The 287,170-nt window shown below is 46.6% G+C and overlaps 8 protein-coding genes and 1 long non-coding RNA gene across 11 annotated transcripts in view; 5 read left to right on the top strand and 4 right to left on the bottom strand.

The window, feature by feature from the left end:
• Positions 1-1,286, bottom strand: part of TSFM (Ts translation elongation factor, mitochondrial) — a 9,276-nt gene extending 7,990 nt beyond the window's left edge. Inside the window, exon 1 of the mRNA XM_083427917.1 lies at positions 1,165-1,286. Coding sequence (XP_083284043.1) covers positions 1,165-1,251 — 87 coding nt within the window. The 5' untranslated portion in view covers positions 1,252-1,286. The remainder of the gene's footprint in view (positions 1-1,164) is intronic.
• A 5,273-nt stretch (positions 1,287-6,559) lies between these two features.
• On the bottom strand, positions 6,560-10,502 carry EEF1AKMT3 (EEF1A lysine methyltransferase 3). The gene is made up of 3 exons (XM_083428048.1): positions 10,168-10,502; positions 7,833-7,944; positions 6,560-7,013 (listed from the first exon to the last, which is right to left on the bottom strand). Exons 1-3 carry the CDS (start codon positions 10,342-10,344, stop codon positions 6,616-6,618), a joined length of 687 nt encoding a protein of 228 aa, XP_083284174.1. The 5' UTR covers positions 10,345-10,502; the 3' UTR covers positions 6,560-6,615.
• Positions 10,503-29,651: 19,149 nt separating this feature from the next.
• Positions 29,652-43,993, top strand: METTL1 (methyltransferase 1, tRNA methylguanosine; the record flags this gene model as incomplete). The annotated part of the gene is made up of 6 exons (XM_083427988.1): positions 29,652-29,824; positions 32,510-32,676; positions 35,566-35,750; positions 36,855-36,968; positions 41,098-41,199; positions 43,485-43,993. The coding sequence occupies 6 exons, from the start codon at positions 29,652-29,654 to the stop codon at positions 43,623-43,625; spliced, it is 882 nt and encodes a 293-aa protein (XP_083284114.1). The 3' UTR covers positions 43,626-43,993.
• Positions 43,994-61,740: 17,747 nt separating this feature from the next.
• Positions 61,741-74,636, top strand: CYP27B1 (cytochrome P450 family 27 subfamily B member 1). The gene is made up of 9 exons (XM_083428762.1): positions 61,741-62,010; positions 65,048-65,238; positions 67,068-67,264; positions 68,349-68,549; positions 69,553-69,716; positions 70,826-70,992; positions 71,634-71,715; positions 72,745-72,942; positions 73,380-74,636. The coding sequence occupies exons 1-9, from the start codon at positions 61,807-61,809 to the stop codon at positions 73,491-73,493; spliced, it is 1,518 nt and encodes a 505-aa protein (XP_083284888.1). The 5' UTR covers positions 61,741-61,806; the 3' UTR covers positions 73,494-74,636.
• Positions 74,637-92,975: 18,339 nt separating this feature from the next.
• LOC310671749 lies at positions 92,976-273,329 on the top strand. 2 transcript variants are annotated; one of them, XR_014508146.1, is made up of 2 exons: positions 92,976-92,986; positions 272,884-273,329. It is a non-coding gene; the product is annotated as an uncharacterized lncRNA (long non-coding RNA). The 2 variants fall into 2 exon arrangements; XR_014508147.1 differs by lacking the exon at positions 92,976-92,986 and adding an exon at positions 269,703-269,809.
• On the bottom strand, positions 117,794-170,719 carry MARCHF9 (membrane associated ring-CH-type finger 9). The gene is made up of 4 exons (XM_083427889.1): positions 170,304-170,719; positions 133,497-133,652; positions 131,622-131,814; positions 117,794-118,801 (listed from the first exon to the last, which is right to left on the bottom strand). The coding sequence occupies exons 1-4, from the start codon at positions 170,691-170,693 to the stop codon at positions 118,473-118,475; spliced, it is 1,068 nt and encodes a 355-aa protein (XP_083284015.1). The 5' UTR covers positions 170,694-170,719; the 3' UTR covers positions 117,794-118,472.
• LOC310671592 (uncharacterized protein) lies at positions 170,592-173,522 on the top strand. The gene is made up of 2 exons (XM_083427908.1): positions 170,592-172,074; positions 173,243-173,522. Exons 1-2 carry the CDS (start codon positions 170,979-170,981, stop codon positions 173,362-173,364), a joined length of 1,218 nt encoding a protein of 405 aa, XP_083284034.1. The 5' UTR covers positions 170,592-170,978; the 3' UTR covers positions 173,365-173,522.
• Positions 215,318-240,334, top strand: CDK4 (cyclin dependent kinase 4). Its single transcript, XM_083427856.1, has 8 exons — positions 215,318-215,473; positions 219,660-219,908; positions 225,883-226,018; positions 226,504-226,671; positions 228,673-228,782; positions 233,345-233,395; positions 236,336-236,471; positions 239,396-240,334. The coding sequence occupies exons 1-8, from the start codon at positions 215,325-215,327 to the stop codon at positions 239,486-239,488; spliced, it is 1,092 nt and encodes a 363-aa protein (XP_083283982.1). The 5' UTR covers positions 215,318-215,324; the 3' UTR covers positions 239,489-240,334.
• On the bottom strand, positions 244,306-269,700 carry TSPAN31 (tetraspanin 31). 2 transcript variants are annotated; one of them, XR_014508080.1, is made up of 7 exons: positions 269,310-269,629; positions 259,627-259,794; positions 252,661-252,741; positions 250,405-250,545; positions 248,853-248,966; positions 245,540-247,592; positions 244,306-245,476 (listed from the first exon to the last, which is right to left on the bottom strand). XR_014508080.1 is itself a non-coding variant. In XM_083428070.1 (6 exons), the coding sequence occupies exons 1-6, from the start codon at positions 269,370-269,372 to the stop codon at positions 247,518-247,520; spliced, it is 642 nt and encodes a 213-aa protein (XP_083284196.1). In that variant the 5' UTR covers positions 269,373-269,700; the 3' UTR covers positions 244,306-247,517. The 2 variants fall into 2 exon arrangements, 1 of the variants encoding a protein (XP_083284196.1); XM_083428070.1 differs by having other exon boundaries at positions 244,306-247,592; positions 269,310-269,700.
• Positions 273,330-287,170: the final 13,841 nt, after the last annotated feature.

The following is a 287,170-nucleotide window of genomic DNA, read 5'->3' as shown; positions in this document are numbered from 1 at the left end:
CTACTGCTATCAAGCAAAACAAATGCAATACAGTGGTGCCTCGCAAGACGAAATTAATTCGTTCTGTGAGTTTTTTCGTCTTGTGAATTTTTTCGTCTTGCGAAGCACCACTGTGTATTGACGGTTTCCCATAGGAATGCATTGGCGGTTAAAAAAAAAGGCGCAAGACGTTTTCATCTTGCGAAGCAAGCCCATAGGGAAATCCGTCTTGCGAAGCAACTCAGAAAATGAAAAACTCTTTCGTCTTGCGAGTTTTTCGTCTTCTGAGGCATTCGTCTTGCGGGGCACCACTGTACCTTGTTACGCAGATGCAATAGTTACAACATATAGAGCGCAATTGGCTGAATGGTAATGTTTGTAACAAATTTCTTTACTGGTTACTTCCTAACCTACAAATCAAGTCCAGGATGTACACCATATACAACCCTTAAGCAAGGTATATAACCTATTAATTAAATCCAATGCAGATACAGTGGTACCTGGGGTTATGTACTTAATTCATTCTGGAGGTCTGTTCTTAACCACTTTAGCTAATGGGACCTCCTGCTGCTGCTGCTGCCGCGCCGCCGGAGCCCGATTTCTGTTCTCATCCTGAAATCTGAGGTACTATTTCTGGGTTAGCAGAGTCTGTAACCTGAAGTGTATGTAACCTGAAGCATATGTAACCCGAGGTACCACTGTATATTTCTTTCAATCTTAATACATTCTTGTTTGAGTTCATATATTACACAGTCCTTGAATGTGCTTGCGCTCTGTATGTTGTAACTACAGCTATCAAGCAGGCACTTTCATTGAACTCTTTTTGGCGCCTGCTAGAAACCACTCTTGTTTAGACACTGCCCACCCAGGTGCTTATAAATGCTGGTGTGAATTTAAACCTCTGTTGTAGTATTTTAACTTTTTTGCGGTTTTTAAAGTGTGGTTTTGACTTTTCCCTTTCCCTTTGATTTCATCGTTTTTTCCTTTTTGAGTGAACTGCTTTCATGATTTAGAGGTTTATTAAATTTTATGAATAAATTAAATTAAATTAAAATGCAGACCCTGCGAGCCTGAGCTCCATCATCACACTCCGTGCCCTCCCCGTGCTTGCCCTAGACGACAGAGACGGATCTAAGCAGGGAGAAGCAGAGGCAGCGACGCCCAACGAAAGACTTTCGCACTCACTTGCCCGGCTAGAGAACCCCTTTTCCGCAAGGGCAGCAGCGCCCTTGCCAGCCCAGCCATCCGCTGCATCTTCAAGGCGCTTGCCATTACGCGTCACTACGCGCGCGACGCGACCTTTGGGCTGAGGCCGCGCACGCGCGGTGCCGCTCGTCACTTCCGCCCATCCGCCCTGCCGGGTTCTAGTTCGCGCGACGCACGCCATTGGCTGTAGCAGCTGGAGGGTGGGGTCAAGATGCCGCCGAGGAGAATGAAACTGATAGAGCAGCGCTCAACGGTCCAGATTCCGGGTTTGCTTCGGACCTCTAGTTTCACCTCGTGGTAAAAGCAATCCAAAGATATATTTATAATGCAGAAGTGATAGAAAAGAGAACCGCGCAAAGGCCGCGCCTCCGATTCCAAGTGAGAGTGGAAAGGGCTGAGGCGGCTTCTCAGTGCAACCCTCACCAGGTCTACTCAGAAGTAAGACCCATTGAATTCAATGGGGTCTAGGATTGCAGCCTTATTCTTGCTGCAGCCGAAGTGTTTTTGGTGGAAGCCGTCCTTATATCCCCCGCTGGCTTCCTTTCCACTGCAGCTCCATTAAGCACCACTGAACACCCTTGAGTCATTGTACAAAAAGATGGACACCCTGCATCAAATATCCCTAATGCCCAGGGCTGGCCCAAGACATTTTGGCACAAAATGGCCCCCCCCTCCCCTGCAGGGGAGAAGGGGTGAGTGAAGATCCACGTCAGGAAAAAGGGGTGAGGGTAAAGATCTGCTGCCCTTGTGGGGTGTTATGTACTGAGTTGAATAGGATCCAAACTGCAGCAGTCTGATCGGTCCTAGAACAATAGGATCCAAATTGCAGCAGTCTGATTGGTCCTAGAACAATAGGATTCAGAATGCAGCAGTCTGATTGGTTCTAGAACAATGCAGCAGTATGATTGGTTGGCAGGAACCACCCAATCATGCTCCAGATATAAGTGAATCCACAACCTGATTGGCTTACAGTAGAATTCCAGAATTAGCCAATCATGTGCAGCCCATTGTGTAAATAATGTATATAAAGCAGATACTTTGAGGGGACATTCATTCATTCCTCCTCACCACTATGAGCTGAATAAAGAGCATGAAATCACTTTGCGACTCTGAGTATATTTCATGGATCCTGCTGCCTGAGACAGTCGCCTCACCTTGCTCCATGGGTGGGCTGGCAATGCTGATAACACTGAACTACTGGGAAGCGTCATTATAAGCAGCCCCAGTTTTTTTTTGGGGGGGGGGGTGATACAAGACTACATTTTGGACTGTGTTAAGTCATCTCCTCTCTTAGCCGCTGGTTTCTTCCCCACCCCAACCTGCAACATAGGTTGCACACAGCCTCCCTGTCTGTGTTTTCATACAGAAGACCTGCTTTTTGAAGACCACCCACTTTTCTCTTTACTTCCACTCCCATCATATATTTTAGCTTGCATTTTCCATAGCAATTAAACATAACCTGATTGTCTTGCAAGCTAATCAGTCCTTATTCTTGCAAGCTTATCTCCTGGTTTGGCTGCACTGGTTGTATCCACATATGTGGAAGAGACATTAAGCAAGCTTTTGAGGTTGTGGTTTCTGGAGATGGTTCATTCCACAATTGCAGTTTCATATGCCTTTCCTCTGTACTATTTCTGGACCGCAACAGCATCAGGCCCACGGCAACTGAGCAATGTTGCACTTCCCATATCCATGATTAACAGCATGGGTTGGGAAGCCTGTTGTTCAGCATTCTCCCTCATACAGAAAGATCAGGACTAATCTACTCTACAGGGTCATTGTAAGGACTAATGATGTAATATACGCAAAGTTATTTGATAACTTAAGAAGTACCATACTGTAGTAAGTGCTTAGAAATACAAGCAATTAGAGTTGGTGGAGGAAGATTGGAAGAAATTTAAAGACTATTTACAGAAATATTATAAAATCAATGAATGTTAGAATGATGTTGGATTGAGGTTAAGGGATTTTTAGTAACAACGGCATGAAGGAATATGTAAAAACGGAATATTAACAGGTGAAAATTTAAAGGTATAATCTATTCAGATTAAGATAAGGATAAAGTAAACAGGGGAAGGATTTGCTGAATAAATAAACTGAATTGGAATACAAGTGGGGCGGTCCGGGAACCAAGCAAATGTAAGATGTGTTATGAAAATTTTAATTGTTTTTAATTGTTTTTCTTCATTATTTTTGTATTTTTCTTTTTCTCTTTTGTGAAAATTTTAATAAAATATTATTTGAAAAAAATATATAGAAATACAAGCAATTAAATAACGGACAGACAAGAGGAGGGAACCATGTACTGCACAGAAACATCCCTTCAGCTAATCATCTATAAATCCTAATGGTCTCAGAGATGCAGCTCTGAGACACTTTAAAATATGGTTACCAGATTTTTTTCAAGGAATCCGGGGACACTTTTTTTTGGGAATTTCATGCTTTATTTTAGGAAAGGGTTGCCCAGAGTTTTTTTGGGGGGGCAGGGATGCCAAAGTTGTTGGGTGCGCACCTCGACACAAGTCAGGTGGAGAAGCCTGTCTACAAACACACAAACGCCAAAAAAAAAGGGGGGGTGGAGAGAGAGAGATTGAGTAAAGGCACTTGCTGGTCTTGGGAAAACACGCATTAAAACACACACACAAGGCACCGGCTTCCCATAACTGGGAGACCGCTGGAGGGAGAGTGCAGTCTCTATAGAGATTTCACTGGTGGTGGTGGTGTCTCTCTATCTTGCAATGCGACACAGCTATTTTCTATGCTTCTCCTCCTCTTTTTCACCACCTCAGCACCTCTCTCGTCCCCCCCCCCAAACTCGTGCGCGCAGAGCCTGCAGCAGAAGAGCGCAGCGGACTCTTCTGCTACGGGCGGCTCTGCGCGATTTCGGGGGGAGCGTTGATCAAGGAAGTGAGTCAGAAAGAACCTCTCTGGCTCGCGCTTCGGTTTAAATAGCCCCCCCCCCCCCAGCCAGCGGATTGGCTGGCTGGAACTCTGACGTGGGTGAGACCTCTGGTGTTGCTCGCTGCCATGACGCCCATATGTTGCCTCTCCGGAAGTCCCGAGGCATAAATCCGGGACATTCTGGGGACAGATTTGTGAATCTGGGGACTGTCCCTGGAAACGGGGGATTTTTGCTAACCCCACTTTTTTAAAAAAATGGAAACATAGAATATTACTTTAAATAGCTTCTGTAATTCACATGTTGAGTAAAATCTTACCCAGAGTATTTACATGCATAGCTTCCTTAAGATATTATACAAATTGAACTGAAACCAGGGTCCCTAAAAATGCTACCTATTGATAATTTACATAATCAGGAAATTGATGAGATAGTACCTTAGTGCAAAATAGAAATACATAGTGCATAGGCATGTATGATGTTAAGCCATCTTTAAAAAGATAACATTATCCTTGTAGAAATGATATATCCATCTTTCTATGCAATCACAAAATTGTCATTTTAAAAAAGCATCTCTTAAAATGAGAAAAGGCATCTTAAGTGTAATGCACTTGTGTAATGATTCAGGTCCCTTGCCCTGGAGTTACTAAAATAATATTTTCTTTTTTGAACCAGAATCATTATTAAAGGTAAAAAAAGTAGTTTTACAAATTTCACTTAGAAAAGAATACCAGAGTGCCAAACACATTAAATCTAAGGGCACATCCGAGAACGCATGGCTTCTCTGCTTGGTGCCACAGATGCCACACACTTGCAAAATATTACACCACAGGGGCAAAGAAGTAAACGACTCCTGTCAGCCAGATCACATTCTGTAGTGCCTGCTCTCCTGTGCACAGAGCTCCAGATTTATCTCTGCATTTACCTAGGTAAAGGTAAAGGGACCCTTGACCGTTAGGTCCAGTCGTGGCCGACTCTGGGGTTGTGGCGTTCATCTCGCTTTATTGGCCGAGGGAGTCGGCATACAGGTCATGTGGCCAGCATGACTAAGCCACTTCTGGTGAACCAGAGCAGCGCACAGAAACGCCGTTTACCTTCCCGCCAGAGCGGTACCTATTTATCTACTTGCACTGGTGTGCTTTCGAACTGCTAGGTTGGCAGGAGCTGGGACAGAGCAACGGGAGCTCACCCCGTCGCGGGGATTCGAACCGCCGACCTTCTGATCGGCAAGCCCTAGGCTCTGTGGTTTAACCCACAGCGCCACCCGCATCCCTCTGCATTTACCTAGGAATGGACTCATTCGTGTATCATGGTAAATCAGAAACAAGCGAATGCTGCCGAATTGCTCCAATTCTTGTTCCACCATCCCTGGAGCAACAAACTGAAGCTTGGCTTACCACGCTTGCTCCCGGCTTACCAACTGGGATTTGTTTGGCGGAACATGTGACCGTAAGCCGAAGCGCATGGCTGGGCGCTCTAGGAAGGCTGGAACAAAGCAGAAATGGTTCAGTAGCCTTCACTAACATGTCACTTTTTCACAACAAACAATGTGGCCGTGATCAGTGAAGCCTTTTGAAGGCCTTGAGAATCATAGCAGTGGGGATGGTACTGCCCTGACATAGCTAGGGAACAGAATGGAAATGCATGTCACATAAACACTTAGGAAGAGCTTGATGGATCAGAACAAACGTCTGTCTAGGCCATCATTCTGTTCTCACAGTAGCCAACCAGATGTCACCAGGAAGCCCCCAACCAGGACACTGCCCTGAGATTCACAGATGTAGGACAGTATGCTAATAATAATAATAATAATAATAATAATAATAATAATAATCACAATATCTCTCTCAGAAAACATTGCCTTTTGAGGGAGCATGACCTTTCACATGTATACAGTGGTACCTCGGGTTAAGTACTTAATTCGTTCTGGAGGTCCGTTCTTAACCTGAAACTGTTCTTAACCTGAAGCACCACTTTCGCTAATGGGGCCTCCTGCTGCCACCACGCCGTCGGAGCATGATTTCTGTTCTCATCCTGAAGCAAAGTTCTTAACCTGAGGTACTATTTCTGGGTTAGCGGAGTCTGTAACCTGAAGCGTATGTAACCCGAGGTACCACTGTACTGGGATTTTCTTACTGCAACAGTCCAGCAATGATAAGTTACTACAAATACAGTGGTACCTCAGTTTTCATACGTAGTCCATTCCAGAAGACTATTCGAGTTCTGAGATGTTCAAAAACCGAAAGCTCAATACGGAAGCCAGATGGCACGTCCAGCTTCCGAAAAGTGTTTGAAAGCCGAAGCATTTACTTCCAGCTTTACATCGTTCGAAACCAAAATGTTCGTCAATGGAGAAGTTTCAAAAACCGAGGTACCAGTGTATTACCATTTGCAGATGGATAGAGAACTCTGGATATTAGCTACCACGGATGAATGCTTCACCCCACTCCAGACTTCTGGATTAAAAACACTCTGTTAAAAAAAATTACGTAAAGGCAGTGTTTGCTACACTCATTGGTAAACCAAGAAGCTCACGGTCTGATGTCACTTTTGCAGGTCACTTTGTAGATATTAATATTCTCAACCTCATCTCTAAAGACCAGCTTTGAGGTGAAGTGCACAGGAAGCAGAGTCTCAAAGAACAGCGCCGTACTATGCTCCTGGCGCATCTTGGAAGACAGGTAGATGGTAGACTGAGCACCACATAGATGCTGGAGAGTCCTGATCAACAAGGGGTAGGTGTGCTTGAGATAGACAATATCCGCCCCCAGGATGAAGTCATAATTTGGGGGGAACTCTTTGTGGTCCACACCCCACGACAGAGCACAAACTCTGGTTCGTGTCACGCATTCGGCAGGCACGTTCCGGCGGACATTCTCCTCTATCTGCTTCATGGCCACAGGAAGATCTGTGATGGTCACATCACCGCCTGGAAGAAAGGAAACTGTTAGCGACAAATTCAGTTTGGTACCATGTGCATTACTCATAATGTTGCTTGAGGCTCAGGTGGCCTCAGTGGCCCGGAGTGCCTTCCATCAGCTTTGGCTGGTGGCCCAGCTGCACCCCCAACTGGACAGGGATAGCCTATCTACTGTTGTCTATGCTCTGGTGACCTCAAGGTTAGATTAGTGCAATGTGTTATATGTAGGGCTGCCTCTGAGGATGGTTTGGAAACTTCAGCTGGTGCAGAATTTCGCAGCCAGGATGCTCACTGGGGAAGACAGTCTGAACACGTTACACTAATCCTGGCCTGGCTGCCAAGTAGTTCCCAGGCCCAATTCAAAGTGCTGGTTTTGACCTATGAAACCTTAAACAGCTCAGGACCACAATACCTCAAGATCTGCCTCTCTCCATATGAACCAAACCAGACCCTGCGATCATCACCTGAGGCCGTTCTTTGTGTGCCTCCTCCACGGGAGGTCCAGAGGATGGCAACATGAGAAAGGGCCTTTTCTGTGGTGGCTCCCCAATTGTGGGATGCTCACCCCAGCAAGGCTCACCTGCAACCATCACTTACACAACTTTAGACACCATGCAAAAACGCTCCTCTTGAACCAGGCCTTCGGCTGAATAACTTTCTATGTCCGTTTAAATGTGTTTTGTGGGAGAGGAGCGGATTATCGGTTGCTTTTGCTTTTATTTTGTGTTGTGACTTGCATCTTTATGCTGTGAATCAACCATGAGATCTTTGGATGAAGGGCGGTATATAAATTTAACAAATAAATAATCAATAAGTGATCCTACATACCAAGAAGGGCTGCAAGGATGCCCACGACGCCCGTCCCAGCACCCAGTTCTATAACCTTCTTGCCCCAGAAATTCAGTTTCTGTGCCTCAAAATACTCGCAGAGGGTTAGAGCCTTAGACATGGGAAGAAAGAGAGAGAATGAAAAGTAAATGAGGAGTGAATTAAAGATCCCAAGGATACATTCAGTATGCCAAGCACATCTGTAGGTGATGCAAACTTTCCCATTCCACCTTTGACAACAGAACTAGTAGGCCTCGGTCCAGTATACCTGAAGGAGCGCCTCCACAACCACCATTCTACCCGGACGTTGAGGTCCAGCGCCGAGGGCCTTCTAGCGGTTCCCCACCAGATGTCAAAGAGAACAACAACTACCAGACTTTTAGAAGACATCTGAAGGCAGCCCTGTTTAGGGAAGTTTTTAATGTTTGATACATTACTGTATTTTAATATTTTGTTTAAAGCTGCCCAGAGTGGCTGGGGAAGCCCAGCCAGATGGGTGGGGTTTAAATTAATAATAATAATAATAATAATAATAATAATAATGATTGCTAGTGTCCCTGCTGATAACGGGATTATTTCACAACGACTGCCAATGTATGCAGTGGAGTAGGGAAGAATTGTAATTGTACCTGTGAAGCATTTGACATTTAGGGATTAAGATGCTGCTGTAATGAGGAAGGAAAAGATGATGTTCAACAGCAGAGCAGCCTGCACTGAACACAGGTCCATCTCATGCTCATGTCAAGGGTGGATTTTGGTGATATGGCACCCTTAGCGAGGACAAAATTTGGCACCCCCCCAAAAAAAAATATTTCTCATTTTCACAATAATTCCTTTTGATACAGTTGGCTTTTTATTCAGTTCTTTTAAAATTCTTTTTATTCTGTATCAATATAGGTTTTTTAAAAATATTATTATTGTTGTTATTATTATTATTATTATTATTATTTTGTGCCCCCTCAGCAGAGCACCCTGTGCAAGGGAACCACCCACACCTCCCTAAATCTGGCACTGCTTCACAGGACACCAAAAAGCAGCTGCCCATTTTTAGAGGAACTAAAGCAACACTTTCACATTACAGTACAGTGGTACCTCGGGTTAAGTGCTTAATTCGTTCCAGAGGTCCGTTCTTAACCTGAAACTGTTCTTAACCTGAAGCACCACTTTAGCTAATGGGGCCTCCTTCTGCTGCCGCGCCGCCGGAACACAATTTCTGTTCTAATCCTGAAGCAAAGTTCTTAACCTGAAGCACTATTTCTGGGTTAGCGGAGTCTGTAACCTGAAGCATATGTAACCCAAGATACCACTGTACATACATACGCACATACACCAGTCTTTATTTCCTTGCTGGGTTTCCCAAACTTGAACATCTCCAGCTGTTTTGGGGCTTCAGTTCCCATCATCCCTGCCCGCTGGTCTTGCTTGCTAGGGATGATGGGAGCTGTAGTCCATCAATATCTGGAGACCCAAGTTTGAGAAACTGTGGTGTAGACCGAGCCACAGAGAGGTTGAGAAAGGCTGGTCTAAACGTTTTACTTTGTGCCACAGCGCTGATCACCATAGTCCACACCATCAACATCAAGCAGCAATTACTGTACTTGCAGGGAAAACTTGCAGGCTTACTTTTTTTGATGCTTTAAGAGTTTCTTTGCTAAGAGGAAGGCAAAGTAGGAGCAGGGCAAAGAAGGCTGGGAGCATTTGTTTGTTGTCGGCAGCTCAGTTTGAATAGTAATAGTAATTATATGCTGACAACAATAACAACAAGTCCTCAATTCTACTGCATGTGCAGATTAGATCCTATAAAGTCAACAGCGTAGACCAGGGTATCCAAAACCGGGTCTCCAGCTGTTGGACTACAACTCCCATCATCCCTGACCACTGGTCCTGCTAGCTAGGGATGCTGGGAGTTGTAGTCCCAAAACTGCTGGCGACCCAAGTTTGGGAAGCCCTGCCTAGATCTATTTTCAGTGCAGACTGCTTCGCCCCTTTTGAAACAGGCACGTTGGGGCAGGCTTGTGCAAGAGATGCGCCGAAAAGTTCCTGCGGAGATCATTGCTTTGAGCCTGGATGCATGCCATTAAAAAAAAGCTCAGAGGCGACCACTTGGAAAACGTAAATATGCAAGGGCAAGATTTCTACCTGTTTTAAGAAGACTCCTGCACGGATGTGCCAAGATCTACCTGAAGCAATAGCCCAGCTGCCTGCGCACTTACCTGGAAGTAAGCCCTGCTTACTTCCAAGTAGACCTGCACAGGGCTGCGCTACTAAGCCCTTCCTCCAAGCCTCGTGCAAATCTCTGGCCCCGGACGGATCCAGCTGCGCCCGGACTACTCACCGCCTCCCAAACCGGCGCAGCCACCCCCAGCTGGGCGCCGTGGTGCTGCGCGATGCTCAGCTCGTGCCCGCAGAACCGGTAACGGGACTCTGCCGGGAAAGCATCCGCAAAGAGCCCCAGCTCCTGCGGGAACACCGACTCCAGCCCGGCCTCCACGTCGGCGGCGAGCGCGGCCATCTTCGTACCTTTCCCGGGGGCGGGACGGAGGAGGCCCTTTCGCAGTTGGGCTGCACGGATCTGCCGCCTCTAGAGGCCGCTGGGCATCACCACCATTATTATTATTATTTCGATTTATCTCACTCAAGGCGACCCAAAGTTACTTACAAGCAAGTAGGATGCTGCTGGGTGGACCAGGGAGGCCGCGTGCACTCCACTTTCTAGTGCTGGGTTTTTAAATCCTTGTTCACAGGACCTTATCCAAAATGCTTGCATGTAGTGTATTTTGTTCTAAAATACTACCGTTTGATGTGTTCTTTCTCAAAAGAGCTACAGACGGACTGGAGTCCTTAAGCTGTTTCTAATTCATCTTTAGTCATGGTGTGAGCATCTTTGCATTGGGTAAATACATCCCCTCAAAGCCCCTTGGTACACAGACAGAGGTGAATATGACACTAATGAAATCATGCTGATGTGAACAGCTGGTGGGTGGGAGAAAGAGCTGTGACATAGCTGTCAACCGTCCCTTATTTGGCGGGAAACTCCCTTATCCCAGTGCCGTGTCCCGCTGCTGTCCTGGATTGATGATGTCCCTTAAATTTCCCAGGTTTCATGCTCGCCCGGCTCAGGAGGGAAGCAGCGGCTCGGGGTCCTCCGCCGTGAGAGAGAGCACGTGCGCGAGCTGCCGCATCTCCGTCTCTCCCTTTTCCCCCTCAGGGGCGCATCGTGAGGAGACGGGTGGCGGCCGGCGGGTAGGCAGCCCCTCTCTTGCGAGACTTCCACCATGCTGCCAGGGGAAGCCAGAGGCGGCCTGAGGGAGGAGGAAGAGGAGGGGATGGGGAGGGACGCAGAAGGACGGCGCTTCAGCGGGCGCCGCGACCGCCTCATGCCGGGCTCGTGGGTGGCGTGGGCGAGAGTCTCTCTCCCTCCCCCCCCTCAGGCGGGGAAGGGCCGATGGAACTCCTCGCACCAGGACGACGACAGCCCCGACGTGCTGCTTAGCATACCATCCAACCAGTGCAGCATCTTAATGTAGTGATTTCCCCCTCTGCATCCCTTTCATAACTCTATTTTTATAAATCATTTATCCATCCATAGTTCAAATTTTTACTACAAGTTTTCTGTCAATCCTACCAATGTATGTAACTCTTTACAATAGTTTTTCAACTAAATTATAAACTTTCGCCATTCTTTATTAAAGAGGTCCTCTTCCTGGTTTCTAATTCTGCCTGTAAGCTTTGCCATCTGGACGTCGTTCATCAGTTTTGTCTGCCACTCTTCTTTGGTGGGAGTTGTAGACCCTTAGAATCATCTAGTCCAACCCCCTGCAAAACACAGTCAGTGGCAGCAAAAGCAGCATGGCTCCATCAGTGCTGGATTTCTGTATAAGCTTAGCAAAATCCCTTATTTTGACTGCTGATCCCTTATTTTTGAGGCCGCTGGTCCCTTATTTTCAAATCTGTAAGTTGACAGCTATGAGCTGTGCATTGCACAGGGGGTGGGAGAGCTTCACTGCGCTCTAAGGCTGCATCCAGACACATCACAGAAATGTTGCAGTTAAACACGCTGCAAACTTTGTATGAGAGATCGGGTTAGCCATCTGGTGTCATAGTGTTAGAATGCGTAAACAACACATACAGTGAGGGGGGGGGGAGTATTTGATCCCCTGCTAAATTTGCCCGTTTGCCCACTGACGAAGAAATGACCAGTCCATAATACTGTATGTATAAAGCGATTTTTCTTTGCCAGTGTAGCCGAGTCCAAAGTAAGGCAGTAATGTGAACACATCCATAGTGCCTACTAGAAAATATAATCTCAAAACTATTATTTCTTTCATGAAAATGTACGCCCCTTTAATAAATTCACGCATCACCCTCCTTTACTCTATTAGGCAACCTGCATTTAAGCTCTGGCTGTTTGTTCCGCAGTGATTCACAAACAGACACACATCACTGACATCCCTGGCAACATTAACTATTTGGCTGTGGGTCTTGCAGGCCCTTGCCCCTCTATCGTCATTACGTACGTTTGACTAGTAAAATAATAACACTGTCGCTCGCTAGGTTTTGACCCATTTCACTAAAGTGTCTGAAGGATGTTCCCTGACCCGTTTCCGCCTGCTGCACAAGACTAGGGGTTTTAGGACAGAGAAATGAAGTTAGTTATTCCCACGTTTACCGAGGGAGCAAAGTCACCTGCTTACGGCTGCCTGCTGAGCTTTGAGGACTGAAGCCGTCCCTTGACGCACAACACAGTTAAATGTTAGCTTGGCATGACTCCCATACAGAGAAGGAAACACTTGTTTGGGTGAACCAGCGACAGCTGTAAACTGAAGCCAGCACAGAGTTAAAGATTAAAAGCCCCATCAAATCCCTATTACGTCTTAACGTGGCTATTCTTTGATTTCTCAGTGGCTTCATTATATTAGTTTTTTTATAGATTTGTTTTTATTTGGACTCTGTTTTCTCATTTTGATTATGTGCTTGGCTACTCACACAATATTCCCACAATAACCTCTTGCTTAAAAAAATCATTTTCTTTATTTTGATCCTTACCAGACCCTATTTTTACAGGAAGAGAAAGGGGGGGTGGGAGGGAGAGAATAACATTTAAAATAGTAAATTGTATCCAAGTAAGTTAGAATAGACCCATTGAAATTAATGGAGCAAAGTTAGTCATCTATTAATTTCAATGGCTTTACACTTGAGTAGGGCTAGCAACCCACAATAATTATGATGTTACACTCCAATACAAAATAATTCACATCTATAATGATCAGGCAGATAATGTTTTCTGCTACGGATTATATTTGGTTCCAGAATTTTAAATAGATAGAGTTGTAGATTAGAGATTCCCCTAGTGTAACTGCAGTTTGACGGCAAATGTGTTGTCCTTAGTTTTGGAATATCTGATTCAAACCCACAGTATCAGGATCAATAGATAACTTTGGACAAGTCACGCTAGCTACTTAGGGTGGAACTGTATACAGTACAGTGGTATCTTGGTTTTTGAACTTAATCCATTAATCCAAGTCCTTTCTTAAACCAAAGCATTCTTAAACCAAGGCGTGTTTTCCCATAGCAGCGGGGGACTCAATTTACAAATGGAACACACTCAACAGGAAGCGGAACATGTTCTTATTCCAAGGCAAAGTGCACGAACCAAAACACCTCCTTCCGCGTTTGCAGCGTTCTTAATCCAAGTTGTTCATAAACTAAGCTGTTCTTAAACCAAGGTACCACTGTACCTGGTTACCTGGGATTACGTTCCATTAAACTCATCGGGGCTTACTGCTGAGTAGACATGTACAGTATTGCTCTGTTAGCCTAGCGTAGCCACTGACGTTTTATGGTGCCTGTCAGGCCATTGCATGACACTCTTTTTCTGTGTTATTCTCCCATAGCTTTTTCAAACTCCTTTAACTGTGTCAGCCTGTGCTTTGTGACTGGCACTGTGCCGCTGCTGATTTTCCAGGTTAAAAGTAAAGGTACCCCTGACCATTAGGTCCAGTTGTGACCGACTCTGGGGTTGCTGTGCTCATCTCGCTTTACTGGCCGAGGGAGCCGGCGTACAGCTTCCGGGTCATGTGGCCAGCATGACTAAGCCGCTTCTGGCGAACCAGAGCAGCGCACGGAAATGCTGTTTACCTTCCCACTGGAGCGGTACCTATTTATGTACTTTCACTTTGACGTCCTTTCGAACTGCTAGGTTGGCAGGAGCAGGGACCGAGCAACGGGAGCTCACCCACATCGCAGGGATTCGAACCGCCAACCTTCTGATCGGCAAGTCCTAGGCTCTGTGGTTTAACCCACAACGCCACCCGCGTCCCGCGTCATTTTCCAGGTTACTGTGCTGTTTAATTAGAAGATTCCTCCTCTGTAAGGAATAGCTTCTCTTGCCTCCATGCTTTCTGTTCAGCATGTTTTGCATTTCAGATGAATTGCAACCACAAGAACAGCCCCGCTAGATTGAGGGCAACAATGTTTTCTTGCTGTGGTGTCTAGCAACTGGTATTCAGAAGAACACTGGAGAGAGAGAAACCAGAGGCCTTCCTCCTGGGCATGGTCGGCCATTTGGTGTTAAAGAAGGATAGAACTTTCTTTATGTATGCCACAACAGCAGCAAGAATACTTATTGCAAAGTATTGGAAGACACAAGATGTACCCACCTTGGAAGAATGGCAGATGAAGGTGATGGACTATATGGAATTGGCAGAAATGACCGGCAGAATCCGAGACCAGGGAGAAGAGTTGGTGGAAGAAGACTGGAAGAAGTTTAAAGACTACTTACAGAAATATTGCAAAATTAATGAATGTTAGAATGATGTTGGATTGAGGTTAAGTGGTTTTTAGTAATAATGTTATGAAGGAATATGTAAAAACGGATTGTTAACAGGTGAAAATTCAAAGTTACAATATACTAAGATCAAAGATAAGGATAAAAGTAAAGAGGGAAAGGATTTGCTGAATAAATAAATTGAACTGGAATACAAAAAAGGGAAAGGAGGTCCGGGAAACAAGCAAATGCAAGATAAGTTATGAAAGATTGAATTGTTTTTAATTGTCTTTTATTTTTGTATTTTTCTTTTTTTTCCTTTTCTTTTTGTAATGTTCTGAAAATCTTAATAAATATTTTATAAAAAAAAACAAAAACAGAAGAACACTGGAGAGAGAGAGGTCTTCAGTGCAAGCCTATAAGAACTATTCAGAAATAAAGCCACAATCCTAACACCACTTAGTAAACCCATTGAATTCAAAAGGACTTCTGAGTAGACATGGGTAGGACTGCAGCTGATTCATTCTGTTCTTTTAGTGACTAGTGTTATTTCATACCAAAGCAAAGGAAAGAAGGAAAAATTCATGAGTGGAAACCAATAATTGCACCCCACAGCTGGGAAATGGAATGAACTAATTTTGTTGCAATAATGTGGCAATTCATCAGTATTTCATCTGCAGTGGTGGGGCTGCAATTGACAGGAAGCAAAGCTGCAAGGAGGAAGTTTCTAACTGAAGTTGCAAAGGACATCTGTTGAAGGAAACTTACTTACGAATAAAATCATGTTGGCCATCAGGATGGGCATTGCCTGATATTATAGCTTTATATTGATGTGTATAACCACTGTTATAATTCAGTTTCCATCCATTTACAGGAAGACAAGATCCCAGCTGCTCCAAAGGGCCCTTATGTGGAAACAGAGCTTCATGGACATCACAGGACTGTTCAGAGTGCCTCGTTCATTCATTTGTTCATTCATTCAACCATTCATTCATCCATCCATCCAATCAATCAATCAATCACATCTATTGATTTTTAATGTCAAATTTCAATATTATATTTTGAGATCAAATGTCTTCTTCAAAATAGTGAATTCTAAAAAAAAAATGCAGAACTTCAAAATTTTGCAACATGTAATTTTTAGCTCATGAAAGTTGAGGCTTTAATGACCAGAATTATTATTTGGATTATTTCTTCATAAAGTTATATCCTTGTCGCAGCCAGGATAACATGCAGGTGGAGGAGAGCTGGTGGCAGCAGAGGGAAATTCTGCTGATATTTTCATTTGTTTTAGGAGGGGAAAAGCAGCTCCAATATCTCAATGTCTGTCAAATCAAGGTCCGCTGTGTTCATTAATCCACATCTCTTCACGAACAAGAGGCTGTCAATTGTACTATTACTCTTTAACTACTGTTCTTTCAGTTTCCTGTTGGAAGTAGCCAAACCGTTCATCCATCTTTGTCAATGTGCGTCAAAGCCACAGGTCACTCCAGTGTGCTGAAGCGGATCTTTGGCAGGGAAACCTCTGAAGGTTATTTTCCGAAGCTAATATGTTAGACAGTGGAGTAAACCAGAGGTTCTCAGCAGAATAATTGAAACAATGCTAATGAGCGTTCAATGGAACAGAGGGCTACAAACGCAGCTTCTTCGCAAATACAACACATGGCCCATAAAGTCCTATCAAAAATAAAGTATATAAAAATAAGATGCTAAAGATGATTTGAAGATTTTGGACTTGGGGGGACACTTCTGCAAGTGGAACCACTTGGTTTGAAAACCACAACACAGCCTGGAGCCTGAAATAAATATTGCTACATGCAGGACTACTATATTATTATAACCACTGTGATTATTATTACTTTGCTGATTAGGATTAAAGGTAAAGGGACCCCTGAACATTAGGTCCAGTCATAACCGACTCTGGGGTTGTGGCGCTCCTCTCGCTTTATTGGCCGAGGGAGCCGACGTACAGCTTCCGGGTCATGTGGCCAGCATGACTAAGCCGCTTCTGGCGAACTAGAGCAGCGCACGGAAATGCCGTTTACCTTCCCACCAGAGCGGTACCTATTTATCTACTTGTGAAGGAGCATATTACAATATAATAGTTCTATTATTGAAGGACATGCTTAAATGTTACATTTCAAATGGGCCTCTCGGAATGTCTAGCTTGGGCAGATAGAGATAAGGAACAAGGATTTCTTGTAATACCAGGATGAGGGAGGTTGCAGGAAGGAGGGAGAGAAGACCAACACCTTATATGGTAATAGGAACTTATGATAAGTTTCGATTTCCCAGAAATCAGGTGGTTTACAAGAAATCAGGTGACTTACAAAAGATCAGGTGGTATTCTATTTTGCAAATCTATATAAAGGGGGCGCACCCTGACTACTGTGTACAGGTTGCGTACTGATGGCCCTGTATCTTTGTTTTGCATATGCACTTCAAATAAAAATCCTGTTCACTTGCACTTTGACGTGCTTTCAAAATGCTAGGTTGGCAGCAGCTGGCACCGAGCAACGGGAGCTCACCCCGTCGCGGGGATTCGAACTGCCAACCTTCTGATCAGCAAGTCCTAGGCTCTGTGGTTTAACCCACAGCGCCACCCGCGTCCCAGCTGATTAGGATTACTGTAATGTAATTCCATCCATGTACATAACACTTCACAAAGAACCAGTGGCGTAGCGTGGGTTGTCAGCACCCGGGGCAAGGCAAGTAATTTGCGCCCCCTAACCCGGGGCAAGGCAAGTAATTTGCGCCCCCCCCCCGCTGCACTGTCCCTCCCCCAGATAGTCCCTTGCTCTCTCTCCGCACCGCACCGCACGCCTGGCACCACCCCCTCCACAGTGGGTGGCGACCCGGCGGCTCGGATTGGATTCGCACAGCCAGCACTGCAGTGAGAGAGAGTGAGTGAGCCAGGTAGGGGCAGAGAGCTACGAGTGCGAGCGCCCCCCCCCCAGATGTTGCGCCCGGTGCGGCCGGCCCCCCCTGCACCCCCCACGCTACGCCACTGCAAAGAACCTTGTTCTCCTTGTGTCTAGAATACAGAGACAGCAAAGGAAAGAATAACCGATTAATGCAGTTACACATCCTTTAGCTTAGTTAAAGATGTGATGTATTATTGATATAACAATAATAACAACCACACTATACATTATACACTTAGTGTACTCTCATACGACTGTCACAGCCATGGCTTCCTCCCTTGCAACAACTCTGGGAACGATTGTTTTGTTAAGGGTAGTGAGAGTTGTTAGGAGACCCTCACAAAGCTACAATTCCCAGCACCCTTGACAAACTGCCATTTCCTAGATTCTTTGAGGGAAGCCATAACTGTATGATGTCATACCCTCCAACATTTTTCTGATGAAAATAGGGACATCCCATTCCATAACGATAATTTTGCTATTTATACCCCACACATCTTACTGGCTTGCTCCAGCCACACTGGGTAGCTTCCAACACAGGTTGGATAAAAACCAATGGTTTTTTTAAAAAAAAAAATCCAAAAAATCAGATTTTTAAATTTATTTTAAACAGATTTCTTTATTTAAATTGGATTTTTTTAAAATTTAAATCAGATTTTTAAAATAAAATTCTTTTGGAGGAGAAAATCTTTCTAAAGGTAGTTTTCTGTTTAAGTTATATTATAGTCCAAAGGCTATTCATCAGAAAATAAGGATTTGTTTTAAGTTTTTCATGTGTGCTAAAACTCAGTCTAAGTTTTTTTTTTTAAAAAATCATTTAACCACATCAGTTAACAAACATGGATACATATGCTATAATGTTATTGTCTTAGTTAAATAAATTGTTTAAATTGTTATTAAGGAAATGATTATTGTTCTCTTTCCAAAAAAGTCTGGCAGAAAAGTTGTCCAAATATAAACTGTTAATTTATTAAACCCCACAATAATTTCATAATTATACTATTCTAATAGTATAACCACATCAGTAATTTTTGATATAACTGTAAAAACTACTCCGAAAATTTATTATTCCAAAAATGAAACCTTCATCTGGTTGTAAATATTAAGATTATACCAGCAAGAATGAGTCTTTCTGTAAAAAAATGATTTAAATCAAGTCTTACTGACTAATGATTTAAATGAAGTCTTAATGACTAGTGATTTAAATCGTGATTTAAATTGATTTTATTTGAATCAAATCCACCCTGAGACGGCTCAGGGGTCAGATAACTCCATGCCCTCCCAACGTTTCTCCAATAAAAATAGGGACATCCTAAGGAAAAGTGGGACATTCCGGGATCAAATCAGAAACTGGAACGGTTTCTCTAAATTAGGGATGTACCTGGAAAATAGGGGCCCTTGAAGGGTCTGTGATGTGGTTGCGACTTCAGCAGCTTACAAATAAATATAAATCCAATTTACAAAAAAAAAAAAAAGTCTTCACACATAATCAAAACACAGGGTAAAACAATTTCATATGATTAAGAACTTTTGGGAGATGGTGGATGATTCTATTTGGCTTTAGTGGAAATAAGATAAAGATTTAAGATATTAGGATATAAGGGTATATGATATTAGGATTTAAGAGTATAAGATCTAAGGTTTTTTCTTTTCTTTTTTTTCATTTAGTGAATTGGAGTTTGGATAAATTTTTTTAGATGCTTACTTACTTTGTGATGCTGATGAGAGAATGAGGTTTAAATGGATTAAGGTAAATAAGTGAGTAAGCAGTGAAAGAGGGAAAGAATTGCTGATCTGATTAATAACTGGGATACAAAAAGGGAGGTGGGAGGAGGCCGAGGAAATAAATTATTGAAAGATGGAATTTGAAAAATGGAATTTTTTCTTTTGGAATGTTTTTGTCTTTTGTTCTCTTTTTGTGTTGGTGGGGTGGAGGGAGGGTGTTTTTTATGTATCTTTGGGTTTTTGCTTCCCCCCCCCTTTTTTCCTCTTTTTACTTTGTTGTATTTGATCCTTTTGTTTTTGCAATTTTGTTTTTGTATTTGTGGAAAATCTAATAAATATTTTATTTTTTTAAAAAAAGAAACATCCACAGTTACAAAATGCAATAAGCTCGACAGAACTACAGCAATTTAGAACAGCACTGAAACCAGTTGTGTGAATTAAAGAGATTGTGGCAAAACCTTCATGGGAAAGGGGGGTTTCAAGGAGGGATTGTGAAGGAATTTATAGGGATGGTATCTCAGAGGCTGAGGGGCAACAGGGGAGAAAAGGCAGGGTCACTGAGGGAGCCGCGAGGCTGAGGGGTGTGGAGATGGACATGTGAAGGTCACAGGCGGTCTGAAGGCTCACCACTGTCACCAAAGCTCCCTGAGATGTCTGCCAATTGGCCTGTGTGTTTTTCTCACCCATTAAATTCAATGGTACTCACTTCTGAGCAGAAATGCACAGCCAGATTTGCAGAAGTAAATTCTGTGATGTTCAGCTTGCGCTTTCAAGTTCCCTGACAATATTGTTCCTGAGAAATGACTTGGAAAGATGAATAACATGAGCACGGAAGAACCTCTATGAACCTGTACAAAGCAAAACAATGTGTTTCTAGATTATTATTCTGCAAAACAAGATAACAATTTCAAGCCAGTTTCTAGGCTTCTGAAGAAACCTGATTATATGGAAGCTGATACTGTGAAAGAGGCTGCATTTCACTTCTATGATGTAACAACAGCCCTTGCTTCAATTAATACAACTTGCTTTCCTTCCTGAAGATGATGTGAAGGTAAAAGGTAAAAGGTAAAGGACCCCTGGACAGTAAAGGCCAGTCAAAGGGGACTATGGGCTTGCGGCGCTAATCTTGCTTTCAGGCTGAGGGAGCCGGCGTTTGTCCACAGACAGCTTTTCCAGGTCATGTGGCCAGCATGACTAAACCGCTTCTGGCGCAACGCGACACCATGACGGAAACCAGAGAGCACGGAAATGCTGTTTACCTTCTGGCCACAGTGGTACCTATTTATCTACTTGCACTGGTGTGCTTTTGAACTGCTAGGTTGGCAGGAGCTGGGACACAGCAATGGGAGCTCACCCCATCGTGGGGATTCGAACTGCCAACCTTCTGATCAGCAAGCCCAAGAGGCTCAGTGCAGTGTAGGATTTATGTATAAGCTGAACAAACTATAGCTTAGGGCCCCACTCTCTCGGGGCCCCCAAAAAAATTTAAAAGAAAAAACACTGGTTGTACATTTCCAAAATATAAGATAAAAAACAAACAAAATAAAACCTACATACAGCATCAGTGTTTTGTGTTGTGTAGGCTCCTATTTGTTATGTGCAAGAGGCTTTAGATATCTATTAGCTCCATAAATTACCATATAGCATATGTTGCTGTTGTTGTTGTTGTCGTTTAGTCGTGTCCGACTCTTCGTGACCCCATGGACCAGAGCACGCCAGGCACTCCGGTCTTCCACTGCCACCCGCAGTTTGGTCAAACTCATGTTCTTAGCTTCGAGAACACTGCCCAACAATCTTGTCCTCTGTCGTCCCCTTCTCCTTGTGCCCTCCATCTTCCCCAACATCAGGGTCTTTTCCAGGGAGTCTTCTCTTCTCATGAGGTGGCCAAAGTATTGGAGTCTCAACTTCAGGATCTGTCCTTCCAGTGAGCACTCAGGGTTGATTTCCTTAAGAATGGAGAGGTTTGATCTATATATATAGCATATATTCAACACAAAAAACAGTGACAATTTGTTGTTGACAAAGGACAGCTGGACATATAGAGGGCCCCATTACCTTCAGTAGCTTAGGGCCTCATCAAACCTACAAATCCGGCCCTGGCTCAGTGGTTTAGACCACAGCGCCACCCGCGTCCCCAAAAATGATGTGATTCACTTAAATCCCTAAGAAAAATATGGGCCTTGTTCCCATACAGCTGTTAGACAACTGGCCATTACTGGTAGAGCTCAGTGGTTACGAACAGCACAAAGAGGAAGCACTCTTCCAAGAACATAAGATCCTGTCTTACAAGGAAAACAAGCAGAAGTCAGGGTGATTGGTTGTAAAAAACAATAGCTTGAAGTTCCCTAATGCTTGTAACCACAATCATACAATGTGTGTACACAAAGTAAGGGAATGAATGGGCACAAGTTGCCTATGGAAGATAAGAACACATAGAAGCCACATTTCAGTCTCTTTGGAAAGGGGTTCTATGGTTAGACAAGACTAGGTGTTCACTTTGCATAGGCAGTGGATTATGTTGCTGTTTAGTCGTTTAGTTGTGTCTGACTCTACGTGACCCCCTGGACCAGAGCACGCCAGGCACTCGTGTATTCCACTGCCTCCTGCAGTTTGGTCAAACTCATGCTGGTAGCTTCGAGAACACTATCCAACCATCTCGTCCTCTGTCGTCCCCTTCTCCTTGTGCCCTCCATCTTTCCCAACATCAGGGTCTTTTCCAGGGAGTCTTCTCTTCTCATGAGGTGGCCAAAGTATTGGAGCCTCAGCTTCAGGATCTGTCCTTCCAGTGAGCATTCAGGGCTGATTTCCTTCAGAATGGAGAGGTTTGATCTTCTTGCAGTCCATGGGACTCTCCAGAGTCTCCTCCAACACCATAATTCAAAAGCATCAATTCTTCAGCAATCAGCCTTCTTTATGGTCCAGCTGTCACTTCCATACATCACTACTGGGACAAACCATAGCTTTAACTATACGGAACTTTGTTGGCAAGGTGATGTCTCTGCTTTTTAAGATGCAATGGATTATATATGGCCTTAAAGGCAGATAAGAGAGGAACTAGTTTGACCCATCAGACCGATTTGGAAGTAGGTATGCTTGAGAATTCAACTTCTGTTCATTCTGATGCAAACTGAGGCAGGTTGCTTTTGGATAATCTGTTTTTGTTGAGCAGCATGGCTGCTTGAGGGGGGAAACTTGGTGCCACCCTGCCCTGCTGCACCCCTCCACTGCCTTCCACCCCCTCAAATATTTTATTAGGGAGGGTGAAGACCCCTAGGAGTTGGCTGCTATGTTCCACTCCTATGTGAAGGCGGTGAAGGTCCTGTGTGAGTTCCTGTAGGTGGTTGGAGGATGGATGGTGGCTAACAGATTGAGGATGAATCCTGACAAGGCAGAAGTACTGTTTTGGGGGGACAGGGGGTGGGCGGGTATGGGAGACTCCCTGGTCCTGAATGGGGTAACTGTGTCCCTGAGGGACCAGGTGCACAGCATGTGAGTCATTTTGGACTCACAGCTATCCAGGTCAATTCTGTATCCAGGGCAGCTGTCAACCAACTCCATCTGGTACACAGGCTGAGACCCTACCTGCCTGTGGACTATCTTGCCAGAGTGGTGCATGCTCTAGGTATCTCCCACTTGGACTACTGCAATGCACTCTACGTGGGGCTATCTTTGAAGGCGACCCAGAAACTGCAATTAATCCAGAATGCGGCAGCTAGACTGGTGACTGGGAATGGCCACCGGGACCACATAACACCGGTCCTTAGAGATCTGCATTGGCTCCCACTACGTTTCCGAGCACAGTTCAAAGTGTTGGTGCTGACCTTTAAAGCCCTAAACGGCCTCAGTCCAGTATATCTGAAGGAGCGTCTCCACCCCCATCGTTTTGCCCGGTCACTGAGGTCCAGCACCGAGGGCCTTTTGGCGGTTCCCTCATTGCGAGAAGTGAGGTTACAGGGAACCAGACAGAGGGTCTTCTTGGTAGTGGCGCCCGCCCTGTGGAACGCCCTCCCTTCAGATGTGAAGGAAATAAGCAGCTATCTTATCTTTAAGAGACATCTGAAGGCAGCCCTGTTTAAGGAAGTTTTTAATATTTAATGCTGTATTGTTTTTAACGCTTGATTGGAAGCTGCCCAGAGTGGCTGGGGAAACTCAGCCAGATGGGTGGGGTATAAATAATAAATTATTATTATTATTATTCCAGGGGCTACATAGCAGGAGTAGGTGGATGAGGCCAGGGGCAAAAATGGGCAAGGCAATGGATGTGGCTTTTGCCTTTCAACAGTAGGCTGCGATCCAGCCATGCAAAGGTCTCCATGGAGGCAAGCAAGAAGCATTATGACAGCTGAATGACAAATGGTGGTTGTAGGGAGGGGCTGGTGAGAGATATGACACAGGTGAGCTGGTGAGGCCTTAGAGAGAGTCCCAAGGACTGGAAAAAGAAGTCTGGAGGGTAGAACACTCGCCCTAAATGATTCAAATAAGCCAACCGGGAGATTTTGATTGCTTGCTTGTAGCAATGATTTGACTCTGGCAAACTTCTTTCCTTTCTAACAATCCACAAAATTTCTGCAAAATGACTTAAGGGCAGGATGTTTTGTTGCAAACAGATTCAGGAATCGTCCCTTGAGAGTATTCCTCGAAAAATGTTTGAATTAGGGTGATGTACGTTTTTCAAGAATGCTTTCAAAAAGAAAGCGTCCTGTGCCAAAGAACCTTCACGCCCGGAATTTCTGTGTTGACCTCTCCTTTTCATAGAAAAGATCTGCAACGCATAAAATATGTTAAATGCTGCCTGGGAATCGGAGAGGGCCTGATAATTAAAACAGGCAGGCAGGAGGGAAGTCTCAGCAGATCTGAGTGGTAGAGGAAGCTAGACACCTGTCAGGCGTTTGCACAGAGTAGCGGGAAAAGGAGATAGCCTTGGATTGCTTTGCATGGTTCAATTGGCCCATCCAGCAGGGCTCTCACGTTTCCTGGTTTCCACTCCTCTCAGTGTCCCCAATAGCTGAAAATCCAACTCTCTCTCTTGGATCTACAACAACCACCTCCTCTCAGCTGAAGTTCCAATACTAAATTCCTGCTTCAGATAAGTAGGACATCTGCTTCCTACTGCCATAGTGTCACAAGTTCCTCAGCCCCATCCATGGCAGCCTCTGGAATTAACCCTCACCCCAGGACATTTCTGTAAGTTTTTGTAAATGTGTTTCCAATAACCCAGGAAAGACCTCCATATGTCTACAATCAGTTGCCAAGCATGTTCTTCTCAGCTATAAATAATAGTTACAACTTTTTAAGTTACAACTTAAAAAGAGAGAGAGAGAGATTATGTTCCATAGATAGAACACTAGACTTTTACCAAGTTTTGGGAGCCCACCTTTTTTGCTGCTGTAAATTATACACAATCAGTTTCTCCCTGTTTGTAGAATACTCCCCCCAGGGAGGCTTGCCTTTGTCACATATGTTCAGGTGCCAAGCAAAAACCTTCCTCCTCTCTTTGCCAACTAGCAAAGACGCCAATTTCCATTTACTGCCACATGTTGAAAGGAGTTCTGGTTCAGAGGTGCTGGTCTCTCACATAGCTGTAGGAAGGATTACACCAGAGGCTATTTGCAGCACATACAGTGGGCTTTTAAAATGTTTCTATATGGTTGACTTGCACAAGACCTCTTTACCACTCTTGTCCAGATGCGTAAATATCACTCATGCATAAGAAGCTGAGATGGAAGAGGTTGGGCCCTGAGGAGTGAGCTTCTAATTCTTCTAACCACTCTTTACCATTAGTTTGAAAATGTATTTCCAGTACAAGTTGGAATCCCTTTTGAAAGTATTATTTTTTAAAATGTAACATTGCGCTCTTCTGGGACCCTGGGTTTTCTGATGAGAATAGAACATGCCATACCGTGTAGCTGTGAAATATTTGCCGAAGCAGCTAACAGCTTCATTAACTGGAAACGGATATCTAGCGACTGCATGAGTCACTATCAGTTACATATCAAAATTCCCCTGTGTGGCCGTGCTTCCAGTAAACGAGCTGCCTGCCACTTTATCAATGCCACATCAATGACAAGAAGAAGCAGGAGTTGGTTTGGGGAAAGAGCCTTGACCCACCCTTTGCACCTGTGATAGGAATTTTATGGTATTAGATATATGGCAATGTTCATAACTGCACATACATAGATCAACACAGGAAGACCAACCTGGAACCATTTTGATTCCTAAACTGACCAAATCCTTTCTCTGCAAGGTTAAACTGGAAAAGCCTCCCCATTGTCTCTTTCCTCACAAGATATGTCTGTTTGAATAAGGTGTGAGCCTGTGACCTGGCCCAGGAAATAAGTATTTTACCACTACAAAAGAATGGCCAGGCTCCCCAGGAAATCCAATCAAGTAACTTGCCAGACAGGAGATAAACTGTGACAGGAGAAAAACAACATTTAAATTTCTGTGATGTAGGTGGGATGTATCTGAGGGGTGGTCTCAGGTTACACCCCTTCTGTGATGTATGCATAATGTTTCTGGGGGTGGTCTTGATCTACAGAATGGGAATTTCAAAAGTCTTTATAAGCCCTTGCACAGCAATTTTGGGGGTCCTCTTCCTCTCCTGCGTGTGAGGGGAGCACCCTGTTGCAACAGATCAATAAAGATCAAGCTTACTAGCTGCTTTGCTTCTCAATATTCTCTGGTTGGCCTCTTGTTATTTTCTCCTACCAATAGGGAACCTATGTAAGGACACTATATGGGCTCTTGGATACCCCATAAGGGAAAAGGGCATATTTTTATTTACAACACACCCTCTTCCCATCTTTTTCTCACATCCGTTATGGCGGCATGGCCCTCCAAATAGCAATGATTTGGTTGACCAAGGTGGCATTGAAGTTCCTTTTGGTTTTACCTGACCTTTGTTGCACCCTGTGTGGCTGCTATTCCTGTGAGCCCTCAAGGAGTTTCCTGTGGGCATGGTTTGTTCTCTCTCAGTGCCCTGGTTGAGAGATGACCAGGGCAAATGAAAAAGACACTCTAATCATCCTTTCCCACTGACACGAGCTCATTCAGGCCTGTGGTTTCTTGGGGACCTGGGGGTGATGATACAGATGGGATGTTGGTTAAAATGCAGCTGGTGGAAAACTCAGAGCCAATCAGCCTTCTTTGCCGTAATCAAGGCAGCAAAGAACTGATAAATCGCCCCTTTGCATTATCGTAGGGTGTATAAACATAGCAGTTTAAATGGGATTCAATACGTGTGCATGTTTTTGTTTTTGCATTTTGACATCACCTTGCCAACAAAGGTCCGTATAGTAAAAGCTATGGTTTTCCCAGTAGTGATGTATGGAAGTGAGAGCTGGACCATAAAGAAGGCTGATCGCCGAATAATTGATGCTTTTGAATTATGGTGCTGGAGGAGACTATTGAGAGTCCCATGGACTGAAAGAAGATCAAACCTATCCATTCTGAAGGAAATCAGCCCTGAGTGCTCACTGGAAGGACAGATCCTGAAGCTGAGGCTCCAAGACTTTGGCCACCTCATGAGAAGAGAAGACTCCCTGGAAAAGACCCTGATGTTGGGAAAGATGGAGGGCACAAGGAGAAGGGGACGACAGAGGGCGAGATGGTTGGATAGTGTCTTCGAAGCTACAAACATGAGTCTGACCAAACTGCGGGAGGCAGTGGAAGACAGAAGTGCCTGGCGTGCTCTGGTCCATGGGGTCACGAATAGTCGGACACGACTAAACGACTAAACAACAAATGCCAGACTTGCACAAAACGGTGGGTTAAAAAAAAACAACGTGTGTTGCAACTGGTCCAACCCCAAACTCAGCGAGGAGCCCCTCAACAACAGAAGTAGGGGGTGAAGTGATAGACAGCACCCATCGCAAAACATGTGGGAATTTGAACAGACTAGCTGTGAATCACAAAGGGCCTGGTATGAATCTCATCACTGCCGTGAACTTCCTAGTGATCCCCTCTCTCATCTTCAGTCTCCTCTCTGTTTTGCAACATGGGGGGATAATAATACTGACATACAGGGCAGTTGTGAAGATTATACTTAGATAAGACATGTAAACTGCTTTGAGCACCTGAAAGCACAATGCAAATATTAAGGGGTGGGTTGTTTTTTTTAAATTGAAGAATATTCAATTATAGTGTTTACACCAAAGCAAATAAATTGACACCTAAACAAGAATTAAAAGGGGAGAGTTGAAATATGGAAGAGGGGGATGGGTTAGGGTGTTTGAACCATATATACTGAAAACACAAATATAGTGGATGGTCAACTAGTACGATGCAAAAGTCTCAAGAAAATCCGATAAAATGTTCTTGTATTTCCCTTCTTTGCACTCATGTCAATTCAATGCATGGCCAGTTCAAACAGGGACAGGGAGTGCAAATCATTAACCCATTGCTGCAAGGAAGCAGATAACTTCTCATTCCAGTGTTGAAACACCATGCATTTGGCTGACGTTGGTTCATGACCCATGGCTTGGTGGTAATTCTCCCTATTATTGGGGAGGTAATTCAACAAAGCATGCACATCTTTGAAATGTAGTAAGGTTTCCAGGACCAAAATGGATTAGCAAGACCCCTAAATGTGCTTCCAGCCAGGCAGCTCCACATTATGTTGGTAAGGGATACCATTTCTAGCAAGTCTGAAATGTTAATTTTTGTTGCATGAGATACATCCTCCAGTCAAGGGATGACCTTTTGATACATGAAAGTGTCGGGGACCGCTGCATAGATTGCATGGTGTTACCGGAAAAATCCGAGGGCTCCCTTGGACAAAAAGTAAAGACACCAACCAGAGTAAATTGGAGCAAATCAGCAGCCTGTAGGCTTGGCCTTTATTGAACTGTTGCAGCAGGGTGTTCCGCTCACTCGCAGGAGAGAGGAAAGACACAGAAAAATGGTGTGCAAGACCTTATAAAAACTTTGGAAATTCCCATCCTCTAGGTCAAGCCCACCCCCAGAAACATCATGCATACATTACAGAAAGGAGGGGTTGAGGGAGGAGTTGTGGTGGTAACCTGAGTGTCCTGTCACCTGGCTGGTTCCCTTCTACCCCTCCCCATGAGCCATTTTCTGAAGACAAAAGGTAGTCGCAGTTTCCTGCCCCCTGAGGGAAGATCTGATCATTGTCCTTTGCTGAATCCACTCCCATATGCAAGTTCTTTGTGATCTTGATTGTCTTCTGTCTGGGATCATCAGGGTTGGCATAGCAACTGGGCAGGGCTTCTGTGGATGTGCTGGTATGGTGAAGGGATTATGGCGCCCTGTATCAAACCTTCCCCATTTTATAGTCTTTCCTTCATGGAGTAAAATAAAAGTGGAACAGTGCAAATCTGATGTATGGTTGATTTTCTATGAATTTATAACAGAAGTGTAGCGTATGTAGTGTGTGGGTGAGTGTGTGTGAAGTTTGTACAAACTGAGTGATGGGGGGGGGGGGTTCCTCCTACAATGGCCATTCGAAAACCCTGTTTCCCTTAGTATTTATTATTAGTTGGCAGATGGGGTGTGGGACTTAGGCAAGCCATTACACATCTGTCTCATACATTAACATCCCATCTGTAAAAACAGAAGTTGCCAGGTGGAAACAATCCTCTTCATCCCGGCCTTCGTTTGATTAAACAACCTATGGCCTTTTAAATATGTTTGTGGGTGTTATTGTTTTGTTGCTGTCGTTATTACTTTTATGTATTTCCTGTTTTTATGCCCTGCAATTTTCAGATGAAACGAGGCATACAAATTTAATAAAATAGTAATGTCAAAGACGGAATTGAAAAGAACTGGCAGCAGAGAGGAAACCAGGCTGCATTGCGTGATTCGGAAATGAGTGTGGGGTGTGTGTCTGCGTCTCTGTGTGTAAACATACACACATACTGTTCTAGCAACCTCACACCCAGGAGTGCTTGGGAATTCTAAGAGAATCGGTGCAGTTTTTGAAAGGTTCAGTCCGCCACCTTGGTTCAAAATGGGTGTCCCAATCTCATGCAAACCTAGGTGAAAACCTGCTCTGTGATCTTGTGATTCCTGAATTTCAGGCTGTTAGGAAAGAGGACCTAGACTAGAGCATGAGACGCTTAATTTCAGGGTTGTGGGTCTGAACCCCATGTTGGGGAAAAGACTCCTGCATTGCGGGGGGGGGGGGGCAGATGACCTTCGGTGCCCTTTCCAGCCCTACAATTCTAAGAACTGATTTGAGCTGGAAGGGACCCCGAGGGGTCATCTAGCCCAACCCCGCCTGCAACGCAGGAATCTCAGCTAAAGCATCCATAACAGGGAAGGAGAGCCCACCACCTCTCGTGGGAGTCTGTTGCAACTGCCAGAAAGCCAGCCCAAACGTCGCCATGGAAACAGGCGGGGGCGCGCCGGCCGCTGCGGGCCCTTTAAGGCGGAGGGCGCGACGCGATGACGCGCGTCTCCCGCGACTCCTGTCCACTGGGTGCTCCACGTGGCTCCGGCGCTGTGATCGCGATGGAGGGGCCGGTGGCGGCAAAGGCGGCTCCGCCGCCGCCGCCGCAGAAGCGCTTCTACCGGCAGAGAGCGCATTCCAACCCGCTGGCGGATCACACGCTGCGCTAGTGAGTGCGGGCGGGATAGGGAAGCAGCAACAACCCCGCGATCGCCCCGTTTCCGTAGGCTCCCCACGGGCTCGCAGAGACGTCTGTCCGCTTTGCCGGACGCACCCCGATTTTACGGTGCTGACGTGTCTTGCTGTTGAATTCCCTTATGAGTGAGCCTCCCGTGTCGAAATTCGCACCTCCCGTCCCTTGACTCAGGGAATATGGACCCCATAGGGAGTCACACCGCGCATTGGTCTGTTCGGGCCGCTGTTGTCTCTTATGAATGGCAGAGGAATCTCTGCGGCTTTCCCCGTATGGCAACCGGAGTTGCTTTTGTGGGAGGGGATAAGGAACCTGGGGGGTTTCTGCATGCAAAACATTGGCCACTGGTCTGGCTTACCTGCTTCTTGGGCACACGTTTTGGTGATCTCTAATTTCTTTTTTTTTTAATAATAATTTTTTATTAATTTTAACATATTAATTATCATTCATACAACCAAACTTCACTTCTTATACAGTCTTTTTGGACTTCCATCAGCACCTCTGATGATCCTCCATTCTTATCACTTATTCTGCATTTCTTAGGTTCATATTGCCTTTAATTATCTTAACTAACAGTCCTCCTCATTACCTTTTTTTGCAATATTTCGAATAGTTCACCTTACAAAACTTCTCACAAACCTACAAGTGTAATCTGATCATCACAGTTACTTTTCTAATAGTCCGTAAAATTACACCAGTCTTCTGTGAATCTCTGGTCCCGCAGGTTTCGAATTCTTCCTATTAATTTGTCTAATTCTGTGAATCTCTGGTCCCGCAGGTTTCAAATTCTTCCTATTAATTTGTCTAATTCTGCATAGTCCCTCAGTTTCATCCTCCATTCCTCTTTTGTCGGTAATTCTTCTTGCTTCCAATTTTGTGCCAATAATATTCTTGCTGCCGTCATTGCATATAAAAATAATTTACAAGGTGATCTCTAATTTCTAACCTTCCAGATGTTGGACTCCCGTCAGCCACAGCCAGCAATATCTTGGGGGTGGGGTGGGGGTGGGGCTCTAGTTCCCCATCCCTGCTCTGGAGTTTATATTCATCAGTGACAAACTGTCTTGGCTCACCCCTCTTCATGGTGAACTGTGAGATGATGGCACTGCAGTCCTACATACATGTTTGCTCAAAAGCAAGCCCCATTGAATTCAGCTGTAATGGTTCTAACTCTGCTTAGAAACAAGGCTACTTGATAATCAGTGGCCTGCCTGGCACATAACGCTTCACTATTATTGTTCAACAAACTGCAGCTTGTCCTACAAACTGTGGTTTGTTTCTCCCAAGTTTCTCCTGTTTTGCCTTGTGTCTTTTTAATTTGGTGAGCATCTGGGGTGGGTTGGCCAACCAAACTATGGACAAGGAAGAGTGCTGTGTTCACACCTAATGCCAAGCCACAGTTAAAACAAGCTAAGGTGTGTAAGCCAACATCAATCCGCCACTTCAGATCATGATTTGATTTGGGAATAGACAAACCATAGTTAAGCTGTTGGGCAAGGTTTGCAAGTAAACCTAAAGCATGATTTATGTAACTTTGGTTTAATAAGCTATGGCTCTATGTTATATGGGAACCAGACCAATGGGACTTGCTTCCAAGTAAGGATACTTAAAGCTGCGATCTCATGCACGCTTGTTTGGGCATATTGATAATTGAATGAAAGGGAGCTTCTCTGTGTCCTGTGCATACGACTGAGGCAGCATGAATTGCAGTCTGCAACTCAGTTATGTCTTTACTTGAAGGTAAGCGTCATTGCATTCAGTGGGACTTGCTCATAAGTTAAGTGTGCCGTAATACAATTCATGTACAAAGCAATTTCCGGTGACAGAAATTTCCAGTGACATCAATGGAACTTGCTTCCAAATAATTGTGGTTAGAATTTGACTGTGGTCCCCTAAATTTTATTGTCTGGATCTCCCTCCCACCCCCACCCCCACTTCTTCCAGATGGACAAATTGTCATTTTCCTTGTTTACGACATAAGTCTTTGGAATGTTTCCGGAGATGCAAATCATGGGAATATTTCTCTGTGTCAACAGGGCATGCCAGCCCTGACTTCTTGCCCAATTCAGTTTTTGAAACCTGTAATAAATTGTGTCCCACAGAAGTTGTTCCTCATGGTTGCCTCTTGGGAAAACAGCCATTGTTGCTTCGTACTAAAATACTACGTTTATATTCTGATAACTGTAGCATATAACAACAATGCAGGTTGCATATACACCATACATTTAAAGTACATTGCTCCCCCTCAAAGAATCTTGGGAACTGTAGTTTTACACCTCACAGAGTTACAATTCCCAGCACCCTAAACAAACTATAATTCTCTCTCTCTCTCTCTATATATATATATATATATTGGGGGGTGATCTTGTACTTTAAATGTATGGCATGTCTGCAGCCTTAGACTACAATCTCCATTTCCCACTTTTTCGGTCACCCCTTTGTTTGTGTAATTACCTTGCCTGGTGCAGAGTTCTGGAGATGGCTTGCCGCTATTTTGTGACATTTTAGTTGGTCTTAATAAATGAATTGCCCAACTGCAAGGTTTTTTTGCCTCATATGTACCAATGCATATTACCTTGGGTGGTGGTTTTTCTAGGGTCAACGTATAATTACTGTTCTTCACTCTTACTTCATGAAGTCCTCCGGTTTCTTTCCTGATAGTCCTGCCAAGCCTGAAGAAATGGACTGGTCAGAGATCTACCCCGAGTTTTTTGCCCCTTTAACGGCAGACAATCAACACGATGACCTGAAGGATGCAGAAGAGAGAACTAAGCCTGCGTCTCAAGTAGAGTTTGCTGATATCGGCTGCGGTTATGGGGGCTTGCTTGGTAATTTCTCCCCAATGAGAGTTAGCTGGTGGTTAAGGTTTTCTACGCGTTACAAGCCTGTAAAAGACTATAAAACAGTCCTTTCCAAATGCTTTCCTTCTCTCCCTGGTCTGCAGCAGCTGTTTATTCAGAAACCATGGTAGGAGGGAGGAAGCGGGAGAGATTGGACAAATAAGAGAGTATTTTTTCCTTCCTTCTTTTTCCTTTTGCAAGGTTTCAGGGGGTTTTCCTGGGGTAAAAATTCTGTGGTCAGGAATGCATTAGAATTTCCCCCATAGGAATCAGTGGAAATCATTGACTTGTCATGTGAATGCTTGCCCAACAAAAGATTTCCTGAGGACACATCGTGTTTTGGATAGCGAGACCCTGTGCAAATTGTTGTATTGCAGTTTGAATTCTACACTATAAAATACAATACAGTGGTACCCCGCAAGACGAATGCCTCGGAAGACGAAAAACTCGCAAGACGAAAGAGTTTTTCGTTTTCTGAGTTGCTTCGCAAGACGGATTTCCCTATGGGCTTGCTTCGCAAGACGAAAACGTCTTGCGCCTTTTTTTAAAAAACCGCCAATGCATTCCTATGGGAAACCGTCAATACACATTGGTGCTTCGCAAGACGAAAAAATTTATAAGATGAAAAAACTCGCAGAACGAATTAATTTCGTCTTGCGAGGCACCACTGTATATGAGAAATAGAAGAACTGATGGAAACACAATGGAAAACCATACAGTATCTGCACAGTGCATTACGATGGCTACAACAGGCAGAAAAATCATTAGGTGGTCCGCCAAGTCCATCTGCAATTTTCGAGGGGTCTGCGTAGAACACATTTGAGTTAGAGTTTCCATTCATGCTGGAGGAAAGAAAGCAAATGGGGTGGATGCTGGTAGTATTTTCTGCATTTGTAACAGGCGGTACTGTAATTCCACCGCCTGAGAATTGTCAGCCTTCATTTGAAAAATCAAGTGTGCAGTCCTCATGGATGCGATGGATTCAAAAGATGCAGGCTGTGACCGATGTAATCTTGGAACCCGGAGATTCTAGTGATCCTTCCTCATGATCAGTAGAAGCAGAATAATTTATTGAGATGGCGACACATCTGCTTCATTTGGCAAACAGATGCTCGCCGTGGAATTCCCAGTGAGAAATGTGTCATTTATTAAGCATGAATAGGGCCTGGCTCTTGCAAAGACCATTGTCTATATTTTTAGAATTCATTCTTGCTGATTCACAGTGATCGGAAGGCGATGGATTGATTTCTACTGTGGTGTTTTCCTTATAATGAGGGCGGCTATCATGCGACAGTCTGAGTTTATAAAGAGTCATGATCTGCCGGTTATCTACATTAAAAAAAAACCAAACCCCTTTACTCAGGAAAGAAGCTTGCGGCAAGTTTTTCACATGATTAATTGCCACTCCTTGACCATCTTGTGAATCCACAGGCAGGAATGTGTTGGATGGAGGTAAAAAGAACTGCAATCTGAATTGAAAGTGAGTCCCACTGAATTCAGGGAAGTTACAGCCCCCTATTTGCGTGGAAATCATGAGTTCAGTGGGACTGGCTTCCCACTGCAATCTTATCTCTTAGCCCCAAAAGAGCGTCTAGGGTCGAGTCTTTGTTCTTAAGTGTCCTCCAGATGTTTTGGACATCTGTGCTGACTGATAGGCGTCCAAAACATCTGGAAGGCAGCAGGCTGGGGAAGTCTGCCCTCTGTGAAACTAAGGCTGCAGTTCTGTGTGTGCTCTTCCCTTGGAGCAAGCTGGACTGAACGCAGCTGGACTGCTTTCCAAGTCAGCCTGCATAAGACCAGGCTTGCAAAATCCAACACGCACTTCCTTGTGTGTTATGTTCCACTGAAATTTACTTCCAAGGAAATACGCATAGGGTTGCGCTGTGTTCCTCAATCGGTGTCACTCGCTTAAATTCATTGCTGGCCATTCTTGTTTTTCACATTGCTTTGTCCTCTCTTAACACTGAAATTTAAAGAGTAAGTTTTGCAAAGCCTCATCTAAATAATGTTTTGCAATAATAATAATAATTTATTATTTCTATCCCTCGCCCATTTGGCTGGGTTTCCCTAGTCACTCTGGGCGGCATTAAAAACAGAATAAAACTTCAAACATTAAAAACTTCCCTAAGCACTGGAGGTAGCCAACCCTGTGCCCTCCAGTTTTGGGGGACTACAGCTCCCAGCATCCTTGACCTCTGGCCATGTTGAGTGGGGCTGATGGGAGTTGTAGTCCAAAGAATCTAGAGGCTTTCACTTGGGCTGCCTTATGCAATAACAATAGAGGCACACACTGAGAATGTTGAGAGTGCTACAAAAAGTGAACCAAAGCTGGTTTTGGGTGGACTTCCCCGCTCCTGGTAGATTCTTGCAAAAAGTGCTAAACTTTGTAGACCTTGCTGTGCTCTAGCAAGACACTCCTGTGTTCTTAAGCAAGAGGATATAGCAAGCTCGTACTCTGGTTAGTTACGCTGTTTTCTATTAAGAGATTTTCACATCGTGTCCTTTGCTTTGGAAATTTGCATCATATTTGTTGACCGTCAGCATTCTAGTAAAGAAATTATGAGTAGGCCTACTCTTGGCAGGACTGGTCCCAGCTAAGCTTACTGAAGAAGGAAGTCCCATATATTTCTGTGGACTTCTAAACAGAGGAATGATGCAAAGACAGTGGGAGAAAAGGAAGTTAAGTCTAGCAGAGGGGTTAAAAAGCATCTCTATGGCTTTGAAATGTGGAGTTGCAGGGGGAGCAGGGAGATAAAGCTTCTTTGACTTTATGGCCACCTTGTGCTGATTTTATTGAACAAGATTTATATATTGATTAATCAACAAAAAAAAATCTCTGTCCTCTTTAAGTTACTGGCTGCCTGTTCTCTTTTGCAGTTGCACTGTCTCCCCTGTTTCCCAAGACTTTAATGCTGGGACTGGAAATCCGAGTGAAGGTCTCTGACTACGTGCGGGACAGGATCCAGTCTCTGAGAGCATCTCACCCCGGGCAGTTCCAGAACATCGGCTGCATCCGCAGCAATGCCATGAAACACCTGCCCAACTTTTTCCGCAAGGGGCAGGTGAGTTTCCAAAGAGTGTCGCATGGAAAAAGCAATCTCTCCCTATTTGGAGTTTTAAAAATTATTTGTGTACACACTTTTAAAGATGCCTGCGTCGCTCCCACCCTGGACATTTGAGGTTCTCACCATTTCCTCTGAGAGAGAAACCTCTGTCATCTGATGCTGCTTTTTCATGGATCTTTAGGATAGATCCTTGTGTTTTAAAAAACAATGTCCCCTACAAAATTGCTTTGTCCTGTCAAACTGTTGGTGATATCCATTACAGAGATAAGGAATCTGTGGCCCCCTTTTTTTGCTGGACTCTGGCTGTGTACACATAATGCATTTAAAGTACAGTGGTACCTCAGGTTAAGTACTTAATTTGTTCCGGGGGTCCGTACTTAACCTGAAACTGTTCTTAACCTGAATCACCACTTTAGCTAATGGGGCCTCCTGCTGCCGCCGCGCTGCCGGAGCACAATTCCTGTTCTCATCCTGAAGCAAAGTTCTTAACCTGAAGCACTATTTCTGGGTTAGCGGAGTCTGTAACCTGAAGCGTATGTAACCCGAGGTACCACTGTACATTTAAAGCATGTGGCTTCCTCCAAAAAATCATGGGAACTATAGTTCACCCCCTCAGCGCTACAATTCCAGCAACCCCTAACAAACTACAAATCCCATGGTTCTTTGGGGGAAATATGGTGGGTGCACAGTCTACAATTCCCACCATGGCCAGTGGTCAGGGATGTTGGGAGTTGTAGTTCAACAACATCAGGAGGCCCATAGGCTTCTCATCCCTGCTCTAGTCTAATGGTTCACCAAGGCTTCACTGAGGTCCTCCCCAGCTGTGCTGCCCAAGGTTTTGTTTATCTGGCGGTGCATCCAGAGTTTGATTCTGGAGCTTTCTACAGGCAGAATGTGTGACCTCTCGCTGAGTGCCAGTCTCATTCCTTTGGGGATGGGAGGGAGACAACAAAGGCTTTGTTGGCCCTGGATATTCCCTAGCCAGGCCAAATGCAGATTAGGGGTTTTGTTTAATTTGCAGGCTGCTGACAGGCTAACCTCTTCCATTCCTTCTGGTGGTGAGGCATCTCTTTCTTGTTCTTTTTTGCATAAAAAATCCAGCTGAGCAAAATGTTTTTCCTCTTCCCCGATCCTCACTTCAAGAAGACGAAACACAAATGGCGGATTATCAGCACCACTTTGCTGGCAGAATACGCCTATGTTCTGCGCGAGGAGGTGAGTGCATTGCTCTCAAGGGGGGTGTAGCCTCTTCCGAGCCCCTTTCAACAGGAAGGCATTGTCTGCCGCTTTTCTGTGGCAGAACCATGCTCAGAGCAGCTCACAAACAACCTCCTGAATAAAAGGTAACAACATTTCAAGGCAAAAACCAAAAGAGACGGACAATTTAAGCAAAAATCACACTAATATCAGTAGGACAAACAAACATCTCACATTAATAAACACTGAATTCAAAACATTTTCCATCTACTGCAAGGGCAGTAATAATATAATAATAATTTATTATTTATACCCCGCCTATCTGGCTGTTTCCCCAGCCACTCTGGGCGGCTTCCAGTCAAGCGTTAAAAACAATACAGCATTAAATGTTAAAAACTTCCCTGAACAGGGCTGCCTTCAGATGTCTTTTAAAGATAGGATAGCTGCTTATTTCCTTCACATCTGAAGGGAGGGTGTTCCACAGGGTGGGCGCCACCACCGAGAAGGCCCTCTGTCTGGTTCCCTGTAACCTCACTTCTCGCAATGAGGGAACCGCCAGAAGGCCCTCGGCGCTGGATCTCAGTGTCCGGGCTGAACGATGGGGGTGGAGACGCTCCTTCAGGTATACAGGACCGAGGCCATTTAGGGCTTTAAAGGTCAGCACCAACACTTTGAATTGTGCTCGGAAACGTACTGGGAGCCAATGTAGGTCTTTTAAGACTGGTGTTATGTGGTCTCTGCGGCCGCTCCCAGTCACCAGTCTAGCTGCCCCATTCTGGATTAGTTGTAGTTTCTGGGTCACCTTCAAAGGTAGCCCGACGTAGAGCGCATTGCAGTAGTCCAAGCGGGAGATAACTAGAGTAGTTTTTGGTTGGTTGGTTGGTTGTTGTTTTTTTCCAATATCTCCCATATGTCTACGAACATCTCTGGTGGTCATTTGCAGTCTAAGACGTGCGAGGGAAGAAGCAGTAACTTTTGTGACACTTCCTTGCTGGAGGCTTTTATTACTTAGCATACACAGCCGGGCATCCGCTGTGGGGATCCTGTGGCCTGTCAGAAGTCGCTGAACTACAACTCCCATCAGCCTCGGTGAGCATTGTCAGTGGCTGGGAATGATGGCCGTTGTAGTTCAGCAAGATCTGTCAGTTTGCATTTCTTAGTGCAGAAAGTATTGATCTGATGTGTAGAGATCTTTCCTATTCTCATTAATTCAAGAGGGTTCTGGAAGCTTCTCTGTGTGAAAGAAAGAAGCAGAAGGTTCATGATGTTTGGGTTATACCTTCAGAGAAGCAGAGTTGTTCTTGTTTAGTTGTGTACGACTCTTCGTGACCCCTGGGCCAGAGCACGCCAGGCACTCCTGTCTTCCACTGCCTCCCGCAGTTTGGTCAGACTCATGCTGGTAGCTTCGAAGACACTATCCAACCATCTCGTCCTCTGTCGTCCGCTTCTCCTTGTGCCCTCCATCTTTCCCAACACCAGGGTCTTTTCCAGGGAGTCTTCTCTTCTCATGAGGTGGCCAAAGTATTGGAGCCTCAGCTTCAGGATCTGTCCTTCCAGTGAGCACTCAGGGCTGATTTCCTTCAGAATGGCTAGGTTTCATCTTCTTGCAGTCCATGGGACTCTCAAGAGTCTCCTCCAGCACCATAATTCAAAAGCATCAATTCTTCGGTGATCAGCCTTCTTTATGGTCCAGCTTTCACTTCCATACATCACTACTGAGAAAACCATAGCCTTAACTATACAGACCTTTGTTGGCAAGGTGGTATCTCTACTTTTTAAGATGCTGTCTAGGTTTGTCATTGCTTTTCTCCCAAGAAGCAGGCGTCTTTTAATTTCGTGGCTGCTGTCACCATCTGCAGTGATCATGGACCCCAAGAAAGTAAAATCTCTTACTGCCTCCATTTCTTCCCCTTCTGTTTGCCAGGAGGTGATGGGACCAGTGGCCATGATCTTCGTTTTTTTGATGTTGAGCTTCAGACCATATTTTGAGAAGCAGAGTACAGCTGACTTAAACTGGTTCTCTTATCTCTTCTGTTAAGATCATGTTGGCTGTAAAAGTAGGACTAGAAGAAGCCAGAGTTTCACTTTCACCTTCTATCTCTTCCTTCTGATGTGGTGTTCTGTACATAGATAGTGTTAAGGTTTAGTCTTATTATAAGTTATTGTAAGTTAAGTCTGCTGCAACTGAATTTCTTATGAACAGTGCCAACCCTGAATGTATTGGATTTGTGACCATTATGCACATTTGCCTTCAGTAGGAGTAAAGCTCTGCTGACTGGAATATTAATTGCCTCTGGTCTATTTTTTGGGAATCCTGCAACGTGTTTTAAGTTTTTACTCTGCTAACTATACGTTGGAATCTGCTCTGGATCAATATTGAGTAGAATTCCATTTTCTGGATGACCTCTGTCTGAGAGGTGAGCCGCTACCAGCCAGAGTAGACAGGTAATCTGACCAGGTAATAAAGCAGCTACCTAGGATTGGGCTAGCTGTCCCTGAGACCTGGGAGCATGCCCTGGAACCACCCCAATCCCCAGGTATTTCTCCAGGACGTCAGGCTTCTGAGGCAGACGCATGGGGGTTCCGTGGCAGCTGAGATTGGCGAGCGATGGGCTCCATGAAGAGGGACAGTGAAGGTTCTGGAGGTGCCTTTCTTGGGCTGCGTTGCACCACAGAGGTCTCTGTCTAGACATTCCCTTCCACCTCAGCATTCCAAGAGGATGCGTGAACGGAGGAGGAATGTGTCTGCCCTCCGGCTTAGGCGCCCTTCTGTGCTAATTCCGCCGATCCCAATTACTTCCTGAGGATAGGCCTTCCCAGAGTAAGCTACGCCATCTTCATACTCCAGAAATAATCACTCTCTTTTATCAAAACTCCAGGTGCGTCATCGTGCCCTGGAGCCTAGGGAAAAATGAGACGCTCTGGATCGCTTGGGAATTTCACTCCCAAGATTTAGGGACGGGTGCTAATTAGTGCTGAAGGCAACACTGTTCTCCCAGCTCCTAGCAGGAGGCTTGTGCTGGCAAACGTCCTGGCAGCCGGGCGAGCATTGCGCCACTTCCAGCCCCTGACTTTGTCCTGGCAGCTTCTCCCCAGGGCACCCTGGCTGACTCTCCTTTCACCTGCCAGAGGGGTGGGCGGGAAAGATGGAGAGCATCCTTGCTGCTGCTGCTTCTTGCGTCGCCGCTTTTGGGGTTGGACGCAAAAGGGAGCCAGTCTTTGTGATGAATCAGCACCAGGCCTCACCCAGAGTCAGCGTGAGTCACCCCACAAATCTCCAGGTAGCTTTCCCAAGGCTAAGGAGGAGTCTGGCACAGCGCCAGAGGCGGCAGGGCAGCAGCGCCCTCAACAATCGTGACGGCTGCAATTGCTGAGCCCCAGGCTGCAAGGAAGTTGGGGCTTCAGAATACCCAGTAATTACTCCTTTTCGGAAATGAGCCCGAGATCCAACTTTTAACAGGAAGCTTCCAGTGGTTTGGGAAAATCTTTTTCTGCTGAAAACCTTCCCCCTCCATTTGCATTGGAATGTTTTGCCCCAACCCCAAATAGCAAACTGTTCTGGCTTCTGTCCCATGTAAAGGTAAAGGGGGACCCCTGACCATTAGGTCCAGTCGTGGTCGACTCTGGGGTTGCGGTGCTCATCTCGCTTTATTGGCCGAGGGAGCTGGCGTACAGCTTCCGGGTTATGTGGCCAGCAGGACTAAGCCGCTTCTGGCAAAACCACATGGAAACGCCGTTTACCTTCCCGCCGGAGTGGTACCTATTTATCTACTTGCACTTGGACGTACTTTCGAACTGCTAGGTTGGCAGGAGCTGGGACTGAGCAACGGGAGCTCACCCCGTCGCAGGGATTTGAACCGCTGACCTTCTGATCAGCAAGTCCTAGGCTCTGTGGTTTAACCCACAGCACCACCCGCTTCCCTCTCTGTCCCATGTAGTGCTAAGCAATTGTCCCGTCAGCTTTCCTGCTTGCACAGTGGGACTTGCCCATCTTTCCCCCCACACCACAAGCACTGCCAGATCTGTCCTGGGGCATTCTCCAACCCTCCAGATCAGATTTGGGGAGGCGGGGAGTCCCGTTACGCCAAGGGAATAGAGAGAGTCCGCTGCATCTTGCTCCTTGTAACATCTCCCTTATCTCTCCCAGGGGCTCGTCTACACCATCACGGATGTGGAAGAGGTGCACAGGTGGATGGTGAAGCATTTCAGGGAACACCCGCTTTTTGAGCAGGTGTCCTTGAAAGAACTGGTGAGTGCAAGGGAGCGGGCACATCCATGCAAGTGCATCACCTCTGATGTAAGGGTTTTTTGCAGTTCCAGACAGGCTTTCGAAGCAACCTGCATGAAAAGGTTTCATAATGCTCCCAGCCTGCTCTCTTGGAATTAGGTCACCACCCGATGAACTTCCAGGTTCCAGATATAGCCTCTGAGGAAACCGCCCCAGTGACAGATCGGCACTTGCACTTTCAATCTTAAATTTCAGCACTTGTTAAAAGTATACAGACCTAAAGAGGAGAAAAATGCAACAAACATGTAAGGGATCGCTGGAGCCCAATAAATGCATAAAAGTTTCATGGCATAAATCTGACATGTGCATGCCTAGAAGTCAGTCCTACTGAGTTGAGTGGGGTGTCTGCTCCTTGCTAAGTGTGCACAGGATTGCACCCTTCGACACAGATGTATAAAACAGACCCAGAAGTAAAGTTATTAATCCACAAAAGTCTTACTCTTTCTGCTGCACGTGTTCATTGACTTGTAGGAAAAACGAGAGACATGTCCTGTCCTAAAGCTTCCCCACCCTGTCATTTGGGAATAGCTGGACTGATCCTGCCCCCTCCCTCCCCATCTTCACTCTGAGCCAACCTGTTCTTAGTTGCCCCGTAGTTTGAGCTCTGATGTACCAGTTAAAGCAGATTAACATCACCATCCCAATGAAACGCCATTCCGCAGCTGCCCCCAAATTCTATAGAGCAGAACAACAGTATGGATGTGTGCCGTTCCAGCCCTGATCTTTTATTACAGGGAGCGCCAAAAGTCATCAGTGTTGAGGTGAGAAGCCACAACTGAAAGCCGAAGTGAAATGCAGAGATGAAAACGGCCTCAATGGTTTTAAGAGGACTAGCGAAATAAAAAGAGGCTTTAAAAGTCAGCAGCGGGCGAGTCTCTCTGGAGGAGGGCATTCCCTGACTGGAGGGGAGCCCTGCTTAAAAGGCCGTCTTCCGTTTTGCCACTGTGATCTCAGGTTGTGGAAGTCCTTGAAGAAGTTCAGTTATTCCCCTTTACACTCTGTTGTGGTTAACATTTTTCTGTTGGAGTGCAACCAAGGGAACAGGGGCAGTTTGCAAGCCCCCAGCTGTCTCCTGCGCAAACAGAAGTGGCAGGAGACGGCTGTGAGAGCATATCTACAAGCAGTTTATTCAGCATAGGACAAAGGAAAAACATGTCTTCTCCCTTCGTGTCCAAGAGCAAGCAGCAAAAGCGATAGCAAACCGGAAGTTCCCAGCAAGCTGTGCTGGAGTGTAAACAGACATGTGACACACAACAGTCATGCCTGTACTTAAGGTGGAACGGAATATCAATATCCTAACATTTTCAACCTGAGAGAGGCATTAAAGGTTGGCCCAAAAGGCCCGCGAATGTGCCCAAACTTGCCACAGATGCAGGCATATAACTCTCTCGGACACAAACACACAACTCATCCATGCTGTAGTGCAGGACTGAGAGGAGAACTGTAAATTTCTTGGTCCACTGCTATTGTGGGACAATTTCCCCTTTTGGGGGTGTATGCGCAGAAAATGCCTGGTGGAAGTAGGAGCCCAGTGTTCCTTGCCGCCCTGGTAAGGTCAAGGACCCCTGGACAGTTAAGTCCAGTCGAATTTTACTGTGGGGTGCAGCACTCATCTCCGTTTTCAGGCTGAGGGAGCCGGCGTTTGTCCGCAGACAGCTTTGGCATAGCAAGGTCTGTGCACTTTTATTTCCCTGCTCTGTGCAACTTAGTGCTAGATGGATAGTTTCTTTTTTTTTTTTTTTAAAGTTTTTTATTTATACAACAAGAAAAACAAAAAACACAAATACCAAATTATACACAAATTACAAAAATAACCAGAGACACATAATATTCTTAGCAAACAATAAAACATCTATTGGTCTTAACACTAAAGACCCAACCTCCCGTCTATTCCATACTTCAAATTCATATTACTTATTGCCAATACACTTTTTTTTTATAATTAAACTTATTCTCATTAAATCTAATTTCTTATATCTACCTTACAACTAATACTGAAGTTCCTCGAATGCTGCAACAGAATTTAAACTACTATATTTATGTTTCAGATATTCTTTGAAAACCTCCCATTTAGAAACAAATTCCTGTTTTGATTTATTCTTTATTTTTTCTGATAAACCAGCTAGATGGATAGTTTCAGCTTCCACAAGGTGAAAGAGAAGTTCTCCCAGTGCTGTGTGTGTTTTTGCGTTGTGACCGTCCTTTTTTTTAATAAGCAGCCACACCTCCTCCTCCTCTCCCAACAGGCCAGTGATCCTATCGTCGGCCTCCTGGACACCTCAACTGAGGAGGGGAAGAAGGTCCAGAGGAACGGAGGCAAAACCTTCCCGGCTGTCTTCCGGCGCATCAGGGACACCACAGAGGAACAGGAAGCGCCAGGATCATGACCGGGGAATTTCCGGGGCCTGAGAAAATTCACGTCGTCCCAACTCGTGTGGCGAAAGGGAGGTGTTGAGGGCAGGGATTGCATCAAGAGTGGGACGGACTCTGGTCACGCTGGGGTCAGCCTTCTATTAACACAGCTGGGGATTCCCCTTCTGGGGTAACTCGGCTGAACGGTTGAGTAAGGGATTGCCTGCTTTGTTTGCTTCTTGTTTTGCCCGTAGAAGGACGGGGGTGCCTTGTCCCAGCTGTACCGGGGTAAGCATCAGCCCCCCACGTAGCAGGATGAGTGATCTGGGAGGTGCTTCCCACTCTATTGAACCATCAGTCACTTTCATTTTGTGAATGAATAATAAACAGGAAGAAAGAACTATCAGGCATTGTGAGTTGTCAGGTTCAGCCTAGCTGCTGAGCTTAGCCCGCAGTTGTGCTTTGGAGCTGCGGTCTTCCATCTCCTTCCCCAGATCAGTGCCAGGTGTGAACCCCTGGCTCTTAGGGGTGTGTGTGTGTTAGAGAGAGAGCCCTGCCACTATGAGAACCTGTGCCTTTCTTAAAGCAGGCCATAGATGTAGCTGGACTGCATCTCCCCATCCCCATGCTATGTAGAGATCAGCTGGGCTAAGGCATCATGCACCTAACCCCCAGTGCAGAGAGCCTCAGATGGGGGAGATTCTGAAATTTGTCAATCACCTCTCTTTGAGTACAGTGGTGCCTCGCAAGACAAAAAGAATCCGTTCCGCGAGTTTCTTCGTCTTGCGGTTTTTTCGTCTTGCGAAGCAAGCCTATTAGCGGATTAGCGCTATTAGCAGTTTAAGGGCTATTAACGGCTATTAAAGGCTTAAGGGATTAGCGGATTAGCTGCTAAAAGGCTATTAGCAGCTTAGCGCTTTAGAAAAAGGGGTTGGGGAGCGAAAAACCCCCTCAAAAATCGCAATACATTTTCGTCTTGCGAAGCAAGCCCATAGGGAAATTCGTCTTGCGAAGTGCCTCTGCAAACGGAAAACCCTTTCGTCTTGCGGGTTTTCCGTCTTGCGAGGCATTCGTCTTGCGGGGCACCACTGTACTTTGGTCTTCTTGCAAGAATCATGCCCTCACTAGTAGCCTAGGATTGTAGGGAAATGACTCCAGTTGTTACCCATGTGCAGTAGGACAGCTTCTGCACACTCGACTTCTGTATCTTCCACCCAGGTGAGCAAGAATCATGACCAGGCAAAGACACTCGAGGAGGTTGTGGAGCAAGGACTGGGGGGGCTGGGAGAGTCCCACGAGCCAGACAGAGAGGTCCAGAAAGCTGCATTTGGCCACTGGGCCAGGTGGTTCTCCACGTCTGCATTTAGCTTATAGGGAGCATGTCATTGCAAAGATGCTCCATAAATATACACTTGGATATGTCTCTGCCATGCATTACAGTGGAACCTCGGGTTGCGAACGTGATCCGTGCAGGAGGCATGTTCCCAACCCGCAGCACCACGTCTGCGCATGTGCGTGCTTATGCACAAAGCACGATTTAGTGCTTCTGTGCATGCGTGAGTGCCGAAAACCGGAAGTAATCCATTCCGGTACTTTTGGGTTCAGTGCGGTCCGTAACCCGAAAATGCGCAGCCCGCGGCATTCACAACCTGAGGTGTGACTGTAATAATCTGCCCAAAGAGAAGTGTGACCTATAAATTAGGCAATATTTTCCATTGTTGATTCAACTCTTACAAGTGAGGGGGCAGGATTCCCACCACTGGACATCCAAAGCAGCCCCCATGGATTTGGCAGGTTTGTTAAAGAACCAAAACCATTTCAAGCCAGCATCCATAAGGGCTAGGAACTTGTTTTTGAGAGCATCAAAACCCAGGATGCTCAAGCTACCATGGAATTGGGAGAATATACAGGGATGAATCTTTTCCTAAGGTTCCTTTCTCTTGGTAAATACAGTGGTGCCTCGCAAGACGAAATTAATTCGTTCTGCGAATTTTTTCGTTCTACGAGTTTTTTCGTCTTGCGAAGCACCACTGCGTATTGATGGTTTCCCGTAGGAATGCATTGGCGGTTTTAAAAAAAAAGGCGCAAGACGTTTTGTCTTGCGAAGCAAGCCCACAGGGAAATCCGTCTTGCGAAGCAACTCAGAAAACGAAAAACTCTTTCGTCTTGCGAGTTTTTCGTCTTCCGAGGCATTCGTCTTGCGGGGCACCACTGTACATCGTTTCCTAAGGTGCATAAAAAGATCGCTAGGTCTGGAACCTTTGCCACGGTGTGATAATGAGTCATCGCCAAAGGGCAACGCAAGGTGGATAGGCTGTGCACATTCACAGAGCACTCCCCAAACTTCAGAGTTGCATGAGCTAAGCCTGAGTCATCCTTTTTTTTCACTCGCCTCGTAAGCGGAGCCGGAACAGCCTGTTGTTTCTGCCCCAAGGGTGGTCTGCATACTTGACGATTGGAGGACTGCGGGTTGGGGAGGCAGGTGAACCTCGTTGCCAAGTACCTGGTGTGGCAAGCCGGGTAATTCCTAGCGCACAAGGGAACTTGGCAGTCTCGGGAACAGAACACATCCAGACTGGGATTTGAAGTCGCCTCCCTCCGCCCACCCAATGCTCCAGACACGGGAGTGTGTATCATGCTGATAAGAGGAACCAAGATGATGTCACCTGACTTGGGTTTTTAAGGAAAAACCCCTTCCCAGTCCCACAGCTGGATTTGATTGGATGTTTGGCCTATAGTCCACTGTTTAAAGCAGACACTGTCCTGCAGGGTTATTTGGCACAGCAAGCTGAAGCCAGCATCCCAAGGATCTTATAGCGGGGTGATGTCTGTTGGTCCCATCGTTTTTTGTCTCCCGACAGATGTCTCCTGTCGGCAGAGTGGGGGGCTCCTGAGGGGAGGAGGCAGGCAAGGCAGCCTTCCCCATTCACAGAGGCTGGCTGTGTCATCCAAACACACTGGCTCAGATGAGCTTCATTAGGGAAAGAAGGGATTCTTGGGGAATTTGAATTTCTGTGGAATCTGATGCTAGCAGATTTTTCAGCATGTCCTGCACACGTAGACTTTCTCCAGACTTTGCAGTACCCTTTCTTAGCTTCCCTTACCCCCCAAAAAAGTACCAGAATGCATGAAATAAATTGTGCTGTTTAGATATGCTGATTTTTGAGATGGGAATGCGTAATTAAAATATGTATTTAAATTTCAAAACAATGCTGTGTAGTTCTGTTATGTTTTTTTAGAAAGAAAGCACAGGTAAATATGGTAATGGGAAAGAACAGAATCAGGTCCCAACTGCGCTATATATTTAAAGCAGCATGATACCGCTTTAAGCCCCCGTGGCTTCCCCAAAGAATCTTGGGGACTTTAGTTTGCCAAGGGTGCTGAGAGTTGTTAGAAGACCCCTGTTCCTCTCACAAAATTCCCAGAGTTCCCTGGGACAATGCATTGGCTGTTAAACCACTCTGGTAATTGTAGTTCTGGGAGGGGGAACAGGGGTCTCCTAACAAGTCTCGTAGGACGCGGGTGGCGCTGTGGGTAAAAGCCTCAGCGCCTAGGGCTTGCCGATCGAAAGGTCGGCAGTTCGAATCCCTGCGGCGGGGTGCGCTCCCGTTGTTCAGTCCCAGCGCCTGCCAACCTAGCAGTTCGAAAGCACTCCCGGGGGCAAGTAGATAAATAAGGACCGCTTACTAGCGGGAAGGTAAACGGCGTTTCCGTGTGCGGCTCTGGCTCGCCAGAGCAGTGATGTCACGCTGGCCACGTGACCCGGAAGTGTCTCTGGACAGCGCTGGCCCCCGGCCTCTTTGAGTGAGATGGGCGCACAACCCTAGAGTCTGTCAAGACTGGCCCGTCCGGGCAGGGGTACCTTTACCTTTTAACAACTCTTGTACCACAGTTCCCAGGATTTTTGGGCAGAAGCCACAACGGTTTAAAGTGGTGTGATACAGCTTTAAATGCATAGTGCAAATGGGGGCAAAGAAAGGAAAGCATATGAATTTGTTGTGGTCTGGAAATGGACTGCTCCTTCCATCCCGAACTAGAAGGGCGATGTGAGGCCAGGAGAAGTGGCTGCTACATCAGGGCTAAATGAACACATCTGGAATAATTGCAGTTTGCAAAGGGGTGCCCTCACCCACCCACCCCCACTACAATCCTATCCTTAAAGGTAAAGGGACCCTGACCACTAGGTCCAGTCGTGACCGACTCTGGGGTTGTGGCGCTCATCTCCTTTATTGGCTGAGGGAGCCAGCGTACAGCCTCTGGGTCATGTGGCCAGCATGACTAAGCTGCTTCTGGCGAACCAGAGCAGCACACGGAAATGCCGTTTATCTTCCCGCCAGAGCGGTACCTATTTATCTACTTGCACTTTGATGTGCTTTCGAACTGCTAGGTGGGCAGGAGCAGGGACCGAGCAACGGGAGCTCACCCCGTCGCGGGGATTCGAACTGCCAACCTTCTGATCGGCAAGTTCTAGGCTCTGTGGTTTAACCCACAGCGCCAATCCTATCCTTACTTGATCCCAATGGGACTTATTTCTGTGTAGACAGGCCCTTATAGGATGCCAGCGCTTCAAGATGAAGGAATCCCTGGCGATGCCCCTAACATAGAACGTGGGTCCATTTAGTGTCTGTGGCTATGGTTTACTCACTTAAAACTTTTATATTCTGCCTTTCCATTGAAAAACAAGAGGTCTACAAAGAGATGGACAAATATTAAAACCCAATGGGATGTGACTCAGCTAGATCTCGCAATAAGCGTGCGACTTGACATTTGTGTGGTTAGTTTATCTCCAGCCATGGGGGAAGCCCAGTCAGATGCAGCAATGTTCTGTGGGGGAGAGGGAAGATATTTAACCCTTTGCCTTTGCTGCGGCCCTGATCCAGATCAGCTAGCACATCAGAAAAGCAAAAGGTGTCAAGCAAGGCTCTTGACTTCAGACCAGAGCAGGCAGCCCAACTGCTACTTTCAATGACATGGACTGTAATCCTATTTTCTACACCCCTGGGATCAATGGGGTTTGCTTCCCAAGAAGTAAAAATAGGATTGTAGCTTTTTTTCATGGCGATTGATTCCGAGCACAATTCAAAGTGTTGGTGCTGACCTTTAAAGCCCTAAACTGCCTCGGTCCTGTATACCTGAAGGAGCGTCTCCACCCGCATCGTTCAGCCCGGACACTGAGATCCAGCGTCGAGGGCCTTCTGGCGGTTCCCTCGTTGCAAGAAGTAAGGTTATAGGGTTACAGGGAACCAGACAGAGGGCCTTCTCGGTAGTGGCGCCCACCCTGTGGAACACCCTCCCTTCAGATGTGAAGGAAATAAGTAGCTATCCTATTTTTAAAAGTCATCTGAAGGCAGCCCTGTTCAGGGACGTTTTTAATATTTAACGCTGTATTGTTTTTAATACTTGATTGGGAGCCGCCCAGAGTGGCTGGGGAAACTCAGCCAGATGGGTGGAGTATACATAAATTATTATTATTATTATTATTATTATTATTATTATTATTATTAATTGTAGCCAGATTATCCTGACCTAAGTTCTTGTTGTGATAAACCTGTTTCTGAGTTGAACTACATCAGACTACAGGTAGGTTCTCACATGAATGAAAGGCCCTCAATATTCAGTCTGGGCTTGGGAGGAAAAACTGTACAGAAAGGAAAAAGGAAAGGAAAGGAAAGGAAAGGAAAGGAAAGGAAGCAGCTGATTCCTATAGAAGAGAGGCAGACACACAATCCCATTGCACACACAGAAAGCTAGTATGTTACAAGAAAGTGGTTCGCTGTAGCCTAGCTTTCTCCGTGACATATTAACTTTCTGTGCAGAGGGAAATTTTTGTATGGAGAAGTATTTGTGAAGCTTGAGCTGAAGTAATATAGCTCAGATACACAGTGAAAATAAGCCATAATATTATGAGCTTCAAGGAAACCCCAAAGATCAATGAAAAAGCCTCTCCTGTGGGGGTGAGGGAATACATATATATAAACAAATCTTTCCATTAACTTAAGTACAGTTTCATTAATTTCCACAGTCTTAGGGTCACACAATTGCATGACATGACAATGAACGGGAAGATCAGTACAGCCAGGGAAGAATAATTTCAATGCCCGTTTGTAACTGAATTGTTGTCTATCCCATGGGATGCTGGTCAGATACCCGCTTTGGCCAAAGCCTTATTTATTAACTGGCATATATTAACAATTCATTGGTAGGTCTATTTAATCAAAACAGCCATTCAGTGCATTGCATAGCCACTGGCTATTGCAAAGATCAATTTAAAATGATGTTAAAATATCATAAAACGTAAGATGCATGGATTATACATAATGGTTGGGTGCAAAATTCAGACAATATATGCGCATTCTGCAATACCTGTTGGGGTGCTGTATTGACTGGGAAATATGCACAATTCCTTCTTCCTGAATGGCTTATGTGCACATTCTCCATGAAGACTGGTAAATGTGCACACTTGCTGGCTGTGGTGCACATTAACTGCTCAACTTACATTCCCCTTTTCATATATAACGGGTCAAAGCAATCTGCGAAAACCACAATTTTAAACCACAGCCTTGGTGGGAACATGTAGTCATAGGTTTCTCATCACCTTAAGAAAACAAAAGATGTTTTAAGTAAACAATTACTAACTGCTCCTGTTCTCAACAAGTTGCACATGTTTGCATTTAAAGGTGAAAGAATACCAACTATCTCTTGTTGTCGAGAGCACTTTTCCCTCAGAGAACAATTGGCCCACAACTTGCGTTTCCCGTTACAGATGAGCCCCTAGTGATGGTTTACGCGAAACCGGGGGTGGGGGGAAGCAGAGAAGATTGTTTATTGGAAATGTGAAAAGTCCCTCCTGCTGTTTGGCCTTAATATGGACATGGAAGAAACAGGATGGACAACCGAGAAAGAAGCTGCTCCATTAGGACACGGGGATTTGGGGGGAGAAATGCACAGGGACCCATTTAGCAGAATGAGGAGGGGGGGCAAAATGCAGCAGATCTGCTTACCAGATTTTGAAGCAAGCGAAGGAATAGAGCACACATTAACATCTAAACGGGGTTGGAGGTTGCGGGTGGTTTAAGTCCATTGGGTCCAGAGTCCAGAATTACTTAACTGTAGCACTAGCATATAGAAACCAGGTAAAACTCAGTTAGTGAAATCTCAGAAGATCACAGAGAAGTTGAGGTTCCTCACTAGCTATCAAGTTTAGTTTCTTTTTTTTTTAAAAGATATTTATTGAAATTTCAACACGTTACAAAAATAAAAAAGAGTAAAAAGAAAAAGAAAATACAAAATGAAAACAGTTAAAAACAAATCAGTCTTTCCATATCTTATCTTTCATTTGCTTGTTTCCCTGACCTCCTCACACCTCCCTTCCTTGTATTCCAGTTCAGTTAGTTAATTCAGCAAATCCTTTCCCTCTTTGATTTAATCTTTGATCTTAATATATTGTAGCTTTAGATTATCACCTGTTAACAGTCCATTTTTACATATTCCTTTATAACATTGCTGCTAAAAAACCACTTAACTTCAATCCAACATCATTCTAACATTCATTAATTTTGCAATATTTCTGTAGATAGTCTTTAAATTTCTTCCAATCTTCTTCCACCAACTCTTCTCCCTGGTCTCGGATTCTGCCGGTCATTTCCGCCAATTCCTTTCTTTTTTTTTCTTTTTCTTTTTTTATTTCCGCCAATTCCATATAGTCCATCACCTTCATCTGCCATTCTTCCAGAGTGGGTAAATCTTGTGTCTTCCAATACTTTGCAATAAGTATTCTTGCTGCTGTTGTGGCATACATAAAGTTCTATCCTTCTTTGACACCAATTGGCCAACCATGCCCAGGAGAAAGGCCTCTGGTTTCTATCAAGTTTAGTTTCAATTTGCTCTTGTGGGGGAAAGCTGTGCTTGAGGGCACCGTGGCGGCTGAGCGCAAACCTTTCTACCTAGCGGTGCAGCCCAGTCCTTTCTAATAGAGGTTTAGGCTCAAATTCTCTCTGCAGCTGCAAAGTTCAAGGGGTGGCGGCCTTAGGACAGCTTGCCGTTTCTCTCTTCCGTGCTCACTTTGCAAAAGTGTTGATATGACAGCATTCTATCAGAAGCTTAAAGCACTGCATCACGCCCAGTGAAGTGTCCCAGTCTGCAATCCTGTGCCCACTTGCCTGGGAGCAAATCCCACTGAATTAAATGGAGCTTGCTTCTGAATCGACACATATAGGCTCACACAATGCTAGATTATCTAGCTAAGAGCAGGTACAGTGGTGCCCCGCAAGACGAAATTAATGCGAGTTTTTTCGTTCTACGAGTTTTTTCATCTTGCGAAGCACCAATGTGTATTGACGGTTTCCCATAGGAATGCATTGGTGGTTTTTTAAAAAAGGGCTCAAGACGTTTCGTCTTGCGAAACAAGCCCATAGGGAAATCCGTCTTGCGAAGCAACTCGGAAAACGGAAAACTCTTTCGTCTTGCGAGTTTTTCGTCTTCCGAGGCATTCGTCTTGCGGGGCTGTAGTTGTGTTGGTCCACTGTAGTTGTCTTGGTCCATGGAATTCAGACAAGGATAGTGAGTGAAACAATACCTTTATTGAGAATAATCCCAAAGTAACGTGTATCTTCAGAGCTCTTCCACAGGCAAAATCAAAGAGGTGGGGAGAGGAGATGGGTGTTTCAGGGGAAATGTTTGATGTTAAGCCATGACTCCGACTGGTTTCAGTCTTAAAATAATGATGGAAGGAGGTGTTGCAGATTAATTAGGTAAGAACTGAGCCTTGTGCAAAAGATCTCTGGTTACACAGAGGCGTGTTGGGTTGGAGACTAAAAATCTAGGGGTGAATTTGGTGGGGTTTTTGTGTTTTTTGAATAACTTTTTATTGGGTTTTAAAAACAAGGATCACGGGGATAATAAATAGACCAGGCATGTCCAAAGTCTGTTTTGGGGGCCTAATCCGGCCCACTGGTCAGTTTAATCTGGCCCCTGTGGCAGTTTATTTCTTGGGGTAAAATCATAAAAAAAACCTCAACAACTCGAATCATAAAAGAAGCTCAACAACTTCAATCCTAAAAAAAGGTCAACAACTTTGGTCAGCCCCCATGGCCCTTCACTTCATCAAATCTGGCCCTCTTTGAAAAAAGTTTGGACACCACTGAAATAGACCAAGTCTTCCCAAGCCATTTGTATATCACAAAAATAGCATAATAAAATTTGCCGTAATATCTACAATGGGGAGAGGTAATACCTCTGATGAGGGGCACAAGCTTCTTCTGGGGTAGTTTGTCGACCTTCGGTCCCCACCCTGCACCGAGTTTTCACCTGGTCTCAAAGAAGCTGTCAGCATGTGACAGCGGCCACCCTGGGAACAGAATTGACTGGCCGGCTAAACGAGGTGGGGGTAGCTGAAGAGTCTCAACCTCGTGTTTTTTTTTAAAATTTACAGTGGTGCCCCGCAAGACGAATGCCTCGCAAGACGGAAAACCCGCTAGATGAAAGGGTTTTCCATTTTGGAGGTGCTTCGCAAAACGAATTTCCTATGGGCTTGCTTCGCAAGACAAAAATGTCTTGCAAGTTCCTGCGGGGTTTTTTTCCTCCCCCCCCCCTTTTTCCCAAGCCGCTAAGCCGCTTAACAGCTGATCCGCTAAGCCGCCTAACAGCTGATCTGCTAAGCCCGCTAAGCCGCTAATAGCGCTAAGCCGCTAAGCCGCTAATGGGCTTGCTTTGCAAGACGGAAAAAACCGCAAGACGAAGAGACTCGCGGAACGGATTCTTTTCGTCTTGCGAGGCACCACTGTTTTTTATTTTATTAAAATAATTCAACATTAATACATACATATTACGAATATACAGACAAACATACATTTCATACAATCCTTAAAAATATTCATACATACCCACACTCCATCCCACAGATACTTCCTTTTCCCACCACCATCCACCACCCCTCACCCCACTCTTGTGTTAGACTTTCAATCTACTCAATTGCAATTTCTTTCCACTTCTATTACTTTCTTTCACACACTTTTAAACCAACTTTCTACTTCTTTTTCTGTTACACATTGTTATCCATCTTATTGAGTATTTCAGTATTTTATAATGGAAGAGTCTCAAACCCGTGGTGAGTTAGGGACTTCCCCAGCATGCAAAGACAGGCTCCTGCAGATTGAGTGGATGAGACCAGTAGATGGGTCCAAGGGTCAAGAAAGCGGTCTCTGCATGTGATGTAGAGGGAAGTGAGAGGCACATGGGGCTTGTCAACCTGGGAAGGGAGCCCATCTAGGAGAAGGAAAACTCGTGATTCTAAACCTCTGCTGCCTTGTGAGGTATCTTGTCTAGGAGCAAACCCTTGACAAATATGGAGTTGGGTCCCTCACAAAGTTGGATGGCTCACCTGCTTCCAGCAACTCCTGCAGGCCACCTGGTGACAAAAGTTTTCCTTTGGACCACATCAGCAAGGCCGAAAGTGGGGTCTTGACATTTGAGAACCCCAGAACCTCTATAGACACTGTCCAGGCTTGTGTCCCGGAGAAGTCACTTTGGTGCTGCTAACACAGCAGTTTGTCTTCGCTCTCAAATGCACACTCCATTGTCTCTCAAGTCAGACAGATGGCAACAACAAAAATCTACAACACATGATTGTCATGGTGGTCAATGTATGAGTTTGATCGTTTTATTGAATTATTGTGTTATGAAATGTCTCCTAAAAATCACGTCTCTAGGCGATGTTAAAAATACAAAACAAAAACATCGCAGTAAAAACCATATTCAAGCAATAAAAGAACCACAACACACATAAAAGATAACCAGCATTAAAACCCAAATACAAAGCCAGCAGGGGAAAAAATGCAATATGCATCATGGAAGGAAAAAAGCTGTCACATTCATGGCAATACATTAAAACCGCTAGCTGTAACAAAGGAACTGAGAAGCAGAGCCCAAAAGTCGTGAGAGAGAGCAAAAAGGTCTTAACCTGATGCTAGGAAGACAGCAGTGGGGGCACTAAACAAGCTTTCCTAGGGAGAGTAATCTGTAGGCAGAGTGGGGGTATTAGCCACCAAATAAGCCCTCTCTTTCTTGTGGCCATCCTCCATATTTCAGATTGCAAGGGTACATAGAAAAGTCTCTGCAAATGACCCAAGGGTACTCATTCCATTTGGTACTGAGGTTCCAAGCCACAAAGGAGAAAGTAGCAGGAAATGAGGTCAATAACTGTAAGGGACATCAGTCTACTATCCGGGAGAAAGTCAACACAGGTTAGGTTAGACAGACAGTCTATCTATCTACCCCTGTCTATCTTTTCCCACATGCAAACCCAACAGACATAACAACAACAACAACAATTTATTTATATTCTGCCCTCCCCAGCTGAAGCCGGGCTCAGAGCGGCTAACAACAGTAAAAGTAATACAGCATTCTAAAATCAACTCATTCTAAAATCAATTCAAAATCAAATTAATGGCAACCATCGGGCTAGAGTTCTGTGAGGATTACCAAAGGAGGGGGTCAGACTGTGCCTTGGCCAAAGACCTGGTGGAACAGCTCTGTCTTGCAGGCCTTGCAGAAAGATGTCAAGTCCCACAGGGCCCTAGTCTCTTGTGACAGAGCGTTCCACCAGATCGGGGCCACGGCCGAAAAAGCCCTGGCTCTGGTTGAGGCTAGCCTAACCTCCCTGTAGCCCGGGACCTCCAAGATGTTTTTGTTTGAATACTGTAATGTCCTCCGTGGGACATACCAGGAGAGGCGGTCCCGTAGGTATGAGGGTCCTAGGCCGTATAGGGCTTTAAAGGTTAAAACCAGCACCTTAAACATGATCCTGTACTCCATCGGGAGCTGAGTTGGATTTCAACATTTCTCACAAAAACTAGCACTCTGAACTGTGCCCGGAAACTAATGTAAAGCCCAGTGACCTGATACTGGAGTCCTGACTGGGCAGAACTCTGCAAAGAAAACCCTTCCCCAAGCATTCACATCCTGGCATTTCTTTGCAGACAGCTACAATGCAACACAGGGGTGTGGGTGGCACTGTGGGTTAAACCACAGAGCCTAGGACTTGCCGATCAGAAGGTCGGTGGTTCAAATCCCCACGACGGGGTGAGCTCCCGTTGCTCGGTCCCTTCTCCTGCCCACCTAGCAGTTCGAAAGCACATCAAAGTGCAAGTAGATAAATAGGCACCGCTCCGGCAGGAAGGTAAACGGCATTTCCGTGCGCTGCTCTGGTTTGCCAGAAGCAGCTTAGTCATGCTGGCCACATGACCCGGAAGTTGTACGCCGGCTCCCTCGGCCAATAAAGCGAGATGAGCGCAGCAACCCAGAGTCGGCCACGACTGGACCTAAGGGTCTGGGGTCCTTTACCTTTTTACAATGCAACACACAGTTGTAGCATAAAGAAGTTGCCCCCCTCCCACTCCACAGTCAACAGCGAAATGCCCTAAGTGAGCAACGTGTGGGCAGGGCGAATGAAGCATAGCAAAAGTGCCTGGGTATTGAATTCCAGAGTCTTCAGAACAGTGTACTTCTACCTTGCCTTCCCAGGTGTTGCTGGACTTCAGCTTCCACCATCTTTGATAATTAGCTAGGGTGGCTGGGGGTGATGGGACTTGGAATCCGATAACATTTGGGAATCCAAGATTGAAGAACATTGCTCTAGAAGGCCCCATCCCTGTCTTGAGTAACCACCACCATGTAGAGATGAAGAACTTAAGAGTGGGGGGCGAATCTCTGGCCCGTGGTCCAAATGTGACCCACCACATATCCCCAGTTGGTCAGCCAGGGCATTCACCCCAAACCATGCCCACCTACCCACGCTTAAAGTCATATGCGATGTCAGGTGGGACATGGCTGTAAAAAGGGCAGAGCTCTCCACCCAAAAGTTCGATCTTGCTTGGTTCAAGAACATGGTGTGCTTAAACGCTGCAGAAGACAGGATTGAGAATCAGCTGGTGCTGAGTGTTAGAACACATGCTTATATACATAAGGAATTTCCCACATTTATTCCCAGGCAATTTCAAAGTTGTCTTCAAAGCATCTGAGGCAACTCACAGGTGATGTGAAAGACTTCTCTCTGCCTGAGAGTCTAGAGAGGTGCTAGCAGTCAAAATAGACAATACTGAGCTTGATGGACAGATCAAAACAGGCACTCTCAAATATTGTGGATCTCTAAAGATCAGTCTGATTGGCATGCCTTTTGCTGGCTGTGAAGATCAGTTCTGTTGCCTGTGGGAAATGAGCGGGATTGTGATTCTGTGGGAGTGTGGAAAAACTACAGAATGTGGTAATTAGTACAGAATTCAGTTTCCGGGGTATTTCTGGCTTTTAAAAAGCTTGTAGAGGTTCTGGCTTCCATTACAAAGAGACGTTTTCTAAACAATGTGCCTGAAATGGAAGTGGCCGCAAATTACTACACAGTGCCCCAACACAGTACGCATTTATTTAGTTTCTGGAAATTTGTTCTCACTTCGTCACTAAATACCTCAAGCTGGCTAATAACGATATAAATAAGGCAAAATTAGAATGGTTAATCCCCAGTTTAAACAAAGGCAATGACAACACATTGTTAATCCAGGAAGGCAGCAAATAATGCAATATACAGACTTTAGTGGGTTGCAGGAGTCATCAAGAATGAGGGATGCGAATAAGTCAAAATCAATTACACATTTGTAATTTTAATTGTAAACAATTACACATAGGCTAACTTGAGTCTTTTTTAAAATTTCCAAGTATTATTAGTACAAATTTAGATAGCATTTCTGACCATTAGGAGTAAAAAGCACATCACAAATGGTGGGCTGTGGCCAGCTAAATTCTACTCAGAGTAGATTCATTGAAATGAATGGACCTAAGTTAGTCATCTCCATTAATTTCAACGGGTTTACCCTGAGTATGACTCACGTCAGATGCATCCTGTTATCTCCTTTCTATATGTGAAAACTTCAATGTGGTGAAATTATAGAATGATTTCATTCGATTGTGCAACCTCTTCAGCACAGTGAAACCAGCAGGATTCTGTTTATCTGGGGAGACCAGTCCTAAACAAAATTGTATATACCGTATTTTTTGCTCTATAAGACTCACTTTTTCCCTCCTAAATAGTAAGGGGGAATGTGTGTGCGTCTTATGGAGCGAATGCAGGCTGCGCAGCTATCCCAGAAGCCAGAACAGCAAGAGGGATTGCTGCTTTCACTGCACAGCGATCCCTCTTGATGTTCTGGCTTCTGAGATTCAGAATATTTTTTTTATTGCTTTCCTCCTCCAAAAACTAGGTGCGTCTTGTGGTCTGGTGCGTCTTATAGAGCAAAAAATACGGTATATATATATATATGTGTGTGTGTGTGTGTGTGTGATAGTGTTAGAATAAAAGTGTAAATCTTCGTTCCTTTGCAAATTTTAGCACAAAGATTTTTTTAAAATCAAAACCTAACATTCAAAAGGTAGCGTTATCTAATGCATGCCCCTAATCTGAGGTCATGTTCTCACATTTTCTAAGCCCAGGAGGTATTAAAAGATAACACAAGCCCTGCTTCCAAGCTCACAATCTTATAGATGCAATACAAACAGAAACGGAAAAGGGAAAGCAAGCACTGGAGCCCTGGGTCCTTCACATATTAATTTACTTCAAAGCTTTGAATTTATGTATATTAATTATAGTATATTATTATAACATTATATATATAGAGAGAGAGAATGTGTTATAATGATATATTAGCATATATCTTCCTATACACATAAAAATGTAAGGCTGTCGTCACTCTGCAGTTGGTGCGGCCACCAATAGGCAACCCCACCAGCTGTAGTGTGGCATATAGCAGGCCCTTGGAACAACGCAGAGGCAGGTGGCCCAGGTGAGCGGTTTAACAAAGTGGGAAGCACTGTAGTGAGGTCTAACGGAGAGGGGAAGGTACTTCATACAGTGGTTCAGTAAGCCTCCACACTCTGTTAAACACACTCGCAGTGAGGGTTAACAGAGCGGGAGAGGGGGTTCATACAGCAGCTTAGCAGGACACTCTGTGAATCGCCTTCTGCCTCCTTTGAAAAGTGAGTCGAGCAAGCAGGGTTGGCAGTCCCTAGTAGCTCACTGAAATATACTCGGAGTCGAGAGTGGATTTCATGCTCTTTATTCAGTTCATAGTGGTGAGGAGGAATAGAAATTCCCCCAGAATGTCTGCTTTATATACATTATTTACACAATGGGCCCCACGTGATTGGCTAATTGCAGATTCACTTCCACCTGGAGCTGGATTGGGTGGCTCCTGTGGACCAATCAGACTGCTGCATTCTGGATCCTATTGTTCTAGGACCAATCAGACTGCTGCATTTTGGATCCTATTCAACTCACTACATAACACTCATATAACTGCAAGAGATGCCTTGTTAGTCTTGTATTGGTTGTAGCAATTGGTTTTAGAATTTATACTATTTTTGTAAGTTGCATTGGGTCAATTTTATGAAAAAAGCAAATAATAAATGTAACAATAAATTATCATTATTATTAAGGTATATGTTTTAATTATACACACACACACACATATACATACTGTACATGAATCCAGTGGTACCTTGGGTTACATACGCTTCAGGTTACAGATTCCGATAACCCAGAAATATTACCTCAGGTTAAGAACTTTGCTTCAGGATGAGAACAGAAATCGTGCTCCGGCGGCATGGCGGCAGTGGGAGGCCCCATTAGCTAAAGTGGTGCTTCAGGTTAAGAACAGTTTCAGGTTAAGAATGGACCTCCGGAACAAATTAAGTACTTAACCCGAGGTACCACTGTACATTAACAAATTACGTGTGCACACACCCTCAGAAGTACTGAAGATTTTTAAAAACATCTTGTGTTGAGTAATTTACCTGTAACCATAGATCATGTTTAGTACCTTTCCTCTCTGGCAGTACCACTTGCAGGTTCTGAGAGGCCCTTGCAGGTGTGAGGAACTGTTTTGGCCCAGTGGGCCAGATCCTTATCTGACTACGTCTCTACCTGCCCACAAATGGCATTAGGTGTGTGGGGCAGGTGGGTGCGGATTGTGAAAAATGGCTCCATGTGCCAAATGAGGTGGGCCAAATTGGGTCCATGGGCTGGAAGTTCCCCACCATGGCCCATGGGGGGGAAATGCTCATCTCCTCCTCACCTGCGCATTCACTCACCTTTGGCCCCACACGGCGCAATGTCCCGGAGAGAAAGGGACAAAGCTGGCTATGGCCACCCTCCCCAGAACATGCTTCAGGAAAGCCCACCAGCAGGGCATGTGTGCAGCAGCCTTGCTGTGTCAATGGCAGCCTCAGCCGATTGCTGGTGCTGCAACGGCACTGAATTTGGGGGGGATTGGCCTCAAAGCGGGTGATGAGAGGACAACAGGAAAAACAGTGGAACCAACAGCGCAGTGATGACGTCGGTTGGATTTCTCTGGAACATTTGGGCGAGCGCTTGACGTCAATTCTGAAGAAAACGCCTTGTGTTTTTGGCGCACCCATACATACATATGGGAAGCAGTTCAGTGCTCGGTTTTACAAATCCATGTAAATTCTCCAGAACTAGGAGCTCTCGTGAGTTGTTCCATGAGCCCTACAGGAGACCTTTCCCTGCAGTGGTGCTGTTAGGTAATTGAATTTAATGGTCTTGTTCTCCTCCCTGCCAAACAGCCCATTGGATGTTCATGTGCCTTATTTTGAAATGTGCTAAACCATCCCTGCTCCGCTTGGGAGAACCTTTGCACATTTGGCTGAGTCAGATCCTGGACTTCTGCCCCTTCCCCCCCAGCCCTTCCTTGAAGGCATCACTGATTCTTTCCTCTGTTGCCTCCCCACCAAAAATTTAGATTCTAACCTTGGCAAGGCAGGGATCTGCTTTTTGTTTTACTTTCTGCATCCATGTAACTTCTGGGCTGCCTTCTACCCAAATTTCTCTGGGTAGTTTACAAGGATGAAAACCAACTCAATTGCCATCAGATCAACAACTTGCAACCAGTACACAAATATTAAATCAGAAATCACTCAGAAACAGAGAAAATGAAAAAAATGCACTTCCTCTCAGAGATTCAAATAAAAAAACCAAAGGCAATTTTTGCCCATTTCTACTATTCAACACATCGTCTTCATAATTTATGATACAGTGGAAATGCAGGATTAAAATGTATCATAATTCATTGCTATGCTTATTGCAACATTATTTATGGCTAATCTATCCTCAGAAGACTCTACTTAGTTATCATTCCTAGTGATTTTTTGGCATCAGTAGAGATTTCTTACCCTCCTCTCTTATCTTAATGTTAACTTCCTGGTAAAAAGACTTCCGTACTCTTGTAGGCTATGAAAAAGCTACTTTTGGCAGGCGGCACAGGCAGACTTTGGGAATTGGTACTGTACTTGGAATTGCTTGCCTCTGCTGGGGGGGGGGGGTGTCCCTCCCTGCAACCCCCCTTCCTTTTTCTAGTTTTATTCTGATTGCATTTCCTTTCACTGCATGATACTGTACCGCAAATCTCTACGAACCATTGCTGACCTTTCTCTTTCGCTTTATTGTTTTTATTCCTTCTTTGCGCTGTTCAGCAAAAACCAAAACCAAAAATAAAATCGGCTGGCGCGAAGATAAGAAAAACCGTTAATTCTAACCCTCGGGCAGCCGGATCTTTTGCACGTTCGTGCAGAGCGGTTTACAACCTGTCTTTTGCTTTCTCAAATGGCAGGGCTTCAGGAACATTTTGGGGGTATATTATTCCCACTTGGGGTCGGCCCGCGTTAAGAGCGCCAGCGCAGGTTTCTCATCCGCGTGACGCTCTTGCGGACGGAATGAATCTGCAGGGACAGGGACGGTGGCGCTTTTGCGCGCTTGCTTTTATGAGCAAAAAGCTCGGCATGGCTCCTCTCGTGTCCCGAAGAAGCCTTCCCGGAACTCTTTAAAACCAGGCGCAATGACTCTTTTGCAGGGCCGAGGAGCCGCAGATCAGGCGCGCCCTCTCCAGTTCATCGCGCGCGCCTGCCCGACTCTTGCAAAAGCGCACGGGACGCCATCCCCACCCACGCGCCCTGATTGGCCACCCTTGGCACCCTGCGGCAGGATGAGGTGCTGGACCAAGAATCGGGGCGGGGACAAGGTATGAGGCATGGCAGGGGCGTGCCCTGCCGGCTTCCACATGTTTTCTCCATAAATAGAAGGCGCCCCAAGATGCTCCTCCAACAGAACTTCGCCACCCGCACCCGACTCTCGAAGTATTTCGGCTTTGGAAAGCAAAGATGCCTCAGACGCTCAAGCTGGCCGGCAGAGCATCCTTGCTGGCGAGGTGCTTCCCTGAGATTTGGGCTGATCCTGTCCTCAAAGCTCCGGTCAGGGTGATCAAAAGCCACAAGACCCTGGACGAGATGCCGGGACCCAGCGCTCTGAGTTTCTTCAACGACCTCTTCTGCAAAAAGGGGCTGTCACGGCTGCACGAACTCCAGGTAAGCGTAAAAGTAAAGGGCGTTGAATATCCTCTCCACTTTTTCCTTCTTTTTTTACCATTGATTTGTCTAGGATCGTATGTTTATGGCAGGAAAGGCACATTAAAACGGTCACTAAGTTCTTCCTCTTAGTGCCTTGAGGCTTGAACATTTTTCTAGTCACATCTGCTTAAATTTAGTAGTGGATTGCTTTGGTTTCAAAGGGTAGGAGTAGATGCAAAGTAGTTTTTTTTTCCTTTTTCTTTAGTTCGAAGTGTCTCTTGAATCAGATGGTAGGGCTGTAGAATTCTGCAAGCTTTTGAGTTTCACAGAAATCTTCCTCTGTGGAATGGAATAACATTACTGTATGTGCAAACTTTGATTCATTAAAACACACACATACTGCATGTTGGAAGTGTAGATTTTGGCGAATTTCCTTACAAATAGTTCAAAAACTAATGGCACCCCAGTTTTTCTTTCTCTGTTACCTTGGCTTCATCAAAAAGTTTGCATGCTTGAATGTGGTGAGGTAACCAGATATTTTTCATCCTGGAGACTAAAGAGAAAGTGAGCCTCAAAGTTAAGGTCAATTCCTAAAAAAATTCCAGGAGATTCTGATAAAGAACACTCCAACACATCTGTTGAAAATCCTGACTGTATCTATATATCTGTATCTATATCTATAACTATATCTTCAATGAGCACCGGAAATTTCTTTCCAAAAGTTAGAATCCAGATGTTTCTGGATTCTAACTCTAACCAACATCAGCCAGCATATTCTGTGGCTAGGGATGATGGGAGTTGTAGTCCGATAGCATATGGAGAGCCCCATCCCTACTGAATGGGAGCATATTTTGTTTGACTTTGTTTATGCAATTTAAACACACGCCCTGCAAGGAGAATAAAGCGAGGTACAAGGATCTTCCCTCAGGTGTACTTAACATTTCCGATGAACACCACTCGTCTCCAGCAAGGCTTGTAAAAAGCTATTTAAATAATGTAGACTAAGCTTTCCATTCCTTGGCTTGCTTGTCAACACAGCCCTGTGAAAGCTTGGCAGTAAGGCAGGTTGACACAACTCCAGGTGTTTCGTTCTTTTTTCGCTTTGCAGTGTAAACCATTGGTGTCCCTTAAATACCATCTCTGTGCGTTTAAAGCCCACACTTCTGCAGCGACGTGTATAAATGGAGGCAGTTTAACCCATAATGCTTGCTTTGACTGCATGACAAAGGTTGTGTGATTTAGTCATCTCGACAAGAATGTTAAAACCTTTTAAAAAAACTAAAAATGATCATTATATTAGCCTTCACTTGCTCACACACGTCCTGAAAGTGAGAGAATTGCTTGAAGCTGAGGACGGATCTTAATTGGCCAGTTCACTAATCTGGTGACAATTTCCGTGCCTTGTACTTCCAAAACTTGCTTGCCTTCCAACTTTGTTGATAGCTTTATACTGTACATTCAACATGAACAGGAATGTATAGTTCTTATTCGTCCTTTCAACAGACCTTTGTGGGAATTTAGGCATAGAGAAAGTAACTTGGGCGGCAAACCGAGGCAGGTATGTTTACTCAGAAGTTAGTCCCACTGAGTTACTGGGACTTACTCCAATGTAGTCTTTCCCCTTCTTTTCCCTTTTACTAAACATAGTTCTATAGATTCCCAATATATAACAACAATTACAAAAATGGAAAATAAATACAAAATCTCAGCTTATTCCCTTCCCCGCTCCAAGACAGATCAGTCGAATTTAAGTTTGCCAAAGTCTAATCTGTGATCCAATGTAGTCTTATGCACACAAAATCCCATTGAAAGGGAGAGTAAGGCAGGTGTTTAAGACTGCAATTACATAATGAGGGGCTAATCCTCTTCTTGTCCTGCTGCTTGCTGCTTTCTTTAGTGCTTAGAGTAAGCCCCATGAACTCAGTTTCAGAATAGGCATGTAGAGGGTTGTTCAGTAATTTTCTTCCATATCAGTGGCACTTGAAATGTGTTGAACTTTTCCCTGGATAGTGTTCTGTTGTGAGGATGAGCGTGATACAGCTTGTAAAGCACAATTTGCATGTGAAAGTACTATGTAAATGAAAGGTTGCTTTTATTTTTGTTTTTTGCTGAAACGTAACTCAGCAATGAATAACTTCCCCTTTGGGCTGCATCAGGTGTGATGGTTGGAACCGTGAGTGAGACTGAAAACTTCTGTTTGAAACAGGCCCCTCCCAAGCCTAATTAAGGCAATGAATCATTCATTTAGCCTACTGTATCTGGCTTCAGCACCAGAGTAACACATGCTGCATCTTAATACAATTTAGTCAGGTTCCTGATGCCCCAGAGCTATGCCAGGATGGCAGAGTGAGATTTCTTGTGGCAGTTTCTATGATGTGGGGTTCTTGCAACAGAGCTTCCTGTCCCACCCACACACCCAGAAAAGGCACCCACTTCTGAATGACGGAATCACAGAAACGCAATCCGTTTGTATGTCAGCTAATCACCACGACTGCTCTATATGGCCATAAACAGCAAACCGTTTTTGCCAGAGAGCCAGTGCACTGTGCAAGGGCTTAATGAGATCTCTTAACTCTCACCCTGCAAGGAAGCCTATCTTAATTAATTAATTAATTAATTAATTCCATTTCTGTACCACCTTTCACCTGAAGTTCTCAGGACAGTTCACAGGATAAAATCTCAAATCAATAGTTAGAACAAAAACGAAACAATATCCTTCCCGATACTGCTTCTCTGCCCTGGTATGAGGGGACTGAAATTCAGTATGCAAAGCCTTCCTAGTATGGGAACATGGTATTGTGCAAAGCTTCACCTGTTGAATATGTGCCTTTCATGCAGCTGTTTTAAAAGACCGATGCAGTTCAGAACAAAAACCATGCCAGGTGGTAACCCCACCTGAAATCTTCTTTCTATATAAGGTTGGAAGCAATCCAGCAGGTGAAATTAAAAACTTGTGTGCATGGACCATAGTAAGCCGGGAGGGAACTAGACTTCTCCTCTTCTTTGTAGAGCGTTCTGTGTTATCTAATAAGTTTCCACCCTGCTTCTGTCCTAGATCGAAGGCAAAGCCAAGTATGGCCCAATGTGGAAGGCCAGCTTTGGACCCATCCTGACGGTCCACGTTGCAGATCCCAGCCTGATTGAGCAGGTGTTACGGCAAGAGGGCAAACACCCCATTCGCTCCGCCATCTCCTCCTGGAAGGATTATCGGGAGTGTCGCGGCCATGCGTATGGGCTCCTTACTGCGTAAGTGTTAATTCTTCTTCTTCTCTCTCTCTACATGTGGGGCTGAGGGGGAACAGATGTTGCAGGAGAGAGATCTCATTGTCTAGTCAAAAGAGAATCCTTTTTATCCTCTTTATTTATACCATGACAATTCGGAATTTGCATGCTGGTGTGGGGCTTGTGAAGCCCATTCAGCAGCTCTCTCTAGTCTTGTCTGTTCAAGATGATCTTCGTTACATGGAGCCATGTGACGTGGAGGCCATTTTGGGAGCGATCGTGAGACCCTACCGTTTCCGATGGGAAAGAATTGAGAGCTTGGGAAACAGTGTGGGACCCGACATGGTTTTCAGTTCCTGTGACATGAACGTTTATGAAAGTCCCCACAGTAGGCAGTTACATAATCTACCACCTACACGCGGTGTGTAAGCAGCTCGCTTTAAAGGAGTTGCACGTAACGTCCATTTCCTGCTCTCCCTGTCGTATATGGTATTTGGCACTCTTCCCTGATGAATGAAGTAGCAACCACCTGACTCTTACACATAAGGGGAGGGGAAACCTGTGAAAATACAGCTCTGATCTCCCCCAGCCAACGTAGTCAGGCGTGATGGGAGTTCTGGTCTAGCAACATCTAGAGAGCCACAGCTTTTACAGGGTGGACAACCTACAGCAGAGACCTCTGGCAATCCTAAACGGGAGAATGAAGGCCTTTAGGCCTGACATTGGTGTGCAGGTCCACAGGATTGCTGGGTCTCCTGTGAGACATTGGCTGGAGTTGAGGAAGTAGATAGAGCCCAATGACACTTGCCAAGAGAGGGCCTGTGTCCCCTGGAGTCCTTGAGAAGGATGCTAAAGCCCTGACATTTCAGCTCAAGGGATTAAGACCTGCAACTCTAGCTTGACTTGTCTTGCCTAGTGCTACCTTGTGGACGGCTCCATATCTGAGGTGAAGATTGATCAGGGCAGGCCTGTTTATGTTCTCGCATGCACCAGAGTGACATTCCCCCACGCTCTAGACAAGTGGCAGGCTTGCCACTTGTCTGCCACTGTGGTAAGAGTTTGGGCCGAGGAGTCGGACTGCTGGACGAATGGGCCAGAGCTCCTGGTGCTTCATCATCACCATAAAGCTGGGATGAAGGGAAGAGTCTCTCTCCAAAGTGCTGTTTTCCAAGGAAAGAACTACAATGTTTGCAAGCTGCTCCCTGAGCAACAATCCCTGGCCTGACTCTTATCAGCAGTTTCACAGAAGATCTCTCCATTATTGCTTTGCTTGGGTTTTGTACTGCTCCTTCGGCAGCCTTTAACTCCAGATTCTGAGCTTGCCTTTCCTACTGTAGAGCACCGGTGTGGTAAACAGAAAAAAGGGTGTCCCCCTTCCCCACCTTCCATCCGTTTTTTGCAACCCTGCTCGCTGCGGTTTCCTGTTCCTCGCTCTCGTGGTTTTTTTTATTTCCCGGAAATGTGTCAGGCAGGAACTCCGGGATCCTTCCGGGGCTTGCACAAAAGTGCTAGCTGGGAGTGAGAAATAGCTAGAGCAATTCTATGACTCAAGGCTCCTCTTGGTGGGCGTTTTCTCATCAGCTGGGCTGCTGCTTCTGCAGTTTAGACACAGGATGTGAGTAATGAGGAGAAGCGGAAGAACAAAGCCACTGGCAGTTTTTCTCTTTCGAAGCACTGCTCATCAATTTCAGCGGGACTTTTATCCTTCCCTTGTGCAGGGAACATGCTTAGATTCCTAAAGCTTGAGGACTTGGGGTCCCTTGTTTTTTGAGGTGCTTGTGGCTGCCCCTTGCACAGGGTTTGGACATATCTCCTGCCCAGGGAGCTAACGGAGGCCTCTCTCTTCCATGCAGAGAAGGCGAGGAGTGGCAGAAAACTCGCAGCCTCCTTGGGAAGCATATGCTGAAGCCCAAAGAAGTCGAGTCCTACACTGGCACTCTGAATGATGTGGTCGGTGATCTGATCCGACGGCTGGAGCACCAGCGGAGTTTCCACGATCAGCATGTGGTCAAGAATGTGGCTGACGAATTTTACAAGTTTGGATTGGAAGGTATGTGTTTTGCTTACCGCATTTTCTGTGTGTCACCCTAGTAAACCGCGCAGCCCAGAGTTATATCGGTTGACATTTAAGCATCGGGGGAAGCCGGGATTCATCTATTGTTCTGGTTGCGACAGCTAAGGTGGTCATTTTGAGCAGGTTCTGGGTTGGATTTGTTTGGGAATGTTTTTTGTTTTAGGACAGGGTGATAATTCAGTGAGATTATGTCAGGAACGCCTCATCCAACTCGGCTCCTGCAAAGCTGCATTTGCCACTTCACAAAACCTCAGAACCTCTCCTGGTGTCCCTACTTCAAAATTCCTTTCGTACCATAAGCCAGAACAATGTGTTCTGCAGAAACTGGCACTGAATGCAGAATCCTCCAGCATCCTTTTAAAGAAAAATCCCAGCTTTCATTTTTGTTTCTTAAATGACAACAAATTCTAAGTTTTTAGCCCTTGTGGCTGCAAAGATGGACTTGAAAACAGAAGCCAAAGTGTGAGGTTTTGTGAGGGAGGATTGACTAGAGCCAGGAGCTGGGACTATCGTGCTTTACATAGTTAATTGATCTTTCTCCTATCTAGTGGAAACAGTTGTGAAAGGTGTAACTGAATTGGCTTAGTTTGCATGAATTGCAAACTCCAGATCTTGCAATGGAATTCTGAGAATTTTTTGGGTTGACCAGGGTGCTGCTCCACCAACACATTCGCAATATTTAACTGTCCTTATATGGATATATTAAAAGAGTTCTCCCCCACCCCCCCACACCTGTCATTCACCATGGGTGTGCCAAACAGGTATTGTGAAAGATCCATATCTTGGTCTGACTCAAGTTGTTGAAGAGTTGGGGAAATCTGTGGCCCCTGTAGATGATGTTGGACTCAAAATCCCATCAGCCCCAACCAGCAGGACCAATGGTTAGCGATCAGTCCAACAATGTGCAGTGTGGCCACATGTTCCCCATCCCTGTTGCAGCAGATGTTTATTAGAGTCCCCCTGAAAGTCACTTCCGCACGGTTGGGCAAAGCAGCAAAAGGAGCCAGGCCAGATAGCATCTCCTCTCGTGGCTTAATCCATTTAATTGCTTTTGTTCTAGGCATCTCTTCCGTCCTCTTTGAGTCCCGCATTGGTTGCCTGGAGCCCAAAGTCCCCCAGGAAACGGAGAACTTCATTAGCTCCATCAACACCATGTTCATCATGACTCTGCTGACGATGGCAATGCCCAAGGTCTTACATCGCATCTTTCCCAAGCCATGGCAGAAGTTCTGTGAATCCTGGGACTATATGTTTGAATTTGGTGAGTGTTGCCACCAGAGCTTCTCAGCACCTTGAAGAGGAGCTCAGTGGCCGGTTGCTGTAGCACCAACCAGAATCTTTGTCGCTCACTAAGCAAGCTTGGCATAAATCGTAGCATTTCATTCTCCCTACACCTGTGTGTGTGTGTGTGTGTGTTGGGGTTATTTCCCCCTCCTGCAAGAAGTTGCACAGTTTTTGTCGTGCTTGGAGATTACAGGTTAAATGTATGTGCTGCTTAATTCCATATGGCTCTGAAGGGTGGTTTAAAACTGATGCAACCACCGTTCCAATTCTGGAAAGAAAGAAAAGATTAATCGACGTAGGTTTTAATAGCAGGACCAAGAAAGCCGCCTGCAACACTTACCAATAATTACATGGCAGAGAAGGCCTTTGTAAAACTTCCTGACAGTAAGAGCAGTTCGACAGTGGAATTTGCTGCCAAGGAGTGTGGTGGAGTCTCCTTCTTTGGAGGTCTTTAAGCAGAGGCTTGACAACTATGTCAGGAGTGCTCTGATGGTGTTTCCTGCTTGGCAGGGGGTTGGACTCGATGGCCCTTGTGGTCTCTTCCAACTCTATGATTCTATGAAAAGGAATATTTTTATAGGGTTTTCTAGATATTGATAGGATCCAGATTTAATAACAACCTTTTCCCAGAAATGCATTAGTACTGATGCCACTGGTAAAAACAAACCACTAGATTCACTTCTGGGGGAGAAGCCACGACTGTTAAAGTGCTTTAGACATGTGATGAGGATGTGACCCATGCATAACCAGCCATTTAGCCTCCTTGCGGCTAGATCATGCAGCAACTCTCCTGTCTAGATAGCAATGCCATGAGAATTCAAAGAAAGGGCAGCCTAGAAGCCTCTGAAATCACTGTCTGAGCTGTCTTCCTGCAAGAAGCAATTGGCCCAGGCTGATATGTCCGCGACGGGTGACTGAATGCCTTGCTTGGCGGCTCTCCCTGGAGACCAAGTGCTCATCTCGTGCCAATTCCTTTCCAGCCAAAGGACACATTGACAAGCGGATGGCTGAAGTTTCGGAGAAAATCTCACGGGGGGAGAAGGTGGAAGGAAAATACCTGACTTACTACCTGGCACAGGAGAAGCTGTCCATGAAATCCATCTATGGGAACGTGACTGAGCTTCTGCTAGCCGGCGTGGACACGGTAAGCCTTTTGGAAAACACTGGGGGGCGGGGAGCGCTTCTTACAGCCCCCTTACACAATTGGGCACTAAGTGAAGTAGGTCTCTGAGATGGAAAAATAACAGAAGGCCCTGGTAGTGGCTGGCTGGCATGCTGTGCTTTCCTGTGAGACAGACAGCGGCTTCTGATAACCCACTCTGGTTAACAGTGCCATGCCATGGAATCCTATGTACTGACCCCTAGTTTGAGGATTTTCTTTGGCCTTTGTGCCTCTTTTTCACTTCTATCTCCTCTTGCAAGAGGGCAATTTTACAGCTGGACCCCTGACCATTAGGTCCAGTCGTGACCGACTCTGGGGTTGCGGCGCTCATCTCGCTTTATTGGCCGAGGGAGCCGGCATACAGCTTCTGGGTCAGGTGGCCAGCATGACTAAGCCGCTTCTAGCGAACCAGAGCAGTGCACAGTAATGCCGTTTACCTTCCCGCTGGAGCGGTACCTATTTATCTACTTGCACTTTGATGTGCTTTTGAACTGCTAGGTGGGCAGGAGCAGGGACTGAGCAACAGGAGCTCACCCCATCGCGGGGATTCGAACCGCCGACCTTCTGATCGGCAAGTCCTAGGCTCTGTGGTTTAACCCACAGCACCACCCACGTCCCTTTTACAGCTATTAAGTGGAGCTTAATTTGAGCCCGGAACTTATTTTCTGTGCCAAGGCCTAGCCCTAGAATATGAAGTAGATGGGTTTTTGTTTTTGTTTTAAAAGAACACCTCTATGCAAATACAAAGTAAATTTCCTGGTTCTGCGGCATGGGACGCTGCACACACCTCTTTCTCTCTCTTGGACCGAAGGCTAGAAACACTCCCTTTCTCTTAATTGGTAATAATTGCAGCGTAATATCTTGGCTGTCCTGTGCAATGTGATTGGCAGAACAAGAACCCTATATCCCCTTACCCTATTGAACTCAATGGGACTTTAACTTCTGAGTAGGCACGTATAGGATTGCCCTGCTAATATTTACTCTTCTGCCATGCAAAGGAGGAATTACTCTGCTGCAGAAATCCCATTCTGACTGGGGTCCTACTCCTAATAGCCTAACGATGAACCCTGTGCTGGTCTCTATCCCTGCAGATCTCGAGCACTTTGTCCTGGAGCCTGTATGAGTTGTCCCGTCACCCGGAGGTGCAAACAGCCCTCCACAAAGAAATTGCAGCAGTGATGAAGGGCAATGCCATCCCAACGGCAGCTGATGTAGCCCAAATGCCCTTGCTGAAGGCGGTGGTGAAGGAGGCGCTGAGGTGAGCCTCATTTTGGGAACAGATGGGAGAGTGCATGGGGAGGTTGCTTGCTGAGGTTGCTGGGGAAAGCATAAAATGTGACCAGGTCTGCCATTGCCTAGAATACCACTATCCCACCAACCTTATCCTGAGATTCCTGCATTGCAGGGGGCTGGGCTAGATGACCCCTGGGGTCCCTTCCAACTCTATTATTCTGTGACATTGGCCATGCTGGCTGGAACTGTTGGGAGCTCTATTCCCAACAACATCAGCAGAGCACCAGGTCGAGAAAAGTCAGTCTAATCCTTTTAAAAGTTGCATTGAAGCTGACATTCAGGTGAGGACCAAGGATGGAGCCTTGGGCAGCTGTATAGGAAAAGGAGGCAGATTCCCTGTGATTTGGCCACTAGCATTCATCCTGATGATCCTAAAGGCCAGGAAGATTTAAACTTATCTGCTGCACTTTTCTAGCTCTGTGCACCTAAGTAAGAAAATCGGGTGCTTCCTTTGTGCTGCAACAGCTGCAGCAGCAGCATAGTCACTTAGCCAGCTGGGAGATTTGCACTCAAACAGGAAAAGGTTAGGGAGCTGAGTAAACATTGCGACATGTTGTGGGGAATCAATTCCTTTATATTCACTTTGGCTGCTCTGTTTTCCTGCAGGTTGTACCCTGTGATTCCTGGCAATGCCCGCGTCATCTCAGACAGGGACATCCAAGTGGGAGACTATCTGATCCCCAAAAAGGTGAGCGTGTTACAAAATTGGATGCAAAGAGGGGATGGGGACGGGTGATAGCCATCGTTCTCTGGGTGGAGCTAAAGAGAAGCAGTAGCTTTAAGAAGGCAACATCCATTCTGGGATATGCATGGCTCCTAAAGGGCCGTAGCTCAGTACTATGCAGAAGGTCACAGGTTCAATGCCCCAGCAGCTCCCAGAACGGCCAGCCAAGACTTGTGTCTGAAATCCCGGATAGCCACTGCCAGTAGATGTAGACAATGCTGAGCTGACTGGACCAGCATCAAGACTTGGTAGAAGGCATGTTCCTTGTTCATAAAGGAAGCAAGCCTGGGAAGTGTAGCTTGGCTTCCTTGCTTGAGTCCTCTGGAGCATTCTGGCTCTGCAGTGCATCTGCTTCTGGCACACTGTGGTCCTCAGCCACATAGGTTGGTGGTGAGCAGATGGCCCTGGCAGGAGGGATTGCCTTGTCTTCTGCTTCATCCTACACAAGGCTCCTCTGGCCTATGATGTGCAACTGCTCCTTTAGGTCAGCAATGCTGCAGGCAGAGAACTGCTGCAAATCTGGAGTAGGAAATCCCAACACTTACGATATCTGGCCAAGAAAACATGTGTGTGGATCAGGTGGTCATTGCTTGGAAGTGTTGGACATGCACTCAATCTGTGCAGGGTCCTGAAGAAGTCTTAAAAGCAAGCCTGGCAGGTGAACCCAAGTGAATGGAATAAAAATGCTTCTCAGCATCCTCTTGCAACATCTCAGGCACATAGGTATCCTCAGCAAACTGATGCACGTGCAAAGGGGTCCTTGCAGGAGAGAAAACTAGCGCAGGAGAAAGAGGAATGGCAGTAGAGATGCAGGCAGAATGAGGTTAAGGCTGCAGCGCAGAAGCTTTGCTCTCCAAATGAGAAAGGGAGGAAGGACCAGGATGAAGCTATGAAGGCATGCTTCTTAGGGATGGGTCTTTTGGCCACGTGCACCCTAAACCTAGGGTTCCTGGGCTGTTTTTCTCATGATGTTCCCTTTCCCTGCTCTTTCAGACCTTGATCACCCTCTGCCATTATGCTACGTCACGCGACGCGAAGTACTTCTCCAATCCCAACTCATTCCAGCCAGAGCGATGGCTGCGAAAGGACGATGCTCACCACCCGTACGCCTCTATCCCCTTCGGCTTCGGCAAGCGCAGTTGCATTGGACGACGCATTGCAGAGCTGGAAGTGTATCTCGCCCTGTCTAGGGTGAGTGTCTGCAAGGAGAAAACCCTAGGTCAATACTGATGGAGAAAATGTGAATGATCCTAAGGGGCTGTTTTCATCTTATGGAACTGAGACACAGTGGGTGGGTTTATCCCAAAAGCCCTGTTCTTGGAGGGACAAGAGGTTGCGTTCACCTTCTGCCAGCTTTTACACCACCATCCCTCTTGCTGATCCTGGTCCTTCTTAAAGGGACCAGCACAGTCAGGTAGAAGTTTGGCAGGAGCCAAATCTAGTGGGCCTAGATTTGCAAGGTTTCCTGAATCCCAGTGGAAAGTGAATGCATTCAGATCTTGTCTCTCTTGCTCTCCTCTGGGCAAGCTCCTTTGGCCTTTTTCCAGATGACATCTTTGTTTTATGCCTTGCTGTTCCTTGCTCAGTAGCTGCCCTGCTAACAAGCCATCGCTCCTCTTGTCTTGCAGATCCTGATGCATTTTGAAGTGAAGCCAGAACAAGAAGGCCACATCGTGAGACCCATGACACGCACTCTGCTGGTTCCAGAGAAGGAAATCAACCTGCAATTTCTGAGCCGCTAATCAGGACGAAGCAGAACAACTGATGCTGGTCTTCCCATCAAAGCACACTAGGCCTTGAGGCTGGGTGTGGCAAAGCTAATCTTCTGGATTCTTTGGAGTCTGCTTGAAGAACGGCTGTAGAGCAGTGACATTGACTGAAGTCAGGCAAAGGGGCCACTGGTGCTTCTTCTCTTAAGTGGCACCCTCCGCTGTGTCTTGGAGGTCTTGCTAAAGGTGATTTCTCCAGAGCCAGAGTTTCCCAGCACATTATATAGAGTATCAATGTGCACTTAAAATAAACAGAGGGGAACTGTGGGAAGAGCAGTTTTGCTCTGCTTTTCTCACTCAGTTTGATAGTTCCCAGAACTTTCAGGAAATTGGACGGAGAGCAATGAGCCCATTAACCCACTGGCAGGTGTGACTGTACTGTATACCAAACTGCCAATGTGATATCTGTGCAACTGTGAGCTCATGTGTGCGTGCCCAATGCTCCATGACAGCAACCTCAAGGAAGGCCATCCAAAAATGAAGCAATGCGGGTGAAGTTTTTGCATCTTCTCCACCACAACATTGTCCATTAGGTGCCATTGGCATATGTAAATCGTCCATATTAGATCAGTGTTGGATCACTGTCAGAATGCAGTCACCCAGGTTATCTCTCGCTTGTATCTTGAAAGTGATATTTAGTTTCCTTCTCAGAGTGGAAAAGCTGGTTTCTAGATGCAGGGACACTATTTATATCCCCACCCAGGTGTGTGAAAAGACCCCCAAAAGCAAGCCAAACTTCATTTCAAATTATATGTGTTTGTTTTCAATCACTGAAGTTGAGGCAGTTATACAGATCTTCCCTGTTTGGAGCTGTGGGAATGGAGAACAGGAATGTATTTAAGAGCCTTATTATTTATTATTATTAATATTGTTATTATGCTAATCTTTTGTATTTTAAATATAATCATTTATATTTAATACCCTTCCCCTACATATTTATATTTTTATAACCTATAAATTATGTGTACAAATGTTCTGTATTTTAAAAACAGCTGCATCAGAACAGTTCCTGTAACCAAAGCTGTCTACCTTAAAGGCTGTTTCTTTGGTGCTATGTTTAAATGTTATTTATTATCTCTGGATAATAAACATGAACTGGTTTTTTTTTAAAAAAAATCTGACTTGTTTATCTGTGACTTTGAGCTGAAATGCCAAACAGAGAGATTGTGATTGATTGATTGATTGATTGATTGCACTTTTGATCCCACCTTTCCTCCACGCCGCTCAAGGTGGCATACATCGTTCCCCTCCTCTATTGTAACTTCACAACAACCCTGTAAGGTTGGGTAGGCTGAGAGTGAGTTACTGGCCCACAATCACCCAGTGAGCTTCATAGCTTTGAACTCTGGTTTCCCTGGTCCTAGTTCCAACACTCAACACCACACTGACTCTCTAATGGTAATGGCTGGGTGAGCATTATCTAGTCTGGAAACTTGAAATTTGCTTTCTAGCAACTTCTCCTTATGGTCTCCTTATGCTTGTGAGTGTTATAGGGGGTCACTGATGGTTAACTCCCAGCACCCATCACAGCGCAACTCCCAAGGTGGCCAAGCCATCATGGTTAAACTGAAGTGGCAGACATAATTCTAAAAGAGTTCCAACATTACAAAGCAGCTCATGACTTGTTCTCTCCTACACCTTATCATTAACCAGTGTGCCAAAAAGCTTTTTCCTCCTACAGAGTTCCATGGAGCAGCCACTCACAGTGCAAAATCCTTTCCCTTCCCCACCCGTAGTGTAGTTATACCAAGTCTGTCTAGGTTAGCGCACCTGACAAACAGCCCATTTTTAAACCCCAAGGAAATGCACCATGGAGGGCTCGGAAGGGCTGGCACCCACATCCAGGAAACCTGGGCAGTTGCTGAAGCCCCAGTGCCCAAGCAGGACCCACAGCTGACCCCTGCCCTGAGCCAGGAGGCTGGCTCTGACAAACCCTTAAATTCCCACCCCCCGCACTGTAGCATCACTCTGGGTCAATGTGAATGGCAGATAGACCCAGCCACCCAATGGTTGCAGCATTGCTGCTCTCCATCACTGCCCATAGCTGTCAACTTACAGATTTGAAAATAAGGGACCAGCAGCCTCGAAAATAAGGGATCAGCAGGCAAAATAATGGATTTTTGGCAACCAGCTGAAATGCGAAGTTAAAAGGGACCAGATAATTTTGGAGAGCAGCTCCGGTTTTTAGCCCTTCGTTTCCAGAGGTTGCTGCTCAAGACACCAGCTGATGAAACACTGCAATTAAATAACTGCAAGCAGCAACCGCTTTTCGTGCAAAACGAAGTCCAAGCTACGAAGATGCTGCTGCAGTTCTGTATCTTTTCTCTCGTGCTCCATCTGCAGCTCCCAGTTCCATCAGGTGGGGCTGGAGGAAGGGGGGGGGAAATAGCGCCCAAAGTAAACCCGCAGATCAGACCATCTATGCTAGTCTACCACTACAAATCTATGGGAGAAGCGTTTGGGATCTTTCCTCCGCTTTCCCCCTCTATGCTTAGCCCTTGGGACACCTGCCCGCGCCTCCGCCTCCTCTCTCTGAACTGCTTTCTCTATGGTTGCCCTCGCTCTCCTCTCAAGGCTCCTCAGCAATTCATAGGTAGTGCCAGGCTGCCCATCTCATCCGGGTCCTTCAGCGGTGCAGCCGTAGTACAGTCTAGTGGGAGCGGCGGCGGCGGGCAGAGGGGAGGCCTCAGGCAGAGACGCTCAGTTTGGCGGCCGCGAGGAGGATGGCAGTGGAAGGGCCCGAGGCGCCCGCCAGTCCCGGCGGGGAGGGGCTCCCGGGGGTCGAGGCTGGTGAGAGGAGGCTGGAGGGGGGTGGGCCGGGGAGCCAAGCAACACAGTTGGAGCCTCCCTCCTCCCTGGCCGGCAAGGAAGGTGGGAGGGAAAGGAGCTGCTTCCTTTGAAACCCAGGAAATTTAAGGGACATCCATCAATAAGGGACAGCAGTGGGACACGGTGCTGGGATAAGGGAGTTTCCCGCCAAATAAGGGACGGTTGACAGCTATGTCACTGTCTCCACATCAGACAGTGGAGCCACGCCCCCTGGATCCACCCCTCTCTGGTAAGGCAGTGCAACAGGGGCAGGAAAAGAAAGGCTTGTATAAAGGGGAAATAACACTATCTGAAGCAGAGTGTTAATAAGAGGCCAAGACGTGGGATAAATAAATAATATAAATAAATTTTTATTTATACCCCGCCCTTCCCGGTTCAGAAAGCCAGGCTCAGGGCAGCTAACAACAAATTTAAAACACTTAATTGATGCAACAAAAAACAGCATAAAAACGTGAATAACAATAAATTCAGAATTCAAAAATCAGTTTAGGGGGGAAATACATCCAATAAACATTAGATAATCCCCAGGGCTAGCTGGCTGAATTGGTCCTACTTGGGCCAGCGAGGAGACCAGGGGAGAATTAGCTGTGGGATCCCAGAGCGGGTAATCTTCATAAAAAGGGGAGGGGGAGGGAAGGAAGGGGAATAAAAGATCAGGCTAAGTTCAAATTGAAAACCAGGCGGAATAGCTCTGTCTTACAGGCCCTGTGGAAGGAAGTTAAATCCTGCAGGGCCCTGGTCTCATGGGACAGAGCATTCCACCAGGTAGGAGCCATCACTGAGAAGGCCCTGGCCCTGGTGGAGGATAATCTGACTTCCTTAGGGCCCGGGACCTCTAAACTATGATTATTCATGGACCTTAAGGTCCTCTGCGGGGCATACCAGGAGAGGCAGTCCCGTAAATACAAGGGCCCTAAGCAATAAGCAGTGCCCAGGCTACTCCTGCTATCTCTGATTCAAAGCACACAGAAGCCAAGTGGTGCAGACGTCCCCTTGCCTGGGCCAAACTGGAACATGATTCAATTGCCTTTCCTGCTGACTGTTCCTTCCAGTTAGTAGTTAGTAGTAAACTTTATTTGCGTAGCCGACAGGCCATAGCATCAAAGGACATTCAGTCCGCGCCCTGATCACTTTTACGGATCATAATCTGGTCAGCTTTATCTTTAGAACAAGAAATCTATTCTCAAAGAAAGGAATAGATTTATTAAGAATCTTTGAAAACAGAGCCCCGCTAACCTCCCTACTGGCGGCCAAGGGGGAAGGGAGACCAGGAACAGAGGAACAAAACGATAGAGTGCACATGCAACAAAACCAGCAAAACCAGAGCTTAGTGCATCAGCAGGAAAACATAGCTCCTATTCCTTCCAGTCTTTTATAGTGCCTCAGTGGCGTAGCGTGGGTTGTCAGCACCCGGGGCAAGGCAAGTAATTTGCGCCCCCTAACCCGGGGCAAGGCAAGTAATTTGCCCCCCCCCCCGCTGCACTGTCCCTCCCCCAGATAGTCCCTCGCTCTCTCTCCGCACCGCACCGCAACGCACGCCTGGCACCCCCCTCCAGGGGCAGAGAGCTGCAAGTGCGAGCGCGCCCCCCCAGATGTTGCGCCCAGTGCGGCCGGCCCCCCCTGCACCCCCCACGCTACGCCACTGTAGTGCCTACTTGCTGGAAACATCGATTGAGGAAAGCTCAGCATCCAAACATGCCCAAACCAGAACCTTGTGTTACTGTAGCGATACTTTGCGCTCAGACTTACCCTTCATCCCTTGTAGGGAGACAGAGACAAAGAGATGGTGGCTATTTACTTTACTTCCTTGTGTGTTGGACATATCACTGGGAAACCCCCGTGCAGCCATAAGCAAACTCGGCCCTCCAGATGTTTTGGGACTACAACTCCCATCATCCCTAGCTAACAGGACCAGTGGTCAGGGATGATGGGAGTTGTAGTCCCAAAACATCTGGAGGGTTGAGTTTGCCTATGCTTGCCCCAGTGTGTGTGTGTGTGTGTGTGTGTGTGTGTGAGAGAGAGAGAGAGAGAGAGAGAGAGAGAGATGAGAATGAGAGGAGGGGAGAGAGGGAGAATTTACTTAATGCTTTCATAAAATCATAGAATTGAATAATAGACTAGTAGTTGGAAGGGACCCCAGGGGTCATCTAGTCCAACCCCCTGCAATGCAGGAATCTCAGCTAAAGCATCTCTGGCAGTTGGCCATCCAACCTCTGCTTAAAAACCTCCAGTGAAGGATAGTCCACAACCTCTACTGTTGAACAGCTCTTACTGTCAGAAAGTTCTTCCTGATGTTTAATCGGAAACACCTTTCTTGTAACTTGAATCCATTAGTTCTGGTCCTAACCTCCACAGCAGGAGAAAACAAGCCTTCTCCATCTTCCATGTGACAGCCCTTTAGATAATTGAATGTGGCTATCACATCTCCTCTCAATCTCCTCTTCTGCAGGCTAAACATACCCAGCTCCCTCAACCATTCCTCATAAGACTTGGTTTCCAGGCCCTTGATCATCACCCTTCTCTGCACACCTTCCAGCTTGTCAATGTCCTTTGTAAATTGTGGTGCTCAGAACTGGACACAGTATTCCAGGTGTAGTCTGACCAAGGCAGAATAGAGCAGTACAGTACTATTACTTCTCTTTCTTTTTCTTTTTAAAATAATATTTGTTACTTTTTGAACAATTTAAACACTACAAAACAAAACAAAAACAAGAACAAAAAAAGAGCAATACAATACAACACAAAAACACTACATAACACTAACACATTAAACTAACAAAACCAAACAAAAACAATTTAAAACACTCAAACAGTTTCAATATCTTATCTTTCATTCACTTATTTCACCGACCTCCTCACACCTCCCTTTTTGTATTCCACTTCTATCAATTATTTCAGCAATTCCTTTCCATCTTCCTCTGTTTTCTGTCCTATAATTATCTTAACACATTCTATATTACTTCTCTTTCTTGGAGGTGAGAGGTAGCAGCATTTAATGAACATTCACAAACTTTTTATTGATAATAATCAGCTTAATAGTTTGAGGATCTCTACAACTGTGTAACATGCAGAAAACAGCATTTTTAGAGAAATCAAAGACTGGAACTGAGGGAAGTTGGGGGGTGGGGGTGGGTGGGTTCTGTGGGGGGAGGGAGGGGGAGGGAGGAAAAATGGGGGGGGGAAATAAGGATGATATGTTTCTGGATAATATGTTTTGTTTTAATTTTGAATAAAAAAGTTATTAAAAAAAAAGAGGTAGCAGCATCTTTGCTGAGAGCATTTAGCACCTTTATTTCATAATTCCATTTACTTCATAAAATTAATACACCGCAATTTACAAAAAAAGGATAAAACAATAAGACTATTACTAAAAAATTTACAACCATAATTTCAGCCATATGGAAAATTAAACCACAATAGAACAGACGCACAAATAAAGATGAGAAGCCATGGCTGAGTTCCCGCATTGTCATGCCAGGAAAGCAAAGTAGTGAATCATCACTTCTGGAAACAGGGAGTGTATCAGGTTATGAAAGGTAGCAGCATATCATTTGGGGAGCTGGTATGCAATTCAGATACACCCTCTGGCAGTGGTTTCCTGCACATCCCTTCGCTAGCTCCTTTCTGCATCGTCCTCTCAACTTTTAACAAAGAGCTGTTCAAAAGACCTTAAGAATACTTTGCAACTGTTTAGAAGGTGTTGTCGTTTAGTCGTTTAGTCTTGTCCGACTCTTTGTGACCCCATGGACCAGAGCACGCCAGGCACTCCTGTCTTCCACTGCCTCCCACAGTTTGGGCAACAGATATAAAAGGGATGTTAATGAACGCAGAGAGATCTTTCAGGTGGCAACTGCGCTGAAGAATAAGGCAAGGCCAGAGGTGTGACCTTGCTTACCCTATCGCATCCATCGAAATAAAACGTTAACCCTTCCCTCCTCACAAGGATGAGTTTTTATGGACCAGTGCAAGCACAGGCGCACATTTGCAATTTTTACACTATTTAGCGCAGCCTGCTGCTGTTTTAGGATATTTGTGTTTTAAATGCATTGTACCGCTTTCTGTTGTGAGCCTCCCAGAGAACGATGTTCTGTAAATAACAGTAACTAAATAGATCAAGCTATGCAGCTCTGATCACGCAGGTGATGTTCATGACAGGCGTCCTAGCTTGGAATGCCCCAGGCAACCACCACCTCGTTAGTGCCACACCTCATAGGATGTGATTGATAGTTACACATATCCCTGGAGGAGAGCGACGGGTTTCTACATGGATTAGCTGGGAGTTTACAGTTTAGGTGAAAATTGAAGTACCATGCCCTTGTGTGACCGAAACAATTTCCTTTGTTCCACATATTTCTGCCCTGCGTGTGGAGGTCCTGGGCTGCCCAGATGACAAGAAGAAGAAGAAGAGTTTGGATTTGATATCCCGCCTTTCACTCCCCTTCAGGAGTCTCAAAGCGGCTCACATTCTCCTTTCCCTTCCTCCCCCACAACAAACACTCTGTGAGGTGAGTGGGGCTGAGAGACTTCAGAGAAGTGTGACTAGCCCAAGGTCACCCAGCAGCTGCATGTGGAGGAACGGAGACGCGAACCCAGTTCCCCAGATTACGAGACTACCACTCTTAACCACTACACCACACTGGCTCTCAAGACCTCCTCTCCCCTCGGTCTCACTGAAAGTAGAACAATATGTTTGGCACCAGTCGGGTTGCAGGAGTTGCTGGAAGGAGGTATACAAGGCACCATCAAATTGTCTTAGGGACTCCATGAAGATAATGTACAGATGGTACACAACACCAGTCCAGTTAGGGAAAATGTACAAAACTAGTTCAAATGAATGTTGGAAGTATAAGGGAAAGGAGGGGACATTTTATCATACGTGGTGGGATTGTAAGGTAATTAAAAAAATTTGGGAAATGATTTACAACAAATTGAAGAAAATGTTCCATTTAACATTTGTTTAAAAAACCCGAGGCATTTTTGTTGGGGATTGCAGGGAAAGACCTGCCAAAAAAGTTGAAAAACATCTTCATGTATGCGACAATGGCCGCGAGAGTTCTGGTAGCACAAGGATGGAAGACTGAAGAAACCCCAACTAAAGAATCATGGCAAGAAAAATTGACGGACTATGCAGAACTGGCAAAATTGACATACAAGCTACGGGACAAGGATAACTGTGACTTTAAGGATGAATGGGAACCTTTCACAAAGTATCTGAAGATGCAACAAAGCGAACTGGACTCCTTGGCAGGTGTTGAATAAACATTCACAAACCTTTTATTAATAATAATCAGCTAAATAGTTTGAGGACCTATACAACTTTGTAACATGCAGAAAACAGCATTCTTAGAGAAACCAAAGACTGGAACTGAGGGAAGCCAGGGGGTGGGGTGGGGTTTTGTGTGGGAGGGGGGAGGGAGGAAAAATGGGGGGGGGGGACAAGGATGATATGTTTTTGGATAATATGTCTTGTTATAATTTTGAATTAAAAAAAAATTGTCTTAGGGACTCCACTCTAGATTTGTGTAAGATTTACTACATAGCCTTTTCTTCTCCTGAAGATACCATGCAAGAATGTGGAGGCTTAGGATCAGAGTTTTCTTCTCTTTTTTTAAAAAAAATAATATTTATTACTTTTTCAACAATTTAAACACTACATAGAAGAAATAAAAATGGACAATACAATATAATACAAAAACACTACATAACACTAACGCTAACACTAACACTAACACATTAAAGTAACAGAACAAAACAAAAAAAATTTAAAACACATCAAACAATTTCAATATCTTATCTTCCATTCACTTATTTCAACGACCTCCTCACACCTCCCTTTTTGTATTCCACTTCTATTAATTGTTTCAGCAATTCCTTTCCATCTTCCTGTTTTCTATCCTATAGTTATCTTAAGACATTCTAACATTTTTTCCTTTAACACTCTATTAATCTATTTATACTTAATTCCTTAAACATTTCTACTAAAGCCATATAACTTCATTCCAACTTTGTTCTAGCATTCATTAATTTTACAGTATTTCAGTAGATAGTCTTTAAACTTTTCCCAGTCTTCTTCCACCGACTCTTCTCCCTGGTCTCGGATTCTGCCAGTCATTTCCGCCAGTTCCACAGAGTTTTCTTCTCTGGGATGGGCTACATTCCCAGGTTGATGAGTGCCATTTTCCCTTCACATACCAAAACAGCACGTGCAGAAATCACCTTCTCCACCATTGGACCCATTACTGGTCTCGTTTGCTCAATCGACCAGAGCCTGTTTCCACATGCAAGAAAAGTCCCTAACTCACCGAGGGTTTGAGACCCATCAGGTACCCTCACCTGGTTTAGCCGGCCAGTCCAAGTCATTCCTGGGGTTGGACCACGGTTGGAAGTAGACAGATTCAAGGAGCCACAGATGAGAGCTGAGGGAGGGTGCAGACGAAAGGTGGACAAAGAACTCCAGAAGGAGCACATGTCCTCCACCAGAGGTACACCAAGTGACAGCTTGGCCATGGATACCCGGGGCTATGGGTACTATTGCATGGAAATTTGTGGGTGCCTGGCCTAATCATGTAGAATTTTGTGGGTGCTCAGGCACTCAGGGAGCCAGCACCTATGCCATACACCCCAACATTTCTTTATCTGTTTGTTCATTAGATTTACAGCCTGCCCTTCATTCAAAGGAGCCCAGGGCAGCAGTACTGATTTATAGCGATTGATGCTGATAACAATGGAACACGGAATGGGAATGAACATCAATGGAGGCTGTTGCTGCTGCAGCCACAGCACCTGGGCCTTCACCGGCTTGGGAACGGCCCGGCAGCCATTTCCCAGGGAGGCTGCAGCAAATCACAAGTTCAACAATTCCCTATCTCAGCAAATTGATGGTGGTGAGACCCTGCAAGCACAGGCTTGGTGTGCTTGCTGCAGAAACATTTTTTTTCCCCTTGGAACAGGCGGGGGCTAGGTAAATGTGCTGGATTTTGGCTGCCAAAGGATCCCACTGGTTGCTGTGAAGGGACTTGCATGGATCCGGCCCTTTTTCTCGCTCTCCTTGAGGCTCTTCCTCCTGTCTTCTAGAGCACAGCCAGAGAAGATTGCGATCATTTCCTCTTGGCACGGTTTAAGCAACTGAGGTGCCTGCTCTCCATGGATTGAGGCCTACCTCTCCTCCAGGCATCCTCAGCTCCTTTGGGCTTGGGTGGCCATTTACACATCATCGCAACAGGGGATGGGGAAAGAGGATAAACGAGGGCACATTCCCATTAAATGCGAACATGTTATATGTGTAGATGCAGATATAGAAATAGTTACTCAAGCCCTTCTGCATGCACCATCAAGGGGGGGAACTGGGACCAAGGGACCGCCCCATCTTCGATCCAGGAGCTAACTGTGGACTGGTATCTTCAATGCCCTTCCTTCCTGCTCTCCTTTCTTAGAGTCATTTATCTTTAAACCAGACTTATACGGGACAGCTGTCCAAACAGAGGATGTGTTCCAGTAGAGGACTGTCCTCTGGAAGCCCATCAAAGAGAGGACTTGCCTCTGGAACAAAGCAGTCCACATGCCCAGCCTCTACAAAAAGTCATCTTTCTTAAAATGGAGACAAGAGCTGTTGCCTGAGAAGATGTGAGCTTGCTGTGTGCACACCATTCCTTTAAAGAAGAAGAAGAAGAAGAGTTTGGATTTGATATCCCGCCTTTCACTCCCTTTAAGGAGTCTCAAAGCGGCTAACATTCTCTTTTTCCCTTCCTCCCCCACAACAAACACTCTTTGAGGTGAGTGGGGCTGAGAGACTTCAAGGAAGTGTGACTAGCCCAAGGTCACCCAGCAGCTGCATGTGGAGGAGTGGAGACACGAACCCGGTTCCCCAGATTACGAGACTACCGCTCTTAACCACTACACCACACTGGCACATTCAAAGGATGCTCTTTCCCTCAAAGAATTCTGGGAACTGTAGTTTACTCCTCAGTTCCCAGCAAACCTTGGCAAACCACAATGCCCATAATTCTTTGAGGGGAAAGAAAGCATATACAGTGGTACCTCAGGTTAAGTACTTAATTCGTTCCGGAGGTCCGTTCTTAACCTGAACTGTTCTTAACCTGAAGCACCACTTTAGCTAATGGGGCCTCCTGCTGCTGCCGTGCTGCCAGAGCCCGATTTCTGTTCTCATCCTGAAGCAAAGTTCTTAACCTGAAGCACTATTTCTGGGTTAGCTGAGTCTGTAACCTGAAGCGTATGTAACCTGAAGCATATGTAACCCGAGGTACCACTGTAATGTGTACACAGACTCAACATTGCCACTGTAGAACTCAGGAGGAAGGCACCTTGGTGTGAAGGCAACAGATTAATCCACTTCCGATTTAATCCACTTCAGTTCCACAAACCTGAAGTTCTGGTTATGTGCTTGGATCCCTCCTGCAAAACGCAGTCTGCATGCACCTTGAGTTGCCGTTTACTATCGCTTTTCTAGCTCTGTGATATTATGCACGGGCTCTTTGAATAAACCGTCTCCTTGGATCTCATACAAGTGTCCTTGCCTACGGTCCAAAGCAAAGAGTAACAGGATGCCACAAAAAGACTGTGGTTAATAAATCTACAGTGAATCTTTATTGCCCCTCTCTTTTTTCCCCTCTGACACATGCTGCCTCTTGCTGCTGCTGACAAGGCAACGTTCTGGTGAGAGGAGGGCAGGGAAGGAGTCCGCCTGGGGTCCCTGCTGGAAAGGTGAAGGAAGGGCCATTGGAAACGATGCGCATCGTTCTTGTGCCAGAGGGCTCAGAGCCAAGGGTGAGAGGTAGGAAGGGAGGTACGGAGAGGTTGTGAAAGGGCACGAGGAGGAACGGAAAAAGAGAACCAATAGCTTGCAGCTGCTGCTTCACCTACCTCTAACCTGCTTTGTGTGCAACCAAAGTAGCTTAGTTGTTCCTATTTGGGTACATTGAAACCATCCCCAAACTCCCGATTTATCAAGAAAATACTAGGATGTAACAAGTTGGTTTGGGTGTGAACACCCCTGTTTTATATTATGTGTGAGCTTGCCAATTAACCAGGAAAACAACAACAACAAAAAAACCTGGCCTGCTCCGCTTCTGCACCTTTTAATAGCAATGTAAATGATAAAGATGCCTTTTGCCTGCTGAGAGAGCAGCATTTTTTGACTGCTATGGGACGCGGGTGGCACTGTGAGTTAAACCACAGAGCCTAGGACTTGCTGATCAGAAGGTCGGCAGTTCGAATCCCTGTGACGGGGTAAGCTCCCGTTGCTCGGTCCCTGCTCCTGCCAACCTAGCAGTTCAAAAGCACGTCAAAGTGCAAGTAGATAAATAGGTACCGCTCTGGTGGGAAGGTAAATGGCGTTTCCGTGCACTGCTCTGGTTCGCCAGAAGCGGCTTAGTCATGCTGGCCACATGACCCGGAAGCTGTACGCTGGCTCCCTCGGCCAATAAAGCGAGATGAGCGCCGCAACCCCAGAGTCGGCCACGACTGGACCTAATGGTCAGGGGTCCCTTTACCTTTACCTAATGTCTTCAGACAAAGGGCAGGTGTCTCTGTAGCAGCAGGACACCTGCTTTGCATGCAGAAGGGCTTGAGTTCAAACCCTGATGGGCTCTCCAGGAAGGGCTGGGAAAGATTCTGGCCTGAAACTCTGCGGTCAGTGCAGATGGTGGTGAGCTAGAGGGAGCAATGGTTTGATCTGGAATAAGGCAGCTTCTCATCGGCCTCCTAAGCTGCTGGTAAAAGCTGATCAAACAAAAGCTGATCAGTGGTTATCCCTGGGCATGCAAACCATCCCAACAAAGTGGACGGTAAATCCATACAATAACACTGTTGTAGAAGCAAACACAGTGGAACTATATACTGCACCACTTGAAGCAGCATTCATTGGGACATACATAAAAGGCTTTTAGAAAAGGCAGGGCAAATTCATGGAGGGAAAGGTTGCTAAGCAATGAGCGTCATTCCTTCTGTTTCCTACGATCACTGCATACTGGCAGCGAAGGATGGAAAGGTCTGACAATTTCAGTTCTCTCAGCTTCTCATTTTTTTCAGTCTTCAATTCAGTTTGCCACATTTCTGCCGTAATTTTCAATTTTCTCTTCGGCATTTTAGTGGGAAATTCCTCCTAATAAGCCCATTTTGGCATGCGGTTTTGACTAATGTCCATATCTTTGCTAGAAATTTGTTTGTTGTTGTTTAGTTGTTTAGTCGTATCTGACTCTTCGTGACCCCATGGACCAGAGCATGCCAGGCACTCCTGTCTTCCACTGCCTCCCGCAGCTTGGTCAAACTCATGCCGGTAGCTTCGACAACACTGTCCAACCATCTCGTCCTCTGTCGTCCCCTTCTCCTTGTGCCCTCCATCTTTCCCAACATCAGGGTCTTTTCCAGGGAGTCTTCTCTTCTCATGAGGTGGCCAAAGTATTGGAGCCTCAGCTTCATGATCTGTCCTTCCAGTGAGCACACAGGGCTGATTTCCTTCATAATGGATAGGTTTGATCTTCTTGCAGTCCATGGGACTCTCAAGAGTCTCCTCCAGCACCATAATTCAAAAGCATCAATTCTTTGGCGATCAGCCTTCTTTATGGTCCAGCTCTCACTTCCATACATCACTACTGGGAAAACCATAGCTTTGACAATACGGACCTTTGTTGGCAAGGTGATGTCTCTACTTTGTAAATATTGGTTGGAAAACTGCATTCGGAAAATTCAGACAGCTGTGAATTTCAAAGGATGACTGCGTTTCGATTCTCATATTGTTTTGGAACGTGCAAATTTGAATGATCTGGCCTTAAATGTGAACCAAATAGATTTCTCCCCGATTCCTATGGGCAACCATATGGCTTTATATTGCACAAGGGCCCACAGGAAGTAGCAAACACCCCAAACCCAGAAATCTTCTTAAGTTATTGTATGTGATAATTTTGTGTGTCATTTAACAGAAATCTTCTTAAGTTATTGTATGTGATAATTTTGTGTGTGTCATTTATGAGAACAATCAGGTTTATCTTTTCTCTGACAGAAACAAGCCATGCCAACTGCCATGTCAATTAATATTACATATAAAGGAACTCCTGTACATTATATATATATTCTGATTACATATCCTCTTCTCATAATGGTTCATCTCTGATTTGAATGAATGTGATTGGGTACAGGGGGTATAATCAAACTAAATGGGGAAGCCTGCCACTTCTTATGTAGCTGAAAGGGCACAATTCATGTGCATATAGACACATTTGCTAAACACAGAACAAACACTTATTTAAAAACATATTTGTTCAGGAATTTGCTGTCTGCTAATTTCCCCCGGCTGTTAATCTCATTGCTTGGCCATTTGTTTCAGTATTTTGAATGGAACAAACAAATAAAAGAGGGAGGTATCAACAGGCTCAAGGAAACCCCAGTTTTCATGAGGTTTTTTTTTTAAAAAAAAGATTAAGGGGGAAACCCAAAGTGGGAGGATCCCAAAATAGCCCAATTTGTCCAGTGCACATTTAGTTGCCTTGGAAAGCTAACTGAATTTTTGTGGGGAAATGGAAAAGCAGGAGAGAGAAGGAACCACATAAAATATCTCAAACAGTAGAATTCCATGCTGCAATATTTTGCAGCTCCCCTTCTTAGCCCTAATAAGTGTGGTTGCACCTGTTTGGTGGCAGCATTCTTGCAATTACCAGTTGATGGGGACAAGCAATAGAAGATGGCTGTCTCCATCATCCCTTACTTGCGAACTTCCCAGGGATTATTATGGGGAGAGCGACGCTGGAGTAAAGATTTCACCCAAGCTCCCTTGTCCCCACCAGGGCTCCTGTGTCTCTGTCTGCATGAAAAGGTATAAGTGCCAAAGGTGCACCTCCCATGCTGCCAGGGGCAGGGGGGAGAGATGTATCTGTTGAATTGCCACAGCATAGCACTGCAAGGATGGGGGAGAAACCATGGAGACATGATGAACTACAGTGGTTGTTGTTGTTGTTGTTGTTTAGTCGTTTAGTCGTGTCCGACTTCGTGACCCCATGGACCAGAGCACGCCAGGCACTCCTGTCTTCTACTGCCTCCCGCAGCTTGGTCAAACTCCATGGGACTCTCAAGAGTCTCCTCCAGCACCAGAATTCAAAAGCATCAATTCTTTGGTGATCAGCCTTCTTTATGGTCCAGCTCTCACTTCCATACATCACTACTGGGAAAACCATAGCTTTTACTATACGGACCTTTGTACTTAATTTGTTCCGGAGGTCCGTTCTTAACCTGAAACTGTTCTTAACCTGAAGCACCACTTTAGCTAACGGGGCCTCCTGCTGCTGCTGCCACGCCGCCAGAGCACGATTTCTGTTCTTATCCTGAAACAAATTTCTTAACCTGAAACACTATTTCTGGGTTAGCGGAGTCTGTAACCTGAAGCGTATGTAACCCGAGGTACCACTGTTAGAAATGCATCCTGTCTACCTGCAGTGTGTCGTCTTTTTTTTTACGTTTGGCTATGGGAAGAACTTCGCTCACAGGGAAGGCTGAGCAAAGGGGAGGTGGCATTTGAAATGTCTCTTCAGGGGAAAAGGAGCAGTGACGTCCACATATGGTTGAATGGGTATCAGAGGGACGTTGCTTTGTAGCAGGCCCGGCTCATTTAGAGTCCAGAGTCCCAGAGAATTGACGTCAGCTAGTCAGCTATTTCTCTCTCGCCCTCGCCCTCCCTCAACAGCACTCCTACGGTCCACGGTGTGGCATTAACAGGCTCGGAAGGGCAGCTGGGGAAATGTCAAGTAGCATCTTTTAGGCGAGCTTGGCTGGTTAACCATTAAGCAGAGGGTTTTTTTCCAGCGTCGCCACGGCTGAGCTTTCCGGTGACCTGCCATAGGATACCGTCAGTGGAAAGATGGAGTGTAGGGATTCTGTCCCCGGCTCAAGGCAGGGGTGACCCTTTCTTTTCTTTTTTAAATTTTTATTGATTTTAACATATAAATTATAAAATGTACCACAAAACTTATCACTTATACAATCTTTTTAGACTTCCATCAGCACTTCTGATGATCCACCGTTTTAACCACTTCTTATGCATTTCTTAACTTTATATTGCCTTTACATCTCTTAACAAATCATCCTTCTGCTTCTTCAATTTTGCAATACTTCCAATAATACTCCTCACAAAACTTCTTGCAAACCTACAAACGTTGTCTGATCTTCAAAAATACTTTTCAAGTAGTCCGTAAATTTACTCCAGTCTTCCGTGAATTTCTGGTCCCACCGGTTTCGAATCCTTCCTGTTAGTTTATCTAGTTCTGCATAGTCCATTAACTTCATCCTCCATTCTTCAATTGTCGGTAATTCTTCTTGCTTCCATTTTTGGGCCAGTAATATTCTTGCTGCTGTTATTGCATATAAAAAGAGCTTACATTCCTTTCTATTTATATCACTCTCCACAATGCCCAGTAAAAATACTTCTGGTTTCTTTATGAATGTATATTTCAACATTTTTTTCATCTCATTATATATCATCTCCCAGAAGCATTTCACCTTTTTACATTCCCACCACATGTGATAAAATGTTCCCTCTTTTTCTTTACATTTCCAACATTTATTACTGACTCTATACATTTTCGCTAAAGCGTGTTCTCCTTCATGGAGAGCACGTGTTGCGGTGGGGTCTGCTGAGCCACCCCTCTGTTACCAGGCAGGGTCTCTAAAGATGGCCTGGGGCAGTGATTGGTTCACTGGGTTGCTGGGGTAAAAGTTATGTTGCAATTTTGGTGGGAGGGGTAAAATGTTTAAATACTCTGCACACAGCCTGGAGCTTTCTCTTTGCTGCGTGCAACGGATCACCCGCCCACCCGCCCTTCAGTAAGGGGTTGTTGCATTGACCTTGCTATGCCTGTCATGGGGTTGTCTACCGTTGGGGCAGGGGCCTGGTAGGAATTTCGTCCATCTGGCTGATTGGCTGGGCCATTTGGTTTTTGCCTACTGCGTAGCAAATCATCACAACTTGTAAGGTTGCAGTTAGGCATTGGTTATAAATGGAGGAGGGGTTAGGATAGGCTGTGCCTGCCCCTCCATGGCTGCTGCGGAAAGGGAATTCTGTTAAAGGAATCCTGGGGCTTGCCATCTTTTCGTCCAATCCCTGGAATGGGACTAAGGCCCGCAAGCCTTCGGGGAGCATGCGGATGAGAATTGAGGGTCTGTGACTCAGCTCCATTTCTCCCCGACTTGCTTTCCCCTGCACTGTCTTTCGGTGGTGCCCGGAAGTCAGTTCTGTCCCCAGGCGGGGGGACAGATAGTCTTAACCAATGCCTAAACAACCACTCACGGTTTTGTATTTAAATAAAGTTGTGGCCAAAACTATGCCAAAAACCTTCAACAAAAATTAAGTGTGCATTGTGAGTTATTTGGAGGGTGGCTTGGGGACCTCGACACGCAATTTGACAGGTGTAATATACCATCTATACGTCATTTTCATCACATTTTCTTTTAGGGCATTGCATGCAGTAAATTTTAAACCTTCTTTCCATAATTTTACCCAATCACTCAGCTGTATATTATACCCAAAATCTTTGGCCCAGTGAATCAGAACCGACTTAACCTCCTCGTCCTTCAAATGCCATTCAAGCAGCAGTTTATACATTTTAGACAAAATTTTAGAATCAGGCAGGGGGTGATCCTTTCAACTTGGTTATCTGTCCCCAAATAAGCTAGGCCTCACAGATCATCTTTTGATATGCATTTCGATATCAAGTGTGGCGCAAGCAGCAGCCTGCATTTGACAAATAAGAGGCAGGCATTGCCCACCCCCTAGCCTTTGAGGTCATTAGCCATATCGATCGTTTCTCTGCAAATTAGAAGAGGCAGTTGAGAACCCTGGCATAATATAACGGTGAAGGATACAATCTGGAGGAATCACTGGTTGAAATCTAATCTTGGCCTCGAATTCACAAGGGTGGCTTCAGGGCAGCAACAAGCTACAGTGGTACCTTGGCTTTCAAATGCCTTGGCATTCAAACAACTTGGAACCCAAACACTGCAAACCTAGAAGTGTTTCAGTTTGCGACCTTTTTTCGGAAGCCGAACGTGCTCCGTTTTGAGTGCTATGCTTCCGTTTTGAGTGCCACACTTCCGTTATGAGTGTTACGCTGAGGTCTGTCTGTTTTTGCTATTTATTTTGCGTTTTTGTGGCTTTGTGTTTTTGTGACTGTGTGGAACCCAGTTCAGCTACTGACTGATTGATTGTGTGACTGCAGTACATTGTTTATTACTTTCATTTTATGGATCAGTGGTCTCGTTAGACAGCAAAATTCATATTAAATTGCCATTTTAGGGGTTGTTTTTAAAAGTCTGGAATGGATTAATCCATTTTGCATTACTTTCTATGGGAAAGCGCGCCTTGGTTTTGGAATGCTTTGGTTTTGGAACGAACTTGGAAAAAAAGAAAGGCAAAGAACTGAGTGTGTGAAGGGTTAATTTTGCTGTGTATGCTACTGTCTTCCTTTCCTAAACAGCTAAATCTGCACAGCTGTGCTTAAGCCATGCAGCCAAGGGCAGCCCATCTCTTAAAACTGTTTTTATTAATTTAAAAAAATGACAAAGGAACTCAAATCACAAAACAGCAAAGTCATGCTAAGCCAGGAGGAGTGTGGCTCATGGCTTAGGGATATTCAGGCATGGTCCACAAAGCATTAAACGACTGGAACTGATGTGCAGCGTCTGGGGAAATGTAATTTTGCCATTGACAAAATATTGTGGTTGGAGAGTGCTAGGAAAAGTGAAAGCCCCTTTAAAAGGAAGGCTGAATGACTCCCGACAGATCTGTATGCACTATAAAGTGACAGAAGGGCAACTCATCACGGAAACCCTGGTCTCTGCTGCCACTTTCAGGACACAATATTCAATTGCAGCCATCCTCCACAGTTTGCATCTCTAGAAGGGTTGCCAACAACTCCTGCCCTGCGCCCCAGATGGTTTTGGACTACAAATCCCATCATCCCTGACCATTAGCTGGGCCTGAGGAGCACTGTAGCCCAACATGTGCCCAAGGCACCAGTTGTGGGGAACCAGAGGCTTGCCCAATCTTAATAAACTATCATAATCCCCAACCAGTGGTGATGGGATCTGTAAGAGGCTACGGGTGTGAGGAAATACCGTATTTTTCGCTCTATAAGACACACCAGACCAGAAGACGCACCTAGTTTTTGGAGGAGGAAAACAAGGGAAAAAAAATATTCTGAATCTCAGAAGCCAGAACAGGAAGAGGGATCGCTGCACAGTGAAAGCAGCAATCCCTCTTGCTGTTCTGGCTTCTGGGATAGCTGCACAGTCTTACTTTTTAGGAGGGAAAAAGTGAGTCTTATACAGCAAAAAATACGGTAATAAACGAAAATATGGCCTTATTCCCTTATGGGGGACACAAGAGCCATTTGTAGGTTCTCCATCGGTCAGAGAAAATAACAGAGGCCAACCAGAGAATATTGCAAAGCAAAGCAGCTAGTAAGCTTGATCTTTATTGAACTGTTGCAACAGGGTGCTCCCCTCACACGCAGGATAAAGAAGGAGGACCCAGGGTGTGCCCACCCTTATATAGACATTTTAAATTGGCCGCCAAGACCACCCCCAGAAACATCATACCTACACCACAGAAAGGGCGGGCTACTGCAGAAATCTGAGTGGGTTGTTTACCTCCTGTCTGGCAAGTTACCGTATTTCTCGCTCTATAGGACGCAGACACATTTCCCCTCCAAAAATTAAGGGGAAATGTGTGTGCGTCCTGTGGAGCGAATGCAGGCTCCTTGGCTTCAGCGATAGCAACGCGAAGCCTCCAAAGCGCAGAGGGAGCGCTCCCTCCACGCTCCGGAGGCTACGCATTGCTTTCGCTGAAGCCCGGAGAGTGAGAGGGGTCGGTGCGCACTGACCCCTCTCGCTCTCCAGGCTTCAGGGATAGCCGCCTGAAGCCTTTGGAGCTCAGTGCGAGGTCCTGCTGCGCTCCAAAGGTTTCAGGGATCTTTGAGGCTGGCAGTGGGGGAAAGCAGCGTCAGCCCCAAAGAGCAGGTCAAAAGGAACCCGAAGCCTCCGGAGCGTCCTATAGAGCGAAAAATACGGTACCTGTTAATGCTTACTTGATTGGATACCCCGGGGAGCCTGGCCAGTCTTTTGTAATGATAAATACTTAGTTCCTGAGCCAGGTCATAGGCTCACCCTATTTATACACAGACATACCCTTAAGACAGGATTTGTGAAGGAAAAGACAATGGGGAGGCTTTTCCATTTGCCTTTGCAGAGAAAACATTTGGTCAGTTTGGGAGTCAAAATGGCTTCATGGCTGCTCCCCTGCGCTGCCCCAGACATGTGGTTTATATATTTATGTATGTGTTTGCTTGGTACATTTATGAACCTTTATTATACACATACACTGAGGTCCAGCTCCGAGGGCCTTCTGGCGGTTCCCTCACTGCGAGGGGCCAAGTTACAGGGAACCAGGCAGAGGGCCTTCTCGGTAGTGGCGCCCGCCCTGTGGAACGCCCTCCCATCAGATGTCAAAGCGATAACTACCTGACATTCAGAAGACATCTGAAGGCAGCCCTGTTCAGGGAAGTTTTTAATATGTGACATTTTAGTGTATTTTTCATCTTTGTTGGAAGCCGCCCAGAGTGGCTGGGGAAACCCAGCCAGATGGGCGGGGTACAAATAATAAATTATTGTTATTATTATTACATAAGACCTTATTTTTTTTATTTCATGTCTTTCTGCTTTCTTCATTCCCGTATTGTTTTTCTCCAAACCGCTTTCGGATGCCAGGGTCTTGAATGATATTACTCCAAATGAAGATGTAGCTTTCTCACTCTTGGTTGCTTGTTACTTTCTGGGATGCTGGAACAGAAAATGCATTTTTATCTCCTTTTCACTCTCGGGGTATAGGTCTGGGTCTGCCTTTCATCATTCTCAAGGAAAACCGAGTCTCTCTGGGCTCCACTAGGTGGAGACACTTTCTTGGTGGAATAGGACATAGACGGTATCACCCTAAAGGTAAAGGTAAAGGGACCCCTGACCATTAGGTCCAGTCGTGACCGACTCTGGGATTGAAGCGCTCATCTCACTTTATTGGCTGAGGGAGCTGGCATACAGCTTCCGGGTCATGTGGCCAGCATGACTAAGCTGCTTCTGGCCAACCAGAGCAGCGCACAGAAACGCTGTTTACCTTCCCACCGGAGCGGTACCTATTTATCTACTTGCACTTTGACGTGCTTTCGAACTGCTAGGTTGGCAGGAGCAGGGACCGAGCAACGGGAGCTTACCCCATCGCAGGGATTCGAACCACCGACCTTCTGATCGGCACGTCCTAGGCTCTGTGGTTTAACCCACAGCGCCACCCATTAAACTACGGCACCTTAGTCTGACACAAGGCACTTGCAGATTACATTGGGAAACCATGAGGCTCAAGTGCCAGGGTCTGACACCTACTCGACTCTCCCGATGTGATGAAGACTTGCAACTCTTCAAGAGATGATTAGGGAATCTTAGCAGCCTTTGAATCTGGAGCCTTCAAGAAGGAGGAAGACACTTTTCTGCTCCAGGCCTTCCTCAACCATATGCTAAATGCACAGAGAAGTGGGAAGATAGACCTTGCTGCAGGCACTGACGTCATGCGCTCTGCTGTCTCTGCCCCATTGCTGTGCACATGTTCAAAGGGGTGCCTATGCGCCCACAGCTGCACAGACACAGAGAGACACAGTGCCCCACGCAGATGGGACTCCCAGGGTGGTGGCCTTTTGCAATTTTGCCATGAATGCACAAGATGGGGCAGTACTAGGACCTAGGACCCTCGTACCTACGGGACCACCTCTCCCGGTATGCCCCACGGAGAGCCTCAAGGTCCATAAATAGCAACACCCTAGAGGTCCCGGGACCTAAGGAAGTCAATTAGCCTCAGCCAGGGCCAGGGCCTTTTCAACACTAGCCCCGGCCTGGTGGAATGCTCTGTCTCATGAGACCAGGGCCCTGCAGGATCTGATTTCTTTCCGCAGGGCCTGTAAGACAGAGTTGTTCCGCCTGGCCTTTGGCTTGGAGCCAATTTGATTCCCTCCCCCTCTTTCTTTTTCCTTTCTCCTCCTGTGATGAGGTTGCATTTTTGCATTTTAATATTTTAATGTTTCAATATTTTAATGTTGTATTTTAATCTTGTTTTTAAGTTGTATTCATTCAACTTGTTTTTATTATTGCTTGTTAGCCACCCTGAGCCCGGCCTTGGCTGGGGAGGGCGGGGTATAAATAAAAATTATTATTATTATTATTATTATTATTATTATTATTATTATTATTATTACTGTGTAGCCCATGGGGTGGGCCTCAGGTCATGCTCTCAAGCAGAAAGGTCCGAAGAGGCTTGTTCCACCAGTCCAATGGCAGAGTTGCGAGAGATGCTGTACTTTTAAAAGGCACCTCGCCAAGGAGCCTAAACTTGCTCATGAGCCATTTTGTAGATGTTGTAAGGGAGGCAGCAAATCTTCCCAGCCTTTCATTCTGCAAAGCAAGCCACTCAAGGCTCAAGCCGCTGCTTTTGATCTGACGGCATAAATATACAGATTTGAAGCATCTGTCTTGCTCACTAAACCTACTTGGGTGGTTGAAATAATGGGATTTCCTTCCGAGGGAATCCTTTAAGAAGCAGTGGGGATAAGGACAGGAGTGGACACACAAGCACAAAGGGCTTCTCTGGTGAATCTTTCCTGTGGCCTATGGAATCTACTCTCCTTCGATGCATGTATCACGTGGGCCAAGAGCCCAGCCAAGAGCCCAGCAGCTCCGGGGAGTCATTTTGGACTCATAGCTGTCCATGGAGGTGCAGGTTAATTCTTTCTCCAGGGCAGCTGTCTATCAGTTCCATCTGGTACACAGGCTGAGACGCTACCTGCCCACAGACTGTCTCCCCAGCGTGGTGCTTGCTCTAGTTATCACCCACTTGGACAACTGCAATGCGCTCTACGTGGGGCAACCTTTGAAGGTGACCCAGAAACTACAAGAAATCCAGAATGCGGCAGCTAGACTGGTGACTGGGAGTGGCCACCGAGACCACATAACATCGGTCCTGAAAGACTTACATTGGCTCTCAGTACGTTTCAGAGCACAATTCAAAGTGTTGGTGCTGACCTTTACAGTCCTAAACGGCCTCAGCCCATTTGGAAACGAATGAGTCAGACTTAATTGAAAGCCCCATTGTGCAATGAAGAGAAGGACCTGTGCACACCAACTGAAGCAGGACCCTGAGCCCATAGTTGGGCTGGATGCATCACTGACTCGTCCCTTACCTCCTTTGCTAGGGAGGTGGAATGTGAACTGGTTGAGCCTGATAGTTACAGCCTAAATGGTGGACACTTGGGCAAGGGGAAAATAGTGAAAACTGGCAAAGACTTTGGGCAGTGTTGATGGGTAAATCAGTCATCCAACAGTTTTAGGAACAGAATACCTATTGAACTATTCAATAGTTGATTTGCTCTGAAGTTGTCCCCAGGTGATCTTGTCATTGTCTCTTTCCAAGAATTTCCACAACCAAAGGCAGATTGTGTTTTCTTAGAGTCTTTGAAATAGGTAACAAAGGTAAAGGCGATGGACGATTAAGTCCAGTCAAAGGTGACTATGGGGTTGTGGTGCTCATCTCGCTTTCAGGCCGAGGGAGCCGGCGTTTGTCCACAGACAGCTTTCTGGGTCATGTGGCCAACATGACTAAACTGCTTCTGGTGCAACAGAATACCATGATGAAAACCAGAGTGCACGAAAATGCCATTTACCTTCCCGCTGGAGTGGTACCTATTTATCTACTTGCGCTGGCGTGCTTTTGAACTGCTAGGTTGGCAGGAGCTGGGACAGGGCAATGGGAGCTCACCCCGTTGCAGGGATTCGAACCGCCAACCTTCTGATCAGCAAGCCCAAGAGGCTCAATGGTTTAGACCACAGCGCCACCTTTGGAATATACTCAGAAGAAGACTCTTTCTTTCTTGTTGGTAGCATTGGGACTGTTATTATATGTATGTTGATGCTGCTTGACTAAATGTTTGAATTTTTTACTGATTCATAATTTCTGTAAGTTGCCCAGAGGGATAAAAATGCCACAAGTAATTAAATATATAATCCTGCACAGAGACCAAGCCAGCTCAGTTCCTGATTCCACTTGCATCTTCATAGAAAGGACAGGCTCACATTCAGTTGAAAGCTCCAGTAGTGCATTTAAAGTAACTTTAGACTCTACCTTACCGAAGGCTCCCCACAACCCTTTAGATCAGTGGTGGCCAAACTTGGCCCTCCAACTGTTTTTGGACTACAATTCCCATCATCCCTAGCTAACAGTACCAGTGGCCAGGGATGATGAGAATTGTAGTCCCAGAACAGCTGGAGGACCAAGTTTGGCCCATAGCTGCTTTAGATGGTATCAGTGTGAATGACTTACGGTAATTTACTTTAAACAAGCTAAGCCAGCCATGCTGCTTTGCCCACCACCCCCCAGCTCATTTTCCTGTGGGGGTCCTGGACAGCTACCCAAATTGTGCCCTTAATAAGCTCTGGTATTGTTCCATTAGTGATGGATGAATCTGTTGGTTTTGGCTTCTCTCAGTTTCCCACATTTCCACAGCAATTTGTGATTTGTTTTATTTGGGTTGGGGGGCGGAATCCTTCGAAAATTTTGCTAGCATTTAATTGTGGATACCTCCTGATATCTGGGACGCGGGTGGCGCTGTGGGTTAAACCACAGAGCCTAGGACTTACCAATCAGAAGGTCGGTGGTTCGAATCCCCGTGACGGGGTGAGCTCCCGTTGCTCGGTCCCTGCTCCTGCCAACCTAGCAGTTCGAAAGCACGTCAAAGTGCAAGTAGATAAATAGGTACCGCTCCAGCGGGAAGGTAAATGGCATTTCCATGCTCTGCTCTGGTTCGCCAGAAGCGGCTTAGTCATGCTGGCCACATGAACTGGAAGCTGTATGCCGGCTCCCTCGGCCAATAAAGCGAGATGAGCGCCACAACCCCAGAGTCATCCGTGACTGGACCTAATGGTCAGGGGGATCTTTACCTTTACCTCCTGATATACATATTTTTTCAAACAGGTCCCCCCCCCCCATATAATGTTGCTTTGTATGTTATTTTCACCAACCTATGCACACCTTCCCCTGACATGTGCATCTTCATAAACATGTTCTGGTTGCAGAAATTCATTGCAAAATTCGGAGAAGTGCAAAATTTGAAAGATGCTTGTGTTGCTGTTTGAGACGCCCCGGTGGCAAGTCCTTCAAATGTTTAGACAAAGCATGAATGATACACTGGGCAAAGGATTCAGGATATAATATCCAAATGGCAAGTTGGGAAAGGTTATGGGAAACAGACTTGAAATTTACGGCATGTTGTACATTGAAAGAAAATTACAGTGGTGCCCCGCAAGACGAATGCCTCGCAAGACGGAAAACCCGCAAGACGAAAGGGTTTTCCGTCTGCAGAGGCGCTTCGCAAGACGAATTTCCCTATGGGCTTGCTTCGCAAGACGAAACTTGACGAAAATTTTCGGGGGGTTTTTTCCGCTCCAAAACCCCTTTTTCTGAATCGCTAAGCTGCTAAAAGCATTTTAGCAGCAAAACCGCTAATCCCCCAAGCCTTAAAAAGCCATTTTTAGCCCTTAAAATGTCAATAGCGCTAATAGCGCTACTCCGTCAATGGGCTTGCTTCGCAAGACGAAAAAACCGCAAGACGAAAAGACTCCCGGAACGGATTCTTTTCGTCTTGCGAGGCACCACTGTATATGAAAATGATGTGCCGGTGGTATTTGACTCCTAGTAAGTTGGCAAAAATGTATAGGACAAGTAGAAATACCTGCTGGAAATGTAAAGAAAAAGAAGGTACCTTTTATCATATGTGGTGGCCATGTAAGGTAACAAAAGCTTTCTGGGAGATGATATATAATGAAATGGAAAAAAAATGCTTAAAATAACCTTTGTTAAGAAACCAGAAGCGTTTTTATTAGGAATTACAGGTGCCAACATTCCAAGGGAGTAGGAAATACTTTTTTATGTATGGAACAACATAATGGATGTTATGTATGGATGTTACTAGCCCAGAGATGGAAAGAAGACAAAGTCCCTGCCAGAGAGGAATGGCAAACCAAGATGATGGACTATGTGGAGATGACAAAACTGACTGGAAAACGCAGAAACCAAGAGGACAAAAACTTTATAAAAGAATGGGGGAAATGTATAAGTTACTTAGGAGACCGTTGTAAGCAGATGGAAACATTGGCAGGATTTTGATTTCACTTGTAGTGTAATAATTAACATGGATAATAAGAATTGATATAAAAGTCAGAGTGTGGAAGAATGTGCAGTTCTAAATGTTTAAAATGGGACCCCATGGAGGGGGTGGAGGGAAGTCATGAGATTTGGATGAATCTCTGTACAGTGGTACCTCGGGTTAAGAACTTAATTCGTTCTGGAGGTCCGTTCTTAACCTGAAACTGTTCTTAACCTGAGGTAACACTTTAGCTAATGGGGCCTCCTGCTGCCGCCGCGCGATTTCTGTTCTCATCCTGAAGCAAAGTTCTTAACCCGAGGTACTATTTCTGGGTTAGCGGAGTCTGTAACCTGAAGTGTCTGTAACCCGAGGTATCACTGTGATGGCCTGGGAATCCGATTCAGAGGCTGAACCGGAGGAACCCCAGCCTGCACAGGAGTCCCCGCCTCCAGGGCCGGCTGAGCTGGGGCAGGGCCTTGGATCTGAAGCACCTGCACCTGTGCCGGATCCTCAGGAGCAGGCACCAGGTGAATCCACTCTGGCTCCGGAGGTGGTTGAGGACACAGTGCCTACAGGTGAGTCTCCCCTGGGTCCAGTAACCCTTCAGCCTCTCCTGAACTGCAGAGGCTCAGGGCAGAGAGGCGGAGGGAACTGGTTTCTCCCAGGAGGAGTGCTCGCCTTAAGGCCAGGAGAGGCGGGTCTCCTGGGGGCCGGGACCGCCCCTGGCCTCAGAGAAGATCAAGGCCAGTCAGCCCGGTCCCAGGTTGCGGGAGCAACGTCATTGAATACCTGCTTCTGCCCGGACCCAGTCCTGTCCTTCCAGAGTTCCCGTCCCCGCCCGGCTTCCTTCTTCGGACCCCGCCTCGCTCTTTGTGAACTGTTTCCAGACTCGTGACCCAGGACCAGACTTTGACCACGCCAATGGTAACCATCCCCCTGGGACCAGCACAACCACTCTATATGGATATATATCTGGTTTTTCAAAAAATAATTTTGTATTTGTAAAACCAAATAAAAATGATTTTAAGAAAAGAAAGACAATGCGTGAATGGGGCAGGCTGTCATGAAAACGCAGGTGGCATTAGGCTTTAGTAGAAATGTTATAAGGAGTTATGTACAAATAACTTTTTAAATGCTAAGGTTTTTTCTTTTTAGGGTGAGATAAGGTTAAAATAAATTAAGATAATTAAAGGACAGAATATAGTGAAAGATGGAAAGGATTCGCTGAGAAAATTGATAATTAGAATACAAAAGAGGGAGGTGTGAGGAGGTCAAGGAAATAAATTAATGAAGATAAGAATATGGAATTATTGGATTTGTTTTTAAATTTATCTTTTTTTGTTTTTATTTTTTTGATGTTGGTATGTTGTATTTTCTTTTTTCTTTTTTATCATTGATCTGTATTGTTAACTTTGTTTGTTTGCTTTTCTTGTCTTTTTTCCTTTCTTTTCTTTTGTAACTTTAAAATCCCAATAAATATTATTTTTAAAAAAAGAAAAAGAAAACGCAGATGGAACTGAATTTCTCCCCCACAGACTGGAGATGGGACTCGACTCAGCTCCCGCTCATCCCAGCATTGGTCCGTCATACAAGCCACATAACAGCCACATCCCAGAGATTAATAAACAGTAGGAAGTGGCTGTCCTGGCCTGTGCTCTGGCAGCCTTCCTGCCCCCCCCCCAGCCCCCTGCACTCGTGCCTCAGCCTAGGGATCAAGGGGCCTCTTGCGCAGTCTCGTCATCTGGAAGATAATTGGATTTTAGCAAAAGGGAAAAAGCAGTGGAGACGGTGCCCCTGGTGCTGAACTTGTTCATGTTGCCTGGGCGGGCGGCAAATTATCTCCTGCCCGGAGGACCCAACTCTATTCTCTTTTCTCTCTCTCTCTCTGAACCAAGGAGTCCATTAAGTTGAGTCAGTTTCTGTCTCTTCCATTTCCAGGCAAGGAGGTTTAGTGCAGCTTGATGAGGGGGAGATAATAGCATAGTAATTTAATCGTCTCCCCAACCCCCTCCTTCCCTCCCACCCCCATCTTGTAGCATCAGGAAATTAGGAGGGAAGGAGACAGTAATCCGGATGGCATCGACTTTAACCCTTGTAATGTGGAGCGAGGCCAGTTCCCCCCCCAGAAGCAGCAGCGGCCATGAGAGGGAGGCATAAGGCAGGCCCCACGAGGCTCCCTGTGAAATGGCTCTTGACCTCTTGGTGCTTGGTGAACTCTTGTGAACTGGCTCCATCGGAAAGCCGTGCTTTCCAGGGCATTTGGGCACCTGGAGCGGAGCTGAGACTCGCTGCAACATTCGGACGCCAGTTCCTGCGTTAATCCCATTAGTATTGCTAACGAGGATACTTGGCTCTTGCTGCCCAGGAGTTATCTTTCCTTTCCTTTCTTGCTTCCCACTCAACAAGAATCAGTTGTAAAGAGGGCAAATGTGGAGGACCCCTTTAAGAGGAACTGTTCACCATATCACACTATCCAGCGCTACATACTGTGGGTTAAACCACAGAGCCTAGGACTTGCTGATCAGAAGGTCGGCGGTTTGAATCGCCGCGACAGGGTGAGCTCCCATTGCTCTGTTCCTGCTCCTGCCAACCTAGCAGTTCGAAAGCACGTCAAAGTGCAAGTAGATAAATAGGTACCACTCCAGCGGGAAAGTAAGCGGCATTTCCGTGTGCTGCTCTGGTTCGCCAGAAGCGGCTTAGTCATGCTGGCCACAAGACCCGGAAGCTGTACGCCGGCTCCCTTGGCCAATAAAGCGAGATGAGCGCCAGAATCATCTCATCTGATGGGAGGGCGTTCCACAGGGTGGGTGCCACTACTGAGAAGGCCCTCTGCCTGGATCCCTGTAACTTGGCTTTTCATAGCGAGGGAACCGCCAGAAGGCCCTCGGCGCTGGACCTCAGTGTCCGGGCTGAACGATGGAGGTGGAGACGCTCCTTCAGGTATACTGGAATCAAATGCAAAGTAGTGTTCTATAGGGAACAACAGACTTTTGGAATTTACGAACAGGGAGCCTCTGAGTCCAGGAATTTGTTTTCACTACCGGAATTGTGCTCATACTCCTGTCACACAAAAACGCATCCCTTGTCCCCCCCCCCCACTCCAAGCTCTCTTTATTTCAGCAGCCTAATTTAGATGGGTTGGGGGGGGGGGGAGAGAGCATTTCTGCTTCTTCTACACATATGTTTAAGAACAGCCATTCCCAGGAGCTGAGTCATGTCAGCGCTGAGACTTAATGGGCTGACTCATCCAATGTGTCATCACCTGTTCTTGCCAGGCATGCAAGCCTGTTTTTTGGGGTAGGCACCATCACATGGGATGGGAGAGTGTGAAAAAACATGCCTTGCATGCTGCTGAGTGCTTCTGGGAGTTCATCCTTCCTCCCAGGCTACGGACCAGACCAACTGTGCAAAGTTAGCCCCTGAAAGAATTCTTCTTGTACTGTATCACTTTGAATGGGTGGCGGCAGAAACGACACATTTGAATGCTCCCCCATATAAATAAATCTAAAACTTAGCCCATCGAGAAAGGCTTTTCCTTAATCTCCTCCCTATATGTTTACTTTCTACCCACCATGAGAGAGTTGTGTGTGGGGGTGTTTTAATGTGGGGGCGCAGCTAAGCATATGATATCCCCCAGCTGCAGTCTGGAGTGGGAGAGACAGGCAGGCTTCTGTTGCATATTTCTCATGACTGTTGATAAATTTGGCCCTACTTATCAGGCCAGAGTTCTAGCTTGGCCAGCCATCCCCAAATATGTGTCCCTTTACTAGGAGAGTAGCTCTCCTTACCCTTTCACCATTGTTGTTGTCGTTTAGTCGTGTCCGACTCTTCGTGACCCCATGGACGAGAGCACGCCAGGCACTCCTGTCTTCCACTGCCTCCAGCAGCTTGGTCAGACTCATGCTGGTAGCTTCGAGAACACTGTCCAACCATCCCGTCCTCTGTCGTCCCCTTCTCCTTGTGCCCTCCATCTTTTCCAACATCAGGGTCTTTTCCAGGGAGTCTCCTCTTCTCATGAGGTGGCCAAAGTATTGGAGCCTCAGCTTCAGGATCTGTCCTTCCCGTGAGCACTCAGGGCTGATTTCCTTCAGAATGGATAGGTTTGATCTTCATGCAGTCCATGGGACTCTCAAGAGTCTCCTCCAGCACCATAATTCAAAAGCATCAATTCTACAGCAACCAGCCTTCTTTATGGTCTAGCTCTCACTTCCATACATCACTACTGGGCAAACCACAGCTTTAACTATACGGACCTTTGTCGGCAAGGTGATGTCAGCTTTCACCATTACATTGCTCCAAATATTCAAACCACAAAATCCACCCTTCTGTGTTTCATTTTCCAAAAAGCAAGCCTCTGGAACCCTTGCCTTATCCAGCCACATATGTGAATGGCAAGGGTGTATGTGTGTGAATGCACTCTGCACATGCTCAGAAGCACTGTTGGACTACTTTGCATGCCCCAAGGGTTGACATTTGAAAGGAATCTGTAAAGTCCTCACACCCCACCATTACTGCCTGCCCAGCCTTGTTAAGGTGTTCTCTACCTTCATACTTCAGGGGCAAATATACTCATAACCTTGCTCTGTCTTTTCCAGCAACAATAAATTTCCTTCCAGGGTTAATGGCTCAGCCTCAGCACCTGCCTTTGTGAGAACTTGAAGCTGGGAGATAGATGAGCCACCCGTCTGTTTTCTAATGAGGCTGTCTGGGCTTACTTCATTCAGCCACCTGCTGCCTCCCACATCAGCCGATTCCTGATTCTCAGCTACTAGGTGACTCCATCCTACGCTGCTGGCATTCCCCCCAGCATTACATCAGTCTTTGGATGAAAATGCCTGTGGGCCTCTTGTTGCTACATGAGGCTGGGATGCTAAAGGCCAGGCAGAGGACAAAAGTGGTACCCGGAAAAGGGGCCATATGCTTTGCAGGCATAAGGAAATTGTGGTCTTGCAAGGGTGCAGGGAACGTTGTTTGAGCTATTGCAGAGCTACAGGTCCCAGAATAAGTAGAAGGGGGAAGCCCTGCCAATTATATCAGAGGACAGCTCTAGAAGCAATGTGTACATAAGCATTCAACAGAGTTTAGCATTACAGCTAAACTTGCTTTCTCTTGTGTATGGTCTTAGCTCCCAACAAAGGGCCTTCTTTTATTTTAGGTGACAGCATGCAAAATTGTTCCCTGCCTGCATCGATCTGAGTTACTGACACCTTAGGAATGGCAACTGTTCTGTCCCCTGTGGATACCTGTCCATGGCTTCTGGTTTGCAAATGTATGGAGATTGGTACGATTTGTGGACACAGACAGCTGTGCAATGAACCAACGGGACACAAAAATTAAATGACTACAGACCTCACCTTTTGAACTAGAACCTGGTCATTGCAGAAATGCATTTATTAAAGTCTGGCTGCTGGTTTGTTGTTTGATTTGCATTATTATTATTTATTATACAGCTTATGCTGATTTTTTTATGCTTCTGATTTGCTGTTCTTTTTAAAAAAAGATTTTTCCATCATCCTTTTTTCTTGCTTTAGCTTGCAAGTCACCTCAACAGTCTGTAATACACTTACAGTCAGTGTATAAACCTATTTATCAACCAATTACTTCAATGAAAGGGGATGGGGTGGGGAAGAGGGAATGTGCTGTCTAATGAAGTAGTCAGATTTTGACTCTTTCCTATCCATCTTCCTGTGTTGTAACACACACACACACACACACACACACTCTCTTACACCATTTCCCATGAAATATGGGTGGGTTTTTTAAAAGCACATTATAAGTAATTCAAGATGGCACTGGCCTATGCCAAATTAGTATAAAGATACTATGTTTATTCCCTTCAAATGGTCAACAGTAACACCGGGGGGGAACACAGAAGGAAAGTGCATTCTGATGGGGGGGAGGGGAGAGAGAGGTTTGTCCCACATATTAAGATTTCTGAAAGAGAGATCATGACAGATTTCACGTTTCTGCTTCCACCTTTCCTCTAACGTGTCCTATTGATTTGATTGCTAATTTTCAGGTGAGCACACTTACGACTGCAGTCTTAATTTCCAGTTTGTGATTCCGTTATCATTTGTATGGGGAGAGTACCATTCCTTCAAGTAACCTCAGAGGTCCAGCAATGGGTGGGAGGGCAAGCTACTTGCTTGGAGTGGGTGGGGGTGGAAAGTGCTTGCCTCCACTTGCTCCCTCTGTTGCCGCCTCTGCTCCTAGTTGCAGCTACAGGTGTGTCCTAAGGTACGGGCATCTTGATTCAAAGCCCCCTGAAGCCAACAGGCCAAACATCTCTGTGAACCGCTGACCATGTGATTTGCAGAGGTGTAAAATGAGAGAGTGTTGCACAACCCTGGGATCCAGCTAAGACTCCTGTTGTCTGTGCACTGCTTTCAATACACTCCAATACACAGTTAAGCATACCTCTTTAGCTGCTGTTCATCTTGCTAAGGTGTCCAATATTGCTACTGTATAGGAGTTAGCACCATGGGGTTCAAGGTTACCCAATTCTGTGCTGGATTATGGCTTTATAATTCATAACTAAAATTCACAACTGGCTGTGTAGGATGCTGCCATCTGGATACAGCCATTCAGAGCTGGTACACAGAGAAAGTTGTGCAATATCAGCAGACCTTTAATGCTGGTATCGTTATCTCACCATTGTTCCAAAGCTTGGTTCTTAAGGATTGCCACCCAACCTTCCTATCCCTACCCCTGGTAGAAGAAGCAGTCGTGGAGAAAGGCTTGCATTTTGCCCTGCAACAAGGGAACCGGTTTCCTTCTCATGAGCCTAGCTGCTGTTTCAGCACCACGGACAGCGCTTGCCGTTTATAGCAGATAATTCCTTCTTTGCCAAGCGCCTCAATCCCTGTTGACATTGGTTAAGAACCCATTGGGCAAAGGATGCACATTGCACATAAAAAAATGTCAAAGACGTTGTTACACTGAAGCCTTGAATGGCCTCAGAGCAGCTTCATGAGTCTCTGAATGGAAACATTCTGAAGCCTAGCCTTCTGTCTTTTCAAGAGATTTGCAAAAACACAAAGAGAAATAAACCTATTGGGCAGAGGTGAAGAGGGTAATAAAGCGACCCTCAGGCCTTAGATATTAAAAGCCACATGAGATGCAAAAATCCCCTGATGTGTGGGGCTAAGATTAAGGGGAGGAAATTAGGACTTGCCAAAGCCAATCAACTCAGTGGTCCAGTTCAGCCCTTGCCTCTTGCTTATCCAAATATTTTCTGAGCACTTCCTCTCTCCAGGCTATCCCACCAGCCAATGGCCTAGCTAGGAACCAGCTCACCAAGACACATGCTGCCAAAAGGCACACACAGTTGCTCCCTGCAAGTCATAAACAAAAAAATCAGCAATGAGGAAAGCGGGAGAGGTCATTGTGAGGAGCATGGGATGGGGGGGGGATGAAAATGGCACAGATTAGGACACTGCTCTTTGCTAATAAGCCAGCTGCTGGTTTGCAGACTATTTAAAGCAACTGGACAAAGAGAAACATGGTGAACAGGCAGCGCAACGGCCATTTCACGCGGCACCAATAGATTCCTATGATGTGACCATTGCTCTCAAATTTTGCTGCAACATCTAATGGAGCTGAATGTTGGAAAGGACTTCTTCACACAACTTAAACTATGGAATTCATTCCTGCAAGAGGCAGCTGCCAACTTGGATGGCTTTAAAAGAGGATTAGGTGAATTTATGGAGAATAGGACTAGCAATGACAAACCTAGACAGCAATGACAAACCTAGACAGCATCTTAAAAAGCAGAGACATCACCTTGCCAACAAAGGTCCATATAGTTAAAGTACTGATGTGCGGAAGTGAGAGCTGGACCATAAAGAAGGCTGATCGCCGAAGAATTGATGCTTTTGAATTATGGTGCTGGAGGAGACTCTTGAGAGTCCCATGGACTGCAAGAAGATCAAACCTCTCCATTCTGAAGGAAATCAGCCCTGAGTGCTCACTGGAAGGACAGATCCTGAAGCTGAGGCTCCAATACTTTGGCCACCTCATGAGAAGAGAAGACTCCCTGGAAAAGACCCTGATGTTGGGAAAGGTGGAGGGCACAAGGAGAAGGGGACGAGATGGTTGGACAGTGTTCTCAAAGCTTCCAGCATGAGTTTGACCAAACTGCGGGAGGCAGTGGAAGACAGGAGTGCCTGGCGTGCTCTGGTCCATGGGGTCACGAAGAGTCGGACACGACTAAACGACTAAACAACAACAACAACAGGACTATCAATGGCGACTAGCTATGGTGACTATGGTTTACCTCTTGTCAGGGGCAGCGTGCTTCCGTATGCCAGTTGCTGGAAACAGCAGGAGTGCTGTTGTGCTCAGGTCTTGCTTGTGACCTTCCCCATAGCGTCTGGACTGGTTGGGCCACTGGCCTGATCCAGCAAGGCCCTTCTTATGTTAATAACAGGTACAATTCCAACTTGATTATTCTTTGAGACTACTACATAGCCTAACCTCACGGTCATGAAGATGCTCAGATGTTTCTGAATTCAGCCTTGCAAATAACTCGCAGACATCCCCGTAATCCAGTTGCCCACATATGCCAAAGCTAGTGATCCATGGCTTAAAACAACTTTTGGAAAGATTCCATTACAGGGGATTTTCCCTACTCTTCACAAGCAACAAGGCAAATAGCTATTTATAAGTCGGTGCTACTGTGATGAAATGGATCACTCTTTCTTCGCGCATAGATGAAAGGCTAAATTTGTTTTACTTCCATGCTGCATGCCTGGAGAATAATTGCAGCTTGGGGCATCACCCAGGAGTTGCACACTGAGAAATGGCCCCAATGTGTCACTCCCTCATAGCCTTCTTCCGACAGCTCAAGCTCTCTCTCTTGATCCAGCAAAGCACCATGGCTCTCTGCTGCCTCCATTCATCTGATGGGTTGTCAGTGGACACCGCTTTCCTATAGCAGGGACGGGGAAACCTCCAAATGGTTGGAACTACAACTCCCATCATTCCTCATGTTGGCTGCACTGGCTGATGGAAGCTGGAATCTGACAACGTCTGGAGGGGCAAAGGTTCTCTATCTCCATTGCATAGCACAGGAAAGTTCTGCTCAGCTCCATAGGCTCAATATTTACAAGTGCCCTCTGTGAGCATTTGGGAAAGGCCCGTGCTTCTGAGCATTCTCTCCTTCCTTGTAATACAGTGGTACCTCAGGTTACAGACGCTTCAGGTTACATACGCTACAGGTTACAGACTCCGCTAACCCAGAAATAGTACCTCGGGTTAAGAACTTTGATTCAGGATGAGAACAGAAATCATGCTCCGGCAGTGTGGCAGCAGCAGGAGGCCCCATTAGCTAAAGTGGTGCTTCAGGTTAAGAACAGTTTCAAGTTAAGAACAGACCACCAGAACGAATTAAGTTCTTAACCTGAGGTACCACTGTACTGGTGCATGTGTGCTGATGTTGCTGTATATGTGCACATTTTGATATCCTCCTACTCTCCAGAGATGTAGTCTGGTTTCACCTGTCCTCCACCTGCTTCCTAACAACAGCCGGGACTGAGAACCACCTGGAAATTCCACCAGCTGTCTCTCAAAGCCACTTCCGACCTGGGGAGGAAGTGGTGTTGCGGACTTCACGCCCCCAACACGCATGCGGAGGCTGGCTTCCAGCCCCCGTGCGATCAGCGGAATCCTTGGGCCTTGTCATCCCCTGGCCAGCTAATCGGCTGGCTCAGGGGGTGTGGCTTGCCTCATTTAAGGCAAGTGCAGCCCGGGATCTCCCTTTTTGGTCACTCAGCTACTTTGGTTACACTGGCCTCCTCCGAAGCCTATGGAGGTCAGGGCCCCCGAGCGGTGACCCCAGGGGAGTCCCTAGTTGATGTGCATCAGCAGGGCTGCCCCTGCTGGTGTTAACCCTTCCCGGTCTTCAAGCAAACAGGCTGAAGCCAGATAGGTGGATAGGACCAATGCCTAAGCCAATCTTTACCTGTAACCAATAAAGTTGTGGCCAATTTTAGCCCATTAACCTAATATAATTGTGTCACGTGTCTTGATTCCTACTGGTGGGAGGTGGGAACTCACCACTCAACTAACCACACCCAGGAACAATAGAGGGCTTTAGCTCTGGATGGAAAACCACCACCACCTGAGATGTGGAACCTCCCAGGTGTTGTTGGAATCCATAGAATCATAGAGTTGAAAGAGACCACAAGGGCCATCGAGTCCAACCCCCTGCCAAGCAGGAAACACCATCAGAGCACTCCTGACATATGGTTGTCAAGCCTCTGCTTAAAGACCTCCAAAGAAGGAGACTCCACCATACTCCTTGGCAGCAAATTCCACTGTCAAACAGCTCTTACTGTCAGGAAGTTCTTCCTAATGTTCTTCCTAAAGTTCTTCCAACTCCTATCAGTCCCAGCCAGCATGGCCAGGGGTCAGGGATGATGGGAGTTGTAGCCCATCAATATCTGGAAGACCACAGATTCCCCACCCTTGCCCCAAGAAACAAAAGAAGCAAAACTGATTGACCTGAGCACAGAAGGGTCCCATTTGGTGCAGAGTCAAGCCACAATCAGGGAAAGCCAGGTTCGAATTCCCACTTGGTGGTGAGGTTCTCTGAGTGACCTTGGGCCATACACAAATGCACACACATTCTTTCTCTGCTTATCCTACCTCATATGGTCATTGTGAAGATAAAATGGAGGGACACAACCTTAAGCTCCCTGGAGGAAAGGTGACAAGTGAATGTAATAAACAAACGCTCGTAAACTGAAAGGTAGGTCAAGAGTGGGGAACGCATAGTTCTTCAGGTGTTGGTGGACTCCCAGCTTTCATCAGCCTCAGCAAGCATAGCCAAAGGTCAAGGAACAGAAACATCTGGAGGTCGTCGTCCCCAGTAGGTGGTCTGGTCATAAATTCACAGGAAACAACTGGAAGTTTCACTGGAGCAAGAGGGATTCACATTCAGGAGCACTACAGATGGCTTTGACTGCTGACCACACCTGCTCAGAATCTTATGTTCTGAATTAGAGAAAAGCTTCTCCAGGAGATGCTGCTAGATTTGAAGCACGGCTGCGGATTACAGACAGATTCATGTATCAATAGTTCTGGGCTCATGGCAACACCAGTACAGTAATAGAAAGTCCTGATCTGTGCATGATTGGGCAGATTCGCTCTGCTTTAATTGGAGCCGAATCCTATCGTAAAACTACCTCCCAAGGTGCTGAGAACAAACAAGACCCACACGAGGGAGCTGGTGTGGAAAGCAAAAAAAGCACGGCTGCCTCCTTCATCCTCTGCTAGCCTTGTCCCGCTGGAGCTTCGCTCTGCTACAGAAATACTGCCTCAGCATTTTCAGCCGCTCTTGTGTAGTGGTTTGTCCCTAGTGGGAGTATTGACCATTTGCTTCCGCCTGAGAGCTGTGGCTGGTCTGCTCCTCCTTCCTCCCAGCCAATCCTTTGTGGGGGCCTCAGATCATCATAAGCAGTTTGCAGGGCTCCATTGACATTTCTTAAAAGGGAAGCGTTCAGCATAGCTCAGTCTTTTTAAAGTTCTCTCTCCCCCTCGCTCTCTTTCTCTGTCGATCACAGTGCAGGAGTTGCAGCAGCGAGAATACTCTGGCTCAAAGGATTCCAAAGGGTTGTGTAACAAAGGCAGAGCGATAGGGGCACCTGCCCCACAAGCCCTTGAAAAGGGTACAAAGCAGGCAAAAAAATAAAAAAGCCCAAGCAAGGTAACGACAGTGATTAAAATTATGTTCGCTCCATGCCATGCTTTCCTTCCAGTTTGGAACCACTTGGCCAGAGGAAAGGCGAGGTCTCAGCTCACTCAGAGGCACCACTGCCACTTCTCATTGGCTCTGTGCTGCCAGCCTACCACCGTAAGAAAGGTAAAGGACCCCTGGATGGTTAAGTCCAGTCAAAGGCGACTATGGGGTTGCGGCACTCATCTCGCTTTCAGGCCGAGGGAGCCGGTGTTTGTCCACAGACAGCTTTCCGGGTCATGTGGCCAGCATGACTAAACTGCTACTGGTGCACGGAGGACTGCGATGAGTGCCAGAGCGCACGGAAACACCGTTTACCTTCCCGCCGCAGCGGTATCTATTTATCTACTTGCACTGGCATGCTTTCAAACTGCTAGGTTGGCAGGAGCTGGGACCGAGCAACGGGAACTCACCCCGCTGCGGGGATTCAAACCACCGACATTCCGATCAGCAAGCCCGAGAGGCTCAGTGGTTTAGACCACAGCGCCACCCGCATCCCTCTACCACAGTAGAGCACATTCAGCCACCAAGCCAAGATGAACCAAACGCTGCTGATTCAACAGCAGTGGCATTGTTGTCATTGTTTCAGACAACAGCTTCTAGGGATGGGAAATGGAGGCTATTCCTCTGAGCAGTAGGAAATTGGGATTTCAGCAGCAGTGGCCGTAAAAGCTGTCAGCTGTCCATAACTCAGTACTGGTCACTGAGAGCAATGAAGAGATTGATTTTTCCTGAACTCCCCTCGGATCTTACCTGCCCCACCCAAGGGGTGGCCAGTTCATTTGAGTGAGGCGCTTAGCAAAATACCCTCTTAAGTTTCCCCTTCCGATGTCAGCCCAGTAATCTTAGTGGGTGGCACCACAGCAGAAAGCAGCCGTGCTGCAATGAAGCTGGCATTTTAATTTCCAGTGTCCTGGAGCGACAGTACGTTCAGGGCAATGGGAAAAGTTAAAATGGCAGCTCTCAGACCTAGCAGCCTGGCATTTAATCAGGGCAAAAGGACTGGTTAAGAAAGCCTCTTGCAAGCATGTCAGGTGGGTCACTGCTGGAGCACTGGGAAGCTGCCCGAGGATATCACATGCTGGCCCCAATCCTGAGTCCAGGGGTGACTGTTGTTTGCTACTGTTGATTTTTTTTACCTACTGCTTGAATTTACCCTCCCCCAGCCCGTTTTAAAAATGCGTATGCTATAAGGCAGGGGTTAGCAAACTTTTACAGCAGGGGGCCGGTCCACTGTGGGGGGCCAGGACCTTGTGGGGGGCCAGGCTATATTCGGGGGGGGGGGGTGTGAACAAATTCCTATGCTCCACAAATAACCCAGAGATGCATTTTAAATAAAAGCACACATTCTACTCATGTAAAAACAGGCGGATTCCCAGACCGTCCGCGGGCCGGATTGAGAAGGAGATTGGGCCGGCCCCGGCCCCTGGGCCTTAGTTTGCCTACCCATGCTATAAGGTCTCATGATGGGGATTGTTGGACCGGGTGCTTACCCCCACGCTTCATGAAGGGGGTATCTCTCATCTGATTTCTCCCCTCACAACTTCCCAAGAGGATTAATTCTACCTAGACCATCCCTCACAAGCAATGATCTAGTCAACTTTTTTATACATTCACTGATGGGGTTTCTGAAAGATCCCTTGCTGTTTGGTTCCACTGCCTGTCTCCCCCTCCTCATCACCCACATTGAGCGAGACTCTTTTCCCTGATATCCTTAGAACCGAAATCGATGCTTTGGAAACAGCTGCCTGGGGCTACATAGACTCAACTGTTCCATGAACATCTGCATTTCCAGAGGTTCCTACAGATACAGACTTCCTGAAGAAACCTATTGATAGCTACACGATAGTCAAAGATTAGGATCAGCAGCCATCTCCAGCTGCAATCTCTGTGCTGACCCAATAAAAGATAGAAATTCACCTATTTTGTATTTCAGACTAGAGGACGAGATGTGTAAACTGCAGAGACTGTCGTGGGACTAAGAAAATTCACATCACATACACCATCCATTCCTATACTGCAAGGACCTGTATTTTGGGTCATTTTGTGGCTGCTTTCAGAAAGAAAGTAGGGTTGTGGCTCTGGGATCGTGTTTATAAAGCACAAGGCCCACTCCTACTCCATTCTTCCATCACCTTGGTGTTTCTGTTGCATTGAGAACCCCCAGCCTAATCTTTTATTCAGAAAAGAAACTCCACATTCCATACAGCCAGTCTTAACAATGTCGCAAAAATTTGCATAACATGCTTAATTTGCATAAATGCATTCCGGTTGCAGAATCTTCCTCTTAGTGGCGAATATTCTTTCAGGCGTGCAGATCGGGCTGGATGTTTAGGCTGCCTTTAAAATACTGTATGATATGCCAACGCAACTCAGAATCACACTCAGAAGAATCAAGTACGCAAGGTTTGCACCCGGGCATGTATTCACTTTGTATAATGGCTACTAGGTTTTCATATCGTCAAGGCAGTTGTGAGATTCAGACACGCATACAGTAGAGCTCTCTTGGGACCAAACAACTTCAGAATGCAGGGTGTTCCAGCTCTTAAATTGTATGGATGTGTCTGCACTTTTTTTTGTTTAAGGAAACCCTCCCTGAATGTAAAATTCTAAGATATCAGGGAGGTTAGCCTGGAACTCCTCACTAATGTATTAAAGGTAAAGGTAAAGGTACCCCTGCCCGTACGGGCCAGTCTTGACAGACTCTAGGGTTGTGCGCCCATCTCACTCAAAGAGGCCAAGGGCCAGCGCTGTCCGAAGACACTTCCGGGTCACGTGGCCAGCGTGACATCGCTGCTCTGGCGAGCCAGAGCCGCACACGGAAACGCCGTTTACCTTCCCGCTAGTAAGCGGTCCCTATTTATCTACTTGCACCCAGGGGTGCTTTCAAACTGCTAGGTTGGCAGGCGCTGGGACCGAACAGCGGGAGCGCACCCCGCCGCGGGGATTCGAACCGCCGACCTTTCGATCAGCAAGCCCTAGGCGCTGAGGCTTTTACCCACAGCGCCACCCGCGTCCCTCACTAATGTATTATTTCCCCACAAATAGAGTTTTTGACATTGAATGCTCCTTACGCAACCCCTACGTTTTGAAGTAGTACTATTTCAGTAGCTGTTTTTCCTGAATATGCATATTGCCCCATTTTGATAGACGCAGAAGTGAGAACCACACGGGAATGGATACGGGGAAAGGCAAGGATTCTGGAAGTATGTTACAGCGAAAGAATGGCAGAGGTGCCGAACTAAGCAAGATCAGTGTTCCCCAACGCCCGGGCCGCGGACCGGTGCCGGTCCGTGGATCAATTGGCACCGGGCCGCCCGAGGAACTTCAAAACATTTCACTGTGGCGGGCAACCGAGGCGCAGAGCATTGCGCCCTCTCAAGCCCGCCCATTGTGTGACAATAGCGAATGAAAATTCGCTATTGTTACACTGATGCTCCTCCTGGCCAATCAGGGAGCGGGTCCTCCCGCTTCCTGATTGGCCGAAAGGCAAACCTCACGCCATTGGCCGAGGAGGAGGCGCCACGGGAGGACTGAGGACTCGAGGTCGGAGACGCGGGGACTGAAGAGAAGCTGCCGTGAGGTAAGTGCACGGGGGGGGGGGGACTCAGCTCAAAACAAGCGGGCCACGGAAAAATGATCAAACATTCACCGGTCCGCGGCGATAAAAAGGTTGGGGAGCACTGAGCTAGATGACTGTTATATCCATAGCATGCAGGAAAACATCTAGGGCGTGTGTTTTCCTTGCTTATTTAAAAGTGGGGGCGAGTCCTTACTGGGAAGACAAAAGGTGGAGAGGCTTATCTCATCCCTCTGCAGTGTGACTGAAATGCCATCCGTCCCCCAACTCACAAATACAGTGGTGCCTCGCAAGACGAAAAGAATCCGTTCCGCGAGTCTCTTCGTCTAGCGGTTTTTTCGTCTTGCGAAGCAACCCTATTAGCGGATTAGCGGATTAGCGCTATTAGCGGTTTAGCGGCTATTAAAGGCTTAAGGGATTAGCGGATTAGCTGCTAAAAGGCTATTAGCAGCTTAGTGCCTTAGAAAAAGGGGGTGGGGAGTGGAAAAAAATCGCAAGAATCGCAAGACATTTTCGTCTTGCGAAGCAAGCCCATAGAGAAATTCGTCCTGCGAAGCGCATTGAAAAATGGAAAACCCTTTCGTCTAGCGGGTTTTTCGTCTTGCGAGGCATTCGTCTTGCGGGGCACCACAGTATATGAGGGGCTCTTATGAAAATGTTCCCTTTGACATTAAATTGGACTCCCCACTAGCTCCTGGCTATGCATACAAGATTGGCTTTTACCACTTCCAATCCCTCACCATCAAGGACAACATGGCAGATCACCATGCAATTCCAATTGCACTGGGGAGTGAAGAGATACCCTCCACTTTCTCCATGTCTGTAATTGAATAAACAAAGCTAGACGTGTAGCTGTATCCTGCAGTATTTTTCGCTCTATAGGACACACTTTTCCCCCTCCAAAAGTTAAGGGGAAATGTTTGTGCATCCTATGGAGCGAATGCAGGCTCCTTGGCTTCAGCGAAAGCAACACGAAGCCTCCAAAGCGCAGAGGAAGCGCTCCCTCCGTGCTCCGGAGGCTACGAAGGGGTGCGCACCAACCCCTCTCGCTCTCCAGGCTTCAGGGATAGCCACCTGAAGCCTTTGGAACGCAGCGGGACCTCACCCCAAAGGCTTCGGGTTCCTTTTGCTTTGGGGCCGCAGCGGGAACTCGCACTGCACTCTGAAGACTTCGGGTTCCTTTTGCTGAAGCCGGGAGAGCAAGACTCTCCTGGCTTCAGCAGAGAGGGAGAGCTGCGCAGCGCCCCTTCAGCAAAGCGGGAGGAGAAATGGAAGGGGATCTGTTTCTCCTGCCGCTTCGCTGAAGGGGCGCTGAGCAGAGAGGGGGAGAATTTTTTTTTCTTGTTCTCCCCCTCTAAAACAAGGTGCGTCCTATGGTCGGGTGCGTCCTACAGAGCGAAAAATACGGTATGTACCTAGCAAACATCTAGCCTGGCCCTGATCACAGCAGCTACAGTAGAAGGGACACTGGTCAAGGCACACAAAGTTCCACTCCTCTTAACACCTCCAGCTTCTCCCAAATCTCCATTGGGTTTCCCCATAAACAAGACAGCAAACTTTCCTTCTGTAACCGTATGAACTTAAACACACCCCCTTTTCAAAAAGCACAGAGCTGAAAATTCCTAAATGCAACAGATCCCATGTTTGCACAGTGACTTGAGGAAACAAAACAACCTGCGTGTAGAGAGCATAAATTCCAAAATGTGGACATGTGATTGAAAATTCGCTGGGAATTCTTCCAGTGGATCATTTCAAGTTTCTCATGAACTCTGCCCTGATGCAGTACAGGCAAGAAAGAGGTGAGAGATACCGTATTTTTTGCCCTATAAGACGCCCCAGACCACAAGACGCACCTAGTTTTTGGAGGAGGAAAACAAGAAAAAAAATATTCTGAATCTCAGAAGCCAGAACAGCAAGAGGGATCGCTGCGCTTGCTGTTCTGGCTTCTGTGATAGCTGCGCAGCCTGCATTCGCTCCATAAGACGCACACACATTTCCCCTTACTTCTTAGGAGGGAAAAAGTGAGTCCTATAGAGCAAAAAATACGGTAGTTGCCTGGGGCTGCCAAGGCTGCAGTCCTAGGCACCGGTTAGGGTAGGTGTGGTGGGGCAGAATGACGGAAGCGTCCTCCTAAGCCAGCTTACCTGGATGGGGCTGGGGTGGAGCAGAGCAGTAGTGAGGTCAGGGCCACACCGATGTGCCAGCAGAGCCAAACCAGCACTCGCACTGGTGAATCTGTGCCACCCTGAGCTTGCCAATGCCCTGCTCTGCCCCAGGCCATGCAATGAAGTTGAAGTGACACCAGTCAGCTCTGCCTCAACACACCAGCTGCTATTGCTAGGCGTGATCAGGAGCGAGCCCCAATGAAGAGGTGTACTTCCAAGTCAGCAAGCATAGGATTGGGCCATAAATGTGTTTGGGTCCTTAAAACCAAGGCAGCAACGGTCGTTCTTAAGGCTTTAGTTTCTTTCTTGCCAGAACCTTCCGTAAAATAGGGATGAGGGCCCTGTGGGTCTGCCATCAGCCCCTGCCAGCATGGCGAACGGTCAAGAATAACAGGAGTTGCAGTTCAGCAACATTTGTAGGGCCACAGATTCCCCATCCCTGTCCTAAAAGTTAACACAAGCATCCCTTCGCAGTATAAACATCCCCATCATCTCCACATGCCCACTAGACGACACATTGCACATACCCTGACCTGACTGGAACAGACTTTTTGAACGGAAAGTGAACAACGCAACTGAAGGACACCTTCATGTATATAAACAATTCTTTATCCTTCCATTGTCAGAGAGAAGGAGAAAAGAAGAGGGGCAGAGGGAGGAAGAGAAGGAGATCTCCATGCATTAAATTAAAGATGAAATGCACAGGTAATATATCTTATTGCAAGATGCCATTTTGCTTTAAGAAACATGTTTATTGCACCATTATTATTTTGGAGGGATGGGTCAAAGTTCAGAACCTCTCTGGTTGGTGTCTCCCAGTCAGAGAGACCAATGGGATGGGTTGGAAAGGCAGGACGGGTCTTCTGGCAGGATTTCCTTTGAAAGATGAGGTAAAAATGTTTTCAAATATCTGGATTGGTTGGCGCCAAGACTCGTTCAGAAGGAACCAGGCAGGGGCTGGTTGTTGTGTTTTTTTGTGTGTGTGTTGTTGTTGTTTTGATTTTTAAAAAATTTAAATAAATAAATAAAAACCCCACCACACTTCCAAGGAGTTTAGTCATAACAAAGGAGGGTTTGGGGGGGGGGGTTGGGGGGGGGAGGCGGGTTGTCTCTCCTTTCACCACAAGCTGGATGGAGAGAGAAAGAAAAAAAATTCACATTGATGGGAGGGTAGGAAGGTGCAACCAAGTTGAGGCACTCCCCACGCACAACAAGGAAGAGGCGGGGGGGGTCTGCGGTGGCGGCAACACCACGGAACCAGGCAACCTCCTGCGTCGGACAGTATACAGCGTGCGGCCCGCCCCGTAAGGGCTCGGAATGGAGCCTGTGCGGAAGATGAAGGCATCGGCTTCTTCCTTCCATTGGAACCGTGGAGCCTCTCCCTCCTGGCAAAGGCCCCGTAGGCTGTTATTATACCGTCGTGACCCTCATGACAACCTCGCGGCTGGAACTGGAGCCCCCGCGATGTTCGTTAGGCCGCAGGTGGCTGAGAATGTGCAGAATTGTATAACCACAGTGATGGTTCAAAATAGTCCTAACCCGCTGGCCCCGCTGGGAGGTCCTCTCACTCCCCGAGGAGGGGTTCGTCCGTGAATTCCGCCCTCCGGGCTTTGTGCTCCCGCCAATTGGTTCCCCTAGGTCCTTGGCTTTGTCGTAGTTCAGCACCTTCCACTGCTGGTTCACCGCTTGCCAACGCTTGAATATTCGATACACCGAGGAGCCTTCGTGGATAATCAAGCCTGTCGAAAGAAGGAAGGAAATATAAGATGGTTGCCTGGGTTCAGGGCTGGGGGAACTCTGAAAATAGGGTCCAATAAGGCACCTCAGTTTCTTTCAGCCTCTCATCATGTTGGGTTGATCTTTGACTCCTCACTCTCCTTTGTTCCCCATATTCAAGCACACAGTGGCGTAGCGTGGGTTGTCAGCACCCGGGGCAAGGCAAGTAATTTGTGCCTCCTAACCCGTGGACTTGCACCGCCTAACCCTAATCCCCAGATGTTGCGCCCGCTGCGGCCGGCCCCCCCTGCACCCCCCACGCTACGCCACTGCAAGCACATCACAAAAATACAGCCCTTCTTTGTCTCTTCTGCTCTTCAGCAAAGACTCAAGAAACTCTGACCCTCACCCTGCTTTTCATCTTCTCTTGCAACCTTCTCCTCTCCACCCTTCTGTGGTTTTACCTACGTCCCTTTTATCAGGCACTCTGACAAACGCATTCGCCTCACTCCTTGCTCTGACCCATATGCCCTGAAATTGCTACGTTGGCTTCCAGTCTGCTTTGTGGTCGATCTCTTTGTTCATATCATCCCAGCAACAAATCCCTGCCTAAGTCCAAAGCCCCTCCACCACCACCAGTCACCGCTCTTGCTCCCGCAAGCAATTCCAATTGCCTTTCTCCCTTGCTGCCCCATAAGCTCGGAACTGCCTCCCAGCACACACCTGTGTGGCCCCTCGCTCTCACTTGCACCAAATCCTTCCTCAATCCATCCCTTGAAGCCTTTGGCACAACCCAAGTTCTCTTGCTACACTTTAGGGCACAGTCCTAAGCTTGTCTACCTAGAAGTACCTGTATTTTTCACTCCATAAGACGCACTTTTTTCCTCCTAAAAAGTAAGGGGAAGTGTCTGTGCGTCTTATGGAGCGAATGCGTCGTCCCTGGAGCCGAATTGCCCAGGGGCAAAAAGCAGATCGTGCTTTTTTTTTGTTTGTTTAGAAAGAGGGAAAGGGGGTGTTGAAACAAAGCCGCTGATCAGCAAGCGATCGGGAGGGGAGATAAGGGACTCTAGCAATAAAGGAGGCTACCTGGGAGGGGGGAGGTAAAAGCACATTTATCCTCAGGATGTTTGTACTGGGTCACCCCAAATTCACCATCAGATCACATAGCATGTCCATGGGTACAGCCTGCACCAAAAAATCACGCATCCATTGTTTCGTGGGGCCGCAATGGCACAAAAACGTGGTTGCAAAGCACTAGTTTTCTCAGGATTTTTGCATTCGGCTGCACCAAACTCACCATCAAATCACATATCATGTCTGTGGCCACAGCATGAACCACAAAAATCATACACCCACTGTTTCATTCAGAATATTTTTTTTCTTGTTTTCCTCCTCTAAAAACTAGGTGCATCTTATGGAGTGAAAAATACAGTATGTCAATGGAGCTTCCTCACTGGTTAAGCAGGTTTAGGACTGCAGCCTAAGCCTCTAACCAAGGCCAAGCACATGCAATTGGAGTGATGGTACATTATTTTCCCCACTTGCCACTCCCCCCCCCTTTCTTCTATCAAACTTCAGATTGGATGCTCCTCAGGGCCTTCTTGCACCACACAGGTTGAGGGTACTACATAAGCAAATGAACAAATGAATACAGTGGTGCCTCGCAAGACGAAAAGAATCCATTCCGCGAGTCTCTTCGTCTAGCGGTTTTTTCGTCTTGCGAAGCAACCCCATTAGCGGATTAGCGCTATTAGCGGCTATTAGCGGCTATTAAAGGCTTAAGGGATTAGCGGATTAGCTGCTAAAAGGCTATTAGCAGTTTAGTGCCTTAGAAAAAGGGGGTGGGGAGCGGGGAAAAATCGCAGGAACTCGCAAGACATTTTCGTCTTGCAAAGCAAGCCCATAGGAAATTCGTTTTGCGAAGCACCTCCAAAACGGAAAACCCTTTCATCTAGCGGGTTTTCCGTCTTGCGAGGCATTCGTCTTGCGGGGCACCACTGTACAGTGGTACCTTGGTTCTCAAATGCCTTGGTACTCAAACAATTTGGAACCCAAACACTGCAAACCTGGAAGTGTTCTGGTTTGGCAACTTTTTCAGAAGCTGAACGTGCTCTGTTTTGAGTGTTACGCTTCCGTTTTGAGTGTTACGCTGAGGTCTGTCTGTTTTTGCTATTTATTTTGCATTTTGTTTTTGCGGCTCTTTTTTTTGTTACTGTGTGGAACCCAGTTCAGCTACTGATTGATTGATTGTGTGACTGCAGTACATTGTTTATTGCTTTCATTTTATGGATCAGTGGTCTCGCTAGATAGTAAAATGCATGTTAAATTGCTGTTCTAGGGGTTGTTTTCAAAAGTCTGGGATGGATTAATGCATTTTGCTTTACTTTCTATGGGAAAATGCACTTGGTTTTGGAACGCTTTGGTTTTGGAACGGACTCCTAGAACGGATTAAGTTTGAGAACCAAGGTACCACTGTATATGAATGTTAAGAGGTGAGATCTGAGTCCATCTGGATTGCACCTCGATCCATTTCCACCTCCAGCTTAGCTTGAGTTCGTCACTTTGCTACAAAGCACCCGTGTCACTGGAATAATATTCTCTGCGCATGCTCATGCGATGTCCAGCACATATGCGTTTGGATGGGGGAGACCCAGGTTCAAGTCTCTGCTCAGGAACAAAGCTTTCAGGGTGGTTTTGGGCAAGGTACCATCACTCAACCCAAAGCCATTTCACAGGGCTGCTGTACAAGAATAGACTGTGCCTTGCACAATCATTTACATGGCGAAGTAATTCTCTTTGTAGCTAGTCCTCATGATTTGTGAAGGGATATTGGAAAAGTATCCACAGGGCACAGATCCTCTGTCTTGCAAGACTTGTCACCTAGCTGTTTCTCCTGGCTTCTAGTTATTAAAGGTAAAGGTAAAGGGACCCCTGACCATTAGGTCCAGTCGTGGCTGACTCTGGGGTTGCGGCGCTCATCTCGCTTTATTGGCCGAGGGAGCCGGCGTACAGCTTCCGGGTCATGTGGCCAGCATGACTTAGCTGCTTCTGGTGAACCAGAGCAGCGCACAGAAACGCTGTTTACCTTCCCGCCGGAGCGGTACCTATTTATCTACTTGCACTTTGACGTGCTTTCGAACTGCTAGGTTGGCAGGAGCAGGGACCGAGCAATGGGAGCTCACCCTGTCGTGAGGATTCGAACCGCCGACCTTCTGATCAGCAAGTCCTAGGCTCTGTGGTTTAACCCACAGCGCCACCCGCGTCCCTCCTCTAGTTATTAGGCCGCATCTTTTCCTACGCCCCAACCACCTACCCAAAATAAAACCTGCATATCGAACCGTTTAAGTTAAGCATATTTGCATGCATTATATGGTTCTGCATGGATGTATTTCTTGAGTGTGGGGTGTTGAGCTTTCCTGGCAGTTCCCTGGGTAGATTTTGAATTAAGTTATGTGCCGTTTTACTCCTATTCCCCATCCCGATTAAAAAACAAAACAAAACATCAGCTTTCCTTTTCCATTTTCATGGAATGGCTACCCAGGCCAAGAATCGGTTTTAGCCTGGCATTCATGAACTAAGGGCAACAAAAGCTCAAGAAGACATAACTGCTTTATGCTGCATACTCTCTCCATCTCACCTCCTTCCCTTCCCTTTCTTTCCCATGTGCTGAAATTTAAATCTGAAGGCCCTTGGGGCAGGGACTTGTCTTTTGCTCTATAAGACTCACTTTTCCCCTCCTAAAAAGTAAGGGGAAATGTGTGTGGAAGAACTTCCACACACTTTAGGAAGAACTTCCTGACAGTAAGAGCTGTTCGACAGTGGAATTTGCTGCTAAGGAGTATGGTGGAGTCTCCTTCTTTGGAGGTCTTTAAGCAGAGGCTTGACAACCATATGTCAGGAGTGCTCTGATGGTGTTTCCTGCTTGGCAGGGGGTTGGACTCGATGCCCCTTGTGGTCTCTTCCAACTCTATGATTCTGTTCTATGATTCTATGTGTGCGTCTTATGGAGCGAATGCAGGCTGCGCACCTATCCCAGAAGCCAGAACAGCAAGAGGGATCGCTGCTTTCGCTGCGCAGCGATCCCTCTTGCTGTTCTGGCTTCTGAGTTTCAGAATTTTTTCTTTTCTTGTTTTCCTCCTCCAAAAATTAGGTGCGTCTTGTGGTCTCGTGCATCTTATAGAGCGAAAAATACGGTATATCACTCTGTGGCATAACATGTAGCATAGTCAGAAGCGTACCCAGGCTCCCTTGCACCCTTGGCAAGGAGATGTATCTGTGCCCACGTCCCTTGTGCCCTTTGCAGACGAGCCTATGCACCTTGCCCAGCCACCCAGAGCAGTGGAGGACTCCCCAAGGAGTGTGCGGACAGGCAGGTGAGCTCTGAGCCACTCCAAGCCAGAGCAGAGAGGTGCGATTTTTGCACCCTCCTGGGCCCCCACTCTTGGCAGAGGCCAACCCCTAGGTATGCCACTGGGCATAGTGGTTAGAGTATCAAATTAGAACCTGGAAGAAAACAGGGTTCAAATCCCCAACTGGCCATGAAACTAACTGGGTGGCTTTGAGCAAGTCACTACAAATGTACAAATGATGGTGGCAGAGACATAATATTACAGTGGTGCCCCGCAAGACGAATGCCTCGCAAGACGGAAAACCCGCTAGACGAAAGGGTTTTCCATTTTGGAGGTGCTTCGCAGGACGAATTTCTCTATGGGCTTGCTTCGCAAGACGAAAATGTCTTGCGATTCCTGGGGTTTTTTTCCCGCTCCTCACCCCCTTTTTCTAAGGCACTAAGCTGCTAATAGCCTTTTAGCAGCTAATCCGCTAATCTCTTAAGCCTTTAATAGCCACTAATAGCCGCTAAACCGCTAATAGCGCTAATCCGCTAATGGGCTTGCTTCGCAAGACGAAAAAACCGCTAGATGAAGAGACTCACGGAACGGATTCTTTTCGTCTTGCGAGGCACCACTGTACATGTAAAAAGGACCCTTTCCTCCCTATGATAATGCACAGACCAGATTCTTGGTAACAAAAGGGTGTAAATGTATTATTTCATGACATGGAAACTGCCTTTACGGATCGTGCAGGCTCAGGAGAGTGAATAAACAAACATCTAGGAAATGTTGGTTTTGTGATTAAGCAAATATGAAATATATTTGGCGGGAGTGTGAAAAAATATGAAACCTTTAGAAATAGGTAAATATCATTATTTCGGAGATAATCAAGTAAGTTCCACCTGTCTCCTCTTCTTTGGGGCATGCCAAAATATTATGTTAACGTCACGCTTAGGGAATTGGCACATAAAATAATTCCGCAAGACTGAATGTTGCAGGGAAACTTTCCCAAAATATTGAAAACCTGGCTAAAGCAGCATCACGAGTCTTTGTGAACTATGCATATCAATAAATTAGCAATGTTGGTACAATTACAGCGGAATTGGTGCCCTTGAGTGTTGACCCCCATTAGCAAGGCCCTTGTGTGGTACAACATGCAACAGTCTCAGCCAGTCAGGCCCTTTGGCTGGGGTTAATGACAGGTATAGTCCAGAACATCAGGAAGGTGCAGAGTCTGGGAAGGTTTATTTACAGGAATTTCTGAGGGATGCAGGCTGCATTCATTCCGTGTTTTGGAATAAGGTTGTGACAGAAGTTTGATAGATAATAACATGCATACAGAGGGTGACATGGGGGGCGTGGGTAGCGCTGTGGGTTAAACCACAGAGCCTAGGACTTGCCGATCAGAAGGTCAGTGGTTCAAATCCCCGCAAGGGGGTGAGCTCCCGTTGCTCGGTCCCTGCTCCTGCCAACCTAGCAGTTCGAAAGCACATCAAAGTGCAAGTAGATAAATAGGTACCGCTCCGGCGGGAAGGTAAACGGAGTTTCCGTGCGCTGCTCTGGTTCACCAGAAGCGGCCTAGTCATGCTGGCCACATGACCCGGAAGCTGTATGCCGGCTCCCTCGGCCAATAAAACAAGATGAGCGCTGCAACCCCAGAGTCGGCCATGACTGGACCTAATGGTCAGGGGCCCCTTTACCTTTACCTAGAGGGCGATATGTCTGTAACGCCTTTTTTTTTTGTTTCCTTATTTCTGTGTGTGTTGAAAAATAATCCCTCCCCCCCCTCCCGCAACATATTCTGGAACTCCAAGAGACCAGCGAGTTATAAATACCATCTCCCAACTGGATGCCACCCAGTGACAATCAATTGTGCTCCCGCCATCCTCTAACGTGGGTCATTACCATGCGACACGTGTCCCTGTTGAATCAATGGGAAATGGAAAAGTCATTCATTCATTTCCCAATGACAGCGCACCGCTCGCTTCCCACAAGGGGCCTAGCTGTTATCATTCTGTCTCGCCAGAGCTCATCCATCAGTGCCACAAAGGCGGCTCGGCCTCTTTAGTGAATGTCATTGGCTTCCAATTAAAAAAGGCTTTCTCTCCCTTTGACGGTGTGCAGTGCTGGAGGTAAAATCTCTAGCCATCTGCTGAGGAACCCAAAGGCAAAGGCAGCCACAGGGCGTACCGAGCCCTAATTATGCCGCCCACGCCTTCAACCACGCACGAGGCCATCGACAAAGGCACGTGACACAACAAAAGCTGCCGGCAATCTTCTCATCAGGACACACCTTTGGAGAAAAGGATAACTGTGGCCCACTGAACAGATTAAACATGCATCTAAATAATATCACGGGTGCCCAGGAGCACAGCGCTTGAACCAGGGACCTTGGCTCTGAGAACCTAGTGGCTATTAAGCTCAGTGGCAGAGTGCAAGGCTTTGCATGTCTACCAGCTCCACCTGGTACGCAGGCTAAGACCCTACCTGCCTGCGGACTGCCTCACCAGAGTGGTGCATGCTCTAGTTATCTCCCGCTTGGACTACTGCAATGCACTCTACGTGGGGCTACCTTTGAAGGTCGCCTGGAAACTACAACTAATCCAGAATGCAGCAGCTAGACTGGTGACTGGGGGTGGCGGCCGAGACCACATAACACCTGTCTTGAAAGACCTATATTGGCTCCCAGTACGTTTCCGAGCACAATTCAAAGTGTTGGTGTTGACCTTTAAAGCCCTAAACGGCCTCGGCCCAGTATACCTGAAGGAGCGTCTCCACCCACATCGTTCTGCCCGGATGCTGAGGTCCAGCACCGAGGGCCTTCTGACGGTTCCCTCATTGCGAGAAGCAAAGCTACAGGGAACCAGGCAGAGGGCCTTCTTGGTAGTGGCGCCCACCCTGTGGAACACCCTCCCATAAGATGTCAAAGAAATAAACAACTACCTGACATTCAGAAGACATCTTAAGGCAGAAGACATCTTCAGGGAAGTTTTCAATGTATGACATATTAGTGTATTTTTGGTTTTTGTGGAAGCTGCCCAGAGTGGCTGGGGAGACCCAGCTAGATGGGCGGGGTACAAATAATAAATTATTATTATTATTATTATTATTATTATTATTATTATTATTACTTCTTTCATGCCCTGCTTCTGAGCTTCAGTGGAAGAATCTGGGTTGGCACTGTGACAAACAGAATGGCAGACTAAAGTGGAACTTTGGTCTGAATTGGGCAGGCATCCTTCAATTTCCTTAGCTGCTCACAGCTTTTACTGGGGACAGATTGTGCATGAAAACCTGTAAAATTGGCGTGCTCCGATCGAGGTAGGCAGATTTAGGGGTTTTATGGCACTATGGCAACTAGGCCATATTGAGCCCAACACGGACGTCTGCTGTAAGCAGTTGTCTCCCATCTTTCCCATGCTGTTGAAGCATAAACTTTATTCTGTCAGCAATCAGGCTTCATTCCCAAGGTATTTTATGAACTATTTCAAAACACAAACACGCAAAACAAACATAAATCTGGCACTTGGATTAACATCTTCGCTCAGAAAGGAAGTCAGGTCCAAACGTCCAGAGATCACGGGAAGACACAATTAAATGAATGTGTGTGACCAGCGCCATTGAATGGTCTGGGACTATCTGATGCTGCAGCCAGCGAGGGCCTGGCCCATCCCCTGAATGGGTGGCCACAGGCAGCCCCACAGAACACCATAGATATTGACCGTATTTTTCGCTCTATAGGGTGCACCAGACCATAGGATGCACCTTGTTTTAGAGGGGGAGAACAGGGGAAAAAAATTCTCCCCCTCTCTGCGCAGCGCCCCTTCAGCGAAGTGGGAGGAGAAACGGAGCCCCTTCCATTTCTCCTCCCGCTTCGCTGAAGGGGTGCTGTGCAGAGCGGGAAAACTGTGCAGCGCCTCTTCAGCGAAGCGAAGCCTGGAGAGCTAGAGCGATCGGTGTGCACCGACCCCTCTCGCTCTCCAGGCTTCAGGCTGTTATCTGCAAGCCTTCAGAGCACAGCGGAAACTCCTGCTGCGCTCCGAAGGCTTGCGGATAGCTGCCTGAAGCCCCCGAAGCGCAACGCGAAAGCAACGCAAAGCCTCTGGAGCGCGGGGGGAGCTCTCCCTCTGCGCTTCGGAGGCTTTGCGTTGCTATTGCTGAAGCCAAGGAGCCTACATTCGCTCCATAAGACGCACACACATTTCCCCTTAATTTTTGAAGGAGGAAAAGTGCGTCTTATAGAGCGAAAAATACGGTAAATGGATGCATGCACCACGAAATGAATGTGGCTGTGCCTCCAAGTCTCTGGTTCTGAAAAGCAGTTTGCTATGCTACGTATAGCCTTTGACACATCATCATTACAATGGGTTCAATTGAGTTCCCAATTTCCCCCCACCCAGGGGTTATTGAAGCATTATTTCTCTGCCCCCCCCCCCCGAACTCATCATCATGTTGAATATTAAAAGTACTGGAATTGTGTTATGTAAATCACCCAGGGATTTAGAGGGCGATGATTGGCTTATTGCACTTGATATCACCATATATGGCTTGGCACGCAAGAGGGGAAACAGAAGTGAGGGGGCAGATGGATCCAGAAGGTTGTGCTGAGGTTGAGATTGGGGAAAGGATGAGGCCTGGATGGTTAGTAAACTACACTATGACATGCCAGCCTAGATAATTCCTCTGAGGATATTAGCTCCAAGGGTCACTACAGAAACACTGCATGAGTTAGAGGCCTGGGACTAATTTGTGTATTACGGCATTGGGCAATTGATATACAGTGGTGCCCCGCAAGACGAATGCCTCGCATGACGGAAAACCCGCTAGACGAAAGGGTTTTCCGTTTTCAGAGGTGCTTCGCAGGACGAATTTCTATGGACTTGCTTCGCAAGACGAAAATGTCTTGCGATTCCTGGGGGTTTTTTTCCGCTCCCCACCCCCTTTTTCTAAGGCACTAAGCTGCTAATAGCCTTTTAGTAGCTAATCCGCTAATCCCTTAAGCCTTTAATAGCCGCTAATAGCCGCTAAACCGCTAATAGCGCTAATCCGCTAATAGGGTTGCTTCGCAAGACGAAAAAACCGCTAGACGAAGAGACTCGCGGAACGGATTAATTTCGTCTTGCGAGGCACCACTGTAATTTGTGTTACCACTTTGTGTGGTGTGCGTCAAAGTACAATTTGTGGCTTACACCTTAACATTTATTTCCCCTTTAAATTAAATCCTGCTATTGGCCCTTGAGCTACTTAATGGGTCTGGGCTTCTGCTGTCTCACGGTTTCAGATCCTTCAGCAATTTTTGCCATCCCATTTTCAAGACTCAACTCTGTAGCCGTGAGACCTAGAAACCTTAAGAGAGGAGAGCTGGGTTTCTAAAGCCTGTGGCCTCCTGATGAAAGAATGGGTTTCCCAAAACTGACTGTGCAGGCAGTTTGAAACTGCACCAAAATCCCTATTTTTCCTTAGCTAAAACCCATTAACTTGGGCTCTGAGTCAATGTATAAACAAAAACCCGGCTGTGCTCAGAGCCCTCTCCTTTATCAGTTTGTGACGGCAGGGATGACCTTGACTGCACCAGCAGAACAGAGAAAGACACATCTGTACCTTATCGTATGTGCTGATCACAAAAGATGCACAGACCTAAGTCCGGAACAACGCCAAAGCGCGTTCTCGGAGATGACGACCTCTTCCTCCAAGATAAGAGTAGGAAGAGGAAGATCCTTTTATGGTCAGAAGTATAGGAAGGAATTCCCTTTAATGGTTAAGAATACCAGAGCAAGAACATATGTGATGTCAACCTGCGTACATAGGCTTACATGGTTGGATTTACAGTGGTGCCTCTCAAGACGAAAAAAATCCGTTCCGTGAGTCTCTTCGTCTAGCGGTTTTTTCGTCTTGTGAAGCAAGCCCATTAGCGGATTAGTGGATTAGCGCTATTAGCGGTTTAGCGGCTATTAGCGGCTATTAAAGGCTTAAGGGATTAGTGGATTAGCTGCTAAAAGGCTATTAGCAGTTTAGTGCCTTAGAAAAAGGGGGTGGGGAGCGGAGGGAAAACCCCAGGAATCGCAAGACATTTTCGTCTTGCAAAGCAAGCCCATAGCAAATTCGTCCTGCGAAGCACCTCCAAAACGGAAAACCCTTTCGTCTAGCGGGTTTTCCGTCTTGCGAGGCATTTGTCTTGCGGGGCACCACTGTATATGGGAAGGAGGGAGAGGGTGCCTGGAGGATATATATACTGCATGAAACTTGTCATTTCTTTGGACTTGCTGTGGACTTGATCACGCAAGTGCCTTCTGCTATCCGGAGAGCAGAATAAACTCTTTCTTCGAACCAACCTCAGTGTCATTTGACTTCCTTCCTCCTGTCCCGGAGCAACGCAGACCCAATCGGTGAACTCAAATAAGGCTACACTGAGGCTTTTGTTAACATTTCATTGCTGGCTGGTTTGTGCCTGTTAAGCCTGCGCTAAGAGCCAATTCCAACATTTTACCCATACAGATCTGTGGAGACCTACGTCTTACAACTTGCTGTCATTTCCCCCTGTGTTCAGAGTGTGGGTGTGTTTTCTTTTTCCTGCTTCCAAATGATTTTCCGAACACCTCCAAGCACCTTGGGATGTTTGTGTGTGTGGATAGGCGAGACGTTGCAATGCGCTGTAATCATTCTAAGCTTTGACTGACCCTGCCACTTATAGGGGAAAGATGCAGGTCACTGGCAGAGCATGTAGGAAGTCCCAGATTCAATCTCTGACATTTCCAAGCAGGGCAGGGAATGTCTCCGGCGTGAAACCCTGGAGAGCGACTGGCAAGCTGTGGATACAATGGTAGATTGGCCAGTGGGCAGACTCAGTATAAAGCCAGCTTCCTATGTTCCTGTTCTAGGAAAACAAATGGTTCCCACAGAAGCAGTGGCTAATTTCTAAAATAAAAGGTGCTGGGGCTAACTTCAGCAGGGAAGCCAAACTTCCCTCCTCTCAGGTTTTTATTCTTATTCTCAGGCAAGCTGCAACTGGCCATCAGTGGCGAAAGCAAGGCACTCTGCAGAGGCTCAGAAACCACTCTCCACAATATCATTACCAGGCATGGGGCTGGTCCCAGGCTCTGAATAAAGGTTCTGGGGCTGAGTTTGGGGGCTTGAAAATTCTGTGTCTAGAATGTATGTATACATTCATTGCCCTATATAAACTATGCAAATTAAGAACACCGATACAGTTCGTTTTGTATATTTCCCCCTAGGGTAAAGGGACCCCTGACCGTTAGGTCCAGTTGCGGACGACTCTGGGGTTGCGGCGCTCATCTCGCTTTACTGGCCGACGGAGCCGGCGTACAGCTTCCAGGTCACATGGCCAGCATGACTAAGCCGCTTCTGGAGAACCAGAGCACTGCACGGAAACACCATTTACCTTCCCGCCAGAGCGGTACCTATTTATCTACTTGCACTTTGACGTGCTTTCGAACTGCTAGGTTGGCAAGAGCTGGGACCGAGCAACGGGAGCTCACCCCGTCGCAGGGATTCGAACTGCCGACCTTCTGATTGGCAAGCCCTAGGCCAGGGGTAGACAACTAAGGCCCGTGGGCCAGATGTGGCCCAATCGCCTTCTCAATCCGGCCCGCGGATGGTCCGGGAATCAGCGTGTATTTACATGAGTAGAATGTGTGCTTTTATTTAAAATACATCTCTGGGTTATTTGTGGGGCATAGGAATTCATTTATTTATTTTTTCAAAATATAGTCCGGTCCACTAGATGGTCTAAGGGACGGTGGACTGGCCCACGGCTGAAAAAGGTTGCTGACCCCTGCCCTAGGCTCTGTGGTTTACCCCACAGCGCCACCTGCACCCCATATAGCAAATAGCAAAGCAAAGAACTAGAGCCCACGTCCTTCCCAAAGGAAATCTCATTCAGCCCCTCCCAGCTCTGCACCTGAGACCCATTGAGATATTGGTAACTATTTACCATTTCCACATCCTTAAACTCTCCCTCTCTGTATATATGATTTACTTAGATTTTTGGGTTGACAAATTCTGAACGCGGTAACAATAGGCTTGCATGATGTCCAGGAATACAAACAGCTCTGCAATTTAATAACGCCAGAGGGGCTGGGGAAGGTGGGTGAAAGAGATTTTAACACACGGTGGCTAATCGTTACAATCTCAAGCAAAAGTAGGATGCAAGAAAACTTGTCTACCGAGAGCTGCTTTCTGACCTCAATAGAAGCATACATTCTCCATCCTAATCTCATTTCCTGTGTTACTGGGCTGCCAAGACTATTGCCAGGAGGCACTACTTCAGAACTGGCCTTTCCTAATGGTTAGAAATCTCCTGAAATCTACCATCAAATTCCTTTGCATCGAGTTCCACAAGGGAATCACAGAGCGGACGAAGCATTGATTTTCCTTTTCCCTGCATCCAGCAAGCTGCAGGGGTCATGCTAGCGGAGAGAGCAAAACAGGGGGAAGCCTCCCGTTTGTTTTTTTTAAGCAACGGAAGCAGGCTTGGCTGGCTGGACTCACTCACCTATGCAGACGATGTCCATAAAGCCGTACATCCCATAGCAGATCTGGAAGAGGAGGTCCTGCCGCTGCCACTTGGCCGAGGGGCTGAGCGACGACCAGATGAGCCACGAGATGCTGGCGATGAGGAAGAGGGAACCCAGGATGATGGCTGCGATCTGTACCTTTTCGATCACCGTCAGGGAAATCGCCTGCCACTGGGGGCGGGGAGGAAAAACAGCACATGGGAGCGAATGCCGGTAGGGTGCTTTTGCCAAAGGATGGGCAGAACAAGCCAAGATGGGGTTTTCCCATGAGGCCGAGGGGTGCAGAATCTTAGGGTGTCGATGCACAACAAATGCAATACAGAGAGCTTGGGCATTGGCAAAAATCATTCTGCTACAAATATACAAATGTTTAGGGAAGTTTTTAATGTTTTATGTTTTATTCTGTTTTTAAGGGGGTTGGGAGCTGCCCAGAGTGGTTGGGGGAACCCAGCCAGATGGGCAAGGTATAAAAAATACATCATCATCATCATCAATCATCATCATCAACAATCATTATTATTACCGTATTTTTCACTCTATAAGACACACCAGACCATAAGACGCACCTAGTTTTTGGAGAAGGAAAACAAGAAAAAAAATATTCTGAATCTCAGAAGCCAGAACAGCAAGAGGGATCGCTGCGCAGCGAAAGTAGCAATCCCTCTTGCTGTTCTGGCTTCTGGGATAGCTGCGCAGCCTGCATTCGCTCCATAAGACGCACACACACATTTCCCCTTACTTTTTAGGAGGGAAAAAGTGAGTCTTATAGAGCAAAAAATACGGTATTATTATTATTATTGTTGTTATTATTATTATTATTATTATTTACGGCCAATTCCAAGGGTTGTAGCCAGTGCTAACCCTGTTCAGAAAGGAACCACTGAAATTGATAGACTTTAGTATATGTGCTGCCGAAGCGAGCACTGAAATTGATAGACATGACTAATTTAGACCCATCAATTTCAATGGGTCTACTCCTAGGACTATTCCCCATGCTTGCTGTTTCCCATGGCTTCCTTTCCACACCCTGTGACCAAACCAGATAATGGGAATAGAACGGGGAGTGGGGGGCGGGATGCCACAGGATAGTGGTTTTTGGAATGTGCTGCAGGATATATCCTCAGGTTCCTTGAGAACTTACTAATCTCCTTACTGAGGAAGGCTTGAGAACGGCAAACAGGTTTCTCCAATGTGCAATCACAGGGGGCGCACTGAGTGCTTCCAAAGTCATACCCTCAGTTTGTGGAGAATTGCTGAAGCGCAATAAAGGCTTCACCAGGTGAAATGTACACAGCACAGCACAATGGGTGAGGAATGTGTGGCCATCAGAATCTTTGTTGAGGTAGTTAAGACTGCTTGGCAGGCCTAGATGTGTATGTGGGCTCACACACATGCGCATCATCTGCCATGCTTTGCTGTTGACTCCCCTCCTCCCTGGAACATGTGGCCTGCTGGTAAAAACATAATTCACCAACCAGGGTTTTAGCAGACCCTCCAAGTGTCCCTATATTGCAGGAACAGTCTCAGATTTACAGAAGCAGTCCCGGTTTCCGATTTGACCCCAGAATGTCCCGCTTTTCCTTAGGACGTCCTTATTTTCATTGGAGATATGTTAGAGGGTATGGAATTATGTGACCCCCGAACCAAGCAGATAAGTAGCTATACAAGACATCAGAAGGCAGCCCTGAATAGGGACGTTTTTTAAAAAATGTTTAATGTTTTATTGTTTGTTTGTTATGTTCGAAGCTACCCAGAATTGCTGGGGCAGCCCAGTCAGGTGGACAGGGTATAAATAGTAAAATTTTCATCAGAGAAATGTTGTAGGGTATGGCTTTGGCTGTTTCGGTGCTTACCTGCAAGGGATTCTTTGTGCTAATGGCTAAGACCTGGTATTTGAAGTAGCACAGCTCGCAGCTCCAAGAACCTCTCTCGCTGATCCAGCGAATCAGGCAGGGCTGGTGGGTGCAGCGGACAGACCCGTCGCAGCGACATGGGCTTAACAGCTCCCCCTGCAAGGAAAAAAGCATAGGAGAGTCAGGGAGGTCTTCGCTTATTGGCTACAGGCTTCCTGGACCCCGCTGCTGAGACTTCATGGAAGCTACTCAGGCCTGTAGGAGTACCAATCATGACAAACCATCACTACAACAAAGAGGATTCTGGGTAACACCAGCCATCTCTAAGCCAAGAGTCCATTAAAGGTAAATGGACCCCTGACCATTAGGTCCAGTCATGGCCGACTCTGGGGTTGCGACACTCATCTCGCTTTAGTGGCCGAGGGAGCTGGCGTACAGCTTCTGGGTCATGTGGCAAGCATGACTAAGCCGCTTCTGGCGAACCAGAGCAGCGCCTGGAAATGCTGTTTACCTTCCTGCTGGAGTGGTACCTATTTATCTACTAGCACTTTGACGTGTTTTTGAACTGCTAGGTTGGCAGGAGCAGGTACCGAGCTCACCCCATCGTAGGGATTCGAACCGCCGACCTTCTGATCGGCAAGTCCTAGGCTCTGCCGATCCATTAGGTCTCCTCTATTTAAGAAACCACCACCAGCACACCACAGAAGTGAGCCTGGTTCGTTAGTGCTGCCTGCTTAATGTGCTGGCAAGGAGAGCAATTAGCATCAATATTTCAAGCTCGCTTGCAGGAAGTATTAATGATAGGTTAGGGATATATGCCTGTACAAGGAAATTGCTGTGGATTCCTGTCAGCTGGGGGGGGGGGCAGAGCAAGAGGTCACTACTGGGTCTCTGGCCACGTATCCCAACAGAAGCAGAATCCCGTTGCTAAGAACACAGCAACAAAGGAGGAAAGGGGCAGGGTGCAGAGAGAAAGCAAGCAAGCAGGGTAGCCAATGACTGGATTAGTCAATTGGTAAAGGAAATTAGGAGCAAGCTCTCAGCTGGATGGAGTGGCCTGTTGGTGCTTGGCATTACCTTAAACATGTGGGCTTAAGTTGCTAACTTTGATATTGAAAGGAGGTAGGGAGTCATGTAGGGACGCGGGTGGCGCTGTGGGTTAAACCACAGAGCCTAGGATTTGCCAATCAGAAGGTCAGCGGTTCGAATCCCCGCAACGGGGTGAGCTCCCGTTTCTTGGTCCCTGCTCCTGCCCACCTAGCAGTTCGAAAGCACGTCAAAGTGCAAGTAGATAAATAGGTACCGCTCCAGCGGGAAGGTAAATGGCATTTCCATGCGCTGTTCCGGTTCGCCAGAAGCGGCTTAGTCATGCTGGCCACATGACCCGGAAGCTGTACGCCGGCTCCGTCGGGCAATAAAGCGAGATGAGCGCCGCAACCCCAGAGTTGGCCACAACTGGACCTAATGGTCAGGGGTCCCTTTACCTTTACCTAGGGAGTCATGTGGCTCAAGGCTGGCTTTCCACGGAGAATGACCTGCCCCTGCCCAAGAATGGAAAACGAGCGAGGTCCCAACTAAAGAAGAATGGCAACATAAGCTGATGGAATATGCGCTGCTTGCGGACTTAACACATGGAACAAGAAAAACAAGAAGAGCATATGTTTAGAGAAGATTGGAAAGTGTTTAGTGAAAATGGGGGGAATTGTGTACACTTGAAAACGTGGGCAGCATTAAGATAAATTCAACAGTGTAAATAAGTTTTGATGGATGTAATAATGGAATACTGAGTGGTTTAGTTTATGTAAAACATGCAGGGATTTTATGATATGCAAAATGAACCATGGAAAGAGAAGAAGGGAAGTCACTGATATTTTAAGGGTGTTTAAACGAGTATTCTAACAGAAAATGTAATAAAAATTATATACAGTATATAAAAAAGAGAATGACGTGCCCCCAATAGCGGTCAGAGGATGGGGCTTGGCAAACATCTGGCGCTGGGCCCAAATAAAGAGCAAGACAAGGACCCACACCAGGGCCCCACACAGCTGCTTTCCCTTCCAACTTAAGTGGCAAGCTTAACACAGGCCAAGCCACACTGGGCCAGCCCAGTGGCCCATATATTCCAGCATCCTGTTCTGCTGGTGGCTGACCAGAAGGCCACAAAGAGCACAACAGCACCCTCCCTATACAGTGGTGCCTCGCAAGACGAAATTAATCCGTTCCGCGAGTCTCTTCGTCTTGCGGTTTTTTCGTCTTGCGAAGCAAGCCCATTAGCGGCTTAGTGCCTATTAGTGGCTTAGCGGCTATTAACGGCTTAGCGGCTTTAAGAAAAAGGAAACAAACTCACAAGAACTCGCAAGACATTTTGTCTTGCGAAGCAAGCCCATAGGGAAATTCGTCTTGCGGAACGACTCAAAAAATGTAAAACTCTTTTGTCTAGCGAGTTTTTCGTCTTGCAAGGCATTCGTCTTGCGGGGCACCACTGTATCTGTGTCGTTTGGCCCTAGCTCGGAGGGCCAGTGGGCAGAGGGTGAGCTTTGGATGTGGGAGACCCAAGTTCCAATCTCTCTCTAGCGATGACTTTACTGGGGATTGTTTTACAGTTCTGCTTCCCCTGTGGAGGCACTCCCTCCCTGCCCCCCACCCCCGCCATTAGCTAACAGAAGCGGTTCTCGAATTCTGATGTTGACTCTTGCCTGCATGGGTGGAAGATACAGAGGGGCGTGCATGTATAAAAAGTAGCCTACTGTACAAAAGGTAAAAATTACATTAGCTGGGCGATATCTGGTTTTCAACATTGTGATATATCACCAGCTAAACATTGTGATAAGGGATGCGGGTGGTGCTGTGGGTTAAACCACAGAGCCTAGGACTTGCCGATCAGAAGGTCGGCAGTTTGAATTCCCACGACGGGGTGAGCTCCCGTTGCTTGGTCCCTGCTCCTGCCAACCTAGCATTTCGAAAGCATCTCAAAGTGCAAGTAGATAAATAGGTACCACTCTGGCAGGAAGGTAAATGGCATTTCCATGCGCTGCTCTGGTTTTGCCACAAGCGGCTTAGTCATGCTGGCCACATGACCCAGAAGCTGTCTTCGGACAAACGCCGGTTCCCTCGGCCAGTAAAGCGAGATGAGCGCTGCAACCCCAGAGTCGGTCACGACTGCACCTAATGGTCAGGGGTCCCTTTACCTTTTAAACATTGCGATATACTGATGTATCACAATGCCTGAAGTAACGATGGAGCTATGTAGAGGCAACTGGCTGACTTCGCGGTTTTCCTCACGTTGTGATTTTTGCACAACCCACCCACAATGATTTGTGATGTACTGCCTGGTCAAAAATGGTGAAACCGATATCACGATGTGGACTTCAAACCAGTTTGGGAGGATAATCAGTATGTCACCTAGCCCTATTAAGTGACCCCCCACTGCCATGTGGCCCTCAAAAGGTTCCCTAGAAGGGAATGTGGCCCTTAGGCTGAGGAAAAGTGCCCCCATCCCTGATCTAGCACAGTAACAATAAGCAGAGAATGAAATAGAAAGATAAGCAAAATTAGAAGAACGTTTCAAAGTTTAACGTCAGACCTTTGAGTGGCACAAAACTGTTGGGAAGAAAAGCGGCTTTGAATAATTCAATTATGTCCCTATTGTTACAGTCGTGGGCCTCTGCGGAATTATTAAAAATCCAGCCTTCTATTTTCAGTCATTTAAGCAGGAAGATGAGACAAGACAGGGGAAGATTTAAAAAGAGGTAAAGGAGATGGGGATGAGTTTTCCTCAAGGAGTTAAGAGTGACGGTTCATGGCAGGTGCTGCCTATGCTCAAAGCACACCAGAAAGTAACAGGTTAAAAAACACATTGAGTTTTCATGAAATCCTCATGAAACTATACATCATGGTAGCATCGCAAAGCCTTTTTTCTTGTGTATAGATGCTACAGTAGGTAAAGGTAAAGGTACCCCAGACTGTTAGGTCCAGTCGTGGATGACTCTGGGGTTGCATGCTTTACAGGCTGAGGGAGCCAGCATGACTAAGCCGCTTCTGGCGAACCAGAGCAGCGCACGGAAACGCCATTTACCTTCCCGCCAGAGAGGTACCTATTTATCTACTTGCACGTTGACGTGCTTTTGAACTGATAGGTTGGCAGGAGCAGGGACCAAGCAACGGGAGCTCACCCCATCATGATAATTTGAACTGCCAACCTTCTGATCGGCAAACCCTAGGCTCTGTGGCTTAGACCACAGTTGGCTGTGGCTTCCCATCATGCCTACCACAATGCAACATGTAATATAATACAAATTCCCAGTCTGGATCCTGGGCACTCCTTGTACCTTAAGTTCATCAAGTATATATATGCCCCTGTTGTCTGAGGCTCAGAGGATGGACCTGACATCCAGGGCTTTCTCCAGAATGGTACCTTTCTCTTGGAAACTCCTTGCCACAGGTAGCCCATCGTAGAAGTTTGCTCCTAAATTTTAGCCACTGTACTAGGAAGGCCATTGGCAAGGATATTGTGAAGGTGTGCCACACCTGTCACTCTACATGCAAGTTTTGCACCGTTTCCCAATGTTCTGTGCAAAGAAAACCTAACACATGAAGCAGCTCGAAGCAGCCTTAGGAAAATCACCGTTACTCAACAGAGCCTGCTTTCTACTGCTTTGTGCTCTACACAATACCGTATTTTTCGCCCTATAGGACGCACCGGCCCATAGGACGCACCTATTTTTTTGGGGGGGGGAGAATCAAGGGGAAAAAAATTATTTTCCCCCCAGGTTTGCGCAGCCATCCCCAAGCTAGAAGAGGGAGACGGAGCGCTCCGTCTCCCTCTTCTGCCTTCAGGGACAGCCTCTCTAGCCTCCGTGGGGCAGCGGCTTGCCCTGCTGTCCCCCGAGCTTGTGGGGCTGGCAGGGGGGAGAAGCAAGCTTGCTTCTCCCCGCCCCCCGCCAGCCTCCAGATCAGGTCGGGCAATAGCGGGGTGGCGGCACTCCGCCTCCCCGCTATGCCCCGAGCTTGTGGAGCTGGCGGGGGGGGGGGGTGAGAAGCAAGCTTGCTTCTCCCCGCCGTCCTCCAGACCAGGTCGAGGAATAGCGGGGTGGCGGCGCTGCACCTCCCCGCTGTCCCCCGAGCTTTTGGGCTGCTGCCTGCTGCCTGCAAGCCTTGCGAGCCCGCGGGACCTGCCGCCAGGCTTGCAAGTCTTGCGGATAGCTTCCTGAAGCCTGAAGAGTGAGTGGGGTCGGTGCGCACCGACCCCTCTCGCTCTCCAGGCTTCAGCGAAAGCCTGCATTCGCCCCATAGGACGCACACACATTTCCCCTTCATTTTTGGAGGGGAAAAAGTGCATCCTATAGAGCGAAAAATACGGTAAATTCGTCCTGGAGGCTGATCCCTATTCTAAGTCTGCATTGCAACTTTGCTTAGGCCACGTGGACACTCATTTCTGATCTTCAAACCACCACCAAAAACATAGAGAGAGGTGGCACAGTCCTTTTCATGCAATCCTGTCGTTCTCCCATGATTTCTTCATTGTTGCCAGTGGGGAACCTTCATCCCATGGGGCAGTCTTGGGCTACTAGGGGTTCCAATCTGACCTGCTCAGCCATTTTTCTGAAAGCACCCCACGTGTCAATCAGGTGACACCATCCTGATGGCAGCTGATGGCTCGGTTCAATGGGTTCAGCCAACCCCTGCAGAAAGCACCATCGAACCCATCAATCCTGCTTGGTTCAGCTGCTCATGCCAGTTTCCCAGAGGCAACTGGAGCGCACAGCCAATCCAAGCATGATGAACATGAACACACACACACCTCACACACCAGCTGATATGTGGGATGGTTCAATACTCAGTGTTTGCTAAACACAAATAAAGCAAACATGCTGCACAGGGGTTGCTAACACTGTGTCTTCCAGATGTTGCTGGACTCCGACTCCCATCAGCCCCGGTCAGCAAGGGTTGGTGGGAGCTGGGAGTCCAACGGCAGAGGGCACCATGTTATAAACCCAAGTCTTGTTCTGAGCAGTGGGAAAGGGGCAGCAGAGTAACTGAGTAGACATTCTCCATCGTTCTGCCCGGACACTGAGGTCCAGCGCCGAGGGCCTTCTGGCGGTTCCCTCGCTACGAGAAGCCAAGTTACAGGGAACCAGGCAGAGGGCCTTCTCGGTAGTGGCACCCGCCCTGTGGAACGCCCTCCCACCAGATGTCGAAGAGAAAAATAACTACCAAACTTTTAGAAGACATCTGAAGGCAGCCCTGTTCAGGGAAGCTTTTAATGTTTAATAGGTTATTGTATTTTAGTGTTCTGTTGGAAGCCGCCCAGAGTGGCTGGGGAAACCCAGCCAGATGGGCAGGGTATAAATAATAAGTTGTTGTTGTTTGTTGTTGTTGTTGTTGTTGTTGCCTTGATCTCATGGGATGCTGCTCTTTTGGCTGCCAGAAAGTGATGCTGGTGATCTAGCAAAGAATATGGGCAACAAAGGACTCCTCTCACTAGGTGATTTAAACAGTGTCCCCCCCCCCGGGGGGGAGGGGTCTCCCTCTGTGCAGTTGCTTATTTCTACACCCTCCCAGGTTCTAGTAAAAGGTAAAGGTACCCCTGCCCGTACGGGCCAGTCTTGACAGACTCTAGGGTTGTGCGCCCATCTCACTCAAAGAGGCCAAGGGCCAGCGCTGTCTGAAGACACTTCCAGGTCACATGGCCAGCGTGACATTGCTGCTCTGGCGAGCCAGAGCCGCACACGGAAACGCCATTTACCTTCCCGCCAGTAAGTGGTCCCTATTTATCTACTTGCACCCGGGAGTGCTTTCGAACTGCTAGGTTGGCAGGCGCTGGGACCGAACAGCGGGAGCGCACCCCACCGCGGGGATTCGAACCGCCGACCTTTCGATCGGCAAGCCCTAGGCACTGAGGCTTTAACCCACAGCGCCACCCGCGTCCCCCAGGTTCTAGGGCTAGAATTAAAAAAAAAAGGACTACAAAAGAGAAAAATGGACCCTCCCCACCCCCAGGTGATACAGCTGCTATGTGCTACTGTGCTCACAGCCTGGGTTGACTGAAGCACAATGCAGAATCAAATTGGAGGATCGGGGGGGGGGGGGCACAGACAGAGTTCCTAAATTGGGTCACTGTATCCAACAAAGGGAAAACAGGAGGGGTGTCTGGCTTTCCTCCTTAATCCGTTGCACACTTAGCTTGTCTGCCCTCCTTGCAACCCAGCCACCCCCCTCCACAGAACCATGGCTGCAGTTCAGGGCATGCTTAAGCAAGGCAGGAAGCAGCAGGCTGGGGGGGCCATTTGGAGGATGTAATTAACTGAGATTGGGGGGGCGGGGAGAGAGAGAGAAGGGTAGCAAGGCTGCAGGGAGCCGTATACAAGGAGTGGGTTGTGGCTCTGAAGTCAAGAGAGACACGTCTCCCATTGTTTTAGGAAGGGGGAGGAACCTAGCTGTCAACTTTCAGATTTGAAAATAACGGATCAGCAGCCTCGAAAATAATAATAATAATAATAATAATAATAATAATAATAATAATATACAGTGGTGCCTCGCAAGACGAAATTAATTCGTTCCGTGAGTTTTTTCGTTGTGCGAGTTTTTTCGTCTTGTGAAGCACCACTGCATTTAAACACTGACAACGGCGGGGAGGGGCAGGGAGAAGCAGGACAGCTGCCGCAGCCGATACCTCAGACTCACCCGCGTGTTGTGGCCACCGCGCAATGCGGCTGCTGGAGGGCGGCGGGGCTCAGGAGCGCGACTCCGGCTGCAACGCTGGCTGCTGGCGGCAACGGCTCTTTGAGGGGAGCGCGCGAGGGGGGTGGGCAGCGGCGCGAGGCAGCCGGAAGATCGGCCGTCAGCCGGAAGGTGGGAGGGAGCCAGAGGAGCGGGGAAGCGTGCGTGCGTGCAGTGACCGTCGCCATGACACGAGAGGCAGGGCCGTTTTGTCTAGCGAAGCAAGCCCTTAGGAAAATCCGTCTTGCGAAGCACCTCAGAAAACGAAAAACCCTTTCGTCTAGCGAGTTTTTCATCTTCCGAGGCATTCGTCTTGCGGGGTACCACTGTAAATAAATTTTATTTATATCCCACCCTCCCCAGCTGAAGCCGGGCTCAAGGCGGCTAACAACAATAAAATAATACAACATTCAAAAATCATTTCATTAAAAAATTAATTCAAATCAAATTGATGGCAACCATTGGGCTGGAATTCTGTGAAGATTGCCAAAGGAGGGAGTCAGGCTGTGCCCTGGCCAAAGGCCTGGTGGAACAGCTCTGTCTTGCAGGCCCTGCGGAAAGATGTCAAGTCCCGCAGGGCCCTAGTCTCTTGTGGCAGAGCGTTCCACCAGATCGGAGCCACAGCCGAAAAAGCCCTGGCTCTAGTTGAGGCCAGCGTAACTTCTCTGTGGCCTGGGACCTTCAAGATGTTTTTGTTTGAAGACTGTAAGTTCCTCTGTGGGACATACCAGGAGAGGCGGTCCTGTAGGTACGAGGATCCTAGGCCGTATAGGGCTTTAAAGGTTAAAACCAGGACCTTAAACCTGATCTTGTACTCCACCGGGAGCCAGTGCAGCTGGTATAGCACCGGGTGAATGTGATCTCGCAGTGAGGACCCCGTAAGGAGTCTCGCAGCGGCATTCTGCACCCGCTGGAGATTCTCGATCAGTCTCAAGGGCAGCCCCATGTAGAGCAAGTTACAATAATCCATTCTGGAGGTGATTAGCAGCCTCATCTGTCTTGGGGAGCCTCGAAAATAAGGGATTAGCAGCCTCACCTATCGCGGGGACAGTCTACGGGATATCTAACAATCTGGGATAGCAGCGGGAAATGGCGCTGGAATTTCCCGCAAAAAAAAAGGAAGGTTGACAGCTATGGGGAGGAAGCAGGCTCTGCTCACAGAGGCATTTGATGTTGCCCGCAGCCTCCCACCTCCCGACATTCCCTGGACTTTATTTGTGGATGCCATGGAGCACCCATCACATTCCAGAGAAGTCTTCACTTCAAAAGACGAGAACAGGTTCCTAGTCCTTATGGATGAGATGACAAGCTTTGACAGGTGAAGGAAGTGTCAGTGATAGGCCAGAAGAGAGAATGTGGGAGGAGCCTCCAGTGAAAATAACAACAACCTTGCAGCAAGGGGAGCCAGCATAAAAGATAAAGGGAGGCCCTCTCTGGACCAGTTTCAATGGGGGCGCTGTCACCAATTCTCTGTTCCCTGCACCCCCCGGGGCCAGATGGTGGAAGATGAAACGGCAGGCAGGTTGACAAGAGTTGACTGCCCACAAATCCTCTTGGTTCTGGGATGCAAGTGATTCCAAGAGCCAAGAACATGAGCTGCTATAAAGCTTTCAGGTCCGTAGCATGCAGGCCTGACTTGTCACTAAGATGGTCAGGTTGTGTCTGAACTTCACAAGATGGAACACACAAACACACACACCCCTTCCATCACATACCTATACAGTGGCACCTCAGGTTAAGTATTTACAGTGGTGCCTCGCAAGACGAAAAGAATCCGTTCCGCAAGTCTTTTCGTCTTGCGGTTTTTTCGTCTTGCGAAGCAAGCCCATTAGCGGATTAGCGCTATTAGCAGTTTAAGGGCTATTAACGCCTATTAAAGGCTTAAGGGATTAGCGGATTAGCTGCTAAAAGGCTACTAGCAGCTTAGCGCTTCAGAAAAAGGGGTTGGGGAGGGGGGGGAAATCGCAAGAATCGCAAGACATTTTCGTCTTGCGAAGCAAGCCAATAGGGAAATTCGTCCTGCGAAGCACCTCTGAAAACAGAAAACCCTTTCGTCTTGCGGGTTTTCCGTCTTGCGAGGCATTTGTCTTGCGGGGCACCACTGTAATTCGTTCCGGAGGTCTGTTTCTAACCTGAAACTGTTTTTAACCTGAAGCACCACTTTAGCTAATGAGGCCTCCTGCTGCTGCCGCACCGCCAGAGCCCGATTTCCATTCTTATTCTGAAGCAAAGTTCTTAACCCGAGGTACTATTTCTGGGTTAGCGGAGTGTGTAACCTGAAGCGTATGTAACCTGAAGCATATGTAACCTGAGGTACCACTGTAGTATCTCTGGGTGAGAGTTAGTCTTGACCCCTTTTCTCTAACCGCATGTTTTCTACAGGCAGTGAATGTCTTGTTCCTGGAGATCTTGGTGCCTTCTGCTTCAAAAACATGTGTCCTGCTACAGAATTATGACCCTTTCCTTCATATGTTCCGTTTTAATGATAATATGTTTTACAATGGCTTTTAAAAAGGGGGGGGGGGAGCAATGATACGAGCCAACAATATTGAGCATTGCTATATTCTTGAGGCTCGGGGTGGTGGTGGAATGCAGATCTTCTTGACTATAACTCACTATGAAGATACAAATGAAACTCACATTTCGCACAGCAAAGGCTGAGTCGTCTTGTTTTGCGCTTCCCCCTTCCCCCCCAAGCAATGGAGAAAACTCAAGGCTGCCTTTGCACCTGTAGCAGAAACCCCCCCCCCCATCATTCAGTTTGTACAAACTTCACACACACTCACACTCACACACTACATACGCTACACTTTTGTTATAATTTCATAGAAAATCAACCATACATCGGATTTGCACTGTTCCACTTTTATTTTACTCCATGAAGCAAAGACTACAAAATGGGGAAGGTTTGATACAGGGCGCCATAATCCCTTCACCATCCCAGCACATCCACAGGAGCCCTGCCCAGTTGCTATGCCAACCCTGATGATCCCAGACAGAAGACAATCAAAATCACAAAGAACTTGCATATGGGAGTGGATTCAGCATGATCAGATTTCCCTCAGGGGGCACGAAACTGTGACTACCTTTTGTCTTGAGAAAATGACTCATGGGGAGGGGGAGAAGGGAACCAGCCAGGTGACAGGACACTCAGGTTCCCACCACAACTCCTCCCTCAACCCCTCCTTTCTGTAATGTATGCATGATGCTTCTGGGGGTGGGCTTGACCTAGAGGAGGGGAATTTCAAAAGTTTTTATAAGGTCTTGCACACCATTTTTCTGGGCCTTTCCTCTCTCCTGCGAGTGAGGGGAACACCCTGCTGCAACAGTTCAATAAAGGCCAAGCCTACAGGCTGCTGATTTGCTCCAATTTACTCTGGTTGGTGTCTTTACTTTTTGTCCAAGGGAGCCCTCGGATTTTTCCGGTAACAGCGCCAAATGTTTCCTTTGGAGGAGGAGAGCAACTTACGGTGCCTCCATAGGTTGGGCAGTTATTCTAGGGGCACAGAAGCAAGCACACAGGCAGGCAGGCAGGCATTGCTAACGACACAAGGAGAGCCCAGCTAGATCACGCAAAAGCTCCCATCTTTTTTTTTTTTTTTTAGTTTTTATTGTTAAAATAATTCAGCATTAATACACACATATTGCAAATATACAAGCATACAAACATACATTTTATACAATCCTTAAAAATATTCAAACATACCTACACTCAATCCCACAGATAATTCCTTTTCCCACCACCATCCACCACCCCTCACCCTTTGTGTTAAGACTTCCAATCTACTCAATTGCAATTTCTTTCCACTTCTATTACTTTCTTTCACACACCTGTAACCTAATTTCATGCTCCTTTTTCTATTACACATTGTAATCCATCTTATTTAGTATTTCAGTATTTTAAACGGAACTTGTTTATTCTAATAGGAGTTCTGATTTTTCGATATGGTTTTGCAAGTATCCTTCCAGTCCCTGTCTGGCTTCTCTTCTGATATCCTTCCAATTTCTCCCATTGTTTTAGATATATTTGGAGTATTGGAGCAAAAGTTACCATCTAATTCCGGCATTCTGTTTACACACTGCCCACCCAGATGATTCCTGCAAGGCCCACCACCAGGATATGGGTGCAATAGCACATGGGAACTGGTATTCACATTGCTGCTGGTACTGGAAGCAGCAAACAGCCATCCTGACTAGCAGCTGCCGATAGTCTTGTCCTTATTGCCTATTCCAGTAAACAGGGCTAGAAACTTGGGTACAGAAAAAAAGGCGCCCAATAGCACCTTAAATCTAGGTTGTGGTCGCCACAACTGAATGTCTTTTCACCAGGGGCTTGGACTAAAGGGCAGGGTCTTTTCCTCCCCCCCCCCCCCAATGATTTTTATTAGTTTCAATTCATTATACAACATCAAACATTAAAACAACAAAAAAGACAAACAAAGCACCAAAAAAAAAAAGAAACAAACAAAGAAAGAAAAACATTACATAACATAAAACACCAACAAATTAAACTTACAGTAACAAATAACTAAATCACACAACAATAATTGACTTCCCTTCATCTCGGTTTCGGAATATGTTACAAAAGATTTTCTATCTGCAGTTTCATTTTCTTAAAACTCTTTACGTCGCAAGCGTTATATCGAGCCTACTGTGATTTTTAAATTTTTTACATCTGTTTCAATGTATGTCATAAATTTATTCCATTCATTATTAAACTTTGTACCTTTTTGGTTTCTTATTTTCTGTGTCATTTTTGCCAATTCTATATAATCAAATAGTTTAGATTGTCACTCATTAATAGTTGGGATTTTTGATGTTTTCCAGTTTTGTGCTATTAATGTTCTAGCAGCCACTGTTGCATATTGGAAAAGTGTTTGGTCTTCCTTTTTAATTTCTTCTCCAATTATCCCCAGGGTCTCTTCCAATGCTACAATTCTATGATTCTGTTGCTTAACTCCTACAACAATTCCCTTGTCCCAGTACAAGAAAGAGAAACACAAACAGTGGAAATGGAAATGGTATTAACGATATGGAGGTTACTAACAGTAGACTAAGACAGAGGTTTTTGAACTGTGGTCGCCAGCCTGGCTGGCGCTCAGAAATTTCCACGTAGTTGTAGTTGCCAAATGCGCCTGGCACCTGGCTAATTTCAAACAGGGCAGTGAAACATAAAAAGTAAAAGGTAAAGGGGACCCCTGACCATTAGGTCCAGTCGCGGACAACTCTGGGGTTGGGGCGCTCATCTCGCTTTATTGGCTGAGGGAGCCGGCGTACAGCTTCCGGGTCATGTGGCCAGCAGGACTAAGCCGCTTCTGCCGAACCAGAGCAGCGCACGGAAACGCCGTTTACCTTCCCGCCGGAGCGGTACCTATTTATCTACTTGCACTTTGACGTGCTTTCGAACTGCTAGGTTGGCAGGAGCAGGGACCGAACAACGGGAGCTCACCCCATCGCGGGGATTCGAACCACCAACCTTCTGATCGGCAAGTCCTAGGCTCTGTGGTTTAACCCACATATGTATGTATAATTTTTATTACGTTTTCCGTTTCTACATCTGAAAATAAACATTTTACATACTGTTAAATATCCAATGACATCCCACCTTCTCTTTCCTTGTTTCGTTTTCTTAATCTTTCATTCCTGCATATTTTGCTATAACTATATTAATCAGTTATCCACTTTTACATCACTCAGGCGTTAATTACACTGTTGACTTTATCTTAATGCTGCCAGCGTTTTCAGCTGTGTACAGCTATTTTCCATATACTCAATAAATATTTTCCAGTCTTCTTTGAATGTGTGTTCTTCTTGCTCTTTTATTCTATATGTTAAACCTGCAAGATCTGCATATTCTGCCATCTTAACTTGGCAGTCCTCTTTGCCTGGGACCTCCCTCACTTTCCATTTTTGGGCTATCAAGACTCAGGCCGCCGTTGTTGCATACATAAATACATTTTGTTGACACTTGGATTATTCCCAACAAAAAAGATTCCAGTCTTTTTGGGAAAGGTATTTTAAACATTTTTTTCAACTCATTATAGATCATTTCCCAGTATTCTTTTACCTTTTACGAGGCCAACAACATACGAAAAAACGTTCCCTTCATTTCTTTACATTTCCAACACATATCCGATTCTGCTCTATACCTCTTAGCCAACCTACTCGGAGTTAAATACCACCTGTGTATCATTTTCACATAATTCTCCGGTCAGCTATTACTATCCACTGCCTGCCGTCAATGACTAGGCCAGGCCAAACGTAACGAAAGGGCAGTTAACTTGACTCACAACAGCAAATTCAGATCTTCCACGTGAGAAGAACTATTTCACAGAACACTCGCTTTTCAATTAGTTCTAACCAGGCCATAGGGAACAGGAAATAAAGATTTCTCCCTTTCCTGCAAACATATATGGATCTGAGCTTTAAAATAACAACAACAGCCATGTAATCAGCAGGCAGTGGCTGTCGATGGGGAAAATGTTAGTCTGTGATGCATTCATTACAATACGAAAGGGCCATCAATTGTTCATCTAAATCAATTCTCCCCTGTATGATTATTACCATGTGATAACCACATTGCTTGGCTTCTCTTGATTTTAGATGACGTAGGACCTTCTGGTATAATGGGGTCTGTTTCAGACTACAGGAAAAATACTGGGTATTAGAAAAAGGAGAATGCAGAGAAGCAGAACGAATTCTCTGCATCTGTCTCCACTGTGGAAGAAGTAGGGCAGATTCCGATGGCTGAACTAAGTTCCATAGGTAAGGAATCAGAGGAACTGAGATAAACAGCGGTGACAAGAGACAAGTTTGAAGTCTTATTGACAAGTTTAAAAGGTAAAGGGACCCCTGACCATTAGGTCCAGTCATAGCCGACTCTGGGGTTGTGGCGCTCATCTCGCTTTATTGGCCGAGGGAACCGGCATACAGCTTCTGGGTCTTGTGGCCAGCATGACTAAGCCACTTCTGGTGAACCAGAGCAGCGCACGGAAACACAGTTTACCTTCCCGCTGGAGTGGTACCTATATATCTACTTGCACTTTGGCGTGCTTTCGAACTGCTAGGTTGGCAGGAGCAGGGACCGAGCAACGGGAGCTCACCCCGTCACGGGGATTCGAACTGCTGACCTTCTGATCGGCAAGTCCTAGGCTCTGTGGTTTAACCCACAGCACCACCCGCGTCCCATTGACAAGTTTAAAAAGGACAAATCACTAGGTCTGTACGTTCATAAAAGAAGTGAAATTGCTGATCTTTTAACAGAAAGGTATAACTTGTCCTGAAAAACAATCTCCATAACCAAGGACAGGGAAATGATTAACATAACACCAATTGTGAAAAAGGGATGGAGGTGGGATCCCGGAAATTTCAGGTCAGTTCTAGGAAAACTGGTAGATAGCATTATTAAAGGTAGAATTGCCAATTGTATGGAAGAACAAGTCTTGCTGAGCAGAAGCAGCATGGCTTCCGCAAGGGTAAGACTTTAAGGTGCTTCTAGGTGGATATTTATTGTCGGATGAGTATTCCTCATGCATGCCAAATTCTTGCAGTATCCACACAATGTCATCAGCATCAAAATGACAGTCCCTATTCCTGTCCCTAACCCTCACCCTTCATTTAATCCAGATTCACGCTTTCTGGGGGAAATCCAGTAAGTTTAAAAACAAACAAACAACTGGTGCCAGCAACCCATTTGAGATATCTGAATGAACCCTCATCTAAAAACACCCCAGCTAGCCTTTTAAAGTTCTTTCAGAGTGTCAAATGTGGGTGGGAGGAAGGTGTGTGAATGCAGTAGCCCCTGTGTACGCAAGACTTTCAGTAAGCTTTCATGTATGCAACAACAGCAGCAAGAATACTTATTGTGAAGTATTGGAAGACACAAGATCTACCCACCCAGGAAGAATGGCAGATGAAGTTGATGGACTACATGGAACTGGCGGAAATGACTGGCAGAATCCGAGACCAGGGAGAGGAGTCAGAGGAAGAAGACTGGGAAGTTTAAATATTATTTACAGAAATACTGCAAAATTAATGAATGTTAAAATGTTGGAATGATGTTATATGGCTTTAGTAGAAATGTTATAAGGACTTAAGTATAAATAGATTAATGGAATTTTAAAAGTAAAATAAGGTTAGAATGTGTTAAGATAATTATTTGACAGATAACAGAGGAAGATGGAAAGGAATTGCTGAAACATTTGGCAGAAGTGGAATACAAAAAGGGAGGTGTGAGGAGGTCGGTGAAACAAGTGAATGAAAGATATTGAAATTGTTTGAGTGTTTTAAATTGTTTTGTTTGGTTTAGTTTAGTTTAATGTGTTTAGTGTTATGTAGTGTCTTTTTATTGTATTGTATTGTATTGTATTGGTTTTTATTTTTCTGTTTTTGTTTGGTTTTTCAATGTTTAAATTGTTCAAAAAGCAATAAATATTATTATTATTATTTTTAAAAAGACTTTCAGTAAGCTTTCAGTAAAGTCATAGTATCATAGCATTGTAAAGCTGGAAGGGACCAAAGGGTCATCTAGTCCAACCCCCTGCAAGGCAAGTCTCTTGCCAAAAACTTCTGAGTATGCTTAGCAGCCATGATATAAGACAGCAGGTCCACTTTTGGATCAGTAACTGGGTAAAGAACAGGAAGGAAACAGGAAGAATAAACTGACATTTCCTACAATGGAAAGAGGTAAGAAATGTGTGTCTATGTCCCTCTGCTAAGTGTTGAATGCTATAAGGTTCAATCCTTTAAAAAGGGTTTAGCTGAATTCATGGAGGATTTCTTTATTTAACAAAAGGTATATGATCGTTTGATTGCAATAAAACCTCTAAGTGGCTGGCAAAAAGAGTAAGGCATTAAAATTACCCATAAAAGACAGTTAAAAACAGGTTTTTAAATTAAAGTAGTATAAGGGATATCAATGGCAGCTATCTATGATGGCCACGTGTCACCTCCAGAGCCCGTACGTCTCTATATACAGTTGTACCTTGGTTGTCAAACGGCTTAGCTGCTGAACAAATTGGCTCCCAAGCGCCCCAAAACCAGAAGTGAGTGTTCCGGTTTGCGAACGTTTTCTGGACGTCCATGGCTTCCGATTGAGTGCCTTTGTTTTTGAACCGTTCTGGGAGTCAAACGGATTCCCAGAACGGATTAAGTTTGACAACCAAGGTACCACTGTACTAGTTTCTAGCTATTGCAAGGGAGGGCAGTTGCACTCAGATCTTACTTGCCCCTGTGAGATGCTGGGCTTTTGGTGTGATCCAGCACAGCTCTTACAGGTCATTTACACCGCTCTTCTGTTTATTAGCTTTCTTTCTGAAGATCAGCATACCTGTGCATTCCCACACAACTCCCTCTGTCCATCGGGTGCCAAACGGCATTCTTCCTCTTCCCTCCCGCAGGTGAGCTGGAAGCCCCCAAACCTCACAGCCCTCCTCTGAACCCAGAATCACAGAATCACAGAACTGTAGAGTTGGAAGGGACCCTAAGGATCATCTAGTCTAACCCCCTGCAATGCAGGAATATGCAGCTGGTCCATACGGGGATCGAACCTGCAACCTTGGTGTTATCAGCACCATGGTCTAACCAACTTTGAACCTCAAAGCCAAAGTGAGAGCATTTGGGTCAAAATTAAGGGAGAGAAGAATAATAGTGACCTCATTGTGGGAGTTTACTATAGATCCCCAAGCCAAACGGAGGACATAGATGATGCCTTCCTGGAACAGATGGCCAAGCATGCAAAAGGAAGGGAGATAGTAGTAATGGGGGACTTCAATTACCCAGATATTTGTTGGATGTCAAACTCAGCCAAGAGCATAAGGTCAAACAGATTCCTCACTGGCCTTGCAGACAACTTCATTGTCCAGAAAGTGGGAGAAGCAACAAGAGGAACAGCCATTTTAGATCTGGTCCTAACCAATGTCGATGACCTGGTTAATGGGGTAGAAGTGGAAGGATCATTAGGCGCAAGTGATCATGCTCTTCTGAAGTTTACTATACAACGGAAAGGAGCAGCCAAGCATACTAGGACTCAATTTCTTGACTTTAAGAAAGCCAACTTCATAAAACTTAGGGAAGTGCTGGGTGAGATCCCATGGACAGTAATACTAAAAGGAAAGGGAGTTCATGATGGCTGGGAGTTTGTTAAGAGGGAGATAGTAAAAGCACAACTTCAGGCAATACCAATGAGACGGAAACATGGAAGGTGCCTAAAGAAGCCAGGGTGGCTATCTAAAGAACTTTTAACTGAGTTAAGATTAAAAAAGGATGTGTACAAAAAATGGAAAAGGGGGGAAACCACCAAAGAGGAATTCAAACAAATAGCCAGAACGTGTAGACACAAAGTCAGAAAAGCTAAAGCACAGAATGAACTCAGGCTTGCTAGAGAGGTTAAAAGCAACAAAAAAGGCTTCTATGGGTATGTTCGTAGCAAAAGGAAGAACAAAGAAACAGTGGGGTCACTCAGAGGAGAAGATGGTGAAATGCAAACAGGGGACACAGAAAGGGCTGAACTCCTCAATGCCTTCTTTGCCTCAGTCTTCTCCGATAAAGAAAACAATGCCCGACCTGAAGAATTTGGAGCAAATGATTCAGCAGAGAAAACACAGCCCAGAATAACTAAGGAGATAGTACAAGAATACTTGGCTGGTTTAGATGTATTCAAGTCTCCAGGGCCAGATGAACTGCATCCAAGAGTATTAAAAGAACTGGCAGATGTGATCTCAGAACCACTGGCAATCATCTTTGAGAATTCCTGGAGAACAGGCGAAGTCCCAGCAGACTGGAGGAGGGCAAATGTTGTCCCTATTTTCAAAAAGGGGAAAAGAGAGGACCCAAATAATTACCGCCCAGTCAGTCTGACATCAATACCAGGGAAGATTCTGGAGCAGATCATTAAGCGAACAGTCTGTGAGCACCTAGAAAGGAATGCTGTGATCACCAATAGTCAGCATGGATTTCTGAAAAATAAGTCATGTCAGACGAACCTGATCTCATTTTTTGACAGAATTACAAGCCTGGTAGATGAAGGGAACACAGTGGATGTAGTCTACCTTGATTTCAGCAAGGCATTTGACAAGGTGCCCCATGATATTCTTGTAAAGAAGCTGGTAAAATGCGGTCTTGACTCTGCTACCACTAAATGGATTTGTAACTGGCTGACTGACCGGACCCAAAGGGTGCTCATCAATGGTTCCTCTTCATCCTGGAGAAGAGTGACTAGTGGGGTGCCACAGGGTTCTGTCTTGGGCCCAGTCTTATTCAACATCTTTATCAACGACTTGGATGATGGACTCAAGGGCATCCTGATCAAATTTGCAGATGACACCAAACTGGGAGGGGTGGCTAACACCCCAGAGGACAGGATCACACTTCAAAATGACCTTGACAGATTAGAGAACTGGGCCAAAACAAACAAGATGAATTTTAACAGGGAGAAATGTAAAGTATTGCACTTGGGCAAAAAAAATGAGAGGCACAAATACAAGATGGGTGACACCTGGCTTGAGAGCAGTACATGTGAAAAGGATCTAGGAGTCTTGGTTGACCACAAACTTGACATGAGCCAACAGTGTGACGCGGCAGCTAAAAAAGCCAATGCAATTCTGGGCTGCATCAATAGGAGTATAGCATCTAGATCAAGGGAAGTTATAGTGCCACTGTATTCTGCTCTGGTCAGACCTCACCTGGAGTACTGTGTCCAGTTCTGGGCACCACAGTTCAAGAAGGACACTGACAAACTGGAACGTGTCCAGAGGAGGGCAACCAAAATGGTCAAAGGCCTGGAAACGATGCCTTATGAGGAACGGCTAAGGGAGCTGGGCATGTTTAGCCTGGAGAAGAGGAGGTTAAGGGGTGATATGATAGCCATGTTCAAATATATAAAAGGATGTCACATAGAGGAGGGAGAAAGGTTGTTTTCTGCTGCTCCAGAGAAGCGGACACGGAGCAATGGATCCAAACTACAAGAAAGAAGATTCCACCTAAACATTAGGAAGAACTTCCTGACAGTAAGAGCTGTTCGACAGTGGAATTTGCTGCCAAGGAGTGTGGTGGAGTCTCCTTCTTTGGAGGTCTTTAAGCAGAGGCTTGACAACCATATGTCAGGAGTGCTCTGATGGTGTTTCCTGCTTGGCAGGGGGTTGGACTCGATGGCCCTTGTGGTCTCTTCCAACTCTATGATTCTATGATTCTATGATTCTATAACTGAGCTATCCAGGCTTCCTACTGAGCTATCCAGGCTACCCATTGCTGCATGGAACAGTGACTCTTCCCTGAAAAGGTGTGCTGGGGACTCATCTGCCAGCTCAGGCCAGGAACATACCATTGGCTCGGCCGGCTATTGTAATCGGCAATTTCACGGCTGGCTAATTCCCTTTGCTGCTGCCTTGCTTACACTCACTCGTGCGCACGCACACACACTCTCTCTCTCGCACACACACAACTCACCCGCAGAGCTGCAGGGCTGCCGATAGCACATGGGATGTGGGAGGCAACAGTGGAAACATTTCAGGGGCTCGCAGCATGGCGCATAGACCTGCTGGCTCTGTTCAGTTCCGCTCCTCACCTCAAACTACCTGCTGCTGCTGCTGCTGTTGCCGCCACAGGTAGGGTGAAAGGGAGCTTGATCTAAAGCCTAACTAGACTGCTGAGGTAGCTCTGGAGCATCTAATTTGCATGGGGAAGGTACCAGTTTCCATCCCTGGCACCCCCAAGTTGGCCCAGGAAAAGGCCTCCTTTCTGCACCCACTTACTTGATAACACTCTCTCTCTCCCTGGGCAATAGGGTGGCTAGGATCAGGCCAAGAAAGAAAGGACAGGCCAGCAAGCAGAGACTGCTCCCTGCCACTGTTATAAAGTTTTAGGGTGCAGACACATAGCAGAAAAACAACCCTTCAGAATTTAGGAAATATTCCCTGAGAAAATCGCACTTTATTTTAGCACACAGAACAATCCCAAATGCTATCTTGGCTCTCCAAACGACTCTTAAATATTCTCTCTGCAGAAGGAAATCTCTTGGGGAAACCTTTCCCGGTCATTCTTCTGTTTACAAATCCTTCAATTCCTGTCCTCGAGGCATATTTTGTGTATGAATCGGGTAGGTCTGTGACCTGGATTCAAGAACTAAGGCATTTACCATCTCAAAGGAATGGCCAGGTAATTTTCAGTCAGCAAGCATTACCTTGACAAACAGGAGACAAGCCACACTCTCAAATTTCTGTTGTAGACCTCTTCTTTCTGTGAAACATGTATGATGCTTTTTGAGTGGTCTTGGCTAAGGGGCTGGTTTTTGAAGGTTCCTGAACACCTTTGTTCTGGGTCCTCACCTCCTCGCAAAGGGTGGGGGTGGGGGTCTCTGTTGCAACAGGAAAATTAATATATTCCTTGCTTTCCTTCTACTGGTTCCTGCCTCCAGCCATTGTCCTCTGACCAGGGGACTCAGAGTCCTTTGGGGAGCTGGGCTGCAAAAGTGAACCCCGTTTTTATTTTTTACAACACCACCATCACTCGCTGGCATGCCTAGCTGCTTCCAAAGAGCTTCCAAAGACCCACCAATGGATCCTCTTGCCAATTCTGGTGTTTGTGGTGTCTTGATGGCAGCTAGACATGGATTGGTATTAGTGCGCCCTTTTGAGGTGCTGGATCTTGGCAGCTATGCAGCTTGCACCAACTATCGTATTTTTCGCTCTATAGGACGCACTTTTCCCCCTCCAAAAATTAAGGGGAAATGTGTGTGCGTCCTATGGAGCGAATGCAGGCTCCTTGGCTTCAGCGATAGCAACGCGAAGCCTCCAAAGCGCAGAGAGAGCGCTCCCTCTGCGCTCCGGAGGCTTCGCGTTGCTTTCGCTGAAGCCTGGAGAGCGAGAGGGGTCGGTGCGCACCGACTCCTCTCGCTCTCCAGGCTTCCAAGGTAGCTGCCTGAAGCCTCCAGAGCGCAGTGGGAACGCTTTGGGTGAACGCACCTTGAACGCACCTTGTTTTAGAGGGGGAGAACAAGAAAAAAAATTCTCCCCCTCCGTTTCTCCTGCCGCTTCGCTGAAGGGGCACCAAGCAGAGAGGGGGAGAATTTTTTTTTTCTTGTTCTCCCCCTCTAAAACAAGGTGCGTCCTATGGTCGGGTGCGTCCTATAGAGTGAAAAATACGGTAAATGCCAGCCCTGTCTGGCCAACCAGGAGGGCTCATAACTTCTGCCAATCTCAGGCATAAAAGTTGCATGCTTCCTGCATAACTAAAGAGGGTTCGGGAACCTGAGCCACATGCAAGATCTAAGGTAGCTTTGCTGTGCTCAGTCCCAGTTCAAAACTCATCAACACCATGAATTAACGGGCCCAACAAGATGCCATTTCCCCATGCTACTAAGCTCTCTCCAGATGTTACAACAACCACACTGCCAACAGCAGGAACTCCAGAGCAGTTTGGGCACTGGGCAGGGTGTCAGTCATGACAGGAGGGGAAATTGGCAAGTATGGATTCAGAGGCACAGGAATGCCCATTTTCCTTCCTTTCGTTTTGCTTCTCTTGCAGAGAAGAGGAGGATCAAAAAGTTATCTGTGGCCCACAAGCCCTGGCTGCTTGAAATCCTGCCCGGTTCCTCTTCTGGCTTCTGAAATTTCACTTGGAGTTGCACAAACACACACACACACGTGCACACAGCACTGCCAAGGCCATTAATTAATTAAATACAGTAAATAAAAAAAAATTTACTCTGCACCCAGACTTCCAAGGCACAGCTTTAAGACCCAGGGACATTTAAAAAATAAGTTCTCAGGATGCTGAATTCTGCGCCCAGCAAAATGACTCATTCCCTGCAATGAGTCTATTGTCTGCAAAGCTTCTGTTGACTCTCGTCGATGCAAGCCAGTTTTCCACTTGAATGGTGTAACTGCAGAACAAATAAACACCATCCTCCCTAGGATGGCACTGAGTTCTGTGGCATTCTTTAAGCAAGCAATGTGCTTTGGGTGTGTGGGGTGTGAGAAAGTTGATCAGGATCGACCGACAATTTGCAGTAGATCTGCAAGGGTTTCCATCTCTCAACTGTTTCACAACAGCAACAACAAGACAACCAATGCCACCTACATTAGGCTGCTGAAATAGCTAGACAGGAGTGGATTTCTGTGTGAAAGGTGACTTGCACTGGGTGTCCAAAGAGCAGCACCCTGTTCACATGTCACTAGCAGTGGGGCTTAAATGCCAGTGTGCTAGCACTGCACACAAATCACTGGTGGATGTGCATGCTGGCGCCCCATTAAATGTGGCCGGTGTCTGAAATTAGCCAGGCGCCAGCCACATTTTGCACCGAGCTATTGACCACTTGCGACCAAGTGAATATGCTGGGCTCCAGTATGGGGATCATTGGATCTTGACTGTTTTCACACACTAATGCCCCACCTGGTAGAATTCTATCTGTTATATTTTATCTGCACATTCAGAATTAATTTCTGGTACCAAAATGCTTTTTCTGTGCAGCCTGAGCAGGAGCAGTGAACAACATTCTAGTTAATGGTCGTAGCTTGTCTTCACGCACCCCACCTCACTGCCCTGCTCACAGTTGTGAAGAATATTCTTATGTTATGAATGGTCCGACTGTGTCACCATTAAGAAAAAGAAGTCGGAATAGGCCAATAGATATACGGACGGTCCCTGGATAAATTGACTTTTCTTCTTTAAGTTCTCAAAGTTCTTGACCTAGCTCAAAGGTTGTCATCTGTACCAGCCAGGTGTTTAACTGATAATCGCATCCATCATTTGAAAAATGAGACCTTAGAGCTGCCTTGCCCCAAAATGGTAGCTAGACATTCAATTTGGGAGACGCGGGTGGCGCTGTGGGTTAAACCACAAAACCTAGGGCTTGCTGATCAGAAGGTCTGCGGTTCAAATCCCTGCGATTGGGTGAGCTCCCGTTGCTCGGTCCCAGCTCCTGCCAACCTAGCAGTTCGAAAGCACGTCAAAGTTCAAGTAGATAAATAGGTACCGCTCTGGCGGGAAGGTAAACGGTGTTTCCGTGTGCTGCTCTGGTTCGCCAGAAGCGGCTTAGTCCTGCTGGCCACATGACCCGGAAGCTGTATGGTTCCCTTGGCCAATAAAGCGAGATGAGCGCTGCAACCCCAGAATCGGTCACGACTGGACCTAAAAGCCAGGGGTCCCTTTACCTTTACCTTTGGTTTAAGGAGCCATTTAGTGCCTACCTTATATATCTGAGTTTCTAACACTGCCCACACCCCATCGTACTGATACAAGCTGTGACACAGGCGACAACCGCATCACAGCAATAATGTGGGGCTGTGGGGCAGGTTAGCCCCAGATGCTGAAGGTTCCCTCTCCCCCTGTCGTGTGCTTTTTCAACAGCAACTACACCATAGTGACAGCGCAGAATCAGACCACCGTTTTTGGACCACTCAACAGCAAGGCCTCACCAAGACTTTGAGTAGCAGTACGCATACAACTTTAAGGCTGTCAGTCCCTCAGGCAAAGAACTGTCACTTCAATGTTCTGTACAACTTCTGGCAAACTGTTGGCACTAAATACATGTTAAACGGTAGTAAAGCAAGCCCTCACGCAGAGGTTGTAGTTATGTCCTCCAAGCAACAGTAGAAGATGTGGGTCGGCCATTTTGGTTCTCCAGAGACGAAAGGCCAAGAAGTTTTGGGAGCCCTGTTCTTAAGGCAATGTTGACTTTTTGCCCACCAGGTCCACCCCCAATTGTCTTTCGATCTGCAAACGGAATGACATACTCTCCAACATCTCTCCGATGAAAATAGGGACGTCCCATTCCACAATGATAATTTTACTATTTATACCCTACCCGTTTTACTGGGTTGCCCCAGCCACTCTGGGCAGCTTCCAACATATATAAAAACATAATAAAACATTGAAAAGCTTCCCTATACAATATTATCTTCAGACGGCTTGGGGGCAGATAACTCCATACCCTCCAACATTTCTCCAATGGAAATAAGGACATCCTAAGGAAAAGTGGGACATTCCATGATCAAATCAGAAACCGGGACGGCTTCTCTAAATCAGAGGCACCCCTGGAAAATAGGGACACTTGGAGGGTCTGGAATTACCAGCCACTGGACTAAAAGAAAATAGAACAGAAGATTTGGATTTAAGCTTCCAGAGTGTCACTTGACTAGGCAAGGTAAAGGTCCAGTCGCGGATGACTCTGGGGTTGCGGCGCTCATCTCGCTTTATTGGCGTACAGCTTCCGGGTCATGTGGCCAGCATGACTAAGCCACTTCTGGCAAACTAGAGCAGCGCAACGCCGTTTACCTTCCCGCCGGAGTGGTACCTATTTATCTACTTGCACTTTGATGTGCTTTTGAACTGCTAGGTTGGCAGGAGCAGGGACTGAGCAACGGGAGCTCACCCCGTCGTGGGGATTTGAACTGCCGACCTTCTGATCAGCAAGCCCTAGGCTCTGTGGTTTAACCCTCATGACCACCTGCATCCCTGACACTTGACTACTTGGCCTAAAATCCAAATATTCCACTGGCTTGTGGGTTGACTGGGTTTCAACCCTCCCTGGGAATGGGTTTTTATTTTCCCTGCTGCTGCCCCTTTGCGACCCCTTATTTCTATGCCACCATCTGGCTATAAAAATCCATTTCCTGGCTGAAAGAGCCACCTCTCATCCCAAGATGGCTAGAGACATGGGAAGCTGCCATCACGTTAAGTACTGCCTACACTGATCAGCTGCGCTCTCCAGGGTTTCAGACATGGGTACCGGTAATTCTTCCCTGGGTCCACAGAAGCTTGGACCCAGAACCTTGTACCACTGAGCTACATCCTTTCCCCAAATACACAAATACCAAGTACACCAATGCAGAATTTGAGCTAATCATTTGCAGGCATTAGTGATATAATTAATATACAGGAAGAGGAAGAGGAAGGAGAATTAACATTGCAAATATTATCAGTATTTACCCTGAGACACTGGGGTACTCAGGTTCACAACGAAACTATGGAAATAGGAGCATTGGTCCATTGATCCTTTTGTAAGCACTTCTTGGGCTTGAATGCAGGAAAAAGATTTTGTATTTATTGTTGCACAATGTTTTATTGATTTTAAATTTTTTTGGAAAAAATATTGTGAGCCGCTTCCTGATGAAAGGAATGTGGGACATGAATTATTAAAAATAAAAATAAAATTTAATACATTCAACTCCAGGTTGGGCAAAAGCCTTTGGAGTGGCAGTGGGACATTAATATGTATTCATTTCATCATTATTAATATTCCCTCAATTAACACTTGCCTCCGGGCGTCCCCTAACTCAGTTGCTCAGCACTGCCAGCTTCCAGAACAAGTTCAGCCAGATTTGCTACGGGAGGAAAAGGTGAATGCATAGGTCTTCCCCATAAGCAATGAAATTGTGGGCTCTGGCAATGCAAAGCAGCAAGTGACATCAGAACAATGGGACAGAGAGAGCCTTAAAACCCTCGTCTGGATTCTTCAAGGGCTAATCTTTCATCATCTTAAAAAGTAGAGACATCACCTTGCCAACAAAGGTGCGTATAGTAAAAGCTATGGTTTTCCCAGTAGTGATGTATGGAAGTGAGAGCTGGACCATAAAGAAGGCTGATCGCCGAAGAATTGATGCTTTTGAATTATGGTGCTGGAGGAGACTCTTGAGAGTCCTATGGACTGCAAGAAGATCAAACCTAGCCATGCTGAAGGAAATCAGCCCTGAATGCTCACTGGAAGGACAGATCCTGAAGCTGAGGCTCCAATACTTTGGCCACCTCATGAGAAGAGAAGACTCCCTGGAAAAGACCCTGATGTTGGGAAAGATGGAAGACACAAGGAGACGGGGACGACAGAGGACGAGATGGTTGGACAGTGTTCTCGAAGCTAAGAACATGAATTTGACCAAACTGCGGGAGGCAGTGGAAGACAGGAGTGCCTGGCGTGCTCTGGTCCAGGGGGTCATGAAGAGTCGGACACGACTAAACAACAAAACAGTTTCTAATACTGCTCTACTCCACTGCCGGCATCCCAGAAATGCGGGTGCTGGTTACATGGCACTCTGCACATGCTCAAAGGCATGGCCTCCTTTTTCCAAGCTGGAACCCAGGCAGCCAGAATGTACACTGATTCCGCTTTAGCCTTGCCTGCTGATTGGCTAGCCAAACCTCCCACAGGGACAGCTCTGCGTGGGATGGAAAACGTTTTGCCCGCTGCCCCGAAGCTGGGATGGTAAGTCAAGCCTACAATTAAAGTGACATTTCAGTGTGCATTGTGCCTCACCAATGACTCATTCCTCCGCTGGACGCCACTCCCCGCAAAGCTTCTGGGGACTGTAGCCTATGGAAGCTGATGAACGGAGGGAAAGGCCTCCCTTTGGCCACACAGCTGCTCTGGACATCGCCGGCTGGGCCAAAATGCCTAGATCCAAGTCCTACCCTCCGCCAACAAGCCTCAACAGCAGAAAAAAGTTATTTGAATAGCCTGCATGAAATAATATTAATTTTAAAAACTGCAAAGCAATTGGGAGGATGCAATGGTGGGTGCAAACCTGTGTGAGTTGGATAACGTAAACATTTAAATATTTCAACAGTGTTTGAAAAGGTAAGGAATGCATAGCATCGTGTGAGCTTTCACATTTTTTATTTATTCGTTATAAAACAAATCCCCTAGACGTTGTATATAGACCCCTCCCAAAAAAAAATCAGAATAAAAACGTAACCATAAAGCCATACTTCCATAAAAGCACAATAAACATGAGAAGCAACCACATTAAAAAACCAACAGCAGCAGCAGCAACACAACATACGATGCACAGCGCAAAACTAAAAAAAGCCACCAGGTACTAAAACCACCAACCACACCAAAGGGACTTAAAGGCAGATTGTAAAAGGCCTGGACAACAACCGACAAGTCTTAACTTGATGCTGCAAAGATAGCAATGCATGCACCAGGCGAGTTTCCTTAGGGAGAGCATTCCGAAACTGGGATCCCACCTATTAAAGAGGCCCCGAATTACCAGCATAGTAGGTTACTTCCATTTCAGCCTTCAGTCTGCGGTGGAAGCACCTTAATATTCCTTATCAATAATTTGTGCATCACAGTAAAGCAAAAGGTCATGATTTAAGACGGCAACCTGGGCAACTTTGCTCCTTCCCTTGAGTGCACGGAGGAAACAAATCACAGTCCTTGACTAAGTGTCCTGTCCAAACCATAGCTGTCAACCTTTCCCTTTTTTTTTTTTTTTTTAGGGAAATTCCCTTATACTGAATAGGATTCCTCATAAGAAAAGGGAAAAGTTGACAGCTATGTGTCCAAACTAGTGCTTGTGGTTTCTTTCACTGCAACAAGCCCCGGCTACAGATCATGGTTTGCTTGTCATGTGACAGTGAATTCCATACACTAATTACCACTATCGAGAAGTATCTGTGGGCATTAAGTTGCTCAGTGTCTAATTGGCTCTGCAAAATGGCAGCAGTAAAAAGCTTGCTGACATCTCCCACCTAACCGCTTGGGCACTCTGAAGATTCGATTCTTGCACCCAAACATCCAAAAAATTGTTTCAACCCATCCGTACTTCCAAAAAGCAGAGCCCATGAGTCCTGAAACTTGGCTTTTTGTTGCATTCCAGAAAGACTTTTCTCTTCTATACGCGCTACAGAAGAAAACACCAGACACTAAATCCAGACTTCCAAGGCCCAGCTGGAATCTCTGTTAATATGTGAGGCTGATGAGTTAGGAGGAAAATGACAGTCGACTCTATGTTGGCAACGGGTAGCCCAGGTGTGGGCAATCTTTGTCCCTGAACTACAACACCCATCATCCCCAGCAAGCATGACCGACAACCACAGATTCCCCACACTTGGGGTAGCCACCACAACAAGGATGTGGTCTTGGTCTACATGCTTATATGTTGCCTAGACCTTTCTGCAAAAGTGCAGAATACAAGTGCAATAAATAAATAAACAGACCCAATGATGTTCCTTGTTGCCATCATGGTTTGCAGCGATTCATGGTTCTGATTTCTAGCCTAAACCCATAATCCAGTCAGGCATGCTTAGAGGGCCGGATTTATGATCTAAATCTATTTGCTATCCGTTTTGGGGTGTGTTATATCTTGTACTCACAGCTTTCTTGCCCCTTTTGATCTATCTGTAGAAAATGCTCTTACGCACCCTCTCTCAGACACAACATATTCACATTTAATCTTTCCTCACGAGGGAAATTGTTTGTTCCTCTAATCGTTCTTGTCGCTCTTCTCCGAAACTCTTCCGACTCAAAGCGAGGGGCCTGAAGAAAACAACACTTCCCAAGGCCAGGCTGGGAGACATGGGTTCAAATCATTCAGACCTACTGCAGGATAGTGTCAAATAGCTCAGAGTTGCTCAGTCGGTAGAGCAGGAGACTCTTAATCGCAGTGCCGTGGGTCTGAGCCCCACTTTGGACAAAAGATTCCGGCATTGCAGGGAGCTGACCTAGATGACCCTTCTGACCCCTTCTAGCTCTATGATTAAATGATTCTAAGGTGGCAGACATTCGATCTTGCAACTGGGTAGGCACAGTGGAAACTACTGTCACTAAGGCCTGCCTGACCGAGAACATTTTACAGTGGTGCCTCGCAAGACGAAAAGAATCTGTTCCATGAGTCTCTTCGTCTAGCGTTTTTTTCGTCTTGCGAAGCAAGCCCATTAGCGGATTAGCACTATTAGCGGCTATTAGCGGCTATTAAAGGTTTAAGGGATTAGCGGATTAGCTGCTAAAAGGCTATTAGCATCTTAGTGCCTTAGAAAAAGGGGGTGGGGAGCGGAAAAAAAACCCCAGGAATCGCAAGGCATTTTCGTCTTGCGAAGCAAGCCCATAGCAAATTCGTCCTGCGAAGCACCTCCAAAACGGAAAACCCTTTCGTCTAGCGGGTTTTCCGTCTTGCGAGGCATTCGTCTTGCAGGGCACCACTGTATAGTCCTTTCAGGTGAAAGAACCAATGGCAAGTGAGAGTAGGCAGGTCACAACACGGCACAGAACTATTTCATTATCCGGAGAACACTCTTACCTGCAGACCGAGAGTGGCTTGCTATGTGGGGTAGTTGTGCAAAATCCTGAAGATTCCCAATCCGAGCCTGAGGGCAAGAATGGAGAGCCTGTGGACTCCGAATCTTGTTGGACGCCAGATCCTATCAGCCCCAGGCGGCAGTTGCTAAACAGTCCCTAATTCATTCATAATATTCCTAAATAATCAGGTGCTATACAAAACCTAAGGACGTGGGTAGCGCTGTGGGTTAAACCACAGAGCCTAGGACTTGCCGATCAGAAGGTCAGCGGTTTGAATCCCCGCAACGGGGTGAGCTCCCGTTGCTCGGTCCCTGCTCCTGCCAACCTAGCAGTTCGAAAGCATGTCAAAGCGCAAGTAGATAAATAGGTACCACTCCAGCGGAAAGGTAAACGATGTTGCTCTGAAGCGGCTTAGTCATGCTGGCCACATGACCCGGAAAAACTGTCTGTGGACAAATGTCGGCTCCCTCAGCCAGTAAAGCGAGATGAGCGCCGCAACCTCAGAGTCATTTGTGACTGGACTTAACTGTCAGGGGTCCTTCACCTTTTATACAAAACTTAAGCACTTGCTTTGCAGGTCAGCCCAGCTAGCTAAGGTCCCAGCATTCCCAGGCTGTGTCCTCTGAACTTTGCAGCAAGGAATATTCATTTGTTCGTTCGTAAGCATCAAGTTCCAATTAATTTCCCCACAATCCTGCCACTTGCTGCTCAGAATACATACTCTCCTTCTGGCCCTCCCGTGAAGCCAGCAACACTTTTCCTTTCAGGCTGCTGTCCTGAGCCAATCACAGTCAATTCGATAGTTCAGGGCAGGCCTTTCAACCTTTAATTTATCCTCATTGTTAAGCGGAGTGCTTTTTCATACATTATGCAGAGGGAAACCTAGGTCGGTCACTGAGTGTGCACTCAGCAGGGAGCCTGCAGCCCATCGCAGGTCCGACTAGCATGCCTCCACAATATACATGTTTGCAAAACACCTGCTTGTTGCAGCTGCATGCATACGTACACAAACATGCATCTAAACAATGCAATATGTCATGGGTAGGCAAGCTAAGGCCCGGGGGCTGGATCCGGCCCAATCACCTTCTAAATCCGGTCCACGGACGGTCCAGGAATCAGCATGTTTTTACATGAGTAGAATGTGTGCTTTTATTTAAAATGCATCTCTGGGTTATTTGTGGGGCATGGGAATTTGTCCATTTTTTTTTCTTCCAAAATATAGTCCGGCCCCCCCCCCACAAGGTCTGAGGGACAGTGGACCGGCCCCCTGCTGAAAAAGTCTGCTGACCCCTGCAGTATGTGAAGCGGCCCCAGTAGGCACCACCCTAAGGCATGGAGAGGCAAGACTGAATGCCATTAAGGGCCAAACTAGATCTCACATGTGTTAGCCCTGGCATGGATGATGCGCTTAAAATAAAGAGCTGGTACAGGGCTTGTGCGGAGGAGACAAGCCAAACTGGAGGCTCCCACACCTGCTTTTTCGCAATGGGATGAAAGCCCCCAATAGTAACAAGTGTCAAGTCCGAAGCCTGTTATGCTATGCATGCTTAAGGTAAAGGTAAAGGTACCCCTGCCCGTACGGGCCAGTCTTGACAGACTCTAGGATTGTGCGCTCATCTCACTCTAGAGGCCGGGAGCCAGCGCTGTCCGCAGACACTTCCGGGTCACGTGGCCAGCGTGACAAAGCTGCTCCGGCGAACCGGCACCAGAGCAGCACACGGAAACGCCGTTTACCTTCCCGCTATAAAGCGGTCCCTATTTATCTACTTGCACTTAAGAGTGCTTTCGAATTGCTAGGTGGTCAGGAGCTGGGACCAAGCAACGGGAGCTCACCCCGCCACGGGGATTCGAACCGCCAACCATGGGATCGGCAAGTCCTAGGCACTGAGGTTTTACCCACAGCGCCACCCGCGTCCCCATGCTTACTGGGGTGGGAACCCAACTGAATACAGTGGGGCTTACTAGAGAGTAAAAAGAGACACAGGATGAGGCTGTAAGGGAGGCAGAGCAGATGCTAGTGTGTCACGTGCCAACAGGGAAGTTCTCCTGCACAAGCTCCACTGAAACAAAGGGAACTGCACAAGGCGGCTAACTGGGTTCCACCTCAAGTTAATTATTGGAGGGCGGGGTGCCACCTGGTTCTTCTCTACAGTCACCAAAATGTCTTCAGCTGACCATGTGTTATTTCATTACTTTGAAAGGGCTGAGACTTGGCACTACTAACAGGTCCCAGGGGCTAAATGCCAGCGAATCCTGGCTCAAATTAAGCCGCAGAGACATCATCCAGGTCATGGCAGGCCAAGAGCAAAAGAAAACGGAACTCACATCATTTACAATAAGTGCACATTCATGCTAATAAATGGCCACATGGAGGTGTGATTATATGGATACAGAACAAAAGCCAATTGACTGTATATGTGCATATACTCATAGAAATTCTCCACATCTAGACTCTTCTTCCACCCCCAAATCAGGCCCATTTTTACTAATGCACTAAGTGTGAAATATGCACACATATATATATTTGGAAATGTGAATTCAACTACACACACACACACACACACACACACAGCTATTAATGCAGGAAGTGAGAACAGATAAACGCAGGAGCTTCTTCAGAAGCACATACACAGATGTGGAAATCTTCAAGTATTTTCCAAATCTGAATGTACAGACAAAGGGAAATGTATAATTATTTTTCCTGCCCTTCAAATTAGAACAGACGTGTGCATAGCCACAGAAACATAAAACCAACCACACCGGACACACACACACACACACCAGCACAGCCACCTGGGTTTCCTTCGTTCACAATCATTCAGTATAATGATGGAAGCAAACAAAGTGCCCATCCTTTGCACAAGAGACTCCTTTCTTCAAAGGTATGCAAGATGGGGGATCTGAAAATGGATTTTCTGCATGGGCTACCGACACTCCCAACTTATCCCTGTGCCTTCATCTCAGCTGAGAATTATAAACAATCCATCCATGGAAGGTTCAGCTGCCTCTCTCCAGCTCACACTACCAAACTCTTCGCCTACGGTGCTTCATCTTCCTCTCTTGTACACACACACACGGCACTTAACACAGATGAGAAACTCCTTGGCACACTTCAACTTTCCTATTTTTGAGGGGGCTACACTAAGTGGATAGGGATGCGGGTGGCGCTGTTGGTAAAACCTCAGCGCCTAGGACTTGCCGATCGCATGGTCGGCGGTTCGAATCCCCGCAGCAGGGTGCGCTCCCATCGTTCGGTCCCAGCGCCTGCCAACCTAGCAGTTCGAAAGCACCCCCGGTGCAAGTAGATAAATAGGGACCGCTTACCAGTGGGAAAGTAAATGGCGTTCCGTGTGCTGCGCTGGCTCGCCAGATGCAGCTTGTCACGCTGGCCACGTGACCCGGAAGTGTCTACGGACAGCGCTGGCTCCCGGCCTCTAGAGTGAGATGAGCGCACAACCCTAGAGTCTGGCAAGACTGGCCCGTACAGGCAGGGGTACCTTTACCTTTTATACTAAGTGGATGAGCACAAACTTTGCTCCAGGTCATCGCCACTGAAAATGATCAGGGAGCAAGGGACAGGTAAGACTCCTACCTGAGATCGTGGGCAGCCACTGCCAGTCTGAGGAGACAGCACTGGGTGAAGAAGAACCAACAGCCTCATCTAGTCTTAAAGGAAAGGTAAAGGGACCCCTGAACATTAGGTCCAGTCGTGACCGACTCTAGGGTTACGACACTCATCTTGCTTTATTGGCCGAGGGAGCTGGCGTACAGCTTCCGGGTCATGTGGCCAGCATGACAAACCGCTTCTGGTGAACCAGAGCAGTGCACGGAAACGCTGTTTACCTTCCCGCCGGAGGGGTACCTATTTATCTACTTGCACTTTGATGTGCTTTCGAACTGCTAGGTTGGCAGGAGCAGGGACCGAGCAATGGGAGCTCACCCCGTCGTGGGGATTCGAACCGCCGACCTTCTGATTGGCAAGTCCTAGACTCTGTGGTTTAACCCACAGCGCCACCTGCGTCCCACTAGTCTTACACGCACATAAATCAACTCTTTCAAAGTGATTCGGAGCTAGAACAGCAATCACAAGCATGGAAACAGAGTGCTGGTCATTCCAGGTTAACTTTTGAAAAGGTGCCATTCTATTGGGCTCCGCAACCTTTTTAAACCATTCCTAAAAGTGACCGACTTCCCCCAGTATAACCTTCAATGTTGCCATTGGTATGGTGTTTTCCTTGAGGGCCCTTCACAAACATGACACTTCCCCCAACACAGTGGCGTAGCGTGGGGGTGCAGGGGGGGGCGGCCGCACCGGCCGCAACATCTGGGGGTTAGGGTTAGGGGGCGCAAATCCACGGGTTAGGGGGCGCAAATTACTTGCCTTGCCCCGGGTGCTGACAACCCACGCTACGCCACTGCCCCAACATGACTGTTCTCTCCTTACTGTGCGCAAAGCTGCTTGCCTCTGCCCCCCCCCCCACCTTGCCAAAAAAGGCTTTTACCTGCAAGCTCTGGCATCAAGAGCTTGAGACAAGACTCCCCAGACCAAACTTCTCCAAGTGCAGCAGTGCGAGCACATTCTGAATACACCCTTCCTTGTCTTAGACAACCCGCACGGGGGAATTGTCAATATTAAATACTGTGGCTGCCTGATCTCTGAGAACATGATTAATTACGGGTTCTACCACACACACACAAAATTAATCTTCACTCCAGTTTCTGTCTGTATTTAAATGAGTTCCCATGAGGGAAGGATGAAGCAGGATAGGGCCCTGCCTCACACATCTTCCAGCATCCCCAAGGATTTCAAAGGTAAACAATGGCCACCTTCCTTTTATCCTCCAGAAAATGCTACAAGCTATGTCAACTTCCTACATTCTAGTTCCTCTTAACTAGGGCATTGAGACCCTTAGGAAGATGCTCCCATTGTCTACAGTACGGTTTCTCATGCACAACGGCGGGGGGGGAGGGGGAGAAAGACACAGAGACGCACACACAGTCAGTCCCCCTTTGCAAACCGGTGCTCTCCTCCTCTGTGTGCGTTTCAAAAAGCTTCAGCCCAGGCCGCTGGTGTGACCATTGCTGAAATGTCTGAAATAGAAAACACCTCCTTGCTGCAAGAGGTGGCAACAGAGATCAATCGGAGGCATGCCTCCGAGCCAACCAGACTATTCCTGGAGGTGTGGTCTTCTTCCCAGGTTCAGCTTTGAAACACCCCTGCCGCTTGCTGTCTGCCGGAATTCCAAAATTCTCCATCATACACTGTTCCAGCAGCTAATTACAGTCTTCTTGTCTTCTTGAAACAGCTCTCCCCCCCCCCCACCCCAGCCACCCCTCCGCCTTTGCACTATTCAAAGAAGAAGCCTCCTTCTTTGTCTTACAGCGTAGAAAACCATCTCTCTGCACTCCTTAAGGCAGATGTTTTGGGGGAGGAGGGAGGAGAAATTCCTGGAGATAAGAAAGCAGGGCACATTCAAACGTCCATGCAAGTAAAAGGGATTCGTGTTGAGATCCTCTGCATGTTTACTCCAAATCTCACTATGTATGTTCAGAGGGCATTACTCCTTGGTAAGCGTGCTAAGGATGGCAGCTTCCAGCTCTGATCCTCCCTGCTTAGAGAAATGCAACCTTTCTAAGCATCCCAAACACCACACACCTTTTGGTCCATGCAAGGAGGGGCCTTGTTTATAGTTTCAAAGCACTCTCCAGTCCCCAAATGCCAATGCAACCCATATCTACAGGTGACGCCCTCCCACAGACTGCTAGCTACCTATATGACCATGAGGACAGGCAGGCGATCATGTCTCAGCTCAAGCGAGCCTAGGTTCCGCATCCTGTACATCAGGGTTTCCCAAAACTTTGGGTCTCCAGCGGTTCTTGGGACTACAATTCTCATCATCCTTGACCACTGGTCCTGCTAGCTGGGGATGATGGGAGTTGTAGTCCAACAGCAGCTGGAAATAGCAGTTTGGGAAACCTTGCTCTACATGTATGCTATTTCCCCATATACCCAGTACCCAAGAACCATAGTCACCTGGGCATACAACAAGAGAAGGGCAGCTGTGGTCCTCCAGATGTTGTTGCACTACAACTCCAATAATCTGGGGCTGATGGGAGCTGGACTCCATTAACATCTGGTCGCCCTTCCTGATGTACAACATTTCCTAAAAGGGTGTACACTGGTACCTCGGGTTAAGAACTTAATTCGTTCTGGAGGTATGTTCTTAACCTGAGGTACCACTTTAGCCAATGGGGCCTCCCGCCGCCACCACGTGATTTCTGTTCTCATCCTGAAGCAAAGTTATTAAGCTGAGGTACTATTTCTGGGTTAGCGGAGTCTGTAACCTGAAGCGTCTGTAACCCGAGGTACCACTGTAATGCCACCAACTTGGCCAACGTTACTGTAGCATCACTACGTCTCTCCCATATGAACCTCACAGCACACACCCCAGTCTGTGCTCCTATATATCAAATCACCTGGCATCCTAGAAGCGAAGTCACAAGTCAATGGTCTGGCCCACCCACTGGCCAGACCATCCTCCTCCATTGGGTCAGTGTCTCTCATACCCAGATCATCTGCAGCCTTGACAGCCACTTCATAAGTGAAGAACCTGGTCCACACTTTGGGAACTTTGTTGATGAGGTGCCAACCAACACCCTTGGCCCATCTTGGCCTAGTATAAGTGTGTGTGTGTGTGTGTGTGTTTTTCATCTGAGCCCAGATCGTCTGAAACCATGCCCCTGTTTTTAAAGGCCAGGTAAGCAATACAGGCCACACCTGAGGTGGGGAACCTGTGGCCTCTCTGATGCTGTTGGACTCAAGGGATGATGGAAGTCCAGCAAAATCTGGCAGGCCACAGGCTCCCAGTCCCTGGGCTACAGCTGGGTTTGCTCACCCTCCTCCCTGGTACCCAGATCCCCTGGCATCCCACCACCAGGTCGGTACCTGGGCACCCCCACCACTAGGCCATGGTGCCAGGGGCAGGGGGGCCTTCCCCATATCCGGCTGCACCCCACACTCAGCCCGCTGCAACCCCCCCACCAGTCCCCCCCACCCGCACTTCTGCCCCACTGACCTGTTCAGGTCCCTGGAAGCAAATCCGGCACTGCGGGGTCCTCATGCCACTATCCAAGCTGCTGCTAAGCGACACCGAGTCCAAAGCTCCCCCTGCCCCGCCCGCCGCGGGCTGCTGCCCGGGCTGTTGCCCGGGGGGTTGGGGTCGGGGGTCCTTCTCCTCCAGGGCCAGGCTCCGCGGCCGGGTCTCGGCGCCTCCGCCGCCGTAGTATTCGGCCTCATCGTCCTGCCGGGCCGAGCAGTCGGCGAAGGGGGGCCAGCCGCAGCCGCTGCCGCCCAGCGCCCCGCGGCTTCCCCCGGCTCCCGGCTCGGGCTCCGGGCGGCCCCGCCGCATCAACACCAGCAGCTTCAGCTCGTTGAAGAACATGCGGATCCGGTACTTGAACATCATTTACCTCCCCCGGTGGCGGCGGCAGCAGCAGAAGCAGCAACGACGACGGCGGCGGCGGCGGCAGTGTTTAGCTTTCTTGGGGGGCGGCAGGAGGGGGGGGGGACGAGAAGGGTAAGGGGCCAAGGGCGCCTAGCTGTGCCCCTGCCCCGCATCGGGGGACGGGGAAGAAGCGGAGGAGAGGAGCGGCAATGGGGAGCACCGGGGGCCGCAGAGGGGCGAGCTGGGGGCCAGCCTCGGGACCCACATCTCGGGCACAAAAGGCGCCGGCGCTGGGAGAAAGGAAGGATGCGCGTTTACAGGTGTGTGCAGGGTACCCGGGGTGATGGGGCGCAGGGAAGGAACGGAGGGGCGCAGCCGGGGGCGAGGAGAAGAAAGGCCTTCCGGAGGGGTGATGGCGAGGGGGTTAATCCTGGGACGGGGGGGGGGGGTCTGTTGCTGGGGGTCTGGGAGAAGGGCAGGGGGGTGAGAAGGGTGTACGACGGGTGGGCCTGGCCAGAGGCGCAGGGGATGCGCTGGGGCGAAGGCGGAGGCGCAAAGGCGGCCGCGGTGGGCGAGCGGCGCGCTCCGCTCCCTCCCGGGGCGGGTCTGCCTCCCCTAGGACGCGGCGCGTTCCGTAGGTCCCTCTCGGACCCCTCTCGGACAGCCCGCGTCCGGATTCGCGGGGGCCATGGCTGGCAGCGCGAGAGGAAAGCTTTCCGGGCGTCCGGGGCCTGCGAGCGGCTCCGCAGAGGAGCGCGGAACGGGGGCCGGGTGGGTGGAGGCGGCCGAGGCTCCAGCAGCCAGCGCGCCGCGATCGCTCCTTCTCCTCTCGGCTCTTCCACTGCTGCCGGGCGCGGACGAGGCGTCTCTTACTCTCCGGGACGCGGAGCGCGCCTAGCCGCCGCCGCCAGGCCCTTGTCCGCCGCCTCCTCCCCTCGGGGGGCCGGCTGGGCAGCTGCAATCGCAGGCGGCTCTTTTGTCTGCAGAGCTACGGGCATGTCCGCTCCCTCCTGCAGCCGCAGCCGCGCCAGCGGGCCTGGAGAAGCCGCATCCCGGCTCCGCTCGAGCCGATCTCCCGCAGGAAGGCAGGCAGGCGGGCGGGCGTTCGGCCCCAAGCTTGGCTCGCCTGGATTGGGTGTCGGCGTCGGCGCGGGGCGCGCGGCTCCGGTTCTGCGGCGGCCCCTGGCGAAGCCGCGGCTCTTTATACGGCCGCCCCCCGGCATGCAACAGGGCTTCGTCCCCGGGCGCCCCCCACCGCGCGGGGTTGCCAGCGGCCCCTACGCAGCCTCCTGCAGCCGCCCCCGAGGTCCGGGGGCTGGGGCGCGCGGCAGCCCGGATGGCAACGGTGGCGGCAGCGGCGGCGGCGGCGGCTCAAGGCTGGGGAATATGGCTTCTCCTTCCGGTACAGCATGTTAAATAAAACATTTCGGGAGGAGAGCGAGCGAGAGCGCGGAGCGGGTGGCTGGATGGCTGGATGTCTGCGCGGGGAGGGGACTCCGGGACTCAGAGGCGGGCCGGCGGCGGCCCCAAACCGAGGGGCTGGTGCGTAACCGCTGCGCCACCGACCTCGACCACGTGGAGGGGGGAGAAAAACGAGTCCCCGGGAAATGTGAAAAGTGCCCGGGCAGACGTCCTCCTCCCCTTTCCCCCCATCCAGACACATCTGAGAGATTCCTAGATAGAGGCAGGGGAGGGGTTTCGGGGTGGGGGAGAGAAAGAAGCCATTTTATTTTATGTTACATTTTTGTTTTTATTTTATTTTTTAAGAAAACCGGCTTGCTATATCCATCTGGCTGATAAAATCACATCTCGAAATTCGACCGTTTGGAGAGATGGTTGGAATCAGCGGAAAAAACCCCACTAGAAACCAGCAACGTACCTTTCCCTTCCCCAGGAGGAAGGAGACTCGCAGTATTTGCGCCCTGACCCAGTTTGCACCTTGGCCAATCCTGTGTGTAGGATTCCACTTCTACTGAACTATCGGAATAGGAATTTGCCTCCACCTGCCAAAGCTCCATATATGTCTCACTATGCATATGGAGCTCAGGGTGTGGTGCTTAAGAACAAAGAGACTTGAGATATCCATAATGACACAGATTTTTATTTGGGGTGGGGGTGCCGAAAGAGAGGCATATGGCATCCCGTCCTCAGCCTCGCCTCACTGCTTTAGAGCTGAAACATGAAGTTTGGCAAGCGTGTCAGAATCAAAATTTGACAAGGATCCTTCCCAAAACAATGTCAGCATCCGTTACAAGGCTGAATTGCTCTCCCAATCACATGACAAAAAACGAATGACAGCTGTCTTCTCTGTTAGAGTAGAGGTTTGGGTAATCCAGAGAAACCTGCTTTAAGTCAGGGGTGCAATTTAACTCAATAATTCTGAGCGCCCACAGATGACACCAGGCATGTACAATTCTAGTTTCTCACAGGCCACCAAACACTTGACATTAAATACCCAGCCCCCCAAAAATGTATTTTTAAAAAACAGAGCCTGATGTAAATGGGGCTGGGTGTGTGTCTAAACCGATTGTTCATTTTCTAACTATTTCTATTGTTTTCTGTTTACCCAGGGGTAGCCAACATGTTGCCTTCCAGATGTTGCTGGCTTGCAGCTTCCTTCAGCTGCAGCCAACATGGCCAGTGCCCAGGGATGGGGAAAATTACAGTTCAAAACATATGGAGAGTCCTGTAAAAGGTTAAGTATCAAGACCCCAATATAGAAATAACAGGGTAGTTTAGGCCCAACTGAGCCCCCCTCCACCAAATTCCATGCCTGGTTTAAGTCCCATTGAAATGTGTTCCTTCTTACTTAGCCAAAGCATTTATTCCCCGCTCTCAGGGCCGCTGTCAATGAGGCACATTATTTGCAACTAAGGCTGCAAATAGGGACGCGGGTGGCGCTGTGGGTAAAAGCCTCAGCGCCTAGGACTTGCCGATCGAAAGGTCGGTGGTTCGAATCCCCGCGGCGGGGTGTGCTCCCGTTGCTCGGCCCCAGCGCCTGCCAACCTAGCAGTTCGAAAGCACCCCCAGGGGCAAGTAGATAAATAGGGACCGCTTACTAGCGGGAAGGTAAACGGCGTTTCCGTGTGCGGCTCTGGCTCGCCAGAGCAGCGATGTCATGCTAGCCACGTGACCCGGAAGTGTCTCCGGACAGCGCTGCCCCCCGGCCTCTTGAGTGAGATGGGCGCACAACCCTAGAGTCTGTCAAGACTGGCCCGTACGGGCAGGGGTACCTTTACCTTTAAGGCTGCAATCCTAAACACACTACGGCATGGACACATTCCACTGAACTCAGCAGGAATAGTTTTGGGTAAAGGAGTTTAGGATTGCAGTGTATGTCCCACACATTTGAGTAGGACTTAACCAGAACAAACATTTCCTGCTATTTTTGAGATCGCAGAAATTTGCTATTTACAACCCTGTCCTCAGTTCCACTGAGTTCCCAGATATGGTAGGTGTGTATAAAATCGCTGCCTTAATTAAGTATTTTGGCTAAGCTTGACTCTCGTAATGCAAATCTCAGCACAGCCACACGGATTTAGAGCTGAGTCCAGGGAGAGCTCAGTGAGGGACCCTGGAAACAGATGACGGCCTGCTATGTATTCATTATTACATTTCTGTCCCAGCTTTCCTCCATTCATGGCACTCCCTCATTGCAGTCCTGGGACATGGATGCTCGCGAGCAGGGATGGGGAAACTGGACGAGAATGGAGCTTTACATGCATGTGTGCTTGTGTAAGCCTTTTAAAAATGTGTTTCATTTATTACTAGCAGCCTTGCACCTGCCGTTGCTTGGGGATTCTAAGAAACCAAAAAAATCAGTGCACTTTGATAGTTCATTCTGCCATCTTGATTCAAAATGGTGTCCAATTGTATCCAAACAGAGATGGAAACCACCTCTTTTCTTTCTGGAACCATCCTGCCAAATTTGGTTATGGTATCTTAAGAGGTTGGGACGCGGGTGGCGCTGTGGGTTAAACCACAGAGCCTAGGACGTGCCGATCAGAAGGTTGGCGGTTCGAATCCCCGTGACGGGGTGAGCTCCCGTTGCTCGGTCCCTGCTGCCAACCTAGCAGTTCGAAAGCACGTCAAAGTGCAAGTAGATCAATAGGTACCACTCCGGCGGGAAGGTAAACGGCATTTCCCTGCACTGCTCCGGTTCGCCAGAAGCGGCTTAGTCCTGCTGGCCACATGACCCGGAAGCTGTACGCCGGCTCCCTCGGCCAATAAAGCGAGATGAGCACCGCAACCCCAGAGTCGGTCACGGCTGGACCTAATGGTCAGGGGTCCCTTTACCTTTACTTTATCTTAAGAGGTGCCCCAAATGCATAGGCAAACAACTTCCCAAAATATATCAGAGATTACATTGCAACATATTCGGACTCCTATCTCGGCGGTGTCTACACTGCCTTGGTCATGTACACAGGAGGTAAGATGTCAGGATCCGCAAGGACGTGCTCTGTGGGAGCTGGTTTCAGGTACCAGGCCTGTTGGTAGACCAAGACTGCCTTATGAGTAAATATGTCTGCAAACATGACACAAAGACTGGCAACATGAATCCCACCGTGTGGGAATCCCTTGCAGACAACTGCAGCACCTGGAGACAGATAGGCTGTGTATCCACAACAATGACCAGAGGAGGAATGACGGCTGGGAGGAGTGCAGAGAGAAGAGATACTATGGTGTACTTGTAGCAGCAAAACTGGACGCCTTTATCTGCCCCACCTGCAATAAAAGACGTCTCTCCCATATCGGTCTCTATAGCCACAGCAGCTGCTGTAATGCTCCTATGGTTTGACTTCGGCCCTGAAGGCGCACTGACGGATGCCAACAACATCATGTATTTTACACTTCAAGAAGCTCCAGGCGCTGCGCATGGCTGTGCTGCCTCATCTTATCTGCACAACAACCCTGTGAGGTACATTAGGCTGAGGGAGAGAGAGACTGGTCATTCATGGCTAAGTGGAGATATGAATGAACCTTTGTCTCCCCAGTCGCAGTCTAGCATTCTAATCAATACACCACCCTGAGAATACAGAAGTCTCTGTTGTGTTAGATGGAAAAGACAGAAGTAGAGGAAGAGCTTAAGGCAGTGGTTTTTAACCAGTGTGCCGTGCCACCCTGGGCTGCCTTGAATGATGGTCAGGGAGGCCCTGGGCAACACTGGCCTCTGTCCCTCTTTCCTCCCCTCTCCTCTGATGCTTCTCAGATCTCTGCCTCCCAAAGGCTTTCACAACTGTTTGTTGCAGCAGCCCTGGCTACAAGCTCCCCAGGAGAATGGTGCCTTCTGGGACTGGCCAGAGGGTGCTGGTTGCCAGGAGCTGAGAGGTGGTCTCAGAATAAGCAGACAAGTGGGTGAGGGAGCCCAGCCAGCTTGGTCCACCAGCCCTTGCTGTTGGGAATGGAGTATGGACAGACAAGACCACTGCAATGTGCTCTATGTGGGGCTACCTTTGAAGGTGACCAGGAAACTACAAGTAATCCAGAATGCGGCAGCTAGACTGGTGACTGGGAGCGGCCACCGAGACCATATAACAGTGGTCCTGAAAGACCTACATTGGCTCCCAGGACGTTTCCGAGCACAGTTCAAAGTGTTGGTGCTGACCTTTAAAGCCCTAAACGCCCTCGGCCCAATATACCTGAAGGAGCATCTCCACCTCCATCGTTCTGCCTGGATGTTGAGATCCAGCACCGAAGGCCTTCTGGCAGTTCCCTCACTGCGAGAAGCAAAGCTACGGGGAACCAGGCAGAGGGCCTTCTTGGTAGTGGCACCTGCCCTGTGGAACACCCTCCCATCAGATGTCAAAGAGAACAACAACTACCAGACTTTTAGAAGACATCTGAAGGCAGCCCTGTTTAGGAAAGTTTTAAATGTTTAATGCTGTATTGTTTTCAATATTCGGTTGGGAGCTGCCCAGAGTGGTTGGGGAAACCCAGTAGATGGGCGGAGTACAAATAAATTACTATTATAGGGGCAGCTGCGGCTGCGGCTGCCCAGAGGACGCCCAAGGAGAGGGGAGAGGAGGCTGACGGAACACTCCACAAGGGAGGGTGTTTGAGAAAGGGTGGGAGGATGCCAGCTCTGCAGGCAAGGGGGGACCTAACTGGGTTCCTGAGCCCCACAGGGGAGCCTCAGAAAGAATGTAGTTGGTTGAGGGAGCCATGAAGGGTTTGACAAGTAAATGGCAAAGGGCAGTGTGTGGAGGGCAGAGAGTGGAGAGTTAGGTAAAGAGGACTAGGAAAAACTGCAGGTCTGGGGAGGGACTTGGAAGAAGGAGCAGGAGGTGGCAAATATAGAGGGGGAGGCTTTTCTAGGCATCATCACCAGCCAGGAGGAAGGCAGAGAGGGTGGTGTGGGAGGAGGCAGTTGATGGCAGATGAACCTGTTCAGCAACACCATGGAGTGAAGAAGGGAGTGATCCACAAATACAGACACGCATGATGAGGGTGGGTTGGGTGTGGAGGAGAATCATCGCCATTCTGGTTAGCATCTTTCTTGCCAGAGTGCTCTTAGTGTGCCTGCTTTATGGAGCAAGATGTTCCCAGGAAGGCTATTGAAGAAGACAGTTCTCTTCCCCCAAGGATCTTACAGTCAAAAGTGTTGACAGCAGTGGAGAGAGGGAAGAGGAGGAAAGGGAACAAGGAGAGCTGAATGTGAGCAAATTCAACGGCCCACACTTGGGGTGGCAATTAAGGGGTTAAGGCAAAGGCCTCTGCTAAAGGCAGGTTTTTGGAGGGGTTAGAAGGAAGCGGAAGAGGGGGAGCCATGCAAGTGTTCTGGGAAAGGGCTGCAAGCATGGGAGAAAGGGTGGAGTAAGCAGGACACTGACAAACCTAGACAGCATCTTAAAAAGTCGAGACATCACCTTGCCAACAAAGGTCCGTATTGTAAAAGCTATGGTTTTCCCAGTAGTGATGTATGGAAGTAAGAGCTGGACCATAAAGAAGGCTGATCGCCAAAGAATTGATGCTTTTGAATTCTGGTGCTGGAGGAGACTCTTGAGAGTCCCATGGACTGCAAGAAGATCAAACTATCCATTCTTAAGGAAATCAGCCCTGAGTGCTCACTGGAAGGACAGGTCCTGAAGCTGAGGCTCCAATACTTTGGCCACCTCATGAGAAGAGAAGACTCACTGGAAAAGACCCTGATGTTGGGAAAGATGGAGGGCACAAGGAGAAGGGGACGACAGAGGACGAGATGGTTGGACAGCGTCCTCGAAGCTACCAGCATGAGTTTGACCAAACTGCGGGAGGCAGTGGAAGACAGGAGTGCCTGGCGTGCTCTGGCCCAGGGGGTCACAAAGAGGCGGACACGACTAAACAACAACAACAAGCAGGACACTTCTGGGTGACTTAAGGGTGAAACGAGAGAGCATAAATAGGCAGCATAGGTTACAACAATCTGGTAACTTACAGGTGACATTAATGTGTCCAAAGGATAATTTATTCTCTTCAAACCTGATGCTCCATAATCATGCTCTAGTGCGCCCCAGTGGTTAAAATTATGTCCTTTGGACAATAGGAGCTATTGCATTATAACCATTTAGGAGATATTCAGGCTTCAGTCTTTTATGGAAAGACCATAGCTCAGTGACAGAGCATCTGCCCTCCATGCAGAATCTCTGAGATTTAATCCCTCATGTCTCCAGATGCTGCCAGGTAGAGTAAAAAATATTCAACTAGGTTGACCCATGGTGTGATGGGATCTTGACGGCTTCCTGTGTCCCCGTGGATTTTAACTGGATTTAAGAAGAGGCTTTTTAACTATCTTTCTAAAGAATGGCTTTAATTTATTTTGTCCATGGCAGACCAACACGGCTACCTACTTGAATCTGGATTTAACTGTTATCTTAAAGTGACGTTACTATTTATTTATATGCCGCCCAAAAATGTCAGCCCAAAAATGTCCCGCAAAGCAGCTCGCAAAGAAATGACACGCAAACGCCAATACCAACAAATGAAAATGAAAAACAAGATCTGAACACTTCCTAAAGAGCGGGGGACAAAATGCATCTGTGTGCCGGAAAGGCAAAGGACATTCCCCATGCAAAAATAAAATAAAATGTTGAGAGCAAGAGTAAATATGGTTCCTGTGGAGACTTCCAGCAGTTTCTCCTTTGCTAATAATAATAATAATAATAATAATAAATTTTTATCTATACCCTGCCCTTCCCGGTTCAAAAACCGAGCTCAGGGCGGCTAACAACAAATTTAAAACACTTAATTATAAAAGCAGCATAAAATACAGTATAAAAACATTAACAATAAAATTCAAAAATCAATTTAGGGGAAATAAGCATTGGATAATCCCCAGGACTAGCTGGCTGAATTGGTCCTACTTGGGCCAGCGAGGAGACCAGGGGAGAATTAGCTGTGGGGTCTCGGAGCGGGTGATCTTCATAAAAGGGGAGGGGGAGGGAAGAGAAGGGAAATAAAAGATCAGGCTGAATAAAAATTAAAGGTCAGGTGGAATAGCTCTGTCTTACAGGCCCGACGGAAGGAGGTTAAATCCTGAAGGGCCCTAGTCTAGGCAGAAGCTCCTCCTTCTCAGGGTCCCAGGCAAGAGGATGGGGCAAGGCAGGTGCAAAAGCCTGCCCCTAATGGTTCCAGCGGTCTGAAATCTATCTTTCTATCTGTCTGTCTATCCTTATTTTGGGGGCAGGGGTGCTCCTCTTCCCTGGGCCCAGCCTCTACAACAGTGCAGCATCTGTTTACAGCCAATCCATTCACAGGATTCCTGTCATGGAATCTACAGGAAATCAAAATCCCGGCTGAGGACGTTGGGACTGGGGGCAAGATGGCGGGGTGGGAGGAGGAACGAGTGTTCAACAGCCAGGGGTCTGAGAGTCAGGAAGCAGGGAGTCACAAAGTCAAGGGTCCGAGGGTTGAGAAGCAAGGAGTCACGAAGTCAAAGGTCCAAGGGTCAAGAAGCAAAGGGTGAAATTATTTAGGTATGCAGTGACAGCAGCAAGAATTTTGATGGCCCAGAAATGGAAACAGGAAGAAATGCCGACTAGGGAAGAATGGAAAATGAAGCTGTTGGAGTATGCAGAGATGGACAAATTGACTGGAAAAATTCGGAACCAACGCAATCAGAGATTTACCGAGGACTGGAATAAATTTACAGAATATATCAAAAATGTATGTGAGGAGCAACTAATGCTTGTTGGCTTTCAAGAAGCTTTGTGAAAAAGATTGATTGAAATGTTGCTTGAATGATATGATAAGATTAAGATTGGTAAAGTGCAATATAAATTTAAGAAGGGTGAGTAGTAGTGATAATATGGAGAATTGTCAGATAGGCTGAGGGAAGTCCAAAAGATGTATATGTAAAAGGCAAATGTTAAATATGGATGGAATGTATGTTGGAAACTGAATAAAAATTAATTATTATTTTTTTTAAAAAAGAAGAAGCAAAGGGTCGAGAAGCCGAGGTCCGAGGATCAGGAAGCAAGAAGCCAAACACAGCAAGGCAGGAAACATGTTGCTGTGGCAAAGAGCTGAAGCGAGATGCTGACCTTATATCCCTTCCTGGCTCTTGCCACCAGGTGCAGTGAGTTACCAAGCGGCCTCACCTGTGCGGCCGTGCCTTGCCTCTCCAGAACAAACTTAGGAAGGCCCCAGTCCTGCGAAGCCCTACTGGTCACAGGGCCTGGCTCCTGCACGCACTCCTGACAGTTCTTTCATCTCTCTCTTAATAAAAAAAAAAACAAGGGGTATATGTTGTAGTTTTCCTGAGTTGTGCCATCTTGCATTGCATTATAGTCACTCATTAAATTATGCAGCTTCCCTGGGATTTCAACACGTTGAACATCCTTGACGATTGTGCTGCTTTACATACACATGTTAACTGGCCCTTGGGTGGCTTATCCATTGCCCGGTGTGTGTGTGTGTGTGCTCTGCTTTGCATTCGGCAATGCTGTGGTTCGCTGCATTGTTGCTGTGCTGCGCTGCACTGCCTCACGCACATTATGGTTGTTGTGCGAGGACCGTTCACCTTGGAAGTTGTGTTTCGATGCAACACGCAACAGACCTTGGGAGCGTGCACATTCTCATTTGTCCCACGTTGAAAGCTCGTTGGCTTTTGTTTGCCTTCCTTGCTAGGCGTTTGGAAATTTACATTCTGTCCTACAGCAGGAAGATCATGCAGGGCACGATTTGCATGGAAATCCAATAGACTAATTTGCCAGAGAAAACACCACTGGCTCCTTTGACGTGGGGGGCTGTGTCTGGAATTTTTACATGGGCTACAAACAAAAGGAATTGTAGAGAGAGTTCAGGGAGACCCATGTCAACGTTTGCACTTTTATGATAGAATTATAGAATAACAGAGTTAGAAGGGATCCCGGGGGTCTTCTACTCCAACCCCCTGCCCACAGCCATCCCTGGGTGGGCTGGAACCACCAGCCTTCTGATTTACACCCAGATGCACTGACCTATTGTGCCACAGATGTCTTGACCAATAGCTCAATGAAAACATGAAACTAGTATGCAGAAGAAGAAGCAAAAGAAGCACACTTTGGTAATTGGGAAACAAATTAGAAAATGCAACTGCTGGCATCACAGAAGTTGTTCTCCATCTCTAGAACTTGGGATCATCCAAGCTAAAGGTTGGGAGATTCAGGGCAGAGAAGAGTAAGCACTTATTCACACATTGGACATGAAACTATGGAATCCGCTAGCGCACGACACCGTGATGGCTGCCAACTCGGACCAGCTTCCAAAGAGGATTAGGCTAATTTGTGGAGGAGAAAAGCCATCATTGGCTACTTGTCGCAATAGCTATAGATGCCACTATCAGAGGCTGTTGGTGGAGATCATGAGCAGGAAAAGTGCAATCTGTACCGCATTGTGTGATGCAGTTTGGTACACACTGTAGTGCAATGATACGTTACAACATTATGATATCAATCCTGTGCACATTTATCTTATTCCAGGGTGGGGAGCCTGTGGTCAGGTGTTGCTGGCCTACAACTCCCATCATGCCTGGCCATGCTGAAAGGGGTTGATGGGAGTTGTAGTCCAGTGACATCTGAAAGTCCACAAGTTCCCACCCTCCTATTTTACATATTTATGCACCTTTTTTCTTCATGGCACATACATGGGCTTCCAGAGCAGTTTCCCATCCATGCACTGATCAGGCCCAGGCCTGCTTAGCTCCACATTGCATGCCTTCAGCTCATATCCTTGGATTCCTTTCCAGGAACAAGTACTATTGTTTATACAGAGACATATGTCCAAATAAACGTGTGTGGAATGGAGCCATAAGATACAGCGCCCTGATAGTTTTGTCTTGTGCAGATTACGTTTCATTGGGTTTCACACTGTGCTGCTTGAATAGTGTACTGTGATAATAAAACAGATTTGTATGGCATGAATACATATAGGTTTCTTGGAGGTATTCCATAACGTACAGATTTGTCTTGCTTGTCTTTGTCAGCAAAGCTGACATTACAGTGAAGGTTCAAAATTTGATAAATAAAGACAGTCCGAGAATGTTGACAGCTCAATATGAATTTTTGCAAATGGCCCAAAACTCGAGAGATACACCGGTGAGCGTTGACAGTTGCCTAAATGTGATGTTCATTATTCACTGGTGGATGTCCAGCAAGTGGAAAGATGTATGTTTATTTTCAGGCATAAATAATTAGATATGAGATGATGTGTGTTCTACACCATTAGACTCCTCCAGGCCGCTGACATCCTCTGAGGGATTATGAAGATTGCCTAACTATGTGCTGGATTGTGGCCAAAGTGTCCGGCTAAAACACTGTTATATTTGCAGGTCATTAATTCCACACTTCCTAGGTATTATGGCAAGATAATATCCATACTAGGTCACCTGTTATTACTTCATTGTAAACCTGGCCCACATTATTTCATTGTGTTTATAGCAGGAAGTTGAAGTAGTGTCAACCTCTATAAAGGATAAGTGTGCCATCTGTCATGGATACTTCAGCTGACATTTCTGCATTGGAGCGGGTTGGACTAGATGACCCTTGGGATCCCTTCCAACTCTGCAATTCGATCACTCTAGGACAATATGTTGTTGTTGTTTAGTCGTTTAGTCATGTCCGACTCTTCGTGACCCCCTGGACCAGAGCACGCCAGGCACTCCTGTCTTCCACTGCCTCCCGCAATTTGGTCAGACTCATGTTTGTCACTTCGAAAACACTGTCCAACCATCTCGTCCTCTGTTCCAACCCCCTTCTCCTTGTGCCCTCCATCTTTCCCAACATCAGGGTCTTTTCCAGGGAGTCTTCTCTTCTCATGAGGTGGCCAAAGTATTGGAGCCTCAGCTTCAGGATCTGTCCTTCCAGTGAGCACTCAGGGCTGATTTCCTTCAGAATGACTAGGTTTGATCTTCTTGCAGTCCATGGGACTCTCAAGTGTCTCCTCCAGCACCAGAATTCAAAAGCATCAATTCTTTGGCGACCAGCCTTCTTTATGGTCCAGCTCTCACTTCCATACATCACTACTGGGAAAACCATGGCTTTAACTATACGGACCTTTGTTGGCAAGGTGATATCTCTAGGACAATATACTTGCTTGCTTTTCCTTTGATGAATGAGGTTGCACAGTTTGAAGGCTCACTAGCTGAATTACTTTGAGATCTTTGGTCCATTTGGAGAAAAAACAAAACCATGAATAAACAAACAATCAAAATCAATGAGGCCAATTTGCAATGTTATCATTCCCCAAGTCTCTGCTACTTATATATTAAACATGGAATAAATTACTAGCTGAGCCCATATGCTTCAAAATCTTCGTTGGGTGGATGTTTACCTGGGGCTTGTTCCCTTTCTCATGTGCTTTGAAATTTTGTTTACTGGGCTGTATGTTCTTTGGCGGCAACTATCCCATATTCTCTAGCCTGTTCCTGGCATTCAAAAAACCAGAAATAAATATTTTAAGATCCTGTAAAGCAAAACTCCTGCTGTGTCTTGGAGGTAGAAACTGTGGCCACCAGACAAATTTTATTTGGTGGGAAGACATAAGGAAAGGATGGGGGCGGGGGGGGGGAGACACACAAGCAGAGGCCTCAGTGTGTAAGTGCAACAATTTCTCCTTATAAATGTCATAGTGTCAAGCCGATTGCTCTCTGCTAGAGTGAGCAAGGCCAGAGAATGCAAAACTCTGTCCGTGGTGCTGAAATCTTGTCACAAGGGCAATTCCCCGAAATGCTGTACCGAAGGCACGAAGCCAGTGGGAGGCACACGGCTTTGTACAGAGCAAAAGCAAAAATACAGAAATGAATACAAAGCCATGTCATCAACCGATGACACAGATATTTTGCAACAAATTGTTCTGTTTGTCTGTCTGTCTGTCTTTCATTTTTCCTGTCTTCCTTTTGCACCCCTGAACATCTTCAGGAGAAACTCGGAAAATTAGAATATCGTGGAAAAGTTCATTTATTTCAGGAATTCAACTTAAAAGGTGAATCTAATATATGAGATAGACTCATGACATGCAAAGCGAGATATGTCAAGCCTTTATTTGTTATAATTGTGATATTATAGCGTGCAGCTGATGAAAACCCCAAATTGTTAATTTGTTTTCTGAGATTGTTAATCTCAGAAAATTAGACTATTAAATGAAATCAGCAAAACAAGGATTGCAAATAGAGCAATATTGGACCTCTGAGAAATAGAAGCATGCATATGTACTCAGTACTTGGTTTGGGCCCCTTTTGCATCAATTACTGCCTCAATGCGGTGTGGCATGGATGCTATCAGCCTGTGGCACTGCTGAGGTGTTATGGAAGACCAGGATGCTTCAATAGCAGCCTTCAGCTCTTCTGCATTGCTCGGTCTCATGTCTCTCATCTTTCTCTTGGCAATGCCCCATAGATTCCCTATGAGGTTCAATCCCATGGGCATTGAACCAGGTTTTGGTACTTTTGGCAGTGTGGGCAGGTGCAAAAGTCCTTCTGGAAAATGAAGTCAGCATCCCCATAAAGCTCGTCTGTGGAAGGAAGCATGAAGTGCTCCAAAATCTCCTGGTAGACGGCTGCGTTGACCCTGGACTTAATGAAGCACAGTGGACCAACACCAGCTGGTGACATGGCTCCCCAAATCTCTTTTCTGATGAGAGCAGTTTTTGCATCTCATTTGGAAACCAAGGACCCAGAGTCTGGAGGAAGAATGGGGAGGCACACAATACCAGATGCTTGAAGTCCAGTGTGAATTTTCCACAGTCTGTGTTGATTTGGGGAGCCATGTCATGAACTTTTCCACGATATTCTACTTTTCTGAGTTTCACCTGTAAGCATGTTGTATGGATGGGTTTTTCTCCATTCTTTCAATGAGCATTTGAAAGGAGAGATTGTCATAATCCCCTTTAATGATCATGCATCTCAGCTCCTTACACTGAAGTAAGGGCTCGTCCATACTGTCGTTCAATATGTTTCTTCCTGTACCTCCATTAATTCTCAGTTGTCAATATGGTGCTTTCCTCCAAATCACTGCCTTTTCAGAGTACAGTGGTACCTTGATTTTCAAACTTAATCCGTTCCGGAAGTCTGTTCCAAAACCAAAGTGTTCCAAAACCAAGGCGTGCTTTCCCATAGAAAGTAATGCAAAATGGATTAATCAGTTCCCGACTTTTAAAAACAACCCCTAAAACAGCAATTTAACATGAATTTTACTATCTAACAAGACCATTGATCCATAAAATGAATGCAGTAATCAATGTACTGTACTATAAAATAAATAAGACAGTTTTGTAGATGATAAAAATTAACATTATTTTTTTTTCTTACCTGCACTGATGATAGTCATTGTTTGGATGGGGGGCTTTCATCCATTTCTGCAGTCACACAATCAATTAATCAGTAGCTGAACTATGTTCCACACTGTCACAAAAACAATTTAACCAAAAAAGCCTCAAAAACGCAAAATAAATAGCAAAAACAACAGTGCCGAACTTAATCTATTCCAGAAGACCGTTTGACTTCCGAAATGTTTGAAAACCAAGGCGCAGCTTCTGATTGGTGCAGGTGCCCTGGAAACAATAGCCTGACATTCAGCTTCCTAAAAACATTCAAAAACCAGAACACTTATTTCTGGGTTTTCGATGTTTGGGAACCAGGGCATTTGAGTACCAAGGTACCACTGTATCCCTGGCATATTTACCTGAGACAGTGAACTCAGTGAGGCTGAATTCTGGATAGATATTTACTCTGAGTGGCTATTTACATATCCGTTCCAACACAGAAAGCTAGTTTCAGGTCATTTCATGCTGTCATCTTATAGCAGGACTAGACAAAAGGCATACTGCACTCTCCCAGTGTGCAGAGCCAGTGTGGTGTAGTGGTTAAGAGCGGTAGTCTCGTAATCTGGGGAACCGGGTTCGATTCCCCGCTCCTCCACATGCAGCTGCTGGGTGACCTTGGGCTAGTCACACTTCTCTGAAGTCTCTCAGCCCCACTCACCTCACAGAGTGTTTGTTGTGGGGGAGGAAGGGAAAGGAGAATGTTAGCCGCTTTGAGACTCCTGAAGGGGAGTGAAAGGCGGGATATCAAATCCAAACTCCTCCTCTTCTTCTTCTTCTTCTTCTTCTTCTTCTTCTTCTTCTTCTTCTCCCAGTGATCCATCAGGTTAATTTCTAGTGGACTACTCAGTCCTTGCTGGGATTTTCTCAAAGACAAGATGGACTAGGTGGATTTGAGCCAGTCTGCAAGGTAGACAAATTGTTAATTTAATTTTAGCTGATAAGTGATCCTAAATACACACTTGAACTTTATACATTTAAAATATATTGGTGGACAATGAAGATTAAGTGTAAAAAAAAGGTAGACCATACAAGGTGAACTCAGATCACCCCTGCTCTACAAGATCAAAGGTTAGATGAAAATGCTTTTTAAAAAAATCCAGAGTCATACAAGATCAACAACCCCTCAACCCAGCACTCTCTTATCCTGATAATGTATATTACTGTAGGGGATGAGTTCATAGTTCAATAAATAAGCAAAGTAACCTTCATCTGAAATTCCCTGGAGTTTCTGAACATAGGCAAAGAGAAGAGTTGGAAGATAATGTTATGCATCAGACCCGCTAAATGATGAATGGTATGTTATAAGAAGACTTGTAGCTGAACACTTGCTTAATTCTCAACCTGAATGGTATGCTGTAGGGATGTATAATGCTAAATTGTCCAGAAACCCAATTAAATTATGCACAAGGAAAATCCATATTTGGCACTTCAGAAAAAAATTAGACAGAATAGTTTTATTTTATCCATTAAATTTCCAGTGAGGTTTTAAAACTGTCTTCTTAATTCAATGTATGATTTTTTGTTTGCAAAAGGCAACAAAGCTGAATGCTAGGACCATGAGGGCTTTAAACATGCTGAGATCTACTGAGCCCTGACTCAAATTATATTGTTTATTGATGGCATCTAACATCCTGTCCCCGCCTCTTTTTTCAACGGTAAACCTTAAGGCGGCTAACAGTAATCTGCTTGCTTTCCTTTTGCTTTCGTCTCTATTTGTTTTCTGTGTCCTTTTTCCTTTCCATGAAGTGAGACTGTGGCACTAACTGTCCAACCTACTGTAGATTATTGAACTGCGGAGTTCTATGATCCCAATTTCCCCAGTAGTGATGTATGGAAGTGAGAGCTGGACCATAAAGAAGGCTGACCGCTGAATAATTGATGCTTTTGAATTCTGGTGCTGGAGGAGACTCTTGAGAGTCCCATGGACTGCAAGAAGATCAAACCTATCCATTCTTAAGGAAATCAGCCCTGAGTGCTTACGGGAAGGACAGATCCTGAAGCTGAGGCTCCAATACTTTGGCCACCTCATGAGAAGAGAAGACTCCCTGGAAAAGACCCTGATGTTGGGAAAGATGGGAGGCACAAGGAGAAGGGGATGACAGAGGACGAGATGGTTGGAGAGTGTTCTCGAAGCTATAAGCATGAGTTTGACCAAACTGCGGGAGGCTGTGGAAGACAAAAGTGCCTGGCGTGCTCTGGTCCATGGGGTCACGAAGAGTCGGACACGACTAAACAACTAAACAACAACAAAAATGATCCCAATGCTCATCTAGTCCAACCCTATGCAATGCTGCAATCACAGCTAAAGAATCCATGACAGATGGCCATCCAACATCTGTTTAGAAATCTCCAGTAAAGGAGAGTCCACCACCTTTCAGGGGAGACCGTTCCACCATCAAATGGCTCTCGTCCTCAGAACATCATTTATAATATCAGCATCTTCTTTCTTGTCCTTTGAATCCATTGGTTTGGGATCTGTCCTCGAGCAGCAGAAGACAAGCTTGCTCCATCTTCCATGTGACAGATGGCCAGCATATCATTTCTCTGGTTTCTTCAGGCTAGACATACCCAACTCCCTCAACCATTCCTCATAAGGTCATTCATTAGATCACAACCGAGCTGTGGATGTAAGCCTGTTAAAGACAAATGATATATCCCAAAGAGCAGGGCCTTTTTGATAGTGGCATCAATTAGGTGGCATCAAAACCTTCCTAGGAAGGCCCATCTAGTCCCTAAAGTCAACACTTCAACAGGGTAACCCTATATTTATCTACCTAGACATAAGCCCCATTTATTTCCAAGATAAGCAGGTTTGGAACACCTAATTAAGACCAAGGTCTGACTTTACAGAGAGACACTGGGAGTGAACTGAGTCTGCTTGGTTGTTTTGAATCAACTGGTGCCTTCATTTTTTATTGTATGGGTTTTGCTATTTCATGCTGCTGCTCTCTTTTGGTAAAGGTAAAGGGACCCCTGACCGTTAGGTCCAGTAGCGGACGACTGGGGTTGTGGCACTCATCTTGCTTTATTGGCCGAGGGAGCTGGCGTACAGCTTCCGGGTCATGTGACCAGCATGACTAAGCCGCTTCTGGCGAACCAGAGCAGCGCACGGAAATGCTGTTTACCTTCCCACCGGAGCGGTATCTATTTATCTACTTGCACTTTGATGTGCTCTCAAACTGCTAGGTTGGCAGGAGCTGGGACCGAGCAACGGGAGCTCACCCACGTCGCAGGGATTCGAACTGCCAACCTTCTGATCAGCAAGCCCTAGGCTCTGTCGGCAAGCCCTGGGCTCAAGCCCTCGGGCATCATAAAAATAAAAATAAATGCTCTTTTGTGGTGGATCGCAGAGTGAAATCACACGAGACCATGACAACCAAAGCAGCTGCCATTCTCTTGTGATAATGGGAAGATAAATGGGGAGGAGGCGTCCAGGAAGATGGCAGATGGAAGATTTGGGCTTCAAAGTATATGCAATGGTCTGACACATTATCAGACAGCTTCCTATGTTCCTACATTCGGATGTGAGCACCAAAAGGCTGAGGAAGCCCAGTGTGGGTCCTCTGCCCCCAAGTGCATACAGTCCAGAGGAAAAGGATGCTTTTCCTCTTCATGCATTCTAGGTGCCCAGATCAATTGCCCTGACATCACAAGACATATTTCAGACAACCCTTTCTGAAGTAGCCTGTCCGGTCCTATCCAAGAGATGTCTCGTTGACATGGTTGCCTAGAGAAAAAGCATTGGGCTAGAAAAACTGCGAGCTTTAACTAATGCTGCAAAGCCAGATATGCAGCTGAAGGGAAGATCTTGAAGGAGACAGCTGGGGCCTTATTGCCTGTCTTTCAAGGAGAGCCCCCGATTAGATTTTATTTTCTTTTTTGGCCAAGGCCTTCGTAGTACTTGATATCTATCTAGCACATTCAGAAGACAATCAAGGTAATGGACAAGGAAGTTGTGTGGTCAGAGCTGCAATCAAAGTCATTTCCCCGGGGGTGGAAGAAGATCCTCGAGTCTTTAACCCTTTCCAGAAGAGGCAGGGAAAGTCTCTGCGCCAAAGAACATTTAATTAGTTCCATCTGGGATTCTCTCTAGTCCTCGAAGCCTTTTAATATGTTCCTCTTAATCGCCTCCGAGCCTACGGGGAGATCGAACAGCGCTTTTTAATTTTAGCTTGATGGCACAGGGTGGGGACTGAGGTGCCATGCTAAGTGGCTTGCTGCAGGTCGCTCAGGACATCGGTGAGCTAACCTGGGACTTGTGCACCAAATACAATGAAATCATTTTTGTTTGCTTACGTGTATTACTGCGGTGGAGATATGACACAGATGGTCCTCTGTGTTAGTTTCCTGAGTTCTCGTGACCAAGGCACAGCCATTCTCAAAGTATTAGATGTGCTTGAAGGTTACCGGGCCTCCTTATCTAATATTCAGTTTATACAGGTGTTGTGAATATATCCCACATCCATTCATTTATTCCCCCGGTTTACATGTGCGGATGATTTCCTTCCTCTCCAAGGGGCTCTAGAACTGTTTTGGAGAAGGATGTGTTGCGATACTGCCAGGGAGACAAAGTCCATCATGACTCCACGTCGTCTCCGGACGTCCATCGATCTCCCACAGACACGCAGTATCAGCAATTAGCGACACGAGCTCCAGAAATAGCTTGCCACATTCCAGAGCCGTGCACGCTCTATCAGCAGATAAAGCACACAGCGAAAGATGCACTCAGGAGAGCATTATTTACAAGTTTATTTCTGCGTTGATCAGAACAAAGAAAAACATGACTGCCTGCTTCAATGTCTCCGGCAGAGAGAGAAACGAAAGCAAAGACACAACAAAAACATCCTGTGAAACAGGAAAATACGTAGGCTGTGGCACAAACATCCTGCTCCCTTTTAAGGTGGAACGGAAATATCCTAACAGGATGTTCCCTCTCCATCCCAACTTCTCCAATTCAACGTGCTCCCTCTGCAAATAGGCCATCTGATGAATCAAAACATGCCATTTCAATAAAGCCTCCTTTCTCAACCACATGGCTTCCCCATAACACTGTACAGTGGATGCTCGGGTTGCGAACGTGATCCGTGTGGGAGGCACGTCCGCAACATGCAGCATTCGCAACCCGCAGCGCCACGTCTGCACACATGCGGGTTGCAATTCGGCGCTTCTGCGCATGCGCAAAGCTCGATTTAGCGCTTCTGCGCATGTGCGGCCGCCAAAACCCGGAAGTAACCCATTCCAGTGCTTCCTGGTTTCGGCAGGTCCATAACCTGAAAAAACGCAACCTGAAGCGTCTGTAACCCGAGGTATGACTGTATTTTAAGAACATAAGAAGAGTTCTGCAGGATCAGGTATCCTGTTGTCACAGTGGCCGACAACATGCCTACGGAAAGCCCACAGGGCAGGCAGGACCTGAGTGAATTCTAGCATCTGGTATTCAAAGGCTTCTTCTTCTTCTTCTTCTTCTTCTTCTTCTTCTTCTTCTTCTTCTTCTTCTGCAATCACTCATAGCCGAGTAGAGACAGGCAGAAAAGATTGGGGAAGGAAACTGGAATGCAGAATGGCTTTGCCAAATTGGAGCACTTCTCCAGCTTTGCTATGGAACCGAGATTTCGGTTGCTGTGCAAAGGTCAGAGGCTGTGAAGGAGTGATAAAAAGGCAGATTTCTGTTTTAAAACCGCCCTCCCCTGCCCTGGATTTGTCTAGTGGATAAGCTCGCAAAGATCTTCATGAGCTCGAGGCACCCGCAGCTAGAAAGCCGCTTCTGCAGGCCTGGAGATGTGTCTAGCTTCAGAAGCAGAGGGCAATTCTTGCTACCCAGAGTTCAAGCCTGTCTGGAGGCGCTGAGAAAGGCAGTCAAATGCAGACTTTCAGGAAATGGAAGCAGCAGCTGACAATATTTCCATGTCAGATTTTTTGTGTGAAGCCAGGCCTTCTGACTCACCTCGGCTCCTGCTGTTGGGTGCTCATTCCACGAGTCCATTTGCAGTCCAGTATCCACCTTCCAAAGATGTTTGCCTCTCGTTGAAGGGGGAAAGGTGCTTTCTGGATTCAAATCATCAAAGGTATCGGGCTATATGGATGTCAGGTGAGATCTATGACTACAGAGGTGAGGAACCTCAAATGTGGTCCTACAGACCTCTCTCTTTCTCTTTCTCTGCTTCATTATCAACATGTGCAAACTGAGTTCATGCCCTGGAACATATTCAGGACTCGCATTGCATTACGTTTTTAAAAAATATATATATTGAGTTTTACCATTTTTGTGTCATCACAATAACATTCTCTCAGAAAGAAAAAACAATACAATTCCCCAACTCTCCCACCCCACCCCCACGTCTTCCCTCAACCACCTCTTCTGGTTCTTTACTCAATAACTTCTCCTGCTTGTTTTATTATACAGTACACGGTGGGTTAAACCACAGAGCCTAGGACTTGCCGATCAGAAGGTTGGCGGTTCGAATCCCCGTGACGGGATGAGCTCCCGTTGCTCGGTCCCTGCTCCTGCCAACCTAGCAGTTCGAAAGCACGTCAAAGTGCAAGTAGATAAATAGGTACCACTCCAGTGGGAAGGTAAACGGCGTTTCTGTGTGCTGCTCTGGTGCGCCAGAAGCGGCTTAGTCATGCTGGCCACATGACCTGGAAGCTGTACGCTGGCTCCCTCGGCCAATAAAGCGAGATGAGCGCCGCAACCCTAGAGCCGGCCATGACTGGACCTAATGGTCAGGGGTCCCTTTACCTTTTACCATAATATAATGTTCTTTAAATTAAATATTTTTGTATTCTTATCATTTTTATACCATAATTGTTTTCAAACTGCCTCTTATACTTTGTTGTTTTTCGATTATGTCTTATCCTCTTTATTTTGTTAGTTGCAAGTGTTTACTCAAACCCTGCTAGTGAGTCCACTTCTTAACAATGTTTCTGTAGATACAACATGAATGGTTCCCAATCTTTTTAAAAGTCTCTATTGTCTTTATCTCTAAGTTTTCCAGTTAGCTTGGCCATTTCAGCATACTCCATCAATTTCTATTGCCATTCTTCATTGGTTGGTATTCTGCTGTCTTTCCATTTTTGGGCTAGTAATATCCTAGCCACTGTAGTAGCATATATAAATAATTTCTTCAGTTCTTTTGGCAAGTCTTGACCTATATATAATGCCTAACAAAAAGGCTTCTGGTCTCTTAACAAAGGTTATCTTAAACATTCATTTCATTTCACTATAAATCATTTCCCTTTTTTATTGTTTAACAATTCCACTGCATATGAAAAAATGTGCCTTCTTTTTATTTACACTTCCAGCACTTGTTGGAGCCTGTTCTGTACATTTTTGCCATTTTTACAGGCGTGATATACCATCGATACATCATTTTCATATAATTCTCTTTCAGCAATATACAGTCAGTAAATTTTAAGTTCACTTTCCATAGTTTTTCCCAGTCTTCCATTTGCATATTACAGGTGAAACTCGGAAAATTAGAATATCGTGGAAAAGTTCGTTTATTTCAGTAATTCAACTTAAAAGGTGAAACTAATATATGAGATAGACTCATGACATGCAAAGCAAGATATGTCAAACCTTTATTTGTTATAATTGTGATATCATAGGTACAGCTGATGAAAACCCCAAATTAACAATCTCAGAAAATTAGACTATTAAATGAAATCAGCAAAACAAGGACTGCAAATAGAGCAATATTAGACCTCTGAGATATAGAAGCATGCATATGTACTCAGTACTTGGTTTGGGCCCCTTTTGCATCAATTACTGCCTCAATGCGGCGTGGCATGGATGCTATCAGCCTGTGGCACTGCTGAGGTGTTATGGAAGACCAGGATGCTTCAATAGCAGCCTTCAGCTCTTTTGCATTGCTCGGTCTCATGTCTCTCATCTTTCTCTTGGCAATGCCCCATAGATTCTCTATGGGGTTCAGGTCAGGGGAGTTTGCTGGCCAATCAAGGACAGTAATCCCATGGGCATTGAACCAGGTTTTGGTACTTTTGGCAGTGTGGGCAGGTGCCAAAGTCCTGCTGGAAAATGAAGTCAGCATCCCCATAAAGCTCGTCTGCGGAAGGAAGCATGAAGTGCTCCAAAATCTCCTGGTAGACGGCTGCATTGACCCTGGACTCAAGGAAGCACAGTGGACCAACACCAGCTGATGACATGGCTCCCAAAATCTCATTTCTGATGAGAGCAGCTTTTGCATCTCATTTGGAAACCAAGGACCCAGAGTCTGGAGGAAGAATGGGGAGGAACACAATGCCAGATGCTTGAAGTCCAGTGTGAATTTTCCACAGTCTGTGTTGATTTGGGGAGCCATGTCATGACCTTTTCCACAATATTCTAATTTTATGAGTTTCACCTGTATGTCCCATGTCTTGTGCCCGCTCCCATTGCATTACTGATCCTCTCTCCAAGAACTCTGAATATTTATCTCTAGAAATCTCAGGTTTTCCGGTAAGTTTTTGATGGCAAGGGGTGTGCGCACACACGTGTGTTTTACCCACTTTCTGTCAATGGGCCATGTTGTGTGTGTACAAGTTATATGAGCTATGGATAGCAACAGGAATCTTGGATTCAGATCTGGGAGAGTTGACCATGAAATGGACCTCCTTTTCTGGGGTGTGACCATGTGCCAGGCATCAGCACACCAACATGACGTGGCCGAAGGGTGTCATGGGAAGAAGGAAGCAGTGACATTAGCTGCTGGCAAATCTGTTGGGAAAACGCCCGGGAATGGCTGCCAACTTCCGAAGTCTTTGGAGCATCTCTCCGGTGGTCCTCTCTGACTATAAATCTCCCTCAGTCCAGGGAGACCGGTAATAGGCGACCCTCCTCTCCTGAAAAGAGCACACCAGTCTTCTGGCATATCATAGCAGAAGAAAGACTCAATCGTAGTTCTAACCTACTGTATTTTTTGCTCTATAAGACTCACTTTTTCCCTCCTAAAAAGGAAGGGGAAATGTGTGCGTGTCTTATGGAGCGAATGCAGGCTGCGCAGCTATCCCAGAAGCCAGAACAGCAAGAGGGATTGCTGCTTTCACTGTGCAACGATCCCTCTTGCTGTTCTGGCTTCTGAGATTCAGAATCCCCCCCCCCCCCTTGTTTTCCTCCTCCAGAAACTAGGTGCGTCTTGTGGTCTGGTGTGTCTTATAGAGCGAAAAATACGGTACTTTATTTACAGTCTATATACAGAGACTCCATCAGTACGTCTGTGCTCTCTGAACACCAGAACAGAAAACCTGTGACACACACAGAAGTGAAACTAACTTCCAATAGTACAGTGGTGCCCCGCAAGACGAATGCCTTGCAAGACGGAAAACCCGCTAGACGAAAGGGTTTTCCGTTTTGGAGGTGCTTCGCAGGACGAATTTGCTATGGGCTTGCTTCGCAAGACGAAAATGTCTTGCGATTCCTGGGTGGGTTTTTTTCGCTCCCCACCCCCTTTTTCTAAGGCACTAAGCTGCTAATAGCCTTTTAGCAGCTAATCCGCTAATCCCTTAAGCCTTTAATAGCCGCTAATAGCCGCTAAACTGCTAATAGCGCTAATCCGCTAATGGGCTTGCTTCGCAAGACGAAAAAACCGCTAGACGAAGAGACTCACGGAACGGATTCTTTTCGTCTTGTGAGGCACCACTGTATCAGGAAGGAAGAGATAATACGGGCTTCCTTTCTCACAGATACTCACTTGATGTATACAATCACAGTACCATAGTACCACTCGCTGGAGCAGCTCGGATAGATAAAAATCCTAACAAAATCTGCCCAACTTGGATGGTGAAAAGAGGATAACCAGCCTTGTGTTTATTTATTTTTTTAAAAATAATATTTATTACTTTTTGAACAATTTAAACACTACAAAACAAAACAAAAACAAAAACCAAAAAAAGAGCAATACAATACAACACAAAAACACTACATAACACTAACACATTAAACTAACAAAACCAAACAAAAACAATTTAAAACACTCAAACAGTTTCAATATCTTATCTTTCATTCACTTATTTCACCGACCTCCTCACACCTCCCTTTTTGTATTCCACTTCTATCAATTATTTCAGCAATTCCTTTCCATCTTCCTCTATTTTCTGTCTATAATTATCTTAACACATTCTAACCTTATTTTACCTATAATATTCTATTAATCTATTTATACTTAAATCCTTATAACATTTCTACTAAAGCCATATAACTTCATTCCACCATTCAGCCTTGTGTTTACTCTCTCAATGCAGACAGCAATTTGGCACATAAAACATCGTGGGAATGCACATTTTATAAGAATATATAGTGCTTGTTACTTGACCAATTCCTAAGTAGATTCAGCTATATGCTGTATTTCAGCATGCAAACATACGAAGTTGTCTTATGTTTGTATTGGTCTGTCTAGCAATACTGTCTATTGTGCCCTGTAATGATTCTCTGGGCAAGATCCCAGACAGAGAGAGGTCTTTGCAACCCTGCTAACAGGACCACTTTCTCATGTACTTCCTCCATTTTTAAAAAGTCCAAATATTAGAAGAAGTCTGGTGTATGTTCTCCCAAAAGGTAATAGCATTTTTAACTGGAGGCACTAAGGGTTCTTTCCAGCTAAGCTTTACTCAGAGTAGACCCAATCAATAGACCTAAATTTGCAATGTCTGTTAATTTTAATGGATCGACTGTGAACATGGGTAATGTTGGCTACAACCCCAGAGATTTAACTCAAGGTGTTCTGCATGCAGAGCAAATGCTTTAACCAACAAGTTATGAGCAATGGATTCCAGGATTCAAAAGTGACTTAACTGTGATGTCTGACCTGAATTCTGATCTGCTTTTTTTTTTAAAAAAAGAACACCTAATAATTCAGCAGCAAATCTGTTATGCTTTGATCCCATTACTTCATGATTCATTTTTTCCTCTCCAGACTGTGGGGATTCACATCCTCCTCAAAATCTGTGTCCCCCTCACACCCACATTTTAAGTGACACGTTGCAGACATGACTTCGTCCCTTGAGGGCTTCCTTCTTCTATGAAGAACCCCAAAACTGAACCTTTGCTCTTTGTGGCAACAAGCTGAACAGCCCCACTGATCAATAGGGAACAGTTCAGGTTAACAGAGTACAGTGGTACCTTGGGTTACATACGCTTCAGCTTACATACGCTTCAGGTTACACACTCCGTTAACCCAGAAATAGTGCTTCAGGTTAAGAACTTTGCTTCAGGATAAGAACAGAAATCGGGCTCCAGCGGCGCGACAGCAGCAGGAGGCCCCATCAGCTAAAGTGGTGCTTCAGGTTAAGAACAGTTTCAGGTTAAGTACGGACCTCCGGAACGAATTAAGTACTTAACCCAAGGTACCACTGTATTTAATTAAGGGTGAAGAATTCTTGAAGTCAAAGCTGCGAAACCTCATACCCTCCAACATTTCTCTGACGGAAATAGATACGTCCTAGTCAATAATAAAATATAATAGTAACTATACCCCACCTATCTGTCTGGGTTGCCCCAGCCACTCTATCAACCCCTGAACCAAGGAGATAAATAACTATACAACCTTTAGAATACATCTGAAGGCAGCCCTGTATAAGGAAGTTCTTTCAGTGTTTAATGTTTTATTATTTTTTTTATGTAAGTTGGAAGCCACACAGGGTGGCTGAGGCAACTCAGTCAGATGGGTGGGGTATAAATAATTAAATGATGGTGATGATGATGATGATGATGATTGAATAAGATGTGCCTAGGCGCTGTGGGTTAAACCGACTTGCCGATCAGAAGGTTGGCAGTTCGAATCCCCGCAGCAGGGTGAGCTCCCATTGCTCAGTTCCAGCTCCTGCCAACCTAGCAGTTCGAAAGCACATCAAAAGTGCAAGTAGATAAATAAGTACCACTCCGGTGGGAAGGTAAACGGCACTTCCGTGCTCTGCTCTGGTTCACCTTAGTCATGCTGGCCACATGACCCAGAAGCTGTAAGCCAGCTCCCTTGGCCAGTAAAGCAAGATGAGCGCCACAACCCCAGAGTCGGCCACGACTGGACCACATGGTCAGGGGTCCCTTTACCTTTAATTTCATTGGAGAAATGTTGGAGGGTATGCCAGGCGAGTTGGTGCTCCTGCCAAGTGGTAAAGAGGGTGGTTTGCTTTTAATATACGGTCGTACCTTGGATCCCAAATGCCTTGCGACTCAAACGTTTTGGCTCCTGAACGCCGCAAACCCGGAGGTGAGTGTTCCGGTTTGCGAACCTTCCTTGGAACCTGAACGTCCGACACAGTTTCCACAGCTTCCGATTGAGTGCAGGAAGGTCCTGAAGCCGTGCCTTGGTTGTCGAATGTTTTTGGAAGTCGAATGGACTTCCAGAATGGATTCCATTTGACAACCAAGGTATGACTGGAGAGAGAGAGAGAGAGAGAGATTCTTAGTGTAAAATGGCTAGTGATTAAGACACTTTAAAAATAAGCTTAAACCCTAAAATCATTTCAATTTATTCAGTTTACTTATATTCCCCCTGCTGCTGCTGCCGCCACCCCTAAGAATGAGGGGCTTTCCTCAGAAATAGGTTAAGATCCTCGGCCTTGATCATTTCCTCTGGAGGTAAGTTTCGCTGTCGAATTAGACACTCTGTGAAGAAGCATCCCTCCTTCGTGCCTGAGGCCTTTAAAGTTGCGCTGAGCTCCTCCTTGCCCTTGGAGTGTGAATCAAGGAGAGCAGCAGCGTCCTGGGCTCGGTTCTCAATCCCGTCCATTCATCTGCGATTTGAACATCTGCCAAAAATAAGTCAGAAAGACTTTAAATTTGCTACGATAGTACAAGGGCAATGATTACATTCCCTAGTCCTCTGGCTCTCCTGGAGCACAACGTCCATCATTTCTGGTGACAGAATACTTTGGCAAGGTGGGTGGATTCATTCTTTTCTATAGTGCCTTCCTAGGACAAACACGGTGACAGCATCCTTCCATTTCAACTGACAAACCCCAAAATGGCCCCTAAATATCTGTGGCAGTTTACTAATACGACAAGCAGCAGGGATACGCAGGAGTTGCAGCTGCTTCTGGGAGGGAACTCGGTCGCTGCTTAACAGCTGTATGGAAACACTACAAAAACAATTGTGCCTGGCTTGTGCTCATGAGGAATGATTGAGGGAGTTGGGTAGAAAGAGGAGAGTGAGAGGAGATACGACAGCCATCTTCAAACATCTCAAGGGCGGTCACACGGAAGATGGAGCCAGCTTGTTTTCTCCTGCTCCAGAGGGTGGAGTGATGGCCTGGGACGCAGGCTCGGAACCGGAGGAGTCTCAGTCCGCACCTGTTATGTACTGAGTTGAATAGGATCCAGAATGCAGCAGTCTGATTGGCCCTAGAACAATAGGATGCAGAATGCAGCAGCCTGATTGGTCCACAGGGGCCACCCAATCCAGTTCCAGGTGGAAGTGAATCCACAGCCTGATTGGCCTACAGGAGAATTAGCCAATCACGTCGGGCCCATTGTGTAAATAATGTATATAAAGCAGACATTCTTGGGGAACTTCCATTCCTCCTCACCACTATGAACTGAATAAAGAGCATGAAATCCACTCTTGACTCCGAGTATATTTCAGCACCGGATCTTCTGCCTTAGGTGGCATCTGAACTGAGTCTGGGGCCTGATTCTGAAGAGCCCCAGTTTGCAACAAGCACCAGTTGGGCCGAGTCAGGGGCCTAAGCCTGCTCTAGCTCCAGATGTGGAGATTACCTCATTGCCTCCAGCTGGGCCATCACTTACAGCTGCTGCACTACCAGTTGGGTCAGGAGAGGCTGAGGCAGCCTCTGGGTCTAGTAACCCACCGACATCTCTGAGCTGCAGAGACTGAGGTCTGAGAGAAGGAGAGACCTGAGTACTAGACTCTGGCGTTACGGCACTCATCTCACTTTATTGGCCAAGGGAGCCGGTGTACAGCTTCCGGGTCATGTGGCCAGCATGACTAAGCCACTTCTGGCGAACCAGAGCAGTGCACAGAAACGCCGTTTACTGTCCCGCTGGAGCGGTACCTATTTATCTACTTGCACTTTGACGTGCTTTCGAACTGCTAGGTGGGCAGGAGCAGGGACCGAGCAATGGGAGCTCACCCCGTCGCGGGGATTCGAACTGCCAACCTTCTGATCGGCAAGTCCAAGGCTCTGTGGTTTAACCCACAGCGCCACCCACATCCCTATTAGACCACTTACACATTGTCAAATCATTCCCCACCCCACCCCAAATAACAGAAGCGGCAGAGGATTTGTGCAAAAGGTTCACATGCTCATTTTTATCAACAGATGCAAATTTTAAAATACTGACCATAGTTTAAATAGAAATACCACGCAAGGGACGTGGGTAGCGCTGTTGCATTGGGGGTGCCAAATGGATCAGAGCAGCAGCAGCAGGTCAGGGAGAAAATTTGTTTCATCATTCCCACCCCCACCCCCGTGTCATTTCTCAAATAAAAACCCCGCCCCGGCTACTCTTCGTCCCATAAGGGAAGTATCCCCTTTCCCTAGGCCACAGACAAACAGCAGCTGGGGGATCAATTCTGAGCAGGAAAAAGGCATGAAGGAAAAAAGAGAGAAATAAAATTACCTCCTAATCAAACTTGCAGCCCCCCCCCAACTGCTCAATTTCATTAAAAAAAAGAAAATGTGTGTGATCCAGTCGTGTAGCTTGGCCTTTATTATCTACATAACTGACAGAAATCAACCTGTGAAGCTTTTCCTCTCGTGGCAATGCTGTGATAAAACCTTTCTGGCTTTGTTTTCGGTTTTTTTTTAACTTGTTGCACAGCTATTAAAGCACAGGACTAGAGTTGGTGAAAATCCTAAAACGGCTAATCTCGCCGTTCTCAGATAGGGACTGAGCCGCTCTGGGCGTTTTCGTACCCAAACATTAATTAAATAAGCTGTGCCTGGAGACAGGCAATGAATGGTTTTGAAGACAGTTGAATACAGTATGATGGAGCCATCCGCTCCTATGTTGGACACCACACTGCCTTTCTGGCACATTATCATCGTGGAGCAAAGAGGTTTCACAGGTTTATGTAAAAAATAAAATAAAATTGAAACGTGTTTGCCCAAAGATGCAAGGGGTATAGAAATAACGAATGTGAACACCACAGGTAACCGTGACGGTATCACATACCCTTCAACAATCTGACAAGGCAGTTGTCTGTCTCTAGCCTGAATCTCTCAGCTCCTGGTGTGTGTGTGTGTATGTATTTAAAGGGCTAGCCTCTCTGATGCATCCTTAGTAAGTACAGTTGAACCCACATTGGTTAAGCATTTTACACCTTCAGATTGTGCACCGATTAAGTATGTTTTTGTCTATGTTATTCTAAGGTAGGAGGCTCTGGCCTTACAAAATTTAGGCTCTCCCCCTGGCACACCACCCACTATTCCACCACGCAGCACAAAACCTCCAGGTAAAAACCTGGCAAGCCAAAGGCTAATACCGCCTAGCAGACTTCTACAAAAATAACAAACCCACATCGACACAAGAAATACAAGACAAGCTAGGGGACACCCAATTGCAGTGGCTAACACACCACCAATTACACACCTTCTTAAACAATCTAGTAGTAAAATCAGCAGCAACTAGGCCCCCAACAACCTTCGAAAACCTCCTCCTAACAACAAAGGGACACGGCAAAGGGATGGTATCCACAATAAACAAAATACTGCTCCAAAATCCCACAAACCCCCTCAACGTAATAAGAGAAAACAAAGGGAGGACAACATAGGCTATGAAATTAATCCCACCCAATACAGGCATGTCCAACAGGTAGATTGTGATCTACTGGTAGAACGTGTTACTGGTAGATCCCGGTTGACCTCTGGCCCCTCAGCGATCTCCTTACAAAAAAACAACACCCCCCCCCAACTTTGGCTTCCTAAAAATTATAAAAAAAACTCAACAACTTTGGCTTCCTAAAAAAAGCTCCACAACTTTGGGTAGATCACTGCCAGTCTATTTACGACAATTGGTAGATCACTGCCAGTTTTTTAATACTGTGAGTAGATCGCAGTCTATTGGGAGTTGGACGTCCTCCTGAATGTGGTATAAACCTCCCTTTAAATCCATCTCATCTAAAAGAAAAGAACTCACTCTGAAACTCACCTGCAGGTGATACCTAACACCACAGAAACTAGTGCTGATATGCCAGGAGCCTCAACAAAATGTTGGAGAGGATGAACCTCCACAGGCACGTACCTCCACATGTGGTGGGAAAATCCCAAAATCCAACTCTTGTGGACATCTGTCATACAAGAAATAGGCAAAATAACTAAGCAATTATTAGAAGTGACCCCAGAAGTGCCCCTACTGAACATCTTCCAAGATAATAATGCCCACTCACATTATAAAGAGCTCATAACCCACCTACTCTCAGCAGCCAGAAGCATCATAGCCAGACACTGGAGAGACCTGTTAGGAGTAAACATGGACCAATGGTATCAAATAGTATGGGAAACAGCCTTACTAGAAAAGCTAACCAATAAACAGAAACAGACATGGGGACAAATAGAAGAAGATGCCTTCAGCCCAGTATGGTTCCCCTTTATCACTTACATAGCCCAACAAGACAACAACAAGAATCCACCAACAGCATACAAATCAATATGGCTAATCTGACCCCAAACCCACTCCCCACAAAAACAAATCTCACTACAGCCAACCAAAGACAACCAACCACACCCTAGGCCACCCCCAACCTCTCTCACCACCAAGGAAATGCAACAAGCAAACAGAAAGAGAACCCACACAAGTGATGCTGACACAAACTGTTATGTACTGAAGTTCTCACCCTGGGCCAGCAGGGGGATACTGTAGATAGTTATGCAAATGAAGGATCGAAAAGAGACGTTCAGTGATTGGATAGTTTTAGAAAATGGCAACAGTTACATTGTTCTGGAGCTCTATATAAGCAGGCTGACTGAACCCTTCAGTTCAGTTCTGTTCTGGCCTGTGAATAAACAAGAGCTGTTTGAAGAATCGCTGTGTCGTCTGATATGTTCACCCACAACTTAGCAATAAATGTTTTATGCTGCAGTTCTAACCCCATGTATCTGGGATTAAGCGCCATGAAGTTCTGGGAAACAAGAGCTGTTTGAAGAATCGCTATGTCATCTGCTATGTTCGCCCACAACTTAACACAAACCCCACACATACACTAAGTAGAAGAAGAGAAGCTTTGCTACCCCACCCCACTCACCATTCCCCCTCTCCCTCTTTTCCCCTCTTTTCATCCCAACCTAATACAATGGTACCTCTGGTTACAAACTTAATTCATTCCGGAGGTCCGTTCTTAACCTGAAACCGTTCTTAACCAGAGGTACCACTTTAGCTTAATGGGACCTCCCGCTGCCGCCACCGCTGCACGATTTCTGTTCTCATCCTGAGGTAAAGTTCTTAACCTGAGGTACTACTTCTGGGTTAGCGGAGTCTGTAACCCAAAGTGTTTGTAACCCGAGGTGTTTGTAATCCGCGGTACAACTGTACTGCATGCAACACTAATGTCTCACAACAAATGAAAGTGATCCGTAGAAAACACAACTTGAAAAAAGAGACAATGCACATATTTTTGTAAACGAATAAATATTTCATAATTTTTTTTTAATAACAAAATTTAGGCTCCTCACCCCACCCCAATCTTCCACAAGTCCACTCCTTGCTCTGGTTGCCTGCTCTGTGTTCAGCAGCCGCAGCAACTGCAGGCCCAGCTGAGCACTAGGGGGACATCTTGAGCTGCGAAATATCTGTTTGACCTCAGGAACATCAGGTGAGATGAAAGATTTTAAAGGCTGCGTGGCTAATAATGCACAAGGGGGAAACTCTGTGCCATAGTTCCAGGCAGAGCTGTCTTTCCCATAGGGCTTAGTGGTGTGTTGCGCCAGGGCGCCGGCCTCTCAGGGGTGCCCCAGCAAGCAGGGGAGCTGTGTGGCTGTGCCGGCGGCCTCCCCTTTCCCTGCATCAGTGGCGTAGCGTGGGGGTGCAGGGGGGGCCGGCCGCACCGGGCGCAACATCTGGGGGGGGGGCGCTCGCACTCGCAGCTCTCTGCCCCTACCTGGCTCACTCACTCTCTCTCACTGCAGTGCTGGCTGTGCGAATCCGATCCGAGCCGCCGGGTCGCCGCCCACTGTGGAGGGGAGGGTGCCAGGCGTGCGGTGCGGTGCGGAGAGAGAGCGAGGGACTATCTGGGGGAGGGACAGTGCAGCGGGGGGGGGGGTGCAAATTACTTGCCTTGCCCCGGGTGCTGACAACCCACGCTACGCCACTGCCCTGCATGGCCACCAGCTGCGCCCCGCCAACCATAAGGCTGGCGGGCGTGCAGCTTCCTGCCCAAGCCTTGCAAGCCTCTGTGGGGATCGCTCTGCTCCTGAGGAGGCTTGGGAGGGGCGCAACTTCACTCCCAAGCCTCTTTGAGGATCGCTCCCCTCAGCGGCATGGGGGAGAGTTGCGCCCCCCCCCCATGGCTGGCAGTGCGCAGCTACGGCCACCCCAACACTAGCTGTAGTAATTTGGGGGTGCTGGGCAGATATTTGCACCCCGGTGCCGCATCTGCTAAGGACGGCCTTAGTCCCAGGTAAAGGTAAAGGAACCCCCGACCATTAGGTCCAGTCGTGGCCAACTCTGGGCTTGTGGCACTCATCTCACTTTATTGGCTGAGGGAGCCGGCATACAGCTCATACAGGTCATGTGGCCAGCCTGACTAAGCCGCTTCTGGCAAACCAGAGCAGCGCACGGAAACGCCGTTTACCTTCCCGCCAGAGCGGTACCTATTTATCTACTTGCACTTTGATGTGCTTTGGAACTGCTAGGTTGGCAGGATCTGGGACCGAGCAACGAGAGGTCACCCCGTCATGGGGATTCGAACTGCCAAGCTTCTGATCGGCAAGCTCTGTGGTTTAACCCATACTGCCCCATCTGCATCACAAGAAGACAGAGTGGAATATGTGGCATTGCTGGCATTATGCATCCATCTTGTCCATCCATACCCACAGCAACTTGTGACCTGTTGCCAGTGATATCCAGGACCAGCCGACCCAAAGAGAAGGAAGACCTTTCGATCTGTTCTTTTTGCCTATGGCCAGCTGTATACAGTGCAGGTTTGCTCATATACAGCAGTGGTTCCACAGGTGCACAAACCTCTTACCTGAAAGCAAACTGATTGCTTTGGACAGCTGTCTGGGATAGCTTGGTCAGTAGAGCAGAGACTCTTAATCTCAAGGTCATGGGTTCGAGACCCACATAGGGCAAAAGATTCTTGCGTTGCAGGGGGTTAGATTAGATGACCCCCTGGGATCCCCTTCCAACTCTGCTATCCTTGGATTCTATAATTCTTTCTTTACAAGACTTTGAACTTCTGGCATGTCCGCCCTGAAACATTAAAAGGTAAAGGTAAAGGTACCCCTGCCCGTACGGGCCAGTCTTGCCAAACTCTAGGGTTGTGCGCTCATCTCACTCTATAGGCCGGGAGCCAGCGCTGTCCGCAGACACTTCCAGGTCATGTGGCCAGCGTGACAAAGCCGCATCTGGTGAGCCAGCGCAGCGCACGGAAACGCTGTTTACCTTCCTGCCGGTAAGCGGTCCCTATTTATCTACTTGCACCCGGAGGTGCTTTCGAACTGCTAGGTTGGCAGGCGCTGGGACCGAACGACGGGAGCACACCCCGCAGCAGGGATTTGAACCGCCGACCTTTCGATCGGCAAGCCCTAGGCGCTGAGGCTTTTACCCACAGCCCCACCCGCGTCCTGAAACATTATCTGGAAGCAAATTGCTGTCAGTGGAACATGCTTGTGTAAGTATGCTTAGGACTACAATCTATAGATAATACTATTGTAATCAGGATTATGTAACTGTGTGTGTGTGTGTGTGTGTATCACACTATATAATCAGGGACCATTGGCATGATTCTGCGGGAGCACAGGAAAAAATAATGTGAGCATTGCATTCAGAATTTGCTATCCTGAAAATATTGGTTTTCACTTAAGAAAAGGTTTTAGTCCTTATGGTTCCAAAGATCTGGTTGGAGCCATTTTCTGCTGAAATCTTTCAAATCGGTGAATTGGCTGAGTAAGATTTCACACGGTCAGAGAAGAACTTTTGTGCCCTTCCTTTCAACTAGCAAAAAAAGAAGAAGAAAGAGTAAAATAGTAAGGAAAATTCTGTAAATTTGCTCCACGTTCCAGAATGTATACATGCGTTTCCAAATTCAGCTGTATCTGATCCAGAATTTGGTTTCCTGGGATGCAGACTTCTCTAAGAGAAAAAGACGAGGAAGAAAGCACGATATACACGTTAGACTAACTAAAACGTACGGCCTCGGTCTATCTAGCTCAGTAGTGACACTTGCTTGCACACAGGAGTTTTTCCCCAGTCTCACCTGAAGACACCAGGGATTGATGCTCTGCCATTGGGCTACAGCCCTTGTTCTAAACATAAAGATATTTTAATTTGCATAATTCCTTAGTTTGATCCGTGCTCCCCTTTTACTGTCTTTTCTTATAGAAAATTGTTATTTTATTGTATCAAGATTTCAATAATCTATTCTTTATATCATCGTACACTGCCCTAGAATCTGATCTGATGAAGGGCGGTATTTTATTTTTTATTTTACCTAAACCGACAAACAAACTGAGTAATATATTTTCACTTTGCTCCAGCCCATCTCTCCTTTGCCTTCGCATAGCTCCCGAGTCTTGTCACCGTCATTGCAGCAAGCTAAAAATGAAAAAATTCTAGGCAGAATTGGCTGCTTGCATATCATCAATCAAGTGGCGTCTCTCCAATAAACACCTCTCTGAAATATATTTGGGGAAGTTGGGGGATGTCGCCGGATCTCCGTGTCTGAAAACGTTGAAAAACGCAACAGACGCCCAATGGTTTTGAAAGTAAAATCTCGGCTCGCAGGCCTCTCCCTTCCACAACCTCCCTCCTGCCTTATCTGGGACAGACGCCTATTCCCAGAAGCCTGGCAGAGCTCAGATTATCTCCCACAGAAACACGCACTGCTGAGTCAGGCCCGCTGGGGTTTCAGCTTCGGGTGGAAAGAACTGGAGGGGACCTCAAAGCAGATGCACAAACTACTAAGCCACCCCCGTTAGCAGGTGCACGGGTTGGGATCTTGGATGGAGACCAGGCACCTGAAATGAACTGATTGTGCTACAGGCTGGTGTCTGTTCCTGGGGGTGGGAAGGCAAGAGCTGGAAGCTGTCATGAGCACAGCACCGAGAGTGGCAGACCACCCGCTTTGCAAAAAGGAGGTCTCATGTTCAGTCCCCGGCATCCCCGGGTAAGGGCTGAACAAAACTCCTCTGGAGCCTGAGAGGGGTACCTGCTGCCAGACAGCTTGATGGATCTCTGGTCTCACTTGGTGTTTTCCCAACATGCCAAAAGCATTTCTTGAAACTGGAATTTCATTCTGCCTGGAAACTGCTGGGCTCTCTAGGTATTTCCCGCCCCCCAAGTTAATGCTGGACCAAAAGAAAAAAAGCAGAACTTGTTAAACCTTAATTCTAATTGCATGGGGTATGCAATTTCTCCAATGAAAATAGGGAAAGCACGATGTTCTGGGATAAAATCAGAAACTGGGACAGCTTGGGTAAATCCAGGACTGTCCCTGGAAAATAGGGACACTAAGAGGGTAATTGTTTTGGGTAGTTTTTACATTAAAATCACAGGTACTGGAAATGTAATACAGTGGTACCTCCAGGACTGCCAGGGCGAAACAGGTGCAAAATGCCCTGTCTACAACTTCATTAACATCCATCTACAACTTCATAATCTCTCGGTATTGTGAACAACACCAAACTCACCCTTTATTGGTATCTTCATGAACTTACCTAAAAAGATAAAGAAAACAAAAGACCCATCATCCTTAGCTAACAGGACCAGTGGTCAGGAATGATGGGAAGTGTGGTCTCAAAACATTTGGAGGGCCCAGTTTGCCTATGCCTGCTTTAGATGTTAACTGTAAAGAAAGAATATTTTTGGGCCGTAAATGCTTAAATGTCTGCAAAATAAGTGCAGTGCCCCTTCACAACAGCAGTGAAAGGTAATGGCACATTTTGGCTATGGTGAGTCAAATGCTGATTGCGTTATCACCTGTCACTGGTGTTGTGAAGTGTCCCTGTGTTTATCTGCAGACATCCAAGCTCTAAATGAGTCATCCCTGTCTACTTTTTGCACTGCATTTCCCTCTAACTTCACTGCTTACAATCCCTACCCAATGTGCATGTATACCTGCAACTAAGGAGGACACGGTGAGTATAAGTCCACTCCATGAACATATGTGTCATGATAAATGTTATGTACTGAAGTTCTCACCCTGGGCCAGCAGGGGGATACTGTAGATAGTTATGCAAATAAGGGATCGAAAGTGACGTTCAGTGATTGGATAGTTTTAGAAAATTGTTACAGTTACGTTGTACAGGAGTTCTATATAAGCAGGCTGACTGAACCCTTCAGTTCAGTTCTGTTCTGGCCTGTGAATAAACAAGAGCTGTTTGAAGAATCGCTGTGTCGTCTGATATGTTCACCCACAACTTAGCAATAAATGTTTTAGGCTGCAATTCTAACCCCATTTATCTGGGATTAAGCGCCATGGAGTTCATAGCGGCCTTAAGGTAAAGGTAAAGGGACCCCTGACCATTAGGTCCAGTCGTGACCAACTCTGGGGTTGCGGCGCTCATCTCGCTTTATTGGCCGAGGGAGCCGGCGTACAGCTTCCGGGTCATCTGGCCAGCATGACTAAGCTGCTTCTGGCGAACCAGAGCAGCGCACGGAAACGCCGTTTACCTTCCCGCCGGAGTGGTACCTATTTATCTACTTGCACTTTGACGTGCTAGGTTGGCAGGATCATAGCGGCCTTATACCAAGGCAAATCTAGCTCAGTATCATCCAAAATGACTGACAGCAGTTCTCCCAGGTTTCAGACAGAGGTTCTCCCAGCCCAGATACCAGGAATTACACCTATGACCACCTGCATCCACCACTGAGCTGCAGCCCTTCCCCTATCGAGTAGGCCTTACTTCTGAGTAGATGCTAGCATTGCACTGCCAGTCTCTAGGGTGCCACAAGACTCTTGTGCTTCCATCTGAAAGTTACTTCTTGTGTTTGTTATTTATATTTCAATGAAATATAATTGTTATCCTTTCTTTTATACGGAATAAATGAAGATACGAAATTCAGGCGTTTGGCCAGTTTGACGTTCTATGGCCTTTTAGATGCGTCTGTGGGAGGCGGGTTATTGGTCTGTTTTGCTTTTTGTTTTATTAGGTATTTGGTGTTTTCGTTTTGTATTCTTATCTTGTGAAGCGCCCTGTGGTCTTTGGATAAAGGGTGGTATACAAATTTATTAAATAATAAATAAAAATTATTATTAATAATAAAACCCTAGCAATTCACAGGGATAATTCATTGTATTCCTTTATTTAACAAAATGTATAGGCTGCTTGATTGCAGTATAGCCTGTAAACAAGAATTAATTACTGTAAATTAAAAAATTCAATTAAAATGTTAAAAATATTTGAAGTATACCATCATCTACATTTAAAATACGCAAGCAATAACAGAGATGGTGCTAACTTGCTTGAGAAGCAGTTTATGTGTCTCCCCCCCCCCGCCCACTCTTAACAGACAGCAATCATTTATCATCTGGCCAGGAGGTAAAATTGAAGACGGTCTCAGAATAGGATCTTCTACAACTACAGCTGTGAAACAGCTGGATCATGGTTAATCAAGAAGTTCAATACCATCAGTCATGGTCAGTGGAGACAAAGGATTTTGTTAACACACTACTTAGATTAATCCACTTACCAATGCCAGGATATCTGTGCTATCTATGACTATTTTTGCATATAAATTCCTGCCCCACCACAGATGTTAATTTAATCATCTCAACAATGATCACTGCAAAAGGCTAAAGGTTTAACATAGAATCAAGTTCTAATCACCACTGACTGTGATTTTTGCATCTCATTGCCATTCAGCTCCCAGCTTACATTTTTCTCCTTTATATACCTGTCTATCAGGATTTTGCTTTACGCTTCTGACAAAATGGGCTTTCGGCCAGGAGAGCTTATGCCCAATAGGCTATATTTGGCAGACTATAAGGTGCCCAAAGATTCTCTTATTGTTTTTGCTGTTTGTTGTTGTTGTTTAGTCATTTAGTCGTGTCCGACTCTTCGTGATGTTACGGCAAAATCTGGGTGCAAGGCTGCTCTGCCACCCAGCTCGTCGGACTAAGTCCGCGGGTCCCTGCGGAGGAAAATGAGTTCAGCTGGAGACAGGAGCAAACTGCAGAAGATCCATGTTTATTGCGCAACAAGGTTCAAGGCAAGATTGAACCGCGAGAAAGGGGTGACATGAACTTTTGAAACTTCCCTCCATGTCCCAGAATACAGTGCAAAATACATCCCAGTTACATCATGAATACATTAAGAAGAGGTTGGGTTACACAGATTACATCATGAATATATTAAGAAGAGGTTGGGTTACACAGGATTAACATATGGAGGAGGGAGGGGGGAATATGCAGAGCTGGAGATATGCGTAGATAAGCACATCCTGAGTCCAGGTGATGAGAAGACAATGGTCCATGTATGCATAGTCTGCCACCTGGCAGAGTGATTTGACAGGATTAGGGTCTTAACACCTTGCCTGAGGGATTATGGAGGACAGAGAAGGTGTCATGGAGTTCTAGAGAAATTGAGCAAATTGGCACGTTGATTTTCTATGAATTTTATAGATTTTAGTCCCTTTTGTCATTGACAATTGGAAATAAATGGATATATTGTAGCGAAGAAGGAGGTGAAGAAGACATGCCCCCCCCCTTCTGTATCAGTGACCCCATGGACCAGAGCACACCAGGCACTCCTGTCTTCCACTGCCTCCCGCAGTTTGGTCAAACTCATGCTGGTAGCTTCGAGAACACTGTCCAACCATCTCGTCTGATGGTGTCCTCATTGTAACAGTAGGTATAATTTAATTATAGCAGTGCCAACCTTTATGATTGGCCCTGCTCCTCTGCCTTTAACTGGCAACCTAAAAGCAACACGGCAGGTTGCCAGATTTTTCTGTTTGCAACACAGGGGATCTTTGCTACCTCTGCCTTTAACGGCCGCCTAATCTCCATTAATCTCAATTAATCTCCGCGGGAACGCGGGTGGCACTGGTAAAAGCCTCAGCGCCTAGGGCTTGCCGATCGAAAGGTCGGCGGTTTGAATCCCCGCGGCGGGGTGCACTCCTGTCCTTCGGTCCCAGCGCCTGCCAACCTAGCAGTTCAAAAGCACCCCCGGGTGCAAGTAGATAAATAGGGACCGCTTACTAGCGGGAAGGTAAACGGCGTTTCCGTGTGCTGCGCTGGCTCGCCAGAGCAGCTTCGTCACGCTGGCCACGTGACCCGGAAGTGTCTGCGGACAGCGCTGGCCCCCGGCCTCTTGAGTGAGATGGGCGCACAACCCTAGAGTCTGTCAAGACTGGCCCGTATGGGCAGGGGTACCTTTACCTTTACCTAATCTCCATAAAGCAATCTCTAATTGTTTTTGGACTCCAACTTCCATGACCCCTCACCACTGGCCATCCCAGGACCAATGGAAGTTGGAGCTCAGCATCTGGAGGGTTCTGGGCTCCCCATCCTGCCATAAATTTAGCAGGCAAAGCTACTCACATGGAAATGAAGGGAAATTTCGCTTCCTTAATTTATGTTATTATTTTTTTTTTTTTTAAAAAAAACTTTTACTTTAAAATTATCAAAATATTTTAATGTTTCTAATAATTGAATTTTTCAAATACAGTGGTGCCTCGCAAGACGAAAAGAATCCGTTCCGCGGGTCTTTTCGTCTTGCGGTTTTTTCGTCTTGCGAAGCAAGCCCATTGACGGTGTAGCGCTATTAGCGCTATTGACATTTTAAGGGCTAAAAACGGCTTTTTAAGGCTGAAGGGATTAGCGGTTTTGCTGCTAAAATGCTTTTAGCAGCTTAGCGCTTCAGGAAAAGGGGTTTTGGAGCAAAAAAAAATAAATTCAAAATTTTTCGTCATTTTTCGTCTTGCGAAGCGCCTCTGCAGACGGAAAACCCTTTCGTCTTGCGGGTTTTCCATCTTGCGAGGCATTCGTCTTGCGGGGCACCACTGTATCAACTTTTTGTTAGCAGCTTTGAACCTCCAAATGAAAGGGGAAAGCAGCCCCTCCAAATTTTACAGGGACTGTCTCAGATTTATAGAAGCTGTCCTGGTTTCTGATTTGATTCCGGAATGTCCCGCTTTTCCTTAGGACACCCCTATTTTCACCAGATAAATGTTGAATGTTGACAGTTTTTAAATGTTTAGTGTTTTATTAAGTTTTTATATATGTTGGAAGCTGTACAGAGTGGCTTGGGCAACACATGGGTTGGGTATAAATAGTAATATATTCTTAATAATAATAATAATTAATAATTGAATAGATAAAGGTAAAGATACCCCTGACCATTAGGTCCAGTTGCGGATGACTCTGGGTTTGTGCACTCATCTCGCTCTATAAGCCGAGGGTGTTGTAAATAAAAATATATGCCCTTTTCCCTTATGGGGTATCCAAGAGCCCATATAGAGTCCTTACATAGGTTTCCTATTGGTAGGGGAAAATAACAGAGGCCAACCAGAGAATATTGAGAAGCAAAGCAGCTAGTAAGCTTGATCTTTATTGATCTGTTGCAACAGGGTGCTCCCCTCACATGCAGGAGAGGAAGAGGACCCCCAAAATTGCTGTGCAAGGGCTTATAAAGACTTTGAAATTCCCATCCTGTAGATCAAGACCACCCCCAGAAACATTATGCATACATCACAGAAGGGGTGTAACCTAAGACCACCCCTCAGATACATCCCACCTACATCACAGAAATTTAAATGTTGTTTTTCTCCTGTCACAGTTTATCTCCTGTCTGGCAAGTTACTTGATTGGATTGCCTGGGGTGCCTGGCCATTCTTTTGTAGTGGTAAAATACTTATTTCCTGGGCCAGGTCACAGGTTCACACCTTATTCAAACAGACATATCTTGTGAGGAAAGAGACAATGGGGAGGCTTTTCCAGTATAACCTTGCAGAGAAAGGATTTGGTCAGTTTAAGAATCAAAATGGTTCCAGGTTGGTCTTCCTGTGTTGATCTATGTATGTGCAGTTATGAACATTACCATATATCTAATACCATAAAATTCCTATCACAAGGGAGCCAGTGTTTGTCCACAGACAACGTCCGGGACATGTGGCCAGCATGACTAAGCCACTTCCGGCAAACCAGAGCAGCGCATGGAAACACCGTTTACCTTCCCACCGGAGTGGTACCTATTTATCTACTTGCACTTTGATGTGCTTTTGAACTGCTAGGTGGGAAGGAGCAGGGACCGAGCAACGGGAGCTCACCCGCGTCGCAGGGATTTGAACCGCCAACCTTCTGATTGGCAAGCCCTAGGCTCTGTGGTTTAGACCACAGCGCCACCCACGGCCCTTAATAATTGAATAGGACATCCCTAATTTAATTGGAGAAATGTTGGAGGGTGTGGGAAAGCAATATTGATGTTAGCAAACAAACCAAAGAATAGGTCACACTTCCCAGTGCAGACCATTAGCTATCATCCCAGAAACATAACCACAGCATCCTATGAGCATTGATGTGCAAGGCGAGAGAGCACAGGAGGAAACCCACAGCAGCTGCTTGTACATTCATCATCAGCTGCTCATTTTTAACAGGAAACACTGAGCAAGGTCTGAAACGCCCGTAACATAGGCTCTGCTGACTTGCACCCTGATGAGCCCAGACCGCAGGCAAAGGGCCCTTGAACCCCAGATCTTCCCGTGTGAACAGAAACTGAGCCTTCAGCGAAGTCCTTCCTCTAGACCGGCTCCCCTTGTATGAATAGGAGAAACATGCTTTTTGCAATCTGCACGTGCTCAGAGGCTCTCTCCCCTTCTATACACACACACGTTCTGGGGCTCAGCACATATCCTGACTCCCCCCCCCATCACTTCCATGGGTCCTAATGATATTATTTACAATTGCATATCAATACTTATCCAAATTTTTAATCCTTCTAAATTATCCATACATTCCATTACTTTACAAGTGTGGTTAAAATCCTGCTAATGTTTTAAACTGCTTACAGTCGTCTCGTAAGTAAATTACAAACTTTCCCCATTCCTCATTAAAGTTCTTGTTTTCTTGATTTCTGAGCAGCTTCCCAGTTAATTTTGCCATTTCAGCATAGTCCATCAACTTGGTTTGCCATTCTTCTGTGGTCTGGGTTATCTCTGGGCTAGTAGCATCCGTGCAGCGTACATAAACAATCTTTTCTGGTCCTTTGGTATCTCGGTACGTATGATTCCTAGAAAAAAGCTTCTCCTTTTTTTAAACAAAAGTTATTTTAAACATTTTTTTTCCTTTCATTATATATCACCTCCCAGAAATTTTTAGTTACTTTACACGTCCACCACATATGATAAAAGGTACCTTCTTTTTTTTTTCATTTCCAGCAGATATTTGAATTTGTTCTGTACATTTTTGCTAACTTGACAGGTGTCAAATACCACTGATACATCATTTTCATATAATTTTCTTTCAGTGAACAACTTGCTGTGAATTTCAGTTCTGTTTTACATAGCCTCTCCCAATCTGCCTTTTGTATATTATGTCCTGAATCTTTTGCCCAATGTATCCTTACAGATTTAACCTGTTGATCTCTTGTAAACTGTTTGAATTATTACTTGCTGGTGTTTAATTTTAGTGTTTACTATTGGATTCTAATGCATTATTGCATACTGCTTTATTTGGTATAGGTTGTTTATTTTAAAGTTATTGTGACTTTTAATATAGGATCTGATTGTTACTATTAATGTTTGATGTTTTATTATTATTTGTGTGTGTGTTGGAAGCCGCCCAGAGTGGCTTGGGAACCCAGCCAGATGGATGGGGTACAACGATAATAATAATACTGTAGTAGTAGTAGTAGTAGTAGTAATAATAATAATAATAATTGTACAGGAGGGTGTTGCTTTAACCAGGGCCAGATTTAGGGTAGGTTTGATGTGGCCCTAAGCTCCTGAAGGTATTGGGGCCCTTTATGTCCAGCTGTCCTTTGTCAACAACAAATTGTCGCTGTTCTTTGTGTTGAGTATATACTATATGGTACCGTAATTTATGGACCTAATAGGTATCTAAAGCCATTTGCACATAACAAACTACAGTGGTGCCTCGCAAGACGAAAAGAATCCGTTCCGCGGGTCTTTTCGTCTTGCAGTTTTTTCGTCTTGCGAAGCAAACCCATTGACGGAGTAGCGCTATTAGTGCTATTGGCGATTTAAGGGCTAAAAACGGCTTTTTAAGAGGTGGGAGATTAGCGATTCAAAATGAGGGGTTTTGGAGCCAAAAAAAAATTCAACTTTTTTCGTCATTTTTCATCTTGCGAAGCAAGCCCATAAGGAAATTCATCCTGCGAAGCGCCTCTGCAAACGGAAAACCCTTTCGTCTTGCGGGTTTTCCGTCTTGCGAGGCATTCGTCTTGCGGGGCACCACTGTATGTATTTTATCAAAGTAATTGTTGAACTGAAATACAATTAAGAAGTGATATTTTAGGGAGCAGGCTAGCAGGCGGAGCCCATTACTTACATCACACACAACACAAAACACTGTTGCTGTATGGAGGTTTTATTTTTTATTATTTATTTATCTTATATTTTGGAAATGTACATCCAGGTGTTTTTTCCTTTACTTTTTTGGGGTCCCCCAAGCCAGTGGGGTCCTAAAGTCTACCTTGTTTAGCTTATACGTAAATCCGGCCCTGGCTTTAACCACTGAGCGCGGCTGCCTCTTTACCAGGGAGGGAGGGAGCCCGGCCCCTCCCACAACCCTCAGGCCGGTCACTATGGCGACCCACTTCCGCTCGGGCGGCCGCTCTGGCCGCGCCGCCTCGCTGGCTGGGTCAGGTCTTCCAGCCACGCCCCCTCCCTCCTCCCGCTTCCCTGCGCTCCACCGCGGCGGGGACGGAGCAGCCCCTTCGCCGCTTGCAGCTGGGTGAGTCCGGGCCCGGATCATCGCTGGCAACGGGGGCGCGGGGGGGGGCAGCAACGTGCTCGCTCCTTTGGAGACAAAGGCACCTGCTGCCCCTCCGTGCTGGGCAGAGGGAAGTTGGGGGGGGGCTTTATTATTATGGGATGGCGGTGGGGTGGGTGCATGGGGGGGGCGAGTATTGCACTGGGTTGCGATCTGGGGCAGAGGCTTTGGACTGAGGATTCCCCCCCCCCCGCCGCCCCTTTTGCAAACTTGCTGTCAAGTTATTGCAAGTTGGGGTTTCTTGGCGGAGGCTGCAAGAAGCGCGGGGTAGCGGGGCTTTTGTTTCCCTGCCCATCTGGGCTAGGAAGGGAGCATGTGGCGGCGATCCCCGGGGAGGAGTTGCAAGCTTGGGAGCGCACAATGGGGCTTTGTTCGGGGAAGTGGGGCGGGGGCCCGCATGGTTAGGGGTCGGGGCCGAAGGGGGTGCGCGACCTGCGCGCGGGAAGCCGACCGATGAGTCGCAATGGGCAGAGGCTCTCTGGCTTCTGCTCAGCAAAATGGCCTGCTGCTGAAATCTTAGGCGCTCAAAAAGGAAGTTTGCATTGCAAGCCCCGAGGCGAACAACGTCGTGCAGCTGAGGAACGGGGGAGTCTTGCCTCCTGCGCGGTTGTTCTTTCAATGCCTGCAAAATGCACGCTTTTGCAGACACTAACTCATCGTGGTGAAGCCCTCTTGAAAACATGGCACCGCCAAGTTGGAAGGGACCCTGAGGGTCATCCAGCCCAACCCGCAGCAATGCAGGAATCTTTGGCCCAACGTTGGGCTCGAACCCATGATGAAGAGCCTAACGCTTTGTTGACTGAACTGTCCCAGGTGGTGGGGAGCAGCAGGGACGCATAAGGGTTGTTGCATTGTGGGGTAGGGTGTGTTCTTGTAGGCCAGTTGGTGCCTCGACTGGATCGTGAAGAAGATGCCGGTGGGATTTTTGTGTGGAGCAATTATTGTGGTGGGAGAAAGTAAAGATAAAGGGACCCCTGACCATAAGGTCCAGTCGTGACCGACTCTGGGGCTGTGGCGCTCATCTTGCTTTATTGGCCTAGGGAGCCAGCGTACAGCTTCCGGGTCATCTGGCCAGTATGACTAAGCCACTTCTGGCGAGCCAGAGCAGCGCACGGAAACACAGTTTACCTTCCCGCCAGAGCGATACCTATTTATCTACTTGCACTTTGACGTGCTTTCGAACTGTTAGGTTAGCAGGAGTAGGGACCGAGCAACGGGAGCTCACCCCGTCGCGGGGATTCGAACCGCTGACCTTCTGATCGGCAAGTCCTAGGCTCTGTGGTTTAACCCACAGCGCCACCTGCATCCCGGAGCAAGGTGCCCCTGGGCTCCTGAAGGACAGGGCCTCCCCATGTTGCTAGGCTCCCAAATTCCATAATAACCAGCCAGCATAGCCGTTGGCCATGGATGGTGGGAGTTCTGGAGCCTAACATCTACAGGGCCTCATGTTCCGCCATCCCTGTAGCAGTGGCATTGGTGCATTCACAGAGGCCAAGAAACAATCCGTTTAAGTTGACGGTGAATTACGAGAAGCAAGGTGCAAATGAGTCAGTAAGTACATCGGATGACACACTTGTACCCTGTGTAAGTGATCACCCTGGGTTCTGTAATAACTTGAGTTGGAATTCCCATTTCGCCCACATGCCTTGAGAGGGTGGGGAAAACACCCACTCTTCCTGGTTTGCGATTATGAGACAGGAGTCCTTTTTAGTCAATGTGTGTGTGTGTGCTTGTGTGTATACTCCATGAGTGAGGTTGGGGCAAGAGTGGGAACATGGCAGCCGGCTTTGGCCTACACATGTTCACTAAACTGTCTGCTGAGCACACACCCACACAGTTGTGCGTGATCGGGGATGCTGCTTTTGCAGGGTCCCTGATGGTGTGTTTATGTGGGGCCTAGTTTATACAGTATGTGCGCTTAGTGCAGGGGTCAGCAACCTTTTCCAGCCATGGGCCGGTCCACCGCCCCTCAGACCATGTGGGGGGCTGGACTATATTTTGGGAAAAAATATATGAATGAATTCCTATGCCCCACAAATAACCCAGAGATGCGTTCTAAATAAAAGCACACACTCTACTCATGTAAAAACACGCTGATTCCCGGACCATCCGCAGGCTGGATTGAGAAGGCGATTGGGCCACATCCGGCCCCCGGGCCTTACGTTGCCTACCCCTGGTTTAGTGTCTCTGCAGTTGCGGTCCTGCTCACCTCCACCCAGTGGCGTAGCGTGGGTTGTCAGCACCCGGGGCAAGGCAAGTAATTTGCGCCCCCTAACACGGGGCAAGGCAAGTAATTCCCCCCCCCCCGCTGCACTGTCCCTCCCCCAGATAGTCCCTCGCTCTCTCTCCACACCGCACCGCACGCCTGGCACCCTCCCCTCCACAGTGGGTGGCGACCCGGCGGCTTGGATCGGATTCGCACAGCCAGCACTGCAGTGAGAGAGAGTGAGTGAGCCAGGTAGGGGCAGAGAGCTGCGAGTGCGAGCGCCCCCCCCGATGTTGCGCCCGGTGCGGTCAGCCCCCCCCTGCACCCCCCACGCTACGCCACTGCCTCCACCCCCAATGCACATGGAGCAATTGCGCATGCACTGTATGAGAAAGGTGCTAGCAACTGACGGTGTTCAGTGGAACAAATGTATCTGCTAGCCCAAAATGGAGGGGCTGGGTGTGTCGAGGGCTCAGTTGGCGGGGGTGCTACTTAGAAAGGCTTGATTGAAAGCCTTTGAAGGCTGGATTTTTTTGTCACTCTTAATGCTGTAAATAATGGCGTACAAATTGGAAGGTGCAATTAGCTGTGCGCCTGCCGAAACTCCCTCTCCTCCTTAAGCATTCAAAGCATAGCTTCCCTGCTTGTCTCCTTTTATCTGGTTACTATAATCTGCACATGCCCAGAAGTACTCTTCACACATTTCTTGATAATGGAAACTGGGCTTTGGGGAGCTCTGGTCCAAGGCCAGGGTTAAGGCAGACTGTCTCTTCAACCTTAAAAGAAGGTGCTCCAAACTCATCTAACAAGGGAGCCAACTTTCCCCCTATGGTTTCCTCCTGTCTCAGGGATGGGAAAGCAAAGGTTCTAACCAAAGCAAAGGGATAACTAGAGAGGAGAGGGAATCCTGGAATCTGGAGTGAGGGAGGAGGGAGGGAATAAAGATAGAGACCGAGGTCACATCCACACCATACATTTAAAATACATGGATCTTGGGAACTATAGTTTTGTGAAGGGTGCTGGGAATTGCAGCTCAGTGAGACGTAAACCATAGTTCCAAGAATTCTTCGAAGTAAGTTGTGTCTCTTAAAATGCTACAAATGTGCTTTAAACTTGTGGTGCGGTTGTGACATCAGAAGAGAGTGTACCACCTGGTACGCAGGCTAAGACCCTCCCTGCCCACAGAATGTCTCGCCAGAGTGGTGCATGCTCTAGTTATCTCCCGCTTGGACTACTGCAATGTGCTCTACGTGGGGCTACCTTTGAAGGTGACCCGGAAACTGCAGTTAATCCAGAATGCGGCAGCTAGACTGGTGACTGGGAGTGGCTGCCGGGACCACATAACACCGGTCCTGAGAGATCAGCATTGGCTCCCAGTACGTTTCCAAGCACAATTCAAAGTGTTGGTGCTGACCTTTAAAGCCCTAAACGGCCTCGGTCCAGTATATCTGCAGGAGCGTCTCCACCCCCATCATTCAGCCCGGACACTGAGGTCCAGCCCCAAGGGCCTTCTGGCGGTTCCCTCCCTGCGAGATGTGAGGTTACAGGGAACCAGGCAGAGGGCCTTCTTGGTAGTGGCACCCACTCTGTGGAACACCCTCCCTTCAGATGTGAAGGAAATAAGCAGCTATCCTATCTTTAAAAGACATCTGAAGGCAGCCCTGTTTAGGGAAGCTTTTAATTTTTAATGCTGTACTGTTTTTAACATTTGATTGGGAGCCGCCCAGAGTGGCTGGGGAGACTCAGCCAGATGTGTGGGGTATAAATAAAAAATTATTATTATTGTTATTATTATATTACATGGGAGGAACAGGCCGGTGTTTCACTGAAGAATGAAGGAGAGGGAGCTGAACGCTGGGACTCTGGAGGGAACCTGCTGTCCTACTGTAAGGGAAAGTCTAACTGTTGTTAACCACCTTCTTTCCCCTCGATCTCGTGAAGCCTCTGCGGCCTCTTGGAACAGACTGCCAGGATGGCCATGGGAGTGCGGGATCAATACGAGCCCGTGGCCGAGATTGGCATCGGGGCTTACGGCACCGTCTTCAAGGCCCGTGACCTGCAGAGCGGCAAGTTTGTGGCCCTCAAGAACGTGCGGGTGCAGAACAGCGAGAACGGGTTGCCGCTGTCGACCGTCCGCGAGGTGGCCTTGCTGAAGCGGCTGGAGCACTTTGACCATCCCAACATTGTTCGGTGAGGGGCGTGACGGTGGGGTGTGTGTGTGTGTGACTGCAAGGATCCCAGGGTGGGGCTTGGGAGTGTGTGCTTTGTGGCATGTGCTGCAATCGATTTCTTTCAGGGGCGGGAGAGGAAGGAGGCCGGCATTCCAAGGCTACCTGAAACAATGGCCTCTGAATGTTAAGGCACACCTATTAATTCCAAAGCTATAGGTTGGGGCGGAGAACCTGTGGCCCCACAGGTTTTAAACACACTATTCATATTTAAATTTTTATCCATAGGAAACGTAGCTGAAGTTATAAAGACCAATGATGTGCATGGTTTTTGCTTCTGTAGTAAATTAGCTGTAGAATATCCATGATGACGTTATTTTTTATTGCATTCCAAGTATTTTAACAAGTTTACCATTTAATCATTGTCCTTATCCCAATAAGGCTCTCCAGAGAGTTCAGTGGGCGGCGGCAGGATTTTATTAGGGCTATCTTTTGTCCATCGAGCAAATCTATACCATTGAACAGAAAAGTAATCTATCATGTCTCATTCCTTTTATTTGTAATGTCAGTTTTTCTAGTAGAGCAATGTGCCAAATTGTCTATTCCTGTAATGATCCTCTGGCCCTTTGGGTCAGCAAGACTAGTAGTCAGGGACATCTGAAGGGGTGGAAGCATGGTAGAGGGAGAGGCTGAGGCTAGAATGGGAGAGAGACGCGCTCTGTACATACTCAGATATAATCTTATCACAGCTTGATGTTCCAGAATTGATGGGAGTGTATTGAATATGCGGTTATGATCAGAGGCCCAGCTCAAATTAAGGCCTTGGTCTTGACTCCTGTAAGCCCGGAGGAACTTGTGTTATTGCTTGGCCTAAGTCCCGCCATTTTTAATGTTCCAGAATCCTCTTTGAGAATTGCACCAGCATGAACACAAGCTAGGGATAGGGTGAAGGACGCTCATGGACGAGACCTATAGTGTTTGGGCCTGGATTGTTGAAATGGCTGGCTTATAACCTGACCTGTAGGAGGCATGGAGACCCTCCTGAGAGAGCCCATTTCAGAGTGAATGGCTCTCCTTTGGATGGAGCAGACTTGTCTTTGTTCTTCGGCCAGTTGGAATTTTGCCCGGTTCGCCTTAAGGCTGGGATTTCTCAAGAACTAGGAAGGAAACGGGCTACTTGCAGACACACACAGTGCGTTTGTCTGCCTCTGCTCCTGCCTCTGGTTCAAATCTGTCTGATGCACCCTTTCCCCCCAAAGTTATGCAAACCTTAGGCCAAGCTCCTGTTCACTTAATGAAGAGCAGAGCAAGGTAGCCAGCGGATGTCACTGGACTCCGATTCCAATCACCATTAACCATGCTGACTGGGGCTGATGGGAATTGGAGTCCAGCAATACCCGAAGGGCCACATGTTCTCCATGACTGGCTATGCCAGCTGGAGATGCAATTCAGCTTCCCTATAGAGGGCACCACCTTTACTGTCCCCGGAGTCTTGCTATTGAAAACTGGCACCCAGGAATGTGCTAGCTGATGGGAAAAATCCCCCTCATTGCTCCTACCTTTTAGGAGGTGTTAGAGACTCAGATCTATAAGCTAGGCGCCAAATGGCTCCTTAAACCAAGATTACAGTCACCAAAACAAAAGGTCTAGTTGCCATTTTGGAGCAGGATGGCCCTAAAGTCTTTTCAAATGATGCACGGTCAATTAAACACTTGGCTAGCTCAGATGACAACCTTGAGCTAGGTTAAGAGCTTTGAGAACTTAAAGAAGAAAAGTCCCTTGATTCAGGGACAGTCCACCTATATTGTGGCCTATTCCGGCCTCTTTTTCTTAATGGCGCCATGGACCATTCATAACATTATTTTTTCACAACTGTGATCAGGGCAGTAAGTGATGAAGAGCTGCAACAATGAACTATCACGTTGTTCACTGCTCCTGCTCAGGCTGCACGGAAAAAGCATTTTGGTTCCTCAAATTCATTATGATTGTGCAGACAAAATATAACTGATAGGATTCCACAGGGTGGGGCATTAGTGAGTGAAAACAGCCCAGTTCCAGTGATCTCTAGGCCTGCATCTCCGGTTGCCACCTGGCGCCAAGGCATCTTCACTTGGTTGCAAGTAGTTGAAAGCCTGGCGCCTGGCTAATTTTGAACGCTGCTTTCAGGGGTGGCAGCAATTTCTGTTCTTGGGCCATTGGTTTGGTGTGTTTTGTGGGGTTCGTGTTTTTTGCATAGAGGCAATAGTTGGGTTTGTTAGGGGGAGGGTAGAGTCAACCTTGGAAGATTGGACTTCCTCTTTAATTAGGGCTGCAACCCTAAATACAGTGGTGCCCCGCAAGACGAATGCCTCGTAAGACGGAAAACCCGCTAGACGAAAGGCTTTTCCGTTTTGGAGGTGCTTCGCAAAACGAATTTGCTATGGGCTTGCTTCGCAAGATGAAAATGTCTTGCGATTCCTGGGGTTTTTTCCCCTCCCCCCCTTTTTCCCAAGCCCCTAAGCCGCTTAACAGCTGATCGCTAAGCCGCTTAACAGCTGATCTAAGCCGCTTATCAGCTGATCTAAGCCGCTAATAGCCTTTTAGCAGCTAATCCGCTAATCCCTTAAGCCTTTAATAGCCGCTAATAGCCGCTAAACCGCTAATAGCGCTAATCCGCTAATGGGCTTGCTTCGCAAGACGAAAAAACCGCTAGACGAAGAGACTCGCGGAACGGATTCTTTTCGTCTTGCGAGGCACCACTGTACACTGAATGGGAAGCAATTCCGTAAGCAGTGACAGCTGGGGTTGGGAGCCTCAGGCCTAGAGACAGCCATGGCCCTCCAGGTCCCTCTGGTCCTGCCAAGCCACACCTCTCACTGGCCCTGCTTTGCCTTCTCCTTGAGAGTTTTTGCCTGGCTGGAATATGTCCTTGATCTCTGATCTTGGTTCTTGCTTCCCTGGATGGAGAGAGGGGTTGCGTTTGCGGGCGGAAGCTAGCCTACTCTGTCCAAAGCTCAGCTCACATTTACTGCTTTGCCCTCTTGCCTTTAGCTACATCCACCACCGGTATCCCAGAGAGGGCAAAGAATGGTTCCCTATCCCTGAACCAGCGTTTGAATGTACATTTTGGAAAAGGCAGCTGATGTCTGCACAAGCTGCCTGTGGCCTTTACACAGCCCACTCTGTTGGCATTTTCCTTCGGGCCCAGACTGGGGTTTTCAGGTGGTGAAACCTGTTTAAGGCTCCCCCGTCGGTAATTCAGACAGAGCAAAAGCAGTGGAGTCAGCAGAGGACCCCTGCTCTCATCCCTGGCTTGGAAACCTAGAGAGGAAGGGAGCAGGACCAACTGGCCCAAGAGTGAAAAACGGGGGATGTGATATACCATATTTTTTGCTCTATAAGACTCACTTTTTCCCTCCTAAAAAGTAAGGGGAAATGTGTGTGCGTCTTATCGAGCGAATGCAGGCTGCGCAGCTATCCCAGAAGCCAGAACAGCAAGAGGAGGGATCACTGCTTTCACTGCACAGCGATCCCTCTTGTTGTTCTGGCTTCTGAGATTCAGAATATTTTTTTTCTTGTTTTCCTCCTCCAAAAACTAGGTGCGTCTTATGGTCTGGTGCGTCTTATAGAGCGAAAAATACGGTACATCCCCTGATGGCCCTGTTCCTTGGATCCCAAACCTTTAAAAAAGCAACTCGCTTCCCACAATGCTTTGGTTCAGATTGCACTTATGGTCAGTGCTTTTTAAAAAAATGTTTAGGGGTACTCTTATTTTCCTACTCATATTGAAATACTGCCCTTCAATGAGGCCAAACTTAGATTCACAAAATGTTTAGGGGTATGCGTACCCCTGCGTCTGCCCAGAAAAAAAAAAAGCACTGCTTATGCAGGCCTGTCCACATCGGCTATATGGTACAGTGGTACCTCGGGTCAAGTACTTAATTCGTTCCGGAGGTCCGTACTTAACCTGAAACTGTTCTTAACCTGAAGCACCACTTTAGCTAATGGGGCCTCCAGCTGCCGCCGGAGCACAATTTCTGTTCTCATCCTGAAGCAGAGTTCTTAACCCGAGGTACTATTTCTGGGTTAGCAGAGTCTGTAACCTGAAGCATATGTAACCCGAGGTACCACTGTATATGTTCATCTGCTTCCACTCTTCCGGCTGGCTGCAGGTTGGGTTGATCACTCCTTTGAGGAGACTCAGAAAGGCCAAACTCAGAATCTGGGTCCTCCAGCTTCAGGGCCTGCAGACAAGGGGCAATGAATCAGACTGGTTCCCCCACCCCAGCCCTCTGAGTTGTTTCCTGACTAAAGGAGAGCAGAGGACTTGGTTAGGCAGACAGTTTACAACCCCGATAGTGTTTGCCTTGAGGGACAATTCTCAGCAGAAACTGCAGGTGAATTGTGGGGGAAATTGCAAGTCTGGAATGGGAGGAGGACTTTGGAGAGGAGCAACGAGTGTGGATATGGGAGGAGAGAAAGTGTGAGGGCCGCAGGACGCCACACCTGTGAGAGGTGGGTCTTGTGGAACGGAAGGGTTCTGGCAGATGAGCAGGCAATGGAAATACCCTGTGCCTACAGCAACGTGGGTCTGGAAGGTGCAGTTTGTTATGATCTGGGCCAGAATTAACAGTGGGCAGGGTGGCATAAGTTAGAGCAAGTCATGTTCTCGCAGTTTCAGTTCTGTGGCCATAGGCTGTTGGCAGTCTGCATCATTTCCAGCCTTATTACAGTCATACCTCCGGATGAATACGCTTCAGGTTAAGCATTTTCGGGTTGCACTCCGCAGCGACCCAGAAGTAACAGGACGCGTTACCTCTGGGTTTCACTGCTCGCGCATGCGCAGACGCTAAAAATGACGTCACACGCATGCACGGAAGTGGTGAAACAGGGCTCGCGCAGTCACGTGTTACACTTGCTTTGGGATTTGAATGGGGCTCTGGAACAGATCCTGTTCGCATCCAGAGGCACCACATATTATTATTATTATTATTATTATTTATTATTAATTTGAGTTTATATACCGCCCTATACCCGGAGGTCTCAGGGCGGTTCACAGAAAAAAATCACGCCATATGTAAGCAGAATAAAAACAACAACCCCAATAACACCCCCCTCAGAAAAGAACCCTATTTTAAAAGGGTATAGGATGCCATACAGATCAACCAAAGGCCCGGTTAAAGAGGAACGTTTTTGCCAGGCGCCTAAAGGTGTATAATGAAGGCTTCCAGGTGAATTCCACAGAATTCATTACATCAAGACGGGGGTGGGGAATCTCCACCCCCTGGCTCCCAGGCCACACCCCCTCCACAGGCCACACCCATCGCTGACCCTTGCTTTTCACCCTCCTAGGGTGTTTTGCCCCAGAGGGAATGTGCATTCGGACTCTGAGAGTGCCTCTGGCTTACCTACGAAGGTCCGATTTATGTTTCTTTCTCCTCCTACTTTTTCCGTCAGCCTTGGGCTATGAAAGGTTCCAGATTTCTGCATTTGGAGAAGTGCCTGGATCGCACCAGCCCTATTTGAGGCTCTTATTTGGAGCTGACTTATTACAGTGGTGCCTCGCAAGACGAAAAGAATCCGTTCCGCGAGTCTCTTCGTCTAGCGGTTTTTTCGTCTTGCGAAGCAAGCCCATTAGCGGATTAGCGCTATTAGCGGTTTAGCGGCTATTAGCGGCTATTAAAGGCTTAAGGGATTAGCGGATTAGCTGCTAAAAGGCTATTAGCAGCTTAGTGCCTTAGAAAAAGGGGGTGGGGAGCAAAAAAAAAAAAATCGCAAGAATCGCAAGACATTTTCGTCTTGCAAAGCAAGCCCATAGAGAAATTCGTCCTGCGAAGCACCTCCAAAACAGAAAATCCTTTCGTCTAGCAGGTTTTCCATCTTGCGAGGCATTCGTCTTGCGGGTCACCACTGTATTATTTTTATTATTATTAGCTTCCCAATGTCACAAGCCCCATCCTTCCCTGCCCCCCCCCCCAGTTCTGGAGCACTTTATAAGCATCTTCCTCACCCTGTAGGCTAATGGATGTTTGCACGACAACACGGACGGAGCGCGAGACAAAAGTGACGCTGGTCTTTGAGCACGTGGATCAGGACCTGAAAGCGTATTTGGAAAAAACGCCACCTCCCGGCTTACCCGTGGAGGTAATAAAGGTAAACATCCCTATGAGCATACTGAATTGATGTTGGGATGGTACTTGGGAGGGGGCATCTGAATATGGGGTCCCTAAGGCATTTAAAGGGATGCGGGTGGGTTAAACCACAGAGCCTAGGGCTTGCCTATCAGAAGGTCGGCGGTTCGAATCCCCGCGATGGGGTGAGCTCCCGTTGCTTGGTCCCTGCTCCTGCTAACCGAGCAGTTCGAAAGCACACTAGTACAAGTAGAGAAATAGGTACTGCTCCGGCGGGAAGGTAAACGGCGTTTCTGTGCACTGCTCTGGTTCTCCAGAAGCGGCTTAGTCATGCTGGCCACATGACCCGGAAGCTATACGCTGGCTACCTCGGTCAATAAAGCGAGATGAGCACCGCAACCCCAGAGTTGGTCACGACTGGACCTAATGGTCAGGGGTCCCTTTACCTTTTTAAGGCATTTAAAATGTGGGTGTTGATGCAACATGCTCTTTTTTCTCCCCTCCCAGGACATGATGCACCAGTTCCTGAGCGGCTTGGAATTCCTGCATTCAAACTGCATTGTCCATCGTGACCTCAAGCCGGAGAATATCCTGGTGACCAGCTCTGGTCAAGTCAAGCTGGCTGATTTTGGCCTGGCTCGCATCTACAGCTGCCAGATGGCTCTGACGCCACTGGTGAGTCTGCTTTGGCTGGGTCCCGTGAAAGATCCAAGGGCTTTTGTTCTGGCTTGCGTGAGCAGCTTGGCACATGGACTAGGGAATTCTCAGATCTTTGGATCTTTTCAGATGATATGGGGTGGGCGGCTCTCTGTCTGGTTCTTCTCTTCCTCTGTTGATTTAAGCACAGCACGGAAAGGAGACTGCCAGAGCATCCATGGGGCAGGTACGTTACACTGAAGGGATGGAGAACAACCTATGGCCCTCCAGGTGTTTTGGGGAACTCCAGCTCCTGCCAGCATGGCCAGTGGGAAGGGGTGGTGATGGGAGTTGCAGTCTCAGCAGATCAGGAGGGTACCAGCTTCTCCACCCATGTTACACAGAAGACCATTTCCAGAGGACAGGATCACACTTCAAAACGACCTTGACAGATTAGAGAACTGGGCCAAAACAAACAAGATGAATTTTAACAGGGAGAAATGTAAAGTATTGCACTTGGGCAAAAAAATGAGAGGCACAAATACAAGATGGGTGACACCTGGCTTGAGAGCAGTACATGTGAAAAGGATCTAGGAGTCTTGGTTGACCACAAACTTGACATGAGCCAACAGTGTGACGCGGCAGCTAAAAAAGCCAATGCAATTCTGGGCTGCATGAATAGGAGTATAGCATCTAGATCAAGGAAAGTAATAGTGCCACTGTATTCTGCTCTGGTCAGACCTCACCTGGAGTACTGTGTCCAGTTCTGGGCACCACAGTTCAAGAAGGACACTGACAAACTGGAACGTGTCCAGAGGAGGGCAGCCAAAATGGTCAAAGGCCTGGAAAGATGCCTTATGAGGAACGGCTAAGGGAGCTGGGCATGTTTAGCCTGGAGAAGAGGAGGTTAAGGGGTGATATGCTAGCCATGTTCAAATATATAAAAGGATGTCACATAGAGGAGGGAGAAAGGTTGTTTTCTGCTGCTCCAGAGCAGCGGACATGGAGCAATGGATCCAAACTACAAGAAAGAAGGTTCCGCCTAAACATTAGGAAGAACTTCCTGACAGTAAGAGCTGTTCGACAGTGGAATTTGCTGCCAAGGAGTGTGGTGGAGTCTCCTTCTTTGGAGGTCTTTAAGCAGAGGCTTGACAACCATATGTCAGGAGTGATCTGATGGTGTTTCCTGCTTGGCAGGGGGTTGGACTCGATGGCCCTTGTGGTCTCTTCCAACTCTATGATTCTATGACTGGACTGAGGAGGAATGGTGGGGACCACCCATCCCCCCCCTTCCTGAACCTTCCCAAGAAGAGGAGGGCATTATAGATTTAGAACAGTGGTTTGCAGAAGGTCATAGTTCAGAGGTTGCAGAGGGGAGAAACTGGGAAATATTGGGAGAGCAGCAGGAAGTAGAAGCACCAGGGGAGAGCCTGTTGACACACTCAGTGTCTTTTGAAAGCATTCCTGACACACACCCCCGGACCAGGCATGCATTGAGAGTAGTAGAACAGAAAGCTCAGAGGCAGAGAGCACAGATCAGCCAATGTAGGGATGACATAGAATAGGAGAGACGGAGGGGGTGGGACCTTACTCAGAGCAACGCCATTATCTGAAAGTTGGCCTCATCCATCTCTCTCTGTGAATATTGAGTGAAATACCATGGTAAGAACTTCTTGTTTTCCCATTTCTGGCTGCCAGCCGTGATCTGATTCCTTGAAGCCTGACTCTGGGACACAGAGCTGCAGACTGTAAGGCTCTGCTGAATCCCAGCCGAAGGTGGCTGATCAGGAGCCCCCTGGGAAGTAGAATGGGCTGGGTGTATCCCCTTGCCAATCAAAGTAGCAGCCAGAAAGGTCATCCCATGTAGCTGAAAGGAATGGCGCTTGGCCCCATGCCCAGCCTGTCTCTTGAGAACTAGCTCCAAAGTGCACGGGCTGCTCAAGGAGTTTTCGTGGTGATGCATTGAGCGGAAGCGGTGGGGGCGCTTTGTAAACAAGCCGCCTCTTTCACCTGTGAACACTTGCTAAATCTCTGCCGCAGGTCGTCACCCTCTGGTACCGGGCTCCAGAAGTGCTGCTCCAGTCGGCCTACGCGACCCCCGTGGACCTGTGGAGTGTCGGTTGCATCTTTGCGGAAATGTTTCGGAGGAAGTGAGTGGCGCGGGAAGATCGTTTGCGTGTGGGGCGGCAGGCTTGGCGCATCTCACCAAGCGCAGGGAACGGGGTGGTATTTTGGCTGAGCAGATGCGGCCTTTGTCGTTAAAGGGGGTTCCAACACAGCAGTCGGGCACCGCTCTAGGGTGGGAAGTTGATTTGCTGCAGCTCTAGTGCTGTGTGCCAAAGGCACCGTATGTTCAAAACAGCAGCATCCCACTTCAAACAGCTCTGGCTTCTCCCAAAGCATCCTGGGAACTGTAGTTTGTTATGGGTGCTGAGAGCTGTTTTGGAGAGTTCTCGGAGTGGTTTAACAATCAAGCACACTTCCCAGAATGCTTTGGGGGACGCTATTGATTACTCGGGTAATCGGGTTACTCGGGACACGGGTGGTGCTGTGGGTTAAACCACAGAGCCTAGGACTTGCCGATCAGAAGGTCAGCGGTTCGAATCTCCACGATGGGGTGAGCTCCCGTTGCTCAGTCCCTGCTCCTGCCAACCTAGCAGTTCGAAAGCACGTGAAAGTGCAAGTAGATAAATAGGTAGCGCTCTGGCGGGAAGGTAAACGGTGTTTCCGTGCGCTGCTCTGGTTCGCCAGAAGCAGCTTAGTCATGCTGGCCACATGACCCGGAAGCTGTACACCGGCAAGGGAGGACTGGGCGAGAAAGGAGGTTTGCATGTACAGTGGTACTTCAGGTTAAGAACTTAATTCGTTCCAGAGGTCCGTTCTTAACCTGAAACTGTTCTTAACCTGAAGCACCACTTTAGCTAATGGGGCCTCCCGCTGCCGCCAGAGTACGATTTCTGTTCTCATCCTGAAGCAAAGTTCTTAACCTGAGGTACTATTTCTGGGTTAGCGGAGTCTGTAACCTGAAGCGTCTGTAATCCGAGGTACCACTGTGTGTGTGTGTTTTGGCCTTTTTGAAAAATCATATTCATTATTACATTTATTTTCCACTTCCTCCAAGTAGCCCAGTTCCCCCTTACCTCACTTTGTCTCACAACAACTCTGTGTCAGAGGCTAAGAGACAGTGCCTGGCCCAAGTCATGCAGCGAGTTTCATGGGCTCACAGGTTATGTCAAATGTACCGCGCTCCAGCTTAATGGGAGCAGCGAGGGAGGCCCAATGGGGTGGATGGTTTAGACCCAAGTAGGGTGAGGGAAAAGATGGGGTTCCCAAGAATACGTTACGTCTCCTCACTCTTCTGAAGACCTGCATGCTGCCCCTCCTTGCTTTCCCTGCGCTTCAACAATATAAACTGCCAAGGATTTGCAAACTGCAGTTGGGGGACTGAATTTGTGAATTTATGGGGCACGTTCCACTTGCTAGATCTCCAAGCCATCGGCACAGCTGGAAGACAATAGATTAGGGCTGGGCCTGCCCAAACCTCCTGTCTTGCTTATCTTTCGGGCTGAGGACTGCTAGGCAGGGAGGAGCTGGTGACCTGCTTTGCAGAAGATGGAGTGACAACAGATGCTGTTGGGGGCAGAAGCTTGCAAATGGCTTGGGGGCTTTCTTTTTCTTTTTTTCCTGCTACAATCACGCAGGCACTTCTGCTCTGTTGTTCAGGCTTTGGAGAAAACGACTGTTTGGGAAGGAATTTGTAGCTGTAGTAGTATATTATTGCCATATTTTTCCATGTATAAGACTAGGTTTCCCCCCTTAAAAATAATGTCGAAAATTAGGTGGCGTCTTTATACATGGATACATCTCCCTTCATTTTTTTAAATCTGGGTCGCCCAAAATAGGGGGCGTCTTATAGATGGAAAAATACGGCGTTTATATGCCTCTCATATGACAGGGTTGCCTCATCCACTCTGGGCGGCTTCCAATAAATTAAAACATCAAACACAGTAAAACATCAAATATTGAAAACTTCCCTAAAAAGAGCTACCCTCAGATGCCTCCTAAAAGTCAGTTAGTTGTTTATTTCCTTGACATCTGATGGGAAGGACTCAGGATCTGGCAAACCAACAAGACAGAAGAACACAATAGTTAAAAATAAATTAAGCAAAGCTTCTAAAAAAATTAAGAGCATCCAAAAACGTTTTTAAAACGGTCACATAGCCTCACAGCTAATAACGTTAAGGTTGCCAGTAAGATTTCTAGGTGCCATAATATTAGAAAAAAAATCTAAACAGTGTACAATACATAGTAAAATATAATATCATGATTAAAAAAAATTATTCACATCATAAAAGCATAAAATAGAGCAGCATTCTCCTCCCACTGCTTCTTGGTGAATTAATATGATTCAGTATTTGGCTCAACGTTGGCTTGCAACTGTGTGCTCATTCGCAGAGGCCTTGTGTATTTCTGAGATCACTGTCTTTGTTCAAAACGCCGCTGCGGTAAGGTGGTCTGTCAACTCAATCTGCGTATTATTTGGCATTTAAGAATGCTCATCAATCTCTCTGTAAGCCCTCCTTGTCATGCACTGTCAGAGCAGTCAGACGCCTTCTTGACCACCCCCTCCACCCCCCTACGAAAAAAAGCTGCTCAAAGAGACTATTGTCAACTGGTGTTGTGCCTAATCTACTGGTTTTCAGCTGGAGAGTTGGAGGCCACTGCTGCCTGGCGTAAGATGGGTAACAGCAACCATTTGTTGTTGTTTAGTCGTTTAGTCCACTCTTCGTGACCCCATGGACCAGAGCACGCCAGGCACTCCTGTCTTCCACTGCCTCCCGCAATTTGGTCAAACTCATGCTGGTAGCTTCAAAAACACTGTCCAACCATCTCGTCCTCTGTTGTCCCCTTCTCCCTGTGCCCTCCATCTTTCCCAACGTCAGGGTCTTTTCCAGGGAATCTTCTCTTCTCATGAGGTGACCAAAGTCTTGGAGCCTCAGCTTCAGGATCTGTCCTTCCAGTGAGCACTCAGGGCTGATTTCCATAAGAATGGATGGGTTTGATCTTCTTGCAGTCCATGGGACTCTCGAGAGTCTCCTCCAGCACCATAATTCAAAAGCATCAATTCTTCAGCGATCAGCCTTCTTTATGGTCCAGCTCTCACTTCCATACATCACTACTGGGAAAACCATAGCTTTAACTATATGGACCTTTGTTGGCAAGGTGATGTCTCTGCTTTTTAAGATGCTGTCTAGGTTTGTCATTGCTTTCCTCCCAAGAAGCAGGCGTCTTTTAATTTCGTGACTGCTGTCACCATCTGCAGTGATCATGGAGCCCAAGAAAGTAAAATCTTTCACTGCCTCCATTTCTTCCCCTTCTATTTGCCAGGAGGTAATGGGACCAGGGGCCATGATCTTAGTTTTTTTGAAGTTGAGCTGCAGACTATATTTTGCGGTCTCCTCTTTCACCCTCATTAAAAGGTTCTTTAATTCCTCCTCACTTTCTGCCATCAAGGTTGTGTCATCTGCATATCTGAGGTTGTTGATATTTCTTCCGGCAATCTTAATTCCGGTTTGGGATTCATCCAACCCAGCCTTTTGCAACCATACCACCATACAAATAAATAATGTTGATATATTAAGAAGTGGGTCCCCAGATGGTTATTTAGATTAAGGTAGCTTTCAGGTTTGAAATGGCTGAAGAACTGCTGTTTAAAAGCACTTCTCTTTGAGGCATGGCACACCAGGTGTATGCTTCTGTTCAGATGTTCAGGTGCAGAAGGGGGCACGGCGCAACAGGAAGTAGGTGGCAAAAAGATGGCTGCCTCCTTCCAGAGCATTTTTCCATGAGTGCTTCCTGTGCTTCTGGCTCTCCACCTTGACACAGGAGTGCAGAAACTTGGCATGTAGACTTGGCTTCACAAAGTCCTGTTGAAGGGATCTTCTTGTGCAAATCCCTGGTTCCACCAAAAGATGCGGGGAAGCAGAGCCATTCATGAGCCGGTGTGGTGGTTTCACTCGGACCTGGCAGACCAGGGTTCAAATCCCAGCCCAGCCGTGAAACTGCGAGACTTTGATGAGCCAATCATTGTATTTCTTCTAGCCTGACTTACCTCACAGGGTAATGGCTAGGGTCAAATGAGGGAGAAAGGGTTGGTCGTAAATGTAGCAGTGGTGGTGTTTCTATAAACCTTTTTAAATAAAAAGTAAATTTTGAAAGTAGTCGTGCTCTCCTTAAAGACTTCCTTGGTTGTGTGAGAGGGTTCATGAAGTTGCTGTGTGTATGATGAAATCCTCTGTCATTGCTTGGTGACATTATATGGACCACTGGGGAAGGGTTAGCCTTCCAGTTGACCAGTGGGATGAGTAACTGGACTATCCTGAGGTGCTATAACCTTATCAATAGATCTGTTCTTGGTCTCACCCCATCTCTCATTGTTTGCTAGCCACCATTGTCTGGGGCATGGCTTGGGCCAGGGAACCTTGTCTTTGCCCGGTGCAAATTTGAATGTTACATTTCCTGGTTCTGTGGATCAAGTCGCAACTGCCTTGTGACGGACTGCCTGTAATACAGTCCCAGTATTGCAGGGACACAACATATCACATGTCCTGCATGTGAACTCAAAAAAAACCTGATGACAGAGGTTTCTGGTAATTCATGTTTAGGGCTTGCGATGACAAGTAACCACAATTCCCTTTTGTCTTCTCTGCAGGCCCCTCTTCTGTGGCAACTCTGAAGCTGACCAGCTAGGCAAGATCTTTGAGTGAGTCTCGCCTTTTTGTTTGCTCCAAAGGGCTGGCAAAAGTCACTGGGGGGAAGGGAAATCTCTTTCGTTAGGTCATCTGCCTTACTCAGCATAACCGTGCATGACTCTGCTCGTTTTTATGAGCGTGCTAAGTCAAGGTATGTGTATGTGTAAGAGAAGTTCCTCATTATTATTATTATTACTTACCGTATTTTTCTCCCTATAGGACGCACCGTCCCATAAGGCACACCTAGTTTTTTTGGGGGGAAATAAAGGGAAAAAAATTATTTCCCCCCCAGGCGCTTCCCCCGACCCCAGCCCCCAAGCAGGCAGCTCTCTGCAGGCCGTGGGAGACCAGCGCTGGCTCCCGCTGCTTGCTGAGAGGTCCGCGAAGCCTGGACGCGCTGAGCTCAGCGAGGGCAGGCTTCAACATGCAGGCAACTTTCCGCAAGCTGTTTGCGGAGAGGAACACGAAGCCTGGAGAGCGAGAGGGGTCGGTGCGCACCGACCCCTCTCGCTCTCCAGGCTTCAGCAAAAGCCTGCATTCGCCCCATAGAACGCACACACATTTCCCCTTCATTTTTGGAGGGGAGAAAGTGCATCCTATAGGGCGAAAAATACGGTAGTAAATTCTGGCCTGGGGTCCTGAGGGATTTCTCCCCACCTTTTCACATTGCCTCGTCTTAGTGACTAGTGTGTGTTCTCCGCTGCAGAGCACAGACCTGTCTGGTGTTGTCGACTGGAGCTATCTGCTCTGACAGCCCCAGTTAATTAAAGGTTGCACTGGGTTTGATGATTGGTGGTTAGCAGGAAAAGATCCTGACTTGCAGCAAGGAGTTGAAATAGGTGGTCTCTGGATCATTCACAATGAAATTCGTGCTTGTGTGCGTGTGCCTGCACAAGTCAGAAAACCTCCAACTTTTCCAAATATGCTACTTGCATAATGAATGCAAATACAGTGGTGCCTCGCAAGACGAAAAGAATCCATTCCGCGAGTCTCTTCGTCTTGCGGTTTTTTCGTCTTGCGAAGCAACCCTATTAGCGGATTAGCGCTATTAGCAGTTTAGCGGCTGTTAGCGGCTATTAAAGGCTTAAGGGATTAGCGGATTAGCTGCTAAAAGGCTATTAGCAGTTTAGTGCCTTAGAAAAAGGGGGTGGGGAGCGAAAAAAAATCGCAAGACATTTTCGTCTTGTGAAGCAAGCCCATAGAGAAATTCGTCCTGTGAAGCACGTTGAAAAACGGAAAACCCTTTCGTCTAGCAGGTTTTCCGTCTTGCGAGGCATTCGTCTTGCGGGGCACCACTGTAAATGTTGGATTATTTAGTCTGTCAGGTCTCTTAAACTCATTCAAACATTGTGAGAAGCTAAAGTAGTTCAAGGTGCATGTCTCACTCTTGAAGTGGGACGAACAGTAGAAAGGAAGGGAAAGAGGAGTGGCAAGAATGATCTATGAAGTCCCCCACTTAGACAATCCTGTATGTGTCTACTCAGAAGTAAGCTTAATTGGGTTCACTGATGTTTACTCCTGGGTAAGTGGCCTCAGCCTCACAAAAATCAAAAGGATTGTTTCCTAAAGGTTTCCTTGAAAAGCACAAGAATTTGAAATTTAAAGAAACCGAAAAGTTACGAAGGTTCCAGGGTGACTTTAACTGTAAAACGTTGGAAGAGGTGATTAAAAACAAAAATCGAAGCGGATAATTTTAGGGGATCTACTTCTGGCACAAGGGACGCGGGTGGCACTGTGGGTTAAACCACACAGCCTAGGACTTGCCGATCAGAAGGTCAGTGGTTCGAATCCCCACGACGGGGTGAGCTCCCGTTGCTCGGTCCCAGCTCTTGCTGCCAACCTAGCAGTTCGAAAGCATTTCAAAGTGCAAGTAGATAAATAGGTACCGCTCCGGCGGGAAGGTAAACGGCGTTTCCGTGTGCTGCTCTGCTTTGCCAGAAGCGGCTTAGCCATGCTGGCCACATGACCCAGAAGCTGTATGCCGGCTCCCTCGGCCAATAAAGCGAGATGAGTGCCGCAACCCCAGAGTCGGTCACGACTGGACCTAATGGTCAGGGGTCCCTTTACATTTACTTCTGGCATAGTCACAAGAGCAGTGTGATATGGGAATAGGTGAGGCAAGGGGACTGGGACGCTGCAGTCCAAAGGCCCATCTAGTCCAGAACTCTATGCTCACCGTGGCCAACCCCATGGACAGGAGCTGAGCACAACAGCACTCCCACGTTGGCCAACGCTGTTGTGGTGGGCATGAACCAGACGTCCCGGGTTCAGGTCTCAGGTGACTTGACTAAAGACCAGTTTATTACAGATCTTAAGGCAGGGGTGGGGAACAGATCCTTATGGTGGGCCAGATCCTTATATCTCTACCCCACCCCACTCCTATGCTCCAGGTCTGATAAGTGGACATCTGCCATCATGGGCGATTGACCCATTCTTGCCCACATAGTTTGAAATTAAACTGGTTGGGCAAAGACACAGCCCACAGTGTTGGCGATAACTCATCACCAGGGCTCGTGAAACCAGGTGAAGAGAGCATGTGTGGCCGGGGAAACCCAGCCAGTTGGGTGGGGTATAAATAATAAAAATTATTATTATTTATCAATTATTAATAGCAGCTGCTAATTGGTGGTTCTGGCACACTTGCTTATCACCCAGAGCAGCGTAAGGCAGGTGAACATGGCTTGTCCGAACTTGACACATGGGCCAAATGGGGGGTGCTTGGTGAGAAGAATTCGGTCTGTGGGCCAGAGCTGTGCTCAGCATCAGGTAAGGCATTGAAATAGAACGGCAGTTGCAAAATCAGGAGAAACCAGTTTGCGTAGCTCAGGAACTGACAAGCCGCTGGGGTGATGGTCTTGAACCCTGGTAACCTCCCACACATCTTGGCAGAGGGCTGCCTTCTGGGGAAGCCACCAGGCGACTCTGGCTCACGATCTCTCCTTGACTTGCAGCCTGATCGGGCTCCCATCCGAGGAGGACTGGCCCCTGGACGTGTCTCTGCCACGCTGCGCCTTTGCTGCTCGCTCCCCGCAGCCCGTTGAGAAGTTTGTGCCGGAAATCGAACCCCTGGGAGCTCAGCTGCTGTTGGTACGTTCCACAGAGATGGGCAGGTCACCGTCTGAGGCAGGGAGAATAGATCAGGGGAGCAGGTGGATCTGAGAGCTGGAGCTGGAATGATGGTTAAAAGCATGAGCTGTGCCTCCCTCCCCCACGGAACCAGATTTAATCCTGAATATGCTGGGTGGCCTTGGCCTCACTGTTTCCGCCACGGTGGCTTCAAGAGTGGATGAAATGCACTTAATATTTATGCAGCGCTCTTCTCCAGGAGTTGGGATCTACTCTTCTTATGCACTGTGAGGGCAGATCTTAGTGTGGTTTGGGCAGCACTGCATGAGCGATGTGCATATGCTGAATGCCTTCTATCCATGCCCAAGGGATGTGGGTGGTGCTGTGGTCTAAACCATTCAGCCTTGGGCTTGCCGATCAGAAGGTTGGCGGTTCGAATCCCCGCGACGGGGTGAGCTCCGGTTGCTCTGACCCAGCTCCTGCCAACCTAGCAGTTCGAAAGCATGCCTGCACAAGTAGATAAATAGGTACTGCTGCGGCGGGAAGGTAAATGGCATTTCTGTGTGCTCCGGTTTCTGTCATGGTGTTCCGTTGCGCCAGAAGCGGTTTAGTGCTGCTGGCCACATGACCTGGAAAGCTGTCTGTGGACAAACACCGGCTCCCTCAGCCTGAAAGCGAGATGAGTGCCACAACCCCATAGCCGCCTTTGACTGGCCTTAACTGTCCAGGGGTCCTTTACCTTTTTTTTTTTTTAATTCACACCCATCATTAACCTATAAATCCACCCTGGAGAACAATCTAAAGCAGCAGTATTTTCCAGTGGCAAAACCAGTCCTGATCGCTTTGGCTGGAAAGTGTGAGGGACATTATTAAATTCCCCCCCGATTTATCAAAGTGCACAACAAAACTAAATATGCCTAGACTAGCTGAGCTCTCAGAATGTTGTTGGGACTCTCAACTCGTGTCCTCTTCCCTGACCATTGGCCTTGCTGGTTAGGGCTGACGGCATTTGGAAATCCAGCAGTATCTGGAGGTTGAAGGAGGGTTTATCATTTCTGCTAAGCAAACTGTTTGAAGAAGTTGCCACACGGCCCAGTCGTTGGCTCTTAGTGACCTGCTTTGGGGGGAAATTTGTCTGTGGAAGTAAACAGGCAACAAATGTCGGTGACTCAAATGTTTGGTAACTGGGAGGGACTGCTGGCTTTTCATCTGTTCAAGCTGTTGGCGATCACCGCCGTATGAATAATGTGCCGTGTGAACTCGCCCTTAGTCATAGGATGATGCGGGGCAGTGTTTTTGAAATAGGATGCTAGAGACGTTTGAGAGCTGTAAGCTGTGTAGCAAGAAGAACCCTTGGAGTAAGGCACACTGTGTCCCAATTTGGGCTTTGCACACATTCAGAGTACCCTCCTGCAGATCTTGCGCAGAGGAGGTCCGGACCCTGTTCTGCCTGCGATGAAAAATGATGTGATATTCATTTTACATTTTGTATAATTTACTGCTGGAGTGGCACACAAAGGATGAACAAGTTAAATCTGTGATGATAGATTGGGCAAGAGTTGTTGGACATAACAGAATGTTTGAGGATTGTGGAGGAAAGGGGTCAAGTTCGCTGCACGTACGGTGTTAAAGGAAAACGTTATGAAAATGATGTATAGGTGGTACTTAACCTCTGTAAAACTAGCAAAGGTTTATCATAAGAGTGATAATCTATGTTGGAAATGTAAAGAAAAAGAAGGTACTTTTTACCATATGTGGTGGACATGTCCCAAGGTGAAAGACTTCTGGGAAAAGATTTATAATGAATTGAAAAAAATGTTGAAATATACATTTATCAAGAAACCAGAGGCCTTTCTTCTTGGAATAATAGGTTTGGAATTGCCCAAGAAATATGTTAGATTGTTCTTGTATGCCACAACTGCTGTTAGAATTTTTCTGACCAGAAATTCGAATAAGTACCAACAGTGGAGGAATGGCAGATGAAGATGATGGACTTTTCGGAGGTAGCCAACCTGACCAGAAGGAGGAGGTGTATCCAGAGGAATGGAAGAAATTTAAAGACTATATAATAATAATAATAATAATAATAATAATAATAATAATAATAATAATTTTTATTTATATCCCGCCCTCCCCAGCCGAAGCCGGGCTCAGGGCGGCTAACAACAATAAAACAATCAAATAATCCAACATTCTAAAAACATTTCATTATAAAAATTAATTAAAATCAAATTAATGGCAACCGTTAAGCAAAATTCTGTGCAGGTTGCCAGAGGAAGGAGTCAGGCTGGGCCCTGACCAAAGGCCTGGTGGAACAACTCTGTCTTGCAGGCCCTGCGGAAAGATGTCAGGTCCCGCAGGGCCCTAGTCTCTTGTGACAGAGCGTTCCACCAGATTGGAGCCGCAGCCGAGAAAGCCCTGGCTCTAGTTGAGGCCAGCCTAACCTCTCTGAGGCCTGGGACCTTCAGGATGTTTTTATTTGCAGACCATAGGTTCCTCTGTGGGGCATACCAGGAGAGGCGGTCCCGTAGCATATTTAGTTAAATATGTTAAGATAACTTAAATAGAATTACTTGCGAGTACCAAATTTGCCTAGGATTTAAATATGTGATGTTGTAGAATACTATGGATAAAAGTTAAAATGAAAAGAAAGAAAGATGTTAATTGGACTAAGTAAATTTTATGTAAAATTAGCTTTGGAAAACTGCTACAATGATTTATATGGAAAATCAGCCGGGGGAGTCGAGGAAGTCATCTAACAATGTTAACAAAAGTGGAACTTCTATAGTTGGGATATATGCTAGTTTGTTTGTTTTTTGATGTTTTCTTTTTTTGTTCGATGATATGTTTGTTTTAAATTTGGAAAATTTAATAAAAAAATTGGGGGGGGGGGAGAAGAAAAATGATGTGATATTCATAATGTTTCCCACTCTGTCTCCCTCTAGGAAATGCTGACATTCAACCCGTACAAACGGATCTCTGCCTTCAAAGCCCTGCACCACCAGTACTTCCGAGACCAGAGTGCAGGTGAAGGCTAGCGGCATCCCATCAGGTCCCTGGCAAGGGGTGAAAAGACTGTACACAAAAAGACTTTGCGTGTGTATGAGGATAATTGGCCCCCCCGACTGGAGGCTGCAGTCAGAACGTCTCCCAAGCCACCTGGCTGTGCTGGGACTTTGAGGGGCGGGGAGGGGGCCGGAGCCGTTGCCAACATGCGGAACGAAAAGGAAAAGGTGCCTGTTGCAGGAAGTTCAACGCCGAAATCCTTCCTGCCCTGGAAATAACTAGGATTCCTGTGGTATCTCTGTGCCAACTCCACCCTCGCAGATGTACGCGCACACTCACTTTCTGTGTTCCTGGGCTGAGTCCCAGCACTGTTCTTGAAGGTCAGTTTGTGTTTGAGACAGCCCAGTTAGAGGCTTCTCTCTCGTGCCATCCGAGTTCATAGCCAAAGGCGTCTCCAATAACTTTTTTTTAAAATGAATAAATTTTTTAATAACAGTTTACACACAATAATGTTCCTGCCTTTTATCACATTCCTGTGGCTAAGAGTTTGACACTAAAGCCTTGCCTTAACTTGTTATACTGAGCGCCGTGAAAGCGGGAGCAAAGGATATTTTTGTATAAAGTATTCACAATTCATTTTCAAAAAAAAAATTTGAATTGACACGACACTGGTCAGGAGAGACCTACGTAATCGGGGATCTGGGCATGGGAGATCTGCTCAGATGGAGAGATCAGCTGATTCCAGTCATTGATGTGAAGTTTTTCTTTCCTTTTTAATATAAAAAAAGCTTCCGAAAACGAAATTTCAATAAAGAATATGGATGGGCTGGGGGGCCAGGCAAGTATAGCTTGGTCTTCCCCCTTTCCTGTCACTTGAAGATCTATCGTGTTTTTATTAGTATGATGAATGAACAAGTGTGTGTGTCTGGAAATGGGTTGCTTGAGTGCTGATCCACTGATATGTGGGGGCAATTTCTGCTAAGTCCTGAAATCGGAATCTTCCACCAACTCAATCTGGTGGTGAAAAATCTTTGGTTTTTGAAATGGGAATCTTAAACGTTGGTTTCAAGAATCTGATTTTAAGTTGTTGTCGTTTAGTCGTGTCCGACTCTTCGTGACCCCCTGGACCAGAGCACGCCAGGCACTCCTGTCTTCCACTGCCTCCCGCAGTTTGGTCAAACTCATGCTGGTAGCTTCGAGAACACTGTCCAACCAGCTCCTCTGTCGTCCCCTTCTCCTTGTGCCCTCCATCTTTCCCAACATCAGGGTCTTTTCCAGGGAGTCTTCTCTTCTCATGAGGTGGCCAAAGTATTAGAGCCTCAGCTTCAGGATCTGTCCTTCCAGTGAGCACTCAGGACTGATTTCCTTAAGAATGGATAGGTTTGATCTTCTTACAGTCCATGGGACTCTCAAGAGTCTCCTCCAGCACCATAATTCAAAAGCATCAATTCTTTGGCGATCAGCCTTCTTTATGGTCCAGCTCTCACTTCCATACATCACTACTGGGAAAACCATAACTTTTACTATACGGACCTTTGTTGGCAAGGTGATGTCTCTGCTTTTTAAGATGTTGTCTAGGTTTGTCATTGCTTTCCTCCCAAGAAGTAGGCGTCTTTTAATTTTGTGGCTGCTGTCACCATCTGCAGTGATCATGGAGCCCAAAAAAGTAAAATCTCTCACTGCCTCCATTTCTTCCCCTTCTATTTGCCAGGAGGTAATGGGACCAGGGGCCATGATCATAGTTTTTTTTGAAGTTGAGCTTCAGACTATATTTTGCGGTCTCCTCTTTCACCCTCATTAAAAGGTTCTTTAATTCCTCCTCACTTTCTGCCATCAAGGTTGTGTCATCTGCATATCTGAGGTTGTTGATAATTTCGTGGCTGCTGTCACCATCTGCAGTGATCATGGAGCCCAAGAAGGTAAAATCTCTCACTTGATCTTAAGTAGCACATTACAGTTCCCTTTAACTATTATTAAAAAAACAAAAACACAACCCTGTCCATAATAGAGAATGTTGTATTTTGGTCTCAGCGAAAGAGCCCAAAATTTGCATTCAGAAGGGTGCCTAGTTCAGTTCGTATCTTAAGAGTTTTGAGTAGCAGATGTGGGAATGAGGTTGGGAGAGCAATACTTCAGTGTTTCAGTGCTATATGATTCAGTATAAAGCAGATTTGAATGGCCATCTTCTTAGGGGGGGAATTGCTTCCAAAAATCCAATAACTCTGATTTTTGGCACTTGAGAGTGCAGCTGCTCCGTCCCATACAGTAACAGTGCAGGTAACTATTTTATAATGTAACAGGACATTTGGCAAGCCTTTGTTTGTGGGTATACAGAAGTGCTTTCTTGGGCTCCATGATCACTACAGATGGTGACAGCAGCCACGAAATTAAAAGATGCCTGCTTCTTGGGAGAAAAGCAATGACAAACCTAGACAGCATCTTAAAAAGCAGAGACATCACCTTGCTGACAAAGGTCCGTGTAATTAAAGCTATGGTTTTCCCAGTACAGTGGTACCTCGAGTTACATACGCTTCAGGTTACAGACTCCACTAACCCAGAAATAGTACCTTGGGTTAAGAACTTTGCTTCAGGATGAAAACAGAAATCATGCGGCGGCACGGCAGCGGGGGCGGGGGGGGGCATTAGCTAAAGTGGTGCTTCGGGATAAGAACAGTTTCAGGTTAAGAACGGACCTCCAGAACAAATTAAGTACTTAACCCGAGGTACCACTGTAGTGATGTATGGAAGTGAGAGCTGGACCATGAAGAAGGCTGATCGCCGAAGAATGGATGCTTTTGAATTCTGGTGCTGGAGGAGACTCTTGAGAGTCCCATGGACTGCAAGAAGATCAAACCTATCCATTCTGAAGGAAATCAGCCCTGAGTGCTCACTGGAAGGACAGATCTTGATGCTGAGGCTCCAATAATTTGGCCACCTCATGAGAAGACTCCCTGGAAAAGACTCTGATGTTGGGAAAGACTTGAGGGGACGACAGAACGAGATGGTGGGACAGTGTTCTCGAAGCTACCAGCATGAGTTTGACCAAACTGCGGGAGGCAGTGGAAGACAGGAGTGCCTGGCGTGCTCTGGTCCATGGGGTCACGAAGAGTCGAACACGACTAAACAACAACAAATACGGGAGTAAGAATTTGCCTAGTGTCTGAGTTGGGCCACTCCTGCCAGGATATGTGGGTGTCCCTTTGAAGATTGCCAGAGCGCCTTCCTGGGAAATCACCCTCTGCACTCCCGTCTAGTGAGCCAGCGCTCGCCAATTGAAAATCTTCAATCTCTCCCCCAAATCCCTTTGGAATATCTCAATTATGAACATATAACTGGAGAATTGTAGATGCAAATATACTCTTGGGCTTCCTTGTTGCCAGATTTGGAGGATAGAATCATGGGCAACCAAAATAGTCAAAGGCCTGGAAACGATGCCTTATGAGGAACGGCTAAGGGAGCTGGGCATGCTTAGCCTGGAGAAGAGGAGGTTAAGGAGTGATATGATAGCCATGTTCAAATATATAAAAGGATGTCACATAGAGGAGGGAGAAAGGTTGTTTTCTGCTGCTCCAGAGAAGCGGACACGGAGCAATTGATCCAAACTACAAAAGAGAAGATTCCACCTAAACATTAGGAAGAACTTCCTGACAGTAAGAGCTGTTTGACAGTGGAATTTGCTGCCAAGGAGTGTGGTGGAGTCTCCTTCTTTGGAGGTCTTTAAGCAGAGGCTTGACAACCATATGTCAGGAGTGCTCTGATGGTGTTTCCTGCTTGGCAGGGGGTTGGACTCGATGGCCCTTGTGGTCTCTTCCAACTCTATATTTCAGCCCTGGGTGCAAGAGGCAATCTTATCTCAAATAAACTGCCTACTACTCTCAAATGAGAACCTTGTCAGAAGCAGTTTCCATTTCTGGTAAGCAGCAGCCACCTCTTGAAAGAGAACTTCACAGAGCCTCTCCAGCCTGCAGTTGCCTTGCAGGCAAATCAGTCAACTTCCTTCATTAAATCACATTGCTTGGAGGAGAGGCAGCCTGCCGTCACACATACAAGTCTTCACTTGACAGCTTAGTTACTGGAAGAACTTTTAATAAGAAAGCTTATTACCTCTGTATAGTAGATGCTAGGGACAAACTGCGAAGGAAGGCCCGTTGTCTTCTCGCCAGCCTGGTTTGCTGGATTGTGGGGAGACCTGATCTGATCTTGCAAAGCAATTCTAGGTAGCGGACAATGCTCACTTAAAAGATGGCAAGAGCTCACTGTCTTCCACCGCTATTCCTTTGATATAGGCCTCTTGAGAAGTTAATTGACTAAGCAAATTTTATGAGAAATTAGTTTAGGAAAACTGTTACAATGATATACATTGAAACTCAACCAGGGGGGTTTGAGGAAGTCACCTAACAATGTTAATAATAGCGGAATAATTACAGTTAGGATTTATGTTTGTTTGTTTATAAATTTGGAAAATCAATTTTAAAAAATTGAAGATACAGGCCTTTTGAATTGGCTTAAATCCAAAGGGAATTATGTTGCCCTCTGCTGGCAAGAATGCTGATATGCAAAAATTTTGAGAAGGGCTTGAAGATTTTCATTTTTCGTAGTTTTTTAGTAGATGAAACACAATCCCTGCTCTGTAAAGATGAGCTTGAGAATGACTTGAGCATCATTTCTCTCTGGTAAACATAAATCATGCAAATTATTATTTATTAATTAAATTTGCATCTCAGGGTGGTCACATAAAATTGCATGACAAGCAAGATGGCTGGTGGGATGATTTTGCACTTGAGTACCATATTGTTTTTTTTAAGTGTGCTCTCTACAACCCTCCTCCCAGAGACTCACAAGGCCTGGGTTTGAGAGAAATGTACTTTATTCAAATAGTAACTCCAATTTACAACGGCAGCAGTCAGAGTGTACATGATGGTAGAAGTATATTGATTTTAACAAAGCCATCTGGTGATGTGAACTTCTGAGCATTGCGTCTTTTTTTTCTCACACATTAAGCCTGTGCCACTCTTCTTCCCCCCCACTACCAAAAGTTCAGGGCAAGGATAGTCTCTAGCAACTAGGTAGCGCTGAATGAAGTCTCCCAGGGCCCTGGAAGCAGCCGGCAAAGCTGCCTGCCCTGTGGTTGAGCAGGCAATATTGTTTAGTCTTTCCTCTAAAGTAAATAGGATGACAGACCTGCTCGCAATACTAACCTGGCTAGGAGTCATAGCAACGTTTATGTGCTCTATACCCTAAATAAAGTGCATTTTAGCTTGTTCTGATCAGCCCCTGCTGCTGCTGTTCAGCTTTGCCTTGTCTCTCCCACCCCAGCAGTTTAGCTCAAAAGAGTGGTGCCAACAGCTTTGCTTAATAGAGTAAGTCTCACTCTAGGGTAGTACAGAGCAGTACCATCTCTATCTTTTAAATATTGTTAGCCCTTGCTAGGCCAAGCTCAAGCTAGTAACTAGTTGTACCAGGTCATACTGCCTGCTGCAGTTTTACACCTGATCAGTACACGCCTTGGCTCAACTGTTTCTGCAGAAGCTGCCACCTTATCCAACCTGCCTCATACTTTGGTGCATGTTTGCAAAAAGGTCTCTCTCCCCCCACCCCAAATTAATAAATAGCATGGTGCCCATTAGAGCAGTCACTGCGGTGTAGTATAAAATCTGGTTTGTGTGTGTCTAACCATGGCTTAGTGTGAACGAGTGGGGTCCTGGAAAAAATATGGCAGTTGCCATGTTCTCCAGGGCTATGCCATGGTTTGGCTCAGCATTCATTGTACGTGAACCACAAGCTTTTAACCAAGATTTGTTTTGTTTAACGTGCGTTTGTGGGAGGGGGAGGCAGAGAGAATGGGTTTGGTGGTGGCACTGTCAAACCATGGTTTAGCGTTGGCTAGCACCACTGGAGCCAGTGTCTTCACTCTGAAATTCCTTGTTTGCTCATTCACATTGAGCCAGGGCTGAGGAACGTCTGTGCCTCTAGATCAGCGGTTCTTAACCTGTGGGTCCCCAAATGATGTTGGACTACAACTCCCATCACCCCTGAGCTCTGGCCTTGCTAGCTAGGGCTGATGGGAGTTGCAGTTCAACAACATCTGGGGACCCACAGGTTGAGAAAGGCTGCTCTAGGTGGTGCTGAACTGGGACTCCTATCAACCCTGACACTGCTGACAGGGGCAAGAGTGGAGATGGAATCCAACAGCAGTTTGTGAGCCACAGGTACCGTGGCCCTGAGCTGGCCCAGGCTTAATGCTATCCATGCATGCTTTTCTGCACAACCCACCGCCCTCTTAACCTAGCTTTCCAACGTCTCCATTTCTCCACTCTGCCAAGTGCCAGGTGTGTGCCCATTTGTGCTGATGGTTAAGGGAACAGACTTTTGCTTCTCACCTGTAGGCACACCCATCTTCCCCCTTATAGGAGAGTCCTTGCTGCCCTAAGAGGCTGGTTTGTGGGGAAAGGGAACATTATTGCTTGCAGCAGTAACGTCCCCTATTGTCCCGCTCTGGCTGTCATTGTCTCCGCCGTTGTAGCTCTCCCCCACCCTGCCCCTTAAGGCAGTAGGTCACATCTACCCTTCTTGAGCCTGTGGAGACGCTGAACGGTCCTGCTGCCGGATCCTTTGTTCTGCCATCGTCGCCGCCCAGCCGCTACTCTGGAAGGAGTCCATTGTGGGTGTTTTCCAAGGTTACAGGGGATAAGAAGGTGTAATGTTGGGTTTCAAAAGGAGTCCGTTGTAGGCAGCTAAGAGCTCCAATAACGAATATGCATTATTCTTGGAGAAGAAATTGGTGACACCCTACTGAAGTAACCTCTTCTAAAACAGCCAAGGTGAGTTTTCAGGGACAAATAGAAGAAAGAAGCACCCACAGCTTAGCAGTTTTTCCCCTTAGGCTGCCAGCTGAAAGCACCAGCACAGGAGGCGCTTAGCACAAATTTACAGCATTTCGGTGCTCAGTGGAATTGTGGTTCCAGCTTCTTGCTGCCCATCTATAACTAAATGACAGTAGACCAAGACTGGAAGTATCTGCAGGGACATGAACTGGGCTAGGATTCAAAACATGCCCCTGGAGCTAGCTATGCATTCCCTTGTATATCCTTACTGGATCGATTTAGGGGAGAAGAGCCTGAACAGCGCTTAATATTCTAGGAGCAATAGAGCTTATCTATTCTGCGAGCAGCTTCAAGCCTATTTCCCCCAGTCAAGGAACCAAAGGGATAGGAGGACTGCAAAGGGACTAGGAATCCGAGACTCAGTAGACCGACGAGATTCTGGTCCTCTGTTCCTTTAGAACAAGTCATCAGAAAAACCACTTTCAAGCCAGCTTAAAAATGTGCACACTAGATGCAAACTTCAGTTACATTATGGGTGATCCAGTTCTTTGAAAGGTTTACACAGGCCCCTGCTTTCCCTTCGGAAGGAGGGAACCTGCACTTATGATTAAGTCAGGCAAAATTCAAATTATGGATTAAAAAAACAAAACCCCACGACTTCTTAATAATAATAATAATAAAAAGACCCACCCATGTAGTTCAGCTGAAATCTAAAAACTTCCCTTACAGAATCGCTGCACATGCCTCTCATGTCTACTGCCCTCAGCCCAAGTGAGACCACAGCAAAACCAAGTGTGATGGAAAATGGAGTCCAGCAAAATCTGGGAGGGCCACAGGTTGCCCTCAACCCGTGCCTTAAAAACAAAGCCCCCCACTAAAGACAATGACCCAAAGTACAAGCTTTAAAAACACAGAAGTGATTGTAGCTATGAGCTGCAATTAGATAAGTGACTCTGCAAAGGGATAACTCCATTTCCCCCCCAAAAAAGGCAGTCTCGTCTTTGCCACCTGCCAAAGGCTTCATGTCAAGGATGGAACCTTTCCTCTGCTATTTCATCCAATCAGCAGTTTGGCAGAATGGCAAAAACCCCAGCTCCCTCACAGCTGCTTCAAGGATTGCTTTTCTTCTTGCGTGACGGAAAAGGATCTCTTGAATAAGGGACGTGCAACTAATTAAAAGGAAAACACATGGTTGGTTGGGGAAGGTGGTGGAGAGGAGATGGGGGAATGTGATGGTCTATAAAAAGGCACTGGGGTTGGCTCTGGGGTCTTTCTGGTTTCTGTAGCGCATGGCAAGCCACACTCCAAGGATCTGGAAGAGAAAAAGGGGGGAAGGATCTAGTTATGGGACTTACTTGAAAGATCACACCCCAAATCACCTTGTTCAATATGTTACTTATGGAGTATTAACTATCGTGGCGATGTGGGTCACATCAGAGATGCAATCCAAACTGAATTCTCCAAATAGGGAAGATGCAGAATCGCCTTGATGGGATGTCAAGAGAAGGTGAAGCAACCACAAAAGGTAAAGGTAAAGGTAAAGGGACACCTGACCATTAGGTCCAGTCTTGGCCGACTCTGGGGTTGTGGCGCTCAGTCTCGCTTTACTGGCCGAGGGAGCCGGCGTACAGCTTCCGGGTCATGTGGCCAGCATGACTAAGCTGCTTCTGGCGAACCAGAGCAGCGCACGGAAATGCCGTTTACCTTCCCGCCGGAGTGGTACCTATTTATCTACTTGCACTTTGACGTGCTAGGTTGGCAGGATCATAGCGGCCTTATACCAAGGCAAATCTAGCTCAGTATCATCCAAAATGACTGACAGCAGTTCTCCCAGGTTTCAGACAGAGGTTCTCCCAGCCCAGATACCTGGAATTGCACCTATGACCACCTGCATCCACCACTGAGCTGCAGCCCTTTCCCTACTGAGGTCTTATTGACAAGTTTAAAAGGTAAAGGGTCCCCTGACCATTAGGTCCAGTCGTGGCCAACTCTAGGGTTGCAGCGCTCATCTCGCTTTATTGGCCGAGGGAGCCGGCGTTTGTCCACAGACAGCTTCCGGGTCATGTGGCCAGCATGACTAAGCCGCTTCTGGCGAACCAGAGCAGCACATGGAAACGCCGTTTACCTTCCTGCCGGAGCGGGACCTATTTATCTACTTGCACTTTGACATGCTTTCGAACTGCTAGGTTGGCAGGAGCAGGGACCAAGCAACGGGAGCTCACCCTGTTGCAGGGATTTGAACCGCCAACCTTCTGATCGGCAAGTCCTAGGCTCTGTGGTTTAACCCACAGCGCCATCCACGTCCCGAAGCAACCATCCATCTAGCCTAATGGCTGCCTTCTTTCCCCAGTGCAGCTAGTTTCCTTTATTAAATATCTGAATTATCAGGCAGAAATTCAAACTGGTACGGTTTTTTACAGCATTACCATTCATACCAGCACAGTCTGCAGCTGTTGAGATTCTGCTTCTTAGCTGTACAGGAAGAGCCCTGGGTGGGGGTGGCAAAGCTACCAATGATGTACAAAGAATATTCTCCTGTTCCTCCCCCAATCAGCCTAATAGACAGAGTTACCTCTGTGAAACTGAAGAAGAGTCCAACTCCACCAAGGATTTTCAAGGCCTCGCCCGCATGTTCCATCATCACCTCACCGCAACTGATGCACCCGGTTTTTGATTTTGTGCATGGCTGCAAGGTGGGAAGGTTAAAAGAAAAAAAGCACTGTGACTCTGGTTATCACTTGCAGGGAGACACTCACAGTTTCTACGCTATGTAGCGGGGAAAGATCAGTAATGATGGACAAACATCTCTGAAAATACAGCTTGCTAGTCTTCTCCTGAAATGCCATGTTCTATCTAGGCAATTGTGAAACAGAAGAAGAAGAAGAAGAAGAAGAGGAGGAGGAGGAGGAGGAGGAGTTTGGATTTGATATCCCGCTTTATCACTACCCAAAGGAGTCTCAAAGCGGCTAACAATCTCCTTTTCCTTCCTCCCCCACAACAAACACTCTGTGAGGTGAGTGGGGCTGAGAGACTTCAAAGAAGTGTGACTGGCCCAAGGTCACCCAGCAGCTGCATGTGGAGGAGCGGGGAAGCGAACCCGGTTCACCAGATTACGAATCTACCGCTCTTAACCACTACACCACACTGGCTCTCCCAGACAGAAGAAGTCTGGCTCATCCTGTATGAGACAGTAAGTATATTAGCAAAAATATTCTGTAAAGAGCTGGGGATCCCTAGGCAAAGCCCATTTTATAAGTTTGAAAAAGCAAAGAAACAACCCTGCAATTGGAAAATAACAGAAAAGAGACAGGGGCAGGGCAGGGAAATACCCCAAGGCACGTTAGACAAACGGAACAGAAGGGCGGCTAGTGTTAAAGAGTACTAATAAGAAGAGGCAAAATACTGGATTTGATCCCTGTTCAGTCTTAAATGGCCAGCCATACTGATCAAAATGACAATGGGAGGAAATACACAGTTGCGGATGGTCTGGTAATTTAGGAATTGGTTAAGTGCCCTGAATGGAAGAAGGTAGAAAGAACAGAAAAGGTTTCTTAAGGGAAAGTAAGCCTCTGTAGACAACAGCAGCAGAAGAGGAAAAATGAGACTCTGGTAAAAAGAGATGTACTGTATAATTTATTTTTTTTAGCTGTCGGTATTTATACTGCTGTTTCGTTTATTTTAAAATGGCCTGTGTTTTAACACGGTTCTCTACTGCTTCCGTACATTGGGGGAAATCCTACACAGCACTATGCAGATTGCTCCATCAGCGCAGGCATTAGGTATTGCCAACTATCAGTGCATACAAACCTCAATGGTTTTTTAGAAGCCAATCAATGGTCTGGTCTGCTAGGTCAAGTCACAAATCTGGTTGTATCATTGCCCATGACTTCCAACTTTAATTAAACAACTGCAATCACAGCAATATGTTTTCACTATTTAAGTATATTCATTGACAGCCTATTTTTCACAGTGTATAGGGACAATCACCCAGCCACCTTCAAGCAGCAGACCTTTGACTAAGCCCTCTTAATTTGAGATCCGTTATCCCCAGTAATTTAGTGATGGATGGAGATCTTTCTCTGTCACCCGAGGCACAAAGGGTTCAAGGTGAAGTGAACACTTACCGCTTTGCACATTTCAACATCAGCCTTGAATTTCTTGCTAGCTTCAATAGAGTTGTTGAATAGCCCGCAGCAGTTAAAGTTGTTTTCCAGTGACTTCTTGGTGTCGTTGCTCATTTCCCACGCACCATTCAGGAGACTTTCCTGAGAGGAAAGTAAAAAATAGGGAGGGCAGACATTCCGTGTTACTTGAAATACAATCCCCTCTCAATTCATAACGAATAGCAGGAATGAAGACACGGATTTTTTTTGCCGTGGTGGTGGCAAGTTTTAATTCATGGTAAATGGTTAAATTAGAATAAAAGCACCCCAAAATCAATTACTAAAGCAACCTTGCTATTTACGTAGTGGCCTGGTATCCATGGCCAAGAAGGAATTGAATGTGGGTGAGTGAGAAGTCTTGCGGAAGAAGCCCTCCCCTTTCCCAGCACAGAAACCAAATACAGTTGTACCTTGGAACCTAAATGCCCAAGAACTCAGATGTTTATTTTATTTAAAATAAAAGGCAATGTTAAATTTAGAATTGCGGATAGATTAGAAAATGAAAGATTCGCGGATGAGCTGAAGGAAGTCAAAATTAGGTATCTGTGATAATATTGAAAATGTATGTTTAAATAGTGTATTGGAAATTGAAAATATATATATATATATATATATAGAAAGAAAAACATGACTGCCTGCTTCAATGTTCCGGCACCGAGAGAGAAACGAAAACAAAGACAAAGACACAACAGAAACATCCTGCGAAAACAGGAAATATGCAGACTCTGTGACTCACAAAGCCTGCTCCCATATATATATATATATATATATATATATATATATATATATATATCAGATATTTAGGCTCCTGAACGCCGCAAACCCGGAAGTGATTGTTCCAGTTTGCGAATGTTCTTTTGGAACCTGAACGTCCGATGGTGCTTCCGCGACTTCCGATTGGCTGCAGGAGCTTCCTGCAGCCAATCCGAAGCTGTGATTTGGTTTCCGAACGTTTTAGAAGTCGGACGGACACTCAGAACAGATTCTGTTCGACTTCCAAGGTACGACTGTACGACTCAGAACAGATTCCGTTCGACTTCCAAGGTACGACTGTAGGCTGCCAGAGGAAGAACAGAGGAAGGGATTGTTAGGATATTTCCGTTCCGCCTTAAAAGGGAGCAGGCTTTGTGAGTCACAGAGTCTGCGTATTTCCTGTTTCCACAGGATGTTTCTGTTGTGTCTTTGTTTTCGTTTCTCTCTCGGTGCCGGAACATTGAAGCAGGCAGTCATGTTTTCTTTGTTCTGATCAACGCTGAATAAACTTGTAAATAATGCTCTCCTGAGTGCATCTTTCGCTGGGTGCATTATCTGCTGATAGAGCGTGCATCGGCTCTGGAATGTGGCAAGCTATTTCTAGAGCTCGTGTCGCTAATTGCTGATACTGCGTGTCTGCGGGAGATCGATGGACGTCCGGAGACGACGTGGAGTCATGATGGACTTTGTCTCCCTGGCAGTATCCCAACAGGGATTGCAACAGCTGCTGGGAAAGGGCAGGAGCAACCTCTTTCACCAGTCTCCAGCAGGCTACTACACATTGTCACTAGCCTGCAACTTTTGTGTGCTCGGAACTGTAAAGTTGCTATAGGGAGAGGAGGTTGAGCCTACTCTTCCGTCCGGCATCCCCAATTAATAGAAGAAACTCGCTGATGTGCTTAAGATCTGGATGGGATGCGCTGGAGGGAAGGGGGTGCAATTGAGCTGGAAGTAAGGTAAAGGTAAAGGGACCCCTGACCATTAGGTCCAGTCGTGGCCGACTCTGGGGTTGTGGCACTCATCTCGCTTTACTGGCCAAGGGAGCCGGCGTACAGCTTCCAGGTCATGTGGCCAGCATGATTAAGCCACTTCTAGCGAACTAGAGCAGTGCACGGAAACGCTGTTTACCTTCCTGCCGGAGCAGTACCTATTTATCTACTTGCACTTTGACGTGCTTTCGAACTGCTAGGTTGGCAGGAGCAGGGACCGAGCAACAGGAGCTCACCCCGTCACGGGGATTCAAACTGCCAACCTTCTGATCGGCAAGCCCTAGGCTCTGTGGCTTAACCCACAGTGTCGCCCACGTCCCTTTGAGCTGGAAGTAGTGATGTGCAAATGAAGATTTACCTTTTCGTTTTTCTCCCAAGCAATATCTCTCTCCCAACCTGAGCTGCAGGTTAAAAAACACACTCCACGAGTTCCCTCCAAACCTGAATGAACTTCAAGGCAGGAAGGTGCCCTTACCTGTTTACTTCTTGTGAGTGCCAGACACGAACAGGAGACTCCAAACTGGAAGAGAAACACTAGCCCTAAAATGATCATGTACTGATGAGAAAGTGACGTTAAGGAAATGCTTGAGAAAGTAGAGAGGTTCTAAAAGGAAGCACCAATGAAGAGCTAATTGCAGATAAAACACCTCCGACTTCTTCCAGTTTTCAACTTGAAATGTATTCAGTCATGTGTCTTTTTAGACCAGGGTGGTCCAGCATGCAGTCCCTGGTGCCTTTTTTTAAAAAATGCCCTTGGTAACATTCGAGAAAAAACTCCTGAAAGCCTTAAAAAAATATTATTTCGGTAATGCATTGTTGATGAGAGCACATCTATTACTTTTGTTTAATAATTAAATATATTAAATCAATTTATTGTGCATTTAATTATATTTGCTGTTATATTATTGTATATTAAATAACATTAAAACATTTTATTCAAGGTTATTATTATTGATATGTTATTGTATATTAAATAACATTAAAGCATTTTATTCAAGGTATCGAAACTTAATTCTGTGTACTCATGCAGTACTCATGGTCTGGAAAGTTGGATCACCGTGTTTTAGACTCTTATCATTTTATGGTATACCAAGCAGTTTTCTCAGAGAGGGTTTTTTCCACCTCTGGTAGACATCTTGGACACACAGGGAATAAATGCCTTATTTTTTCTTTAAGTTGTAAACTTAACTCCAGGTTTAAAAGTTTACTGCTGGTTCCCAAGATACCATCCTTTATTTGTGAAGGGTGTTCTGCATTCTCTTTCAGCGACTTCAAAACCAAATTTACTTCTAAGACGTTCAACACCCAAATCTCCTTGGTCCCTTAATGCTCCCCACCTCCAGCGATGACACAATTGGAAGATCAGATGAAAAGGCACAGAATACAAGCCATACATTAGCAAGAAAGGGAGATTTTGAGGCAACACAGTTCTGGTGCGGAAGGAAGCAGCTTCTGAAAGCCACCCTTCTTTAGATGTTTTTAAGAGGGGTCTTACATTGAACTACCATTGTTCGGTCCCTGCTCCTGCCAACCTAGCAGTTCGAAAGCATGTTAAAGTGCAAGTAGATAAATAGGTACCGCTCCAGCGGGATGGTAAACAGCATTTCCGTGCGCTGCTCTGGTTTGCCAGAAGCGGCCCCTGACCATTAGGTCCAGTCGTGACCGACTCTGGGGTTGCGGCGCTCATCTCACTTTATTGACCGAGGGAGCCGGCGTACAGCTTCCGGGTCATGTGGCAAGCATGACTAAGCCGCTTCTGGCGAACCAGAGCAGCACACGGAAACGCCGTTTACCTTCCCGCCGGAGCGGTACCTATTTATCTACTTGCACTTTGATGTGCTTTCGAACTGCTAGGTTAGCAGGAGCAGGGACCGAGCAACGGGATTTAAACTGCTGACCTTCTGATCGGCAAGCCCTAGGCTCTGTGGCTTAGACCACAGCATCAACCACGTCCCTTTCCCTAACAGTAATTACTGGGAAATCTTACATCAGCACTTCCCAGGCGTCTGAGGAAACAAAGTGGTGATCTGATCACTTCTGTGCGTACATCCTGTCATTCATGAACTCTGCTGTTCCATTCAGAAATCCACAAGAACAGAAATGACCTCAGTTTGGAGGCTGGGTGAGGGGAGAGATGTATTCTATAGTACTACCATAAAGGTAAATGGATGGTGTCCCTCCAGACCCCTGATTTGCCACACCCTTCTTAGTCCTCTCTCAGATGTTATGAGGACAGCAGCCAGCAGCCTCAAGACAAACACCACCAGAAACTTTGAGGTGCTCTGTGGTTTCATTTTGAGTGTCATTTGCCTTTCCCCTCAACCACCCTCTCCCTCTAAAAACCCCAAAGCTCATTTCTGGGAAATTTAACTATGTCAGCAGAAAACTAGGTGAAGCTTAGCCTTCCTTTGGTTACAGCTCTTTTCAGAAAAAAAGGGGCTTTTCCAGTACAACTTAGCAAACTACAGTTCTTTCTTTCCTTTCCCCCCACATGCCAGATTTTTTTGTTTAATCACCCATACATCAGCCATGTGTGTTGTAACAATCCCAGAAAACCTGGGTTACCATAGCAATGTACATTATCAATGACGGTCCAGGAATCAGCATGTTTTTACATGAGTAGAATGTGTGCTTTTATTTAAAATGCATCTCTGGGTTATTTGTGGGGCCTGCCTGGTGTTTTTACATGAGTAGAATGTGTGCTTTTATTTAAAATGCATCTGGGTTATTTGTGGGGCATAGGAATTCATTCATATATATTTTTCAAAATATAGTCCAGCCCCCCACAAGGTCTGAGGGACAGTGGACTGGCCCCCTGCTGAAAAAGTTTGCTGACCCCTGTCTTAGTGGATTCCAGCAAGCTCCGGAACAATCCAATGGCATGCCAAAAATCCTCCTCAACTAAGCTTTACTCAGGACTTAACTTACTCGTGTTTGTTAATTTCAGTGGGTTTACACTATGTAAAACTTAGCCGAGTACCAACTTAAGAGTGCAGCACCCTCTGAACACAGGTGATACTGACATGAAACCATGCGGTCTGGTATTAACAGGTGGAAGGTGGCAGTAAGATTTATTACGTATAAGCCTCTCTAGCTAAATGGTATCCTTTTTTTTTGTACAGCAGAAGTTAAGACAACAAGTTTGCCAAACCTGATATGAAAGAAAGCCATGCTGCTTCCAGAGTTTTGTAAAAGGCAGAATGCCATTCATCGCCAACTATTGCGTGCATCATTTCTGACACGCCCTTGGATGGTTTTGGCCAATATTGGGACCAGGGTGGACAGGGGAAGCTAAACTTTAAATACAGAAAGGCAGCCCCAGCCCCACAAAATGCCACCCTATGAAAATAATGAACATCTTCCTTAAGCTACTGTTTTTCTTTAAGAACTACATAGGCCTTTTGTCCACTGAAACATTGTTATTTTACTTTTAGCATCCTAAAAGTTTATTATTTTATAATTTTAGTGCTTAACTCTTTTTAAGTACTTTCCTATTAATCAAAAGAGTTTCCCCCATCCACATTCGAAGCAACCATCACCACTTCAAAGAAGGCTATTTTTCACAAACCATCCCTGCCAAACCAAATTTTACTAGAAGCCACTGGAACCAGTGAATATTTGGGACATCTCCTCATATCGTTCCATGCCAGGCACTGAAAAGCAGAGGCAAACGATGCCCAGACAATCTCATTGTCCCTTGTAGGGAGGAGTGGGATTTCATACTAAGCTGGCTCTTCAAAAACACACATCGCTGGCAAACACATCCAGCTGATAAATCTGTGTGGCTCACTGGGCCGCTCTGCATATCTGAAACACGCTGGAGTAAGTTTTTGGAAAAAAATATTGGTGGAGGGGGAATCAAAAGAGCTGGGCCCCTTAGAGTTGGCAGCTATGGTGCCATACATGGTAAAGTAATAAAATAATTGTTTGTTTGTTTTTTACAAGGAACACAGGGACTGACTGAAGCTTCCTGTGGCAGATACCTGTATACCTGCCACTCAGGACATTGTACTGTGCTGCAGGAAAACAGTAGGGTTGCCATATTTCAGGAGGTGGAAATCCGAACACAACAATAATAATAATAATAATAATAATAATAATAATAATAATAATAATTTATTATTTGTACCCCGCCCATCTGGCTGGGTTTCCCCAGCCACTCTGGGCGGCTTCCAACAAAGATGAAAAATACACTAAAATGTCACATATTAAAAACTTCCCTGAACAGGGCTGCCTTAAGATGTCTTCTGAATGTCAGGTAGTTGTTTATTGCTTTGACATCTGATGGGAGGGCGTTCCACAGGGTGGGCGCCACTACTGAGAAGGCCCTCTGTCTGGTTCCCTGTAACTTGGCCTCTCACAGTGAGGGAACCGCCAGAAGGCCCTCGGAGCTGGACCTCAGTGTCCGGGCAGAACGATGGGGGTGGAGATGCTCCTTCAGATACACTGGACCGAGGCCGTTTAGGGCTTTAAAGGTCAGCACAAACACTTTGAATTGTGCTCGGAAACATAGTGGGAGGCAATGCAGATCTCTCAGGACCGGTGTTATGTGGTCCCGGTGGCCATTCCCAGTCACCAGTCTAGCTGCCACCTTCTGGATTAGTTGTAGTTTCCGGGTCACCTTCAAAGGTAGCCCCACGTAGAGCGCATTACAGTAGTCTAAGCGGGAGATAACCAGAGCATGCACCACTCTGGCGAGACAGTCTGCAGGCAGATAGGGTCTCAGCCTACGTACCAGATGGAGCTGATGAACAGCTGCCCTGGATACAGATTTGACCTGTGCCTCCATGGACAGCTGTGAGTCCAAAATGACTCCCAGGCTGCGCACCTGGTCCTTCAGGGGCACAGTTACCCCATTCAGGACCAGGGGGTCCTCCACACCTGCCCGCCTCCTGTCCCCCAGAAACAGTACTTCTGTCTTGTCAGGATTCAACCTCAATCTGTTAACCGCCATCCATCCTCCAACCGCCTCCAGGCACTCACACAGGACCTTCACCGCCTTCACTGGTTCTGATTTAAAAGAGAGGTAGAGCTGGGTATCATCCGCATACTGATGAACACCCAGCCCAAACCTCCTGATGATCAAAACAAACCTCCTGATGATGAACAAAAGTTGCTGACCTTTTTCTTTTGCCCAAGTTATTGAGTTTTTTTGAGAAACTTGGGCAAAAAACCTACTTCCACAATGGGCCGCCATACTTCTGGGTTCCCCCAGACATTTAAACCGGCTGACGAAAGTTCCGCCTGGATGCAACTTTCGGCAACCAAATCCTGGCATTTTCCAGGAAATTCCGGACGTATGGCAGCCCTAGGAAAAAACAGCCCTCAGGCCATTATTTCCCCCACTTCCATTTTTGTATGCTTTGAACTTATTGGCAGGAGTAACTGAAGATGCCTGGGTTGACCCTTTGGCAGAATTACTGTATTTTCCCGTCTATAAGATGCCCCCATGTATAAGACGCCCCCTATTTTTGGGCAACAACCAATCGCCAGTCCACCCTCAGCACTATCCACGTATAAGACGCCCACTGATTTTTGACATTATTTCTTTGGGGGGGGAACAGTCTTATAGGTTTATACACGGAAAAATACGGTAGGTACTGTATTTTTCGCTCTATAGGACGCACCTGACCATAGGACACACCTTGTTTTAGAGGGGGAGAACAAGAAAAAAAAAAATCTCCTCCTCTCTGCTCAGCGCCCCTTCAGCGAAGCGGCAGGAGAAACGGAGCCCCTTCCATTTCTCCTCCCGCTTCGCTGAAGGGGCGCTGCGCAGCTCTCCCTCTCTGCTAAAGCCAGGAGAGTTTTGCTCTCCTGGCTTCAGCAAAAGGAACCCGAAGCCTCCGGAGTGCAGCGCGATGTCCCGCTGCACTCCAGAGGCTTCATGTTGCTTTCGCTGAAGCCGGGAGAGCAAGAGGAGCGATCCCTCTCGCTCTCCAGGCTTCAGCGAAAGCAACACGAAGCCTCCGGAGCATGGAGGGAGCGCTCCCACTGCGCTTCGGAGGCTTCGAGTTGCTATCACTGAAGCCAAGGAGCCTGCATTTGCTCCATAGGACGCACAAACATTTCCCCTTAATTTTTGGAAGGGGAAAAGTGCATCCTATAGAGCGAAAAATACGGTAATATGGCAGATAAGAAGCTGCCCACTCTCCCAAAGTCCTTATTTATTTGGACTTACTTCCTGCCCTCTGCTACATGATCCCAGGGTGCGGTGTATACGTGCAATTCTCCACATCCCCTGTGATGTCATCGCGCTGCAAGTTTACTCAACTATAGGATACAATGACATGGATTAGGGTGAGGAAACTTGCCCTAATGGTATCACACCCTGCTTCAGTTTCACTTAGAGAGGAGAACAAGGCCCAGGGATGTTAACTTTTGTTGGGCTTCCATTATGTCCAACTCTCCAGGCAGACAGCATACACCAGTGACTTTCACATCGAAGACACATGAACCTTAAGACGACAGCATACACCCTTGTGTCATATAAACCCTGCTTGGTTCTGAATCTCACTGGGTTGGAAAGGTCACATCTCTCCACTTAAGCTACCTGGAATGGCTGTTGTGAGATGCAAAACGGAGGAAGGGGCAAGGTGCAAATTTAAGAAGAGTCTGTCACAACTCAGGCCACAATGCTTTGCAGACTCACACTTAATATGCAGGGGTAGAATTAACTGAGTCAGAGGGATGGATTAGGTGGTAATCAAATTCCAGCCCACTTGCCTTAAGAGAGGAAAAAGAAGAAGAGTTTGTATTTTATATCCCACTTTATCACTACCCTAAGGAGTCTCAAAGCGGCTAACATTCTCCTTTCCCTTCCTCCCCAACAGCAAACACTCTGTGAGGTGAGTGGGGCTGAGAGACTTCAGAGAAGTGTGACTAGCCCAAGGTCACCCAGCAGCTGCATGTGGAGGAGCGGAGAAGCGAACCCGGTTCACCAGATTACAAGTCTACAGCTCTTAACCACTACACCACACTGGCTCTCTACTATCCTCCACTACTATCCTCCACCAAGTTGCTTTCCTCCTTTTATCAATGCATTACATTGCAAGGCTCTCCACACAATACCACAGACAGAACAAGAATCTGCAGAGCAGACCCTCAGCGCGAACTCAAATGCCAGCTGCAAAAAAAGGTGTGTGCGTGTGTGTCCTTTTTGGCAATCCCAATATTCCAAAGACTAAAGAAAGAGGAAAAACCTATAAACATCTTAGGCGACGTATCTGTGCTTCCATTTCCTTCCCGCACCCCATAAAAGCCCAGAAGTGAAGACCAGAATAAAACCAGTAACTCCCTCTTGACCGGCAGAGCTCTTTGCTTCTACTAATGGTGCAATTTAGCTGGGCATGTCCAGTTTCGTGTCTGCACGGCAAGAAAATAAAGTACCGGTTTCTGGAAGGCAGGGCAGACGTCCCCGCTTGGCAACAGCACAGAAGGATACAAAGAACAGCATGACTTGGTGGTGGTTGATAGCACCGATGAGCCCCACGATGGCGATCAGAAGCAGGAAGAAACCCACAGCAATGACCCCTCCGATGATGTGGAGACTGTAAACAATGCCGTAGGCTTTGCCCCAGGCAGCCACGCCAATCAGCAGCAGCCCGACCAGCTGGAAAGAAAGAAGAATTCAGGGGAGTCAGAATGGAGGAGTTGGAAGCATAGAACAGAAGGGGGCTGGGAATGGCAGCGCTTGCACTTCTGTCCTTTGAGGCTTAATTCATTCATACGTACAGTGGTACCTCGGGTTACAGACGCTTCAGGTTACAGACTCCTCTAACCCAGAAATACTACCTCGGGTTAAGAACTTTGCTTCAGGATGAGAACAGAAATTGCACGGTGGCGGCACAGCAGCAGCAGGAGGCCCCATTAGCTAAAGTGGTGCTTCAGGTTAAGAACAGTTTCAGGTTAAGAATGGACTTCCAGAACAAATTAAGTACGTAACCAGAGGTACCACTGTATCTTCAACTCTTTCTGGTTGCCCTCTTCATTTCAGCCACATGCATGCCTTAGATTTAAAGAGGTTTAATCCTACGGAAGTCAACAGGCACGAATATTTGTTTAAAATCATAGTCCTCTAAATCAGCAGGTTGCTGGATCAGGCTTCCCATCATCTGTGACTTGATTTCATTTTGGCTTATCTAAGGCTTTCCTTGAAAAACCCAAGAAATTTATCGGGCAGCAACATGAAAATCGCTGCTCACACCATATGTTTCTTTGCTTTTAAAGGCCATTTTAAAGCATTTCCAACAAAGGGAAGCCAACTCGACTCACTTAAATTTGTATGGTGTTTTGTGAACTCTGCAAGATTCTCCTGCAAATAAGAACCTCTACTTCCTTCTTCTTTCTCTCCCCTCACCGGCAACAAAAAGTCTAACCTCTTGTCTACATGTTTGGGGCTACAGTGGTGCCCCGCAAGACGAATGCCTCGCAAGACGGAAAACCCGCAAGACGAAAGGGTTTTCCGTTTGCAGAGGCGCTTCGCAAGACGAATTTCCCTATGGGCTTGCTTCGCAAGACGAAAATTGACGAAAAATTTTGAATTTTTTTTTTTTTTGGCTCCAAAACCCCTTTTTCTGAAGCGCTAAGCTGCTAAAAGCATTTTAGCAGCAAAACCGCTAATCCCTTAAGCCTTAAAAAGCCGTTTTTAGCCCTTAAACTGTCAATAGCGCTAATAGCGCTAATCCGCCAATGGGTTGCTTCGCAAGACGAAAAAACCGCAAGATGAAAAGACTCGCGGAACGGATTCCTTTCGTCTTGCGAGGCACCACTGTATTTGAAAAATGGATCGTCCATTCACTAACAGGATCAGAACTCTTGACTGTTGCACCTGTCTTATTCACCGCTTCTTGTTTAGTCCCTAGATACTTTCCTTCATGCTAGAAGTGCCATTAACATTTCCCATTTTTGTTCTGAGACCTAAACTCCTATTTAGAATTTAGACAAGCCCACAGATAAATTATAGTGCACATGTTAACTGAGTGCATGCTATAATTTGAGAAGACTGGAAGGCTATCAGTGTTCAACAGCCCCTGTTCCCAACTGAAGTTATCTTTATCTCGATACTGCCAGTACCTCCTTACACATTTGATATGTTAGGGAACTTCTGCAGAATAAACCAGTATTGCGCATACCCACATGAAATAACAAACTGAGGTGATGAAGGCAAAATAAGTTTAGTCCTGTACTGCACCGTGCTGTGCAATCAGCCTGCAATGGCAGTACAGGCAACGACCGATTAATGTGCATCTAAATGATACGCAGTTGCGCACGTGCATACATTGCAGGGCCTGGAAGTGACCCCAAAAAGCATGAAACTACAGATGAAGCTGATGGACTTTATGGAAATGGCGGAAATGACTGGCAGAATCCGAGACCAGGGAGAAGAGTCGCTGGAAGAAGGTTGGAAAAAATTTAAAGTATATTTACAGAAATATTGCAAAATTATTGAATGTTAGAAGAATATTGGAATGAAGTTATATGGTTTTAGCAGAAGTGTTATTAAGAATTATATAAAAATTGATTGTTAATGGGCTAAAGTGGAAAATTTAAAGTTAAACTGGGTTAAGATAAATTACAGAACAAAAATTGAGAAAGAGGGAAAGGATTTGCTGAACCAGCTAATTTGAACTAGAATACAAAAAAGGGAGGCGTGAGGAAGTTGAGGAAATAAGCATATGAAAGCTAAAGAAATGAAATTTGGATGTGTTTTTAAATGTTTTAGTTTTTTTCTTGTTGTTTTGTTGTTTTGTTTTTTCTTTCTAGTTTTGATGTATTATTTGTTAAATTTTTCTATTGTTTTTTCCTTTCTTTTTTACCCTTTTTCTTCTTTGTAATTATTAAACATTTAATAAATATTATTTTTTTTAAAAAAAGCATGAAACTAAAAGGGTGTAATGGGGAACCAAAAAGTGAATTGAAAAAGGAATGGGAGTGCCTAAATGAATACCTTAAAAGCCAAGGTTCGAGGACAGAAATCTGGCTGAATCTGGAATAACCTTGTGAAGTGAAGGGAAAAGAAAGAGGGATTTATATGTAGATGCTAGGATAGAGATGATAAGGAAAACAGGAAGATACAATGAGAGGTAAAGGAGGCGCTGTGGGATTGGTGGAAGTCAATGTTTGTTTTCCTTTTTAGTGTCTATATTATTAATTTGTAAGATTTGGATTTGTTTTTCATATGCTTGTTTTTGTGTTTTGTTATTTTTTGTTTTTGTTGTTGTATGGAAAGTACTAATAAAATTTACTCTTTAAAAATAATAATGATAAATAAACAAACAAGGGGAACTGAGAAAAAATAAAATAAAAGTAAAGTGGGGGGAAGGGTGTATTGGAGGCGGGGGTGCTCATGCCCACTCCTCCAATGTACGTGGGGGTCAGGAACAGAACCCCTGCGTGAAATGGTCGTCAACTGTAATGCACCCTGGTCCACAATTGTTCTGTCTTAAGCTATATTATTTTATTTTATGGATGTGCAAGTGTAATATTTATATTGTGTGTCATGACTACACGAGGAAATCTCAAAACCCGTATGAAAAGAGACGACAGCAGTAATAGCATGGAATATGGGATTAGAGAGCTAATAATGGAATCCTGATCAGAGGCATTTAGCTCTATTTTAAAACATATTTCTAGCTCCCATGGTTGCCCTTGAGAAATTTCAACACCCATTAGCAGCTTCTAGAACACAGAATAAATTTTACACAACACATGCAGGGACCTGAAAACCATGTTTGGTGTATAAATGCAAATAAAGGACCCGGCAGCACTTGCAAGGGAGGATCAGCTCACAGGTGGATGTGCTTAACTCTTCTTCCCCTTACTACTTTTGACCTGCAACCTCCATCCTGGCACTTGTTCCACCCTTGTAGGGTAGGAATTCAAACACAGCATTTGTGGGCAGGAAATGGTTAAGAGTGTGAGCACACACGCATGCGCATACACACCCCAGCCTATCAAACCACCCACCCTCCCAATCAAATACCCAGGAAGCACATTTGCCAATTAAACATGTCATTCTGCCCTAAACTGTCTTGCCAGAGTGGTGCATGCTCTAGTTATCTCCCGCTTGGACTACTGCAATGCGCTCTACGTGGGGCTACCTTTGAAGGTGACCCGGAAACTACAACTAATCCAGAATGTGGCAGCTAGACTGGTGACTGGGGGCGGCCACCGAGACCACATAACACCAGTCTTGAAAGACCTACATTGGCTCCCAGTATGTTTCCAAGCACAATTCAAAGGGTTGATGCTGTCCTTTAAAGCCTTAAACGGCCTTGGTCCAGTATACCTGAAGGAGCGTCTCCACCCCCATCGTTCTGCCCGGATGCTGAGGTCCAGCGCCAAGGGCCTTCTGGCAGTTCCCTCACTGCAAGAAGCAAAGCTACAGGGAACCAGGTAGAGGGCCTTCTCAGTAGTGGCGCCCTCCCTGTGGAACACCCTCCCATCAGATGTCCAAGAGATAAACAACTACCTGACATTTAGAATGCATCTGAAGGCAGCCCTGTTTAGGGAAGTTTTTAATGTGTGACATTTTAATGTATTTTTAATCTTTGTTGGAAGCCGCCCAGAGTGGCTGGGGACAACTTGAAAACTGCTGAAGGTGGACTGCTTATTTATTTATTTGCCAGCTGTAGCAATGGTAATGCACTCTACTAGATGCTGTATGATTTTAATTATACTTGTACTCTAGTTGGCCCTGCATTTCTTATGTGTTGTATTCCGCAGAATTCAAACAGTGGTACAATAAAATACAATGTAAGAAGTAAAAGCAGAAAGTGAAACACAATTAAAAATCAGTATGAATATTTGATGCGATGAATTGCAGTCTCCCATCTTCAGCCACAAATCCACAGGTGTGCGGCAGACCATCTGAATGAAGAAATGGTCTGCGGACCAGACTTTGGGAACCCCTGACCAGCTGGTGGAATCCCATGATGTCACTGCTCCTGTATCCTCGCACACCCATTGCCCCACATTGCTCTGCAGGTTCAACCTTCTTCCTTAATCCTTGCAGCAGCAAACAGATGATGAAACCGAAATATGTGACTTACAGGACTGGTTCTGCATCTCCTAAGAGATCAGGGAAGAAGTTCCAGGAGCCTTTCCAGCTGCCTGTGGCCCACCAAAAGCCCTGACCCCAAACCCTACCCATGCTCTCCTTCCCTGCTATTGCCATATTCTACAGAAAACACAGAATACATTAAACACCTAGATAAAAGTAGGTGGAAGAATAGATCGCACTACAACATGGTGACTAAGGCAACAACAATTTCACCTAAAGCACTCAAAGATTTTCTTGCTGGCCATGAATCCATCCAGGATGTTACCTTTTAATTATGTTAACTGCATTTAAATGGTTCACAGCTGCCCCCAGGCCTACCGATACAGAATTGAGCATGGGCAGACATGCTGTAGCAAGTCGTGCAAAGCTAGGTGCTTGCCCTCATACAGAGACAATGAAGAACATCCCACTTCTGCACTTAATATCACTTGCAACATCTGCTGATGACTCTCCAGTTCAGCTGCTCCACTCCTCCTTATAAATCATTCCAGTAAATTGCTGACCTATCAGAGCTTTATATACATGCAATAAAATGTAAATATTCTTTGAAATGGGGTTTGTATTTTTGTTCTGGTATTTTTATAGTGAATCTTTGGTTGCATGGCTTTCTCTACTTAGTTCACTCAAGGACATCACTGAGTTAATCAGATCCTCACTCTTCACCGAGAATCAAGCCACTAAGAGGATGCTATGCTCCTCAGCTGCCAGCACTGGTCATCTTTATTTGTAAGAGTGAATGACTTTTGTTGACTTCCTTGCAGCCCTCACACTCATCTTGAGCAGTGTGTCACGTTCTGGATGCCACACTTTAAGAATACAGACAAACTGGAACAGACGCAGAGGGGGGCAATGAAGATGGTTGCAGAAAAGAAATGAAGAAAGATTTAAGTAACTGAATAATTTAGAGGTGGAAAAACCGAAGATGGGGATGTTGAGGACATGACAGAGCTCTACGGGTACTTGAAGATTGTCCTCTTTCAGTTCTATGTGAGCAAAGACCTGTTTTCTGCTTTTCCAGGTGGCAAGAGCTAGATCTAATGAGCTGACGTTATAGGTTAAATTTCAGCAGAGCCTTAGGAAAAACAACTTGATGGTAAGAGGAGTTACACAAGGGAACCAGTTACCAAGAGGAGTGGTGGGCTCTCGTTGTGGTTGTGGGGTGTTTTCAAGCAGAGACTGGATCATAATCTGTTGGGGAGGCTCTAGCTCAATTTCCTCCACGAAGCAGGGGGCAGAAAGACTAAATACCTCAAGTCCTCCTCCAACTCTACGATTCTCCTAATCAAGAAAAGGGTGTTGAGGTGGAAGCCAAAATCTGCCCAGCCTAGCAAAAAGAATGCTTTGCCCCCACAGTAACTACATCCATGAGCACAGCCCCATTACCTTGGATTCACAGGGAACAGCCACTTTTACAGGAGACTGTAAAGGGTGTCCATCATAATGGCAGGAATATTGTTGGTAAAGTAAAAGCAATTGTAAGACTATATATCCTCTGCACCATAAAAGAATTCATGTTCTGTGACTTGGATAAATTATACAAAATCAGATGATGTTACAACTATCTGCTTATTTTGCACAGCTTGGCCTAACTCCAAGTTTTTAGAAGATTTCCAAATGTCCAGCAAGATCAAGATAATTCATTTTTAGCAGGGAACAGGGGTTACACAGAAGAGAGAACCATACAGCCCACATAATCCTCTCTTGATTTGTGTGAGAAATGACTGGTGAGGGGAGACAAAAAAACATTTTGCCCCTGCAACCATTAAGGGGCAAATACCTGCTTCTTTTAAAAGCCGGACATTTTCTGCGGGATTGCAGATCTACTGAATATGCTCAGCCCTGAATATCAACATATCTGGATATCCCATGCACATTAACACTCTTGGTTTGGGCCAAGAAATTGTGGCGGCAAGGACACACTGTTGAACAAACTGTTTAACTGCATTCCTGCACTAAAGATGCAAGCATGGCTGGGCTACAGTTTCACCTGACCAGAAAACATGGAATTCCCAGAGACTGTCCTATCGGCAAACATTTCTTCATCCTTTCGTCTCTACTAGCAGCTTGGTAGAAGCATTTGCACCTCCCCCCAGAACATGCTGAAGAACATGAGGAGACGGATGCTTGCTTTCAGGTAGATTCCATCCTACAAACTATAGGGAAAAGAATCAATGGTTGCAAGACATTCAACACACACTTGAATCTTCAAGCTGAGATTTTCTACTGCCTAAGGCAGAGGTTTTAATCCTTTTTGGGTCCATGGCTCCCTTGACCGATTACATTCTTTCTAGGGCACCCCTGTGGGGCTCTGGAACCCAGTTATGCCACCCCCTGCCTGCAGAGCTGACAGCCTCTCACCCTTTCTCGAACAGCCTCCCTTGTGGAGTGTTGATCTCAGCCTCCTCTCCTCTCCCTTCTCCTTGGGAGTCCTCTGGGCAGCAGCTGATGCTACCCCGGTCTCTGATCTGCCCCCCCCACGCCCTAAAGAGAGATGCCTCCTCACACTGACCCACAGGCACCTGGGTCTTGTCTGTCCATACTCTATTCCCAATAGCAAGGGCTGGTGAACTGGCTGGCTGGGCTCCCTCGCCCGCTTGCTTGCTTGCTTATCCCGGGGCCACCTCAGCTCCTGGCAACCAGCACCCTCTAGCCCAGGGGTCTGCAACCTTTAAGACAAAAAGAGCCACTTGGACCCATTTCCGAAGGAAAAAAAAACTGGGAGCCGCAAAACTCGTCATTATAAAAATAACTTTTTTGTCACTTTTTTATTATTTTTTTGTTTGACCCCTCAGAATTACTCCTCCTCATAGAAATAAACATTAAATTAACAAGTTACCTTTTTGTGTGTGTGTGTTCTTCACTCCCCTTCAAAAGAGTGACCAGCGTACATGCCCCCTTTCAATGCAGTGACCAGCGTACATGCCCCTTACAATGTAGTGGGCGGGCGGGCGGGAAGGTGACGTCGGGACGGTGTGTGACTAGCGCATGCACCGCCCCCATGCGACGTCACAGCCAGTACAGCGCCCGCCACAGTGGGGAGTGTCGGGGTGCACAATGCGCCTCCTCCCCTCGCTAGTATCCGCCCCGGAGCCACGGCAAAGGTGTCAAAGAGCCACATGCGGCTCCGGAGCCGCAGGTTGCAGACCCCTGCTCTAGCCAGTCCCAGAGGCACCATTCACTTGCGGAGCTTGTAGCCACGGCTGCTGCAACAAACAGCTGTGAAAGCCTTTGGGAGGCAGAGACACAAGAGGGCATCAGAGAAGGGAGGGAAGGTAAAAGGGACAGAGGCCAGTGTAGCCTGCGGCCTCCCTGACCATCATTCAAGGTACCCCAGGGTGCCACGGCACACTGGTTAAAAACCACTGGTCTAAGTGTTCAAGGCAAAAATGAAAAATAAAAACATACTTTGCTTAAAAATATGAGTTCAAAGTGACTTGTACTTTCAGGGACATCTGCGTAGGAACACTCCACGTGCCTACAGGTTGGCCTGTTAAATGTGGAATCAGGTTACCTGGTGCAGACTGGCCTACTCTTACTCAGTGATCTTTCCTCCCTGACTGCGCAATCCTATGCACATTTACTCAGATAATGTGTCCGGTGGAACTTAATACCCAATACGTAGGTTTAGAATTGCAGCGTAACTTAGTAAATTAATCAGACTCAGGAGTCTTTTAAAGTTCTGTTCTTTTTTCCACCTAATATTCCAGCATTATCACAGCAACACATACCCCAACACACACCCTTATATTCACCCAGACATGCTTTATTTACCCTAACTCTTTTTTACATCTTAGCAAAGCAGGGGTATATTAGGTCTGTACAACCATCCACCAAGTAGTTGAGACATCCATTGCTCATAACACCATTATCTAATACTTCCTGCGCATGAAATACTGCACTGCTATTAAAGCAGCCTTTTACATTTGCTCAAGTTATTGCTCGTATGCGAAGGCCTCAGATGATCAAAGCTTCCCTGCAGTTTAAATGGGGGCCTAGTTAAACGGCAGAGATTACTTTTTGGTGAGGAGGCCTATAGGCCAATGCTGGGGAATGCCAACACCCACAAGCAAGAAACTAGGTAATAGCCATTCCCTGCTCATTTATCTCAGTTTCCAAGTAATCAGAGGAGCAGCCTGAAGCAATGTTCCAGATCTGCAATGGAGAAGCGCGGAAGGAAAACTCTGACCTGTTCTAGCAAAGAAACACAGGTGCAGCAGTGTTGGTAAAATGCACACAAGTACAGTGGTACCTCGGGTTAAGTACTTAATTCGTTCCGGAGGTCCGTTCTTAACCTGAAACTGTTCTTAACCTGAAGCACCACTTTAGCTAATGGGGCCTCCTGCTGCTGCCGGAGCACGATTTCTGTTCTCATCCTGAAGCAATGTTCTTAACCCGAGGTACTATTTCTGGGTTAGCAGAGTCTGTAACCTGAAGCATATGTAACCCGAGATAACACTGGACTCTTAGATAACTCACAGCCTCTTAGAACTAGATGGGGAGAGAAACACGCAGCTGGCACAACAGGAGGCTCAGCATCCTTTTTAACCAACAAAAGCTGCGCTCTGTAACTTCTTTGGTCTTCTCCAGGCGGGTACCATTGTCAGATCCCCTCTCCCGCACTGGCCTGGCATCGCACCTCTCCAGTCCTCCAGGGTCTCGTGGGCTTTGGCCTAAAAACCCAGTTCTTTCCTTTTCCCACCTCAACCCCCCCCCCCCCACATCACATCCACCCCACCAGGGAGGGAGGGAAAGGGCCTGCCATCCTTTCTCCAGGCAGGAGGAGGCCACCCAAGAGAGCCACCTTGCTCCACCCTCACCTATTATCCCAGGGAGAGGGAGGAGCTGACCCCCCAAATAACCCCCACTCCTCAACCCCTCCCCCCATAAACCCCACCCCCTCAACCCCTCCCCCACCCTTCCTGCTGTGATCCTGAAAGGGCCCACAGCTGCCCCATTCATGGCCAAGCCCCCTCCCCGCCCCACTTTCTCAGGCCCCCTCCCCCCAAAACACCCCCCCCCATCTTGCTAAGGCAAGGGAGGGGCCGCCCGCCTGTCACACTCACCACGTAAACAACGTTCAGGGCGCACAGCGCGTTGCGCGAGCAGGCGAACCCCCCGCACACCATCTTCTCGAACGGGAGAAGCGAAGCCTCTGGCCCCCACCCCGCCGAAAAAAAACAAGAGACCGGCGCCTCCTTCCCTGTCCGGGGGCGGCGGCGGCGGCAGCCGCTGGTGCGGTCCCTTTAAATATCAGCCCGCCGCCAGTGCGCCTGCGCGCAGCTGCTACTACTACTGCCGCTGCTGCTGCTGCTTCTGACCGGCTCGGCGCCGCGTTCCCTTTCTTAGCGCGCCTCCTCTTGCCCCACCCACTTCGCCCCTCTCCCTGCTACGCACGCGCACACGGCGGAGCTTCCCTCATTGGGGGTTTTGCGTTCCATATCCCATCCGGGCACTGCGGAGAAGGAGGAAGTTGCGTCAATATACGGGGCAGGGGAAATTGACGCCGCCTCCACTTCCGGCGCCGGTTCGGCTCCGCCATATGCGGGTCAAGGAGGTGGCGGAAGTACGTAGTGATTCGCGGACGGGTTTTAAAAAACAAAGCGAGGCAACACATGCCGGACTTGGAAATATTTCTAATACTTCTAGTACAATATTTCTAATAATTGTATTAATAATTTTATTATTAATTATTAATTAATATTTTATTATTAATTATAAATAATCGATAATATAATTAATAATTGATAACTAATAATTCTAATAATAATAAAATATTTCTAATGCAATAATAATCTTGCTTGTTAGCCGCCCTGAGCCCGGCCTTGGCTGGGGAGGCCGGGTATAAATAAAAATTATTATTATTATTAATACAATATACTTGGAAATAGCAGTGACCTCGACCCCCCCTGCCCCTGCCCAAGTCGAGTTTTGCAGATGAACCTGCTTGCTAACGAGAAGATAGGGAATTAAAACCTTGCTGTTTAAAATTATTTTAATAGAGTAGTGTAGAATGTATTTTTTTCTCTCCTGCAATTTTTTTTAAATATATATGTGATGTCAATTCAAGGATTGGGGTTTAGCTCAGTGGTGCCCATAAGTACCCCATTAAATTGACTGCCAAATTAGGAACATAAAATGATCCCTGCCGGATCAAGCCAAAAGACTAATCCCACATCCCATTCTCCCAGTAGGCCAAGCAGATGCCACTGGGAAGCCCAAAGCAGCCCTAAACTGCTCTCCACTTGAGATTCCCAGAAAATTGGTATGGTGCCTTTGGCAATGGAAGTAAAATATATGCCCATGATAAGTTATGTTAATGGTTTGTCTTCATCCATGCAAGTAAAACGCTGTATTTGGGGACACTGTTGAAGGCAAAACCTCCACTCCGCCCCTGGCACAGGTTGTTGGGCCTCCCTTGTTGAAAGGAAATACATGTACCACAGAAATTCAGATGCTGCAGTAGAGGCAAGTTCTCTTTCTACCCACCCACCTACACACAAACACCCACACACCTCCAGCAAAGCGACAGGCATTTTGCTAGTTATTTATTAACCCCATCCTATGCCATCTTGAAAATGTCCTCCCTACTGCTTGCACTGCCCAGCAGCTGTTCCAACAGAGATACAGTGGTACCTTGGGTTAAGTACTTAATTCGTTCTGGAGGTCCGTTCTTAACCTGAAACTGTTCTTAACCTGAAGCACCACTTTAGCTAATGGGGCCTCTTCCTGCTGCTGCTGTACCGCCACCGCGCAATTTCTGTTCTCATCCTGAAGCAAAGTTCTTAACCCGAGGTATTATTTCTGAGTTAGCGGAGTCTGTAACCTGAAGCGTATGTAACCTGAAGCGTATGTAACCCGAGGTACCACTGTATTCCTTAGAGAGTGTTATAAAAAAACAACCGGCTCCTTTATCCCTTATGAGGTATCCAAGAGCCCGTATAGAGTCCTTATGTAGGTTCTCTATCAGTAGGAGAAAATAACAGAGGCCAACCAGAGAGTATTGAGAAGCAAAGCAGCTAGTAAGCATGGTCTTTATTAAACTGTTCCAACAGGGTCCCCTACTCCCCCCCCCCCCCACTAGGAGGGAGGCGAGGAACCCAGAACACTGGTGTGCAAGCTCTTACATAGACTTTTGAAATTGCCTACCCTGTAGCTCAAGTTAAAGGTAAAGGGACCCCTGACCATTAGGTCCAGTTGCGGATGACTGGGGTTCTGGCGCTCATCTCGCTTTATTGGCTGAGGGAGCTGGCGTACAGCTTCCGGGTCATGTGGCCAGCATGACTTAGCCGCTTCTGGTGAACCAGAGCAGCACACGGAAACACCATTTACCTTCCCGCCGGAGCGGTACCTATTTATCTACTTGCACTTTGATGTGCTTTTGAACTGCTAGGTTGCCAGGAGCAGGGACCAAACCGCCGACCTTCTGATCGGCAAGCCCTAGGCTCTGTGGTTTAACCCGCAGCGCCACCCGAGTCAAGACCACCCCCAAAACATCATACATACATCACAGAAAGAGGTGGTCCCCAGCAGAAATTTGAGCGCGTTGCTTCTCTCCTGTCTGCCAGGATACCTGATAATGCCTTATTTGATTGCCTTTTCTGGGTAACCTGGCCATTCCTTTGAGATGGTAAATAGTTCCTCAATCTTTTACGCATATTGATAGTGTGCTCAGCTTAACAGATACTTGCCAGACTGTATTTACAGGGAGGTGTAAGCACCTACATTCCAAAGACAATTGGAAAGCTTTTCCTATTTCCTTCCTCTTTGAAGAGAAATATTTGAGGTCAATTTGGGAGAGTCAAAATGGCTTCAGGATTGTTCTGTACTATTTCAGAAACATGGTTTATATACTTAGGTATGTGTTTGCCTTATATATATAAAGTAAATGTTTATAAATGTACAAGACCTTAGAAGTCCTATAACAAGAGGAACTGATCCCCAAAAAGGATGAAAGCCTCTGCTTTAAGGCCACAGCTGTGGGTTAATATGCCAGTTCCAAAGTGAAGAATTATTTTCTGTTACCCGCCCCAAAGTCCCCCCCCACAGCTGTCAACTTTTCCCCTTTTTTAAGGGAAGTTCCCTTATTTCGAATAGGATTCCTCGCAAGAAAAGGGAAAAGTTTACAGCTAGGAGTCGTCCCCAACTGACACTTGGAGGTTTCCTAGCAGGCAAGAGGAGAAGCAATTGCAGCCATACAGTGATAATGTAGGCTTTATTCACATTAATTCAAAATTCCAGACTAGCTCACTTTACTAGTTGGTGAGGGAATAGAAAAGAATGAAATCACAACCGCTTTCATACAAGGAGGCTCTTCGGATTTTCAGTTTTTCTGTACAGAGGGGAAGCTTATGCCTTATAGACACATTTATCATGTGCCACAAATAGTCTCGTGTGTATTGAGGGGTTCTTTTCCGGCAATCTTTTTTATGTCTACTCAGAAATAAATCCCACTGAATTCAGCACCCAGGTAACTGTGTCTTGGGTAGCAGCCCCATCTCCCGAAAATCTTGTTTTGCCCTCATTAGATATTGTTTGGATGTCGTGCATAAAAAAGAGATGCATTTTGCAGCTTTCTGCATTCAGTTCTACATGCTGCCATTAATCTCTCTCTCCCCCCTTTCTAACCCTGCATTACAGGTTTGATTCCTTTTGCTGCACAGATGTGCTTTGCCTGACGACAGCCGGTTCCTGATGGCTGCACAGAACCAGCAGGGAAGCAGCCTTCTCCAGGACGGAAAGTGATTGGCTGGCTGCCTCCTGTTGCCGGACAGCGTGCCTCTCTCCTCCTCCTATCAACCTGACATCTAGCGGACGATTATTAGAACTCTAGAGGAGTAGCCTGGAGGAAGGCATCAACGCTCCCTGCTCATCCCTCCCTCCCTTCAGGGCCAGCGCGAGACATTTCGCTGCCTAAGGTGGAAAGCCGCATTTGATGCTTCTCTCGCCGGTCAAAATGTATATCAGCGAAAGGTCTGCCAAGTTATTTTGGTACCCAAGGCAGAAAATCTCACATGCACCTCTCTACATCCCTAATAGTAAAGGCACAACAATAATAAACTGCTGTCTTTTCATGACACCCCAAATCAGCAGCCTGAAACAACCGCCTTACTCTGCCTAATGGCAGAGCCGGAGAGCTTGGCAGCAGCTGCAGTTGCAGCCACCTTCACATACAGTGGTGCCTCGCAAGACGAAATTAATTCGTTCTGCGAGTTTTTTCGTCTTGTGAATTTTTTCGTCTTGCGAAGCACCACTGTGCATTGACGGTTTCCCATTGGAATGCATTGGCGGTTTTAAAAAAAAGGCGCAAGACGTTTTCGTCTTGCGAAGCAAGCCCATAGGGAAATTCGTCTTGCGAAGCAACTCAGAAAACGAAAAACTCTTTCATCTTGCGAGTTTTTCGTCTTGTGAGGCATTCGTCTTGTGAGGTACCACTGTATAAAGCTCCATTTGTGTACCTTGTCTCTAGCAGAGTGGTGGGAAATTGCAGACCTGGGAGATGAGTGCTGGCCAATGCTGAGGCCACGCCCCCTCTTCTCAGGCCACACCCCTCTCTGGCTCTACCTTGCACTCTGAGGATGTGGCTCTTGCTTGCCTGGGTGCAGAAAAGAGGTGTTTGGAAGCTAGCAGCGGCAGCCTTGGGGCTCTCAAATTTCAGCAGTGCCCCATGAGATGCTAAAATTTGGTGCCCCCCACCTCTTGCGCTCCATTTTACAGCGTTGCTTCAGCACTACCTGCAGTGCGATGCCCAGTGCGACCGCACCGGTCATGGTACCCTAAAACCGCCCACTTGTACAAAGGCAAAACTTGCATCTGTTGCTCTGCCCAATTTTGCCTCTGACCCCACCCACCATTTCCATAAGGCCTCTTGGAAGTTTTCCCAGCCCTCTTTAACCCCAGCCTGCATGGCCAATGCTCAGGGAATGAGTGCCACAGGTTTCCCGTACCTGCAGCCATGCCTTATGCCTTCCTTTAAAAAAAATAAAAAAAATATTTTTATTGATTTTTACAAATAATTTCCAAAAATCATAAAACATGCTTTCTTCTCTTATACAATATTTTGGACTTCCATCAACCGCATCTGAAGATTTTTCAGTCTATCACTTAATCTACATTTCTTAATTCCTCTACTACTTTTAATTGTCCTAAACTAATAACTCTTCATAATCTTCTCTGCAATATTTCGCATAATCCTCTTTACAAAACTTCTTGCAATCCTACTAGCGTAATCTGTTTGTTACAACTGCTTTTCAAATAGTTCAAATATTTACTCCAGTCCTCTGAGAATCTCTGGTCCCGCAGGTTTCAGATCCTTCCTGTCATCTTATCTAATTCTGCATAGTCCATTAATTTCGTCTGCCATTCTTCTTTCGTCGGTAATTCTTCTCGCAGCCATTTTTTTTTCCAGTTCATATATAAATCATCTCCCAGATTAAGGCCTTCTGGGAGATGATTTATAATGAACTGAAAAAAGTGTTGAAATACACATTTAGAAAGAACCCAGAAGCCTTTCTTCTGGGTATGGTAAACCAACAGGTCCAGGTGAAGGACAGGACATTTTTTATGTATGCTACAACAGCAGCAAGAATACTCATCGCACAGTATTGGAAGACGCAAGATTTACCCACGCTGGAAGAATGGCAGATGAAGGTTATCGATTATATGGAATTAGCAGAAATGACTGGCAGAATCAGAGACCAGGAAGAAGAGACGGTGAAGGAAGACTGGAGGAAGTTTAAAGATTACTTACAGAAGCATTATAAGATGAAGAATGTTTGAGGACATCAGATAGAATTTAAAAGAATATTAGCATAAAAAATTAATGATTAAGAAGGATTAATGTTTTAAGACATATGGAAATGCAATTATGTTAAGATAGTAAGATTAAGTTGAACCAAACATATGCCAGAGGGAAAGAATTTACTGTCAGAATATAAGATCTAGAATACAGAGTGGGAAGGTTTGGGGAAGTCGCAGATCCAAGTTAATGTTAAAAAATGTAAAGACACAATAATTGTTTTTAACTTTTTTCTTTATTCTTTTTTTGTATACTGTACTCTACATTGTTTGTATGTATTGTTTTTTAATCTTTTTTGTTTTGTATTTGTTTGTTTGTATTCTTTGTTTATTGGTTGTGAAAAATAAAATATTATATTAAAAAAAATAAAAATATTATTGCAGCCATTATTGCATATAAAAACAATTGACTATCTTGTCTGTTAATATCCTCCCCTACAATGCCAAATAAAAATGCTTCTGGTTTTTTTTAATAAATGTATATTTCAACATCTTTTTCATCTCATTATATATCATTTCCCAGAAGCTTTTCACTTTCTTACAATCCCACCACATGTGATAAAAAGATCCCTCTTTTTCTTTACATTTTCAACATTTATTACTTAGTTTATGCATTTTGGCTAATTTCACTGGTGTAATATACCATCTATACATCATTTTCATCACTTTTTCTTTCAAAGCATTGCATGCTGTAAATTTTAATTCTTCCTTCCACAGTTTTTCCCAATCTTTTAACTGTATATTGTACCCAAAGTCCTTGCCTTATGCCATGCCTTATGCCTTCCAGCTCTCAGTAGGGAACATGTGTGCCTGGCTGTGTCCTCCGCTAACCTCCAGTCATTATTAGCAAGAGGAGAAGATTGTACCAATTGATCCTGTTTAGACATCATGCAATATTTGCTTTCCGTTTCCTTCCTCGATCTTTCTGTCTCACTGTCCGCTCATGTGGCCTGATCCGGCACACATTTTCACAGAAGCAAGCCCCACTATGTTCAGTGACACACCATACATTTAAAGCACGCACAAAGTATCCTGGGAACTGCCTGTAAGCTGCTATGACAGGAACCTAGTTTATTATTTATATACCAGCAGAATTACAAATGCTTAATAAATAATAATAGCTGGGGGGGGGTTCCTGAATTTAATTGCTGTATTTCTACAAATCTTGGGCTTCACCCTACTTCACAGATACCTCCCTCTTGTTTTGGGGTGCTGCCATTTTTGCTACCAAGCCATCGGCACACCCCACCCAAGTTCAGTATTAGAAGGAGCAACGGTGATAATGTGAAGTTTCTCAAATTGCGGGTGCTTTTTTCTTTTCGAGCTACTCCTTGAAGAGTATCACAGAATAGCCAAAACCATGAAGGCTAGTAAAAATCTTCAAGGTCTTCCCAACAGTGTCACACCGTCTCATTGTTAACTTGCCTTTTTAATGTTGCTGTGGCTTTTTTGAACACAGAAGTCTGGCAGCTGCTCTTTGCTTAACCTGTTCTTCACTTGTAACGTTTGCATCTCACTCTGCAGCTGATTTCTCGAACTTGAGCTTTACAAGAGAGATGCAAAAGTGGTCACTGAGGACTTCCCTGCGTTGACATGCTGTGCTGCGTGCCATCAGGTTTGGCAGAGCCTCATTCAACCATTTGCATCGAGGAGCCCTGGGAAGTTTGATGTGAAAGGTAGTGTGTCAAAGTGCAGCCCTGTTTCCTTAGTGCCATTACTTATAGGTACAAGGCAAATCTTTAAAAATGTAGTCTAAACACTGACAACTGGGAAACACTGGCCTGCGAGCGCTCCAGTTGGAGAACAGCCATTACCAAAGGTGTCATGGGCTTTGAAGACACTCAAACTCAGGACGCAAGGAAGAAATGCTAAGAGGAAGGCACGCTTGGCAAATCCACACTGTGATCAACCCCCACCTGGAAACCAATGTCGCCACTGTGGAAGGACGTGTGGATCCAGAATTGGCCTCCACAGTCACTTACGGACTCATTATTAAAACCATGTTTGGAAGACAATCTTGCTCAGCTACGAGAGATCGCCAGAGAAGAAGAAGAAGACTTATAGGTAGCACATCATAAGGGATCACCGTGCGTGTCGCCGATGAATAATTGAGGTCATACTTGCAGCTCCGGCTCTGAAAGACGAATGTCTGGTGTAAGAGCTAAAGACAGGAAGCGGCTCTCCACCAAGCTGTCCGTTTAGGCCTCATTAATAAAAAATTGTGGATTATGTTCTTTGCTGCGCAGCCTGTGACATTTCCTGGTTTGCCATTGAGACAGACGAGTGCCAGGGCCAAACCAGACATGACAGCAGCAGCAGCTCTGAGCTTAAACACAGAGCTTCCTCAGGCACACAAAGAAAGGGGCAAATTTCCACGTTAGCAGGAAATGGGGTGTTAAGACGTTTGCCAGTTACCTCTGCCCAGCTCTCCGCCCCCAAAGCCTTTTTCCTGGCTGGGCATCTGTTAATTACAAATGAAAGCCCTGGCAGATCCCACTGTGGACCCCTTGCATCCAATGGCAGCTGGTGCTCATTGGATCTGGTGGGGCAAAAGGATGAGATGCCAACAGTAAGTGGCGCCAGAGAGCCAAAGATAGGCAAAGCCAGCTGGTTCTAGTCCCCCCCCCCAAAAAAAATTTTTTTTTATTCATTTCATAACACAAATAAAAAACACAAACAGAAAAGACAAACTGAAATATACTCAGAGTCGCAAAGTGATTTCATGCTCTTTATTCAGCTCATAGTGGTGAGGAGGAATGAATGAATGTCCCCTCAAAGTATCTGCTTTATATACATTATTTACACAATGGGCTGCACATGATTGGCTAATTCCGGAATTCTACTGTAAGCCAATCAGGTTGTGGATTCACTTCTATCTGGAGCATGATTGGGTGGTTCCTGCCAACCAATCATACTGCTGCATTGTTCTTGGACCAATCAGACTGCTGCATTCTGAATCCTATTGTTCTAGGACCAATCAGACTGCTGCCTTTTGGATCCTATTGTTCTAGGACCAATCAGACTGCTGCAGTTTGGATCCTATTCAACTCAGTACATAACACAAACAATACACACAAATTCTTGTCATATCCTTATTTTTCTAAACATTGTTGAGTGGGCTTCCCCAAGTCTCACCTATCTGATTTTCATTTTTAGCAGTTTCCATATATCATAATTTGTAACCATCTTTTTTTCCTAATCACACTTAAAATAACTTCACATTTTATCACTTACAAATAACACTATATTAAAATACCCTATCTTCTAACCCTACAGCCTATATCCACTTCCAAAGCTATTCTAAGATTTAAATATTAACATATTGTTTCAAATATTCCTTAAACTTCTTCCAGTCTTCTTCCACCGTCTCTTCTCTCTGGTCTCAGAGTCTCCCGGTCAGTTCGGCAAGTTCCATAATGTCCATCATCTTCATGTGCCATTCTTCGATAGTTGGTAAATCTTGTTTCTTCCAATTCTTCGCTAACAATATTATCGCAGCTGTTGTGGCATACAGAAAAAAAGGAACATCCTTTTTGGGGATTTCACCCCCCCCCCCCACTATACCAAGTAAAAAGGCTTCTGGTTTTTTAAGAAATGTGTTTTTCAACACTTTTTTCAATTCATTATAAATCCTTTCCCAGAAGTCTTTTACCTTGGGGCATGTCCACCACAGTTGGTTCTAGTGCCTCCTCCCTGCTGAGTTCTACAAGGGCAGTTCTGAGACTAAGGAGGATGAAGGAAGATCATAGAATCATAGAATCATAGAAGAGTTGGAAGAGACCACAAGGGCCATCGAGTCCAACCCCCTGCCAAGCAGGAAACACCATCAGAGCACTCCTGACATATGGTTGTCAAGCCTCTGCTTAAAGACCTCCAAAGAAGGAGACTCCACCACACTCCTTGGCAGCAAATTCCACTGTCGAACAGCTCTTACTGTCAGGAAGTTCTTCCTAATGTTTAGGTGGAATCTTCTTTCTTGAAGTTTGGATCCATTGCTCCGCGTCCGCTTCTCTGGAGCATCAGAAAACAACCTCTCTCCCTCCTCTATGTGACATCCTTTTATATATTTGAACATGGCTATCATATCACCGCTTAACCTCCTCTTCTCCAGGCTAAACATGCCCAGCTCCCTTAGCCGTTCCTCATAAGGCATTGTTTCCAGGCCTTTGACCATTTTGGTTGCCCTCCTCTGGACACGTTCCAGTTTGTCAGTGTCCTTCTTGAACTGTGGTGCCCAGAACTGGACACAGTACTCCAGGTGAGGTCTGACCAGAGCAGATGACAGCCAGTGCTACTCCTTGAACTGGTTGTGAATAAGGAGTTAGGCTGGGGGGGGGGGGGCTGGCTGAGCTTGGTGGCACAGTGCCCCATGAACCCAGCTAGACCAGTCTCTACTGGCCTTCTTGGTAGTGGCGCCCTCCCTGTGGAACGCCCTCCCACCAGATGTCAAAGAGAACAACAACTACCAGACTTTTAGAAGACATCTGAAGGCAGCCCTGTTTAGGGAAGCTTTTAATGTTTGATGTATCACAGTATTTTAATATTCTTTTGGAAGCCGCCCAGAGTGGCTGGGGAAACCCAGCCAGATGGGCGGGGTTTAAATAATAAATTATTATTATTATTATTATTATATTACTGCCTGCATCATACCTACGTAGCCTTGTTTTGCCTAGAGCTTTGAAGAAGATGGGTGGTTTCATATAGATCAACACCCAAGGTGGCAAGAAGCTGATTGCTGTCTTCCCTTGACATGCTACATGGAGCAGGAGACCATGTCTTGACCTTGAACTCTGTGCCATCCTGGCAGCTTGCCCAAAGTTTGAGTATTTGGTCTGCTCTTCTGTGCATTTTGCTGCCACCACTGCAGGAATGCTCAGCTGTTGTCAGGTGGCTCAAGAAGCCAGTATGCAGAAACAGTTAAGCAGAAGGGGATTCGGGCAGGTGCAGAAAAGCTGCAGCTTGCTGAAATTCCCTCTACTGCACTGTGATTAAAGGTGCAAGATCCCTGCGCTCCTTTACATCCAGCCACCTGGCTGTCAGTCTGCAGAATTCTCCCCACCCATCTCAGCAGCATCCTTTGGCTGTGCAAAGAACATCTGTTTCTCAGCATTTTTACCAATGCATAGTCTGTTACGAAGGCTAAAGAATACCGAGTGCAGAGTTGCTGTTGCTGTTTTTAAATTGACATCGCATCAGAGACTTCCAGCTGTTGTTCGTTTGAGACCACACTGTGCATTTAAATCCTGCCAACTGTAGCTTTGCCCCTCCCAAAACCACAATTCCCAGCATTTTTAACCAACTACTGTTCCCAGGATTCTCTGGGGGAAGAAATGTGATTTAAGCATCTTAAAAAGCAGAGACATCACCTTGCCAACAAAGGTCCGTATAGTTAAAGCTATGGTTTTCCCAGTAGTGACATATGGAAGTGAGAGCTGGACCATAAAGAAGGCTGATCGCCAAAGAATTGACACTTTTGAATGATGGTGCTGGAGGAGACTCTTGAGAGTCCCATGGACTGCAAGAAGATCAAACCTCTCCACTCTGAAGGAAATCAGCCCTGAGTGCTCACTGGAAGGACAGATCCTGAAGCTGAGGCTCCAATACTTTGGCCACCTCATGAGAAGAGAAGACTCCCTGGAAAAGACCCTGATGTTGGGAAAGATGGAGGGCACAAGGAGAAGGGGACGACAGAGGATGAGACGGTTGGACAGTGTTCTTGAAGCTACCAGCATGAGTTTGACTAAACTGTGGGAGGCAGTGGAAGACAGGAGTGCCTGGTGTGCTCTGGTCCATGGGGTCACGAAGAGTCAGTTATGACTAAACAACAACAACAATGTGATTTAAATGTGTGTCGGCTGTGCTTTAAACAGTTGGTAGTATTGGCACATTGATTCCTTCCTTTGTTTCCATTGTCAAGCAAAACTTTGATTAAACATATGGACAATGCCTATTGAAGAAGAGATATGGGGTGTGTGGTGGCGGTAATCCTTCCTGGAAGCCGCTTTCATTTAGAACAAGGGTAGCCAACCTCGTGCCCTCCAGATGTACTGGGCTACAACTGTTGCCATCCCTGGCCATTGGTCATGCTGGCTGGGACTGTCGGGAGTTGGAGACCAGCCCCAAAACTGTGGAGGACGAAGAGTCAAGGTCAGTTCCCACAACTGAATTGCTGTGTTGAATAAGGGAGTTGAGCAGATGGGATCTGTGCTGAGTTTGGCATGTGCTTGAAGTATGCGCATTTTCACATATCCTCCCCTCCTTAAGTAGTGGGAAGTTCAGATCAGGATGATATTTATATTAACTCATTAAAGCATCTCTAACTAGCTGTTAAGGACTTGGGTGGCGCTGTAGGTTAAACCACAGAGCCTAGGACAGTCGGTGGTGTGAATCCCCATGATGGGGTGAGCTCCGGTTGCTCGGTCCCTGCTCCTGCCAACCTAGCAGTTCGAAAGCACAAAGTGCAAGTAGATAAATAGGTACCGCTCCGGCGGGAAGGTAAACGCCGTTTCTGTGCGCTGCTCTGGTTCGCCAGAAGCAGCTTAATAATGCTGGCCACATGACCCGGAAGCTGTACGCCGGCTCCCTCGGCCAGTAAAGCGAGATGAGCGCCGCAACCCCAGAGTCGGCCACGTCTGGACCTAATGGTCAGGGGTCCCTTTACCTTTTAACTAGCTGTTCCTTGCAAATGCAATTCCAAAGCTGGTGACAAACAAACCCAGATACACGTACTGTAAACAAGGCAGGTCGTTGCTACCAGTCTACTAAAATAAACAACAACGCTGGTGCTAAAGTCCAGCAAAAGCGAGGGTGAATTCTATGGTCTTCAGCTGGTGTCAAAAGGATGAATGAGTGGGTGGCAGCGATATCTCAGAGGGGAGGGAATTCCGGAGATGGGAAACCACCACTGAACTTTCTGACAGTAAGAGCTGTTCAACAGTGGAGCAGAATCCCACATGAGTTGGTGGACTCTCCTTCCTTGGAGGTTTTTTTGTTTTAATTTTTGTTTAATTCAAAGTTATAACCAGACATATTATCCAAAACATATCCTTATTCCCCCCCCCCAATTTTCCTCCCTTTTGTATGACTGGTAAGTGTAATAATAATAATAATAATAATAATAATAATACTGAAGGCCGCCAACTTGGGTGGATTTTTAAAAAGATTAGACAAACTCCTGGGGGTATCAGGCTATCAATGCCTACTAGCCATAGTGGCTATGTAATATCCTGCCACATTTTTGGCAATTTGCACACGCTAAGTTGGCATAAAAAAAAGGTAAAGGACCCCTGACAGTTAAGTCCAGTCTAGAACGACTCTGGGGTTGCGGCACCCATCTCACTTTTCTGGCCACGGGAGCTGACGTTTGTCCGCAGACTGTTTTTCTGGGTCATGTGGCTAGCATGACTAAGCTGCTTCTAGCGAAACCAGAGCAGTGCACAGAAACGCTGTTTACCTTCCCGCCGGAGTGGTACCTATTTATCTACTTGCACTTTGATGTGCTTTCGAACTGCTAGGTTGGCAGGAGCTGGGACCATACTTTGTGTTATATTCAACAACTCCAGACTTAACTTACCAACCTGGGACAATGGGTGCTAATCATGAGGGCTGCATGCAACCTTCTTCCAAATTCAGAGGCCGGATGCTGTGCAATAACAGCAGCTGGTGGAGGCAGTTGCTGGAGCAATAACAGGCAACAATTGCCTATGAGCCCTGCTTGAGGGCTCTTTCAAGGAGGATGCTATAGCAGATGGACCGATTATCCGAAGCAGCAGGGCTGCTCTCTTATGTTCTCATGACCTGTGTTATAAGCTTAAAGAAAAGATTAGTGAGATAATGTATATGAAGCACAGGGTGGTTAGATGCAAAAGAGTCTCCTGCACTTTTAAATAGTGCAGGGTATTTCAACAGATGTAGCTTGTCACGTAGGAAGCACTTTGAACCCGCAGAGCACTCCCAACGGTGGTTATCGGATTGTGTTATCTGTGATAACACAAGTTTTGTTTTGCTCCTTCGTGCACAGGCCTCTGCAATCATATTGAATTCATCTCTATTCCCTTGCTTTTTAAATATACCGTATTTTTCGCTCCATAAGACGTACTTTCTCCCCCCTAAAGAGTAAGGGGAAATGTGTGTGCGTCTTATGGAGAAAATGCAGGGGGGAGGCAGGCAGGAAAAGCCCCCAAGAGCCGCACACAAGCTCCGCATGGCTCTTGCGAGGTTTTCCCCAGGAGGGAGAAGGGACTGATGCAGCCAGTCAGTCCCTTCTCCCTCCTCGTAGAAAAGCCCGCAGGAACCGCGCGCTCCTTAAAGGGTGCGCGGCTCCTGTGGGCTTTTGCGGGAAGTGGAGGAATTGCCATAGCCACACGCAGCCTCTCCCAGCTGGAGAGGCTGTGCACGGCTAAAGAGGAAACCAGGACAGCGAGCGGGGTGCATCCCGCTGGCTGTCTTGGCTTCTGCCATAGGCTGGAGAGGTTGCGCGGCTAAAGAGGAAGCCAGGACAGCGAGTGGGATCCCGCTGGCTTCGCTCTTTGGGGCTGGAGGGGGGAACCTGGGCTTCCCCCGGTAGCCCCGAGAAGCCCTGGGAGCTCTTTGGGGCTGGGGGGGGGGGATAATTTTTTTCTTGATTTCCCCCTCTAAAAACTAGGTGCGCCTTATGGTCAGGTGCGCCTTATGGAGCAAAAAATACGGTATTTTTTATTTTTAAAAAATATGGTTTTAGCAGAAGTGTTATTAAGAATTATATAAAAATTGATGGTTAATGGGCTAAAGTGGAAAATTTAAAGTTAAATTGTGTTAAGATAAATTATAGAACAAAAATTGAGAAAGAGGGAAAGGATTTGCTGAACCAGCTAATTTGAACTAGAATACAAAAAAGGGAGGCGCGAGGAAGTCGAGGAAACAAGCATATGAAAGATAAAGAAATGAAATTTGGATGTGTTTTTAAATGTTTTAGCTTTTTCTTGTTGTTTTGTTTTGTTGTATTGTTTTTTCTTTCTATTTTTGATGTATTGTTTGTTAAATTTTTTATTGTTTTTTCTTTTCTTTTTTACCCTTTTTCTTTTTGTAACTACTAAACATTTAATAAATATTATTTAAAAAAAAGAAAAAGAAAAATACAGTATTTTTGAGGTTAGCACTGGGATGTTTGGTGGTCTGTGAGAGGAAGTGGAGGCAGCTGGCAGCTGACAAAGGTGGCAGCGAGGGACGGAAATGGCATCTGGAGTGAGACCCAATCTCAGAGGTAAAGACCGGCAAAGAACCAAAGGTGTCACTCATTCTGTGCAGAGCTTCCACCTGTTGGGATTTTGCCCCAGTGACTGAGGCTTGTGCTGCTACAGGTTGGAGTAACTGGAACACTTTTTGGGGATAATATTGGCAACCTCCCCTCTTCCTGCAAGGCCCCGCTGCCTTTGAGAGCTGAATAGCAGCGAACTTTCTAAAAATACAGCTCTCCCTCCCCCAGAAGATAATGACACTGGCCTACCTCGCCAGATTGTTGTGAGGTATCGCTGATACCTTGTAATGTGCTTTGAGGATGAGGAAAGTGCAATAAGTGCTTTGAGGATGACGAAAGTGTTTTTGCTACATTGTCAGTTATTGGCAATCACTTGCGCAGGTGTACGGCTGTGTTTTTTAGTACATATCAATTTATTACATGCCTTAATGTATAATTAGAACCTCTGTGGCTGTGGTTTTCTGAGCTTAGCTTGCCGATGTTATGGCTATTCCGTGCCTCAAGGGGGCAGGAAGGGGTAAGAAAACGAGTGATTCTAAGTGAAAAGACGAACATCAACCCATCATATCCAATCAGTTTCTCAGCCAAGGCAAGGCATATATATCCCTCCCTTTGCCATAATAAATCAAGCTGTGTGCTGAATTGAGGTTCTGATCCTTCGGCCCTCAGGCCTGTGATAACAACGACCTCATGTCTGGACTACTGTAAAAGGAGCACACTTGATTTGTCCCCAGCTGGCCATCCATCATGAAGGCTTGCTGCATCTCTCTTCGCACCGCCAGAGATTCCTGAAAGTTTTATTCCTGTTACGGAGCAGGAGGCCCCTGTTTTCATAGGAGAAATGTTGGAGGGTATACAACCCAGTCAGATGGGTGGCATCATATTATTACAGCCGTACCCATCCGCCAGCACCGGGATGTGGGTCACAGCCCAGGGGGTGTGGCACGCCGCCGGTGGGGCGCGTGGCGTGCGTTGGGAGGGTGCGCAGCAACACACCCCCCCCGGGATGGACCGCTCCCCCTGCCCCCACCTTCGTCCGCCAGTGGTCATACCTCGGAAGTTGAACTGAATCTGTTCCGGAAGTCTTTTCAACTTCCAAAACGTTCAAAAACCAAAGCACAGCTTCTGATTAGCTGCAGGAACCTCCTGCAGCCATTCGGAAGCCGTGGATGCCCCGCCGGACGTTCGGCTTCCAAAATTAGTTCACAAACCAGAACATTCACTTCTGGCTTCGAAGCATTTGGGAGTCAAAACGTTTGAGAACTAAGCGGTTTGACTTCCAAGGTACAACTGTGTTGTTGTTGTTGTTTTAAACTACAGTTCCTAGGATTCTGAGGGAAAGGGTCGTGTTTTTAATGTATGGTGTGTACACACATCACCTTAGTTATTCAAATCAGATGGAAGCTGGTTTGAGGGGGAAAGTATCAAACAGAAGTATTTCTCAAGAAACGACAGGACAGAGAGGGAATGTGACTAGCGTCATGTGTACTCAGCTTCACATACTAGTGGTGGGTGAGCACTGTAGCCAGAGCAAGTGGTAATCTGTACCCAGACTGAGAGGAAGCCTTCTTGAGTGTGAGCCAAGGCTCTTAAGAAGAACTGCGGGGATGGGTGGGTTAGTTTTGTTTTTCTGTGTGCCTTCCCCTCAGCTGCAAAACAAGATCATACTGCATTACCATTTAAGAGATCTGAGGAAAATATGGCAATTATCAATAGGATACAGTCGCTGACGCCCATCTGATAGGAGGTCTGACTCAAAAACCCTTGCTCCCGAAAGGAAAGTAGAGGTGATTTTTCTTTGAGGCTCCATTAAGATACAATACTACACACAGCCATGCGAAGCCAAAATCTCCTCCCCACAGGAAATGGAGGGAACAAACGGTGGCCAAGAGATATAGTGCCTTCAGGACAGGACTTTGGGGCAGAGTTCTGGGCCCGAAATGCAGCAGAGTTGGCTTACCACATTTTGAAGTAAGTCTGGTCTAGAGTCTAAAATTATCTAACTGCACTACTGGCCACAAAGAAAATAACTTTTCTAGCGGTTTCTGAGAGTGCCTCTGGGCTGCTGGTATTCTGTTCAAGCACATACTGGAAATTTAAGTTTGCGCAGTGAAAGTGCTCTGTCACCCTAGCATAACATCTCTCTCTGTTCAATTAATTCTTTATTAAGTTTCACCAATTTTTAACAAATTAACATCAAATGTAATACATCCCACCGTTCTTCCATTGCGTTTTTGTTCCTACCCATTCCTGCTGCATTATAGGTTAGGAAAGTGATGGGGGAATGCACATAAAAGTGTGATATAAACAAGTGGGAAGACTTGTAAATATCACACTGTCCCACAGCAAATCAGGATGAGTGCTCTTTGCCACAGAACTGCCTTGCAAACGAAACAGACCCAGTCTTCCAAAGGTTGTAGTCTGGCCTCCATGTAAGCTTTGTGCAAACAATTCAGGACAAATGCTTCATCTAAACAGGTTGTCTTGAGGAGCCCTGAAGTTCAGTGGCAGGGCTGGCAGAGACACTCAGGTGCCTTGCCCCAGTCTCTCAAGCATCAAATCATCCTCTCCATGGGACTGTGGGTTTGCAAGGCTGAATTTCTAAATTAAGAGGTGAATCCAACTGCCAAGGAAGCCTCCAGTCTCTGGGTGTGTGTTTGTGTGTATGTGCGGGGCTGGATGTGCTTAGGATTGCCAAGGTGTGACTCGGAGATTTGTGTTGTACGTCTGCCTTTCCCAGTGTGGTTGGAGACAAGCACCCATGACTTCTTTCCTCCTATTGCTCCCCATCCGCTACAGCGAGCAGGACTCTGGTTATGCCGCTAGGCAAGAGGCCACACAAGAAGACTAGGGGAGGAATAATGGGCAGGTGCAGGGCAAGAGAAGCTGTGGCTA

The sequence above is a fragment of the Podarcis tiliguerta genome, assembly GCF_965153285.1.
Source record: "Podarcis tiliguerta genome assembly, chromosome: 2".
In the NCBI taxonomy this organism is placed as follows: domain Eukaryota; kingdom Metazoa; phylum Chordata; class Lepidosauria; order Squamata; family Lacertidae; genus Podarcis; species Podarcis tiliguerta.
This window is presented reverse-complemented; position numbering and strand designations above follow the sequence as displayed.

Excerpts from the sequence above, each read along its gene's own strand:
- EEF1AKMT3 (XM_083428048.1), bottom strand. The coding sequence starts at position 10,344 with ATGGCCGCGCTCGCCGCCGACGTGGAGGCCGGGCTGGAGTCGGTGTTC. Across the intron at positions 7,945-10,167 it reads CTGCGCCGGTTTGGGAGGCG|GCTCTAACCCTCTGCGAGTA; the intron begins GTGAGTAGTCCG and ends CCCATGTCTAAG. Across the intron at positions 7,014-7,832 it reads CATCCTTGCAGCCCTTCTTG|GCGGTGATGTGACCATCACA; the intron begins GTATGTAGGATC and ends CCTTTCTTCCAG.
- CYP27B1 (XM_083428762.1), top strand. The coding sequence starts at position 61,807 with ATGCCTCAGACGCTCAAGCTGGCCGGCAGAGCATCCTTGCTGGCGAGG. Across the intron at positions 67,265-68,348 it reads TTACAAGTTTGGATTGGAAG|GCATCTCTTCCGTCCTCTTT; the intron begins GTATGTGTTTTG and ends CTTTTGTTCTAG. Across the intron at positions 72,943-73,379 it reads TGTATCTCGCCCTGTCTAGG|ATCCTGATGCATTTTGAAGT; the intron begins GTGAGTGTCTGC and ends CTTGTCTTGCAG.
- MARCHF9 (XM_083427889.1), bottom strand. The coding sequence starts at position 170,693 with ATGATGTTCAAGTACCGGATCCGCATGTTCTTCAACGAGCTGAAGCTG. Across the intron at positions 131,815-133,496 it reads GCACAAAGAATCCCTTGCAG|TGGCAGGCGATTTCCCTGAC; the intron begins GTAAGCACCGAA and ends CCCCGCCCCCAG. Across the intron at positions 118,802-131,621 it reads TATGGACATCGTCTGCATAG|GCTTGATTATCCACGAAGGC; the intron begins GTGAGTGAGTCC and ends TTCTTTCGACAG.
- LOC310671592 (XM_083427908.1), top strand. The coding sequence starts at position 170,979 with ATGCGCGTTTACAGGTGTGTGCAGGGTACCCGGGGTGATGGGGCGCAG. Across the intron at positions 172,075-173,242 it reads GAATATGGCTTCTCCTTCCG|GGGTAGCCAACATGTTGCCT; the intron begins GTACAGCATGTT and ends CTGTTTACCCAG.
- CDK4 (XM_083427856.1), top strand. The coding sequence starts at position 215,325 with ATGGCGACCCACTTCCGCTCGGGCGGCCGCTCTGGCCGCGCCGCCTCG. Across the intron at positions 228,783-233,344 it reads GCGGAAATGTTTCGGAGGAA|GCCCCTCTTCTGTGGCAACT; the intron begins GTGAGTGGCGCG and ends TCTTCTCTGCAG. Across the intron at positions 233,396-236,335 it reads CAGCTAGGCAAGATCTTTGA|CCTGATCGGGCTCCCATCCG; the intron begins GTGAGTCTCGCC and ends CTTGACTTGCAG.
- TSPAN31 (XM_083428070.1), bottom strand. The coding sequence starts at position 269,372 with ATGGTGTGCGGGGGGTTCGCCTGCTCGCGCAACGCGCTGTGCGCCCTG. Across the intron at positions 252,742-259,626 it reads ACCAAGTCATGCTGTTCTTT|TACATGATCATTTTAGGGCT; the intron begins GTATCCTTCTGT and ends CTTTCTCATCAG. Across the intron at positions 247,593-248,852 it reads TCTTCTTCAGTTTCACAGAG|ATCCTTGGAGTGTGGCTTGC; the intron begins GTAACTCTGTCT and ends TTTCTCTTCCAG.